Source organism: Saccopteryx bilineata, chromosome 1 (assembly GCF_036850765.1).
Source record: "Saccopteryx bilineata isolate mSacBil1 chromosome 1, mSacBil1_pri_phased_curated, whole genome shotgun sequence".
NCBI classification, from domain to species: Eukaryota; Metazoa; Chordata; class Mammalia; order Chiroptera; family Emballonuridae; genus Saccopteryx; species Saccopteryx bilineata.
In genome coordinates this window covers 228058191-228346548 of record NC_089490.1, presented here as the reverse complement: position 1 = coordinate 228346548, position 288358 = coordinate 228058191, and the positions used below count along the sequence as shown (strand labels likewise).

Sequence of the window (288358 nt, the reverse complement as noted above, 5' to 3'; positions counted from 1 at the left end):
GTCAGTATCACACGGAACCCCACTGGAAGTCACCCCTGCCACTCAATAGTTGTGGGGCATTAGACAATTTATTTACATCGCTGGAAGCCTCAGTTTCTCCACCTGTAAAATAAGAAAACCAACACTTAGCTCTCAGCTTACGGCGAGAATTAAGGGAGATGGTTATATAAAACATTAGGTCAGAGCCTGGCCCCTAGTAAGCATTTAAGAAGGAAATCTACAGTTAATTTTACATAGTATCGCCTGACCAGGTGGTGGCGCAGTGGATAGAGCGTCGGACTAGGATGCGGAAGGACCCAGGTTCGAGACCCCGAGGTCGCCAGCTTGAGCGCGGGCTCATCTGGCTTGAGCAAAAAGCTCACCAGCTTGGACCTAAGGTTGCTGGCTCCAGCAAGGGGTTACTCGGTCTGCTGAAGGCCCACGGTCAAGGCACATATGAGAAAGCAATCGATGAACAACTAAGAAGTCGCAACGCGCAACGAAAAACTAATGATTGATGCTTCTCATCTCTCTCCATTCCTGTCTGTCTGTCCCTGTCTATCTCTGCCTCTGTAAAAAAAAAAAAAAATTTACATAGTATCAATGTCAGACCACCCCTCCCTGAGGACCATGGGCTGTTGCTGTTGTTTATATAGAGCAAGCCCTCTGGGAAAGTCTGAATGTTTCTCTGGGTGCCAAGTGTCCCCAGACTCAGACGCCCAAGTCCCCATGACCGTCTATGTAAGGTCCTTCATTCCACAAAGCAGCTCCCTTGTCTTACTGCAACCTTTGATTCAAGTCGTTCACTCACCACTTTATGCTTTCTCAAAGCCCTATCAGACTCTTCCTGAGCTTCGTTTTTGTCTTTAAATAGGGATAATAATGCCTGCTTCCCTCACTTCACATGGGGATTGGATACTTTTACATACGTATAGTGAGGACTCACAGAGAAACTTCAGTTGGAATGACCGACTGAGCTCTAGACCCAGCCTCTTGGAAGAGGCGGGAAGAAATGAAAGTACGCTTTTCTGGAAAGAGCAAGCGAGAGAACACATTCCGTGAGGAAGTGGCCACCTACAATAGAACTGGCCAAGGGAAGGAAACAGAACCTGTTTCCTAAGGATCAAAATGACCCAAGGCTAAGATAGGGCCTTCGGTACCAGGACCCAAGCAGTGAACAAGGTTGCGGAACGAGATCACCCAGCGCTCAGTCCCTGAATGTCAGAGCACAGGTACCCTCCACACCAGAGGGACTGTGGAGAAGGCTGGCACAATCCCAGGGTGTAGGTGTTATAACGGCAAATGGTTTTGCAACCCAGACAACTCAGCAATATTAGCAGAACTGCATACTGAAATCACCTAGGGCAAGCAGGGAACCCCACAGAGACCTGGCAGCCAAGAGGCAGGTTGGGATGTGTAGGACTCCGGTGGCTCACAACACAGCCCCAGGGAATAATAGCCTTTCTATCATATCACAGTGTGAGTGCCTCTGGAGACTGAAGAACTCAGGGGAATGCCCGCTACAGGTGTGAACACACTTCACAAACAGTGGAAGATCGATCGTACAAATAGTTTCCATTTGGTTATAAGAAGTTAAACAAAGTTATAATTTAATAAAACATTTGCAAAAATAAACATCTGTTGGATTAAAAATCTTATGAGATTATGAGCTCCATCAAGGTGTTAAATGCTAACATTATTGTTTTGCAAGTCTGAATATAGTTTTCTATCTGATGCCAAAGTACACGTGACTCCTCAGCTTGCCACGTGAACCTGTTTCTATAATTATATGCAAAAAACTTGTCACATATGCAACTTGGAGGTGAAACTATATAGCAGGGGTCGGGAACCTTTTTGGCTGAGAGAGCCATGAACGCCACATTTTTTTTTAATAAATAAATTTTTATTTTAATGGGGTGACATCAATAAATCAGGGTACATATATTCAAAGAAAACATTTCCAGGTTATCTTGTCATTTAGTTCTGTTGCATATCCATCACCCAAAGAGAGATCGTCCTCCGTCACCCTCTATCCAGTTTTCTTTGTAGCCCTCCCCCTCCCCTTCCCCCTCTTCCCCCTTCCCTCCCCCCACCCCCCGTAACCACCACACTCCTGTCCATGTCTCTTAGTCTCACTTTTATGTCCCACCAATGTATGGAATCCTGCAGTTCTTGTTTTTTCCTGATTCGCTTATTTCACTCCGCACAATGTTATCAAGGTTCCACCATTCTGCTGTAAGTGATCCGATGTCATCATTTCTTCTTGCTGAATAGTATATACCATGGTGTATATGTGTCCCATCTTCTTTATCCAATCTTCTATTTTTTTTACAGTGATTAAAAGCCTTTAAGCAAACTCTTGGCCAATACAGCAAGAATCCATAAATGAGTAGTGTCCTTAACATGTTCACCAAGTCCAAATTGGCCCCATCACCATGCCAAATCCCTGAAAAATGCAACCCAACCACAGTTCAGTCTGTTAGGAGCTGTCACAGGGAGCAGGAGTCCAGGAAAAGTCCACACAGGAAAAGTCCACATGGCACTGGAATTGTTGTCACCATTCTATACTTTGCAGCTCATGTCCAAGTCCCAATGACCGCTGCTTCTAGCTGGTAATGATTCAGGTAGACTGGAAAAGCCATTTGCAGCATGCGTGGATATGGAGCTTCTGTTCTCCTCTGCCTGGAGAGTTGAGACCAGGTTGCTTTTTCCTGGAGCTCTGCAACTGTGGCATGGTAAAGAGAACCTTGGGATACACTAAGCTGGGTGGCAAAGGTAAATTCATAATACAAGTTGGCAAAAGGGGGAAAGAGAGCTCTAAATTAGGAGTAGGTCCCAGCCTGAAATATGAGTGGGACATTGAGGTAGGAGGGATAAAGGAAACACTATATATTAAGCAAAGCAGCAGAAAATAGGACTATCAACACCCACAACAGAGATCTTTGAGGGAAGAATAAAAATCCTGACTATTCAGGCAAAACATAGTTAAGTGGCCCCTATGCAAATGAGATCAGTTTACCTGCTTCTTGGAAGAAATACCCTAGGCTCATCCACAGTGTCATAGATGGGGCTGACGGCCCTGGGCACCTTCAGCCTTCAGTGGCGAACCCCAGCTTTCTGGGCAAGGTTAGGTCATAGGTGGCTGGAGCAGGGCTGGAAGAGACTGAACCCTCCCTTAGAGGAGCGAGGGGGAAGCCTACCTTCCAGTGTCCCTGTTTCCTCACAGCAGAGGCATGTAAGCCTGGCAGGCTTTAGCTCAATGACCTTCCTTTCCACTATTGAAGCAGGACCCAGATGGCATCCTACGAGACCCCTTTGGGGCATTGGAGCCTTTAAGGGTGTATCCTAAAAGCTGGTAGTTCCCCTGATCTCTATTGGGCTTTTTCTGCCTCTAGGTATCTTAAAAGCCATGCTCAGAAGATCTCGCTGAGAGGTTTGAGGATCCCCATCCGCCTATATAAATCTTTTCCATATATCTGGAGCTATTTGGAAAAAGACAAAACAGTGTTATTAGCTGGATCAAATAAAGAAGGTAGTAGTTTGTAGGCAAAAAAGATTTGGTGTCTCCTGTTCATCAGCCTTCAAAAGAAATGTAAATTTTTTTTTTTTAAGTAAAAAGCATGATATGGTAGACCCTTAGGAATCATTGGCCTGGTATGCAGGATTCCTGGGTTCGATTCCCGGCCAGAGCACACAGGAGAAGCGCCCATCTACCTCTCCACCCCTCCCCCTCTCCCTCCTCTCCGTCTCTCACTTCCCCTCCTGCAGCCAAGGCTCCACCGGAGCAAAGCCACCCCGGGCACTAAGGATGGCCCCATGGCCTCCACCCCAGTTGCCAAAATGGCTCTGGTTGGAACAGAGCAACACCCCAGATGGGCAGAGCATTCCCCCCTGGTAGGCATGCCAGGTGGATCCTGGTCAGGCGCATGCGGGAGTCTGTCTGACTGCCTCCCCATTTCCATCCTCAGAAAAATACAAAAAATAAATAAATAAAAGAAAAAATACAACCAAAAAAAAAAAAAGGGCATTCCTTTGTGTTAAAGCTCCAGGGAGCATGGAGTGAGCTTGAGTATGTCCTATGAAACATGGAGCTCTATGTTGACATATAAGTCTTTGAAGAAGGAGGAACTGCTGAGCGCCACATATTTTAAAAAGCAATTCCATGAGAGCCATACAATGACCCGTGTACTTTACGCATTATCCAATAAAAATTTGATGTTGTCCTGGAGGACAGCTGTGATTGGCTCCAGCCAACTGCAACTGTGAACATGAGTGGTAGGAAATGAATGCATTGTAATACATGAGAATATTTTATATTTTTAATATTATTTTTTTATTAAAGATTTGTCTGCGAGCCAGATGCAGCCATCAAAAGAGCCACATCTGGGCCCTGGCCGGTTGGCTCAGTGGTAGAGCGTCAGCCTGGCGTGCGGGAGTCCTGGGTTCGATTCCCAGCCAGGGCACACAGAAGAAGCGCCCATCTGCTTCTCCACCCCTCCCCCTCTCCTTCCTCTCTGTCTCTCTCTTCCCTTCCTGCAACCAAGGCTCCACTAGAGCAAAGACTGCCCAGGCGCTGAGGATGGCTCTATGGCCTCTGCCTCAGGCGCTAGAATGGCTCTGGATGCAACAGAGCGATGCCCCAGAGGGGCAGAGCATCGCCCCCTGGTGGGTATGCCGGGTGGATCCCGGTCGGGCGCATGCGGGAGTCTGTCTGACTACCTCCCCATTTCCAGCTTTGGAAAAATGAAAAAAAAAAGAGCCACATCTGGCTCGCGAGCCATAGGTTCCTGACCCCTGCTATATAGCCTACTTCTAAGTGTCTGAAGTTAGAAAAAAAATCTCAGAAAAGTCTCTACATGTACTATTTCAAAAAAATTGTTCATATACCCAACCAAACTATCACTTAAGAATAAGGCCTTTTGGCCCTGGCCAGTTGGCTCAGTGGTAGAGCGTCGGCCTGGCATGCGGAAGTCCCGAGTTTGATTCCCGGCCAGGGCACACAGGAGAGCCGCCCATCTGCTTCTCCACCCCTCCCCCTCTCCTTCCTCTCTGTCTCTCTCTTCCCCTCCCGCAGCTGAGGCTCCATTGGAGCAAAGATGGCCCGGGCGCTGGGGATGGCTCCTTGGCCTCTGCCCCAGGTGCTAGAGTGGCTCTGGTCGCGGCAGAGCAACACCCCGGAGGGGCAGAGCATCGCCCCCTGGTGGCGTGCCGGGTGGATCCCGGTGGGGTGCATGCGGGAGTCTGTTTAACTGCCTCCCCGTTTCCAACTTCAGAAAAATACAAAAAAAGAATAAAGCCTTTGGCCTGACCAGGCGATGGCTCAGTGGATAGAGTGTTGGATTGGGATGCAGAGGAACCTGGTTCGAAGCCCCGAAGCTGCCGGCTTGAGCATGGGCTCATCCGGCTTGAGTACAGGCTCGCCAACTTGAGCACAAGTCGCTGGCTAAAATGTGAGATCATACACATAACTCCATAGTCGCTGGCTTGAGCCCAAAGGTTGCTAGCTTGAAGCCCAAGCTCTTTGGCTTGAGTAAGGGGTCACTTGCTCTGCTGTAGCCCCCTGGTCAAGGCACATATGAGAAAGCAATCAGTGAATAACTAAGGTGCTGCAACAAAAAATTGATGCTTCTCATCGCTCTCCCTTCCTGTCTGTCTGTCCCTATCTGTCCTTCTCTCTGACTCTCTCGCAGTCTCTGTCAAAAAAAAAAAAAAAATAGGCCCTGGCCGGTTGGCTCAGCGGTAGAGCGTCGGCCTGGTGTGCGGGGGACCCGGGTTTGATTCCCGGCCAGGGCACATAGGAGAAGGGCCCATTTGCTTCTCCATCCCCCTCCTCCTTCCTCTCTGTCTCTCTCTTCCCCTCCCACAGCCAAGGCTCCATTGGAGCAAAAGATGGCCCGGGCGCTGGGGATGGCTCCTTGGCCTCTGCCCCAGGCGCTAGAGTGGCTCTGGTTGCGGCAGAATGACGCCCCGGAGGGGCAGAGCATCGCCCCCTGGTGGGCAGAGCGTCGCCCCTGGTGAGCGTGCCGGGTGGATCCCGGTCGGGCGCATGCGGGAGTCTATTTGACTGTCTCTCCCCGTTTCCAGCTTCAGAAAAATACAAAAAAAAAAAAGTAGAATAAGTCCTTTGGATAGATTATGATATCATAAGCCTATTGTAAATTTTATTATAACCAACTGCAATGATTGAAATTTATTAAACTATGAATTGAGAGAAAGAATTGGGAAATGTAAATGCTTCTTGGATATTTGATAATACTTAAGAATTATTATTTGTTTTCAGTGTGAAAATAATGTGAAATTTGCCCCCTATTTGGGGCAATGGACACTGGAAGTAAGAGAAAATGGGTGAGGATACAGATGCAATGATGTTGGCCACTCATAGGTAGTTGTTGAAGCTGGAAGAGATCATGGCATATGAGAATCTCTCTACTTTTGTATATATTTGAAATTTTATGTTATGAAAAATGTAAAAACTCCTGACCAGGTGGTGGCGCAGTGGATAAAGCATTGGACTGGGATGCGGAGGACCCAGGTTCGAGACTCCGAGGTCGCCAGCTTGAGCGCAGGCTCATCTGGTTTGAGCAAAAGCTCACCAGCTTGGACCCAAGGTTGCTGGCTTGAGCAAGGGGTTACTCGGTCTGCTGAAGGCCCACGGTCAAGGCACATATGGGAAAGCAATCAATGAACAACTAAGGTGTCGCAACAAAAAACTAATGATTGATGCTTCTCATCTTTCTCCGTTCCTGTCTGTCTGTCCCTATCTATTCCTCTCTCTGACTCTCTCTGTCACTGTAAAAAAAAAAAAAAGTAAAAACAAAACAATTTTTTAAAGTAAATTCTTTTAAATATATAATGACTTAGAAAGTTTACTGCTCAGATACTCTCACTTACCCAAGAGTAGAAAAGAACAAAGGAAAATATAGAATATGAGAAATAAGAGTGAACAAAGAAATTGGTGATATATGGTAATACATCTAAATCTAAAACTTTATTGTCATTAATAGCAATAATAATAATAGTTTTAACCTGTTTAAAAACACCAAAACAGTCTGACCAGTGGTGGTGCAGGGGACAAAGCATTGACCTGGGATGCTGAGGTCCCAGGTTTAAAACCTCAAGGTTGCCCTGGCCGGTTGGCTCAGTGGTAGAGCGTTGGCCTGGCGTGCAGGAGTCCCGGGTTCGATTCCCAGCCAGGGCACACAGGAGAGGTGCCCATCTGCTTCTCCACCCCTCCCCCTCTCCTTCCTCTCTGTCTCTCTCTTCCCCTCCCTCAGCCAAGGCTCCATTGGAGCAAAGATGGCCCGGGTGCTGAGGATGGCTCTGCCTCAGGTGCTAGAATAGCTCTGGTTGCAACAGAGCAACGCCCCAGATAGACAGAGCATCACCCCCTGGTGGGCATGCGGGTGGATCCCAGTCAGGCGCATGTGGGAATCTGACTGCCTCCCCGTTTCCAACTTCAGAAAAACACAAACACACAAAAAAAATATCTCAAGGTTGCTGGCTTGTGCGCAGGATTGGGTTCATCAATGTGATCCCATGGTCACTGGCTTGAGCCCAAAGGTCGCTGGCTTGAGCAAGGGGTCACTGGCTCAACTGGAGCCTCCCAGTCAAGGCACATATGAGAAGTAATCAATGGACAATTTAAGTGCTGCATCTATGAGTTGATTCTCTCATCTCTCCCCCTTCCTGTCTCTTTCTCTCTCTCTCTCTCTCTCTCTCTCTCTCTCTCTCTCTCTGTCTCTCTCAACATACTCAGTGGGATTCTGCTTGGCTAATAGATCCAGCATCCAACTGTTCACAGTCTACTACTAGGCCAATACAGAATTTACGTCCCTAGGTAGAAAGATACAGGATTTCATCTTGCACTTACCTGCAAAACAAAAGAAGAAGAACAAAACATGTGTATTTTCGGAGTCTCTGGCAAAATTATAGTATTATAACTTAACCTCAATTATGTAGAAATAAAAACAGAATCTAGTACCCAAGATTCTAAGAGCCAGAACCAAAGACGAATTCTTAAGGCTTGTCAAATGCCTTTTCTCCTAAAAAAAAAAAAGAACCAAAGTGACCTCATTAGGTGCTCAAATAATAAGGGCTCTCACTTATTGAATGTTTACAATTTACAGAGTACTTTTATTTTTATTTTTTAATTGATTTTAGATACAGAGGAAGAGAGACAGATAGAAAGTGAAAGAGAGAGAGAGAAACATCAATTTGTTCCACTTACTTACTCATTCATTGGTTGTTTCTGTGAGAACCCTGACCAGGGATCGAACCCACAACCTTGGTATATCAGGACAACACTCTAGTGAGTACTTTTATATTATTATATTAAATTCTCACAACTCTGTGAAGCAGTTATTAGATTTCCATTTTACAGAGGAAAAAACCCAACTACTCAAAAAAGTTACAGTAATCTGAGCCAGGTAAGTGGAGGAGCTGTAATTAAAACCCAGGTCTGCTTGATTCCAAACCCCACTCTTTCTACTCTGTAAGCCTGACCTACCTGGGGGCCTGGTAGCTGAAGTACAACGCGCCACACGAAGAAGACCGGTCAGCACTCTTCCCTGGGGTCAACGCCCCTGAATCTCTTACCTCACCCTTGTGATCACATGGGTTTTCCAAGTTGATTTTCCAGAACAGAGGCAAATGGTTTTCCTAACTCATTTTGGATCAATACTAATAAGTTAACTCTAAAACCAGTGTGCATGATGGACACTGCCTCCCAGCTCCACCTGTGTATTATGTTTCCCAATATGACTCACTGCGCCTGGTCTTCATCCATATAGATCAACCTGCCAACAACCTTGAAGGCATCCATTCACTGAGCTGTATCTCTTTCCATCCTCTGGGATTTCCACCTGCAAGACCTCCTGCCTCGATGTCCAGGCCAGGTGCGCTCTCTGCTGCCTGGGAAGGGTTTGCAGGGGGACTGAATGGGGATCCCCATCATGTGATTTTTCTAAAGTTTTCACAGGGGGAACTCTGTGTATGCATCCATACACACAATCTTGCAACATGGTGCAGTGCTGAAAAAGGTTCATCAGCAGTTCTTGAGCAATACCAGAGCAATGGGAGCTAAAGACTCACAGGAAGCCCTGGCAGATTAGCTCTGTTGTTTAGAGCATCGTTTCAAAGTGCAGAGGTTGCAGGTTCGATCCCTGATCAGGGCATATACAGAAACAAATCAACATTCCTCTCTCTCTCTCCCCCTTTCTCTCCTGCTAAAATCAATAAATAAAAATAATAAATAAGTAAAAAATAAAAAGACCCTCCTCGCCTGTGGTGGCGCAGTGGATAAAGCATTGACCTGGAATGCTGAAGTTGCCAGTTTGAAACCCTGGACTTGCCTGGTCAAGGCTTATACGACAAGTAATCAATGAACAACTAAAGTGAAGCAACTATGAGTTGATACTTCTCACTCCACCCCCCTCCCTGTAAAATCAATAAATAAAAATAACCTTTAAAGTAAAAGATAATAATAATAATAAATAAATAAATAAATGTCCTGGCCACTCTCCCTAGCAAAGTTTCCTGCTTCTTCTGTGGATGAAAAAAAAATAGAAATAAGCAGAGGGGAATACCAGGGGTTGTGGGAGTGTGTGTAGACTCTGGAATGTTCCGTAAGTCTGGCTTATCCCCTCTTGTTGTAGCTGCAGCAAGGAGAGGAGTCAAGACTGCTGAGGAAAGGGGTCACGCTGAGTTCCCAACACAAAGAGTGGATTAGTCAGCATAGAAAAAATTCAGGGAAGCTGAAATCCTTCCCTAACTCCTGATTTAATAAATTAGCTGAGACAGTAATCCACCCTTCAAGTTCTGGAAAGTTTGACTTAACATCATCCCCAGGACAACAGAAATAGCCCACAATGGTCATTTCAGTTGGTGACATGAAAGCCAACTGAAGACAAACGTGTCAGAGAGGAGGTGAGTTAGGAAGGAAAAATGGCCTCAGGGAGATGAAATAAGTCAACAGCATTCAGCTCCTGCTGCTGGGGTCACTGAACAAATAGGCTTGTCACTGGAGAAACAGCTTCTGATGAAGAGAAGGGATTTTTCACCAGGAACAGAGATGAAGCCCTCCCCTAGCCATGATGCTTCTGTTGTCCATGTTCTCTACGCAGGAAGCAGCCTTCTGATAGTAATAGTCACCCAAGCCCCTCTGAGAGATGATGGCAGCCCCCCTTCTCAGGGCATGGATGGCATTCTAGTCATTGGATGGAAAACCCTGTGGCCAGTCCTTCTGCTGGAACTCTAAGAAACGTGCCCATCTGTAGCCTACCAGGCATCAGCCTGGCACTGGGGGGGGGGGAGTCAAAGAAAACCCAGGTGCAGGACCTAAAAACCCAACAACTGAACTGAACCCTGAGCTCGGGGACCTCTCAAAGGTGCCACTTGAGCCCTGTGTGTGACATACTGGATTCCATAACCATGAGCACCCCACTCCACTGCTCAGAAACAAAAACAAAAACAAAACCCATTACACATCAGGATGCTTAGAAGATCCTTTTCCAGCCTCACGTCTGGAGGCCACTGCTGAGCCCACAATGACCGTGCAATGGTGACAAGAAGATGGATTGATACCCTAATAACCTCTCTAACCCCCCATAGCTGGGACCTCACCTTTGCCTGATGTAGTAACTTCCTGTCACAACTGAGGATCTTTTTAATTAAAAATTATTAATCTTTTTCTTTTGTTTATGCAATAGGCTGACTGGATTGCTACTTAGGCCTTCATCAAACTCATAAAGAGAAAAAGCGAACCCCTGTGTCTGGGAGTGTGGAACAGAGAAGAGATCTAATAAAAAATGCTGGCCTGAATTTCTTGCTGGCTGGCCAGGGAGGAGCAGAGGAGGCCCCTGCTGTTCGGTGGAGACACCTCCAGTGGCCAAAAACCAATTTAACAGCATGCAAGAAAGTGAGCAAGACCCCAAGTTCTGCCTGACCAGGTGGTGGTGCAGTGGATAGAGCATTGGACTGGGATGTGGAAAGACCCAGGTTCAAGACCCTGAGGTTGCCAGCTTGAGCGCGGGCTCATCTGGCTTGAGCAAAAGCTCACCAGCTTGGACCCAGGGTCACTGGCTCCAGCAAGGGGTTACTCAGTCTGCTGAAGGCCCGCAGTCAAGGCACATATGAGAAAGCAATCAATGAACAACTAAGAAGTCGCAACGCGCAACGAAAAACTAATGATTGATGCTTCTCATCTGTCTGTCCCCGTCTATCCCTCTGACTCTCTCTCTGTCTCTGTAAAATAAATAAATAAATAAATAAATGACCCCAAGTTCTACCCAGAGAAGAATGCCAAGTGACTTACACTGAAGATGTTTGGAAATATATATATTTCCTGACAAACATTTAAGTTTGAGTAACAGTTTTCAGTGCATCTATCAGTATGAATTAAAAGGAAATTTTACATCTGTTAGCAAAATCACTTGGAAAAATTTAGAAATCTCTTCCAAATCTGAACATGTGCATCCCAGTGACTGAGCAATTCCACTCCTCATCTCTACCCAATAGAAATGCAAACACATATTCACAAAGACATGTACAAAATACTGTTAGCAGTACTATTTGTCATTTAAAAAGGTGGAAAAAAACCCAATACTTAAAGAAATATGGGGAAAGCTCTATATAATCTTAGTGGGAAGAGCTATCCTAAGTATGACACAAAAATCTAGACTCCATTTTTTAAAAGAATGGCAAATTAAATTACATTTAAAGAGATGATTCCATACCACACAGAGAAAGTAATGTATTCAAATAAATTGCTGACACAGCACACCATTAGTAAGAGGTACATTTCAACTTACCAAGATACCAACACTTAATGTTTTTATTATTGAAGTGTAATGATTTACTATCTGTATATATGGCAAAATGATCACCACAAAAAGTCTAGTTAACATCCATCAACATACATAGTTACAAAAATCTTTTTTAATTTTTTGTGGGGAGAACTTTTAAGATCTACTCTCTTAGCAACTTCCAAATATGCAATAGAGTATTATTAACTCCAGTTACCATGCTGTAATTTACATCCTCATGACTTAATTATTTTATAACTGGGAGTCTGTACCTTTTGATCCCCTTCACCCATTTCTTGCTCCCACCTGCTGCCGTACCACCAATCTGTTCTCTGTGAGCTTGGTTTGTTGTTGTTGTTTTAAATTCTACATATAAGTGAGATTGCATGGTATTCATCTTTCTCAGCAACTTATTTTTTTATTGGGAGCCAGAGGCCTCAGGGGAAAGCAGCAATTGAAAAACAACAGTTTTTTTATTTTTCAATAAGGCAACCTGGGAATATATAAAAAGAATTGTAAAATTGGCTCAGCAATAGAGTGTCGGCCTGGCATGTGGAAGTCCTGGGTTCAATTCCCGGTCAGGGCACACAGGAGAGATGACCATCTGCTTCTCCACCCCTCCCTCTGCCCCTTCTCTCTCTTTCTCTTTCTCTCTCTCTCTCTCTCTCTCTCCCCTTCTCCCACAGCCATAGCTCAAATGATTTGAGCAAGTTGGCCCCAACACTGAGGATGGCTCTATGTCCTCACCTCAGGTTCTGAAATAGCTTGGTTACTGAGCAATGAAGCAGCAGCCCCAGATGGGAAGAGCATTGCCCTGTAGGGGGCTTGCTGGGTGGATCTTGGTCTGGGCACATGTGAGAGTCTGTATCTCTGCCTCCTTGCCTCCTGCCTCTCACTTAACTCCTCCCAAAAAAGAATTGTAAAATCATTCTTTAATATTTCTAGTTTGGGGTCTAACACTCTCATGTTCATATCAATGCTACTTATAATAATAAAAACATAAAAATACATTGAAATATTATTTTCTTTTCTAAAATATATATGTAGACTATACTAATTCAAGCATGGAAATAACACCGAGTTACAAGTGTAACACCAAATAGTAGATAAGCACTTGTTATAATTATATAAAGTCCCTATAGAGACATTTTTTAAATCATTTTTTTATTTTTCAATTATAGTTGACATACAATATATTAGTTTCAGGTGTACACCCCAGTACTTAAACATTACAGTGTGTCCCGTAAAGTCATGGTGCACTTTTTTTTAAAGATTTTATTTATTCATTTTAGAGAGGGGGGGTAGAGAGAGAGAGAGAGAAAGAGAGAGAAGAGAAGAGGAGCTGGAAGTATCAACTCCCATATGTGCCTTGACCGGGCAAGTCCAGGGTTTGGAACCAGCAACCTCAGCATTTCCAGGTAGACGCTTTATCCACTGTGCCACCACAGGTCAAGCCATGGTGCACTTTTGACCAGTCACAGGAAAGCAACAAAAGACAATAGAAATGTGAAATCTATACCAAATAAAAGGAAAAACCTCCCAGTTTCTGTAGGATGATGTGACAGCATGTGCGCATGCGCAGATGATGACATAACACCGTGTATATAGCAGAGCAGCCCACAGCCATGACAGTCGAGATGTGGATGGTACAGAGAAAAGTTCAGTGTGTTCTGTGGCTTGCTAAATTCGAATTCTTTGGCTCTGGTTGCAACAGAGCAACGCCCCCTGGTGGGTGTGTCAGGTGAATCTCGGTCGGGTGTATGCGGGAGTCTGTCTGACTGCCTCCCCATTTCCAACTTCAGGAAAAAAATAATAAAATAAATAAATAAATAAATAAAATAAATTATATATATTCATATATATAAATTAAATTATATATATATATAATTATATATATAATTTATATATATATATATAAATTCAAATTCATGACCAAAGTGCAACGTGAATATTGGTGCATTTATAACAAAGCGCCACCACATAGGAATAACAATACTCAGTGAGATAAACATTTGAAGGAAACCTGCAGTTTGGTGGAGAAATCCCGTTCTGGTAGGCCATCAGTCAGTGACAAGTCTGTAGAGGCTATACGGGATAGCTACCTAAGAAGCCCTAAAAAATCTGTGCGTGAGCCCACATTGAACTGCACTGAATAGGTATGAAACTGGGAGAGTTTTCCTTTTATTTGGTGCAGATTTCACATTTCTATCGTCTTTTGTTGCTTTCCTGTGATGGGTCAAAAGTGCACCATGACTTTACAGACACACTGTATATAACTTACAAAGTGATCATCCCAATAAATCTCATACCCATCTGACATCATACCCAATTAGAATATTATTGACTATATTTCCTATGCTGTAATTTACATTCCCATGACTATTCTGTAACAACCAGTTTGTACTTCTTAATCCCTTACACTTTTCCACCCATCCCCCCATGTAGAAAATACATTTAGAGGAGTGGAAATAGTTTATAATGCAGTATCCCTTAGCTTCAGGTGAATGGTTACTTAAATTCTCAGAGCACAGCTTATCCATCTGGCAGGCATTACAACAAAACAAGGAAGACCAGATGGGCACAGTAATAGGTCAGTACTGGCAGAGGAAAGAATACCTAGGATAGGATTACTGATGTCCCACCTTTGACACCCAGGGCAGTCCAACTGGCCAGCTAGACGTGGACCACAGGCACCCAAGGGAATTACATGCCACCTGGTGGCTGTAACTGAAAATTACAGCTCAGCTGATTCCTGGAGGTGAGATGTAGTAAGAAAAACTAAGTAGCTGACCACCACTTATTGGAAAGCTTTTCAAGCACACAAAAGCATCTTAACTGGCTTCTGGTTTATCATCACCATTTCCTAAAAGTCCTGTTAGTACCTCTCCATCCTTGCCAGGGTTCTCAGTCACACCTTCTGTCACCCTCAATCAATATAATATCTCGTATCTTTCCTCTGAAAATGCCACGTGCAGGATATGTTACCACTGCACGTGAATGATCACAAATCAATGAGGCTATCTCTGCTAAATCCAGGGATATGAAAAAGAGAACAAAAAAATTCTATTAGGACAATGGAGTCAAAAAGTTTATATACATATAAACAGACAACCCTGGGACAGAGAACAGAATAAAGAAACCGTGTAAACACTATGAATTCTGAGCCGAATCTTTTTGAAAAGAGGAGCTCTGTGAAGAGCCCATTGTGTGATCGCTGGGGACACAAAAGGATTGAAATCAGAGAAGAAAAAGAGGGCGGATCCCAGGTTCCCACCTCCGGGGTAAACCTGACTAGAAAGGCCCGGGGTACAGACGAGGAGGGGAAACGCTGTTTTCCTGGGCTCTCGTTTTGTGTTCTTTGAGGCCTTCCTCTTACAAACAATCTAAAGTATCAGGTATCTGATTCCAGAGAGAAATTCACTGACATTCACGGTTAATTTACAGAGTCATGTCCACTAATATCTGTTGTCTGTTACATAACTTTTTTCATAGCCCCTGAGTGTTTCTTCTTTGTGAGCAATATTAATTTAAATCTTCTGTCAACATAAGAAACTTCTAAACCTGTAAGAATTTTTTGAGTTTATTTAAGCCAAATTGCCAAGAAGCTAAATCTCAATTGCCAAGAAGCTAAATCTCAACAGATTGAGAAAATGCTCTGGGAAATGGCAGTTTTACCATTTATTTTACAGATTGAAATCAAAGGGGAAGATGTAAGAGGGTTGCATAAAATCTATTGGTGATAGATTTAGGGAGGCGATACAAAGCAAAGCAGGGAAATCTCTGGGATTGGATAAAAAGTAAAAGTAAGTGCCCCAGCTGGTGGTGCAGTGGAAAGAGCATCATCCCAGAGTTCCGAGGTCTCTGGCTCAATCCCAGGGTCACCAGCTCAGCCCTGAGGTCGCCAGTTCAAGCCCTGGTCAGAGCACATAAGAGAAGCAATCAATGAGTGCACAACTAAGTGGAACAAGGAGTTGATGTTTCTCTCCACCTTCCTCTCTTGCTCTAAAATCAGTAAATAATTTTACTGATATAAAATGAGGTTTGGCAGAAGATTTCTGAATGATGACTACCAAAAGTAGACATCTCTATGCTAGACTCATCTTTGAACAGTAACTGGAAAGTCTGTCTGATATTATTATTACTGTTATTCTTACTTTTATGACAACGATAACAATTATATTTCTGTGACACTGAGACAGGCCAGTAAGCTGGACAGGTGGAATAGGGAAGCTGACACAGTTAAACAGACAACCAGTTTACAGCCACTTAGTAAATCACAAAATTCTATCTTCCCTAACCAACGGCATTTAAGAGCAAACGGTTTACACTTCTCCTCCCAAAACCAAAGGGTAGTTTAAATCACCCTACTCATGGAGATAATAAAAATCCAATTAGCGCCCTTTGTGCCAACCACACCCAAAGACAGATGAAGTTAAGGGAATAAATCTCATTTTGGTACATTTGCATAAAGCTGATGAATATTCATTCTATTGAGATCCTCTCCTAACAAAGATCCCCCCTCCCCTCTCCTCCTGGGAGTACAGCCATGCCTTTCCCTTCCCCATGTGTGTGCATCTCCTAAACATTAAGGGTCCCCACAAAACTTGCAACCAGAGGAGCAATGAGCAGCGGCAACTCATCCAGGGCTAACCCCCTGAACCTGTCTCCAAGGCCTCCTTTTCTCTGACTTCCCAGGGAGCCAGAGCAGCCCTGCCTAGGCTCGCATGTTGCTTCTATCTTAAGTTCTTTCTTGTTTCCCTGTCCCCAGCTTTAATAAATATACACTCAAAACCACCTGGACTCGTGTTGTGAAATCTTTCCTGCATGAAGTCAAGAACCCCCACACTACTGGCCAGCCACAGGCAGACCTGCTAAGGGCCAGGTCCCCTTTCTGGTTACATTATGACAACAAGGATATTTTTTTTTACAGAGAGTGAGTCAGAGAGAGGGATAGATAGGGACAGACAGACAGGAACGAAGAGAGATGAGAAGCATCAATCATTAGTTTTTCATTGCGCATTGCAACACCTTAGTTGTTCATTGATTGCTTTCTCATACGTGCCTTGACCGTGGGCCTTCAGCAGACTGAGTAACCCCTTGCTAGAGCCAGTGACCTTGGGTTCAAGCTAGTGGGCTCTTGCTCAAACCAGATGAGCCTGCGCTCAAGCTGGCGACCTCAGGGTCTCAAACCTGGGTCCTCTGCATCCCAGTCCAACGCTCTATCCACTGTGCCACCACCTGGTCAGGCAACAACGATATTTTTGACCTCTGATAATGTGCCATGTAGAATGTTAACTAAGATGCATAGAAGAGACACATTTCAGCAAATCTATTTTTTAAGCTTTTGACATTTTATACTTAAAGTATAAAATGATATTGGTCAAGCTGAAGCTCATTCATTGGCCAAGACTTCAGAAGTCTTAAAGGAAATCTAATCCTCTTCTGTAAGAAACAGACTGCTGAACTTAAACAAGGAGTATGTTCTCACTTCCCAGAAAAAACCCACAGGCCATCTTTCTGGAAGGATATTGAAAAGAAGTAAAAAATGAAAGGGCATGAGAAGAGCCAGCGACCTTGGGTTCAAGCTGGTGAGCTTTTGCTCAAACCAAATGAGCCCGTGCTCAAGCAGGCGACCTTGGGGTCTCGAACCTGGGTCCTTCCACATCCCAGTCTGATGCTCTAACCACTGCGCAACCGCCTGGTCAGGCTTGATCATTTTTTATGCGTAACTTCCTTTCCTTTTTTTTTTTACTTCATTATTTTTAAAGTCAGTTATAAACCTTCCTCATGAAAAAGTCCCTGAAATATAAATTTATTTCAAGCAATAGCATACACTACCAGCTTTCAATCTTAGGTTCTGTCCATGCGGAGCAGAGGAAAGGCTGGGGGCTCTACTGGGACTCACTGTCCATCTGCAAAACCCACAGATCTTTACCCAGAGAAAAAGCATCATCTTTGGTGCAAGAGTCAGATTGTGTAATAGTACACAAGGGTGCTCTGTCCCTCGGTTTCCTTGTCTGTTCCTGCCATCCATGCTTGTACAAATGTCCAAGTGCTGGTTTTAAAGGTGTACTCCAAATGTTAACATGAGCTCCAATGAAAATGCGAGTAGAGTTGGAGCGGTACAACCTGTAGCTGCCCCCTTTAAGAATTAATTTCCCTACTGAATCATTTAAAACCAAAGGGTTCTGTACATCACCACTGAGCTTACTCCTTTATGGAAGCAAGAAACACAAGGGTGAATTCAGCAGAAACCCAATCCTGAAGGACTTGCCCAAGTGCCTGAAATGGTTAGTGTGAGGTTGGCCAAAGGAGGACACCCGAGTTCAGGCAAGAAAAGTTTCTTAGGGGGTCATCTGAAGGGCTGAGTCCTAAGGCGGAGGTCAGCAACCAGGGCTGACTCCTAAGGCGGAGGTCAGCCGGCAGATGACCCCCTAAGAAACTTTTCTGGCCTGAATTCAGGTCTCCTCCTTCGGCCAATCTTACATTTTGGTGCCGAAGCCCGGGAGGGGCACCTGCCAGAACCCGCTGGGTCACCCTTCTCTCCCGCTTCCCTTCCCCTGGGCTTGATCTGCCTCCTGGCCGCCCCTCCTGAACCTGCCAAGAGGATGCCCAACTTGTGAGTGATCCTCGCTCTCACTCTCTCTCAGAGACTGGCCAGGGACAGGGATGCCTATTCCCTTGGCCCTTCCTCCTAGGATTTCTCTCACTCACCCTTCGTAGCCTCCAACTTCGTATCGTGCATGGGAGCATCACAATATCACTCTCAAAAGGGCACTCCATTAGGATACCTCCTCTGGAATCTCGACTCTCTTGGTCTCTGAGGAGTCAGACACAAAAGACTTATCTATTACTGCAGTGGTTCTCAAACTATTTGAAATTGGGGCACATTTAAAATCCTACAAATAATTGTAGGTGAACTATATACAAATTTATGAGAAATATGTTATAATAATTAAGTCAAACATTAAAGGAAAAAATATAAAGTCCAAACATGCTTTTATGATAATTAAACAAAATAAATACAACAAAATTAAATTTATTCAGACATTAAAAAACATTTTTATGTTACATTTTTTGAGTTATGCTTTTTAGAATTTGCAAAAAAAGAGGGGTTAAAAATTTAAAAACTACAAAAAAGTTATCTTTATATATATATAGATACATTCTTAATAAGATTTAGTAAATTCGGTAGGTCCCAGCACGAATGTGTTAAGTTTTTTCATTCTTGTGTTTATGAGAAACATGAGCCTGATGTGTCCTAGTGATTTTTTCAATGTTTGGGCATATATTTGAAAGACAAACTCTCATTTTCTCATCAATACCTTGAAGAATTCCTCTTTTTACTCTAAATTGTGTTGAGTGCAGAAAACCCCCACCATACATATCAACTTAACTTGACACCAAACAAAGGATAGAAGAAACTTGCCTCCAGTCCTTCCGGGGAACATGGGGGGTAATGTAAACACTCCAGCACCACAGCTTAACAGCCTTTTAGAACCTAATCAGGCAAGTGAGGTGGGGGGTTAGGCAGACTGTCAGCTTACAGCCAATTCCCCACACCTCTGTCCCCCAAAAATCTAAACTCCAAAAACCCTGTTGTTTTTTTGGTCCCCAAAAGGCACATATTTCTCTGGAACACCATAGGGCACACCTGGAAATATTCTAGGGTGCACCAGTGTGCCCTGGAGCACACTTTGAGAACCACTGAATTACTGTAATACTGCCTGGCCACTGTTGGCTACAAAATTGACACAGCTTGGACCTCTTGACTGCAGAAAAGGGAGGTATTTGTGTTTTTCTAGAAGAACATGTTGTTTTTACCTCAACCAGTCAGGGCTGGTTAGAGACGCAGCAACAAAGCTAAAGGAGCAGGCTCAATGAATCCGTGAAAGACAAGAGGGATCTTGGGATCAGTGGCTCCACACAAATTGGATGTCTTGGTTATTACCATTTACTGGCCCACTCACTCTCATTGTTGTCATTCTAGCATGTGGTCCCTGTCTCCTGCACCTTTTCTCTAATTTCCTCCAGGACCACATGAAGGCCTTCACTAACCACAATGTCCACGAGCTCCTATAACAAAAGGCTGGAATGATAGGGTTGCAGGTGGGGGCCATGACCCCCTCCTCCCTTAAGTGGACGAAGGGACACTGACAAACTAAACGTTCCAGATCACCTTCCCCCAGGCAGCCGGACTGACTCACCCGGGTGTGGAAGGTCCAGTAGCTTACTTATGGTTAATCTTACATAAATTGCTGAAAAAGCTACATTTTTCCTTAAAGCCCCCACCCTTGAATCTCCCCCATTTCTTAATTATCTTTTGCTCCCCCATTCTCACCCCATTTCAAAGATAATCAGAAAGGCTCCTAGGGTAAGGTTATTATGTTCAAGTCTTGCCAACAATGTAAAAAAGAAACTCCTGTTTGATTGGCTCCAGAGTGACAATTATACTTCCTAAAAATAAAATGAGCATAAGCTAGGAAAATAAAAAGGTTTATCAAAGCAGAAGGTCAGTGGTTCTTTTTTTGGTCTCCTTTCATCACTGTGTGATTTACTTTAATGGTAGCCTGTCATTTCAAAGTAGATGAGTCAGTGGCCTGGTCATGAGTTACAAAGCATTTCGTCGATGGTCACCCAACCTGCCCAGGAAGAAGTTGATATTTTCGACGCTATGACTCAATGACCTGGTCATGGGTTACAGAGCATCCTGTCTATGGTCACCCATCCTGCCCAGGAAGAAACTGATATTTAGTCATTAGACATGTTACTCACTGAATATTATTCTCTATCATAACCTCCTGACCTTCATCCAATCAAAAAGACTGGCGCTATTCTGCTTGAATCCACTGCAAAAGGGCAAGGAGAAGGTAAAACAGGACCTTGCTTGGGGGGGGGGGGTCGCTCATTTCTGATGGTCAGGCATGAAAAGCTGTTTTGAATTTTGCCTCATCAGTTCCTAAAACTGCAGCAGGGAATTTATAATCATAACAGCCCTTTATCTATCTTCCAAGAATAAAACTTTCCTCCAATAGAAGTTTAAGAGAATGAATTAATTGGTGTTTTGGACAGGAGTGCTCTATAAACACAAAGTAATATGAGTATCACCATACAGTTTTTTTTTCCTTAAGTGGTCAATTAGGAGGAAGTATGACATTTTCAAAGCTATGCTCTAATTAAGGTCAGCAGACTCTACCAAGACTCTGTTCCCTCTCTGACCAGGTTTGATCACAGAGAAAAGTGACTTTCACGCTTATGTCCATGCAGTTTTAATTTTCTGATTTGTCCCAGAAAGAGGTTCCTCTCACAGCATTCCGAATGTTTGCCCCTGGGCCTGACCTTATCTGATTGGATTTGGGCCCTTTTGCCTGTCCTTTAACTTGTGATTTATCCCCTGGATTCCTGACCCATTTTTGACCTTTAGCAACAACATGCTCCTTAATACTTGTTTACCTGCATGGATCCTTGCCTTCTGTGTGTTTGTTCTTTTGGGTTTTGGGGTTTTTTTTTATTTATTTATTCATTTTAGAGAGGAGAGAGAGAGAGAGAGAGAGAGAGAGAGAGAGAGAGAGAGAGAGAGAGAGAAAGAAAGGGGGGAGAAGCAGGAAGCTTCAACTCCTATATGTGCCTTAGACCAGGCAAGTGCAGGGTATTGAACCGGTGACCTCAGCGTTCCAGGTCGATGCTTTATCCACTGTGCCACCACAGGTCAGGCTGTTATTTTGTTTTTTGATGACAGAAACAGAGAGAGGGACAGATAGGGACAGACAGAAAGGGAGAGAGATGAGAAGCATCAATTTTTCTTGTGGCTCCTTAATTATTCATTGATTATTTTCTCATATGTGCCTTGACTGGGGGGTACAGCAGAATGAGTGACCCCTTGCTCAAGCCAGTGACTTTGGACTCAAGCTAGCAACCTTGGGCTTCAAGCCAGCAACCTCTGAACTCAAGCCAGTGACCATGGGATCATGTTTATGATTCCATGCTCATGCCAGCGACCTTGGGCTTCAAGCCAGCGACCTTTGGGCTCAAGCCAGTGACCTTTGGGCTCAAGCCAGTGACCATGGGGCCATGTCTATGATCCCACACTCAAACCAGTGACCCTGTGCTCAAGCTGGCAACCTCAGGGTTTCAAACCTGGTCCTCTGCATCCCAGGCTGATGCTCTATTCACTGCACCTGGTCAGGCCTACACATTTCTTAATTCTGAATGTTGGGCTCCTGGACCAGGTCAATCCATGCAGGCTGAGGAGGACAGAGATGTCCTCAGACTGAAATAATCAAGGCCAGAACTCATAATTAATGAAGTCAGACAACCCAAGGACTCTGACCATACAAATGTCTAAATTGGGGGGGGGGGGCATGTGACTTGCTCTAAGGTCTTAGATTTCATATATACATGAGGGTCATATGTTATAGGTAGTCTCAGGACACTAAAGAAAGACATACTTTTTAAACCTGGGTCATAAAACATGGTGTGTAACCCTTAGAATGGACCCTAGATCACATGGCAAAAGATAGGTAGTCGCAGAACTGCTGCTCAGCCAACAGTGTCGGGCATGGCCTGAGGACAGCAAGCAAGGTGTCCACTTAAGACCTAAGACCACGAAGCTATAGGAGGTGTGTAAATTCTTAGAAAGTCTTTATCATTTACAAACACAAAGGCACAGTATATAAAACTACTTCCATTCCAAGGGGAAACTACAATTTTAAATGTTCAGAAATGTTAGGGTGTTTCAGAAGCAGCGTGGACGATGAAAGGGTCCTGTGGGAGACCAGAGGGACATCAGAGGGGCTGTTGGAAGGTCTGGCTAGAGGAGTTGCTCACACCCTGATCGTCTGCCTCTCAACACCTTCCTCTGTAAAAAGTGAGAAAGGTGATTTTATTTTTCATCTATTTATTTATTTATTTTTGAAAGGTGATTTTAAATCACATATTTAGCCCTTCCAGTTCTGAATGAGTCTCTGACCTTGAGGTGAAATCACAAGGCTGGAAAGGTTCTTGGAAGTTATTTGATTCGATGTCTAACCCATCAGGGACATAGAGGACAGCCTATCCTGGGCCAGCTCATGCCCTTTGCAAACAATTCTTATCAGGAGAAAGGTCTTTCTATATCTTGAACTGCCACTCCTCTCTCTGCTTTCTACCATTAGTCCAAATTCTAGCTTCCTAGACAGTATAATACAAATTTAATCCTTTACCTATATGACAGTTCTTTTATAATTTTTTTTTAATGTATTGATTTTGAGAGAGAGAAAGAAACATCAATCTGTTTGTTCCACCTATCCATGCACCCACTGGTTGACTCTTATATGTGCCCCAACCAGGGATCAAACCCGCAACCTCAGTGCTTCAGGACGATGCTCAAACCAACTGAGCTACCAGGCTGTAGCATTAGAGCTCTTTATATTTCCCCTCTTATCTTCTCTTTCTCAAGCAAAGCACTGTTAGTTGCTTTACACTTTCCTGATATGCAGAGTATTTCAAGTCCCATCTCTACCTATTCCCTCTTGTCTGGTTCTGTTCTATGCTGTCATCATCCTTCTTTTTTTTTTTTTAATGTTTATTTTATTGATTTTAGAGAGAGAAAAGGGTAGAACAGGAGAAAGGAACATCTATCTATTCCCGTATGTGCCCTAACCAGGGATCAAACCAGCAACCCCTGCACTTAGGAATGATGCTCTAACCAACTGAGCTATCTGGCCATGGCTGCTATCATCCTTCTTTTTTATTTATTTATTTATTATTATTTTTTTTATTCATTTTAGAAAGGAGAGAGAGAGAGAGAGAGAGAGAAGGGGGGAGGAGCAGGAAGCATCAACTCCCATATGTGCCTTGACCAGGCAAGCCCAGGGTTTCGAACCGGCGACCTCAGCATTTCGAGGTCGACGCTTTATCCACTGCGCCACCACAGGTCAGGCTATTATTATTATTTTTTTTTTTCTGAAGCTGGAAACGGGGAGAGACAGTCAGACAGACTCCTGCATGCGCCCGACCGGGATCCACCCGGCACGCCCACCAGGGGGTGACGCTCTGCCCACCAGGGGCCTCACTCTGCCTCGACCAGAGCCACTCTAGCGCCTGGGGCAGAGGTCAAGGAGCCATCCTCAGCGCCCGGGCTATCTTTGCTCCAGTGGAGCCTTGGCTGCGGGAGGGGAAGAGAGAGACAGAGAGGAAGGAGGCGGGGGGGGGGGGGGGTGGAGAAGCAAATGGGCGCTTCTCCTATGTGCCCTGGCCGGGAATCGAACCCGGGTCCCCTGCATGCCAGGCCGACGCTCTACCGCTGAGCCAACCGGCCAGGGCGCTATCATCCTTCTTAAAGTATGAAGGAGGGGACACCAGAGCACCTGTAGATGTATATCAAGGAGAGAGGGAGTGGCACCTTCTCTCCCCTGTTCTGCGCATTCTACTTCTATTAATGCAATCCACATATGAATTAGTACTTGAAGGACAGTCACATCACATCATTGAATTATACTGATCTTACATTATTTTTCACATATATGGGAATTAAGCAACACTTCTTATATTCTGTGTGGTTTAATTGTGGTTTGTTTGTTTTTTATTCTTTTTTCTTTTTTTCTTTTTTAGAAAGGAGAGAGAGAGAGTGGGGAGGGAGAGAGAGAGAGGGGGGAGAGAGACAGAGAGAGAGAAGGGGGGGAGGAGCAGGAAGCATCAACTCCCATATGTGCCTTGACCAGGCAAGCCCAGAGTTTCGAACCGGCAACCTCAGCATTTCCAGGTCGACGCTTTATCCACTGCGCCACCACAGGTCAGGCTAATTGTTTTTTTGTTTTGTTTTTTAATTTCAAACATAGAACCTTAGAGCTTATCCCTGTTGGAGGTCATCTTGTTAATGTTCAAAGATCCTGTAAGAGCCTAACCAGGCGGTGGCGCAGTGGATAGAGCGTCGGACTGGGATGCAGGGGACCCAGGTTCGAGAACCCGAGGTTGCCAGCTTGAGCGCAGGCTCATCTGGTTTGAGCAAAAAGCCCACCAGCTTGAACCCAAGGTCCCTGGCTCCAGCAAAGGGTTACTTGGTCTGCTGAAGGCCCGCAGTCAAGGCACATATGAGAAAGCAATCAATGAACAACTAAGGTGTTGCAACATGCAATGAAAAACTAATGATTGATGCTTCTCATCTCTCTCCGTTCCTGTCTGTCTGTCCCCGTCTGTCCCTCTCTCTGACTCACTCTCTGTCTCTGTAAACCCCCCCCAAAAAAAACCCCAAAAACAAAGATCCTGTAAGAGAGGTCCCAGGTAAAAGGAATCAGTAATGGGCCCTCAAAAGGGAATGAGAAAGAGGTCCGCAGAAACAGAGAGTTAACTCGGAAGCCTAGCTGAGACACTTATAAATTAATAGGGCACTTTGAACCCTGCGTTTATTTTTGCTTCCTCCTAAAACCCCCATAAATCAACATAATAGAATTTTTTTTTAATTTTTTTTTTTTTTTCTGAAGCTGGAATCGGGGAAGGACAGTCAGACAGACTCCTGCATGCGCCCGACCGGGATCCACCCGGCACGCCCACCAGGGGCCATGCTCTGCCCACCAAGGGGTGATGCTCTGCCCCTCCGGGGGGTCGCTCCGCCGCGACCAGAGCCACTCCAGCGCCTGGGGCAGAGGCCAAGGAGCCATCCCCAGCGCCCGGGCCATCCTTGCTCCAATGGAGCCTCGGCTGCGGGAGGGGAAGAGAGAGACAGAGAGGAAGGAGAGGGGGAGGGGTGGAGAAGCAGATGGGCGCTTCTCCTGTGTGCCCTGGCAGGGAATCGAACCCAGGACTTCCGCACGCCAGGCCGACGCTCTACCACTGAGCCAACCGGCCAGGGCCCATAATAGAATTTTTAATTCACAAAGACAAAAAGAATGGAGGGGTCATAACAGCTATAAAATTTCAGAATCTGAAGAGCTGATGGACAAGTGTACTTAACTTAGCACATCTGAGAGAGCCAGTTCCTAGGTCAGCAGTGGGGAAAAGCCAGGACACAACTGCAGGTGTACCTGTAAAGGCCTAAAAAGCTCAAGAGTCAATGGCCTGAGGTTCTACTGAATGTGAAGAGGAAAGTGAGCTAAAACAAGGTGACTGGATGGAGAAATTTCCCAGAAAGTGGAGCAAAGTAACAAAAAAAAGGGGGAAGGGGCATGTGGAGATAAGAAAATAAAAGGATCATTCAAGAATATCTAACATTTGCATAACAAGAGTTCTCCAAAGAAATGATAGAAAAAAATGGAGGGGATAACATCATCAAAGAAATATTGATAATTCAAGAAAATTTCCCAGAACTGAAAAGCTTAAGTTTTCAGTTGGAAAGGACCCACCCAATATCTGGCTCAGTATTTGAAAATAGAACTGGGTCCCACCAAAGAACTAACTAGACTGTCCTTGACCAGAAGATGATACAGGCCTGTTTAGTGACTGGACTCTCCTAAAGAAATTCTAAGGAAACAGCCCTGGCTAGATGACTCAGTGGGTAGAGTGTAGTCCTGGTGCACCAAGGTCATAGGTTCAATCCCTGGTCAGGGCACATATGAGAAGTAACCAGTGAGTGCACAACTAAACAAAACAACAAAGTGCAACAACAGGTTGATGCTTCTCTCTTTCCCAAATCAGTGAAAAAATATTTCTAATTTTTTTGTAATTATTAAACTCTCATTGCACCGATTCTTCCCTGTCCTGACAAACATTTTGCTCTGGGTTACAAAGGAGCTGCAAATGGGGTCCTGCAAACTGAGCCCTTTTCTATCCCTCTAACCCAGGTCACAGGAAAGGGAGAGACAAACAGCCAGGCAGAGGGAGAGTGAAACAGATGGTGAATAGGAATTAAACATTTACATTAAACTGATCATTATGACCAATAGATACCATTTAAAATGATTTCATTCATTTGTCCAACAAATATTTGCTCGGCTTCTACCATGTGTGGGCACTGTAATGGGCACTAATGAAACAATGATGCCAAAGTTGTCTTAATCCTCAACAGGCCCATCTGTCAGGTGTCTGTCTACTTTGCTGTATACTTGTTCAGAATGTGGCCCTAAGAAATGATGGACAAGGAGATGGGTGCAGAATAGGGTCAAAAGGCCAGGGAACTCTGCTGGGTGACACAACTTTGTTCTGGGCAGCTCGTCATCATGTATCTCATAGTTTCTTGTCATATCAGCCCTTTTCCATGGAGTACCTTGAGCCACACTCAAGTGGCCAGTGATAAAATTTAGCAGAGAACATAAAGTAATCAAGCTAGGACCAAGGGCAGCCAAAGAACCCAACCATAAGAGACCCTACTAACAGAGAACACTTGGGGGACTTCTTGATCAGATCAAAGAAACATGACATGGTTTCTGAAGAGAAAGAGAAGAAAAGGAAGAAAAAATAAGAGCCAAAAACCAATAGTCAGTGGACAAACACAACAAACGCAATACTTGCTATCGGTCAAATAAGTTTGTAGCCTGACCAGGCGGTGGCACAGTGGATAGAGCATTGGACTGGGTCACAGAGGACCCAGGTTTGAGACCCCGAGGTTGCTAGCTTGAGTACGGGCTCATCTGGTTTGAGCAAGGCTCACCAGCTTGGACCCAGGGTTGCTGGCTCAAGCAAGGGTCACTTGGTCTGCTGGAGCCCCTCAGTCAAGGCATATGTGAGAAAGCAATCAATGAACAACTAAGGTGCCACAACGAAGAATTGATGCTTCTCATCTCTCTCCCTTCCTGCCTGTCCCTGTCTGTCCCTCTCTCTGACTCTGTCACTGTCACACACACACGCACAAAAAAGTTTGTAAAATGATATATATGTTTCCTCGCTTATAGTTTGCTTTGGGTGTAGGGGACAGGCTGTAAGCTGGCAAAGTCATTGTAGCCTTTTACTTTCCCGCCCTTTTAATACTAAGATCTTTCCAAAACTACGCTTTTCCCCACACCCTTGACTGTTGCATGATGTGGGGTGGTGCACTCATGAGGAATCCCATTTATGCCTCAGATAAGTGACTTTGTATCAGAGACTCCCTTATTTGTATTGGCTTAAAGGTTTTGATTTCTACACTATAAAATGGGGCAGACTGGGGGCTCACTCTCTCTCGGTTCCTGCTATTAGCTTTGCAGAGGAGAAGCAGCCAAGATGGCAGAGCGCTAAAGGAGAAGCCAGTTGGTGCAGAGAGAAGGAGATGGGGAACAGCGGTGAATAAGGCTGGTGAGCTAGAAACCTTTGATTCTAGGAAACTCAGATAAGTCAGTGGCTTTGGGAGCCCTGAATGGAAAGGGAAGTGTTTTCCCACTGTTTGTATTTCTCGCCCGCCGGGTACAAGCTAGGATTAAAGCTAATGGTCCACCAGTTCTTGGCTTCGTTGTTTCATTACCATCTGTCCAAATCAAATGCGAACCTGCGTGGGCCAGGTGGCTGTGATGGTGGCTGCGGCTACTGGCTTTATACCTGCCAAAGCCTAGCTCCAAATCTTTCATTGGCTTATAATGCCACACAGTGTTCAGCTTGGCCAAAAACAGAATGATGACATGTTCCTGCAAAGTCCTTGGAAAGTTCTTCCTTGTACCATAGTAAGTTTTTCAAATGTGTTTGCTTGTGTGTCGTACAGAACATGCCTTATTCAAATTTTTAAAAAAGATTTAAGGTAGCACGCTACTATGATATCTTCAGAGGGAAACTGAACAGTCATGTGGTTTTCTTTACTTAAAAAAAGGAATTTCAACTGCCTGGAGAAAAAACTTATCTGAGTAGGAAAGGAGTACGATATTCTGGTATGTTAGAATAGCATTAAGAAATTCCCTGTGTCAGGAGAATGACATCCAAAGTATGTATCTTGAAGCCAACATTTTGCAGAGGAAAGATTATTATGTGCTAGATAAATACTTAGAGGAAGTGGGTTATTTTTAAGTTACAGAGGTGAAGGTGATACTGTTGGAGACATCTCTGTGGTATCCTGCTGTGTCAAGCTCAGTGATAAGGCACCATTTATTGCAAGAGTTTAAAATGTGGTCATAAAATAACCTACTAATAGTGGATGCCTGACCAGCAATTGGCTCTAGATAATGCTAAAAACATATTATTTTTCATTAAAAATGAAAAGGTACTTCCTTGTCTAACCTGATGAGTATATTGATAGCTTTTCACACACACACACACAAACTTTATTAATGTGAATCTCTTTCACTTGAAAAGCTTATTGCTGACATTTGGCACCTGACTCTGGGCAGATCATTATACTGATGGATTCTTAAGCTTGTTTTATAGGAAACAGAAGCATAAGAGGATTAAGTCATTTCTCCTTAGTCACTGCTATGGGGAAAGGCTGGGAACCATGTCCTTGGATGGCAGCGGCCCTTTGCTGCCAGTCCAAATTTTGACCTTCAAAGACATTTCACAAGACCTAGGTAGTGTTTAAATGTAAACAGGGAGAAAAATAACTTAAATTTGCCATTCCTAAGCCTATAGTAGGTCTGCCTGGATCCTAATGGAAATCTCAATCTTAACTTTCAACTTTTCATTTTTGTTCAAAGATAATGCTGCAGACATTTCCACTAACCATGAGCATGAGAAAGGTTTGATGAAGAACAAGCAGTCTCCCACCAACTTGTACAGGTAGAAATGGACCTGAAGGTCATTTACCCATCCAGGAAGGTCATTCATCCATATTTTTGGAACAATAACTGTATGTATAGCACCACCCTAAATGCCAGCACAACAAAGTCCCAGCTACTCAGGATCCTTCAGATCCAGGGGAAAGTAAGATAATCAGAAATGCAAACGAGCCCCAGCCAGATAGCTCGGTTGATTAGAGCATTGTCCTGATGCGCAAAGGTTGCCGATTTGATCCCCAATGTTTCTCTTTCTCTCTCTCCCTTCCTTCCTCTCTAAAATCAATAACTAAAAATTTAAAAAGAAATACAAATGAAATGATCCTATAAGGTCATGCACCATTAAATGATAAATGAATGGAGCAGGCACTAAGTAGCTACCAATCTGCTGAGAAGGCAGGTGAGATCGAGAAGCTTCCTTCCATGGTGGAGCCCAACTGCCTGTGTTCAAATCCTGTCTCTCTCTACCACTTGCCACCCTATCACCTGGAGCAAGTTGCTTTACCTGTCTCTGTCTCAGCTTCCTGATGTGTGAGGAGCAAAGGTGGAGGTGGGGATAACATAGAGGCAAAAACTGACCCTTTGCCTTGTTTTCAATATGATTTCACATTTTACATTTTATAGTCCGGAGGAAAAACACTTTGATTCTGACATAAGCCAAAATTACAGGCACCCAAACTAACTGTGGTCCCCAAAATAATAAAATCTTGACTATTTCCTGTAAATTCCTTTAAAGGAAAGTTTATTTTATTTTATTTTTTTTATTATTTTTTTTTTTGTATTTTTCTGAAGCTGGAAACGGGGAGAGACAGTCAGACAGACTCCTGCATGCGCCCGACCAGGATCCACCCGACACGCCCACCAGGGGCGACGCTCTGCCCACCAGGGGGCGATGCTCTGCCCCTCCAGGGCGTTGCTCCACCAAGACCAGAGCCACTCTAGCGCCTGGGGCAGAGGCCAAGGAGCCATCCCCAGCGCCCAGGCCATCCTTGCTCCAATGGAGCCTTGGCTGCGGGAGGGGAAGAGAGAGACAGAGAGGAAGGAGGCGGGGGGGGGGGGGAGTGGAGAAGCAAATGGGCGCTTCTCTTATGTGCCCTGGCCGGGAATCAAACCCGGGTCCCCCGCACGCCAGGCTGAGGCTCTACCGCTGAGCCAACGGCCAGGGCCTATTTTATTTTATTTTTATTGATTGATTTTTTTAGAAAGGAGAGAGAGAGAAGGGGGGGAGGAGCAGGAAGCATCAACTCCCATATGTGCCTTGACCAGGCAAACCCAGGGTTTCGAACCAGCGACCTCAGCATTTCCAGGTCGACGCTTTATCCGCTGCGCCACCACAGGTCAGGCCATCCTATAAATTCCTTTAAAACACACACACATACACAATTTTATCTCTTATATTTGCTATGTTGCTGTCTGATGTTATGTCATGACTTTTGAGTCATGAGAATCACGTGAGAATGTTGTTGCTGTTCCTCTGTGAACAGATACACAAACTTGGTAACCTTGGCAACTTTCTAGGTGCCATAAAATAAATTTATCCCTTTAAATCCTTGTGTTTGGATTCGCTGAGCCAGACCTTCTGAAGGCTGACGCTCCTGCATTCTTTGCAAGAAAACATTTTCTTTCCTTTTCCAGATGCTTCTGTCTTAGTCTTTCCTTAACAGTAACCAGGGAACCTACCTCCTAAAGCTTTGGTAAGGGTTAAATGAGTTCATGTTCATAAAGCACTTAGCACAGTGCTGGCCTTCTGTGCAATGATAAAGTGGAGAAGGCTTCCCAGAGCAGGGCAGACTTTATCTGGTCCAGAAAAACAGGCAGGATTTAGGTGGAACAAAAGAATGTCATGAGGACAAGAATGCCATGGTGTGGCATAGAACACCAAGTAACCTCACTGGAATGGAGCAAAGGATTCACGTTGAGTGTGGCAGCGGGATAACACCACTAGAGGATCAGTCTGAATGACACATTGGTGGGCATGGTCTTGTTGGTGAAGATAATAGAGAGTTAGTGACATGTTTGTGGTCAGTGACATGACTTGACCACGACTCTGCTGGAAGAAGTCCTTTCTTCCAAAAAATGCCTTTAGAAACTACAGTCTCTGTTAGTCCTGAATAGCTGTGTGAAGTTTAACTTGACTTTGCAAGTTGCATGCTGGCTTTGCTAAAAATCACCATTGCTTCCTGCCCACTCCATCCAATCCCCGTAATGTCAATGGTTGTTGTTTCCTGGCAATCTGCTCAGAGGTCACAATTGAAGCTATTCTGTAAACCCATTAAAGAAGCCAGTAAGCTTCTTTAGTGTGTTCTAATAGCATTTTTCCCCTGCCCATCTTATTTGAGGTCAAAGCTCTTCAGCTCCTCTTGTAATTTCTACAAGCTACGTAACACTCATTTCAATACTGGTTCTAGAACTCCTCTGCCACTAATTATAACACTAACTAAGAAGCTGAATTAATTTATGGGCCAGTCTAGGAAGCATTACTAATACTCTATAAACTATCAGTCTGAAGCTTAATTCCCTTTTGCTTCTGTACCTTATTTCCTTGCCTCTGAAATTCTATGCTTTCTCCTTTTTTTTTTTTTTTTTTTTTTTTTTTTTACAGAGACAGAGAGAGAGTCAGAGTGGGGGATAGACAGGGACAGACAGACAGGAACGGAGAGATGAGAAGCATCAATCATTAGTTTTTCGTTGCGCATTGCGACACCTTAGTTGTTCATTGATTGCTTTCTCATATGTGCCTTGACCATGGGCCTTCAGCAGACTGAATAACCCCTTTCTCGAGCCAGCGACCTTGGGTCCAAGCTGGTGAGCTTTTTGCTCAAGCCAGATGAGCCCGCACTTAAACTGGCAACCTCGGGGTCTCAAACCTGGGTCTTCCGCATCCCAGTCTGACGCTCTATCCACTGTGCCACCGCCTGGCCAGGCTATGCTTTCTTCTTAATTTGATTCCCCAATTAAAAGTAAAATCAATGCATCATGTGCAAGAAACAAAGAGCTTTTACAACCTTCTGCCAGTTAAAAACGTTGCCTTCCAAAATCTTTGACTCTCCTGCAAACTTCTCACCCTTGGTGATTTTCTGTCTCTGCAAAGGAGTACACAAGCTTTGCCAACATGCTTTAAGAGGTATAACTGTTGATCTATAGCAGTTCCAATTTACCTGGTGACTGGAGTAAATCTTTGGTCAGCATGGCATTGGGAAAAGAGCATTGAGTTCTTGTCCTGACCTTGACACTAGCTCACTGAATGCTCTCAAACAACATACCTACACTCAGTAAGCCTGAATTTTCTCATCTGTAAAATAAGAGGGTTGAACTAGACCAGTAATTGACAAACCGTGGCTCACGAGCCACATGCAGCTCTTTGGCCCCTTGAGTGCAGGCACAAAGGCCAGCTTAGGAGTACCCTAATTAAGTTAATAACAATGTACCTACCTATATAGTTTAAGTTTAAAAAATTTGGCTCTCCAAAGAAATTTCAATTGTAGTACTGTTGGTATTTGGCTCTGTTGACTGAGTTTGCCAAACAATATCTACAGTTCTTTATAGCATTAAAATTTCATAATCTATGACCTCATGTGCACATAACCAATCAAGATATTGTAAGGCAAGTCACCATAGTCTATGGGCTATGCCATGATAAAAAGCTTCCCCATGTCCCCTGCCTCCTGGTGTCATGCTTTTATGCAACTCCCTTTCTCTAAAGTGTGGGCTGAACCTCAGGCCTTGCTTCTAACCAACAGAATACAGCAATGGTAATGGGATATCACTTTGTGATTGGATGTAACATTATAATATAATCTGACACTAACCTGCTGGAGTGAGTGCAGACTCCATAGACTTAAGGGCACAATCCCCAACAAGATGCCAGCCACAAGCTTGGGGGTCCCCAAGCTACTGACTAGGGATCCAGAGAATTCTTATCATCCTCTTAGGTTTAACCATCCACTAGAGAACAACTCACAGAACTCAGGAAAGTACTATACTTACACCTAGTGTTCTATTGTAAAGGATACAAAGTGGGACCAGCCGAATGAAGAGACACAAAGAACAAAGTTGGAGAGGGTCACACATGCAGAGTTTCTGCATCTTCTTCCTATGGAATCAAGACACTAACCTCCCGGCACATCAATGTGTTCACCAGCCAGGAAGCTCGCCTGAGCCTCAGTGTCCAGTATTTTTATTGTGTCCAGTGTCCAGTAGTTTTACTACCTATGCATGGTTGATTTAATTATTGGTCATGAGATGTGACTGAACTCAATCTCCAGCCTCTTCTTCTCCCCATTGGAGGAGCTAGTTCCAACCCTCTAACCACAAGCTTGGTCTTTCTGATTTCCCATCCTGAGTCATCTCGTCAACAAAAACTCAGGTGTGGTTGAGCAGCCAACCATGAATAACTAAGGCACTCCAATAACTCAAGAAATTTTGCCCTGACTGGGTAGCTCAGTTGGTTTAGAGTACTATCCTAATACGTCAAGGTTGTGGTTTGATCCCTGGTCAGGGCACATATAAGAGTTAAACAATGAATGCATAAATAAGTGGAACAACAAATCAATATTTCATTCTTTCTCTCTCTTTCTCCCTCTCTCCCTACCTCTCTCTCTAAAATCAATCAATCAATAAAAAGAAAAAAAAAAAGAAATTTTAAGGATTCAGAGGCTACCTCCCAGGAACCAGGAGCAAAGACCAGACAAATTCTTTACAACATTAAGTCACAAAAGATTGTGACGTTCATCTTGCTAATGGAGTGTCTCTCTTGCTAGCTTTGATGAAGGAAGTGGCAAGGCGCTAAGGGAGGCCTCAATCCAACAGCCCTTGAAGATATGAATCCCAACAACCATGTGGGTGAAGTTGGAAGCTGATTTTCCCCCAGTTGAATCTTCAAATATATAATATCCTAGAGTTCAGCCTTGTTAGAAATCCTGAAGCAGAGGACCCAGCTAAGCCCTTCTCAGATTCCTGACTCACAGTATCTATGAAATAATAAGTAGGCCCTGGCCGGTTGGTTCAGTGGTAGAGCGTTGGCCTGGCGTGCAGAAGTCCCGGGTTCGATTCCCGGCCAGGGCACACAGGAGAAGCGCCCATCTGCTTCTCCACCCCTCCCCCTCTCCTTCCTCTCTGTCTCTCTCTTCCCTTTCCGCAGCCGAGGCTCCCTCCATTGGAGCAAAGATGGCCCGGGTGCTGGGGATGGCTCCTTGGCCTCTGCCCCAGGCGCTAAAGTGGCTCTGGTCGCGGCAGAGCAACGCCCCGGAGGGGCAGGGCATCGCCCCCTGGTGGGCAGAGCGTCGCCCCCTGGTGGGCGTGCCGGGTGGATCCCAGTCGGGCGCATGCGGGAGTCTGTCTGACTGTCTCTCCCCGTTTCTAGCTTCAGAAAAATACAAAAAAAATAATAATAATAAGTATGTTCTTTTAATTTGCTAAATTTAGGGATAATTTGTCATACAGCAATCACATAATACACTGACTATATTATGACTTAAAGACAGTGATATCCTAAGTACAGAGAGCATAGGAGATTAAATCAAACAAATCAATTTCCTAAAGTAATGCTAAGTAAGTGAATATGTGAGATGAAACCCCCTAGACTCCAGACCTGTACATTAAAATACTACATTATACAGCTTCTGATAAAAACTCACTGCAAAACCACAGGATAATTGTTCAAGGTCCCTTGTTATCTAAGAGTTTCTCCCCTTCTAGTTTTTACCTATTTATATGCCATTGTTTCCAAAGAGGATATAAAGCAGGGGTAGTCAACCTTTTTATACCTACCACCCACTTTTGTATCTCTGTTAGTAGTAACATTTTCTAACCACCCACTGGTTCCATAGTAATAGTGATTTATAAAGTAGAGAAGTAACTTTACTTTATAAAATTTATAAAGCAGAGTTACAGCAAGTTAAAGTATATAATAATAATTACTTATCAAGTACTTTATGTCAGATTTTCGCTAAGTTTGGCAGAATAAAGCTTTATAAAACAACTTACTATAGTTAAATCTATCTTTTTATTTATACTTTGGTTGCTCTGCTACCGCCCACCATGAAAGCTGGAACGCCCACTAGTGGGCGGTAGGGACCAGGTTGACTACCACTGATATAAAGCATCTCAACAATTTTACAATATACTGTAATAAAATTAAAATAAAATCAAGTAAGAAAATCAGAATGAAGGATAAAAAAATCACAAGGAAAAAAATCACAAGGAAGCTAGGTGGGCTTATTTGCTGGGTAGAAACAGGAGCCACAAATCCTGAACTCTGAATGTTCAAGATTTCAGGACAGAGGGGAGAAAAAAAACAAAACCAAAACATGATCAATTTCGCCCTGGCCGGTTGGCTCAGCGGTAGAGCGTCGGCCTAGCGTGCGGAGGACCCGGGTTTGATTCCCGGCCAGGGCACACAGGAGAAGCGCCCATTTGCTTCTCCACCCCTCCGCCGCGCTTTCCTCTCTGTCTCTCTCTTCCCCTCCCGCAGCCAAGGCTCCATTGGAGTAGAGATGGCCCGGGCGCTGGGGATGGCTCCTTGGCCTCTGCCTCAGGCGCTAGAGTGGCTCTGGTCGCAATATGGCGACGCCCAGGATGGGCAGAGCATCGCCCCCTGGTGGGCAGAGCGTCGCCCCTGGTGGGCGTGCCGGGTGGATCCCGGTCGGGCGCATGCGGGAGTCTGTCTGACTGTCTCTCCCCGTTTCCAGCTTCAGAAAAAAAAAAACAAAAAACAAAAAACAAAAAAACATGATCAATTTCATGATTCCCAGTGCTCTCAGAAAATTAAAGCAATTAGTTGCTCAAAAGAACAACTACTCCTGGTTGAAACCAGAGAAAAATTATTTTTCACTTAGGCCCTCACACAGGAAATACTGAGACATAGTCATCAACAGCCACAAAGACATCTATCTATAAGGGGTGAAAACAATGTTGTCTCGCTTCCTAGTGAGGGCTCAACACATGTACGGATTTTAGAGGAACTAGATGAATGAATGCCTGGTTTCTCTCTTTTCCCATTCTTAACATTTTTTTTTAATTTCTACTTTCTGACACCTTCTCTTTGCTGGTTTGAGCATTAGTGAAAAAGATGCAAACGCCTGTGCTGAAAATGAAGACCAAGGACAAAATCACTATGACAATCAGTGTTCTATAAAGAGGAGGAGGGGAAAGAAAAGGAGGATGGAACTCCCTAAATAAATCAACTGCTTCCTTCCTTTTAATGAATGAATCCTCCTTCCATAGACGTGTGCCCTGCCTTCTGCTGTCCTACTAGGCAAATTTTAAACGAGCTATTAGGACATAGTAGATTTCTACAGTTAGATCTTTTCCTTTTACAACTGTAAAATGATACTTCTAATTTTTTTTTTTTTTTTTTCTGTGATCTCTAAATCCTACAATACCACCCTCAACAACCTAGATGGGAACGCCTTGCCTCATGTAGTGATTTAAAGTCTTTGGCTAAACTATTTGAATGCTTTTTATTTCCTGGATCTCAATGACCTTACAAATGAAGCTATTATATGATTATGGAAGAACTATTAAAAATAATATCAGGTGCCTGACCTGTAGTGGCGCAGTGGGATAAAGCGTCAACCTGGAACACTGAGGTTGCCGGTTCGAAACCTTGGGCTTGCCTGGTCAAGGCATATATGGGAGTTGATGCTTCCTGTTCCTCCTCCTTCTCTCTCTCTCTCTCTCTCTCTCTCTCCCTCCCCTCTCTCTAAAAATCAATAAATAAAATATTTTAAAATAATAATAATAATATCAGGAAGCCAAGGGATAAAAAATAAAGACATGAGCAATTGTTTGGTTTATAATCATTAAATTCTTGGTATCCATAAATGCAAAGCACTTAAAATGAGGCAGGATGAGGCAAAGCACTGTACAACTTCTTCCCAGAATGTCCTTTAGCAGGTAAATGCCAATGGTTAGCCATCTAACTTCCATGTGATTATAAGAACAGACAAGTGATTCTCAGTGTAAGGACCACACTCCTCCCCCATTAAGGGGACTCCTCAGAACCTGGAGAAGTGAACCACGTATATAAGTTGAAACTACATAATAATGTGATAATATGACTTTATATTGGAGAAAAAAGAAAATGCATATATACTGCTCACAAAAATTAGAGGATATTTCAAGATGAATACGAAGCAATAAAATATCCCCTAATTTTTGTGAACAGTATAAAAACGACTGAATGGAATACTCAACAAGATCTTCTGGGCTGCAGAGGATACAAAGAAGCAGCGACTGTCAAAGTCATGAGAAAGTAGGGGATATTGGTATGGCCTTCTATGGACATACCCAGTATCTCAGGACAGAATTGAGATTTCTATCATTATCGAAAAGGGAATGAACTTAAAGTTTGAGAAACATAGTACCAGACAGCGGACCATGTCTGACTTATCTTTCTCTCCCCAATACCATTTATACAAAACCATTGGGGCAAAAAAAACCTAATGATGATAGAATGCATATCAATTGCCTGGAGCAAGGAGTATGGGGCGTCGGGGTTGACTGGGAAAAGGGGCCAGGGAGCCATATGGGGTGATGAAAATGTTCTATACCTTAACTATGGTTGTGGTTGCCTGATTATATATGCATATGAAGCTACATGAAGATCAGATGGTTTGCAGACTGTTAAGAGTTCTGGACACTTCTGCTCTGCAAGGTGTTTCTGACATCTTTCAGGAATGTCTCCAAAGTCAGCAGTCTGGCTCCTAGACTTGTGTTTACTTGTCAATTTTTCAGTCTGTTCAGGACACTTGGGCTTCCTTGAAGCAAAACTCCAGCAAGCTGGTCTCCAAGGCAGAGGGGATAGATTCAGTAAAAGCTCTTGGGCTCTCAGCTGTGTCCACGTGTTCCCACAGAGCTCTTCTTTTCCTCTGTCATTGGTAACAGAACCCTAAGTTCCATCGATATACAGGTCTGGCTTTAAATGGATGTTTTCTTTTTAGACTCAAAAAAGTCTCTCAGCTGCTTTGCCCAGATTGCTTGCTTCTGTGCCTCCTTGCAATTAACTTTTGTGAGGCCACAGAACGTCTTTGTTTTTCTCTTTCATAATGCTCCCTCATTTTTCATCTTGTTTGACTGCATATGATAAAGGGAAGAAAGATGAATACTGGGACTGGACTGGATTTTTTTCTTACACTCTGATGTTTCTCGTTTTTGGAACAGTTTTTGTACCATCTCAATATCTGACGGAGATTTCATGTTCTCATCTTTTTTCTTCTGTTCTCGAATCATCAGTTGAAAAGGCTCAGGAACTGGAATCTTTGGCACCCACTCTTTTGTTCTTTTCTTTGTTTTTCCAGCTGCTGGGAAGTCAGCATCTTCACTGAATGCGATAACCTTTATCAGAAACATCTGTCCATAAGCTGGCGATGAGCTCCTTAGCATAGGCCATCATTCCATTCTCCTCGGGATATTCTTTTCCTCAGCTGGGCAGCTCATCTTCAGGGGAAGACACAACCAAGGAGGAAGAATGATCCAAGTCAAGTTCTGAAAGTGATGTGATTGACGAGACAGGGTGATAGAAGTTCTCTTCTGATACAGACATGGATGAGACGTTAGAAGTGTCTTCTGTGATGATCATTGGCTGAACTTCCTTTAAATTTAATTTATTCTGGCCTGACCTGTGGTGGCGCAGTGGATAAAGCGTTGACCTGGAATGCTGAGGTTGTCGGTTCAAAACCCTGGGCTTGCCGGTCAAGGCACATATGGGAGTTGAAGCTTCCTGCTCCTCCCCCCTTCTCTCTCTCTCTCTCTCTCCTCTAAAACGAATAAATAAATAAAAATAATTTTTAAAAAAATTTAATTTATTCTGGTGCATTTTCTCTAACTTTCCCATAATTTCCATGTGGGCAGCCTTCAGCTCTTCTAGTTTGCTGACATATTCTTTGTTAGAGTGGTAAATATCAAAAAAGTCCATGACGCCTGACCTGTGGTGGCGCAGTAGATAAAGCGCAACCTGGAATGCTGAGGTCGCCAGTTCAAAACCCTGGGCTTGCCTGGACAAGGCACATATGGGAGTTGATGCTTCCTGCACCTCCTTCCCCCTTCTCTCTCTCTCTCTCTCTCTCCTCTCTAAAAAAAATTAATAAAAAAAGTAATAAAAAAAAAAGTCCATGAGGTCCTCCCAGCTTATATGAGTTTGTCATCCACCCTGGGAATGTTGGTGTTAAAATCAGCCAGCCTCCCTGAAGGTCATACCTTCTCCTCCTCCTCCTCCTCCTCCTCCTCCTCCTCCTCCTCCTCCTCCTCCTCCTCTTCCTCTTCCTCTTCCTCCTCCTCCTCCTCCTCTTCCTCCAAGGCCGCTGTTAAGGGGTCTTTGTACCAGGAGACCAGCTCACCAGTTCTGCTGCTGGGTGGGAAGAGGCCATCATCATTGCTGAGGCCTGAGTGCCCTGTGGGAGGGCATTCTACAACAGAATACTCTTCGGCCATAAAAAGGAAAGAAATTCTGACATATGCTACAACATGGGGACATCATGCTAAGTGAAATTAGCCACTCACGCCCTGGCCAGTTGGCTCAGTGGTAGAGCATCGGCCTGGCATGCAGGAGTCCCAGGTTCGATTCCCGGCCAGGGCACACAGGAGAAGCACCCCATCTGCTTCTCCACCCCCCCCTCCTTCCTCTCTGTCTCTCTCTTCCCCTCCCGCAGCCAAGGCTCCATTGGAGCAAAGTTTGCCCGGGCGCTGAGGATGGCTCTGTGGCCTCTGCCTCAGGCGCTAGAATGGCTCTGATTACGGCAGAGCGACGCCCCCTGGTGGGTGTGCTGGGTGGATCCCGGTCGGGTGCATGCGGGAGTCTGTCTGACTGCCTCCCCGTTTCCAACTTCAGAAAAATACAAAAAAAAAAAAAAAAGAAAAAGAAATTAGCCAGTCACAAAAGGCCAAATATTGGTATGATTCCACTCATATGAGGTGTAGTCCAGTTCGTAGAGACAGAAAGAAGCACGGTGGACGCCAAGGGCTGGGAGCAGCGGAATGGGAGGTTGTGGTTTGCAGATTTTCAGTCCTGCAAGATGAAAGAGTTCTAAAGATTGTACAACATTGTGAGTATATTTAACACTACTAAACCGTACACTTAAAAGTGGTTCAGATGGTAAACTGTATCATTAGTTTCTTACAATTAAAAAAAACCCATCATTAATTATTTATGATCCACAGAAACTCTCAAACCTCTTTTTAGTTCATCTATGAAGTCATCCTTCTTTCTATATTTATCACAAACTTGTGAACAGTAGGAAAAACAATGTCTGGTTTAGTATCCTCTCATTGATACATAAAGCCCATCTTTCTGTGGCGTTACCATTGAATAGCTCAGATCACCGCTCTCCATCCTTCCCTGCACCTGACCTGACCCCAGTGCCCACCACAGACCCTGACCAGGAAGGCAAATGAATAAAGGGTGGGCCAAGATGATATGCCTGTACTGTGTCTGCATTATAGTAAATTGACTTGAACATTGTTAATCGGAGGCATTCAAAACTCCACCCATTTGCTGTCTCAGCTCATGCTCATATGAACTTTGTGAGCTGAAGGAAGGAAGGTAATATTATCCCTCAGATAAATATGAAAATAGATCTTTCAGGTACATATGTCCATTCTGTTCTTCAGATTACTATCTTGCAAAAGTCCTTTGGTGCTTTGCTGGCATCAAAACCACATTTAAAACCCAGAACTCCTCCTAAAAGTTCAAATATCTGTTTAAGCTTCAAGTAGTTGTTTTGATTGGAAAGTGTCTCCAAAACAAGACTTGACTTTAATAACCAAAACAAAGCAACCATTTGTTTGAAAATTTTCTCTATTAAAAAAATGTGTAGGGAATATAAGGGCACAGATCCAATACACATAAACAGAGGACACTGTGAATGAACTTACTGGCAGAAAGTGGTTTAAATTGTGTCCAAAGTTATATTGTGCTGTTTGATCAGTGATAGATATTAACTACTTGATCATATGTACAGAGATAAAGGAAAAGAAAAAAAATAGCCTATTTCTAGCAAAACACATGAAATGCCCATGTCAAGTGAAACAAAATTGCATTTAACTAATGGATTTAAGAAATAGACAAATTAAGCTAGGGAATGACAGTTCACTTTTTTTTTTTTTTTTTTGTATTTTTCTTAAGTTGGAAACGGGGAGGCAGTCAAACAGACTCCCGCATGTGCCCGACCGGGATCCACCCGGCATGCCCACCAGGGGGCGATGCTCTGCCCATCTGGGGTGCTGCTCTGTTGCAACCAGAGCCATTCTAGCGCCTGAGGCAGAGGCCATGGAGCCATCCTCAGCGCCCGGGCCAACTTTGCTCCAATGGAGCCTCAGTTGTGGGAGGGGAAGAGAGAGACAGAGAGGAAGGAGAGGAGGAGGGGTGGAGAAGCAGATGTGCGCTTCTCCTGTGTGCCCTGGCCGGGAATCGAACCTGGGACTCCTGCACACCAGACCAACACTCTACCACTGAGCCAACCGGCCAGGGCCAACAGTTCACTTTTTAAAGAATTTTTTATAGGTTTTTCTTTATAAGAGAACTTTGTGAGCTGAAGGAAGGAAGGTAATATTATAAGAGAGCTCCCTGCCTGAGCTGTGGTGGCGCAGTGGATAAAGCGTCGACCTGGAATGCTGAGGTCGCCGGTTCAAAAAAACCCTGGGCTTGCCCGGTCAAGGCACATATGGGAGTTGAAGCTTCCTGCTCCTCCCCCCTTCTCTCTCTCTCTCTCTCTCTCTCTCTCTCTCTCCTCTAAAATGAATAAATAAAAATAATTTAAAAAAAAAATTCTTAAAAAGAGAGCTCCCATGATGTATTGAAACATGATTTCATATATAGAAATTTTATTCCAATCCAACCTTCCAAGAAAGTATATAACTTGAATAAAACAAGATAGAAAATGAATTTCTTTCAGATCAAATTGTATAAAGAGATAGCAATACCATAAGTAGAAAAGTAAAATCACAATCCATTAGTGGAAACAAAACTAACATATGATAAGTATGCAAATATGTCAGAAAGAGTAGTCATAAAGCATTTTTTTAGCTTTTTTTGCTCTATTCCTCCACCTCCCTCACCCCCCCCCCCAGGCAGAAAGCATTTATTGAATGCTAAACAACGCTGAGATAGAAGAACTAAAGAAATAATTTCAGCCTTGGCTGGGTAGCTCAGTTGTTTTGAGCATCATTCCGATACACCAAGGTGGTTGGTTTGATCTCTGGTCAGGGTACATACCAGACTCAACCAATGAGTGCATAAATATTGAACAACAAATCAATGTGTTTCTCTCTCTCTCTCTCTCTCTCTCTCTCTGTCTCCAAAATCAATAAGGATACATTTTAAAAAAAATAACTTCAAAATGATTTTACAATTTGCAACTATGATAGGTAAAATGTCCAATTGTTTACTTGCCCATGAATAGGAAAAGGATGCCAATTCTAACAAGTTAACCACCACTACTTCCAATTAATATTTTTGCTTTAGTTGCCCCCATTTCCTGGAGACCTTAGTCATGCTTTGCTGTTTTTGCAGTTTCCATATCTACCATCGAACAACTAAATTCCAAACCAAAGCTGCAAAAGAAAGGAAATCTTGGAAACTTTAAGATTAAGACCCAGAACTAAAGAGCAGAAAGCTTCACAATTAGTGATTTGTGCATCTTGATCTTTGTCATAGGCCAGTGGTTCTCAAACGTTTTGAAATCAGGGTGCATTTAAAATCCTACAAATAATTGTAGGCACACTATATACAAATTTCTGAGAAATATGTTATAATAATTAAGTCAAATATTGAAAAAAATATATAGGGAAGACAAGATGGCGCTGGAGTAGGCGGACGTACCAACATCCGCCTCCCAGAACCAAAGGGGATTACAAAATAATTTTAAGAACTATAGTCTGGAAAAACCAACTTTGGACTAAACTAAGAGGACTCTTCAACCAAGGAACACTGAAGAAGCCACACCAAGACTGGTAGGAAAAGCGGAAACGCGGAGAGGGCCGCCCAGCTCCCCGGAGCGAACGGCAGCCGGTAGAGACTTGTGTGGCGGGAACTTAGTGTATCCCAAGGTTCTCTTTACCAAGCCACAGTTGCAGAGCTCCAGGGAAAAGCAATCCAGCCTCATCTCTCCAGGCAGAGGAGAACAGAAGCTCCATCTCTACACATGCTGCAGATGGCTTTTCCAGTCTACCTGAATCATTACCAGCCAGAAGCAGCGGTCATTGGGACTTGGATGTGAGCTGCAAAGTATAGATTTGTGACAACAATTCCAGTGCCATGCAGACTTTTCCTGGATGTGGACTTTTCCTGGACTCCTGCTCCTTGTGACAGTCCTAACAGACTGAACTGGGGCTGGGTTGCATTTTTCAGGGATTTGGCATGGTGTTGGGGCCAACTTGGACTTGGTGAACATGTTAAGGACACTACTCTTTTATGGATTCTTGCTTTATTGGCCAAGAGTTTGCTTAAAGGCTTTAATAACTGTAAAAAAAACATAGAAGACTGGATAAAGAAGATGTGGCACATATACACCATGGTATGCTATTCAGCCATGGGAGATGATGACATCGGATCACTTACAACAAAATGGTGGGATCTTGATAACGTTATGCGGAGTGAAATAAGTGAACCAGAAAAAAACAAGAACTTCAGGATTCCATACATTGGTGGGACATAAAAACGAGACTAAGAGACATGGACAAGAGTGTGTTGGTTACGGAGGGCGGGGGGGGGGGGAGAAGGGAGAGGGGGAGGGGGAGGGGCACAAAGAAAACTAAATAGAGGTGACGGAGGACAATCTGACTTTGGGTGATGGGTATGCAACAGAACTGAATAACAAGATAACCTGGACATGTTTTCTTTGAATATATGTACCCTGATTTATTGATGTCACCCCATTAAAATTAATAAAAATTTATTTATTTTTAAAAAAAAAGAAAAAAATATATAAAGTCCAAGCATGCTTTTATAGTAATTAAATGAAATAAATACAACAAAATTAAATTTATTCTGACATTAAAAACATTTTTATGTTACATTTTTTGAGTTATGCTTTTTAGAATTCATAAAAAAGAGGGGTTAAAAATTAAAAAATGACAAAAAAGTTATCTTTTTATATATATAGATACATTCTTAGTAAGATTTAGTAAATTTGGCAGGTCCTGGCATGAATGTGTTAAGCTTTTTCATTCTTGTGTTTACATGAAACATGAGCCTGATGTGTCCTAGCGATTTCTTCAATGTTTGGGCATATATTTGAAAGACAAACTCTCATTTTCTCGTCAATACATTGAAGAATTCCTCTCTTTTTACTCTAAATTGTGTTGAGTGCAGAAAACCCCCACCATACATATCAACTTAACTTGACACCAAACAAAGGATAGAAGAAACTTGCCTCCAGTCTTTCTGGAGAATATGGCGAGTAATGTAAACAATCCAGCACCACAGCTTAACAGCCTTTTGCAACCTAATCAGGCAAGTGAGGTGGGGGGTTGGGCATACTGTTAGCTTACAGCCAATTCCCCACACATCTGTCCCCCAAAATATAAACTCCAAAATCCCTGTTGTTTTTTTGGTCCCCAAAAGGCACATATTTCTCTGGAATACCATAGGGCGCACCTGGAAATCTTCTAGGGTGCACCAGTGTGCCCTGGCGCACACTTTGAGAACCACTGTGATAGGATGTTATGAAGATATAAAAATATGGACATATTGCCTGACCTGTGGTGGCACAGTGGATAAAGTGTTGACCTGGGATGCTGAGGTTGCCGGTTCAAAACCCTGGGCTTGCCCGGTCAAGGCACATATGGGAGTTGATGCTTCCTGTTCCTCCCCCCTTCTCTCTCTCTGTCTCTGTCTCTCTCTCTCTCCTCTAAAATGAATAAATAAAAATAATTTTTAAAAAATTTAAAAAATATGGACATATTAATTTAAAACCTTTTTACTTTGATAGTTATGGGGATGTAAAGTACAGCATACGGAATATAGTCAATAATATATAATTATGTATGGTGCCAGGTGGGTACTAGACTTCTTGGGTGGAATCACTTCGTAAGTTATATAAATATCTAACCACGATGCCTACTGTATACCTGAAGCTAATATAATATTGAAAGTCAACTGTAACTGAAAAATAAAACCCTTTTTATTTTGAAATAATTGCAAGATACTGTAGTACAAATGACTTTCATATATTCTTCCTCTAGATTCACCAGTTCTTAACATGTATCATATTTGCTTATTAATCTCATTCTTTACCTACTGAATCATTTGAGAGCAAATTGAGAAATCATTCCCCTTTACCCTTAAATACTTCCATGTGTATTTCCTAAGAACAAGGACATTCTCTTACAAGACCCTAATAAAATTATCCACATCAGGACATTTAATGTTATTACAATATAATTATCTAATATAGTTCATATTCAAAGTTCGCCAATTGTCACAATAATGTTCTTTATAGCTATTTTTCCTAATCCAATTCAGGATCACCCATGGGTTTAGTTATCTTGCCTCTTTAGTCTCTTTTCATCTGGGACAATTGTTAGTCATTCATTGTCTTTTATGACATTAATATTTTTGAAGAGTATGGAGCAATTATGTAGATTTATCTACCTCAAATACAAGACATGCATTTTTTAGCAGGAATATACATTATGTTATGTTCTTTTGGGGGTACCATATTGGGAGACACATGCTTTCCATTCCTCCCATAACTCGTGATACTAATTTTGATCATTTAGCTGTGATAAACTTTTCTTTTATCTTTGTAATTAATATGCAACTTATGGGGAGTTATTCTGAGACTATGTAAATATTATGTTCCACATCACACCTTTACTTTCTAGTTTTAGCATCTTTTGATACCTGCCTAAATCAAAATTGCAACTGAGCTGTCTGACCTGTGGTGGCGCAGTGGGATAAAGCATAGATTTGGAACACTGAGGTTGCCGGTTCGAAACCCTGGGCTTGCCTGGTCAAGGCACATATGGGAGTTGATGCTTCCTGCTCCTCCCCCTTCTCTCTCTCACTCTCCTTCTTTCCCTCTCTCTCCTCTCTGAAAATTGAATAAAGTCTTTAAAAAAAAATTGCAACTGAGCTATAGTTCACATAAAAAACTTATTACTTTATAATTCAGTGGTTTTAAGTATTCTCACAAGGTTGTGCTACTATCACCACGATCCAATTCAAAAACATCTTCATCACCCCAAGAAGAAATTCAGCACCCCTTAGCAATCATTTCCCTTTCCTCTGCTTCCTGTAGCTTCAGGAAACCACTAATCAACTTTCTGTCTCTATAGATTTGACCATTTCAGACATTTCATCTAAATGGGATTATACAATATGTGGTCCTCTGTGTCTGGGTTCTTTCATTTAACATGGTTTCAAGCTTCATCCATATGGTAGTTTTAATCAATACTTCATTCCTTTTATTTGTCTAAATCAATTATTCCTATGATTTTTGAAAAATGATGATATTCTAGCTGCATTGTTCTGTCTACATTTCTTGGGCAACATTATTTTTATCATCCTTTGTCAGGAAACTCTAAGAAAACTACTCTGAGGAAGTAAATTCATTAATAGACAGGGTTCCCTTCCCCTCAAGTCGTTTCTAATCTTACATAGATCACCTTTCCAAGGGATTTATAGGAGCTTCCCTCATTGCTACTTGAACAAACAGCGATGCCCTTATCTCCTACTCGTCACCCACAGGCTCCTCCTCCTCCTCCAGGTGTCCCCTCCCTGGAGGCTCAAGAGAAGGAAGTGACGCACCGGAAGTGTCCTTGATTTCCCCCCCCACTTCCAGTGGGGGAAGAAATCAAACCCCCAAGATGGCGGCGTCGGAGGAGCGGGTGGCTGAGGAAGGAGGCGGCGGCCACGGCGACAGCGGCTCCTCTTCGGCCATCGGTTCTGCCCAGCGTTTGCCCCCAGCGCCCCCGCCCCAGGCCCCGCAGCCGGGGTCCCAGGCGCCCCCAGTCCCCGCGCTGGCTCCGGACCAGCTGCCTCAAAACAACACGCTGGTGGCGCTGCCCATCGTAGCCATCGAGAACATCCTCAGCTTTATGTCCTACGACGAAATTAGCCAGCTACGCCTGGTGAGGCCCCGCGGGACCCCCGCCGGCCGGCCGAGGTCGGGGGAGGGCCGGAGAGGGGGGCGCGTCCCCCGGGGAGGGAGTCCCCGCGCGCCCAGCCGGTGCTGGGACGGAGCGCGGCCCGCTCGCCCCAGAGTCTCTCTCGGTGCCTGTCAGCGCCGCTGGTCCCGATGCCGTCCTTGCTTCAGGGCTGGGGCGACTGCCCTGGGGAACTTGGCCTTGGATGTTTGTGTCCCCGATCCCGGCCGGAGGCGGGGCGGGAGTTGGGCTGCCCACCTCTGCCGGTGCGAGCGTGGACACTTAGTGGGCTCGGCGGCTGCCTTTTTAACCTCTCCTTGGTCCCGGCGGGGTGGGGACCCAACTCCGGATGACCCACCATCTCAGCCTGTATGGTCTGCCCGCAAGAATGTATTGTTCCTCCAACCACCCAAGTTTCCTTGCTGGAGAGGGCTGGGTTCGGAAAACTGGAACCACAGCACCCCGTAACTGACCAGTTAGTGCAGCCTGAGAAACTCCCAGGCCGGCGTCGCTATGCCTCTGACACGTCCCACCCAGAGTGAAGCCACCTGCCCCTTGCCTGGGGCTTTTGCTCTCTCGCAGTTCATTTCCTAACTAGGGATTTGCGCCGACCTTTAGAGAGCTTTTGTACCTGACAGCACAGTCGTTCGTTCAGCCAGTGATTTATAAAAATAATGCATTGGCCATTGGAGTTTTCTTTCATTCCAGAGGTTTGACTGAAGGTTTGATGAATGTCTTAGTTCAGTCATATTTTGCTTCCTTTCTGTGAATATATCTTTAAGTGGGAAGGGAATTAAGGAGGTGGACATTTTTAAGTGATTGCAAACGATTCTGTGTAGATGCTAAATCTGGCCAGGATTTTTTAAAAGAGGACAAAGACATTATTTCTGAATGTGCTGTGTATAGCATTTTCTTACTAATCAATATGCTGCATTTTAGGTTTAAACCTCCAGTTTAAAATTTATCATAATTGCAGTTTTGAAAGGAATCGTGCTTATTTTTTAAAGAAGGCTTATTAATATTAATTCAAACTGATGACCAAATTATTTTCTAGTTAACACAGCATTTCAGCCATTCCAGTCTGCAGGATGGAAGATTCTTTAGTTGAAAAGTGATATTTCAAAATTGAAGTATCTCTGAATTTTCAAAACATGTCATCCTTAGAATTTCATATAGAATCTTAAATTATCTGTCAAATTTGTATAAAGGATGGTGTTTGGTCAAGATTCATGCTCTACTGTCTGGAAATTGGGCATAACATTTGATTGAATTGAGCCTTTCAGGCAGACAATAGCTTTGTAAAGCTTGGAATGGTCACAGTTCTGTTTTATAAGTGTTGAGGAAAACTGTGGAGTTTTGTTCGTTTGTTAGCTGTACTTTTAAAAAAATTAAAAACATTTTTAAGGGTGGGGGGACTAGCCCATCCTAGGAGACAGTTGAAACACATCCCACAATTTATTAAGTGATACGTCTTTCAACAGAAATATTCAGTTCTATTCTTAATTTTTAAGGAATTATCTATTCAAGCCTTTTAAGGATTCAAATTTGTAGTTTCAAACAAAGATTCTTCACAAGGAGCCCTTACTAACCCTCTGCACCCCTCCCCCGCAAAAAGATTCTGCAACCAGTTTTAGATCTCAGAGATGTTGTTTTTCCTCTACTTTAACTGCAGAGAACTTACATGTTTCTTTACTTGAGGTTAATGGATAATTCTTAGATTAAATGCATAATCTTTTGTGGGGGTTCAGAGGTATCTTGGGTTTTAGATCCTATGGTTTGGTGTCGTCGAGTACACAATTCAGGTTAACTTAGAAAAGAAAGATGTTCTTTCTCGCCACTAGATGTCAGCATTAATTTAATTATGCTCTTTATATGAAATTGGCTGTCAAGAAACTGTCTGGTAGGTACTTTCCATAGTTTTTCTATTTAAGTGGCCATTATACCTAAAGAATTGTTTGCCCAAAAATCAAGGCACATTAGTATGTATGCTGCTATGAAGTGTATACAGATTACGTAATTTCTTTTGTTGTATTTTTTCAGGGGAATTAAGGCTGGATGTGCTTGGAAGAGAGTGACATAAATTAAGAACAGAATTATTTTTATAAGCTAAATGTCAACTACTCAGTGGCAGATGAGCTAGTTTTTGTATGGTTCAGGTGTTTGTTTTTTTCTCCCCAGTTTGCTTGCCTTATTGAGAGCTCAGTTGTAAGTATGTTGGCACCAAAATTAAAGAACAGGCACACAATCCATGTACTTATTACTCTGTATTTTCTTTAAATTTTTTTTTTAATTTTACTTATTCATTTTTAGAGAGAAGAGAGAGAGGGAGAGAGAGAGACAGAAAGGGAGAGAGAGGAGAGAGAGAGAGAGAAGGGGGGAGGAGCTGGAAGCATCAACTCCCATATGTGCCTTGACCATGCAAGCCCAGGGCTTCGAACCGGTGACCTCAGCATTTCCAGGTTGACGCTTTATCCACTGCGCCACCACAGGTCAGGCCTCTGTATTTTCTTTAAAAGATTTGTTCTAAGCCCTGGCCGGTTGGCTCAGCGGTAGAGCGTCGGCCTGGCGTGCGGGGGACTCAGGTTCGATTCCCGGCCAGGGCACATAGGAGAAGCGCCCATTTGCTTCTCCATCCCCCCCCCCCTTCCTCTCTGTCTCTCTCTTCCCCTCCGGCAGCCAAGGCTCCATTGGAGCAAGGACGCCTGGGCGCTGGGGATGGCTCCTTGGCCTCTGCCCCAGGCGCTAGAGTGGCTCTGTTCGTGGCGGAGCATCGCCCCCTGGTGGGCAAGAGCGTTGCCCCTGGTGGGCGTGCCGGGTGGATCCCGGTCGGGCGCATGCGGGAGTCTGTCTGACTGTCTCTCCCCGTTTCCAGCTTCAGAAAAAAAAAAAAAGATTTGTTCTACGTTGGAATTGCTAAAATATTATTTTTCAGTTATTTGTGCACTTATGTTGATGCTAGGCTTTGCTTCCTGTTGCCATGAATAATTGAAATTTGACTCTGTGTTTCAGCTATTTCAAGGGACTGTCCAAATGCTTTATTAAATCTTTTGCTTGTTTTTCTACCATCTGCTTGTTCCAAACACATACCCGGAGCATGGAAATCCTGATTACACAGAAATTGTCCTTTAAATATTTAACCCTTCTAATGTATTTTAAATTATTTGGTGGGACACAACTTTTATAATGACAAAACCAGAACTTTGAGTTGTTCTCCCAGCACATCAGACAGCTTTGTGCTGATGTAGCATTAGACTGTCGCCTAGACCCCCTTGACAGGTCTGAGAGCTTTTGAAACAGGAGGCAGAGGTTAAGAAGTGAGGTCCCACTCCTAGTGAGGAAGCAGAGTAAAGCTAACTTTGAAAGTGTGACATTGACTCGTGAGCACAATGTTCTCACTCCCTGAAAAATGAGTATGGAAGGCTTTTTGAGAAACTTTTTAGGGAAATCCTACCAAATATTTTTCTATGGTTCAAGTGGAGCACCTATAAATTTAATGGAATCTTATTAGTAGTTCAGGACATAGATTTGACTTAAGGTTAAATTCATAAGTCTTGCTTATCTAGAAAAAAAAATTTTTTTTGAGAGAGACAAGAAGGGAGAAAGATGAGAAGCATCAACTTGTAGTTGCCGTACTTTAGTTGTCCACTGTGCCTTGACCAGGGGGCTTAAGCTGAGCCAGTGACCCCTTGCTCAAGCCAGCGACCATGGGGTCATGTTTATGATTCCCATGCTCAAGCCAGCGACCTTGGGATCATGTTGACAATCTTGTGCTCAAGCCAGCAACCTCACGGATTCAAACCTGGGACCTCAATGTCCCAGGTCGACGCCCTAGCCACTGCACCTCCACCAGTCAGGCTCTGGAATGATTTTTTTTTTTTTTTTTTTTTTTTTTTACAGAGACAGAGTCAGAGAGAGGGATAAATAGGGACAGACACACAGGAACGGAGAGAGATGAGAAGCATCAATCATCAGTTTTTCGTTGTGACACCTTAGTTCATTGATTGCTTTCTCATATGTGCTTTGACCGCGGGCCTTCAGCAGACCGAGTAACCCCTTGCTCAAGCCAGCGACCTTGTGTCCAAGCTGGTGAGCTTTGCTTAAACTAGATGAGCCCGCACTCAAGCTGGCGACCTCAGGGTCTCGAACCTGGGTCCTCCGCATCCCAGTCCCACGCTCTATCCACTGTGCCACCGCCTAGTTGGGCTGAAATGAAATTTTAACAAAATACATAAATACATGCTTTTGTTCCAACATATTTTTCCAGAGTACTCTAGCTAGTTAAATCTGTTACCCATTTTAAATTCCTTTCATGTCTTTTCTTCCAATGTTGTACTGTTTCAATTATAGAGAAGATTGATTCGTTGGAAATTTGAAGGAAAATAAAAACCATTACTTTTTTTTTTAACTGGGCAAAATGTCTTCCTCATATCTTTGGCTCTATACCAGTGGTCCTCAACTTTTTGGACTTGAGACACCTTTACACTCTTAAAAGTTACTGAGGACCCTAGGAGCTTACCTTAGAAAATTCTAGAAAGCACAAGAATACAGTCTATTAGTTGTCAGAACAATGTCACCAGACGTCATGCTGCCTCTGGAAAACTCCGTGTGTTGTGACAGAATTGAGAATGAAAATGGCAAATAAAATCTTAGCATTATGAAAATAGCTGGCATCACAAGCCCATGAAACAAACTTGGGAGCCCCAGGGGACCTCTAGACCATACTCTGAGAACACTGCTCTTTATTGCTGTATTATAGAGAATACATGATTTCTTTATTGCTGCTTTTTGTTTACTCTTCATCATCTTATCATCAGGTTATTGATTTTATTAACAGGTACTTAAATACAGGTAAGAAATGGTAATATTTGGAGGACAATTCATTTTTCCTGCAGATTCTAGTCTCAGTAACCCTGCCCACGTATCACTAAAACAGAATGTTCTTTGAGCACACTTACAGAGCATCAGGATAACAAACACAGGCAGAGTAAATACAGGAATGACAGGGTAATCAGGAGAGGCTCCTTAAGATAATGAGTTTCTATCCAATTAGTAAAGGTAGAAGAATATTCCTCTCGGGGGGAAAAAAAATGATGTGTAATGTAATGAAATAATTGCAGAAGGGTGACTTAGAGCAATTAAAATGAGATTGGCTTTGGATGTATGGCTCTTAGGTGTCCTAGACTAGTGATCAGACTCCTCCCTACTGTCTACCTTTTATTTCACAGACTTGTCAAATTTAAGAAACTGTTTTTGAGAACCTCCAGGGTTGACAGCTGTTGAGGGGGACGGACAAGTAAGAATGTTAAAAAGAACAAAACAGAAAAATACCTCTCTCTTATCATCATCATTTCATTAGGAGACCAGATATACCTGTATATACTGGTAAGCTGAGAGGTATGGATTCTTACAGTGTTTAAGGAAGGTACTATATCTTAAAAGGATGGCTTGCGCCTATACATTTCAGGATTTTTAGATGAGGAGAAAAAGATAGAGGTTTCTCCCAATCACCTGCTTCTAGCATCTTGCACTCAAGAGTAATTGAAACAAACACCAAGCTGTTCAGTTTCCCAAACATCCTCGGTCGGCTCAGTACATGCATCGCCTTCTGCCTGCAGCTTCTGCCCTGTTCCCTCTCCTGGAAAATGCCTGTGCCTTCAAGTGATAATCCCTCAGCAAAGCCTTCTGTGATTCTCCTTTGAACTGGACTCATAGTATTTCTCAGTTCCCACTTCACCATTATTGCACATCCAGATCAGGACGATCTTTGGAAGGCCCTGTTTCCCACTACGTGTAAGCTCCACATATCCTTTCATAATGAATCCTGATGGCCTTAGTCTTTGTGCAGTGTGAGTACTCATTATTTGTTGAATAAATGCAGTCATTCTTAAAACATTTCACTGTTCTGAGCAAACAATAGAAAACATATATTATTGAAAATAAGTGTTTTCTGTATCAATTATAATAGCACCTAAAAATCAGTTGCTTAATATTTACCTCCAACTGAGGATATCAGAAAAATTTTTTAATTTAAAGTTTTTAGGTCACCAAGGATGTCTTTTACAAGACCATTTTGAGAAGCTGAGTCACTAAGAAAAGTACAGCAGAAGATTAGTTGAGATTGATCAGTTGAGCATAATTATTGCACTCTATATAGTTGCAGCTCACTAAATTTAAAAAGACACTAATTAGCCCTGGCCAGCTAGCTCAGTGGTAGTGTCGGCCTAGTGTGTGGAAGTCCCGGGTTTAATTCCCGGCCAGGGCACACAGGAGAAGCTCCCATCTGCTTCTCTGTTTCTCCACCCTTCTCCCTCTCCTTTCTCTCTCTCTCTTCCCCTTCCGCAGCCAAGACTCCATTGGAACAAAGTTGGCCTGGGCACTGAGGATGGCTCCATGGCCTCTGCCTCGGGCGCTAGAATGACTCCAGTTGCAATGGAGCATTGCCCCCTTGTGGGCATGCCAGGTGGATCTCGGTCAGGCGCATACAAGAGTCTATCTCTCTGCCTCCCTGCTTCTCACTTCAGAAAAATAACAAAAAAAAGGGACTAATTAGAAGACTTGGATTCTTAATTTCAGTTTGCCGATGAATAACTGGATGACATTGGACAAAACAAATGATTTCTTCAGGCCTCCATTTTCTTAGCATAAAAAGAAAGAATGGGTTCTGGTGTCTACGATCCTTTCAGTTCAGTAATAATTAATAAGCAGTCTAATTCTTTTTTTTTTTTTCTTTTTTCATTTTTCTGAAGCTGGAAACAGGGAGAGACAGTCAGACAGACTCTCGCATGCGCCCGACCGGGATCCACCCGGCACGCCCACCATGGGGCGACGCTCTGCCCACCAGGGGGCAATGCTCTGCCCATCCTGGGCATCACCATGTTGCGACCAGAGCCACTCTAGCGCCTGAGGCAGAGGCCACAGAGCCATCCCCAGCGCCCGGGCCATCTTTGCTCCAATGGAGCCTTGGCTGCGGGAGGGGAAGAGAGAGACAGAGAGGAAAGCGCGGCGGAGGGTTGGAGAAGCAAATGGGCGCTTCTCCTGTGTGCCCTGGCCGGGAATCGAACCCAGGTCCTCCGCATGCTAGGCCAACGCTCTACCGCTGAGCCAACCGGCCAGGGCAGCAGTCTAATTCTTAATAATAGCCTCTGAATTAACTAGAGGTAAAACATCAAGCGTTCAACTCACTTCAGAACTGTAGAGCACTAACAACAGCAGGAAAAAATGGTTCCACTAAATTTCTACAGCATCTTAAAATCGAACTAGTCCAGTATACTGTATGGGGCAGGACAAAAGCAGGTTTGCAGTTGGTCAGAGGGGAAATAATGCAATAATTAGTAAATAACAATACAAGAGTAAACTCTGTTTTTTGCATACTCATTACTGTAAACCTACTTTTCCTCCGCTGTATTTGAAGGCATCTAAGAAGTGTGGCCAATTATAATTGTGAGACTTTCAATGTCAAATTAAAATATGAAGAAAAAATGTGCATCTTAGAGTCAACTACAATTTTATACTAAAGATTAAGTTTAATAGGAAAATTGTGGTAAATGTGTCTTGCATTGTTGCAAAGGAGCATGGGGGCCCAACAAATCAAGGAAGATTTCTAAACACAAGTAAAAGCACATTTTAAAAAAAAAAAAATTTTTTTTTTCTTTTTTCTAGAGAGTCAGAGAGAGGGATAGATAGGGACAGACAGACAGGAATGGAGAGAGATGAGAAGCATCAATCATCAGTTTTTCGCTGCGACACCTCAGTTGTTCATTGACTGCTCTCTCACATGTGCCCTGACCGGGCCCTCAGCAGGCTGAGCAACCCCTTGCTCAAGCCAGCAACCTTGGGTCCAAGCTGGTGAGCTTTTTGCTCAAGCCAGATGACCCCGCGCTCAAGCTAGTGACCTCGGGGGTCTCAAACCTGGGTCCTTCCACATCCCAGTCCGACGCTCTAGCCACTGCGCACCGCCTGGTCAGGCAGCACTTTTATTACTGACCACTTAAGTTAGAAAATGATGAAAAAAGGCCTGACTTGTGGTGGCGCAGTGGGATAAAGCGTTGACCTGGAACACTGAGGTCGCCGGTTCAAAACCTTGGGCTTGCCTGGTCAAGGCACATATGGGAGTTGATGCTTCCTGCTCCTCCCCCTTCTCTCTCTCTCTGTCTCTCTCTCTCCTCTCTCTCTAAAAAAATCAATAAATAAAATATTTAAAAAAAAAAAAAAAAGAAAATGATGAAAAGGATAGGCGTGGCATTTAAAATCCTGAAGTAATTAACAAAGCAAAACCACACCTAATTTCTCATACTAGAACATCAAGTAATAGGCCCAAGCTATATGTCTTCATTGTAGACTGATTTATTCCATTAGTTTCTTTTGTATTTATAGTGTATATAAATGCACTAATAGTTTTTGACTACTAGTCAAAAACTGGCAAAGATGACATAGTAGTCATCTTTGTATATTAGACTCCAGAATTTTTTTAAGTGTTTTGGGAAAATGACCAGATTGCTAGAATTTTGTTTTATTTTAACAACTGGGGAAATAAAACTTTTTTTCCTTTAGTTTTGGGAAGTTATACAAATATCTGTAAATATAGAGCTAGATTTTAAATGAGATAATTTTGCTTTGCAAGTTAGAATACCCTGTCAGCAGTTACCTTGAAACTACTTGGGGAAATTAGTGTATCTTTGTTTCCAGAGGTCACTATGCTTCTTCCTCAATCCTAAACAAAAGATACATGATCTGCTATATCTTTGTTTTTGTGCTCTGTGTCAATCAATGCTTATTGAACACCCATGAGAGGCAGAGGACCACATTACATACTGCTCTTTCCTTACAATATTGACTAATACTTAAAGAATCTTTGACTTTGGGGCCTGACCTGTGGTGGCGCAGTAGATAAAGCGTCAACCTGGAAACACTGAGGTTGCCGGTTCAAAACCCTGGCTTGCCTGGTCAAGGCACATATGGGAGTTGATGCCTCCTGCTCCTCCCCTTCTCTCTCTCTCTCTCTCCCCCCCCCCCAAAATGAATAAATAAATAAAAAAGAATCTTTGACTTTGGCTTTTTGATGCTATTTTGTCTTTGTGCCTATTTTCTGGTCTTGTCCAGCCTTTAATTTTAAATGTCAACTGAGGCTCCATTTATAAGCCTTTATTTTCTTATCTTCCACTTCTTCATTTGGGGTTTCATCTACAGTGATTTCAGCTATCTCAATGTGAAATTTCCAGAACCATATCGTTAGTCCTAATATTACAGTTGCTTATTGAAAATGACCGGCTGTCCAATTAGGAGACCTTTGAAAAATGGGTGGTCTTTTTAAAGTTATTTCTGATGACTGATTTCTCTGCTCAAATCATGGGAGATTTTATTCCTCCCAGCTTTGCCTACACATCTGATCTATCTTCAGAATGGTTTATATTCATTGCAGACTTGGTGCCTCTGCATGTGCCCTCACCTCTGATTTTATAGTCCTTGCCATCTCTTCCCTCAAAGCTCAATTCAAATCTTGTATCGTGCCGTCTTCCTTGGTTGACTTTATCTGGTTACTTATTCATATTCTCATCACCCATCAGTACTTATGCACTCATACTAGTCAGTACTCAGATATTCAACTAAGTTTCTAGATTATTGAAAGATAGCTAAAACCTAGTTGTTAACTAGATCCAATGCAGCAGAATTCTATTATGATAACAAAATTTAGTCAGTACCTTAGAAGGTTTTTTTTAAAACATTTTTGTTACTTTTTATTTATGTTTTATTTTTTTTATTTTTTACAGAGACAGACAGAGAGTGAGTCAGAGAGAGGGATAGACAGGAACGGAGAGATGAGAAGCATCAATCATTAGTTTTTTTTCATTGCGCGTTGCAACACCTTAGTTGTTTATTGATTGCTTTCTCATGTGTGCCTTGACCGCGGGCCTTCAGCAGACCGAGTAACCCCTTGCTGGGGCCAGTGACCTTGGGCTCAAGCTGGTGAAATTTTGCTCAAACCAGATGATGTGCCTGACTTGTGGTGGCGCAGTGGATGAAGCGTCAACCTGGAAATGCTGAGGTTACCGGTTCGAAACCCTGGGCTTGCCTGGTCAAGGCACATATGGGAGTTGATGCTTCCAGCTCCTCCTCCCTTCTCTCTCTCTGTTTCTCTCTCTCCCTCTCTCTCTTCTCTCTAAAAATGAATAAATAAAATAAAAAAAAAAGACTCTCTTTAAAAAAAAACAAAAAAAAAAACAGATGAGCCTGCACTCAAGCTGGTGACCTCGGGGTCTTTTTTTTTTTTTTTTAATTCATTTTAGAGAGGAGAGGGAGAGAGAGAGAGAGAGAGAGAGAGAGAGAGAGAGAGAGGAGAGACAGAGAGAGAAGGGGGGAGGAGCAGGAAGCATCAACTCCCATATGTGCCTTGACCAGGCAAGCCCAGGGTTTCAAACCAGCGACCTCAGCATTTCCAGGTCGATGCTTTATCCACTGCGCCACCACAGGTCAGGCAACCTTGGGGTCTTGAACCTGGGTCCTCTGCATCCCAGTCCAACGCTCTATCCACTGCGCCACCGCCTGGTCAGGCAGAAGTTATTATTACAGTAACTGATCTTAATTTTTTTCTTTGTAAGTTTATTGCTGCTGAAAAGTTATTTGCATTATTCATCTCCGAAATTATCAAAGATATTATAGAGTCCATAATGACAAGAAGTGTTTTTGTACAAGTATATTAGGAAGTACCTCACATCAAATAGTTCTAACAACAACAAAAAGCAGTTTTACAACCCCCCAGGTTTTATTCTCCAGAAGTACCCCTTCCAAGTCTTTGAGTTATTTTATTTAATATTATTAGCTGACTTTATACTATGAAAGATGAGAACTTAGTCTGCTGTTTCCCCTCATCACACACACACACACACACACACACTCTTTTCTTTTCTCTAGTAACATAATACAAGTTTCTTTTTTCCCCACGTAAAGTTCAATACTGGTGTGGTGGTGTGGTTATTCAGGATTGGGGCACTGGTTCTCAAAATGTGGTCCAGGGATCCCAGAGGGGTTCCCAAGGCCCTTTTAAAGAGTCTATGAGATGTAAAATATTTCCATTACAGTTTTAAGAAGTTATTTGCATTTTTCACTCATTCTTTCACAACTGTACATTAGAACTCGAGTAGTTATATGACATACGATGATGTCATACTGATAGCTAATGGAGTGCGTGCTTGTGCATTATGTTTTTAAATATATATTTTATTTTATTTTTTTACAGAGACAGGGAGAGTCAGAGAGAGGAATAGACGGGGACAGACAGACAGGAACGGAGAGAGATGAGAAGCATCAATCATTAGTTTTTCATTGCGCGTTGCAATACCTTAGTTGTTCATTGATTGCTTTCTCATATGTGCCTTGACTACGGGCCTTCAGCAGACCAAGTAACCCTTTGCTGGAGCCAGGGACCTTGGGTTCAAGCTGGTGGGCTTTTTGCTCAAACCAGATGAGCCGGCACTCAAGCTGGCGACCTTGGGGTCTCGAACCTGGGTCCTCTGCATCCCAGTCCGACGCTCCATCCACTGCGCCACCTCCTGGTCAGGCTGTGCATTATGTTTTTTAGAATTTTCTAAGGTAAGACAACCTCAGTGGACTGAATGCAGGAGCCAATACAAGGACTTGCTTCTGTTCTACTCCACACATCAAAGAGATTTGCAAAACGTAACTCACTAATATTTTGTTTCAGAAAACCATTTTTTCTTAGAAAGTTATGTTACTGTGTATTAATTTTATTATTTTTTCAGTAACATTGAGCAACTGTTGGTAACTAATTTTGTTTAATGAGAAATAGATCTTTCAGCCCTGGCTGGGTTGCTCAGTGGATAAAGCATCATCCCAGTGCACCTGCGGGTTCCACCCTAGTCAGGATGTACGAGAAGCAATCAGTGAGCACGTAACTAAATGGAACAACTAAGTGAAACAATGAGTTGATGTTTCTCTCTGTCTCTCAAATCAATGGGGAAAAAATATGGTAGATTTTACCATATTTTAAAATATTTATTAGAATTACTTTTATTATTTAAAATGTACTGCGTTTTAATTTGTTTTGATACTGAAAAGAACTATTTTCCTTGTCACGTTTCCTTAGTACCGTTCACATTCAGTTGGCACGTTGTGATCTGGGAAGTAGCTAGCATTTAGTATGAGCGTATGAAGGCTTTTATTAGCATCAGCCAGTTTGAATTTTTTGTCCCTGTGTTCCCAGGGGAAAGCAAACTTGTATCAAGAGTTTCATCAGCCTTTCATTTCTTTTTTTTTTTTTTTTTTTTATTATTATTTATTTATTTATTTTTAATGGGGTGACATCAGTAAATCAAGATACATATATTCAAAGGTAATATGTCCAGGTTATCTTAAAGTTCAATTATGTTGCATACCCATCACCCAAAGTCAGATTGTCCTGTCACCCTCTATCTAGTTCTCTTTGTGCCCCTCCCCCTCCCCCTTCCCTCTCCCTCTCCCAGCCTTTCATTTCAACAAGTATTTGTCAGACATTTGTGCTTGGGTGTTAAGAGAAAGAGAAAAAAGCACAAGACAGCCCCCTATATAGCAAGAGCAATTTAGATTTATTGCTATATAGATTTATCTCACCCTCTTGCACTTTCCACATCCATATCTATGTAGCGAGAATGTTCAGGCTGAGTCACTGCAGAGTTCTCAGGGGTCAAAGAACAAACACATACTATGTACTAGGTCTCATTAAGATAAGAAAGATGCTGGAATATATAACTAAGCATATGGAGACAAGTTTTCAAATTCCTACTAAGTTAAATAAAATTTATTTAACATATTTTTTATGTGACACTTTAGAGTTTACCAAATGATTTAATATTCATTATTTCATTTAATCCTGATGACATGCCTGAGTTAGATACTATCACCGGTTACAGGTGGCTGACTCAGGCTTTCAAATGGTCAATGGTCGCTGACCTGCTTGAGAATACGTAAAGCAGCGGTTCTCAACCTGTGGGTCGCGACCCAGCGGGGGTCGAATGACCAAAACACAGGGGTCGCGACCCACAGGTTGAGAACTGCTGATGTAAAGGTTGGACTCCAGTTCAGCTGTTCTGCCATCTGACCCCATGCTCTTACTGTATATAAATACCATATTCCTTAAGGATTCAAAGTACTTAAGGTTCCACTACACTTGTTAAGGTACTTTGGAGAGGATATCATACTAGAATAGAGAAACTGTCTATAGTTAACCCAAATCACTGGTAGAAGTGAATAAGAATTCTCATTCCAGTTATAGATCATAGGAACTTTGTGAGAGGCTGGACTCAAGTTTGAATATACATTTTTGGCTAACAGAAAATTTCCTGTTTTAAACCATTTAAAATCCTTTGAATATATTGTTTTACTGATCTTCAGGACTACAGTTTCTGATTATTATAACAGTGAGGATACACTCAGAACTATCAACAAATACCTGAAGTAAAGGAGTAAGTTTTTTCTTTCCTCCACATACTAATTTTTAATGCAATATTATAAAATTACAAAGTATAAGGGGTTCACCCACATATACTGACTCAAAGATTCAGACAGCAAACTGAGGGACATACTAGCACAGAACTTTCAGCATTGTTATGTGTCTAAGTTAACTGTCTGTCATTAATCTGATTATTACTTTGTAAAATTCTTCTTTCTCCTCTCTCCCCATAGGTTTGTAAAAGAATGGACTTGGTCTGCCAGAGAATGTTAAATCAGGGATTTCTGAAAGTGGAGAGGTACCATAATCTATGTCAGAAACAAGTTAAAGCACAACTCCCAAGGTATGTCATGGCTGGCAATGGCAATAATTTACAGTTGGGGATTTTGTTTTGTTTCTTGACTTTTTTTTTATCTGAGTAAGAGTTTACCTGTTAAATAGGTTCCAATTTTTGTAACAAACGATACCTAGATCAGAATAAGTGATTTTTATTATAGTTTCTTCCCTCTCACCATCTCTCTTTTTTTTTAATTCGGTGAGAGGAGGGGAGGCAGAGAGACAGACTCCCGCATGCACCCCAACTGGGTTCCACCTGGCAAACCCACTAAGGAATGATGCTCTGCCCATCTGGGGTGTTGCTCTGTTGCTCAGCAACCAAGCTCTTCTTACTGCCTGAGGCAGAAGCCATGGAGCCATCCTCAGCTCCTGGGGCCAACTTGCTCCAATTGAGCTATGGCTGCTGGAGGTGAAGAGAGAGGAAAAGAGAGAGAGAGAGAGAGAGAGAAGCAAGAGGGGGAGAGGTGGAGAAGCAGATGGGCACTTCTCCTGTGTGCCCTGACTGGGAATCGAACCTGGGCGGATACTCAGTCATGGAGCCAATTGGCCAGGGCTCCTCTCACCATTTCTATTCAGTTACTGGAGGTTCTAGCCAGGGCACTTAAGCAGGAGAATGAATTAAAGTCATTTAGATTGAAAGGAAGCAGTAAACTCTCTCTGGTCACCAATGACATGATCTTGTATGTATGTAAACTTCTACATAAGGAATACACTAATTATTAGAGCTAATAAATGAGTTGGACAGGGATATAAGATACAAGATCCACAAAAATCAATTGTATAATTGGATATACTGGCAATAAACAATCCAAAAATGGGATTAAGAAGATAATTACATTTATACTAGCATTGAAAATAATAATATAGTAATAAATATAACAAAAGAAGTGTTGGACTTGTACACTGAAAATTACAAAACATTGTTAAAAGAAATTAAAGAAGAATTAAATAAAAAGACATTCCATGCTCATGGATTGGAAGATTTCCTATTGTTAAGATGACAGTACTTCCTAAATGGATCCGTATTTTCAGTGCAATCTCCATCAAAATCCTAGCTGTCTTTTTTGAAGACATTGATAAGCTGATCCTACTATTTCTGTGGAAATACAAAAGACTCAGAATAATCAGAAACAATCTTGCAAAAGAACAGAGTTGATGGAGGACTGCCACTTCCCAATTTCAAAACTTAATCCAAAGCTACAAGTCAGCCTAACCAGGCAGTGGCACAGGGGGTAAAGCGTTGGACTGGGATGCAAAAGACTCAGGTTCGAGACCCCGAGGTCGCCAGCTCGAGCGCAGGCTCATCTGGTTTGAGCAAAAAGCTCACCAGCTTGAGCCCAACATCACTGGCTCAAGCAAGGGGTTACTCGGTCTGCTAAAGGCCTGCAGTCAAGGCATGTATGAGAAAGCAATCAATGAACACGCACTTTATGATTGATGCTTCTCATCTCTCCGTTCCTGTCTGTCCCTGTCTATCCCTCTCTCTGACTCTCTCTCTGTCTCTGTAAAAAGAAAAAAAAAAAGCTACAAGTCAGATACATCGTTCTCATTCCTCTCCAGTTGTCTTGCCACCTGACCCCACTCCAGCTTCATGCTCAGTGTTGTGCTCAATAAAATGAAAAAATTTTTTAAAAGAAAATTCAAAACTACAATAATCAAAACAGTGTGGTACTGACATAAGGGCATACATGTAGATCAGTGGAAGAGAACTGGTAATTCAGAAAATAAACTCTTACATTTTTAGTCAATTGATTTTTAACAAGGACGCCAATACTATTCAGTGGGGAAAGAATAGTGTTTCCAACCTCTTTCTCACACCACATACAAAAGTTAACTCAAAATAAATCATAAACCTAAGTGTAAATATTAATGCTAGACTATAAAACACTTAGACAAAAATAGTACTAACATTCATGAACTTGAATTAGTACTGGTTTCTTAGATTTGACACCAAAAACATAAGCAACAAAAGAAAAGGTAGGCAAACTAGACTTTATCAAAATATAAGACTTCTTTGCCACAAAGGACATCAAGAACGTGGAAAGACTGGCCCTGGCGGGTTGGCTCAGTGGTTGAGTATCGACCCGGTGTGTGGACACCCCAAGTTCGGTTCCCGGTTAGGGCACACAGGAGAAGCGCCCATCTGCTTCTCCACCACCCCCCCTCTCTTCCCCTCCTGCAGCCAAGACTCCATTGGAGCAAAGTTAGCCTCTGTCGCTGAGAACAGCTCCATGGCCTCTGCCTCAGGCACTGAGGATGGCTCTGGTCACAGCAGAGCAACGCCTCAGAGGGGCAGAGCATCGCCCCCTGGTGGGCATGCCAGGTGGATACAGGTGGGGCACATGTGGGAGTCTGCCTGCCTGCCTCCCCGCTTCTCACTTCAGAAAAATTTTTTAAAATAAAAAAAAAGAAAGTGGAAAGACAACCCACAGAATGGGAGGAAATATTTGCAGCTTATATGTCTACTAAGGGACTTGTACCCAGATTGTATGAAGAACTCTTAGAATTCAACAATAAAAAAGCAAGCCAATTTTAAAATGGACAAGGGATTTTAATAGACATGTCTCCAAAGAAGATACATTGAAGATCAAAAAGCACATGAAAGATGCTCAACATGATGAGTCAGCAGGGCCTTGAGAATCAAACATTATGAGATAGCATTTTACAGTAAGTAGGATGGCGAAAATAAAGACAAAAAATGCTGGGAAGGACATGGGCAAATTGGAACCTTCATAAATTACTGATGGTATTATAAAATGGTGCAGCCACTTTAGAAAAGTTTGTTCCTCAAAAGGTTAAACACAGTGCTACCACATGACCCAGCAATTTTATTCCTAGGTATACAATGAAGAAAAATTAAAATATATCCACACAAAAGTTTAGAAATGAATGTTCATGGCAGCATTATTCATAATAGCCAAAAAAGTAGAAACAACACCAAAGTCCAGCAACTGATAGACAACCAAAACGATGGTATTATATACCGTAGAATATTATTGGGCCATAAAAAGGAAATGAAGTATTGATATACTACAATATGAATGAACCTTGAGAACTACGCTAAAGAGAGAAGAAACACCACATACTGCATAAATCCAGTTATCTGAAATGTCCAGAATAGGCAAAACCCTAGAAACAAAGTAGATTAGTGGTTGCCAAGGGCTGGGCAATGGCAGTGACTGATAATATTTATGGGCTTTCCTTCTGTAGCAGTGAAAATGTTCTGAAATTAGTGCTGATGGGTCCACAACTCTGGATAAACCTAACCACTGAATTGTATACTTTAAAGTGGATTTTATTATATGTGAGTTATAATAAAACTTAGAAAAGTTTAAACGAGCTCATTTTATGGACAGAAATATATACTCTCTTGTCTCTATGTCCATGTGTAATTCTTTCATTTTTCTCATTCTCATAGCCATTAGACGCCGAGGATGGCTCCATGGCCTTGCCTTAAGTAGTAAAATAGCTTGGTTGCTGAGCAACAGAGCAGCAGCCCCAGATGGGCAGAGCATGCCCAGTAGGGGGCTTGCCTGGTGGATCCCGGTCAAGGCACATGTGGGAATCTGTCTCACTGCCTCCCCACCTCTCACTTAATAAAATAATGATGATGATGATGATAATAATAATTGCCATTAGGCTTGATATAGCCAAAAAATAAAACAAAACAAAATTTTTTTTTTCTAAATGTTTTGTCAGTATTAGTCCTTGGCCAAGATTTCTGGACATAGTGATTCATTTGTCAGTACAGTTGAATTATGACCCACTTGTAGATTCCTGAATTGACTTACACATGTTAGTCTATTTCATTAAGACAGTTTGATTGCATAACATTTTAGTCCACAGTACATCTTTAAAGGTTGCTTTTTTAATTATAGGAGAGAGTCAGAGAGGAGAAACCATTCATTAGCTCGTCACGCAGATATCCTTGCTGCTGTTGAAACAAGGCTTTCGCTATTAAATATGACTTTCATGAAGTATGTGGATTCCAATCTCTGTTGCTTCATCCCAGGAAAGGTAAATAGAATTGCTTACCTCGAATAGATGGATTGTGCTGTGTAAACTTTATTATAAAGTTCCAAAGTGATTTTTAAATGTCAGAATTGTTCCTACTCCTCTGGAATGAGTTTCTATGAATGGATTTGTTTAGCTTCTAAGAGAATTTTTTTTTTTTTACAGAGAGTCAGAGAGAGGGATAGACAGACAGGAATGGAGAGATGAGAAGCATCAATCATCAGTTTCCCGTTGCGACACCTTAGTTGTTCATTGATTGCTTCTCATATGTGCCTTGACCGTGGGCCTTCAGCAGACTGAGTAACCCCTTGCTCAAGCCAGTGATCTTGGGTCCAAGCTGGTGAGCTTTTTGCTCAAACCAGATGAGCCTGTGCTCAAGTTGGCGACCTCGGGGTCTTGAACCTGGGTCCTTTGCATCCCAGTCCGACCCTCTATCCACTGCGCCACCACCTGGTCAGGCTGTAAGAGAAATTTGAATCATTTATGTGTTCTTTATATTTGAAATTTTAATTAACAGATATACATCAAGAGCCCTGCTGTTCTTTAGAAAAGCTTGTGAAAAAAATTTTGAGCTTTTACTCTGTTAGGATGCCAAAGCTTCAGCAGCAATGAACAAGATAGGTATTGTCCTTGCCTTCAAGACTGTTATAATTTGGGGGAGGCAGAGTAGGAGGCACAAACTGGGTTTTGTTTTGTTTGAGAAATGTTTCATGACACAACTTGATAAAACCTCCAGATTTGAAAAGAATAAATAATTCCTGTATAGCAATATACTCAGAGCTAAGTAATAGAACTGTTTAACCCAGAAATAAGTATATATGGCATATTTGCTGTTACTGAGTTAAAGACCCCAGCACTCAGCATGCTGCTCATACCTTCAGTAGTATCTTTCTCACATTGATTGTAAATTCAGGTGAAATATGTCTATGGCCTTCTATATGGAAGGGTGGGAATGGAGTTCAAGGTCATTTTGTTACTTAGTTGATACTACCGAAAGCATCAGAATGGTTAGAACTAATTAATACCTAGATAAAATCTGATTTTTTTTTTGTTATTTCCATAGATAATTAACATTGGCAATATTTCATATGTACTTTCTCCATTTTTAATTTTATGTGTTTATTTTGGGGAGAATCTGTTTTTTCATTTTATTTGAAATATTCTTTGGTGTATCTCACTTTCCTCAAATGCTTTTGTAGGACATTCTACAAGGGTGACCAGTTAGACGCTTTAGATGTGATTTATAGGCTTTACCTCTAAGTATTCCTGGGAAGTTCATTGAACTAGAATAGGCTATCCCCTGGAGCCTCATTTTTATTGCATATCTCATTGTTAAGAATATGAATATTTAAAAAAAAAGAATATGAATATTTAAGAAACATCTTACAGTTTTCATAACGTCAAAGACAGTTCAGTCGGCAGTTCCTAACAAGAGTTGAGTTGTTTGGGCAAAGTCCACATGGCTGCCTACCCAAGATATTGAGTGTCTGGCCTTGACAGAAGTGCTGACCTTTATTTCAGTTCATCAGGATCATGTGATTAGAATGATGATCTTTACTGTCTAAATAAATGAGGTCAAATCTAGTTGCTTCCCCATTTTTTGGAAACCCCACTTGTTGACCTCTCGCTCCTAGTACCAAAATAAAAGAACAAAACCAAGTAGACAGCAATGGAGAGTGTTTTAAGTTTGCAAGATGCAGCCTGACCAGGTGGTAGCACAGTGGATAGATTGTTGACCTGGGATGCTGAAGACCCAGGTTCGAAACCCGAGGTCGCTGGCTTGAGTGCAGGCTCACCAGCTTGAGTATGGGATCATAGACATGACCCCATGGTCACTCGCTTGAAGGCCAAGGTCTTTGGCTTGAGCAAGGGGTTACTGGTTTGGCTGGAGCCCCCTAGTCAAGGTACATATGACAAGCAATCAATGAACAACTTAAGTGCCGCAACTATGAGTTGATGTTTCTCTTTTTTTTCCCTCTCTCTCTAAAAAAAAAAATAAAACCTTTTAAAAAAAGAAATGTTGGTCCTGGCCGGCTAGCTCAGTGCATAGAGCCTCAGCCCAGGATATGGAGTGGGATTGATCCCTGGTCAGGGCACACAGGAGAAACGACCATCTGCTTCTTCTTTTTTTTTTTTTTCATCTGCTTCTTTCCTTGCTTTCCTGAAGCCAGTGGCTCGCATGGTTTGAGCGCTGGCCCCCGCTGCAGAGGATAGTTCAGTTGATTCAGCATCAGCCTCAGATGGGGTTGCCGGGTGGATCCTGGTCAGGGTTGCCCGCATGTGGGAGTCTGTCCCACTGTCTCCCCTCCTCTCACATAAGTAAATAAGTAAAAAAACCTTAAAAATGTTTTTCATAACTAATATTTTATCATCTCAAGCCTGGGTAGGATTCAGCACATGGCCTACTGTAGAAGGTGTGGAAACAGCCTCTCATACTATTTCTCCTGCAGGATTGGGGGGTTTTCTATCAGGACTCGCAGCTTGAGTGAAGGAAGAGGTAGATAATAAGCCTATCTCAGAGTTGAGTAAACGCAGTAGGAGCAATGAGTGGGATTGGAGGTTAAGATATTCTGGGGACAGAATCTTTTCATTAACCCATAATTTGGGGGAGGTAAAAACCCATTGGAATAGTTGTCATCCAGACTGGACATCTTCAGAGATGTGAAATACTATCTTTGGGTCTGTGCTGAAGCCATGGGAAGCAATAAGGATGACCTCCAGGGGTTAAAGCTGGGGGTAAAAATGCCTAAAGAGGTTCAGCTACTCTTCCAGCAAAAGAACTGTAAACCAGGGTTGTCAGGATAGTGTTTCTTCTCCATGTGTGCTATGCCTTGTGTTTTCCCACCGCAGTTCTCATGAAATGAAACAGGATCTCCTGCTACCCTTTGGTGGTGGCCAGAAGGTGGGGTCTGAGGAGACCTCATTGTAATCCATAGCAAGTCTTAGGGAAACAAAACTTCAAGGGGCAGAGCACGGGTGGCAGTGCAGGAGAGAAGGGGTCAGGCTGAGTTTCTGGGGCCTGGGATCTGGGCTAGTGGGAAGTGGGTTTGGTGGGTAAGTAGAATATGGGTGTGGCGGCCCCTACCCCTGCTCGCATACAGGGTTTAATTTCTTACTTTAGTCCTCTGGTTTCTTCAGCAATGAGTATCCCTCTTTGTGTCACTTATTTACATGTATGTCCCTAATTACACTGTGGTTATCTTCGGGGCAGGAGCTGTATTTTATTCATCCTAATTCTTTAGCCCCAACACAGTACCTGGTGCTTACTAAATATAAGAATGAAACATACAAAGAATTATAACAAGGCCAAAGCCATGTGTTACAGATGGTAATAGTATCATCAGTTAAATCTCTTCTAGGACTTTACAGGAATTGCAAAACAAGCAGTCACTTCTCTCCCTATTTAGCTATTTTCTTTAAAAAAAAAAATCAAAAGTGCTAAGGAGAATTTATTGTTTTAGGTTATTGATGAGATCTATCGTGTGTTGAGATACGTCAATTCTACCAGAGCCCCTCAGCGAGCTCATGAAGTGCTTCAGGAGCTCAGGGATATTTCTTCCATGGCCATGGAGTACTTTGATGAAAAGATTGTTCCAATACTAAAGAGGAAATTACCAGGATCAGACGTGTCTGGAAGACTCATGGGCTCTCCTCCAGGTATATCGTTTTTACTGTGTTCAGTTCACAGCATTCATCCATAGATGCGATAACTTGCTTTTTTCTCCATTTAATTTTATATCTTGAACTTTGCTGTGTCTATAAATTTGTTATCAACAATATCATTTTTAATGACAAGTTGAATTCTAGACCATAACTTATGTAACTGATTCAGTGCTATTAAGCACATTTGTCTTAGCACTCTGAAGAACAAGCTTATGGCCAAAATCCTGTACATATTCATAACTACTGACTTAAAATAAATTCATTAAATTGCTGAGTGAGCCTGACCTGTGGTGGCGCAGTGGGATAAAGCGTCGACCTGGAACACTGAGGTTGCTGGTTCGAAACCTTGGGCTTGCCCGGTCAAGGCACATATGGGAGTTGATGCTTCCTGCTCCTCCCTCCCCTTCTCTCTCTCTCTCCCCTCTCTCTCTAAAAATTAATAAATAAAATATAAAAAAAAAAAAATTAAAAAAAAAAATTGCTGAGTGAAAAGCGATGTAGAGGTGTATTTTTTTTTTTTTTTTTTTTTTTTTTTTACAGAGACAGAGAGAGAGAGGGATAGAGAGGGACAGACAGACAGAAATGGAGAGATGAGAAGTATCAATCATCAGTTCCTTGTTGCACGTTGCAACACCTTAGTTGTTCATTGATTGCTTTCTCATATGTGCCTTGACCGAGGGGCTACAGCAGACCGAGTAACCCCTTGCTTGAGCCAGTGACCCTGGGTCCAAGCCCGTGAGCTTTTTTTTTTTTTTTTTTTTTTTTTTCTCAAACCAGATGAGCCCATGCTCAAGCTGGCGACCTCGGGGTCTTGAACCTGGGTCCTTCCGCATCCCAGTCTGATGCTCTATCCACTGCGCCACTGCCTGGTCAGGCAATTTTTTAATGTTTCTGAGTAGTTAATATTCAAGATCCGAAAGCAAAAATACCAGATAAGAGTCTTCATGGAAATGTCCAGTGAATTATTTCAGCCCTGGTTGTCTGGCTGCTCCTTAGAAGACAGCGTACATGAGGCTATTTGAACATTGTCACTTCTCGTTTGCTAGCTATTTTGCAAAAGCATACTGGAGCCAAGAGATTCGTGCCCTTATCTAAAGGACTGAGTTGTTCAATGTTCTCAACCCTTGTAGATATTTTAAATCAGGGAAAAGAAACTTAAGTAGAACATTTTGTTCTGGTTAGTTAGCTTCCTGGAGTACTCAGTGGGGTAACTGAGTGGCTGGCTGTAATTTAATAATAAAGCCTGTGGCATCTCAGCATTGATGTATCTATTATTTATTGAGTGCCTGTTATAATGTGCACAGCACTGCACTCTGTCCTGTGGAGACTAAAAGGAAGTGTAATATGTGGTGTCTGCTATCAAGGATCTTACTATTTTAAAAGGTAAGACATGCCTGACCTGTGGTGGCGCAGTGGATAAAGTATCAACCTGGAAACGCTGAGGTTGCTGGTTCAAAACCCTGGGCTTGCCTGGTCAAGGCTCATATGGGAGTTGATGCTTCCTGCTCCTCCCCCCTTCTCTCTCTCTCTCTCTCTCTCCCCTCTCTATAATGAATAAATAAAATCTTTATAAAATAAAAAATAAACTTTCCTTTAAAAAAAAAAAAAAAGGTAAGACATACCCAGACTCAAGTTCAATTATTATAGGCAGAGACGTATTTTCAAGGAGTATGTCCACTTAAATGCCAAATGAGTAGCAGAGACAGAATTTTAAGGAAGACCACTGTCTGGTCTGATTAAGACCTAACAAGAAGTAAGAGTTGACCTGAGCATTGAGGTATTAGTGGAAGTTGGATAGAGAGAAAAAGAGGGAGGAAGGGAGGAAGGGAGGGAGGGAGAAGGAGAAGGAAGAATCCATCAGCCAAGGAAAACATTCTGGTTATTGTGATGTACAAGGTGAAAATCAGAATGATGGGTTTAAGGTATGAATGGATCTGTCTGGTCCTTTAGAAAACATTCAGGAGATAAGGCTTAAAAAAAAAAGTAGGTTATTAGTTTAAAAATAGTGATTTTTATGTCCAAGTTACAGTCTGTTATTCCTAAAACAGAACAGTTCCAAAGCCTTCCTGCATGATGTCAGAAATGCTTCACAGTCATCATGAGTGATGTAACTTGCTCTTTGATAGCATCTCTGTTGTTTAGCCTCTGCATATAACTTGAGTGCAGGGAAACCTTCAGAGCATGACAGGTCTGCACTTCTAGCTTGAATGTTTGTTTGCTTGTGTGAAATAAGATAGAAAATCATTATATTCTCATTTTACTACTTGTATTTTCTTATTAGGTCCAAAAGTGTTTTATAATATTTTAAATCCAAGTTTATGCCATTAAATGTCCTTATCCATTTGCTGGCACTCCACATGTTGCCACGTGAACATGAGAATTAGGGTTCAAACTCATTTATAATTAAAACTAGGTGTCTGATTAATCCATTAGATCCAGTAGATTGCAAAGAAGAAATGATCAGGACATTCATATACATTCTGATATAGATATACATATATATCAGATTCTTGGATAGACAGATATACGTTCTGATGTAGGTAGATACACACACACACATATTCTATTTCAAAATAAGTTTAATTTATAAAGTATTACTGGTAGTGGGACATTTTAAGTGATTAACTGGACATTAAAAACTATTTTTCCACAGTTCCAGGACCTTCTGCAGCCCTAACAACAATGCAGCTCTTCTCCAAGCAAAACCCTTCAAGACAAGAGGTTACCAAACTCCAGCAACAGGTTAAGACAAATGGTGCTGGCGTGACTGTTCTCAGGCGTGAAATTTCTGAGCTTCGCACCAAAGTGCAAGAACAACAGAAACAGCTCCAAGACCAGGACCAGAAACTGCTAGAACAGACCCAGATCATAGGTGAACAGAACGCACGGTTGGCCGAGCTGGAGCGCAAACTGCGGGAAGTGATGGAAAGTGCAGTAGGGAACCCCTCAGGGTCTGGGCAGAATGAAGAGTCTCCTGGGAAACGGAAGAAGGCAGCGGAAGCCATAGACTCTCTTAGGAAATCAAAACGTCTCCGGAATAGAAAGTGAATCGGAATGTGCTTCTAGCTCCAGAGGAGGGCCTGGCTTAGTAGCTGAGCAGTTATGCATATCAGGATGCTGTGAGCAACATGGTGTCCCTTCTAGGCTTCTAGGCTTTCAGAACACAACTTCAACTTGAACTCTCATGGTTGGGACATTGTTTCCCTGCTTCTCCCGGTTGAACTGACGCACAGAATCTTTTTACTTTGCAATAGATTTATACTAACCAGGCCTATTCTATCATGTTTTGAGGAGTTAACTTTTTTCTGTGCAGCTAATGTTTAAAGTAAGTTTTTTTGTTTCTGCATATATGCACATTACTTAAGGATCTTAAACCAGTCTTGACAGACTAGAAACTTAACACAGAAAATGTCCTGTTCACTTGAAAGCAAAGACCTACTTTTTAAATGGACAGTATCTTGTTTAAAAAAAAAAAAGTTGACTTTTTGTTATAAGTGACCTTTGTTTGGAATGTCTGAAAAGTAGTAAATGCTTTTTGGTATTGAAGTAATGGGTAACTAAGACGGACTTCCATAGTTGACTGTAGAAGGAGCCTCTACAGTATTGACTATATATTTTTATAAACTACTGGCAAGGGATTTATCCAATTATACCATGTTTCAGTTCTCTATGGGGGCCATGTCCTACATTTGCATGGATGGATGCATGCATTGCCTAGGCAACTCACTTAAAAAGCTCTTGCACTGGTATTGATCTTGAACCTCTATACTTCTCCACTTTTTAGAGCATTGTCTTAGTTTATTTAAGCACTTAACATCTTCTGCCACAACAGCTGGCCCAGGGGATGGTGGGGTGAGTCCATTTGTCCTCCAGTTCTATAAGAACAAGAGAGTATTAAAGCCCATTGCTTTATCTCTTCTCTGTAGAGTTCAGGTACACTGGCTAATGCAGAACCCCAAATCCCAAGGCTCTTTCTATCGATATCAGACCTCTGGTAACTAGTACTTTTCCTTACTCGCCACTGTGTGTGCTCACTGGGTAAGTGTGATGGCCAGTGGTGTAAGTAGGGTACCCAACCTGTGGGATGCAGTTTTGTCATTGAAAGACGTTCATTGAAGGACACTGTACTACAAAAAAGCATTTTGATCATTTCATTTCTGGGGGATGACCTGAGGGAAGCTTTTTAATACGAATTTCAAGCTTTCCTTATCCAACAACTTTAAACAAAAGCTTTAATTTCATTTGCACTCCTGTGTTGAGCTTGTAACTGGAAAAGCATGTCTTGCACTGTTTAACTTTCTTAGTGGTCACTTTAACAACCTCCAGATTGTGTGCAGTGGTTATTTTCCCCAGTTATATATTTTTTGAAACATTCAGCTATTACTGTGCTAGTTTTATTTTAATGTACTAAATTATGTTGTTATTATTTGACTGTTAAGTTCTTTTAAACAACTGTTGCCTTGGGCTTCAGTTATTTAAAATAAATTTAGGTGTAATGTAGAAAACTGTCCCTTTCAAGGTAGGCGTTTGATACCTGTATAAAACCTAAGGTTTTGGTAAATACCTTACTTGAATAAAAGCACAAGGTTATCACCTTTTATTTTTTATCCGTCCAACATGACATGGTTCTGCATCCTTCAGATTAACCAAACCAAATGAAACTCTTTATTACCCATTTTTATATAGTCTTTACATAATATTGTCCTTAGATTTTGATCAAGTCTATGTCTAACTTTGAAACTCTATTTACAATGTAGTATGTTTTCAATGAAAAACCATAAAATAACATCCAAGTGTTTCATGGCTTGTTGGGAAGATAATTTTAAAATAAACAATTTCCAAAAAAAGATTTGTCAGCCAAGGTCATCCATAAAAGTCCCCGTCTGGAACTCATTTTCTCAGCAGGTCTCATTTTTTGTAATCATAGGATTTAGCCATATTGTCATACCTTTGGAGGAGGCCTACTGGAATACTTATGGCCTTTAGTAGTCTGCTTTCCTGGTAATAGGAAGACTTTAAGTAACAAAATACATGTTTTCAGGTTTACAAAGTGTGATCCTTATGCATCAAAGGGATATAACCTCAGATGATTTAATAGTTGTTATTGAGTTCAAGTTGCCTGGGTTTCTTTATAAACTTTATCAAGATGCCCTAAATGCATCTATAGTCTTCCATTAGTTAACATGAGTACGTGGCTTTCATACTAAGCTTTCCCACTATTAGAAGGTAGGTTTTATTTCAAAATCCAAGTTTTACAGTATACATTTGTAATCATCTGTCTGTAAGGTAAATGAGTTGCGACTGTTAATGCATGAATGTCCATAACAGTAGGAGAATAAAGCACTACAGTTCTGTTGTTTTTTAAATCTGAAATCTTACTTAGACTTACCTACTAAAACATGTTAGGATATTGCCTTGACCAATTTGATAGCTTTTATACTTGCTTTTGGTTAAGCATAATTGTATTTAAGACTCAACAAATCACAAATTATTTGGATGAGCTAAAACTGACATATGTTACAGGAAAACTAAAAATTAACCTCCTAAGAGAGAACCATCCTGCCCAGGATCATGCGTCAGTAATATAAATGCTATAATGTTGATACTGTGTTGTCCTAGAACAACATTTCATACAATATTCTTGTCATCTTCCTTGGCTGTTTTTCAGAGGCCACTTCTCTATTTTAATGGGTCATTCCCACTTAAAAGTTGACTGTGGTACAACATTACAGACAGATACAATGTGAAAAGGCATATCTAAGAAAAAAAGAAAAGTGCCCCCACCCCCACCCCCCCGCAGGAAACTCGGCTTATTTCCTGCACGGACTTAGCTTGGTTTTTACATGTTCTGAAATACGAACTCATTCACAACATGAGGTTATAGAACCTGTGGCTTTTTCAAGCTTCTCTTTTGCTGTACAGAGCCTGGAAATAATGGGGCAAACACAGTTGTATTCAGAGTTACCATGTTTTAAAAACTATTGGGGTGCCATCAGGTCTAGGGCCACTGGTTCTGAAAGCAATTTTTTTGTAAAACGTGTTTTTTGGAGAACTGAACTTTACAGGGGCTTGCCTTAATCTCTATTTAGTAGTTTCAAGATGTATGTGCTATTGTTCTACTTGTTAAAATGTTAAAATATTCTATGTAGCCCCAAAGGTGGGTAAAAGCGTATAAGTAATGCCTAAATAAATAAGCTAAAAGGTGTCACTACAGCTGGATTTTTGAGAGAAAATGGACATAGGAACATAGGCTATGTATAATAAACAAAAACAATAGCACCTTAAGATTGCACTATTTTATGCATTATTTTATATGCCATTTCATAGCCTGCACTTTAATCTCCAAAGAAACAATGTATGATGTCCCACTTGTTCCTTATTATTAATAAACTTTTTCCTAAGACAGGGCACTTAATTCTATTTTACTATACTGAATTAATTTCTTGGAGGTGGACGCCTTCTTTTGAGTTCTCTATTTCCTTAGCCATAATATTTTCTAGGATCTAGGAACTCCTTATCTTACTGAATCCCAACAATCTTCTTCTAGGATCTAGGAACTCCTTATCTTACTGAATCCCAACAGTCTATAATTTTAATTTAATGTAAAATCTCATTCTTGTTGGTCAGCACGATCTTATAGCCTGTTCTAGCAATGAGTACCTGTTTGTTAACACTTATCAAATCATCGACATATGTCACATACTGTAAGATTTGAAGCCAGGATTAAGGCATTCTGAAAGGAAACATCCTGTAGAATGCAGTCTCTTAGAAGATGAGATGTGTTTCTAACAAAATCCAATTTGATGTGCTGCCCAGTTCTTTGACTAGGGAGCTATCTGAATTAACTAGGCCACTAAAAGGTTGATAAGTTAAAACTACTTAAAAATAACAAAGTTCTGTAGCCTGCCATTCTGAAGTAAATTATTTTTTAAAAGATGCTAAAGTAATCTACAAAATAAACTAGCGACTCGTTGGCTGCCACCTACCATGATTTTATTTTTAATAGCAATATATGTATAATCATAAATACGATAGGCTCAAGTCATATGGGCTTTCACCAGCTTCCTAAGAATTTCTGTTAAGTTTCTGAAATCAAAAAGTAAATCCAAAATTTTCCTGTTGTGTCTGAAGAGAATCATGGGATTGAGAAACATATTGATAATAATCTATTAGGTCCATCTCCAAAGTATACCAGTCCATATTCAGAACTATGAAGTGTTTAAAATTCCTTTATGTGGTACCATGTCTGTTTACTTATGCTCATGAGCAACAATAAATTGCCAGTTTACCTTCTGGAATTTTCATTGTTATAACCACATTCAATTACTGGAAAGTGAAAAACACCTCCCGGTCACACAACAGGGTACATAAATAAATGTGTTGTTACCAGAGCTGCTTGTTTTCTTTGTATTTCATGCACAAAAGGTTATGGAACAAATGCCACATGAACAGCTACGAACTCTTGAAGCTGTGGAGGAGTGTGTTTTACATGTTACCTGTGTCCTCACAACTAACTTATGAAGCAGGTTTCTCTGCAGGGAAATTAAACTCAGGTTGAGCAACATGTCCATGATGCTATACCGGTAAATGCTTAAATGGATTGGAACCCAGACCTACCTGCCTGCAAAGCTTCCATACTTCCTGCTACCCTACACTATATTTTGAAGTAGCTGAGAGCTGTAGGGCAGATTACATTCTAAACTTAGAAACAGATATATAGATAAAGTATTCCAAACATCCACTACAAGTAGTCAATGCCCAAATCTCTCATGTTAAGAGTAACATACAGAAGTTAAAACCAGGAATAGGTTGGGCTTGGCAGAAACAATGGATTCGCCCTAAACATATAGGTAGAAAGCATTGTGAAGGCTTCCAGAACGTGTAATCTTACGTAGAAGGCAGTCCTAGCAGTAGATATGGGCTGAGGTCACTGGCAGGTCCATAGTTGCTTTACAATATGCTGCCAATCGGAACAAAACTAGTGGTCACCAATTGTTTTTTTTCCCCAGCAAGGGAAGAATACTGGTTCTCTTCCAAATTCCTTCAAGCTCCAAAATTAAATATTTCATACAAATCAATTTCACCTCTGTAAAGATGGGACTGTGGCCTGACCTGTGGTCGTGCAGCAGATACAGTGTTGACCTGGAAACGCTGAAGTCACCGGTTCAGGGCCCCGGGTTTGCCTGGTCAAGGCACATATGGGAGTTGATGCTTCCTGCTCCTCCCCCCTTCTAAAAATGAATAAAAAATAAAAATTAAAAAAAAGATGGGACTGTGATAAGGAGTCCTGGAGAAAATTTGAAGGAAGAACAAATTCTCACTTTGTCTAAAACTTAAGATGTTCAGAGAGAGGTCACAGGTGACTGCTGTAGTGAAGGGTGACTAGAGTGGCACCAGTTATCCCAGCACTGTCTCTTCATTCGAGTCCCTCAGACATCACAGAAACAGAAAATAAAGCTACTGCCGCATCTCCTAGTAATCAGAAGAGCTAGATCACAGTGAAAAACTCATTCTGTACCCTTTAGGTGGCTCAGTTGTCACATAATATATTCATGTTGTTAATAAACCAAGGATCTTTACCAATTTTTTTAAGTTAAATGGTAGTCTCCTTTATTTATAAACTTCCCCTGTTAATTCCTGAAACAATTCTTAGGGGACCCATTAAGGATTGTTTTGTCCAGAAAAGTATGTCTCAACTTGCTTGTATACATTCCTCTAGTGTTCATGAGTCATTTCCTCAAAGCAAAATTATAGGAAACTGTGAGGAGAGAAAAAACTGGAGTGGAGGATGTTTGGGCAAAAAGTACAGATTACAACTTGAAAGGAAGTACAAACCAAGGATGAACTTCCCAAAATTCAATCGATTCTCTTCAGAGGAATACAACCAACTAAATAGCTTCTGACTTCTCAAATTCTGTATTTCTTTTAACTTCTCTTTTCCCCTTTTTCTTTGGATTGCACAAAAGCCAATTTCGAATCAGAATCTGAAGCAGCGGTGGGCAGAATCTAGATGACTCCAGGAAGGAAGGGAGGACTAAAATGCTTGTTCCTTTGGGTTGGAACAAGTTTACAAGTGCTTAAGACGCACAGACCCAGGCAAAGAAGACCATGTGCCAATGGAGGCAGAGACTTCAGTGATGTGTCCACAAACCACGGAACACCAAGGGTGGCCAGGAATCACCAAAAGCTAGGAAATCACAAGGAAGAATTCCCCTTAGAGCCTTCAGAGGAAGCCCAGTCTGGCCGACACCCTAGGTTTCAGACATCTACCCACCAGAACTGCAAGAGAATACATTTCTTTTGTTTTAAGTCACCCAGTTTGTGGTCATTTGTTATGGCAGCCCTTGGGAACTAGCACAGGGACTCTCACTTGGCTCTTTAAATATAAAGCTTCCTCGTCTGACCAGGTGGTGGTGCAGTGGATAGAGCGTTGGACTGGGACGTGGAGGACCCAGGTTCGAGACACCAAAGTCGCCAGCTTGAGCACGGGCTCATCTGGCTTGAGCAAAAAAACTCACCAGCTTGGACCCAAAGTCGCTGGCTCGAGCAAGGCGTTACTCGGTCTGCTGAAGGCCCACGGTCAAGGCACATATGAGAAAGCAATTAATGAACAACTAAGGTGTTGCAACGGCAACGAGAAACTGATGATTGATGTTTCTCATCTCTTTCCGTTCCTGTCTGTCTGTCCCTATCTATCCCTCTCTGACTCTCTCTCTGTCCCTGTAAAAAAAAAAAAAAAAGAATCTACCAATGAATGCATAAATGAATGGAGCAACAAATCAATGTTTCTCTCTCTTTCTCTTTCCCCATTCCCCCATTCCTCTCTCTCTCTCAAAGAAAAATAAATAAAAAGCGTCCTTTATTATTAAAACAACAATAACAAAAAAACAAAACAAAACAGTGCTTTAGCTCCTTAACCAGTTTCTATAACCCTAGCAGCTGACCTCCCATCCCAAAGGAGCAGTGAAATGCAACTTGTGTCATCCTTGTAAGAGGACAATTAAGGAATGAATGTCAAAGGAGTAACAATACCTAGCACACACTAAGCAGATAGTAAATAATAAACAGTAGTAATACACAGAGCTATATATATGACACATAGGAAAGCTATAGATTATTATATATATGATGTATTGATCGTATGTTTTCTTTAGTTCCTGATTTGAGCATAGATAGATAGATATACACACACACCTATGTATTTGCAAATTGTTTCTGTACTTTGAAAATATGCATATTTTCAAGTACAAAAACCAGGCTTTCTAGCTTCCTGGAGAAATTTATTTCCAGTCGATCTTAGTTTTAGCATCTTGTAGAATACTGGAACAAAAAGAAACCCTGGAGATGACTAAGGTAACACCCTTTTCATCACTGGGGAAACTGTGACTTGCCACACACCTCGATCTTGGCAAGTCAAGGGTCACTGAAACCTCCCCTAAGGTTTACAGGACTTTCTGCACTGCCCCAACTGCCTCCTGGGGAGTCACAGGAGAGAAGCCAGTTTTGACCTGCTCATCCTTCTCCACCTTAAGCTGAGAGACATGACAGAAGGGAACCTTGCGCTGCTTCTGTAGACAGAAGAGAGGGGACTCTTTGGAACAACCTGCCCCTTAACACACACGTAAGTTGCAAGCATGTTCAGTTGTGAGTTCAAGCCCCTCCCCACTGAATGAGTCCCACAGCAATTCCACTGAATCTGTAGGTCAGTTTGAGAAGATTGCTATCTTACCATATTAAATCTTTCAATCCATGAATATGGAATGTCCTCCCATTTATTTCAGTCTTCTTAAATTTCTTTCAACAATATTTTATAGTTGTCAGAGTGTAAGTTTTACACTTCTTTTACTAACTTTATTCCTAAGTATTTTATCCTTTTTGATGTTACTGTACATGGAATTGTTAATTTTCGCATTGTTCATTGCTCAGATAGAAACACAATTGATTTTTGTATATTGATTTTGCCTCCTGCAACCTTGCTAAACTCATTTTTCTCATTTTTTTTAAAGTGGGTTTTTTAGGGTTTTCCATATACAAGATCATGCCATCTGTGAAAAAGATCGTTTTACCTTTTCCTCACTGACCTGCATGCCTTTTATTTCATTTGCCTGCCTAACTGCTCTGATTAAAACCTCCTAAAATTCACATGGAATCTCAAGGAACTCCTAAGAGCCAAAACAATCCTGAAAAAGAGCAAAGCAGGAGGACTTACATTTCATGATTTCAAAACATACTACAAAGCTGCAGTAGTCAAAATAGTATAGTGCAGGCATAAAAACAGATATATATAGACCAATGGAATACAATAAAAGGTCCAGATATAAATCCCTGCATGTTTGGCCAATGATTCTTTTTTTTTTTTTTTTTTTTTTTTACAGAGACAGAGAGAGTCAGAGAGAGGGATAGATAGGGACAGACAGACAGGAACGAAGAGAAATGAGAAGCATCAATCATTAGTTTTTCGTTGCGACACCTTAGTTGTTCATTGATTGCTTTCTCATATATGCCTTGACCGTGAGGCTTCAGCACGGTCAAGCCAGCATCCTTGGGTCCAAGCTGGTGAGCTTTGCTCAAACCACATGAGCCCGCACTCAAGCTGGCGACCTTGGTGTCTCGAACCTGGGTCCTCTGCATCCCAGTCCTACGCTCTACCCACTGCGCCACCGCCTGGTCAGGCTGGCCAATGATTCTTGACAAGGATGCCTAGAGTATTCAATGGGGAAAACGCTCTTTTCTATATATGGTACTGGGAAACTGGATACCAATAACCACATGCAAAAGAACAAAACTGGACCCTTACTTAAGACCATACACAAAAATTAACTCGAAATGGGTCCAAGACCTAAACATAAAACCTACAACTTATGAGAAAGCATAGGACAAAATCATCATGACTTTGGACTTGGCGATGATTTCTTGGGTAACAAAAGACAAAAGGACAAATTGGACTTCATGAAAATAAAGAAACTGTGGATCAAAAGACTCTTGAGTTAAATGGCAACCCACCCACAGAATGGGGGTAAATATTTGTAAAATCATGTATCTTATAAACAATATCCAGAGCATATGTAAATTTTCCAAATTTCTTTTATTTTTTACTTTTAATTTCATTCTTATTGTGGTCAGAAAATATACTTTGTATGACTACAACCCTCTTAAAGTTTCTTTTAAGATTCGTTTTATGGCCTAAAATGTGGTATATCATAGATGATGTTCCATGTGCACTTGAAAAGAATGTGTGTTCTGCTGTTTTTGTCTAGAGTGTTCTAGAGATTTTTTTTAGGTCCAGTGAGTTTATAGTGTTACCATGTCTTCTATTTCCCTGTGGCTGATCTGTCTAGTTGTCCTATTCATCATTGAAAGTGGGGCATTGAAGTCCCTAGCTGTCACTGTTAAATTGTCTTTTGTCCCTTCAATTCTATCAGTTTTGCTTCATGAATTTTGGGGTTCTATTCTTAGGTGAATATCCTAACAGATTAACTCTCTTATCATTATAAAATGTCCCTCCTTATCTCTAGTAACATTTTTTGTTTGTTTCAAAGTCTATTGTGTCTCATATTAGTAAAACTACGCCAACTTTCTTATGGCCACTGTTTGCATGACATATCTTTCCCCATCTTTTATTTTCAAGGTATTTGTATATCTGAAGTGTGTCTGTAGTCACCATATAGTTGGACCTTATAATTTTATTCATTATTTAGGGAATATTTTATTAGTTTCTGTCATTAAACCCATGTGATTAAGACCATACATATTTTTTTTAAGTTTTTATTGTTTATAATTTTTTTTTTCATTTTTCTGAAGCTGGAAACAGGGAGAGACAGACAGACTCCCGCATGCGCCCGACCGGGATCCACCCGGCACGCCCACCAGGGGCGATGCTCTGCCCATCCTGGGCGTCGCCATGTTGCGACCAGAGTCACTCTAGCGCCTGAGGCAGAGGCCACAGAGCCATCCCCAGCGCCCGGGCCATCTTTGCTCCAATGGAGCCTTGGCTGCGGGAAGGGAAGAGAGAGACAGAGAGGAAAGCGCGGCGGAGGGGTGGAGAAGCAAATGGGCGCTTCTCCTATGTGCCGGGAATCGAACCCGGGTCCTCCGCACGCTAGGCCGACGCTCTACCGCTGAGCCAACCGGCCAGGGCCTAAGACCATACATATTTAATACAGTGAGTTACCCCTGTACAAATAAAAAAAAATTATGTTGAATGTGTCTATACCAGTATGGCTATTAATTTCTGTACAATGCAACCCCAACATGATACAACTGGGATAGTTCTTCCAAAGTTGACAGCACAGCTAAAGTTTCCAAAATTTCAAATTATATGTATGTGTGTATTTATGTATATTTATATAAAAATCCCAATAGCAGTATGTTATGCATCAATAGCAGCAACAGCTTTTTTTAAATCTAGCCTGTTAATCTCTGCCTTTGGTCGAGTTAAGCCATTTGCATTTAATGTTACTTTTTTTTTTAAGATTTTATTTATTCAGTTTAGAGAGTGGGGAGAGAGAGAAAGAAGTGGGGGCACAGGAAGCATCAATTCCTGTATGTGCCTTGAGCCAGCAAGCACAGAGTTTTGAACCGGCAACCTCAGTGTTCCAGGTTGACGCTTTATTCACTGTGCCACCACAGGTCAGGCCAATGTTATTACTGATACAGATTTTTTTTGCTATTTTACTTTTGTTTTCTGTAGGTCTTATGTCTCTCCCCAATCTCCTCCACATTCCTTTTATATTGCTTTCATTTGCATTAAGTGAATACTTCCTTGTGTAAAATTTTAATTCCTTTAATGATTTTTTTTCTTTATATGTTTAAAGTCATGGGTGTTGCTCCAGGGCTTACCATATACATGCTAACTTAGAATACTTCAAATTTATTGTATCTTAATTCCAGTGAGATACAGAAATGTTATTCCTATATAGATTTATTTCCTCTTCCTCCATTTTGTGCTATTATTTTCAACATATGACATGTATGTATGTAACAAATATAGAAATACACTTTCATAATTCCTGCATTATATACTTTTAGGTCTGAGACTGAGAGTAGAGAAAGTATATATGGAGTATGTTATACTAGCCTTCTTATTTACCATTTCTAGGTCTCTTCATTTGTTGCCATGGATTTGAGTTACCATTGCAAGAAAAAAATTTGTAACTATGTAACAGATGTTAACTAGACTTATTTCACAATGTATACAAATTATGTTGAACATTGGAAACTAATATAATGTATTTCAATAAAAAAATACAAAAGATTTTTGTACACTGATTTTCCATCTAGAAACCTTGCTAAATTCTTTTATTTTATTCTAATAACTCAATTCTATTTGTTTTTCTATATAGATGTTACCAATAGATATTAAATTGTATCAAACCTTTTTTCTGCTTCATTTGAGATGACCACATAATTTCCTTCTTTAATCTGCTTTTCTACCAATCTTGCATCCCAGTCAAATCGAGAAGCAGCCAGGAAAAAGGCATTGTTCCCTAGCTTTTACGATATAACCAGAAAGATTAAAGTCTCACAGGGAGGCCCTGCTTTCTGCATGATGCTAAAACAGATTAGACACTTCAGAGAAGTGTTTAATTTGATGGGCCTGAAGACCAACCCACAGAATCCTGTCTAACCAACCCCTCAAGAATGAGGCAATCAGCCAAGAGACATCATCCCTTCAAAGAAGTGAAGTCCAGAAACCTTGACAAGGTTGTGGCTGGAATAAACCTAGGGTTCAGGGGACATAGGTCCAGTGTGTATGATGCCCCCCAAATGGGCAGCACCAGCTACACTGCGTGAGGACAGCAGAGCAGAGGAAGCAACCAGCAAGGTGTGGTTTTCCCCCACCACACTCTCAGTTTATAGACAGTGTTAATATGTGCTTGTCTTCTAATTAAGTAACACATTTAAAAATAAGAGAAGAGAGTCTGACCAGGCAGTGGTGCAATGGATAGAGTATCAGACTGGGACCAAGATGACCCAGATTTGAAACCCTGAGGTCACCAGATTGAACGCAGGCTCACCCACCTTGAGCCTGGGTTCCTGGCTTGAGTGTGGAATCACAGACATGACTACCTGGTCGCTGGCTTGGGCCCAAAAGTCACTGGCTTGAAGCACAAGGTTGCTGGCTTGTGCTCAAGGTTGCTGGCTTGAGCAAGGGGTCACTTGCTCCGTTGTAGCCCCCCACCCCCGTCAAGGCACATATGAGAAAGCAATCAATGAACAACTAAGGTGCTGCAATGAAGAATTGATGCTACTCATCTCTCTCCCTTCCTGCCTTTTCCTATCTATCCCTCTGTCTGTGTGTCTCTGTCACATAAAAGTAAAAATAAGAGAAGATATTTATTGGCGATTAACTACTGATGGGAAGAGGTGTCTTTTATTTAGTGTCAAGGACTAAATGACATAAAATCATTACTGTGATTAAGATTTGTTTTGTTTGAAGAGAATAAAGAATGCCTTTTGCAATTACTCTTCCATGAATTAAAGTTGGCAAAGCCACCCCCAGGCTTTCAATACCAGTATTAGAACCCAGCTATGTCATTATCAAAATAGTCTTCCAAATGAACTGCCCATTCAAAAGTCAAACAAATAGAAAATGAAAAATCTGCACCTTGATTGCAAAAGTATGATCTGAAAAATACCTCACCTGCAATTTCCTAATGGCATCAGGAACTACTGGGACTCACCTCAGCTTTCAGAGCAGACTGGATAGTGTCTTTCTAGAATAACTGGTATGATTGCCTGAAGACAAATCACCTGGCAAGAGTAAGGAAAAGTTGCGAAAGCTAGAAAACACATAAAGAACTTTTAAGAGTCCTAACTAAGGAAATATGCCTATGTGTAATCAAAATATTTGTCAATCCCCACAACAATGCCAGAGCCAAATTCTTTTCCTTTTCTTTAGAATGTCAAAATCTATATTCCATTGAAGTGTAAAAGGTAAAAAAGGGGGGGGGGTTGTAAATAAAAACATTCTCTCTCCACCTTTTCCCTTAGACTCTCACTCTCCTTCAATGTAATCATTTTGGGGTATCTTTCAAAACATATTTTATGCATATCCAAGGAAAATATATGCATATTATATATATGCTCCCCTGCCCAAACCTGGTATTTTGCATTTAATAGTACATCTTGGAGATCAATTAATATTGACATATAAAGAACTTCCTCAGAGCCTGACCAGGCGGTGGTGCAGTGGATAGAGCATCGGACTGGGATGCGGAAGACCCAGGTTCAAGACCCCGAGGTCGCCAGCTTGAGCATGGGCTCATCTGGTTTGAGCAAAAATTCACCAGCTTGGACCCAAGGTCGCTGTCTCAAGCAAGGGGTTGCTCGATCTGCTGAAGGCCCACGGTCAAGGCACATATGAGAAAGCAATCAATGAACAACTAAGGTGTCGCAATGCACAACGAAAAACTAATGATTGATGCTTCTCATCTCTCCGTCCCTGTCTGTCCCTGTCTATCCCTCACTCTGACTCTGTCTCTGTAAAAAAAAAAAAAAAAAGAAAAAAGAACTTCCTCATTCTTTTGACTGGTAGTGTAGTATAACATTGTATGGTTAAGTGCATGTACAGTCGGTCCTCCATATCCATAGGTTCTATACCTGTGATTCAACCAACCAAGGGTTAAAAATACTTGAAAAAAAATTATTGTTGACAGGTACTATGTTGTTAGGCTTATAATGGTACAATGGTTGCACCCGTACTGACAGGACACATGCATTTCTCTCTTGTGATTATTCCTTAAACAGTATAGTATGACACCTATTTGCATAGCACTGGATTAGGTATTATAAGTAACCTAGAGATAAGTTAAAGTATACAGGAGGATTATGTAGTAGGTTATGTGCAAATACTAATCATTTTATTTTATTGTTATTTTTTTAATGTTTACTTTACTGATTTTAGGGAGAAGAGAGAGAGGGAGAGAGAGCCAGGAACACCAATCTGTTCCTGTATGTGCCTGACCAGGGACTGAACCAGCAACCTCTGTGCTTCCAGAGGATACTCTAACCAATTGAGCTATCCAGCCAGGGCCAAATACTAACCATTTTATATAAGGCTCTTATGTGTACAGTATCCAAGGGGGTCATGGAACCAATCATTCATAATACTGAGGGATGCCTATGCCCTAATTTATTCCCCCTAGTACAAATCTCTAGAAGACATGAGCTTAAACCTCACCCCAGCCCCCCCAAAAACCAAACTATAACTGCAGAGCAGTGCAGCGGAAGCATACTGGACTCATTAAAAAAAGAACAAAAACTGGCCTGACCTGTGGTGGGGCAGTAGATGTCCACCTGGAATGCTGAGGCTGCCAGTTCGAAACCCTAGGCTTGCCTGGTCAAGGCATATATGGGATGCTTCCGGCTCCTCTTCCCTTCTCTCTCTCTCTCTCTTTTTCACTCTCTCCCCTCCCTAAAATAAATAAATATATATTTTTCTTATTGAGTGAGAAGCAGGGAGGCAGAGGCAAGGAGGCAGAGCAGACTCTTGCATGCACCCGACCAGAATCCACCCAACAAGCCCCACTACCAGGCAAAGCTCTGCCCTTCTAAGCTGCTGCTCAACAATGGAGCTACATTAGTGCCTAAGGTGAGGCCATGGAGCCATCCTCAACGTCTGGGGCCAACTTTGCTCTTGTAGCAGGGGAAGAAAAAGAAAGATAGGGTTGGGAGAGGGATGGAGAAGCAGACGGTGAGTTTCCGCTGTGTGCCCTGACCAGAAATCAAACCCAATACTTGCATACACTGGGTCAATGCTTTACCAATGAGCCAACTGGCAAGGGAATAAAATCTTTAAAAAAAACACACAAAAACAAACCTCCTCCCAAAAACTATAATCATAATACTATGAACTATGAATACTAAAGAAACCAACAATTTTTTTCTTTTTCCTTTTTTTAGCAAGAGAGACAGAAAGAGGGACAGAAAGGAATGGAGAGAGATGAGAAGCATCAGTTCTTTGTTGCAGCACCTTAGTTGTTCATTGATTGCTTTCTCATATGTGCCTTAACCAGGGGGCTCCAGCTGAGCCAGTGACCTCTTGCTCAAGCCAGTGGCCGTGGGCTCAAGCCAGCGACCTTGGGGTCATGTCTATGATCCCACGCTCAAGCCAGGGAGCCCGCACTTAAGCTGGTGACCTCCAGGTTTCAAACCTGGATCCTTTGTGTCCCAGGCCCTCGCTCTATCCACTGCACCACCTCCTGGTCAGGCAACAATAATTTCTTAGTATTGCCACAGATCCAAGGAATATCTCTGAATTAAATTTAAAAACTTCGACCATTTGAATCAATCGAAATAAAGTTGATACATTCCAACTGGTTGATAGGTCTTTTAAGCCCTCTTTTAATCTATTGCCCCCCCCTTTTCCCCTTTCATTTTATTTATAGAACCCACAGAGGTTCCTACAGTCAGGATCATGCTGATTGCCTCTTTGTGGTGTCCTGTGTATTTCGTATACATTAGCAGTTGTATCTAGAATCTCGATCAGATTTGGTTGTGTGTGTCTTCTTTTATGATGAGGCACACCATGCCTGGTTATCCTTTTTATAACTTTAGTCATAGTCTCTTTTTAAAAAGAGAAGTGGCAACTAATTTTGAAACAAAACGTCTACTGTCACAGGAAAAGGCTGGGGCTCAGATGACTTCTGCGACAGATGGAAGGTGGCGTAATCATCTTGTAAGAGAAATGGTCACACTAGACCCCTTCAGGCCAAACAACACATTCCTCCTCGTTTTTCCTTTCCCATTTTTGCCACACACTCCGCATTTCTTCCTGGGGCATTATTTCCAGCTAAAAAGGGCTCCGTGACGTATCTGCTTTCCAGATGACTTCTGCGACAGATGGAAGGTGGCGTAATCATCTTGTAAGAGAAATGGTCACACTAGACCCCTTCAGGCCAAACAACACATTCCTCCTCGTTTTTCCTTTCCCATTTTTGCCACACACTCCGCATTTCTTCCTGGGGCATTATTTCCAGCTAAAAAGGGCTCCGTGACGTATCTGCTTTCCAACATTAAAACCTGGCGCGCGTCGCCACTTACTAATGACCAAGACCCCTCGTGGCCCGGCTCCAACCTTCTTCTCCAAGCGCTGAAGCCCAGGCTGAGGAAACTTGAGACCTTTCCTTCCTTTTCCACCTTTCTCCCGGGCGTGGGCGTGGGCGCGGGCAGCGGACGGACAGGCCCAAGGGAGCCAGGACTCGCCGGAACCGGGCTCCCCAGCGGCTGGCCCACTCGCAGAACTCAGAACCCCGCTTTGCTGAGGGGCGGAACCCCGACCCTTCGCGGGGGCCCAGGAGCGCCGCGCACGCGGGTCACGTTCCTGGCCGGCCTCGGGGGCGGGGCCTGAGGGAAGGGAGGAACCTGCAGGGGGCGGGGTCTCAGGGCTCCGCCCCGTCCCCCGTCAGCCCCGCGGTCTCGCCCGCCGCCGGCTAACAAGAGCCGGGCTAGCAGCGGGAACCGGGAGCGGGTCAGCCAGCTGCCGCCGCCATGGGGAACCGCGTTTCGCGAGAAGACTTCGAGTGGGTTTACACGGACCAGCCCCACGCCACCCGGCGCCAGGAGATCCTGGGTGAGGAGCAGGCCCGCGCCCCGTTATGTGCGTGCGCGGCCTCCCGCCGCCGGGGCGCGCTCTCCCCGCGCGGGCACTTCGCGCCCGTGGGCGCCCCAGGCCCGTTACGATCTGACTCCCTTCGAGTCCCACCGCCGCGCGGGTGCCCCGGCAAGGTGGGCAAGGCCGGCAAAGCCGGGGCCTGGCGCTCCCGGGCTCGGGCTCGCCGGAGGGTAGGGAAGGGGACGGGGCGGAGGGAGAAGGGGGCGAAGTGGGGGAAGGGAAGTTTCCGGTGCTCCAGCCTGGCCGCCGGCTCAAGCCCTTTCTCGGGGAGGCGCGGACGTCCGGTTGGGGCGAGAGTTTGCGAGAAGCCTGGTCCCCCGGGAAGGCCACCCTTGGATGAATGCTCTCATTTGGAGATCCGTGTGCCCCCGGTGGGCGTCGTTTCCTCTTTCCTTCTCCTCCCCAATGGGCCGCGGTGAGGCCAGACCAGGACCGAGTGCGAAGCAGGGCGTGGTCCTGGAGCATTGGGGGTCCACGCGCGCGCCATCCAGGCGGGGGCGGCCGCCTCCCTGTCCCCGGGGACAGGCCAGGACTCGACCAGTGTGACCCCTGAGGCTTCTCGGGACGCGTCCTGTGCGATCACGCACGTTGATCCTCCAACTAGCCTGTGACGCAAGAAAGGCAGCTTCATATGTGTCTTTCATCCATCCCGGTTCTGTGAACGAAAAGACTCAGATATGCCCAAATGAGCCCGTTGGCCCCCTGTCTGCCAACTAGGCCAAGGCAACTCTCTAGAGGTGGAAGGCGCTCAGCTATTTGGAGCTTCTATATCATGAATTCGCTTTTCTCTCTCAGGTTACTCAGTGATAGGCTACTAACTAAGCACTGTGTTGAGAGCTACGCTCTTACGAGCTAAGAGTAAGTAAATGTTACCAGGAGTTCTAACCTGGATTAGACTGCCTCCAAAGTGGATGCTTTTCACCTCTTTGCTATTACTTCAAAAATCAGGAAGCTGGCCCTGGCCGGTTTGCTCAGTGGTAGAGCGTCGGCCTGGCGTGTAGAAGTCCCGGGTTCGATTCTCGGCCAGGGCACACAGGAGAAGCGCCCATCTGCTTCTCCACCCCTCCCCCTCTCCTTCCTCTCTGTCTTTCTCTTCCCCTCCCGCAGCCGAGGCTCCATTGGAGCGGGGATGGCCCGGGCGCTGGGGATGGCTCCTTGGCCTCTGCCCCAGGCGCTAGAGTGGCTCTGGTCGCAGCAGAGCAACGCCCCGGAGGGGCAGAGCATCGCCCCCTGGTGGGCGTGCCGGGTGGATCCCGGTGGGGCACATGCGGGAGTCTGTCTGACTGTCTCTCCCGGTTTCTAGCTTCAGAAAATTAAAAAAAAAAAAAAAAAAATCAGGAAGCTAATGGGTGGCAAACTGAATTAGAGGATTCTTTCTCATATATAACATTTCCCTAGTTGATCCCAGCACCCATTTACCCAGTGAAAACAAAGAGCAAGCGCCTGCTTTTTGCCAGCCGAGGTTAAGTTTGACATTTCATATTTTCACAGAAACAAGTTAATGGATCCTTTGAAATGAATTTTAAAAAATTGAATCAGAAAATTGGGAGCTTGAGCCTTTACAGGTGCTATTAAAAGTAGCTTTTTAAGAGACTGGTTCTTGGATGCTTATTTTTCTTTTTAGTTAAAAGGTGTATTTTGCAAATCACACATAAAATATATACCTTATCAACATGCTGCATATGAATAAGATGTCTCCCTGTGAAAAGCAGCTCCTGAATACTGGATTTTAGCTCTTTAATATTCAGAAAATCAAGGAAGTAAAGGTGTTTATTGATGCTTATCTCAACACAGCCTTTCCCACACACTTATCATCACTGAACCATTTCGCTTGGAAAGCTAAAAGGACTACGTATTTCTCAATGAGAATATAATAATCTGTTTGGCTTGTGGTGGCGCAGTGGATAGACTGTCCACCTGGAATGCTGAGGTTGCAGGTTCAAAACTCTGGGCTTGCTCAGTCAAGGCACATATGACAAGCAACTATGACCCACCTCGCTCCCCCCACCCACCCTCTCCTCTCTCTGTAAAATAAAATGCTTTTTAAAAAAAGAAAAATCACCTAACCAGGTAGTGGCGCAGTAGATAGAGCATTGGACTGGGACGCAGAGGACCCAGGTTTGAATCCCCAAGGTCGCTGGCTTGAGCCCAAAGGTCTCTGGCTTGACCCAAGGTTTCTGGCTTAAGCTCAAGGTCCCTGGCTTGAGTAAGGGGTCACTCGCTCTGCTGGAGCCCCCTGGTCAAGGCACATATGATAAAGCAGTCAATGAAGAACTAAGGAGCCGCAATGAAGAATTGATGCTTCTCATCTCTCTCCCTTCCCGTCTGTTTGTCTCTATCTGTCTCTCTCTCCGTTACAGAAAGAGAGAAAGAGAGGGAGGAAGGGAAGGAAGGAAGGAGGAAGGGAGGAAGGAAGATAGATCATCTTTCCATTGGGTGTAAATACTTCTCCCTGTTCCATTTCAGGGGTGGAATATTAATAAAGATAAGAATCTGGAGATTTATTTACATTAAATGTCAATAATAAGAGATACTTCTGAAATCTGTCAGGTTTTTGAGAGAGACGCATGAAGGAGCATCAGATATTTCACAACATCTGCACACGAAATTTACACTTAAGAGTTATGTTAAAAATAATATTAAAAAAGGCATCTGAAATTAATGAGGGTTTGAGATTAAACTTTAACTGTGGGTCAAATAATAAATTACAAGAAATGCTCCTTTTACTGCTATAGTTACACAGGGAAATAGTATTTTTTAACATTTTTAAGATACAATTCACAAACTACAAAATTCATCCATGTAACTTGTACAATTCAATGTTTTTTAGTGTATTCAGAGTTGTGTGATTATCATTTCAATCTAATTTTTAGGACATTATTGTCACCTCCAAAAGAACCCTACACTCATTAGCAGTTCCTGGCCCCCACTTTCAACCCCCAGTACTTAGCAATCACTAAGCTATTTTCTGTGTCTGTAGAATTTCCCATTTGGGACATTTCTTACAAATGAAATCATATAATACTTGGTCTTCTGTGACTGACTTCTTTCACTTGGCATAATGTTTTCAAGATTCATTCATGTTGTGCATAGATAAGTATTCTATTCTTTTTCGTGGCTGAATAATATTCCATTGTATGGCTATACCACATTTCATTTATCCAGTCATCACTCAGTAAGCTTTTGGTTTGTTTTTACCTTTTAACTATTATGAACAATGCCTGGGTGAACAGGCACATAAGTTATTGTACGGCTGTGTTTTCATTTCTCTTAGGGAGCTATCTAGGAGTGGAGTTACTAGGTCCTAACTTTGAGGAACTGCCAAACTGTTTTTGAAACCAACTGCACCATTTTACGTGGTCACCTGCCAGTGACATCCTTGTCATTGCTTCTCTTTTGTATTAAAAACAGCTCTTCTAGTGGTGTGAAGAGGTATCTCATTTTGGTTTCAATTTGCATTTTCCTAATGACTAATAATATTGAGTATCTTTCATGTGCTTCCTGGCCATTTGTATATCTGTTTTGGAAAAAATGTCTTCAAATTCTTTGCCCATTTTAATTGGATTAGTAATTGTAAGAACTTTAAGAGTATAAGAGTAATTTTAAGAGTTTATATATTCTAGATAGAAGCCACTTACAAGATAGATGATTTGCAGTCATTTTCTCCTGTTCTGTGGGTTGTCTTATCACTTTATTGATGGTATCGTTTGCAACATAAAAGAAACTAGAAGAGTTAGTCACCTTGTACAAACACTATCTTTATTTCTTTATATGACTGAAATAACTTCCTATCTTATATTTTAAGATTTTTATTGAATTCTTCATTTCACATTTAGAGAAAAGAGGATATGCCTGCTTTTTCTCCTTTTTATTTATTTATTTTGAGAGAGAGAGAGAGAGATAGGAACGGAGAGATGAGAAGCATCAATCATTAGTTTTTTGTTGCACATTGTGACACCTTAGTTGTTCATTGGTTGCTTTCTCATATGTGCCTTGACCACAGGCCTTCAGCAGACCGAGCAACCCCTTGCTTGAGCTAGCAACCTTGGGTCCAAGCTGGTGAATTTTTGCTCAAACCAGATGAGCCCACGCTCAAGCTGGTGACCTCGGGGTCTCGAACCTGGGTCCTCGGCATCCCAGTCCGACACTCTATCCACTGCACCACTGCCTGGCTAGGCGCTTTTTCTCCTTCTTTATCTCTTGAAGAACATTTTGACTGACTTGTCCCAAGAAAAAGGTCTTCTTTAGAACTTTTGCCTTCCTGAGCCCAACATACCTGGCAACACAAGTAAAACCAAAGACATTCACTCCCTGTGGGTAGTACAGTCCAGAGAAGACTCAGCCTTTGCCCTTAGCGTCACTTTCCTAAGTATTAAATATATTATCAGACACACAGAATAGATTTACCAGACTATGACTTTAACTTTATAAAACTTATAAATTTAGTATACAGAGAATTGTTAGGGATAAGAAAGGAATTGGATAACATGAAATCTTGATCATTTGTGACTCTCTGTTAACACGGAAAGTCTACATTTTAAGGCTAATTTTTCCTACATAAATTCTCAATTTGTTGTGACACGTATTTAGTAACCTTGCTATTAGAATCTTCCTGTGGAAGGCAGCTATGCTCACCACTATACCACCAACGCAATTCCTGTGGATATAAGGTCTAATAGAGGGCATATAATGATTTGGAAAAAGGAAAACAAATGAGTTAATTTAATTGGTGTTGATTTAATTATAATTGTAGAACTATGTACTTTTCTCAGTTCCTGATTGGTTTGTTTTTTCTTTACAGCAAAGTATCCAGAGATAAAATCCTTGATGAAACCTGATTCGAACTTGATATGGATTGTCATTATGATGGTTCTCACACAGCTGGTTGCATTTTACCTAATAAAGGACTTGGACTGGAAATGGGTCATATTTTGGGCATATGCCTTTGGCAGCTGCATTAACCATTCGATGACTCTGGCCATTCATGAAGTTTCCCACAATAGTGCCTTTGGCCACTACAAAGCCATGTGGAACCGCTGGTTTGGAATGTTTGCTAATCTTCCCATTGGTGTTCCATATTCCATTTCCTTTAAGAGGTACCACATGGATCACCATCGATACCTTGGAGGTGATGGCATTGATGTGGATATTCCAACTGATTTTGAAGGCTGGTTCTTCTGTACCACTTTCAGAAAGTTTATATGGGTTATTCTTCAGCCTCTCTTCTATGCTTTTCGACCTCTGTTCATCAACCCCAAACCAATTACTTACTTGGAAATTATCAATACTGTGGTCCAGCTCACGTTTGATGTGATAATTTACTACGTTTTGGGAATTAAATCTTTAGTCTACATGTTGGCAGCATCCTTACTTGGTCTAGGCTTGCATCCTATTTCTGGACATTTTATAGCTGAACATTACATGTTCCTGAAGGGACATGAAACTTACTCGTATTATGGACCTCTGAATTTACTTACCTTCAATGTGGGTTACCATAATGAGCACCATGACTTCCCCAACATTCCTGGGAAAAACCTTCCACTGGTAAGTAAGGAATATGATACATATTCTAATTTCTGATAGCTATGTGATAAAAATTAGTCTCAATTTGCTTATTTTAGAAGGGAAATAGTATATTTAGTGAGCTTCTCATCAGAGAAAAGAAGAATGTAAGTTTTGAGTCGGCCAGCCTAATTCCAGTTCACTCTCCTGGATCCCTAAGCCTAGCAGTAACACTTAGGGTTTGCAAGTATAGGGGGATCTACAAAGTCTGCTGGCATATGAAGTAATTCAGAAATGAAAAACAAAATCCCTCTGTGAAGTAAGTAAACATTCACGTGACCTTCATCACTATTAACCTGAATAGGCTTAACTAAGATTTATGTGTTGATTTGTTGTGGAATATAAATGTCTGACCTAACTGACATGCATGCATGTAAGTGAACTCAATTTCCTATGCTACCAACCTCCCAGAGACAGGGCCATCTGTTTCCCTTCTCAGTAGACTTTTAGTATATGGTTTGTGGATTAAGTGAAAGACATGTGACCTTCATCCTTTTACTCCTCCAAAACTTCAGGTGTCTTTCTGGTAAATTATTCTGTTAGACTTCCCATCTTCAAAATGGGTAGTTTTTAGAGTTCTGTTAATCAAAAATGTTTCTATAATTCTAAAAAAAGTATGTATGTATGAAATATAATATTAGTTTTTCTTATTTTTTTTTAAAGCTGATATAAGGGGATCGTAGCCAGATATTCTGTGTGTCGTCTCACCCAAATTTTATAGATTTTCTCCTAAGTTTTTAAATGTTGGCCGTTTAACTGTTATATTTGATTGTTGATTGGGTTCACAATTGAGGAAAGAAAAACCTAGAATGGACATTGACATTACATCAGAGGGGAGATTGTGACTCTGGATTGTATAATAGATAGATAATGTGTTGATGTTAAATTTCTTGGAAATGATAATGGTACCATGATTTTGTAGGAGAATGTCCCTGTCCTCAAGAGATACATGTTGATTATGTAGGGGGTGAAATATCAGGCATAAATTGTCACATAATGTCTGCAACTTACTTGCAAAAGATTCAGCAAAAAAAGCCAAGTATGTGGTATGTATTACAGAGAGAGAAAGTGACTATGACACAGTGGTAATCAATGTGTGGGCCTAGGGGAAGATGACTGTTCCTTCAACTTTTCTGTAGGTTAAACATTTTTTTAATAAAATGGGGAAACACACCATACAGCTGTACCAAGAAACCGGTGTAATATGACACTACTTTATCACTCAGCCCACATGCTGGCCTGAACAGATCATGTGGCCTTTGCTTTCAACAAGAGAATCTTTCCCAACATCAGCCACATACTCTTACTTGTTATTTTCTTGAACAGCCCCCAAACTGGAAACTTAGTTCAGGCATTATTCAGCTTCAAGGCCCATCAGTGTCTTTTCATTTCCCCCTCCATTTCATGCTGTTTTCGTACTCCTTAGCTAAACTGACATCCTCAGACTTCTCCCATTCTCCTTTTCCTTTATCTATCAAGGAGTACATACCAAGGACGTACTTATCAAGGATTATCTTGTTCTTTTTACTTTTTCTGAAAGATACTATCTCCTACCTATTCTAGCTGTTTCAATACATGGGTTACTGCTGGCTTTGACATAAGTTCAATGTGGACTGAGATCCAGGTTTATTGGTATGTGTGTGGTCTGTAGATCTTCCTCATTCAGGAAAGACTTGTAGGAAGTTTGGAAAGACTGATCAAAGACATGACGTCACTCTGTTTTTTCTTTTTCTGTCTCTTTTCATCATCTTGGATTATGCTTTTTTGTTTTCCTTTGGGATTTATTAGGCTAGTTTCTGTACATTTTGACAAAGCCACAAAACGATTATTATTCTCAGCACTCACTGGTTGTGCTTCCTGGTCACACTGGCATTTTTAAGAGACATTTTTAACTTGGGATGCACAGGTGCACACTCGATAGGTGCTTAATTTCTATCTAATTGGCATGCCATAACAATTATTAGTGTTTGCAGGTTCCTTGATGGCAGGAGTCAGATGTTACCTTTGTATTCTGAAGTGCTGACCATGTAGCGTGTGCTTGAAAAATGATGTGTCTGTCATTAAAGATTCCAAGGATCAAACTTTACAAAAAATCCAGATATGTAGTTCCTCAGAACTTGATAGAAAGCATCAGTAACCCTGGGGGGTCAAGTATGTTTTACTGTTGAAATGCAGGCTGCGTTTTGTTTAAAATTCCTGAAGCTGCTTCAATGATTGATTGATTGACTGACTGACTGACTGATTGGACAGGTTAGGAGGCAGAAAGGTCTCCTGGTTTCTCAGTGTTTCTGTCAGACATTTGTCTCTTGTCTTCATAGGACTCAGTGAACCCTTATTATTCATTTTGCTGTAATATCTCCCTTCTAGGTGAGGAAAATAGCAGCTGAGTACTATGACAACCTGCCCCAGTACAACTCCTGGATCAAAGTCCTATATGATTTTGTGATGGATGATACAATCAGTCCCTACTCAAGAATGAAGAGGCATCAAAAAGGCAAGGTCGAACTGGACTAAATGTCATCATAGCTGAAGGACTGCCTCTCTGATACGTCACAGTTGCCAACAAGGTGGAGTTTTTGCATCATTCAGCCATGACCAGTGACGTTTAGAAGCTGCCCTCAGACAGTTCCAGAGTCTGGTCCCCCTGGCTTTTGGCAGCCAGCCGTCTCTGCAGTGTTCAGCTTTACTCACAGGAAACTGTCCGTCCTATTGTCATTGAAGATGGCGTCTGACGTTTTGTAAGCACATCATAAGAAAAGCTTTTGAAAAGCTACTTCTTGTATATTATTTTCACTATAAAGTTTTGCTTTATTAAAACAGCTACCAACCTGAATATGTAGTTCATCGCAGTAAATAGTATTTATCAAATTTTTGTATTTTACATTCTTTATATTAATATGCTAACCAAGGTACTGGGTGAGCTTACTTTAAAATTTCACCAGAAAAAAAAGGGCCTGGAAATATCTTTTACTTTTAATTTTTCCTGGTGGTCATGGGACTTAAATTAGACACTGCTGAACCCTGCACAGCCTATCAATAAAGTGCTTCATGAATCAGATTGTGTCCACCACTTGGCTTCCTTTTTCAGGTATTCTAACTCAAATGAGCAGCTCGGCTGGTCGTTTCACATCCACTCAGTGCAGTAGAACCTGGCTGTGGGCTGATGGTGGACAGTTGGTCTCAAGTAGCTAATGTCGTGGCCGTTGTTGGGCTGGCAGTCCTGGTTACCCAAAGTGTGTCACGTTGGTACCGTTAGTGTAACATGTAACTATTTGCAAAATAATTTCTTGAATATATGGTATCAAAAAATTAATAGTCTACAGTTTGTACACAGCACCTACCTGCAGGCATCCTTCACAGGACCTATTATAAAAGGCCTGTTTTTATTGCTAGCCACTGGAGGGGGTTCTCCCCAGCTGAGTGGAAGGCTAGACTCCACCCTCTGGTCTGGCAGACCCCGTTTCCTCCTCAAAGGACTCACTCGGCTTTCCCTTCTTGCTCCTCCTGCCTAGGAAACTTCCTAGTATTTCTGAACCATTGCTTAAAAAAAATCATTGTTTTAAAGGGTTTTTTTGTTTTGTTTTTTTAACTTTTCCAATTTATTTGAGAGAGAGAGAGAGAAGCATCAACTTGTTCCACTTAGTTCCATTTATTTAGTTGTATACTCATTGGTTGTTGCTCTTATGTGCTCTGACTGGGAATTGAGCTTGTAACCTCAGGGCTTCAGGGTGACACTTCATCCACTGTGCCACCTGGCCAGGGCCATTGCTTTAAAATTTACAGTGATAATAGAACCAACTTTACAAGAGAACCAACTTTCCAATTTAGATATACTGGGTCAGTCGGGAAAAAGTTATCTATGAAACATTCCTGTGGAGTGGATGCTAGACAAGAAATAGCCTGTGTGTTCTCACCATGCCCTCCAGGGCCCCTGCCAGGGGGACTCAAGCCAGTGGCTGCAGCTGCCAGGCAATGTTGACACTCAGTCTCCTGCCAGCTCAGCCCTCAGTATCCCTTTACCTGCTGGATGCACAGAGGGAATGAATTAATCATCCTTCCCCGGACCTGCTGTCCTTGTTACATTACCACTACCTGCCTGGACAGAGGTTCCAGCCTGCTAGCCCATCTCCTGACCTGTCTGGCTCCCACCTGCCAACTCGGTCCATTCCTTCTGCCACTGGCAGTGACTTTGCCAAAGAGAGATCCCTAATCTGTCTGCAGTAGGGCCCCGGCTCCTCTAAAACACAAGGATGAGTCCTTAGAAGTCATTCAGTGGCTTTGCATGAATCCTCCCTTTTGCCTATATCCCTCCATTTCCATTTCTGGTCTGGGGAGCTTGTCCTTAGAGATTCACACCAACCTTCCATAGCTGATCCACACTTCCCCAGCGGGTCAAGTGCCACTTTTTTTGACTTTCAGATGGTTATTACCTCATTCAGGGCCCACCCACGTGTTTTGAAAATAGGCAGTTTCTTTTCCCCAAGGCTGTAACTGCGTATGGGCAGAAATATCTTTCCTTTCTCAACTCGCTGAACCTGGCAGGGTCAGTGCTTGGCTCGAGTGACTGTGTAATGGAAGGCAACCAACAGAGATCGTCCCTGAACTCGAAAAACTCTAAAACAAAGCAAAAGATGGAGGGTGTTTGGATAACCAGGAAGTGTGGCACACTGACAACTGGACATTTATTGAGCTTCCTTACTCTGCACCAAGTTTTTTCTGTGCATTATCTTAATTCTCAACATTTCTCAGATGTTGATAGTACTGTTAGCATCTCCGTTCTGGAAATGAGAAGACTGAGACTTAGATTAAGTAACTGGCCCGAGGTCATACTTGGTACATTGCAGAGATAGGATCTGACCCTGTGAATCCAGAACCAAAACTCTGGACCGTGCTCATGACTTGTCTAGCAAGCCCACTCCCGGAAGGAATGGGAGAGAAACACCCCAACATACTCCTGTTACCAGATACGTGTCCATTCCACTGTCTTGGCCACTTCCTGTGCCCAGTCAGTTGTGGCTAGATTGCTGGGTTTAATAATCAAAAATTCTTTTTGAGAGTTCAGCGTTTTATTGAATGTGTTACAGAAGAGATTTAGTCAGAAGGACCGAATAGAGCCTGTGTCATCATTAGACTCCTCAGGGTCTTTCTCTGCCCCTTTCCCTCCTCAGCTGGGGCAGTGGTGCGAATGGGGACCTCCCACTGGGTCAGGGCCTCCATCCCCTATGTTGCAGATGAGGCTCTCGAAGTTGGCCAGGACCTCTATGCTTTAATGAGGGTACTGATCTTATCTTACATGGCGTGACTGTCACCATATCATGCAAGATGAGGCAGAGGATATGGAGCAGGCGGATGGTAGGTGCGCAGCTGCAGGGCGTGGTGAACACCAGATGCAGTGAAGGCCGTGCCCCAGCCCAGCCTTAGCACCTTAGCAGAAGCCAAGGAAAGGGCCAACCTACAATTCTGATACAAAACATGGTTTAAATCCATAGCCAAATGCATTGATGGTTTGTTCTACAGGCACTTTGCTGGCACTGTGTTTGACAGTGGGGATAGATACAAAGACAAAATGTGGTTCCAAATTAAGGCACCGATGCTCTGGTGCTGGGATGAACATGGAATTGGAGTTCAGTAATAAAGAACTCGATGCCTAAAACAGGAGAGTCACAATGTGCCTGAACTGAGGAGGGTGCACAGTAGCCATGACCGACTGGTGTCAGAACTCTGCAGATGGTACATGCAGCTTGTGGTTTTAATCTGTGTCAGCCGGTGAGGGAGAAAGCAGCCCTCACACTTTCACCTGAAGAAGTGGAGAGACTGAGCCCAAGGCCACACACTGCGAGAGCCTGAACCCGAGTCTGTCCCAGCCTGTGCTCCTCTGGCTGTCTCGCTGCCCAGCTGACTCGGAAGGTTTTTTCTTTGGACAAAGTGATGTATTGGTTCTTGTCTGGGGCAAGTCTTCCAGAGGCCTTACTCACCTGGAATGCAGTAAGGACAGTCTGATGGTGTAAGGCTGGGGAAGACCCTGGAAAAAAAACTCCTTTGAAACCCAAGAGCATTAAGCCCCTAAAAGCATCCTGGAATACTAGATTGTGAGACGGGACAAGGCCAAGCTGCAAGGCCGCTGGCGAGGGAGGCGGAAGGGGGTGTGGTGACTCGCAGGGAGACAAGAAGATGTAGGGCAGATTGTGCAGCAGCTCCTTTTTGGGTGGAAAGGTAATGACAAGGTAGAGAAAAAAGACTGGGGAGTCTCATCTGAAAAAGGACAGCTTTGATTTTGCCAAGGTGAATCTGAATTAGCAGGAGGCCCCGAAGCAAATAAATGCACCCAAACAAGGGGAGGCTTTCAGACCCTGACAGTCAATATGTCACCGCCGTGCAGAGAGTAGGGGTTTGCGCGGACATGTGTGAACTGGCTCATGAGACTGAAGCAAGGGGTCGAGGACAGTGTCTGAGGGGTTCTGCATAGAGGAAAATGAAAAGATGATCCCTTCTTGGAACTGTGGCACATGCCAAGAATTTTCTTCCAAGGGCAGGACCCAAAAAAACATAAGTAGCTTTCTTATAGAGCCAAGTGGATTACGTGTTACTAGGCACACGTCCCTGTATTTGTAATCCTTGGGAAAGAAACAGAACATAGTAGAAGCTTTGTGGGAAAGGCCTGGGGGAATTGAATTGCCCTCAGTGTTGGGTTCTAATCTGTATAGATCAGCAGTTGGCTAATCCCAGGAGGCCTCTGTACTCTCCTGGTTAGGGTCTATCAAAGGCTGTTGGAACAGCCCTCAGGAAGGGTCAAGTAAGACCCAGAATAACCTCTCATTTGTCAAAGAGGTAAAGGGACTATCATTTATCCAGTTAATGGTTTGTTTATACTTCAAATTTCCCTCCCATTTAGTAACTGAGATTTTGTTTTTCTTTATTATTATTTTTTTTTTTTTGGCACAAGGGAGTGTCTCATTCCCTTCCCACTCTCAGCAGCAATCTCCCTTCTTAACCATAACCAAACATCTAAATACCTGCTCCCTTCCCCCCCACCCCAGACTAGGCCAAAATTATGCTAGAAAATGTGTGTGGTCTTTCGTGGTATTGTCAGTAATCAAAGCACTTGATCACTTTCCTATTTCTGGAGACATCTGCTTCAGCACTGACAGTAAGGTGAGAGCCCACCAAGCTGTGTTTCAGAGCTCTGCGTGGTCCACTCCATTCTGGCCACACAAACTGCACTCTAGATGCTGGCCCACAGGTTGGCTGGTCTGCCTCTGGCTCCCAGAGTGGGGTCACCGTGGTACAGAGCCCTGTGCAGGCTTCCTTACACCTCTTCTTTCCAAAGGGACACTCCGAGCCCAACAGGGCCCAACTATCACCAAAAATAACTGGTAGCTCACCCCACTGCACCCCACTTTGAGGACTCAAGAGTTGAACAACTACAGATTCTAGTTCAAACTCTGCCATCCCTCAATTGTATAAAAGCAGTTTCTTCATCCCTGCTACCATCTCAAAAATAAGTAGATAAATAAAAACATGAGAACACATCAATAGTTAAATCTGAATCAAAAACTCAACAACTTCCTGAAGATTCCTTCCCCGCCCCCCAAGCTGAGGCCTCAGCCCTCAGGGCCATTGATCAGACAAGCCCATCCTGGGTCTGCAGCAGCTTGGCTGGGGTAGTTGTTTCCACCAGAGGGACAGGCTGGGGCACAGGAGAGGGCCAAAATCAACTTTCAAATCCTCCTTAGTCCTCTGGGAACTGAGTTGGTTTCTGATTCTCTCAGGAGATTTCTCCAACCGGGGGGTGGGGGGAGACACCAACCCTGAGCTCTCTGGTGCCACGTGGACGTGTTCCAGGGTGGATCCCAGTGGCCTCCTGCGTTCTCTCGACCCTCTCTTGATCCCCTCCTTAAAGGATCGGAGACAAGTGTGGACATGTATTAGGAGAATGACTGTTGTATTTCAATTTAGCATCATTATCTCCTTTGAAATCCAACAATGTGAAGTAGGTAATCTTCTCCTCATTTAAACTAGGAGGAAACCGAGAATCAAAGTTAGGTAACAGCTTCATCAGAAGTTAGGTAACTTACCTCAGATGGGCCAGCTTAATGTGTGAGGAGCGGCAGAACCAGAACCCGGAGTTTCACTAGCTTCGTTCTAAGCCCAAGCCCTTGCCACCACACCATGACAGCTCCCTTCCGTCACCCTCCCCCAAAGAACCTGTTGTTCATGTGTGAAATGAGGGTGTTGGGCTACAGGACCTTCCAGTTCGGAGTCCCAGGGTGTCTGAAGGCTCCACCACAGGTGACGGGAACTGGGAGGTACCACTCTGTGGTGAGGGCTGCACCCCATGTTCCTGGAACAAGCAGATCAGGAGGCCCAGAGCCATCCCTGCAAGCAGCACAGCCTCCTGGCTGCACTTTCAGAGAATAGTGCCATGGCTCCAGACCCGCTGGGACCTGGTGGCCCTGAGGGTTACCCTGCCTCCTCCAAGTCCACTGAGTAAAACAGTGTGAGCCAGGGTGTAGGGACAACTTTAATCTATATTACAATTGCACGTTGAGCCACCAAATTATTTCTTAGAACTAAAGAATGATGTATCCAAATGAGCCTGCAGATTCCCAGAGTACTGACCTGGCAGTACCCTTGGGGCTCCCGCCGCGTGCCTGCTGCTGGGCCAGTCCCTTCCTGTGCGGGTAGCCTCGCGCCCGCGTCATCCTCATGCTGTAGCCCCAGAAACAGACAAACAGGCAAGAATAAATCACTTGTCTGAAGTCACAGTCAAAACTCCAATCCAGTGTCGAACTTCCCAGTCCATGACACTGGTATTTCTTTTTTTTTATATATATATATAATTTTATTTTTTTAATGGGGTGACATCAATAAATCAGGATATATATATTCAAAGAAAACATGTCCAGGTTATCTTGTCATTCAATTATGTTGCATACCCATCACCCAAAGTCAGATTGTCCTCTGTCACCTTCTATCTAGTTTTCTTTGTGCCCCTCCCCCTCCCCCTTTCCCTCTCCCTCTCCCCCCTTCCCCCGTAACCACCACACTCTTATCAATGTCTCTTAGTCTCACTTTTATGTCCCACCTACGTATGGAATAATGCAGTTCCTGTTTTTTTCTGATTTACTTATTTCACTTCGTATAATGTTATCAAGATCCCACCATTTTGCTGTAAATGATCCGATGTCATCATTTCTTATGGCTGAGTAGTATTCCATGGTGTATATGTGCCACATCTTCTTTATCCAGTCATCTATTGATGGGCTTTTTGGTTGTTTCCATGTCCTGGCCACTGTGAACAATGCTGCAATGAACATGGGGTTGCATGTGTCTTTACGTATCAATGTTTCTGAGTTTTTGGGGTATATACCCAGTAGAGGGATTGCTGGGTCATAAGGTAGTTCTATTTTCAGTTTTTTGAGGAACTACCATACTTTCTTCCATAATGGTTATACTACTTTACATTCCCACCAACAGTGAATGAGGGTTCCTTTTTCTCCACAGTCTCTCCAACATTTGCTATTACCTGTCTTGTTAATAATAGCTAATCGAACAGGTGTGAGGTGGTATCTCACTGCAGTTTTGATTTGCATTTCTCTAATAACTAAAGAAGATGAGCATCTTTTCATATATCCATTGGCCATTTGTATTTCTTCCTGGGAGAAGTGTCTGTTCATGTCCTCTTCCCATTTTTTTATTGGATTGTTTGTTGTTGAGTTTTATGAGTTCTTTGTATATTTTGGATATTAGGCCCTTATCTGAGCAGTTGTTTGAAAATATCATTTCCTGTTTAGTTGGCTGTCTGTTTATTTTGTTATCAGTTTCTCTTGCTGAGCAAAAACTTCTTAGTCTGATGTAGTCCCATTCATTAATTTTTGCCTTCACTTCTCTTGCCATTGGAGTCAAATTCATAAAATGCTCTTTAAAACCCAGGTCCATGAGTTTAGTACCTATGTCTTCTTCTATGTACTTTATTGTTTCAGGTCTTATGTTTAGATCTTTGATCCATTTTGAGTTAATTTTAGTACAGGGGGACAAACTGTAGTCGAGTTTCATTCTTTTGCATGTGGCTTTCCAGTTTTCCCAGCACCATTTATTGAAGAGGCTTTCTTTTCTCCATTGTGGGTTGTTGGCTCCTTTATCAAAAATTATTTGACTATATATATATGTGGTTTTATTTCTGGGTTTTCTATTCTGTTCCATTGGTCTGAGTGTCTATTTTTCTGCCAATGACACTGGTATTTCTTTTTTTTTTTTTTTTTTTTTTCGTATTTTTCTGAAGCTGGAAACGGGGAGAGACAGTCAGACAGACTCCCGCATGCGCCCAACCGGGATCCACCCGGCACACCCACCAGGGGCGAAGCTCTGCCCACCAGGGGGCGACGTTCTGCCCCTCCGGGCGTCGTTCTGCGCCCTCCGGGCGTCACTCTGCCGTGACCAGAGCCACTCTAGCGCCTGGGGCAGAGGCCAAGGAGCCATCCCCAGCGCCCGGGCCATCCTTTGCTCCAATGGAGCCCTGGCTGCGGGAGGGGAAGAGAGAGACAGAGAGGAAGGAGGGGGGGGTGGAGAAGCAAATGGGCGCCTCTCCCATGTGCCCTGGCCGGGAATCGAACCTGGGTCCCCCGCACGCCAGGCCGACGCTCCACCACTGAGCCAACCGGCCAGGGCCTTCACTGATATTTCTTTTTTTTTTTTTTTTTTTTAAATTTTTTTATTATTATTTTTTTTATTTTTCTGAAGCTGGAAATGAGGAGAGACAGTCAGACAGACTCCCGCATGTGCCCAACTGGGATCCACCCGGCACTCCCACCAGGGGCGACGCTCTGCCCACCAGGGGGCGATGCTCTTTCCCTCTGGGGCGTCGCTCTGCCGCGACCAGAGCCACTCTAGCGCCTGGGGCAGAGGCCAAGGAGCCATCCCCAGAGCCCGGGCCATCTTTGCTCCAATGGAGCCTTGGCTGCGGGAGGGGAAGAGAGAGACAGAGAGGAACGAGGGGAGGGGGTGGAGAAGCAAATGGGCGCTTCTCCTATGTGCCCTGGCCGGGAATCGAACCCGGGTCCCCCACACGCCAGGCCGACGCTCTACCGCTGAGCCAACCGGCCAGGGCCTGGTATTTCTTAAAAAGGATTTACAAAGGACATTTTTCTGGGATTCAGGGCCCTCTTCCTAATGCATCTAACACATGAAGCTTTTACTACATCCATTCTATCGCTCCCAGGAACTTGGGAAGCAAGCCTGCCTCTGGCTTCCGACAGGACAAGAATGTGGGTTGGGGAGGAGAGTTGTCTGCACCCGCCTCAAACTAATTGCACAATGATGGGACTGCAGAGTGCTTAAGGGGACATCAAAACAGGAGCCCCTAGGGCCTGACCTGTGGTGGTGCAGTGGATAAAGCCTCGACCTGGAAATGCTGAGGTCACCGGTTCGAAACCCTGGGCTTGCCTGGTCAAGGCACATATGGGAGTTGATGCTTCCAGTTCCTCCCCCCTGTCTCTCTCTTCTCTCTCTCTCTCTCTCTCTCTCTCTCTCCCCCCCCTCTAAAATTAGTAAATAAAAAAAATTAAAAAAAAAACAAAAACAGGAGCCCCTAGCTTGGAGCTCACATTTATAACCAAACATTTTTAAGAGCTGGCTCAGAAACATGGTTTCCCAAATAACACCACTCAAAAGCCCAGTTTAGATCATCCAATGGCCATTCTAGGAAAAGCAGACACAACCCTGGCCCAGCTTGCCAAGGAGAAAGGGAGAGAGGGAGAGCTGGAGGGGGACACCCAGTTGTGGGGAGCTCCTCCAAACAGCTGCCTCCTCCGCTCGCTGGACCTCGGGCTGTAAGATGCAGCTGCCAGGGCCCAAGACACAGCATGATGCATGCAGGGAGCGATGTGGTGCCTGTGCTCCTGGAGCAGTGAGTGGACTTCTCTCAGCTGGCTTCCTTTTCTGTCTCTCTGCATCCTAGGCTGCTGGCCTGCTCAGTGGAGATCCCACAGTGAGGGCACTGTCACTGCCTGGGTTTGGGCTGTGATGGCTACTGTTGCCCCTGGGAACATCACGGGATTGGACGTTTGGGACAAAGGATATGTCACAAAACAAAAGGATATGTCACAGTTGTTGCAAACCACAGCAGCTAATGCATGCTGCCTGATTGAGCGGTTATTGTTTTATTCACACTAAAAAATGTGGTGAAATACATAAAATATAAAATATACCGTTTTAAGTATTTTTAAGGGTACAGCTCAGCAGTGTTATATACATCCATGTTGTTGGACACCCACCCCCAGAGTCTCTCGCCCCCAAGCCTTCTTTCTCCCTTGCTTCCTTTCCCCTCTGCGTGTCCTTCCCACCTACCGGCAACCACTTTCAGTGTCTACGACTCTGACTTGATGTTTTTTTAAAATCAACAAAACTCTTCACTTTGCACGTCAGCGCACAGAGCAAACATTCCAGAGGAGGCTGTTCACACTAAAGACACAGAGGCAGGTTTACTCACAGGGCGCCACACCCTCCCGGCCATGGCTGGGCGGTTCCACACCTGATGCACTGCCCCGCACAGCTGGGGACAGTGGAGGGTCGCCTATCCCGCGGGCGGGGCTGGCACAGGTCTCCAAGGCCGCACACCACCTGCCTGCTCCCTGCCCGGTGCCCCAGGCCGGAGGGCGGCTGGCCCACTGTGCTTCCATGACTGACGAACACGAAGTGATCACTGGGAAGGCTGATCCTGGTAATTTCCACGCCTCCGCACTCAGTGAAGCTCACGTTGAGATGATGTGGTTTTCTAACTACCTGATTTAAAGAGATGCTTGTTGTAGGACTGGAATGGCCACATGAAGTGGGGTTTTCAGAACTCAGCTTCCTGTGAAATGTGTGTGTGAGTGTGGACACATCAGGTGGCAGAGGTGGAGGGGAGAAAACACACACACACACACACACACACACACACACACACACGAATTCCAGGACCTCTGTGTTCTGGCTTCGCACTGCCTCTTCCAGGCCGTTTCTCACGGCTCCCCCACTGTGCTCCGGACCTCACAGGCTTCTTTCTGTTCCCCAATCAGGACCGCTCTGCCTTGGGGTCTCCCCAGTCCCTGGGCCAGGGACACTAGACCTGATCTCTGAGTGGGCAATTCCTTCTCAATACTCAGGTGTCACCTAAAATGCCACATCTTGAAAGAAGCCTTCCCTCACTAACTGCCTGATTTTTTAAAATTTATTTATTCATTTTAGAGAGGAGCGAGAGTTAGAGTGAGAGAGAGAGAGAGAAAGGGGGGAGGAACAGGAAGCATCAACTCTCATATATGCCTTGACCAGGCAAGCCCAGGGTTTTGAACCGGTGACCTAACTGCCTGATTTTGAATTCCACCCATAACAGACCCCGAGACAAGAATCTGGGCACAAGCAGCGTATTAGGAAGGTGCTCCCAGAGCATAATGACGGAGTGATGGAACGAGCCAGAAAAGGAAGTCGGAGGGAGCCACTCTGGACACACTGGGCAGGATGTCCCTCAGCACAGCCCCACAAATGGTTACAGGCTGTTTCCCTAGAGCAATTCTTGGAGCCTCACATTTGCTGGGGCTGCGGTGACAGAGAAAGCCTTAGGCGCAGAGACCCAGGAAGACTTCGGCACAAAGGGGAACTGGACTTCCAGCGTGGGTGGGAGGACAGGGGCCTGATGGGTGCACCGTGTCCCACCCCCATAATGGCACACCTGCCTGCCTAGCCACTCTTCGTCCTGATCCCAGGGAGGACACATTTCAGAGACCCTCGTGGCCCTGTCCCAGGAGGGCCCTAGCCACGTGTTGTGGTTGAATTGCTGAAGACACGAAGACATGCTGAAGCTCTCAGTGTGGGCCCTAATTGGACAAAGGGTCATCGTGGATGTAATTAGTTAGGAAGAGGTTTTGCGGGAGAAGGTGGGCCCCTCATCCAATGTGACAGATGCCCTGGAAGAAGACACCGACAGACGCGTGGAGAACGCCACTTGACAGTGGAGGACTGGAGGGATGCATTTACCAGCCAAGAAACACCTGGGACTGCCGGAATCTAGGATTGAGGAATGGGAGCTTCTCCCCCAGAGCCCTTGGAAGGAACCAACCCTGCTCACATCTTGAACTTGGATGTCTAGCCTCCAGATTTGTGAGAGAATTGTTTAAGCTGTCCAGTTTGTGAGATTTTGCTATGGCAGCCTGGGAAATTAATACACCCTGTATTCCTGGGGTCATAGACATTCCTTTTCTAAAAGAGGGACCCAAAATAAGCTTCAGGCCCCATAAAATTTGGATCTGACCCTGCCTAGTCCCCATTTACTTTCTTCATAGTACATCATCCTACTGAGATGTTTGTTCCATTCAGTTATGAGCCTATCATGTGTGCTCTGAGGGCCAGGACCTTACCTGTCTGCTTGGCACAGTGTCCCCAACTCTCCGAAAGACCTGGCACATACAAGGTACTCCCTAGACTTTTGTTGAGTAATAAACTGCCTGGTCACACCTAAGCTCCCTTATATTTCCAAGGGGCTCTGGGGTAGATGGAACATGAGATGAAGCTGAAAATCTTAAAACAGACTCCAAAGAAGCTGATTGGTGGCCCTCACTTTACAGACTCCCCAAAATCCACCCCTTCTTGATATAGAGGGTCAGTTCACAAAATCATTCAGGGTTGGGGGACCTGAAATGGTATCATGGACTGAATGTTCATGTATCATGGACCCAATATTTATATGTTGATGATATTAGAATGTGGGGCCTTTGGTAGGTATTGTTTAGATGGGGTCACGAGGGTGGGGCCCTTATGATAATATTAGTGCCCTTATAAGAACAGACATTGGCCCTGGCTGGTTGGCTCAGTGGTAGAGCATCGGCCTGGCATGCAGGAGTCCTGGGTTCGATTCCTGGCCAGGGCACACAGGAGAAGCGCCCATCTGCTTCTCCACCCCTCCCCCTCTCCTTCCTCTCTGTCTCTCTCTTCCCTTCCCGCAGCCAAGGCTCTATTGGAGCAAAGTTGGCCCGGGCACCGAGGATGGCTCTGTGGCCTCTGCCTCAGGCGCTAGAATGGCTCTGGTTGCAACAGAGCAACGCCCCAGATGGGCAGAGCATCGCCCCCTGGTGGGCATGCCGGGTGGATCCCGGTCGGGCGCATGAAGGAGTCTGTCTGACTGCCTCCCCATTTCCAACTTCAGAAAAAAATAAAAAAGAACAGACACTAGAACTTCCTCTCTCCACAAATACAAAGAGGTCATGTTAGCACAAAGCAAGGTGGTGGCCACTACAAGCCTAGGAAAGAGGTCTCATAATGAAACCTATTTTACCAGCACATTGATCTTGGACTTCTTAGCCTCCAGAACTGTGAGAAATCAATTTCTATTATTTAAGTTGTCCACTCTGTGCTATTTTGTCATGGCAGCTGGAGCTGACTAAAGCAAATGATATCAGTTTATGGATGCAGTCCTGGATATTCTTACTGACTGCAAAGAAGATGTTCTAAAAAATAAAAAAGAGCGAAGAAATGGAATGCAGTTTGGGTTACCTACCCAGCATGCTCTGTCAACGGTCAGCCCTCACCTGTAGTCTTGGGTCAAGCTTGAAGAGGGAAAAGCTTTCCAAACAATCAGAATGGCCTAAGGAATGGGCCACCTGCAAAGCTGTGAGTGTTTCTGCCAGCAGGTATTTTTTACCTTCAGGGTGGTGCCTCCCAGGAAGACAGGCAAAAGGATTCTGGCCTCAGGGCATTAGGGCCCTTTCACCTGCTGGCCACTGTGATTCATTAGGGCCCTTGAACTTGTTGGAGGCTGTGATTGTAGGAATCAAGGTGAGTGACTGGGGAGCACAGGACCTGAACACAATGAGACCAGTGTCATGGGAGGTAACGTTAACATTTGATCAGGGACAAAAATCACCTCGACCCCCTCATCTGACCAGAAGAACACTTAAGAGGCAAATGTTCAGATAATGTTAATAGAGGTGGTCTTTGAGAATTGGAATTGTGGATGGATGCCTGGTATACTTTTTTTGCTACCTCTCTATGAATATCTATGAATTCCTTTAGCAACAGAAGAATAGAGTGAACAAAACTTTCCACAAGTGAATTAGAACCTTAGCTAGTTAGAACTGCAAACTTTTGCCTGTAAGGTACTTACCCCCAACAGGTACTTAAGTCCTCCCTCCTTTCAAGAGTCACCTGATTGGCCTTGTAGCTACACTTGGAGTGTTCACCCTTAGACCTTTCAACTTCCCATAATTGTTCTTTGTTTCCTTCAAGAAGGGATCTTCCTTGGATAAAACTTGCTCCACTCTGGCCACAGGCAATTTCATTCCACTCTCTGTGTCCCCTTTCTTCATCTGTAAACAGAGGATAATAATAGTCTCACCTCCCTCCAGGGGGATTGAGCAACTGAATGAGTTAGAACGTGTGAAGGCAGATGGCTCGCAGACACACTGGTAGTGACCTGCTGTAAGGATCTCAGCTTCCTGGTGGTGGTCTGTTAGACCCTCAGGCCTGTGGATACACTGACTACTCTGTACACCCCCTCCCTCACCCCACAGAGGTTATGGGACATCCATACCACAGACAGAGCTGTGACAGGTACCATGCAGTGATGCCCTGCCCTGGAGAGGCTTCCCATGCAGTGAGGAGGACAGATGTGTCATAATAAGATCATCCACCTGGACGGTTATGGGGCTTGAACGTGCACTAGGGAGCCGGCCCTCAGCCAGGAAGAGGTGTCATTTTTCATATGGATCTGCTGAAGAAGCTGGTAGAATGTTCAGGGACAGTGGAGAAGTTAGGAGTAGATTCCACTGCTTTTTTCCTCTTTGGAATAATGGACATTTAAGTTATGTGGCCCATAGGGGTCAGAGTAAGAAGCCACTGAGGAATGGTAGGCACATGCATATCACCCTACACCCTGACCTTGTGGAATGTGCGGAAGTCAACCAGCTGTTTCTGCTACCTGAACCCTGCAGGACCAGTCCATGTAAAATAATTACCGACCCACAGACCCCGCAAGCGGCCCTGTCCAGCCCTCACCCTACTTTTTCCGCACGGCATTCATCACCTGCACTATGTGACCTACGTGTGTACATAAGCCTATATGTACTTGGATTTACTAGCTGTTCCCCTGTCTCCAGCCTCTGGGGAAAGGCCCAGGGGGCAGGGACTTTGGTTCTGCTCAGAACTGTACTACCAGCAGCTAGCACTGAGCCTGGCTCCCAGTTGCCAGTCAATAAATATTTGCTGAACGAATTAGTGAAATCTCTCCTCCCACTTACATCACTGCCCTTCAGTTTCTAATTTCAAGTTACAAGTGAACTGCAAATTACCATATCTGTTGTGCCTGATGCCAATTAAAAAATCATTAGTCTTACCTAACGAGTACTTGGCTCGATTTTAATCTGCCTTCTGAACCTGTTACAGCCCCAAGTGAAAACATAGAATCCTTCAAGATCTGAGGTCTAAAGTAATTCCAAAAGTCTTTGCTTCTTTTTTTCCCCCAGCTGTATCACATGCTAAGCAGTGATAAGAAGGGTTCCTGGCATTGGTCCCTTGTCCCTTTTGCTGCTGACCACACAAATGTCCTTGCCCAGGCCAATCAGTACTGCCTTTGGACTTCCAGATGCCTCTCTCTAGCTCAGGAGCAGGTAAAAAAAAATGCTGAAGCAGTTTGAGAAAACAAATAAACAAACCCATGATACTCCACTGGAGTAAATTTTAATTTTAACCCTTTGAGTAGTAAGTATTTTCCATGCTTGCTGACACCCAGGAGTGAGTGTTTTTTCAAGAACTGAAATTAGTTCTAGTTTTATTAACTTAAAATCATGTTTGTTTGATGACCAATTTATGGAAACAAGAAGAACATACAGTTGCCTTTTTTTTTTTTTTTGTATTTTTCTGAAGTTGGAAACCAGGAGGCAGTCAGACTCCTGCATGTGCCCAACCGGGATCCACCTGGCACGCCCGCCAGGGGGCAATGCTCTGCTCATCTGGGGCGTTGCTCCGTTGCAACCAGAGCCATTCTAGCGCCTGAGGCAGAGGCCACAGAGCCATCCTCAGTGCCTGGGCCAACTTTGCTCCAATGGAGCCTTGGCTGCAGGATGGGAAGAGAGAGACAGAGAGGAAGGAGAGGGGGAGGGGTGGAGAAGCAGATGGGCGCTTCTCCTGTGTGCCCTGGCCAGGAATCGAACCCAGGACTCCTGCACGCCAGGCCAACGCTCTACCACTGAGCCAACCGGCCAGGGCCCAGTTACCTTTTTTAATGTTGCCTTACACATTTTAATTTTTTTAAAATTTTAGAGAGGAGAGAGAGAGAGAGAGAGAGAGAGAGAGAGAGAGAAAGGGAAAGGGGGGAGGAGCAGGAAGCATCAACTCCCATATGTGCCTTGACCAGACGAGTGCAGGTTTCGAACCAGCGACCTCAGCATTCCAGGTCGATGCTTTATCCACTGTGCCACCACAGGTCAGGCGCCTTACACATTTTTAAAATAAATCAATTGTACTCTGGATGGTCAGGAGGCACAAGGACATACGTGAACGTTGTACTGCTCAAAGGGTTAATGTGTGAACTCACCAAACAGCTGCAGGGCTTGAAAAAGAAGGAGGGATAGGTGTAGAGACAAAAGGCATTGTTTTATTTAATTTTTATCTGAAACAGCTCTCGAGCAGATTTCACCGAGAACCACGCAGGCACTGATGTGTGTCTGGCCGCACATGTTCCCAAGGGCAAGTACATTTTGCAGTAAGTCAGACTGGCAGGAGGCCAGAGCTCACAGCTCCTGCTTTTGCTTTCTGCTTGGCTGAATCTCTCAGAAAGTCAGAAAGTCATCTCGATAATTTAGACCCTCATCGCTTCCACCTCAGCCCATTATCTCAGTCGTTTTCCCCAAAAGGAACCCTCGACTCCACAAAAATGTTCTTATTGTTAAATAGGTTGTAAGTACAGAAAGGAGTATAAAATGTCTATGTATAGTTTAAGGAATCATAATGGAAACAGAATAAGGGAGGGAGAAACAGGAGGTATTGGTCAAAGGTACAAAGTCTTATACGAGGAAAGGTTTATAGCTCCCAGAACAGCACAGCCCCTGTTGTGACCAATACTGCATTGTATATAGGTGACCTTGAACAAGGAGGGGGCCAGGGACACTGACCCCTGCACAGCTGAAAAAACACAAATAACTTTTGACTGCCCTCAAAAAGAACTATGAGGCCCTGGCCAGTTGGCTCAGTGGTAGAGCGTGGGCCTGGCGTGCAGGCACTCGGGTTCAATTCCTGGCCAGGGCACACAGGAGAAGCACCCATCTGCTTCTCCACCCTTCCCCCTCTCCTTCCTCTCTGTCTCTCTCTTCCCCTCCCGCAGCCAAGGCTCCACTGGAGCAAAGTTTCCCCGGGCGCTGAGGATGGCTCCATGGCCTCTGCCTCAGGCGCTAGAATGCCTCTGATTGCGGCAGAGTGATGCCCCAAGATGGGCAGAGCATCGCCCCTGGTGGGCATGCCGGGTGGATCCCGGTTGGGCACATGCGGGAGTCTCTCTGACTGCCTCCCAGTTTCCAGCTTCGGAAAAATACAAAAAAAAAAAAAAAAAAAAAAGAACTATGAATAGCCTACTGTTGACTGGAAGCCTATTGATAACATAAACAGTCTATTAACACATACTCTGTATGTTATATGTATTATAGACTGCATTCTTACACTACAGTAACCCAAAGAAAAGAAACTGTTATTAAGAAAATCATGCAGAAGAGAAAATACATTTATAGTATTAACTGAAAAAAAAATCCACGTGTAAGAGGAGCTGTGCAGTTCAAAGCTGTGTTGGTTCAAGTGTCAACTGTACCTGGAAATTTGCTCAGAGGGTAGATCTTATGTCAAGTATCCTTATCACAAATAAAAATTCATTAAGAGGGCAGAAAGAAACTTATCTCCAGAGTCATCAAGTTATATATGTTAAGTATGTGCAGCTTTTTTATGTCAATCATACCTCAATTAAGAGTTAAAAAAAAAAGCAGCAGCAGAACAGAGGACCCCAGGGCAGCCCCCCACCTCTCCATATCCCTGCTCCTCAGAGGTGACCATTATCCCAACATTTAAGTTAACCCACTCCCTTTCATTTCTTTTTGTCTAACCTATGTGAGAATCTCTAAAACATAAACTATGATTTCATTCTGAAAAGCTGACAGCAAGTACACAACCCACCTAGTAGGTCAAGGACAACAATGTCTCCATCAGATGTACGGTGCCTGAAGCCTCCCTTGGGGTTCTCCAGGGCACCCCAAAGGCCTGTGGCAGGTGCAGTGTGAATAAGGTGCAGAAATATGGTCAAAGGGAGAGGCTGCTCTGGGTTTCCTGCCACCAGATTCGCCCTGGCTGCTAAGAAGACATCTTTGAGGATGAATCAGTGTCCTCGGGTACCCTGGGAAGTGACATGTCGACTTCTTCAGTGAATCTACAGAATCAGTCAGGTGCAGATAAATGGGCCAGGCACACGTTGTACATTCTGTCTTCATGTTCAAAAGACTGTAGGAGGGTAGTTGCCATGTGACTCTAACCCTTCATATATCTGCTTTCTGAGTCGCTGGACTGGCTGCCTTCTGGGTCTGGGCAAAGCCATCCTCCTCGAGGAGCCCCTTACCCTCCCTCGGTGTGGGACCCCTCCATTCTATGTCTTCCTTTTTCCTTGCTTTCCACTCTCCCTCATTTTGCTGGGATATTCTGATCTGGGCTCAGTAGAAACTATCAAAGGGGACAGAGCCTCAGAAAACTAGGAGGGTCAGGAATTGAGCCTGGAAGAACCTGGTTTTCCCCATACGCCGTTAGAAAGCCATCAGGAAGAAGTCAATGAAAAGCCAAGGCCCTGGGCACAGGTGCAGATAAGAGGGTGCGTGTCTAACATGGGTGCAGCCAGAACTTTAAGGCCTGGGACCTGGACCTTAGGCCCGGGCACTGGGGCTCCCATGACAGCATATTAGCCTCACAGGACAGTGTAGGTTGTTTCTGGGCACTGAGGAGGCCGGGGGTGCAGGAGGCAGAGTCCAGACCTCAGCTCCTCCACCCAGCAGGCCTCTCCCTCTCCCTCTACCAGGGCTGGCCAGACAGGCCAGTTTCTCACAACTTCAGTGTTTACTGATTGGCTACTGTGTAGATAATAGTCGGTTGAGTTCAAAGACAAGAAATGCTATCCACGGCTTAATAAAGATTGTTATTATCACAAGTCACACTGGTTAACGAAGGCAGAACACTCGTTGTTCCCCAGGAGAGAGAACGCAGAAATCCACATCCTGCCGAAGAAACCAGTAGCACGTGGAAGAATGACAAAGGCGACTTGACAGTCTTGAGTTTGAGTTCTCAGATGCCACTCAGCTGTGTGACCAAGGACAAGCTGCTTGAACCTCTCTGCGTCTCAAGTTTTCTCGAATATAAAATGAAGATACCATGAAACACTCAGGATTTTTGTTTTTGTTGTTGTTGTTTTTTACAGGGACAGAGAGTGAGTCAGAGAGGGATAGATAGGGAGTCAGACAGGAACGGAGAGAGAAGAGAAGCATCAATCATCAGTTTTTTGCTGGCAACACCTTAGTTGTTCATTGATTGCTTTCTCATATGTGCCTTGACCGTGGGCTTTCAGCAGACTGAGTAACCCTTTGCTCGAGCCAGTGACCTTGGGTCCAAGCTGGTGAGCTTTGCTCAAGCCAGCTGAGCCCGCGCTCAAGCCGGCAACCTCGAGGTCTCGAACCTGGGTCCTCCGCATCCCAGTCCGATGCTCTATCCACTGCACCACCACCTGGTTAGGCACAATGCTCATTTTTGTTTTTTTACAATGCTCAGTTTTGATGTATTAGTAAGAGCATCCTTGTAACCCCCTTCCCTATTCCCATCCCACACCCCAGAGGATAATGACAAAGCCTGACCTTCTGTGATGCTCCAAACCTGCGCTGTGCAAGGTGTAAAATTAAAGTGGGCGCAGAGAAGTTCATTGTCAGTAAGTACTCTAAACTGGACTACAAACTGAATTGAGCCATAAAGGATTAGAGATTCTGAACTCTACTTCCACATCCAAGTTCTTTTTTTTTTTTGTATTTTTCTGAAGTTGGAAATGGGGAGGCAGTCAGACAGACTCCTGCAAGTGCCCGACCGGGATCCACCTGGCACACCCACCAGGGGGCGATGCTCTGCCCATCTGGGGCATCGCTCTGTTGCAACCAGAGCCATTCTAGTGCCTGAGGCAGAGGCCATAAAGCCATCCTCAGTGCCCAGGCCAACTTTGCTCCAATGGAGCCTTGGCTGTGGGAGGGGAAGAGAGAGACTGAGAGGAAGGAGAGGGCGAGGGGTGGAGAAGCAGATGGGCGCTTCTCCTGTGTGCCCTGGCTGTGAATCGAACCCGGGACTCCTGCACGCCAGGCCGACGCTCTACCACTGAGCCAACCGGCCAGGGCCAATAAATCCAATTTTTAAAAAGCCCACATGAGGGAGGTGCTCTAAAGTGTTTGCTGAACCAATTAGCGTTTGATCCCCTTTTTGGGTAGGGCTTTTTTTTCTTTTTAAACAGATTTCTTTATATACCACAAAGCCGCATTTCTACAGCTCCCTGAAGTAAGCAAGTCGTTCCCCTAACCCAGTATCTCGGCTTCTAAGGTTCTCGGTTATTGCAAAACTCATTTTCCCACAATAGTAATTTCAAGAAAGTTCCAGCCAGCGAAGCTTCCTGGAGTATGTAAGAGAAGAACTCATTGTCCACTTACCGGGCTCACTCCAGGTCAGCCGGAGTGGGAGAGCACGTTTTCCTGTCGAGGCAACAGAAGAAGGCAATTAGAATTTCAGTTGCAATAAATATATGTAATCTCCTCTTTAAAGCCTTTGTTCTAGAGAATGTTGGTGTAGGTCTAGCTCGTAGAAACAGTTTCCTCTGCTCACACTCAGGGGCCCCTCACCCAGGGAAAGTGTTGCTAACAGGGCTCCAGGAGTAATTAAATACCAGAGGAAGCACCACTTTCAAAGTTTTGCTGCTTTTCCTTCGGGGAGCCATGAAGTCCCATTTTGGTAGGTACCTGGGGTGGAAACAACCTAAAAAATCCACCAAATCTCCCCAATGTTCTATTCATACAGGACATAGCACCGGCCTCAGGCTATTTGAATGGTTTAACACAAAAGGTGGATATCAGACCAATTATACAATTTCTCTCAACAACATGAATGACAAAATTAAAAAAGCAGCATGGAAGAGACTCCTCTGTGTTCTGTTTTCTCAGTTTGGCAGTGGACACTGTGGCTTTAATGACCTTGAAGATGAGGGGCAAGCCTTTGTTATATATTTAATGAACTAGGTGCATCCACCAATGTCTTGAGACAGTTAAAAGATTTCCATTTGATGGTAAACCAATACAAATCTAATATGCAAAAAAAGAGATTTAAATATAGTATCTAAACTGCATGACACCTCTCCTGACAAAGAGAAAACAAGCCAAAACTGTGGGACAAACAGCAATGATTGCCAATAAAAATCGCAGAGAGCACCAACTAAATTCAGCTAGCACCCGAGGAAATGCAACATCGGCTCCGCAGGTCCCTAATTAGTCTCCAAACTGTATTTTATTCCTTTCTAATTTATCAGAAGAGACTAATGAGATGACGTTATCCATGCTGTTTAATCAGTTCCCTGGTTTCAACGAAGTACGTTTGATATCTGGGAGGCCTGACATTGCATTTGTTGAATTTGAAAATGACCAACAGGCCAGGGATGCTTTAAGGATTTATAATCACACTGTCCCATGCCATGCAGATCACCTATGCCAAGAAATAACATTTGGAATAGTTGTCTTTAAAGACTTGGTGGTATTCTTTTTTTAACTTATTCATTTTAGAGATGGGGGAGACACACACACACACACACACACACACACACACACACACACACACACGGAGGCTGAGAGAGAAGGGGGAGGAGCAGGAAGCATCAACTCCCATATGTGCCTTGAGCAGGCAAGCCCAGGGTTTCGAACCGGCAACCTCAGCATTTCCAGGTCGCTGCTTTATCCACTGCGCCACCACAGGTCAGGCAGGACTTGGTGTATTTATAGTCATTGTTTTGATGACACTTGGTCAGGCCATTTCAATAGTTGGGGGCAGGAGGAAGTAAAACTTTTTATGTAGGTTTTTAAAAATGACCTAGTTTTTCTTTAGCCTTAGTGAACTATGAAATGTTAGGGCCTTAATTTTGTACAGTCAACTGTTATTGAAAAAAAAATCTCCCCAAAGTTAACTGTGCTTTGTGCTATTAGGGGTCTCAATTGTGCACTCAAAAAGTTATTTTGTTCTTATGTTCAAGTGCTAGAAATGTCAAAACTAGTAGGGACTGTCACAGAGCATCTAAATCTGGTATGTGAATAGAGCTGATCTAACCCAAGAGCAGGTCAGCACAAAACAGAGGGAGGGGGCTGGACAAAGCTTCTCAGAACACGGTTATTTCCAGCCTGGAGTAGGTCCCGAGTTTGGGTGGTAGTGGGACATTGTGGGCAAAAGCTGAAGCACATGGGGTTTCACGGGAATGGCATGAAATCCAGCCTGGCGGGAAAGGGACGGGACAGGTGCCAAAGGTGGGCTGATGTCAGATTGCAGATGTTCATGTACAGACTAATGAGTGAAGACTGTTGAAGGACGGTGTTCTGGAAAGGAGTCATGCTTGTAGTGTGTGGAACAAAAGGTGAATCAGGAGGCCCAGCAAACATCATGGTGATGACGGCTTGCACTAGGTCAGTGTCTGCTGGAACAAGGGAAGGGACAGAAGCCAGAACATTTGTAATAAATGACTGACCACCAACAGAAGAACTGATGGTTTGGGCTAGGAGCTCTGTGGGGGGAGAGCACGTTAGAAGAGGGGGATGGAAGCGAAGGGATTTGTTTTCCCCTTGAGACTTTGTGGTCTTGGGAGACGCAGTGTCCTTGGCTGTGACCTAATGTGGGCATGCTACCTCCACCCCTGAGTTCTTTGGAACAAACTTGGCCGGCTGTCTCCTTCCTCCTTGCAGGGACAAGGTCACCTGCCAGTGCAGCCAGACGGCACAGTCATCACGCTGCCTAGGGAAATGTCCAGAAGCACATGTTAACGTCCCCTCATTCGTGATCATCTGTTTCTAGGACAGGATCCAGGTTTGCTTTTTCTGTTGGGGTTGTGTCCTCTGCGATCCCAGACACCCTTCTCTCTGTGTCCCTTCCCTGGGCCTTGTGAGGCTGTTCGGGTGTCTGTACCCTTCTGTTAACTCACTGAAAAAAAAAGAACTTATTATCCTGATTTGCTTTTAGGTATTAGTACTTTCTCCATTTTATTAATTACATTCTTTTTCTGTTGTTTTTGTATTTTTCTGAAGCTGGAAACGGGGAGAGACAGTCAGACAGACTCCCGCATGCGCCCGACCGGGATCCACCCGGCACGCCCACCAGGGGCGACGCTCTGCCCACCAGGGGGCGATGCTCTGCCGCGACCAGAGCCACTCTAGCGCCTAGGGCAGAGGCCAAGGAGCCATCCCCAGCGCCCAGGCCATCTTTGCTCCAATGGAGCCTTGGCTGCGGGAGGGGAAGAGAGAGACAGAGAGGAAGGAGGTGGGGTGGAGAAGTAAATGGGTGCTTCTCCTATGTGCCCTGGCCGGGAATCGAACCTGGGTCCCCCGCACGCCAGGCCGACGCTCTACCGCTGAGCCAACTGGCCAGGGCTATTAATTACATTCTTAAAAGTAGCATCACGATTTGTGAAAAGTGAGGTGGAGTAGAAATCCTGGAAGAAAAAATATAGTTAACCAACCCACCTGTCCAGCCTCAGAATACACCACGGGCCGCACCGTGAGTGAGGAATGACATTAGATGAGATACATAATTAAACCCTTCAGAAAGTATCAGCTAGGGGCTCATCCAAGGTACCCAGAGGCCAGCATGAAAAGGCTCCCAAACCAGCCAAATCTCTATTTACAGACTGCAATCTGAACATCATGCAATGTAGTGATGGGTAACAGCTGAGCTTGATAAGAAATGGACTATATACACTATATACATAGTTTCCAATACCTCCCTAAGCAGAAAAGTCACCTCATAGTATAAGAAAGCTTGGAAGAACCATCTTAGTCAGGTGACCAAAGTGGACAACATCAGTGTAAGGTCGGCGGAGAGAGGGATAGTCATGTAAAGAACTCAGACCCACCCACTTTGGCTAGGACCGCCCACAATCAAGCCCGCCAAAGGAAGCTTCCCAGGAACCATTTGGAAAGAAGCAATCGTCTGCCAGCCAGTGAAATTTCACCACGTCATAGTAGCTCCACTTCCCTAGAGGGACCCTTTAAATCAGGGGTCCCCAAACTACGGCCCACGGGCCGTATGCGGCCCCCTGAGGCCATTTATCCGGCCCCCGCCGCACTTCTGGAAGGGGCACCTCTTTCATTGGTGGTCAGTGAGAGGAGCATAGTTCCCATTGAAATACCGGTCAGTTTGTTGATTTAAATTTACTTGTTCTTTATTTTAAATATTGTATTTGTTCCCGTTTTGTTTTTTTACTTTAAAATAAGATATATGCAGTGTGCATAGGGATTTATTCATAGTATTTTTTATAGTCCGGCCCTCCAATGGTCTGAGGGACAGTGAACTGGCCCCCTGTGTAAAAAGTTTAGGGACCCCTGCTTTAAATATCTCCCACGCGGTTTAATCCATGCAACTTCCCTAGCCTCCATTTTTTACCTCCACCTCTCTTTCTTTCCTTGGGGCCAGGGAACCATGCCGGGCGGGATGCGCACTCTGTACTCAATAAAGCCTTTTGCTATTCCACACTTTGCGGCTCTGGACCTCTTCCTTCCTTCTCTGTGGGGAAAAATACCTTACATTTTTGGTGCCGAAACCCGGGAGGAGTTAGAAGTCCGCAAGGACCACTCCTTTCTCCTCCCCTCCGAGAAAGAACCAGGAGAAAGAACCAGGATCTCTGATCTCCAACCCACTTCGGCGTACGGTGCGGTAAGTCCCCTGCCTCCAGCTTTCCTCTCAGTTCTTTCCGAGACTCCCTGTCCGAAACCGTAGCTATGTCAGGGAAGTCTTTTCCGTCCGTCCGAGTGAGTGTGTGCTTGTGTAGCCTCCATCTTTCTTTCCTCGGGGCCAGGGAACCTTGCCGGGCGGGATGTGCGCTCTGTACTCAATAAAGCCGTTTACTTATTCCACACTTTGTGGCTCCAGCCCTCTTCCTTCCTTCTCGGCGGGGAAAAATACCTTACAATCAGTAATGGGATAACTTGAAATCACAGGCCTCTTGACAGGACACAATGAGCACACGACATGGCACCATGAGATTCCTCCCACTGATGCACAACTTGAGTCTCCCCGAGAGGAAAGGTCAGACAAACCCATTGAGGGCATGCCACATAGCAGCTGGCCTGCAACCTTCAACAGTGCCAAGTCAAGAAGGAGGAACGGCCTGACCTGTGGTGGCGCAGTGGATAAAGCGTCAACCTGGAAATGCTGAGGTCACTGGTTCAAAACCCTGGGCTTGCCCGGTCAAGACACATATGGGAGTTGATGCTTCCAGCTCCTCCCCCCTTCTCTCTCCCTGTCTCTTCTCTCTCTTTCTGTCTCTCTCCTCTCTAAAAATGAATAAATAAAATTTAAAAAATGAAAAAAAGTTAAAAAAAAAAGAATTTAAGAGGAGGAGGGACAGTTCCAGGCTTGACACTAAAGAGAAACAGCAACTAGTAACAACAGCTAATTTTAAAAAGTATTTTTTTAAAAAAGATTTTATTCATTTTAGAGAGGAGAGAGAGAGAGAGAGAAGAGGGAGGAGCAGGAAGCATCAACTCCCACATGTGCCTTAACCAGGCAAGCCCAGGGTTTTGAACCAGCGACCTCAGCGTTCCAGTTCGATGCTCCATCCACTGCGCCACCACAGGTCAGGCAACTATAGCTAATTTTAAATGGGATCCTTTTATTACAAAGGCTACTGGGACAACTGGGGACCAGGAATGAGCCTGCAGAGGAGATGGGGCAGTGATCACAGCTGCCTCCGGGGGTGGGTTATGCAGGGGGGATGTCTTGGCACACAGGAAATACACGTGAAATTATTTGGAGGTGATGGGCCATCAGACTGGCAACTTACTTTTGGATGATTCAGGGGGAAAAAGTTCTTTTTACTGTAATTGCAACTTTTCCGTAATACAGTTAAGATTTCAAATTAAAATTTTATTTTTAAAAAGTATCAGTTATTTTATTTCAGCAGTTCAATTTTTTTTTTCCTTAAAGAGGAAGGTAGGCTGTTTCCATACAAGGTTGACCAGATGGGAAGAAATCCTCAGCTCCAACTCAGCATCATTAACTGGAGAATAAAAGGCTTATGCAAGACCACATCTGTCAGGCTGAGAGCAGCAGCTCAGGGCGTGAGACTCTCCACCAGCCGGATGCACTGGACTCCTCCGAGGCCTGCTGCTGGAGAAGCTACTGGCTTAGGGCCTGCTTCAGAGCTTCATACATCACTTGATCCTGGGAAGAGGGGAGAAGAGAAAATATAGAGCTGATCACTGGTATGGGTTGAATTGTGTCCCCCAAATCATATGCTGAAAGTAAGTACTTTAGAGTGACTATATATATTTGGAGAGAGGATCTTTTCTTTTTTTTTTTTTTTTGGTGACAGAGTCAGAAAGAGGGACAGATAGGGACAGACAGACAGGAAGGGAGAGAGATGAGAAGCATCAATTCTTCGTTGCGGCACCTTAGTTGTTCATTGATTATTTTTTTTCTCATATGTGCCTCGGGTGCTACAGCAGACCGAGTGACCCCTTGCTCGAGCCAGTGACCTTGGGGTCAACCTGATGAGCCTTGTTCAAACCAGATGAGCCTGTGCCAACCTGGCGACCTTGGGGTCTCGAACCTGTCTTCTGCGTCCCAGTCTGATGCTCTATCCACTGCGCCACTGCCTGGTCAGGCTGGAGAGAGGATCTTTAAGGAGGCATTTAAGTTAAAGTCATCAGGATGAGCTCTAATCCATATGATTGGCATCTTTATGAGAAGACAAGATTAAGGCACAGAAGTGCATAGAGGGAGATCCACGTGAAGACAGAAAAACAGTCATCTGCAAGGAGAGAGGCCTCAGAAGAAACCAACCTTGCCAACACCTTGATCTTGAACTTCTAATCTCCAGAACTATGAGAAAATAAACTTTTGCTGTTGAAGCCCCCCTCACCCCCAACCCTGTCTGTGGTCCTCTGTTATGGCCGCTGAGCCGACGAACACGGAGAGCTGACCTCCCCACACCTAATTCCACGCGCATCCTTTCTACAGGGAATGCCCATGACCCTCAGAATTGTGGACATAAATTGCCCCCAAAATCAAGTGAAAAGATTCTATATCTAATTAGTGAAGACAGCAAAATTCTAAACTATGCCAAGTCTGGACGGGAATGAGGTGAAAGCAGAGGACTCCTACGCAATACTAACATTTGTCAGAAACTGTCCGAGTTCTTCCCAATCAGGCTGCATCATCTCCTACTTGCAGCGACAGCGTACACGAGTCCGACCACTTCACATCCCTGACACCCTATAATGTACTCAGTCTCTGACATTTTAGTCATTCCACTCCGATACATTTATCCTAAAGAAATATGGCATGTTTAAGTTTTCCTAGTCCTTTATATATCTTTTAAATCCAATGTTGTTATTCTTTTGGATATGTAAAATGTTCACACGGTTCCAAAATATATATATAAAATTATAATGTGATCTCTCCTACACTGCCCCCATCAATGTATCCTTTTAGATTTCCCTCTGCAGACACGAGCAAACACTAATATTATCCCTTCCTCTTTTTAACATAGATGGTAGCATGTCATATACATTAGGGGTAGTCAACCTTTTTATACCTACTGCCCACTTTTGTATGTTAGTAGTAAAATTTTCTAACCGTCCACCGGTTCCACAGTAATGGTGATTTATAAAGCAGGGAAGTAACTTTACTTTATAAAATTTATAAAGGAGACTTACAGCAAGTTAAAGCATATAATAATTACTTACCAAGTACTTTATGTCAGATTTTTGCTAAGTTTGGCAGAATAAATCTTTATAAAACAACTTACTATAGCCCTGGCCGGTTGGCTCAGTGTTAGAGCGTCGGCCTGGCGTGCGGGGGACCCGGGTTTGATTCCCGGCCAGGGCACACAGGAGAAGCGCCCATCTGCTTCTCTGCCCCTCCCCCTCTCCTTCCTCTCTCTTTCTTCCCCTCCCGCAGCGAGGTTCCATTGGAGCAAAGATGGCCCGGGCGCTGGGGATGGCTCCTTGGCCTCTGCCCCAGGCGCTAGAGTGGCTCTGGTTGCAACAGAGAGACGCCCCGGAGGGGCAGAGCATCGTCCCCTGGTGGGCAGAGTGTCGCCCCCTGGTGGGCGTGCCGGGTGGATCCCAGTTGGGCGCATGCAGGAGTCTGTTTGACTGTCTCTCCCCATTTCCAGCTTCATAAAAATACCAAAAAAAATTAATTAAAACAACTTACTATAGTTAAATCTATCTTTTTATTTAAACTTTGGTTGTTCCGCTACCGCCTGCCCACCATGAAAGCTGGAATGCCCACTAGTGGGCGGTAGGGACCAGGTTGACTACCACTGATATACATGATCCCTGCTTTTATTTAAAAAACAATATATTTAGGGCCCTAGTCGGTTGGCTCAGTGGTACAGCGTCGTCGGCCTGGCGTGCAGGATACCCGGGTTTGATTCCCAGCCAGGGCACACAGGAGAAGCGTCCATCTGCTTTTCCACCCCTCCCCCTCTCCTTCCTCTCTGTCTCTCTCTTCCTCTTGCAGCCGAGGCTCCATTGGAGCAAAGTTGGCCCGGGTGCTGAGGATGGCTCCATGGTCTCTGCCTCAGGCGCTAGAATGGCTCTGGTCACAACAGAGCAACACCCCAGATGGGCGGAGCATCGCTCCCTGGTGGGCATGTCAGGTGGATCCCGGTCGGGCGCATGTGGGAGTCTGTCTGACTGCCTCCCTGTTTCCAACTTCAGAAAAATACAAAAAAAAACCCAACACCAAAAAAAATATATTTAGGAAATAGTCTAGTCTTTTAGTATTTACAATAGAATTCATTACATGATCATGCAGAGATTCCATCTTTATTATCACACATGATGTCCCAAGCAATAGATTTTATACTGATGTGTATTTCTGAGGATAAATTCATATAAAGAAGCTGCTGGGTTAATATTTGTTGTGATTACAATTTGGTCCATCAAAAGTGCTCACCAGCTGCAAATGAAAGCAACTGTTTCCTCATTTCCTGGACTACAGGGTATGGTCAAGTATTGAGATTTCTGCCAAAAAACAAACAAAATGTAGTATCTTAGTTGCTCTTTTATTATCAGTAATATAAGAATTTTCTATACAAGCTCATTTTCTTTTCTGTGAAGGATCTGCTTATTTCTCATTCTTTGTCCAGTTTTCTATTAGAATGTTGGTCTTTTTCTTATCAATTTCTAGTCATTCTTGCCCTGGCTGGGTATCTCAGTTTGCTAGAGCCTTGTCTGGAAGAGTTGAGGTTGCCAGTTCGATCCCAGTCAGGGCACATACAGGAACAGATCAATGTTTCTGTCTCTCTCTCTTTCCCTTCCTCTCTCTAAAATCAATAAAACCAATATTTAAAAAAGTTTCTAGTCATTCTTTATGTGTGCAGATTAGACCTTGGTAATACAAACTGCAAAAAAAATTTTTTTTATCATTTGTCCTTTGATACTTTTTACTTTTTAAAAAGATTTTATTTATTCATTTGGGGGGGGGGGAGAGAGAGAGAGAGGAGGGGGAGAGGGAGCAGGAAGCATCACTACCATATGTGCCTTGACCGGGCAAGCCTGGGGTTTTGAACTGGCGACCTCAGCATTCCAGGTCGATGCTTTATCCACTGTGCCACCAGTCAGGTGACACTTTTTTTCATACAGAAAAAAATTTTTTTTCCTTTTTTTTTTTTTTTTCTTTACAGAGACAGAGAGGGAGAGAGAGAGTCAGAGAGAGGGATAGATAGGGCCAGACAGACAGGAATGGAGAGATGAGAAGCATCAATCATTAGTTTTTCATTGCATGTTGCAACACCTTAGTTGTTCATTGATTGCTTTCTCATATGTGCCTTGACTGCGGGCCTTCAGCAGACCGAGTAACCCCTTGCTTGAGCCAGCAACCTTGGGCTCAAGCTGATGAGGTTTTGCTCAAACCAGATGAGCCCGTCCTCAAGCTGGCGACCTCAGGGTCTTGAACCTGGGTCTTCCGCATCCCAGTCCGATGCTCTACCTCTGTGCCACCACCTGGTAAGGCCACACAGAAAATTTTAATCTTATGTGTCAGTCTTCAGTTACATTTTATATTTATGGTTATTGGGCTTTGTGTTAAGAGTAAAAAAAGGCATGTCTAGTAGAGCTTATAGAAATATCTCCCTATTTTCTTCTAGTACTTTTATGGTTTTAGTTGTTACATTTAAATCTTTGATTCATTTGGAATTTATCCTGGAATACAGTATAAACTATGAATCCAACTTTAATTTTTTTTCTTTTTTTAATATTTTTAAACTATTTTTTTCATTTTTATTTTATTTATTCATTTTTAGAGAGAAGAGAGAGAGGGAGAGAGAGAGACAGAGAGGAGAGAAGGGGGGAGGAGCTGGAAGCATCAACTCCCATATGTGCCTTGACCAGGCAAGCCCAGGGTTTCGAACCAGCGACCTCAGCATTCCAGGTCGACGCTTTATCCACTGCGCTACCACAGGTCAGGCATCAACTTTAACTTTTTGAAATGGCTTCCCAGTTGTCCCAATATTAACTACTGAATAGTCCATCTTTCTGTCACTGGTACGGAGAATATTACATATTATGTATCAATATGTCTTGTATAAATTATATGTTATATTAAGGGTTTATTTCTGATATAGAACATAAAATATTCTGTTCCACTGTCAGTCCATTCATGTATCATGATAGTGTTTTAATTATAGAGGCTTTAGAAAACTATATTAGTATTAGTGGTTTTTAAGCTCCACCCCGAACTAGATAATTCAAATAGAATAAAAGGTCACCCTTCCCATCTCTGTCCTACAGTCACTTAGTTTTTCTCCCAACTTATTAGTTTCATAAGTAATTATTTCATAAGGACCCGTTAATATGCCAACCAAGGAAAGTATTCTTTTTACCTTGATGTTATGCTTTATTCTTAAAAGATCAAATAAAGTAATAATCAGCTTCATCTTCTGCTTTATTATTTATTCAAAATTCATACTATGCCTATTTCCAAAAAGAAGTATAGCTTTCTATTCACTAGGGCAGTTTCCAGAAATCGAATATTTAAGGTTTAAAGATTTATGACTACCAAGGATATTAAAAAGAATACATTAGAATCAAGTAGCATTAGTAAGACATACATGTAGTCTTTTTTTTTTCTTTCTATTTATTTATTTATTTTTCTTTCTGAAGTTGGAAACGGGGAGGTAGTCAGACAGACTCTCGCATGCGCCCGACCGGGATCCACCTGGCACACCCACCAGGGGGCGTTGCTCTGTTGCAACCAGAGCCATTCTAGCACCTGAGGAGGAGGCCACAGAGCCATCTTCAGCGCCCGGGCCAATTTTGCTTCAATGGAACCCTCGCTGTGGGAGGGGAAGAGAGAGACAGAGAGGAAGGAGAGAGGGAGGGGTGGAGAAGCAGATGGGCGCTTCTCCTGTGTGCCCTGGCCAGGAATCAAACCCAGGACTCCTGCACGCTAGGCCGACACTCTACCACTGAGCAAACCGGCCAGGGCCTCATACATGTAGTCTTTTAAGGGATGTTCTTAATAGGGTAAAAAAATTTCTACACTGTCTGGAATTACAGGCTCAGATGTGATTTTGAACAGAATCCATTGCATTGCCTTTACCATGTAGTGAATCCCTTCTAATGAGCAAGCTACCTACAAACCATTTTCTAACATCAATAACTCTGAGAGACCAGGCTCATGGGTACCTATGAACATATCTATGGTAGGGCTTATCATACACCTCCTCATTGCTCAAAAAGATTAAGAACCATGTCTTATATGATTTTATATGTTGTGAGTCTAGCACAGTGCCTGATATATGCATAGTAGGTACATAATAAATGTTTATGGACAGATGAAAGAATGGGATCTTAGGCAACTCATTAATACACTAGGGGATCATGGGAGTCTCTCTCTCTCTTTCTCTCTCTCTTTGAAAGAGAGACAGACAGGGAGGGAGAGGAACAGAGATGAGAAACATCAGCACGAGCCTGAGCTGTGGTGGTGCAGTGGATAGTGTCGACCTGGAAATGCTGAGGTCGCCGGTTCAAAACCATGGGCTTGCCTGGTCAAAGCACATATGGGAGTTGATGCTTCCAGCTCTTCTCCCCTTCTCTATCTGTTTCTCTCTCTCTCTCTCTCTCTCTCCCTCCCTCTCCTCTCTAAAAGGAATAAAATAAAATAAAAATTTAAAAATAAATAAATAAATAAAAAAGAAACATCAGCACGTAGTTGCATCTCTTTAGTTGTTCACTGACTACTTTTCGTATGTGCCTTGACCAGGGTGCTCCAGCCAAGCCAGTGACCCCTTGCTCAAGCCAGTGACCTTTAGGCTCAAACCAGTGACCATGACATGATTCCACGCTCAAGCTGGTAGGCCTGTGCTCAAGCCAGATGAGCCCATGCTCAAGTTGGCGACCTCAGATTTTGAACCTGGGACCTCAGCCTCCCAGGTCAACACTCTAGCCACTGTGCTACCACTGGTCAGGCAAGGTTTTTCTCTTAAATGTCAATGTTACAGAAATAATCAGGCAAATGGATGAAACATATAATCCTGAGTGTGAAGAAGAAAATCCAAGTGCTCTGGCCAGTGGGTGTGAAAAAACACTAAGTCAACAAGTTAACAAAACAGTAGAGTTTCTATGGTGCGGCTTTTATACTGGAGGACAAAAATAAGCTGTAATTTGTGTTTGAGTGAGGCTAGCTTTCTGACAGTGGGTCAGAAAGCAGGCAGAGGGGAAAGACTATATAATCTGCGATAATAACTACCTGGGAAAATAACTTCAAGGCTTCAACATTTATTAATAGTTAACCTACCCCAGATCGCTGGTGAGCAGTTAATACCGAAAAAACCAAACCAGCAAAATAAGTTATGCTCTATCTGTCCGTGAAGTGACACATACTGGATAAGAGAATCTGGCTTCACTGAGCAGAGAAATAAAAAATGGCTCGGCTGAAACGAAGATTCGGAATTCTCAAAAGCAACCGGCAGCCTGACCAGGCGGTGGCGCAGTGGGTAAAGTGTCGGACTGGGATGTGGAAGACCCAGGTTCGAGACCTCGAGGTCGCCAGCTTGAGCGCGGGCTCATCTGGTTTGAGCAAAACCTCACCAGCTTGAACCCAAGGTCACTGGCTCAAACAAGGGTTACTCGGTCTGCTGAAGGCCCACGGTCAAGGCACATATGAGAAAGCAATCAATGAATAACTAAGGTGTTGCAATGTGCAACAAAAAACTAATGATTGATGCTTCTCATCTCTCCGTTCCTGTCTGTCTGTCCCTGTCTATCCCTCTCTCTGACACTCTCTCTCTGTCTCTATAAAAGAAAGAAAGAAAAAAAAAAAAAAGAAGCAACTGACAAAGAGTCTAATCTTATTGGGGTATCTGTCATAACAAACTGCCAGTCTATTAAGTCTTCTTGGGACCACAATAGGACATAGCCTCTCACTGGAAGTCAGGACAGGGCAAGAACCTTCAGATGGAGCCTAACAGGTGGGTACCAACAGAGTGGGAGAGGATGAGGAATACAGGTTGGTACCTACCTCCCTTTTGGAAGAAATGTTGCTCATTGTCCTCACTTCCCACCTTCAACTAGTTATTGAGGATTTACCAGGTCGGGTGATAAATGTCTGTGTTTGGCCTCTAACCTAGATCCTACTGTTACGTGAGCCAATTGCTGGCTACGAAGTCCACTTTATATCTGTTACAAGCCAATCCCAAAGTAAGGATCATGTAACCCCAGAGAAGCAGCTGCGCCACGGAGAGGAGAACCAGCTACCAGGCATCCCCAAACTACGGCCCGCGGGCCGCATGAAGCCCCCTGAGGCCATTTATCCGCCCCCCCCCCCCCCCGCCGCACTTCCAGAAGGGGCACCTCTTTCATTGGTGGTCAGTGAGAGGAGCACTGTATGTGGCGACCCTCCAACGGTCTGAGGGACAGTGAACTGGCCCTCTGTGTAAAAAGTTTGGGGACCCCCGAAGACTGAGATTCTCCGGGCATGAGAACACGCTGAACACTTCAGAACGAAAGAGACCTGCTCTGCAGGCTTTGGGACAGAACCCACACACCTTTCTTCTTTTCCTTTGTAGACAGCTCCTGACTGTCTATTTAATGTTAACTCACTGCAAAGAAATTGCTGCTTCTGTTAAGTATGTCCAAAAGGCTAAAACATGTAGGAAGTACTATTCCTTTCCACATTTAACAAAATCTAGTGATCCTCTCTCCATGTAAAATAAATACTCAAAATCTCAACACTCTACCAATAAAGCAGAGGAGCAAGCTGATTATTACAAGTCAACTAACTTGAATACCAGTGTTTTATTTATGGCTTTCCATGCCAGGACTTGAAGTCATGTCGCCCCTTAGAGCCAGCTGGACAAGTCAAGTCCTAGCTGGCGTGAGCTCCACCTGAGCTACCAGGGAATCCTCTTGCTGTGGGGGCTAAAAACTGGGTAGCCTGTGCATCCGGGCCTGCAGGCGGCCTCCTTCCCCAACAAGAGGTTTCCATAGCGGCCTGCTGAAGGCAAGCTGTCTTCTCAACATCCTTGTTTTGTGGACTAATGAAGTCTTCTTTTTCCCCATTTACATTATTTGAGTTTCTGTCATTTACACTGATCTACACTGGTTTCACATTTACCTGCAAAAAGTAAGCAAAAGTGATAAGTAAAGATTTAGTCCTTAATGACCATAGCTCCAAGGATGAAAACACAGACAAATTTAGGAATCTGGTCAAGCAATTTCCAAACTTTGCATGCCACCCTCACAGCCGTCTATAATAGAATTCCTTGAACAGTAAGTGTGGAAGCTTTTCAAAGTCACAGCAAGCAAATATAACAAACACATTTCTAGAGAACCGAAGTGATCTTTTCAGAAGTAAAGAAAGTGACAAATGAGACATCCAAGGTCTCATATGTAAAAACCAAATGAACCGTATACAGTGTGGAGCAAAGTACATTTATGATTGTTGTTCCTATGGTAAATAATACCATAATTAATAAGTAATAACACCTGAATCAGCTGTATTTTGTGTACTCACACTGTAAACCTCCTTTTGCCACACCCTGTCCTATGTAACAATTAGAAAAAAAAAGTTTTTTTTTAGAAAAATTTTTTTAAAAGTTTTCAAACAACATGGAAAGTTAGAAATCACTTAGAAATAAATTTGATAAAAGACATGCAAGGTTTTGTTCACTGAAAACTCAAAACATGACTGAGAGAAATCAAACACATGGAGTTTTTTTATAAATGAATATATTTTTATAAGAGAAATTAAGTGAATCTAAATAAATGGTTGGATGCACTAAGTTCACAGCCTGGAAAACTCAATATTTTTACGAGCTCTGTTTTCCCACCTGACAGACTCAATGCAATACCATTCAAAATCCCAGCAGGCTTCCTTTGCGGAAATTGATAAGCTGCTTGTGAATTGTGTGAAAATGCAAAGAGCCTTTCTTATGACTCCAGTTTTTAGGCTTTTCAAGAGTGAGGGCACTCATACCACTAGTTTCCAATGGCCAGAATAAAAAGTGTCCATAATATTAACTGTCACCTGACCAGGTGGTGGTACAGTGGATAGAGCATCAGACTGGGATGCAGAAGACCCAGGTTCAAAACCCCGAAGTCGCCAGCTTGAGTGCAGTGTCACTGGCTTGAGTGTGGGATCACAGACATGACCCCATGGTCACTGGCTTGAGCAAGGGGTCACTCGCTCTGCTATAGCTCCCTAGTCAAGGCACAACATGTCCATTGAAATAAAAACATTGCCTCTAGTAAACAAAAATGCCTACAGGGTCAAGGCTGACTATTATTTCACCAAACAGGTGAAAAACTCAGCAGACGCTTACTTCACAGTCTGAATAAGAAGGAACTCGTGGGCCTAACCATTACTACCAGCAGCCCAAATCCCTTCACTGGTTATTTCACTTAAAAGAAGGTCAACTAACTTAGAGCTTTAGACCAAGACTGGAGGCATGGAAACATAGCAGCCCATTTCATGGAACTGGACTTTGCCTTACAGTTTTCAATCAATAATCATGATGAAAAATACTGAGCCTGGGTAATAAAGGGCTACTGACTTAAAGGAAGTTGTAGTATAGTCCATGAGCAGGGTCTCACCGCACAGGCACATTGCAGTAAGAGTCCAGAAATGAGAGATACCTAAAGGAACAAAACTTATCACAGTAGTATCCAACCCAGACATTTTTTAGGGCTGGACATTTCCCTGCCAACTCTCTGTGTCACAGCTATCTGACTTCACTGGATAGCAACCATTTTCACGTACTAGAAACAACACCTCAACAAAGTAAGAAACAACACGTAAAATCTGGCATTTTATGTAAGAAAAAGCCGGAGTAATTTCTTAACCTTCCTCTGGCCTTATGGTGAAGATGCTTTTAACTTTCCTGAAACTTACGGTTAAGCTCCTAGTGCTGAGTTTGGGTCGTCTGAGTCCAAGAAGATAAGCTATTTATTGAAAAGGGTGCGGGAAGTCAAATAATACTTGAATGAATGATTAAAAATCCTGAAATTATGGAAATAGACATAAGAGGTCATTGTCTGCACTTCAGTCTCTAAGCAGGATGCAAAATTATACCTCTTAAGAACATTCTCAAAAGGCAATTTTGCTTGTTTTCATGAGTTCCTAACTACTGGTCTAAATTCTAGTTTTTTCCTCTATACACTTAAGAACATTTCTTACCTTTATTTTTTTATTTTTTATTTTATTTTATTTTATTTTTTTTACAGAGACAGAGAGTGAGTCAGAGAGAGGGATAGACAGGGACAGACAGACAGGAACGGAGAGAGATGAGAAGCATCAATCATTAGTTTTTCATTGCGCGTTGCAACACCTTAGTTGTTCTTTGATTGCTTTCTCATATGTGCCTTGACCGCGGGCCTTCAGCAGACCAAGTAGCCCCTTGCTGGAACCGGCGACCTTGGGTTCAAGCTGGTGAGCTTTTGCTCAAACCAGATGAGCCCGCGCTCAAGCTGGCGACCTCGGGGTTTCGAACCTGGGTCCTCTGCATCCCAGTCCGACGCTCTATCCACTGCGCCACCTCCTGGTCAGGCCATTTCTTACCTTTTTTGATATAGATGATTTTACTTTCTTGAAAGCTTCTTCAAAGTGCTTCTGACTAACCTTGAGCACACCTGTGGAGCAAATACACAAATATACACATCAAGGTATGGTATATTAGTTGTAATTTATAACTTAGCTTTTCTCAAAAGACTTCCAAGGCGAACACTGAGGAAATTAGTGATGACATTGGTTCTAGTCTTTTTCAGGACAATATTCAAACCAGATATAGTTTGTTTACCAGACTGTATATAAGGATTTCTGGTAGCAAGAATTAATCAGATGCAACAGTATTATGTGACATGACTAATATGACCTATATATTTATGTTTCAAGACAGGGCATTCACACCAGATGGCTACTGTTGTGTTGGTTGCTATCTTTTTTTTATTTGACAATCTAAGGGAAAAGAGGTCAGTGCCCCTGACTAATTAGGCAGGTATTTCATGTTTTAAAAATTCCTGTAGCAAACCAGGTGAAAAATTGCTGTACTAATGTCAAGTCCCAAAGGACAGACAGCTGGAAATGCTAACTGCAGCAAAGCAGGGAATCAAAATTGAATCATCAGCGGTAGCACCACATGCACAGAGGCCTGTGAATGTTCAGTTATAAAACCCTCAAAAAGGACACTGTCATTTATGATTTTTTTTACAATATATTCTAATTTTGCTAATTATATCCCATCTACTTCCAAAAGGAATTTATTATAAAATAGATTACAATAAAAGAAGTTCAGAGAACTGAGTCATAAAAGTAAACAACAAAAATAACTGAGGGACTCCATGGTTAAGATATGTGGGCTGGCAAATCTAGGCTAATGCACGTACTGCTGGAACCACAAACAAAATTTAGCTCTAAGATTCTTGGAGGCAAAAGGAAAAAGGGAAAAGAAAAATCGGCACTGCCCCGGCTAGTTGGCTTAGCAGTAGAGCATCGGCCCAGTGTGCAGAAGTCCCAGGTTCAATTCCCGGTCAGGGCACACAGGAAAAGTGACCATTTGCTTCTCTACCCTCCTTTCCCTTTTTATCTCTCCCTCTTCTACTCCTGCAGCTATGGCTAGAATGGTTCCAGCAAAGTTGGCCTGGGGCACTGAGATGGCTCCATGGCCTCAGCTACAGGTGCTAAAATAGCTCGGGTGCCAAGCAACAGAGCTGCAGCTCCAGGTGGGCAGAGCACTGCCTGATAGGGGCTGGCCGCGTGGATCCCAGCTGGGGAGTATGCAGGAGTCTGTCTCTGCCTCCCCAACTCTCACTTAATAAAAATCAGCACAAATAAAAGAAGACATCTTTTGGAAATCTACTGAACAATAGATCAATATAGACTAGAACTTTAGCTGAAAGTACAAATTTAGGAAAAAAGGCAGGTCTTTTGAAGAAGGTATTCTACGAGTATTGCAAAGGACAGCCATAAACTGCAACTGATCAAACAATTAATTGTCACAAGAACCAAGGAAAGTAAAGGTTATTTGTGTGCTTGGCCTGGTTGGAATGCAGGTCACAAATTAATCTTTTGTGGTCACACATACCCAAATCATATGAAGACATTGTCAACTGTGAAGAATGGTGCAGAGCTCTGGAGATGGCTCTATTGTCTCATAACAACATATATCAAGTTTACATTTTGAAAGGAGAGTCCAAGAATATGGAAAATTATTTTAATTTTCATTTCTCATGTGTGCGTGTTTTTTAAAAATGCCAATTTAGGCTGCAAAAGTAGGTATTATCTTAGCAAAGAAACGAGAAGGTTTTCCAGAATTGATCAATAGACCAAATTTAGAATGAGGATGGCGAATGGACTCACTTGCCTAAATCTAAGCATTTGTATCTGATGATAGGAAAAGATCTGATACTTTTTGTTAGAAAGGCACCAAATAACTTTGGTTTCATCACAACTGCCAGCTACAGAGGTTGCATATTAGTCGAAACGTTTCTAAAATCTCAGAAAACACTAGTTTTAATATCACAGATAACAAACAACACTAGAAAATGGTCATGTTCCAGGCTAACAGTAGTTTGAGGTATCTAGAGTGATAACTGATTCGAATGGAAAGATTCTGGAGAGAATCATACCTTTTTCACTTTCGCTTTTCTGTCTTGCCATTTCCTGTCTCAGGGCACAGACCGAAGCTTCCCGCACCAAAGCAGAGAGATCTGCACCCCTGTAATAAAAAAGTATTATTTAGAAGAGAAAGCAGTCTGAGAGCAATATTCTTTAAGTCACATATTAAAGAATCAGAAAAATCATGGAGGAAAATATACAATGAATCATAAATAGTCCCACAATAATAGCTGTGGATACTTTCATGTTAATATAAAAAGTTTAGAACATCACTATTAGAAAGAAATTGACAATTTATAACTTTTTGTTCATGTGTCCTGAGCTTAAGTGCTGATGACCGCATCCTAGATTACCTAATGTCTAAATTAAGGTTATATAAAAAGTAATTTATGGCTCCATGTTCAAAAGGGGAAAATACAAAGACTAGAAAGTCTTTGAAGCACTTGATTCAAGTGCAGGCTAAGTAACTCATCATAAGTTATTTGAAATATGACAAAGACTAACAAGCCTTCATTTAATTATTTTGTGTAATCATCTCCTGAGTCCTATGGTCCCTGAGTTCAATGGAAGACACTGGTGCTGACTGGTGTTTCACATTACATCCTGAACAGTTCTTGGCGAGGCTTTGAGAAAGTGTTTGAACTTGGAACAAAACTTTATTTCCAGACCTTAACCTACTTTAATATACAATGTTGATGATCCACATAGTATATAAAATGAAAGACCTAGAGTTTCAATTTTCAACTGAATCCAATGTTTCTGTTGTCAAGTGTTAGGGTCATAACATTATTTAATAATCATGCACATGCTGGGCTAGTCATTCTTTTCCCAAATGTTAAATCTAACACTGGTGCTGGGACACCAAGGGCAGGTAGGGGAAAACTGTAGTGTTAAGAGTGTCTCTCAAACTGTGAAGACAGTGGCATTAAAACCCAAAATGTACACCACTCACCTCTAACCCCTTTATACACTAATGTCCTACCTGACATAATCCAAAAGATTTGGCCTATGGTGAATTCTGCCATCAAAACTGCCTCTGTGACTCAAAAAATCTTTTCAGATGTTAGTACTGAAAGCTGTAAACTACTCCCTTAATTATCCCCCCAACCCCCTGCAGTAGTCAGTTCATTTAATCACAGACTGGTATGGATCTGATCTCAACCAGGGGAAAAATACACTCTCCTTAAAGGGAAGCCTTGAGGGGCTTTCACCTCAGCCCCGCACCACCACTGCCTGGAACTCTGACTACTTCCCTTTAGTGAGACAATCACTGCTTTCCTAAATGCGCCAACATCATTGAGCACGGTGTGGCATCTCTCAGGTGTGTTCGATTGGTAGAACAAAGATGGAGACTCAGGACCCTTGATGTCCACATATTTAAAAATTAGAGCTAAAACTTTGTCTCCTGACCATACTCCCTAAAAGTGGCCAGCATGGTTTGAAGTGAAATCATACTGGTTAAGAGATGGTTATTTGAAATTCTCCAAGGACTAGAAATAACAGGCCTGAGTTATTACCAGTGGATATGTTCTTTGAATATAAAGCTACATTACTGAATAACAGACTCCTGAAGACCTCAAAGATGACCCCCCCCCCGTCACTTGCTCTGGCTTGGGAGAGCCCTTGTCTGGCCCTGCCCTATAGCAGCATCATGAACCCCAAGCACACTGTGGACAAGCAACAGTGCTTTTCAAATAAGCCAGAGGAGATATCTTCTCCTTTCTTCCTGTATACCAAAAATGGGAAAGGTAACAAATTTCCTTAGAACCATCTGAAGAACACGACAAAAACTCTAACCGCGGCAAACACATGCACACTGAAGGTAGAAGGGTCTGAGTCCCTGCCTTCACTGCAGGCAGTATGGACAGTCACGGGTAGATGTGCGGTGGAAAAGATTCTGAGCCTCGGAAAACAAAGCACTTGTGGATTATTCTCTTTTAAATGCTGAAGCACCTGGCTAACTGGCAACCAGTCAGAAACATTCTGGAAGGACAGTCTGTGAAGGACAGCAGTGGTGGTAGGGTAGCTGAATGACAAGAGTCAACATATGAGAGGATCCCCCACGTCCGGAATTCCCCTGAGTCTCAAGATGGCAGCTGATTTGCTACGAAAAGAGCAAGAAAGGGCCAACCCTAGCGCAAGTCCTCTACTGGATGCCTAACTTAGTCTCCCTACAACATCATTCTCCCTCATCTGACACGTGAGGAAACTAAGCCTCAGGGAATTCACGAACTTGACTTTGAGATCCTTACGAATAGCGGTCACAGCGATGGTCACCCGCAATCGCTTCCAGATTCACATCTGCGTCCAGTGGGGGTTTGGTGCCATTCTAAATAATAGAGAAAAGAGGATTTTTCATTGAGGGTTTAAAGACCAATAACTTCCCACATAATAGGTTCTTAATAAATAGCACTGGCTACTTGAATAAATGTATACAACTGACTCCCAAGAAGTGTTAATATGATTTTTACAAATTTTAACTTTGAGAAATGAAGTTTAAAAGCAGGCTCCAAAGCTGGGCAAGTTAAAGGCAATTAATAAGTATGAAGTTTAAGAATTTGCCTGCAGCTGCAGCAAAAACAAAACATCACCAAGAACAAAATCACCACTTCAATCTTCCCAAAGGTGAAGGACACATTTCTTTCGCCTGATTAAATGTGGCAAAGGCTTAAGCAGTACTTAGCTCTGATGTGCACCTGCGCTTAGACTTGGGTTGGCTAGGAGGGGAGAAATAACACTGAAACTGGCCAGGAGAGGAGGAGCAGGACTCTGCTCTATAACAAACACCAGGAGGCCTATGCTCAAGGTGTCCTTTCTTAACCCTTTACCTAAACTCAACCCTGACCTTGGTGCCAATTCCCCTTTAGCTCATACCAAGAGATGCTAGAAAGGACAAGTATCAGAATAGTCTCAGAATTCTAACACTTAACACAGTATCTTGCATGCAGACAGTATGTGTTAATAACATTGTTAGTATCTCTCAGACACAAACAAAACAATTTTTTTCTTCTTTTCCAAGTGAGAGGAGGGGAGATAGAGAGACAGACTCCCACATGCACCCTGACTGGGATCCACCCAGCAACCCCGTCTTGGGCCAATGCTCTGCCTATCTGGGGCTGTCCTGTGACTGAGCTATAACAGTTTTCAGTGATTTAAAACGTATGAAATAGTTAGATGATAGGTTCATCAGTATTTATTTATTATTTGATTCATAACTTACATATGCATTGCATATGATCTTTGTAGCAATTATTACATTAGAAAAAAAATAGTTTAATAAGAAATACAGAGAAAAAACGTGAATAAACACATGCCATTCAGCTTTGAGGTGAGTGTAAATATCAGCACGGCAGTGCTCCAAGCAGGACGTGGTTCAGATCCTGCACCTGCGCAATCTATCACCTGCCCATCGGCCCATATTCGGCTGGCGCCCTCTCCCTTCCTCCCAGCAGGGCATGTTCAAGAATTTCATAAACTGTGCAGATGTTAGCTGCTATAATGCATTTAACTCTAAATTACCCTTTTCATTTTAGGCAATTGAAAAAGAATAAAAAGTCTCTTCGATTATCAGTTTACCTTCTCCTTTGGGAGACAGAAGCTGGGTAAATATTTAAATTTGTAGAAAAGGAGGTGACTGGGCTTCCTAAATTACTACTTGAATGTATTTCCAATGAGAGGAACAGACGCAAAACCACCACTTCCTCTACTTACTTTTGTGATAGTTTTTAAGATGGCGTGACGGTCTGTTGGTGGTGGCAAACCCACAAAGAGGGTTTTATCCAGGCGTCCTGGGCGCAGGATTGCAGGGTCAATGATATCTAGAGGAGGAGGGAGGAAAGAATCTTCAATAAAACAGAATCTTTTTTTTTTTGTTTGTATTTTTCTGAAGCTGGAAACGGGGAGGCAGTCAGACTCCCGCATGCGCCCGACCGGGATCCACCCGGCACGTCCACCAGGGGGCGATGCTCTGCCCATGCGGGGCGTCGCTTCTGTTGCGACCAGAGCCACTCTAGCGTCTGAGGCAGAGGCCATGGAGCCATCCCCAGCGTCCGGGCCATCCTTGCTCCAATGGAGCCTTGGCTGTGGGAGGGGAAGAGAGAGACAGAGAGGAAGGAGAGGGGGAGGGGTGGAGAAGCAGATGGGCGCTTCTCCTGTGTGCCCTGGCTGGGAATTGAACCCAGGACTTCTGCACGCCAGGCCAATGCTCTACCACTGAGCCAACCGGCCAGGGCTAAAACAGAATCTTTTATAAATATAATTAACATGAAATATGGGAAGAGGACATTAAAAAATCTTTTTCTCATTGATTTGAGAGACAGGGAAGGAGAAGCATCAACTCATTGTTCTACTTAGTTAATCCATTTAGTTGTGCACTCATTGATTGCTTCTCATACATGCTCTGACTATGGATCAAACCTGCAACCTCGGTGCACTGGGACATTTTAGCCACTGAGCCACCCGGCCAAGACAAGAGTATATTTTTTAAAAGAAAAATTTCCAGACCTGTGGTGGCACAGTGGATAGAGCACCGGCCTGGAATGCTGAGGTTGCTGGTTTGAAACTCTGGGCTTGCCAGGTCAAGGCGCATATGACAAACACCAACAAACAGCTAGGGTGAAGCAACTACTTCTTGTCTCCTCCTGCCTCTGTAAAGTCAATAAATCAAATTTTAAAAAGGATTAGACTTTTTAAAAATGACAAGCTTCTCCTTAACAAAATAGGTTCTTAGAAAAGGAAAAAGTCCACCCCCCCTTCCTTCCCACACCTGCTTTCCTCAAGTCCTCCAACTCAAATAATGGACTCCTGCCCGCACCTCAGACACAAGGAAGGCTTCTCCCTTCCCTCTAGCTGGAAACACATTATATCAAGTCTGCCTCCAACTATCTTGACCCTCAGTCAAGGCCAAATGTAATGTCCTCCTAACCAGTCTACACCTCCCCTCTCTGGGAGCCCTTGTAATGCTGCAGGGTTACTTCCTAAAACACATCCAATTCTCTCGGCTCCTGTCCCCACCACAGAACGCAGCCTGACTGTCAAAGTCATGTTATTCATAAGCCTGTCGAAGGGTCACCTGATTTTACAAGGTAAGCAGTCCCAAACCTTCTGCTCTCAGGAAACCCTTGTACTTAAAAAAAAAAAAAAAAGACTATTGAGGACCCCTTTGTATCCTGTCTATTTTGCCCTTCCCTGATCCTGTAGGCATTCCCTGGACATTCACTAACCGGTTCTGTCACTATAGATTAGTTCACATTTTCTAAAATTTTACATAAGTGGTTATCATACTGTATGTACTCTGTCAACTTTCTTTTACTCAACATAATTATTCTGAGATTCACCTAAGTTGTTATGTGTATTCATACTTAATTCTTTTTATTGCTGAGTGGTACTCCATTGTATGGCTATGCCGCATTTGTCTTTCTAGTCTTCTGTTGATAAACACGTGGCTCGGGTCCACTACCAGACTAGTGCAAATGAAACTACTATGAATAACCACATGCAAGTCTCTGCCAGGCTGTCATTGCTCCTCGGTGAATACCTAAGTGAGGGAGCAGGGCAGTGTGGCTACATCACACTGCAGGTGTATGCTTAACTTTTAAAATCTGGCAAACTATTTTCCAAACCACTCGGACTGTTTTGCATTCCCATCAGCAGTGCATGAGAATTCCAGTTCCTCCATACCCTTACCCATACTTGGCATCATTAGTCTTTTCAATTTTAGTCTTTCTAAGGTTCATAGTAATATCTCTTTGTGGCTTTCTTTCTTTCTTTCTTTAGTTATTTATTTTCAATTACGGTTTATATTCAATATTTTTTCTATTAGTTTCAGATGTATAGCATAGTGGTTAGACAATCATATGCTTTATAAAGTGTTCCTCCCAATATTTCCAGTACCCACCTGGCACCATACATAGCAATTACAATATTATTAAGTACATTTCGTACTTGACATTCCTGTGACTATTTTGTAACTACCAATTTGCACTCCTTAATCCCTTCACCTTTCTCACGCAGTCCCCCACCCCCCTCCCCTCTGACAACCATCAGCCATGACTGAGTATCTTTTATCCTGTGAGCCATGGTGCATTCTGAGGGCTATACTCCGTGTTCTATGACCTAGGTTTGAAAAGTCTGTCTTTTGTTAGTGTCCTGACACTAGCTATCCTACATGTACCTCATGTACTGGCCTATCTAGAATGCATAGGTACTTATCTGCTTTTCGCCCTTAAAACACTAGGAAGTATGCAAGGGATGGATGTTCTGGGAAGTGAGAGAGGCCACCTGACTCACTGGCATCTTCTACATAGCAGATGTGGAATGAGATCCTGCTCTTTCCCATCTCCTCCCCAAAGGGCCCGATACCTTTCCCATCTTTTTTTTTTTTTGTATTTTTCTGAAGCTGGAAAAGGGGAGAGACAGTCAGACAGATTCCCGCATGCGCCCGACCGGGATCCACCCGGCATGCCCACTAGGGGGCGACGCTCTGCCCACCAGGGGGCGATGCTCTGCCCCTCCGGGGCGTCGCTCTGTTGCGACCAGAGCCACTCTAGCGCCTGGGGCAGTGGCCAAGGAGCCATCCCTAGCGCCCGGGCCATCTTTGCTCCAATGGAGCCTCGGCTGGCTGCGGGAGGGGAAGAGAGAGACAGAGAGGAAGGAGGGGGAGGGGCGGAGAAGCAGATGGGCGCTTCTCCTGTGTGCCCTGGCCGGGAATTGAACCTGGGACCTCTGCACGCCAGGCCGACGCTCTACCACTGAGCCAACCGGCCAGGGCTCCCATCTTGGTTAATGCCAACTCTTTCCTCCCGTTTTCCAGACCCGACTCCCGGAGTCCAGCTGGGTACCACTTCCCCACTTCCATATCCAATCCACTAGTAAACCTTGTCTATTCTGTGACACAGAATGTCCAGACTCTTCTGCATCCCCAGCCATCACCTGGTACAACCAACAGCCTGCACTTAGTTTATTATTATTACATTTCCTGTTTCCTAACTAATTGTGTCAATGACAGAATTTAGGTCAGAGTCAAGATATCAATTCTGATATTTGCAATGAAAATGTCACCAACAATCCCAAAACTTTAAAGACAAAATGCATTCACTCAAAGATGAGGTGGATGCCCGAAGAGGAACACCCCTTCATAGCTGCTGATCAAGAAACAACTTAGTTAAAGAAGATGTGGCACATTTACACTATGGAATACTACTCAGCCATAAGAAATGATGACATCGGGTCACTTACAACAAAATGGTGGGATCTTGATAACATTATACGGAGTGAAATAAGTAAATCAGAAAAAAAACAAGGCCCTGGCCGGTTGGCTCAGCGGTAGAGAGTCGGCCTAGCGTGCGGAGGACCCGGGTTCGATTCCCGGCCAGGGCACACAGGAGAAGCGCCCATTTGCTTCTCCACCCCTCCGCCGCACTTTCCTCTCTGTCTCTCTCTTCCCCTCCCGCAGCCGAGGCTCCATTGGAGCAAAAATGGCCCGGGCTCTGGGGATGGCTCTGTGGCCTCTGCCTCAGGCGCTAGAGTGGCTCTGGTCGCAACATGGCGACGTCCAGGATGGGCAGAGCATTGCCCCCTGGTGGGCAGAGCGTCGCCCCTGGTGGGCGTGCCGGGTGGATCCCGGTCGGGCGCATGCGGGAGTCTGTCTGACTGTCTCTCCCTGTTTCCAGCTTCAGAAAAATGAAAAAAAAAAAACCACCAAAAAACAAAAACAAAAACAACAACAACAACAAAAAACAAGAACTGCAGGATTCCACACATTGGTGGGGCATAAAAATGAGACTAAGAGACATGGACAAGAGTGTGGTGGTTACGGGGGGCGAGGGGGAGGGAAGTGGGGAGAGGGGGAGGGGCACAAAGAAAACTAGATAGAAGGTGACGAAGGACAATCTCACTTTGGGTGATGGCTAGGCAACATAACTGAATGACAAGATAACCTGGACATGTTTTCTTTGAATACATTTACCCTGATTTACTGATGTCACCCCATTAAAATTAATAAAAATTTATTTATTAAAAAAAAGGATAATGAGTTTTATGAAGTGAATAAATAAATATTACAAGCATAAAAAAAAAAAGAAACAACTTAGCCTGACCAGGCGGTGGTGCAGTGGATAGAGCATCGGACTGGGATGCGGAGGACACCAGGTTCGAGACCCCGAGATCACCAGTTTGAGCATGGGCTCATCTGGTTTGAGCAAAGCTCACCAGCTTGAACCCAAGGTTGCTGGCTTGAGCAAGGGGTTACTCAGTCTGCTGAAGGCCCATGGTCAAGGCATATATGAGAAAGCAATCAATGAACAACTAAAGTGTTGCAACGAAAAACTGATGACTGATGCTTCTCATCTCTCTCCGTTCCTGTCTATCTGTCCCTCTCTCTGACTCTCTGTCTCTGTTAAAAAAAAAAAAAACTTAAATGTTCATCAATCAGTGAATAAAATGTGATGTATCCATACTATGTAATATTTTCCAGCACTAAAAAAGAACGAGGCCCTGACAAGCTGGCTCAGTGGTAGAGTGTCCATCTGGCATGTGGAAGTTCCAGGTTTGATTCCCAGCCAGGGCACACAGGAGAAGCGCCCATCTGCTTCTCCACCCCTCCCCCTCTCCTTCCTCTCTGTCTCTCTCTTCCTCTCCTGCAGCCAAGGCTCTATTGGAGCAAAATTGGCCCAGGCGCTGAGGATGGCTCCATGGCTCCAGGGCCTCGGCCTCAGGTGCTAGAATGGCTCCAGTTGCAACAGAGTAACACCTCAGATGGGCGGAACATTGCCCCCTAGTGGGTTTGCTGGGTGGATCCCGGTCGGGCATATAAGGAAGTCTGTCTCTGCCTCCCTGCTTCTCACTTTAGAAAAAAACAAAAAACAAAAAACTGAAATATCGATACATTCTACAACATGGATGAACCTTGACAACATTACTTAAAGTGAAAGAAGCCAGACACAATAGCCCACATGGTATGATTCTATTTACATAAAATATTGAGAACAGGGAACTCTACAGAGATAGAGGTCAGTGGTGGCCGAGGGCTGTGGGTGGGGGAGGATGGGGAGTGACTGCTAACAGACACAGATTTCTTTTGAGGGTAATGGAAATGTTCTAAAATTAGATTATTTGGGGTAGCTGCACAACTCTGTAAATATATTCAAAAGCATTGAATTGTATACTTAAAATGGGTAAAATTTATGGTATATTGAATATGTTATTAAAGCAGTTTACAAAAACTGGATCTTCAGAATAATAAAACTCTCAGTATATCCAATTAAAATTATTAAAAGATTAGACAGCCTTCATGAAACAGTCTCTTCTATGATTCATTAAGCAAATACTGAGTCCTATTATGTACCAGAGTTCCTATAAATCAGCAGAGGTGATGCCAGGGCCTAAGTTATTTTTAAAAGGGCAGCACTGTGCCAGAGGGCAAGATATACAGGCTTGACTATGACATCACATCATTGTCCAATTGCATTCAAGGAGCATTCAACCATGATCCAAGGCCATTGAGACTAGAGAGATGAGAGAACATGACATTTACTTGGAACTTAAGTGGACGAATAACAAAATACATACTTTCTTTGTAAGTCATCCACTCTTTCATCTTATAAATAATTATTATGGGGTTACAATGGACAGAGATTTAAGCTAGAGCTACCTCTCCAATATAAAACTGCAAACCTAAGTCTTGCCCAGAAGAAGCTTAGACATCATCATTTACTTACTATTTTTCCAACTGACTCAGATAAAGAAGGCAGAAACTTTCTGGATGCTGAACTGCTACTGAGCTGAATTTCTACCAAAACAGATACCTACCAAGGAGAAGAAAAAGTATAAGCTGGCGGCCCTGGCCGGTTGGCTCAGTGGTAGAGTGTTGGCCTGGCATGCAGGAGTCCCAGGTTCGATTCCCAGCCAGGGCACACAGGAGAAGCGCCCATCTGCTTCTCCACCCCTCCCCTTCTCCTTTCTCTCTATCTCTCTCTTCCCCTCCTGCAGCCAAAGTTCCATTGGAGCAAAGCTGACCCGGGCGCTGAGGATGGCTCTGTGGTCTCTGCCTCAGGCGCTAGAATGGCTCTGGTTGCAACAGAGCGACGCCCCAGATGGGCAGAGCATCGCCCCCTGGTGGGCATGCTGGGTGGATCCCGGTCGGGTGCATGTGGGAGTCTGTCTGCCTCCCCATTTGCAGCTTCAGAAAAATACACACACAAAAAAGAAAAAGTATAAGCTGGCGAGGCCCTTTGAGTTTCATAATCTATGTATGCTGTGCAGGAGTGTTGTTAACCAGCTAGACAGGGAATTAAGTGGGAACAGGTAGTTCTTCAATTGAGAACGTCTTTTACAGGAGTTGATATTTGAAGAAAGGAATACAAAGATGAGTGCAGGAGAGAGAAAACTAGGCCACCCATGGTCTAGATCTGATTTATACAAGGAGCTTTACGTCCTCAGGGTAAGCACAGGAAAGTGGTTTATCTTCAGAGCAGGATGTGGACCTTGGTATATGTAGTATCAGAAGAGGGCTCGCACAGTGCTTCAGAAAAACCCAAGGCAGAATGGGAAGAAGATAGACAGTATTTTCATTTACTTTCTAAATATCAGTACCTCAAATATTAGGAAGAAAAATAAAGACAGAAATGGAAAATAGGAAAAAAGAAGAAATTTAGAAGATCAATTCAGCTTTAAAACTCACCATGTACTAAGTATATACATGAAACAAATAAAAAATCAAATATAAAGGACCATCTGACCATCTGGCGCAGTGGATAAAGAGTCAGACTGGGATGCGGGAGACCCAGGTTTGAGACCCCAAGGTCACCAGCTTGAGCATGGGCTTATCTGGTTTGAGCAAAAATTCACCAGCTTGGACCCAAGGTCGCTGGCTTGAGCAAGGGGTTACTCGGTCTGCTGAAGGCCCATGGTCAAGGCACATATGAGAAAGCAATCAATGAACAACTAAGGTGTCGCAATGCGTAACGAAAAACTAATGATTGATGCTTCTCATCTCTCCGTTCCTGTCTGTCTGTCCTTGTCTATCCCTCACTCTGACTCTCTGTCTCTGTAAAAAATAAAATTAAATTAAAATTAAAAAAAAAAAAAAACCTGACTGGGCGGTAGTGCAGTGGATAGAGCGTTGGACTGGGATGCGGAAGACCCAGGTTCGAGACCCCGAGGTCGCCAGCTTAGGCAAGGGCTCATCTGGTTTGAGCAAAAGCTCACTAGCTTGAGCCCAAGGTCACTGGCTCGAGCAAGGGGTTACTCGGTCTGCTGAAGGCCTGCAGTCAAGGCATGTATAAGAAAGCAAGCAAGGAACAATTAAGGTATTGCAATACGCAATGAAAAACTAATCACTGATGCTTCTCATCTCTCCGTTCCTGTTTGTCTGTCCCTGTCTATCCCTCTCTTTGACTGTCTCTGTAAAAATAAATAAATAAAAATTTAAAAAATATAAAGGAACATAATGACACAGATCTTTAAAGAAAAAAAAGCAATGCCTACATATTACGGGAAAAACATTTCAATTTAAATTCTATACCCAGCCAGGTTGCCAATCAATAACAAGAATAAAGATGATTTCAAATATATGAGAACTGAAAACGTTACCTCCTACATGACCTTTCTTAGCAAAGCCAGTAATAAATGAGCTCCAGCAAAATGGAAGAGTAAACCAAGAGAGATACATGATTAGAAACAGAGTGCAAAAAAAAAGAAAGGCAGTAAAGGTAAGGCCTGAAATAACAGCTGTTTCTACCAGACCTAGAAAGGGAAGTCTCTGGAAACAAACCAAAAAACAATCAAATGCAATCGATACATTATCTAGATCAGTGTTCAGCAAACCGTGGCTCGCGAGGCATATGCGGATCTTCCATAAAATACCACATTTTTAGCAAAGGCCAGCTTAGAAGTACCCTAATTAAGTTAATAACAATGTACCTATCTATATAGTTTAAGTTTAAAAATCTGGCTCTCAAAAGAAATTTCAATGGTTGTACTGTTGATATCTGGCTCTACTGACTAATGAGTTTGCTGATCATTGATCTAGATAAATAAAACTGACTGTTGTATAATGTATCTGATGAAGAACAGTAACACAGAAAAAAAGCAAAAGAAAAAATATAAGGATTACTAAATCTAAGAATAAAAAAGTCTAATAAAAAAGTCAAATGAGCCCTGGTCTTATAGCTGGGCTGGTATTGTCCTGATACAGAAATTGTGGGTTCGATCCCCAGTCAGAGCACATACAGAAACAGATCAATGTTCCTGTCTTTCTCTCTCTCCCTTCCTCTCTCTCTCAAATCAATTTAAAAAAATATTTTTAAAAAGGTCAAATGAAAAAGGAAGCAAGCATAGTATTATTCTTAGGAGAGCAGAGAGAAATATTTACACAGTCATAAGTAATGTAAACACTGACTAGTGGTTTAAGCAAAGTTGTGATAAAACTGTTAAAAGACTGGGAGGATAGAGTGAGAGAACAGAAGGTGCAGGGTGAGGGCGGCGGGTGGGGAAGTTTAACGCAAGACAGCAATCTGCATCTACCATACAGAGAAGTTCACAGGCAATGTGTGAAACCAATAAGAAAAAACAGTTTGAAGATATTACTTGAAATATGGAGGAAATATAGAAAAAACAGCTCAAGGAGTTTATAAGTGGTGGCCACTGGGAAAGGGAGGGAGAAGAATGGGCAGCAAACCCAGTTTTTGTTATAAGCTTTGCGATGTCATTTTATTTTTTTAATATTATTTTTATTTTGGCTGACAGGCGGTGGCACAGTGGATAGAGCGTCGGACTGGGATGTGGAGGACCCAGGTTTGAGACCCTGAGGTTGCCAGGCTTGAGCGGAGGCTCATCTGGTTTGAGCAAAAAGTTCACCAGCTTGGACCCAAGGTTGCTGGCTTGAGCAAGGGGTTACTCAGTCTGCTGTAGCCCCACAGTCAAGGCACATATGAGAAAGCAATCAATGAACAACTAAGGTGTGGCAACAAAAAACTGATGATTGATGCTTCTCATCTCTCTCTGTTCCTGTCTGTCTGTCCATATCTGTCCCTCTCTCTAACTCTCTGTCTCTGTAAAAAAAATAAATAAATAAAAAAAATCTATCTATCTATCTATCTATCTATCTATCTATCTATCTATAATTTTTATTTTTACTTCTTTATTGATTGATTTTAGAGAGAGGAAGGGAGAGATGTGGTTCCCAGGAGCCAGCTTCTCTGCTTCCTTCTCCTTGCTGTGCCCATTCCAGCTCCTCCGCCCAGCCCGCACAGCTCCTGCTGTGCCCATGTCCACTTCCTTGGTGGAGCTGGGTCAGGCTCCCTGTACCGTTTCATTGGAAATCACTGAGTGGGAAGATGCTTGTGGGCACCGCCTGTGCGAACCATGCTAATGGAGGCCAAAGACACAGGGAAAGGCCTTGGAAGATGACAACTAGTGGGGCGGGAGAGAACATGCCCAGGAACACAAGGCACCAGGCATGTTAGTAAAGAAGCCTCTTTGCAAGGGGATTCTCTGGCTCAGCCACTCCAGCTGATGGCTAGTGGGTCAGAGATGAACCATCTGGACAAGGCCTTCCTGGATTACTGACGTACAGAACTGTGAGCAAAGCAAAGACAGCAATTTTAAGGCACTAAGTAATGCAAGACTTTATCAGTCAGCAATATCTTGCCAAAACATCAGACAAGAAGGAATTTCTTAAAGCTGAGCAGAAAACAAGTAATAAACAATCCAACCAGCCTGACCAAGGTGTGGTGCAGTGGATAGAATGTTGGCCTGGGACACTGAGGACCCAGGTTTGAAACTCTGAGGTTGCTGGCTTGAGTGTGGAATCACAGACATGAACCCATCGTTGCTGGCTTGAGCCCAAAGGTCGCTGGCTTGAGCCCAAAGTCGCTGGCTTGAGCAAGAAGTCATTGTCTCAGTTGGAGCCCCCCAGTCAAGGCACATATGAGAAAGCAATCAATGAACAACTAAGGTGCCACAAGTATGAGTTGATGCATATCTCTCCCTTCCTGTTTGTTCCTCTCTCTCACTTAAAAAGAAAGGATAACTATAATAATAATCATCATCCAATCAGAATGTCAAAGGATGGTGCACAAAAGTCCAAAATGGTCTAATAAGCAAGAATGCAAGTGAGGCCTAACCAGGCAGTGGTGCAGTGGACAAAGCGTTGGGCTGGGACAAAGAGGAGCCACGTTAGAAACCCTGAAGTCCCCAGCTTGAGCACAAAGTTGCTGGCTTGAGCGTGGGATCATAGACATGACCCCATGGTTGCTGACTTGAAGCCCAAGTCGCTGGCTTGAGAAAGGGGTCACTCACTCTGCCCCCTGGTCAAGACACATATGAGAGAAAAACAATCAATGTACTAAGGTGCTGCAACGAAGAATTGATGTTTCTCATCTCTCTCCCTTCCTGTCTGTCTGTCCCTATCTGTCCCTCTCTCTGTCAAAAAAAAAATAATGCAAGTGAGAAAGAGGTGGAACATTCATTTACAAAGTTGATAGGCCTTCAATACAATGGGGTTTGATACAGGGGGAAAAGGGATGAGTAAGGTGCAGTGGACAGGAAGACAATACTCAAGGGTCCTGGAAAAAACAAAACCCAGGTACCACATGATTCATTTGTCATTCATATCACTGGTTAAACTCAACAGTCTATTATAGCCAGTTCTGGGTTTTACAGCTGAGGAGAAGATGGAGCATGGAAAAGCGTTCAGAGATGAGTGGAGAGGTCACGGGAAAGCCCCACGAGGAGAGGTGCTGTGCCTGGACTGTTCTGCAGACGAGGATTTAAGTCAAACTCAGTGATTAAACCGAAAGAGTTTTCACATTAAACCAACAATCACCAATGGTGACTTCAGGTTAAGATAGAATTGGTTATTTTAGACAGCAGACCAAAGACTGTCTTCTTGAAATGTCTTTAGAAAATATGTGTTTCTATTTAGAAAAGGTAGGTGATTCTGTCCAAAGCTGAGACTCAGGATTTCTTCCAGGAAGACTGATTTTATGACTTAATGGCTATTCCCACTATCACCAAGGAGTTTATGACTAACAGTAATCACTAAACATTTACTTGCCACACACACTGTGGTATGCTGCCAGCATCACTTAACCTTTATGACTATCCTGACAATTAGGTATCATCTTTAGTTCACATATAAAGAAACAATGATTAGCAAGATGAGGTAATATACAGTGTGTCTGTAAAGTTATGGTGCACTTTTGACCAGTCACAGGAAAACAACAAAAGACAATAGATATGTGAAATCTGCACCAAATAAAAGGAAAACTCTCCCAGTTTCATACCTATTCAGTGCAGTGCGATGCGGGATCCATTTGTTGCCCTACACACATCCAGACGATAGTGAAGTTCTTGCCACACACGGGTAAGGACATCTGGTGTAACAGAGTGAATAATGTCTATGATTCTCTGTTTTAAGTGATTAATGTTGTGGCACTTCGTTATAAACGCGCCGATATTCACGTTGCCCTTTGGTCACAGATTCGAATTTAGCGAGCCACAGAACACACTGAATATTCCTCTGTACCGTCCACATCTCGACTGGCATGGCCGTGGGCTGCTCCACTGTATACACGGTGTTACATCATCATCTGCGCATGCGCACATGCTGCCACATCATCCTACAGAAACTGGGAGGGTTTTCCTTTTATTTGGTTCAGATTTCACATTTCTATCGTCTTTTGTTGCTTTCCTGTGACTGGTCAAAAGTGTACCATGACTTTACGGACACACTGTATGTACAAGATTAATGTCACATAATAACGAGTACTTTTGGTCTTTGACCCTAGTTCCTGGCATAGAGCAAAAATCCTTAGAATTTCCTATTAAGTCTTTTTTATGCTAATAAGGTGACTCTTGGCTGGCCCCAAGATAACCTCAGGATGGGGATGATTATAAGAAAGACCATCCTAGGCCCTGGCCGGTTGGCTCAGCGGTAGAGCGTCGGCCTGGCGTGCGGGGGACCCGGGTTCGATTCCCGGCCAGGGCACATAGGAGAAGCGCCCATTTGCTTCTCCACCCCCACCCCCTCCTTCCTCTCTGTCTCTCTCTTCCCCTCCCACAGCCAAGGCTCCATTGGAGCAAAGATGGCCCGGGCGCTGGGGATGGCTCCTTGGCCTCTGCCCCAGGCGCTAGAGTGGCTCTGGTCTCGGCAGAGCAACGCCCCAGAGGGGCAGAGCATCGCCCCCTGGTGGGCGTGCCGGGTGGATCCCGGTCGGGCGCATGCGGGAGTCTGTCTGACTGTCTCTCCCCGTTTCCAGCTTCAGAAAAATACAAAAAAAAAAAAAAAAGAAGAAAGACCATCCTTGTAAGGCAGGGGTCGGGAACCTATGGCTCGTGAGCCAGATGTGGCTCTTTTGATGGCTGCATCTGGCTCACAGACAAATCTTTAATAAAAAAATAATAACGTTAAAAATATAAAACATTCTCATGTACTACAATCCATTCATTTCCTACTGCTCATGTTCATGGTTGAGGGTGGCTGGAGCCAATCACAGCTGTCTTCCGGGACACCAAATTTTTATTGGATAATGAGTAACATACACGGGTCGTTGTGAGGTCAGGAAGTAAACTTCCCTCCTTTAATCAAGTAGTCAGCTAGCTAATTGCAGAAACCCTTTTGACAATCGATGAAACGGTCAAATATAAAGCAGCACTTCGACACACGCCATATTACATTTGCATCGAAATATCCAGCGGGGAACAGCAGGAAGAAAGCATGTTAAGAGCTACTGTGTGGAGTGCAAGCTAGTCAGCAGCAACTCCGTGTTTGGACCCAACAAGGTGACTGGAATTCGGCTAGCTTTGCTGGTGCTTTAGCAATTGTGAGAAATGGAAAGCCATTCACAGATAGGGAGTATGCCAAAACACTCATGCTTGATGTTGCCAATGAACTTTTTGAGGACTTTTCGGATAAAGACAAGATAATCAAGCGAATAAAAGACATGCCTGTCGGCAAGAACTTCATGATCGTACCATCATGATAGCAAATCAAATTGAAGCAACACAAGTGAGGGACATAAATGCAGCACCATTCTTTTCTCTCACTTTGGATGAGTCAACAGACGTAACCCATTTACCCCAGTTCAGCGTGACTGCAAGGTATGCTGTTGGTGACATACTACGTGAGGAAAGTCTTGCTGGTTTGCCTATGAAAGAAAAAGACTTGCACGACAGCAAGCAGAGTTGGCGAGCAAACACAAATGGGAGAGATGAAAAAACGTCAACCCGCAGGCCAGCTGATTGTCAAAACTTGGAATACGCTTCCCGTCACATACCACTCACTGCAGCGTGTGAATATTGCTATACGGACAATGTTTGGCTCTACGTATGCATGTGAGCAGTCTTTCTGACATCTAAAGAACATTAAGACCAACCTACGATCATGTTTAATGGATGGAAGTCTCAACGCCTGCATGAAGCTTAACCTCACCATGTATCAACCAGACTACAAAGCCATCAGCAAAACCATGCAGCACCAGAAGTCGCAATAAAGGTAAGAAGTACTTTATTCACCATTGGTTAACAACAGCATAACAACGTTATTAAAAAGAATTCAGAGACTTATTGTACTTTAAAAGTGTTGGTCTTACATAAAATGCACACATTTACCTGTATTTAGTGTTAAACATATTGTATGGCTCTCACGGAATTACATTTTAAAGTATGTGGCGTTCATGGCTCTCTCAGCCAAAAAGGTTCCTGACCCCTGTTGTAAGGGTTGGAACTTGGACCCAAATATCTGGAGAGAGAAGGGGAAGCTGAAGATTTGAATTCAATCACATGGCCAATGCTTCAATCAATCATGGTTACATAATAAAACCTCAATAAAAACACTGGCCATCAAAGCCCAAAGGAGCTGCCTGGTTGACAAACACAAGTGCCTGGTTGGTGATGTGCTGTGACTCCAAGGAGAGGGGCATGGAAACTCTGCCCTTCCCCAAGCCCTACTTGTATGTGTATCCTTTATAATAAACTGTAATTCTATTAGTTGTTTTAGTGAATTACTGAACTTGAGATAGGTCATGGGAATCCCCAAATTTGCAGCAGGCTGGTAGGAAGTGTTCCAGAGATACCATTGTGGCTGCCCTCTGAGTTGGGGGCAGTCTTGTAGAGGACTGACTCCTTAAGTTGCAGTATCTGACACTGCATCCAGGTGGTTAGGGTCAGAACTGAATCCACCTACTCAGCTGGTGTGAGCCCAGTGGGGGTTGAAACAGAACAGTTACATTTTAGCTTTTATAGTAACTTACAAAGAATGAAAAATTATTATCAGCTTGACAACTGGTAAGTCCATTCAAGGAACTGAATTACCATATCACTGCTATCAGACATAGTGGTTAACACAAATATCAGTGTGGGGGCAGCTATGCCACAGTGCGTCATATGGGCTGCAAGGTATTAAGCAATATAAAGAGATCTAGGATCTAGAGTTAAAACCACCTCTAGCACATTTGAAGTATTGTTCCTTTTTCTACATCCCTCATTGAGTGCTTAAGCTTGTAAACAATTTTTAAATAACAGTTAAAGACAGATATAGGGACATGGTTCTAGTATAAAACTTTAAAAACCTATCTTTAAACTTTAGATACAGAAGAGTTTCAGTGTTATTTCCTATAAGCTTGAGAGAAACCGCAGGACATAATATAATTTACATACATCCTGGTGATGCCTTTTGGAAATCCCTTCTAGGTTCATGAGTTGAAATAAAACCTTATAGAGCTATTATGTAAACTATTATAAAAAATATAGTAGTATCGCCTGGATTCAACGAGTTACTGCTTATTTTTCTGTGTTGCTGCTCTTCAAGTTCTCTTGTTGGCAGAGAACATGTGTAACATACTCTTCTGACCACAAAAATATTAATGAGAATTTGTTTTTGAATGCTGAAAGCTGACCTGTGGTGGCTCAGTGGATAATGAGTTGACCTGGAACGCTGAGGTTGCCAGTTCAAAACCCTGGGTTTGTCAGGTCAAGGCACATACAGGAAGCAAATACTATGAATGCTGACAGTTTTAGACTCATCTGTTTTACGCACATCTGTCTTACCTGGCCTGTTAGTGGCGGCCATAATGAACACCTGCCGACGGGTTTCCAGACCATCCATCTCTGTAAGTAGCTGATTCACCACTCGCACACTTGCGCCTGTCTGAGAAGAAATAAACGTAGCTCTATCAGTCCCCAGGAAAAAGAAAATATGTTGCCTGGCCTGTGGTGGTGCAGTGGATAAAGCATTGACTTGGAATGTTGAGGTCGCTGATTCAAAATCCCGGGCTTGCCAGGTCAAGGCACATACACAAGAAGCAACTACTGTGAGTTGATGCTTCCCACTCCTCCTCCCTTTCCCTTTCTCTCTCTCCTCTCTGTTAAATCAGTAAGTGAAATCTTAAAAAAAAAAAAAAAAGACATGACAACGAGTACTTCCTGCCAGTCACTTCTGCATAGCCAAGCACTGTACAATACATGTTTTCATCCTCTTGTTTTTCCCAGCAAGCCTATTACTGAAATAGGAAAGTGAGGCTGAGAGAGGTTATTGAGTTGTCTACAGTGTCACAGCTGGATAAGGGTAAAGATAAAACTGAAAGTCAGATCTATCTGATCTCAAGGTCTATGCCTCCGAGTTATTAAAAGATCTAGAAGTGACAATGCATTTTCCTTTGGAAAATGTAGTCAGCTTATGAATGCCAGATCAGACTCACTGTGCTATCAAATGTCCCATCTGGGACACAGACTCTTTTCCTCTTTTCCTGGAAGCATACAGTACAAAGTACAACTATCTCAGGGCAACATCTCAGAGCAAGGTTCAGGGAGCTGGTTAATAAAGGGACAAGTCACTTAGACATAGAGAATTTTAAATGCACAATGGAAGAGGACATGAGAAAAGTGGTGCTGAGTTTCTTTCTGTCATTAACTGCCTTTCCTCAACCTAAATTTTATGTACAGAGGTGGTAATGAATTTAACTCCCTTATTTAGAAAAACTGTTGCATCTTATTGTCACTGCTTGGAGAGACAACACTAATAGTAAAAAGATTAATAGAATTATAATCTAGATTGAGTAAAAATAAAAATGGAACACTGTCCTACCTAAGCAAGATAAAAACTTCAGAATCAATACATGAAAAGGTGGACAAACTTTACTATACTAAAATTATAACAGCCCTCCTGATGGCTCAGTGTATAAAATGCTGTCCCGGTGCACTGAGGTCACAGGTTCAATCCCTGGTTCAATGAGAAGCAATCAATGAACACACAACTAAATGAAACAACCCTGTGGAACGAGTTGATGCTTCTCTCTCTCTCTCATCTTCTCTCTCCCATTCCTCTCTTTCTCTCCCAATCAATAGAAAAGATTATTTTAAATTTAGAAAAATACATAAAATTATAACATTGTATATAATAAAAAAAGTAAAGTGGTGAGTCTTGATAAAGTAGTACCAACACACATGATTGAACAATGAACTAAAAGTTCCTATAAATCAATAAAAAAAATAGCCCTGGCCGGTTGGCTCAGTGGGAGAGCGTCGGCCTGGCGTGCAGAAGTCCCGGGTTCGATTCCCGGCCAGGGCACACAGGAGAAGCGCCCATCTGCTTCTCCACCCCCCCCCCCCAGCCTCCTTCCTCTCTGTCTCTCTCTTCCCCTCCCGCAGCCAAGGCTCCATTGGAGCAAAGATGGCCCGGGCACTGGGGATGGCTCCTTGGCCTTTGCCCCAGGCGCTAGAGTGGCTCTGGTCGCAACAGAGCAACGCCCCGGAGGCGCAGAGCATCGCCCCCTGGTGGGCAGAGCGTCGCCCCTGGTGGGCGTGCCGGGTGGATCCCGGTTGGGCGCATGCGGGAGTCTGTCTGACTGTCTCTCCCTGTTTCCAGCTTCAGAAAAGTTAAAAAAAATAATAATAAATAAATAAATTAAAAAAGAAAAACATTTGAATAGCAAAAGGATCAAAGTATATAATCGGCAATTTGTAGAAAATGAAATACAGTATGTACAAAATTATTGAAGATGATCAACCTCACTGATCATCAGGGAGATTAATACTAAAATTTAGTATCGTGTTTTGCCAATAAAATTGGCATATTGACAAAGGTGTAGGAAATAGTAACTTTACATATTGTTAGTGGGGTATTAAATGGTAGTTTATATGAGGGATAATTTCTATTAGCTTTTAAAATATATGTATACATCTTCTACCCTAAAATTCTACCTCTAAAACTCTCATATACTCCTACATGTAATAAGAATGTTTACTACAGTAACATGTAATATGAAAAAAAAATGTAGTAAGAATGTTGACTACAGTTCTATTTGTAAGAGAAATAATTGGAAATAATGTAAATGTCCAAAACAGGAGAATTATTAAATTCTTCTATTTCCAAATTGTGCAATATTCATGGAAGTTAAAAAGTATACATTCTTATATTACTTGTATAATAAAAAAAGAATACATTCAAATTTCAAATATTCTCAGAATCCCTTTGGCGAAAATATTAAAAAGTAAAACGTGTATTAGAATGCAACAGTGTATGCTAGTAGGTATTCCAGAGAGAAATAACCTAATTAGAAATGTAGCTGACTGGCTATACGTCAATGCATCCTGTCATACTTACATCACTAGATGACAACAGAGAGCTGCGAACCTACCAAAGGGCTGTCGGCACATGAAGGGTAGCACAAGAGTAAAATCCAGAGACAATCAGCTGGAAAGTGCAGTGCTTTGTTCTGGTTCCCACTAGATTTTGGGATATGACAGCTGGCGAGGGAACAGAGAGGACCTCCACCCTGGTCACTCACCTCACTATCAGATGAGAGACTATAATATGGATATTTTGTGATGCTATGAATGACTCCTGGATGTGGAAACAAAATTGCTATGAAATGAACCACACTTAAATTAGTCAAGTTTTTGCAACTTTTGAATGTTTCTGGAGATTCTAAGTGAAATGAGGCACTGAATAAATGTTATCACTAAAAGCACACACACAGAGAATAATTATCTGAAAATAAATCACAAAAGAAATATAACCACTTCCCTTAGTCATCTTGTAATAAATGAACTTATTCCATAGTCTTTGCTATCTGCTTCCAAAAGGTTGCATACTCTTTTTTATTTTTTTATTTTTCTGAAGTTGGAAATGGGGAGGCAGTCAGATAGACTCTAGCATGTGCCCAACCGGGATCCACCCGGCATGCCCACCAGGGGGCGATGCTCCGGCCATCTGGGGTGTCACTCTGTTGCAATCAGAGCCATTCTAGTGCCTGAGGCAGAAGCCACGGAGCCATCCTCAGTGCCTGGGCAAACTTTGCTCCAATGGAGCCTCGGCTGTGGGAGGGGAAGAGAGAGACAGAGAGGAAGGAGAGGGGGAGGGGTGGAGAAGCAGATGGGCGCTTCTCCTGTGTGCCCTGGCCAGGAATCGAACCCGGGACTCCTGCACGCCAGGCCGACACTCTATCACTGAGCCAAACGGCCACGGCTGATACTCTTTATATGACGCTTCACTATGCTTCCAACTCTCACCAGCAATACTCCTGATGACAGCTGTTTCCAGTACTCTGTGTACTATAGTTCTAAGAATGATGACTCAGTTTAGTAACACAGACCAATTTTATATCTTCGCCAGAGTGTAATGGTGCTGAGTCAGTGTACATTACCTGACCCTGGTGTGAGTGTGCATCTTAAATTACATTTTCTCCTGCCTCAAAAACCTATTTCATTGAAGAGAATCACAAGATTATAAGGCAGGCTTTTCAAAACCAGGATCATTTCCATTCCCAGCTACTCATTTGTGGAATGAGATATATGCAACAAAACTAATACACTTAAAAAAAATTTGGATAAGGCCCTGGCCAGTAGGCTCAGTAGTAGAGCGTCGGCCTGGAGTGCAGGAGTCCCGGGTTTAATTCTTGGCACACAGGAGAAGCGCCCATCTGCTTCTCCACCCCTCCCACAGCCAAGGCTCCACTGGAGTAAAGTTTGTCCGGGCCCTGAGGATGGCTCTGTGGCCTCTGCTTCAGGCGCTAGAATGGCTCTGATTGTGGCAGAGCGACACCCCAGATGGGCAGAGCGTTGCCCCCTGGTGGGCATGCTGGGTGGATCCCGGTCGGGCGCATGTGGGAGTCTGTCTGATTGCCTCCTCGTTTCCAACTTAAGAAAAATAAGCCTGGCCAGGCAGTGGCGCAGTGGATAGAGCATTGGACTGGGATTTGGAGGACCCAGGTTCGAGACCCAGAGGTTGCCAGCTTTGAGCGCGGGCTCATCTGGTTTGAGCAAAAGCTCCAAGGTCCCTGGCTCCAGCAAGGGGTTACTCGGTCTGCTGAAGGCCTGCGGTCAAGGCACATATGAGAAAGCAATCAATGAACAACTAAGGTGTTGCAATGCACAATGAAAAACTAATGATTGATGCTTTCCATCTCTCTCCTTCCTGTCTGTCTGTCCCTGTCTATCTCTCTCTCTGACTCAATCTCTGTCTCCGTAAAAAATAAATAAATAAATAAATAAAAGAAAAATAAAAGACAGTAACAGTATCCAGCACAATGCCTGGCATACAGTAAATGCTATGTTAATGGTGGCTACTGTTATAAAAAAAGAAAAAAAAATTGGATAGAAAGGTTAATAAAAAAACACCTGTTATTTATTCCTTGGCCCTGATTTCAAATTGCTGGGTTTCTTCATGTAGAGTCTCAACGTTTTCAAGGAATGACTATACAAGAACTACTTGAACTTTGTATAAACTTCATTAAGAACCTATAAACGGTCTGTGGTGCTTAAATCTGTACATCATAACTCTGTGATACCTACCTCTCGGTCTGATCTTCGAGGGCATAAAGCATCCACTTCATCAAAGAAAATCACACAGGGGGCTGAGTTCTTGGCTCGTTGGAAAACCTGCCGCACGGCACGCTCACTTTCACCAACGTACTAAACATGTACAGACAGGGAGTAAAATGTAGAGACCGTTTAACTTCAGGGTTTAGTTTTCACTGACATATCTCTGAGCCCAAAAAGTATCAGGTTGAACCATATGCAATTGCTGGTATTTGCCCATTTTTGACCTATAATAATAGCTAGTTTTATGTGGTTCAAATTAATAAAATTAGCTATCATTAGGTCAAAACCTCACAATTCTGTTCTATTTTAGAAGTGATCTCCTAAGCTTTATGCATATAAAATACCTAGCAGTGGTTTTCATTAATTCAACAGTATTTTAAATGAAAACAAGACAATCTACTGTTCTACTATCATTTCTACACATGTCATCTTGCTAAAGGACATGTGTCATATAGCATCAGAAGAGGTAAAATGAGCCAGCTAGGAGTCTAACAGCTCTCATACAGCACAGTGTATGTTAAAATCTAAATGAAACTATAAAACATTAAGATCAGTCAGGAAACAGCAGCTCACTAAGCTGTAACATCAGGACTAACTAAAATAAAAATTTATATGTAAGAACATGGTGTCGCCTGACCAGGCGGTGGTGCAGTGGATAGAGCGTCAGACTGGGACACGGAGGACCCAGGTTCGAGACCCCAAGGTCGCCAGCTTGAGCACAGGCTCATCTGGTTTCAGCAAGGATCACCAGCTTGAGCTCAAGGTCACTGGCTCGAGTAAGGGGTCACTCGGTCTGCTGGAGCCCCCCAGTCAAGGCACATATGAGAAAGCAATCAATGAACAACTAAGGTGTCGCAACGAAGAATCGACACTTCTCATCTCTCTCCCTTCCTGTCTGTCCGATCCTATCTGTCCTTCCCTCTGACTCTGTCACAAAAAAAAACACATGGTGGCACTTTCAGCTAGTCATAAGAAACTGTTCAAACTAGTTAACTAAGATAAGCAGTTCTGCTGTAATAAAAGTGCTAAGTAAAACAGAATCTGAAAGCACTTTCCAGTGCCAACAGTCCCGTAAGGCAGTGTTTTTCAACCAGTGTGCCGTGAGACATGGTCAGGTGTGCCGTGGGGAAATTAAACATGGGTCCCCAAACTACGGCCCGCATGCCGGATATGGCCCGCGGAAGCTATTTATCCGGCCAGCTGCCAGCCGCCTCCATCGGAACATAAACATTCCCCTCACATTCCCTCCAGCTATCAGCGACAGGAAGAGTGGAGGCACAGAGAACGCTCACTGACCAATCACCTTCTAGGATTCATCTTGACCACTAGCGATGAACCAATAGTAGGCCGCCTCTCATCCACACCCAGGAAGGTCCCCGCTCGGGCTGCCGCACACTTGTCATTGTGTGGACGCAGCGAGTAGTTGAAGCTGCTACTCCTCCCCATAGTCCCAATTTCTAATCCTGGTCAGGACTAGAGGTAAATGTTGGCACCACTAGATGAAGCCTCAGCCTCAGCTGGTTATGTCTATCCTGATGGTGTATATAGATAGTTGACCTTTTTCTTTTTAAAAGAGGCCCCCGCAGAGGGTGATATACAATGCATCACAATGTTATCTAACTTTAAAGCTAAAGTTTGCGGATCTTCCTTTGGACAGTTTTTGGTTATTTGTTGCCAAGGAGTTCCCCATTCTGGCCAACAAAGCTATTTTGACATTGCTTCCGTTTTCAACCACATATCTATGTGAGCTGAGCTTCTTTCTCAAGCTTGACTGCGATAAAAACTAAAAACAGAGAGAGACTGAGAACTGTTGAGGAAGAGCTTCGTGTATGTCTTTCTACCATTCCTGCCAGGATATCCCTTTTGTGTTCATTGAAACAGGCCCAGGTTTCACACTAAGTGAGTATAAATACATTTAGAAAGTATATTACTAACTCTACGTATAATATGTACTGTGTTAGAGTGTCATTTTGGTAGGTGGTGTGCCCCAGAATTTTGTAAATGTAAAAAATGTGCCGTGGCTCAAAAAAGGTTGAAATCACTGCCATAAGGTATCTCTGATGTTACTTTAGGCCTATATGGTCATAATAAAGTAATTGAGGAGCAGACTGCATCAGATGACAGAGATTAAAGTATTTTTGTTTCTCATTTGAATTGAAAGGTCTTCCCCTCACATGTATCCTGTACTTTGCTTTCTTTTTTTGCTCCTTTTGCTTCCCTTACTTGAACTGCTTTTCCAACCTACCTCCAAACAGTTACTGCATGTTAAAAGATCCCCATTAATTTTTCTTTCCATTAATCTCCCTTTTCTGCCCTTACAGCACTTCCTACTGGTATAACTCTTGAGCTCTTCTACCTTCACTGTATTATATTGGAAAGTCCTCGGAAAGCAGAAGTCACGACCATTACAAATTGTTCTCGGATAACATCCTGTGCAGTGTGCACATACAGTAGACCAATTTAGTTCCCTGAAAAAGCTAACTCAGCAAAAGTTATACCTGCAATGCTGAACCAAAATAGTATATATATTGTTTGTTTGTTTTTAGTAAGGTACCAGCAGGTTGAGAGAGATAAAGTTTTAAATTGGGCTGGCAGAAAACAATCAATATAGTAAACCAAAATGACTAAGTAAAAGAAAATTTAATTTAGGGGAAGGTAAATGTACTGTCAAAAGACAAAAATAAATCTTAACAAAGACAACAGTGATTAAGAATTAACAGCCCTGGCAGGTTGGCTCAGTGGTAGAGCATCGGCCTGGCGTGCAGAAGTCCCGGGTTTGATTCCCGGCCAGGGCACACAGGAGAAGCGCCCATCTGCTTCTCCACCCCTTCCCCTCTCCCTCCTCTCTGTCTCTCTCTTCCCCTCCCGCAACGAGGCTCCATTGGAGCAAAGATGGCCCGGGTGCTGGGGATGGCTCCTTGGCCTCTGCCCCAGGCGCTAGAGTGGCTCTGGTTGCAACAGAGCGACGCCCCAGGGGGGCAGAGCATCGCCCCCTGGTGGGCTTGCCGGGTGGATCCCGGTCGGGCGCATGCGGGAGTCTGTCTGTCTATCCCCGTTTCCAGTTTCAGAAAAATACAAAAAAAAAAAAGAATTAACAAAGAACCCTGGCCTGTGGTGGCACAGTGGATAAAGCGTCAACCTGGAACACTGAGGTCGCCGGTTTGAGACCCTGGGCTTGCCTGGTCAAGGCACATATGGGAGTTGATGCTTCCGGCTCCTTCCCCCTTCTCTCTCTCTCTCTGCTCTCTAAAATGAATAAATAAAACTTAAAAAAAAAAATTAAAAAAAGAGCTTTAAAAAAAAAAGATGCGGATGACGTCAGAGTAATGGCGGAGTAGGAAGCGATACCGATAAATCTCCCCCAAAACTCAACAAGACCTTCAACCAGAAACAGAAAAACCTATACTTGGAGCTTCCAGATTCTTCGCAATACACCCAAAGGTATGATTGAGTGAAAAATTGGCTAAATATATAACCAAACCCCGAAGGAAATAGGGAGTAAGAAATGCTCCGCCTTCCTCACTAACCTAAACAGGGCGGCTTTCTCTGGTAACTGTGAATATAGAAACTGAGGCGGGCAAAGGGGGTGAATAGATCCAGGCCGCCGCAGCAAAAACGGCCGAACCAGGTTGTGGCTCAGAGATCCAAGCCGAGGAAAATCTGATCCTGTGGCAACCCGGGCAATACAAGCTAACACTTGCGCTAAACCCAAACAAAGAAAGACAAGCGGAGCGGCCATTTTACCCGGTCTCCTGGTCGGTGCGCAGTTAGTGGAAGAGAGATTTCTTCCTAAGCCGCGGAAGTGGGTGCCCGTGTTGCCCCACGGAGAGGCAGGGTCAGAGGCCTTTCTGTGGGCTGAGGGCAGAGTCTCTGGGCAGCCCCAGCGCCCTGGGAAAGCCACGCACGGGAGGGAGTGAGAACTACTTCCAACGGTGGAGATTTTCCGTGCTGGTGAGGGTTTTACTCAGAGGGAACCGCGGCCGGCCTCATATCCTGGTGTGCGCGCGCAGATAAGGAGTGAGCGATTCCTCCGAGTGCCTCGGCAGTGCGCGCCCGTGTTATCGCACAGAGGGGCAGAGTCAGGGGCCTTTGTGTGGGCCAAAGCGGAATCTCGGGCCGCCCCAGCGCCTTGCAAAAGCCGCACACGGGGACGGAGCGAGACTCAATTCCAACGCTGCAACTTTTCCCTGCGGTTGGGGGTTTCACTCAGAGCGTGTGACTGCTGGCCGGATATCCTGGTTGCAGACAGTGAGTGAAAGTTTCCTCCAAGCGCCCCGGAAGTGGGCGCCCGCTTGTGTTACCGGACAGAGTGGCAGAGCCAGTGGTCTTTGAGTGGGCGGAAAGCCCACCTGATTATGCTAGCAGCTCTGACTGACTGAGCCTTACCCAGAGCCCTGTGCTGAGTGGAAATAGAGTGGGGAGTTGCCAGCAATTTGAGCCTCTTACTATCCAGGCAGAGGCAGCAGCAACCCCATACCTGGACTATCAGGCTACTAATTGAGGAAGGAAAGACTAGGAGAAAGGCTCCAGGAACACGGACTCTCTCACTGTCGGAGCCTATAAATGCTAATGAGCCTCAACTCCCAACGAGAATAAAGCATAATACATGACATTGCCATAGAGACTTATCAACTGCAAACCTCTACCTGAGCGTGCCAAAGGGGCAGAACCCGGGGTACAGAGTCACCGACCAGGAAGAGGGAGAGAAAAGAAAAAGCAAGAAGATAACCTCTCAAAATCAAGAATAATCTGCAGACTTTATAACCTATCCCATTTTATTATATTTGTTCGTTTGTTTCTCTTATCTTCATTCTTGAGACTTTTTTTTCCTCCTCCAATTTGGCCGATTAACTCTCTACCGGTCTTACTCTCTCCTCTCCTTGAACTACACTACCCATAAGTGTTACATCTCCCATTATCATTTCTCTTCTCTTCCTTTCTCTCTATGAGGGTTGCACTCCAAAACCCTTAACTCTTTCTCTCTCTCTCCTTTCTTTTTTCTTCTTTTAGTGGTTCCCTCTTTTTTTCTCTCTCTCTCTTTCTTTTCTCCCTCTATATTACTTTCTTCCTTTCTCCTTTACATCTCTCATTCAAACCTCAATAACAAACAAATTATCTTATCTGGGACTCAAACCTATGTTTGTGGCATTTTGGGGGGTTTTTACTTCACCTTTTTAACTCACTAGCAGTGCTCCCATCCCTGGCTCTCCATATTATCTAGTTCTTGTTCCACTAAATACAATAGTAAGTTTTTAATTTGTCCCCCCATTTTTCCATTTTCCTCTTATTCCTCTCATCATAACTCTTAAAAAACCAACACCTAAAAGCAAATCATTTTATTCTTGACCCAAATTTTTTCCTTATTTGCTTTTTGTGGGTCCATACGCTCTTTTTTTTTCTTTTTTCTTTTTTTTTTTTCTTTTCCTTTTTTTTTTTTTTTTTTTCTTTCTCTCTTTTTTGCCCCTTTATTACTTTTCCCCAATTCAGGCCCTCCATCACAGGAATTGTTTGTTATAACTCACAGTCCACCACAAGATTTTCTCAAGAAAGAGGGGAGAGGAGAGGAGAGGAAAAAAAAGAGGGGGGGAATAATTTCCTTTTTTTAAAAATTTTTATTTTATTTTATTTTTCTTTATTTCATTATTAATTTTTTTAAAAAAAACAACTCTTTTCGATTTGTTATTTTTTTATTATTTTTTTAACTTTTTATTCTTTATTAAATCTCATTAATACTATCAACAAAACCACCCTCAGATGCCATTAAGGAAGAGAAAATCGAATATCATGGATACAAAAGAAAGAGAGGTAACACAGCTAGATGAGGAAAAATCTATGGAGAAAAAATTTAATATATTGGAAACCTTGGAGCTAAATGACAGAGAATTCAAGATAGAAATCCTAAAAATCCTCCGAGATATACAAGAAAACACAGAAAGGCAATATAGGGAGCTCAGAAAACAACTCCATGAACACAAAGAATATATGTCCAAGGAAATTGAAACTATAAAAACAAATCAAACAGAGATGAAAAACTCAATTCACGAGCTGAAAAACGAAGTAACAAGCTTAGCTAATAGAACAGGTCAGATAGAAGAGAGGATTAGTGAAATAGAAGACAAGCAACTTGAGGCACAACAGAGAGAAGAAGAAAGAGACTCAAAAATTAAAAAAAATGAGATAGCCCTACAAGAATTATCTGACTCCATCAAAAAGAATAACATAAGAATAATAGGTATATCAGAGGGAGAAGAGAGAGAAAATGGAATGGAGAACATACTTAAACAAATAATTGATGAGAACTTCCCAAGCCTGTGGAAAGAACTAAAGCCTCAAGTTCAAGAAGCAAACAGAACTCCAAGTTTTCTTAACCCCAACAAACCTACTCCAAGGCATATCATAATGAAATTGACACAAACCAACAGCAAAGAAAAAATTCTCAAGGCAGCCAGGGAAAAGAAGAATACAACATATAAAGGAAGGCCCATTAGATTATCATCAGATTTCTCAGCAGAAACTCTACAAGCTAGAAGAGAGTGGACCCCAATATTTAAAGTCCTGAAAGAGAGGAACTTTCAGCCACGAATACTATACCCATCAAAGCTATCCTTCAAATACGAAGGAGAAATAAAAACATTCACAGATACAGAAAAGATGAGGGAATTTATCATCAGAAAACCCCCACTCCAGGAATTACTAAAGGGGGTTCTCCAATCAGATACAAAGAACAAAAAAAAAACAGAGCCACAAGTAAACGCTCCAAGAAGAACACAATAAAACCAAATTTAAAATGTGACAACAACAAAAAGAAAGAGGGGGAGAAGACGGAGATTAACAGTAGCAAAGGACGATGGAGTGCAAAAGTACTCACAAAATAGTTCGCTACAATGAACAGGGTAGGGACCCTTTTCATTACTCAAAGGTAACCACCATTGAAAAAACCACCACAGAAGCACATGAGATAAAAAAGATAGCAACAGAGGAAAGATGTATGGAATACAACCAAATAAAAACAAAAGATAGAAAAACGAAAGAGAAGGATCAAACAAGACACAAAACTAACAGAAAGCAAGATATAAAATGGCAATAGGGAACTCACAAGTATCAATAATTACACTAAATGTAAATGGATTAAACTCACCAATAAAAAGGCACAGAGTAGCAGAATGGATTAAAAAAGAAAATCCAACTGTATGCTGCCTACAGGAAACTCATCTAAGTAACAAGGATAAAAACAAATTCAAAGTGAAAGGCTGGAAAACAATACTCCAAGCAAATAACATCCAAAAAAAAGCAGGTGTAGCAATACTCATATCGGATAATGCTGACTACAAGACAGGAAAAGTACTTAGAGACAAAAATGGCCATTTCATAATGGCTAAGGGGACACTGAATCAAGAAGACATAACAATTCTTAATATATATGCACCAAACCAAGGAGCACCAAAATATATAAGACAGCTACTTATTGATCTTAAAACAAAAACTGACAAAAATACAATCATACTTGGAGACCTCAATACACCGCTGACGGTTCTAGATCGGTCATCCAAACAGAGAATCAACAAAGACATAGTGGCCTTAAACAAAACACTAGAGCACCTGGATATGATAGACATCTACAGGACATTTCATCCCAAAGTGACTGAGTATACATTTTTCTCCAGTGTACATGGATCATTCTCAAGAATTGACCATATGTTGGGCCACAAAAACAATATCAGCAAATTCAGAAAAATTGAAGTTGTACCAAGCATATTTTCTGATCATAAAGCCTTGAAACTACAATTCAACTGCAAAAAAGAGGAAAAAAGTCCCACAAAAATGTGGAAACTAAACAACATACTTTTAAAAAATGAATGGGTCAAAGAAGAAATAAGTGCAGAGATCAAAAGATATATACAGACTAATGAAAATGACAATACGACATAACAGAATCTATGGGATGCAGCAAAAGCAGTGATAAGAGGGAAGTTCATATCACTTCAGGCATATATGAACAAACAAGAGAGAGCCCAAGTGAACCACTTAACTTCACACCTTAAGGAACTAGAAAAAGAAGAACAAAGACAACCCAAAACCAGCCGAAGAAAGGAGATAATAAAAATCAGAGCAGAAATAAATGAATTGGAGAACAGAAAAACTATAGAAAAAATTAATAGAACAAGGAGCTGGTTCTTTGAAAAGATCAACAAAATTGACAAACCCTTGGCAAGACTTACCAAGGAAAAAAGAGAAAGAACTCATATAAACAAAATCCAAAATGAAAGAGGAGAAATCACCACGGACACCGTAGCTATACAAAGAATTATTGTAGAATACTATGAAAAACTTTATGCCACTAAATTCAACAACCTAGAAGAAATGGATAAATTCCTAGAACAATACAACCTTCCTAGACTGAGTCAAGAAGAAGCAGAAAGCCTAAACAGACCTATCAGTAGAGAAGAAATAGAAAAAACCATTAAAAACCTCCCCAAAAATAAAAGTCCAGGCCCTGATGGCTATACCAGCGAATTTTATCAAACATTCAAAGAAGACTTGGTTCCTATTCTACTCAAAGTCTTCCAAAAAATTGAAGAAGAAGCAATACTTCCAAACACATTTTATGAGGCCAACATAACCCTCATACCAAAACCAGGCAAGGATGGCACAAAAAAAGAAAACTACAGACCAATATCTCTAATGAATACAGATGCTAAAATACTAAACAAAATACTAGCAAATCGAATACAACAACATATTAAAAAAATAATACATCATGATCAAGTGGGATTCATCCCAGAATCTCAAGGATGGTTCAACATACGCAAAACGGTTAACGTAATACACCATATCAACAAAACAAAGAACAAAAACCACATGATCTTATCAATAGACGCAGAAAAGGCTTTCGATAAAATACAACACAATTTTATGTTTAAGACTCTCAACAAAATGGGTATAGAAGGAAAATATCTCAACATGATAAAGGCCATATATGATAAACCATCAGCTAACATCATATTAAATGGCACTAAACTGAAGGCTTTCCCCCTTAAATCAGGAACAAGACAGGGTTGTCCACTCTCTCCACTCTTATTTAATGTGGTACTAGAGGTTCTAGCCAGAGCAATCAGACAAGACAAAGAAATAAAAGGCATCCATATCGGAAAAGAAGAAGTAAAGGTATCACTTTTTGCAGATGATATGATCCTATACATCGAAAACCCCAAAGAATCCACAAAAAGACTACTAGAAACAATAAGCCAATACAGTAAGGTCGCAGGATACAAAATTAACATACAGAAGTCAATAGCCTTTCTATATGCCAACAATGAAACAACTGAGAAGGAACTCAAAAGAATAATCCCCTTCACGATTGCAACAAAAAAAATAAAATACTTAGGAATAAACATAACAAAGAATGTAAAGGACTTATATAATGAAAACTATAAACCATTGTTAAGGGAAATCGAAAAAGATATAATGAGATGGAAGAATATACCTTGTTCTTGGCTAGGAAGAATAAATATAATCAAGATGGCTATATTACCCAAAGCAATATACAAATTTAATGCAATTCCCATCAAAATCCCAATGACATTTTTTAAAGAAATAGAGCAAAAAATCATCAGATTTATATGGAACTATAAAAAACCCCGAATAGCCAAAGCAATCCTAAAGAAAAAGAATGAAGCTGGGGGCATAACAATACCTGACTTCAAACTCTATTATAGGGCCACGACAATCAAAACAGCATGGTATTGGCAGAAAAATAGACACTCAGACCAATGGAACAGAATAGAAAGTCCAGAAATAAAACCACATATATATAGTCAAATAATTTTTGATAAAGGGGCCAACAACACACAATGGAGAAAAGAAAGCCTCTTCAATAAATGGTGCTGGGAAAACTGGAAAGCCACATGCAAAAGAATGAAACTGGACTACAGTCTCTCCCCCTGTACAAAAATTAACTCAAAATGGATCAAAGATCTAAACAAAAGACCTGAAACAATTAAGTACATAGAAGAAGACATAGGTACTCAACTCATGGACCTGGGTTTTAAAGAGCATTTTATGAATTTGACTCCAATGGCAAGAGAAGTAAGTGAAGGCAAAAATTAATGAATGGGACTACATCAGACTAAGAAGTTTTTGCTCAGCAAGGGAAACTGATAACAAAATAAACAGAAAGCCAACTAAATGGGAAATGATATTTTCAAACAACAGCTCAGATAAGGGCCTAATATCGAAAATATACAAAGAACTCATAAAACTCAACAACAAACAAACAAACAATCCAATAAAAAAATGGGAAGAGGATATGAATAGACACTTCTCCCAGGAAGAAATACAAATGGCCAACAGATATATGAAAAGATGCTCATCTTCTTTAGCTATTAGAGAAATGCAAATCAAAACGGCAATGAGATACCACCTCACACCTGTTCGATTAGCTGTTATTAGCAAGTCAGGTAATAGCAAATGTTGGAGAGGCTGTGGAGAAAAAGGAACCCTCTTACACTGTTGGTGGGAATGTAAAGTAGTACAACCATTATGGAAGAAAGTATGGTGGTTCCTCAAAAAACTGAAAATAGAACTACCTTATGACCCAGCAATCCCTCTACTGGGTATATATCCCCAAAACTCAGAAACATTGATATGTAAAGACACATGCAGCCCCATGTTTATTGCAGCATTGTTCACAGTGGCCAGGACATGGAAACAACCAAAAAGCCCATCAATAGATGACTGGATAAAGAAGATGTGGCACATATACACTATGGAATACTACTCAGCCATAAGAAATGATGACTTCGGAACATTTACAGCAAAATGGTGGGATCTTGATAACATGATACGAAGCGAAATAAGTAAATCAGAAAAAAACAGGAACTGTATTATTCCATACGTAGGTGGGACATAATAGTGAAACTAAGAGACATTGATAAGAGTGTGGTGGTTACGGGGGGGAGGGGGGAATGGGAGAGGGATAGGGGGTGGGAGGGGCACAAAGAAAACAAGATAGAAGGTAACAGAGGATAATCTGACTTTGGGTGGTGGGTATGCAACATAATTGAACGACAAGATAACCTGGACTTGTTATCTTTGAATATATGTATCCTGATTTATTGATGTCACCCCATTAAAAAAATAAAATTATAAAAAAAAAATAAAATAAAAAAAAAAAAAAAAAAAAAAAAAAAAGATGCATAGCATTTAAAAAAAAGAATTAACAAAGGAAAGAAAAACCCCTATCTTGGCCTTTAGGAAATACTTCTAATAAGGATCCTACTACCTAGCTATTTATCGCTAGCTCATTCCTTATTTGCCATTCAGTTTTCCATTATAATCTGGAAGGGGGGGGTGTACAGTATTTGAAAAGCATTTTAAAACAAATACCACTCATTTCATGTTTGTTTGAATATATTACAGAATGGCATTTTCCCTCTTTATAAAGATGTATAGGAAATAAGAAATCCAGTCTCTTAAATCTGAGATATGAATTGCTAAAATGCTGAAAGAAGTTATTATAGAGCACTTTTGTGATTTCTCTCTTCAAAAGTATTAAGTATTTTTACTTATTTATTAACACTTAACTCATTTGAGCCATGCAACAAGACAAGGAAAGCCAATCAGGAGTCAAACAGCCCAGAGTCAAATCTGAGCTCTCCTCCTTCCTGGCTGGCAGGCTGCCAAGTAATATAAACCTTCTGAAATTAAGTTTCCTCATCTGTGAATCAGAGGAGACAACAATTCGTATCTCACAAGGGTGCCGAAGAATAATATATGTAAAGTGCTTGACAAATACGTGGTACAGAATAAGCACTTTAAAATGTTAATTACTACAATTATTTCCATTTTGCTACAATTATTTCCATTTTGCAAGTGAGAAAACTGAGAATCAGAAGTTACCAGACTTCATTAAGAAAGGACACTAAGTAGAGCAGAGTAAGACTCCATTTCTTCCCTCTAACAGACGCAATTTTACCAAAATTTGACAACTGTTTCAAAGATCTGAGGACAGTCTACCTTGTAATTTGAATGACCATTACCTTCCTTATCTAAACAATAGCTAATGCCACAACACTTACCATATTTAGTAATTCAGGGCCCTTCACAGATATAAAATTTAGTCCAGACTCATTTGCAACAGCCTAGTAAGAGGAAACAAAAAGATACAAGACAAATATACAATAAATTAATAACAACAATTTGTGATAACCTGGGGAATTTCTGTGGCTTATCTTCCCTGCCCACTTGTATAGTTGCCTTTCAAATTAGAAGAAGAGATACATGGAAAAAGAGAAATGGATAAAAAAAAATGTTAAATTTAACCTAACACTTTCTAAGACTTATTGAGACTAGAAGCCAAGTGAAAGTGACACTGAATATTTATGTAAATGTCATAACCCCCCCAACCCCCCTAACTGGTGCCCTCTCCCTCTTACTTCCCTCCCACCCATTTCCACCGCAGTCAGAGCACCCATTACATAAATCAGGTCATAGCGTTTGAAATATTTGCCATGGCTCACAAGCCTAGATTTGGGGACATGACCGTCTCCCTTTGGTTTAGCTCACTGGCTCTTCCTCTGGTTCTTGAACTCAGCAAGCCCTTTCCCATCCACTTCAGGGATTTTAAAACTGCTGTGCCTGTGGAGGATGCTTCCCTTTCCTGTTCTGCCTTAGTGAACTTCTAATAGAAATCATACAAAAATGTCTCAGTATAACATTCAGAGTATAACATTCAGAGCAAAGTTGACCAGGGCGCTGAGGATGGCTTTATGGCCTCTGCCTCAGGCACTAGAATGGCTCTGGTTGTGACAGAGCAACGCCCCAGATGGGCAGAGCATCGCCCCCTGGTGGACATGCTTGTTATCCTACCTGATAACAAGAGGTGAAATACTACCATTGAACATACACCATACCTTCGCCAGCAGAGTTTTCCCACAGCCGGGAGGACCAGCAAGGAGGACTCCAGCTGGGGTCACCAATCCAAGAGCTTGGAACTGCTCTGGGTTACGTACGGGTGCCTGGAAAGTACAATCCCAACAGTGATTTGTTACAAATGTCCTTTCATGCTGCACATTCCAATTCCGTCCAGGTGCATATGCTCAGCACTGATCACAAAGCCTGAACACAGAGTGCCTACCTCTGCTCTAGGCATAAGGTTATGTGGTGATAAAAAAGTCCCTGCTCTCAGCCCTGGCCGGTTGGCTCAGTGGTAGAGCGTCGGCCTGGCGTGCAGGAGTCCTGGGTTCGATTCCCGGCCAGCGCACACAGGAGAAGCGCCCATCTGCTTCTCCACTGCTTCCCCCTCTCCTTCCTCTCTGTCTCTCTTCCCCTCCCGCAGCCAAGGCTCCATTGGAGCAAAGTTGACCAGGGCGCTGAGGATGGCTTTATGGCCTCTGCCTCAGGCACTAGAATGGCTCTGGTTGTGACAGAGCAACGCCCCAGATGGGCAGAGCATCGCCCCCTGGTGGACATGCCGGGTGGATCCCAGTCAGGCACATGTGGGAGTCTGTCTGACTGCCTCCCTGTTTCCAACTTCAGAAAAATACAAAAAAAAAAAAAAAAGTCCCTGCTCTCGATATAAGGTCCTGAAAATATGTAAAACATTTATCTGAAGTTCTAGGTTATAAGAATTGTATGCAGAGTCCTCTTCTAAGAAACCACAGGCTGCACTACTCTAACACAGTCAAAAGCGAGAGACACCTGCTCACTGTAACCTCTGTGTGCTGTCCCTTTCAGAACGTACACATCTCTGTATAAATCATACTTCATGAATGACCATGGAGTGATAGGTAAAGTGAAAAAGTAATAGTAAATAAAAATCCAAAGTTTCATGGGCATTAAACTGCTATGTTTCTTATGAGCTTGACTGACTTAAGAAATTATCTCTCAAACAATTTGGTCTTGCTTGAAACCTCAACTTTTATTTTTACTTATTGTCAGAGAATTCAAGCACAACCAAAGAAGTAAGTCTAAAATAGATCTCAGAAGAATGAAAAACCATCATTGGGGATTTAATAATAATTCAACAGAACACACACAAGAAGACATACAGCCAAGTCAATTTAGACATACAACCTAGTACACACGCAGGGCCAATTACCCCTCACAGGGGCCAATGGCATTTAGCTGCAGACACACCTACCAATATTGCCATGGTGAGCTCCTCTCTAATATCTTCCAGGGCACCAATATCTGCCCACGTCACGTTAGGGACAGTGACAAAGCCTTCCCTTTTGGCAGAGGGTTGGACTGTGGACAGAGCAACAATGAAATCATTCAGCTCAATGCACAGCCCCTGCAGCTGCTCCTCTGAGAGGGGATCCTGGTTTCTTAGCAAACTCAGCAGACTTTGCAACTCATCCTTAATGGGAGCAATTGAGAGGAAAAAAGGAAAAACCACAAAGTTTTGTTAAAATGTTACTTTTTGGACTTTTAACAATTATTACTGCAGTGTTTCTGTAAGTTATAGTGAACTTCTATGTATTTTAATAACTTTCTCCACTGACACAATTCATTAATTTTATTCTAAATTGATCATTTGACTTGGGCAAGGGAAGGCACACCAATTAATTCCAATACAGAAGAACGACTTCTGCATCCTTTCCTACAGCTTGTGGCAGCGCAGAGGAGCAGCTGGCACAGATTCACTTCAAAAACCACATTATTTCCATTTTTCATTCATAAATATTTAAGAAGCAGCTGAGTTTTGATGAAATTAAAGCAAAGTTATTCTGATGGCAGTAAAATTTCATAATATGGTTCCTTGCTGGCTTATGGACTAAACAGAAAGCAGGCAATTATACTGACCCTACTGACAGTAAATTATTGAAGTGAGTCTTGAACTTCAAAGGCAGATTTCTTGCCTTGTGAAGCATATCAAAGGACAGGTATAATATAAAGGGTAACTGAATAATCCAATCTGTAAAGTCCTAATTTATATGCAGCATTACAAAAGAAGAAAGTTTATTATTATTTTTAATAAATATAATTGTAGTTCCAAACAAGTATCTAAAGTTCCTGTTCTGGAAAGGAGAGAGGTATGGCCTTGGGCAAATCACAGTCTCTTCACCTTAGTTTCTTTGATTATAAAAGGAGAAAAGCAATGATATTTATTTAACAGTTACAGGGATCAAATGATATGGTACACAGATGCTCCCTGTGTGAACTGTCAAATGCTATATAAATGTCATTTTGAGTTCTCGTGATTTACAGACCTCACAATTCTAAAACTGGTCTATGAATAAAAGCATTCACAGGGCCTGACCTGTGGTGGCGCAGTGGATAAAGAGTCAACCTGGAAACGCTGAGGTTGCCGGTTCAAAACCCTGGGCTTGCCTGGTCAAGGCACATATGGGAGTTGATGCTTCCTGCTCCTCCCCCCTTCTCTCTCTCTGTCTCTCTCTCTATCTCCCCCCTCTCTATAATGAATAAATAAAATCTAAAAAAAAAAAGTTCTTTAAAAAAAAGCATTCACAGGACTGTCCTGCAGAGCCACTTGAAGTTAGGTACAAGGGTATGGTTGAGTTGGGAGATTTTCCACAGAGGCTTAGAGAGCAAACAGGGAGGCTTTGCAGACCACATGTGTCTGCTACAAGGATGCCCAGGAAAATTCTGCTGGGAGAGGTGAACGTGGAAGGAAGTGAGCACAGCTGTGCGCCGAAATAACAGTAACTGACAAAAACAGGTGGTCGGCGGGTGGCCCATTACTGCCAATCCTTATTCTAAATAATTTTTTTTTTTTTTTTTTACAGAGACAGAGCGAGAGTCAGAGAGAGGGATAGATAGGGACAGAGAGACAGGAACGGAGAGAGATGAGAAGCATCAATCATCAGTTTTTCATTGCGACACCTTAGTTGTTCATTGATTGCTCTCTCATATGTGCCTTGACCACGGTCCTTCAGCAGATTGAGTAACCCCTTGCTCGAGCCAGCGACCTTGGGTCCAAGCTGGTGAGCTTTTGCTCAAACCAGATGAGCCCATGCTCAAGCTGGCGACCTCGGGGTCTCGAACCTGGGACCTCCGCGTCCCAGTCCGACGCTCTGTGCCACCACCTGCTCAGGTTCTAGAATTTCCCAACATTATTTTAAAATGAATGTATTCAGGATAAACCAAGAAAATAAAACAACTTGTACTTTTGAAATTATAGATATTCTGGCCATAACCAATCAGTAAAGATAAAATGCCAAGAAAACAGAAAACCATAAAGCACATCGAGGCATAGGCAGCATATTTAAATGACAGCTGAAGGGACCTGTAGAGAAGGCACCTGTGCTTTAGAGGTGGGCTCCGGCCCCGGCCCTTCTGCCTGGCCATCACACGGCAAGCGCCCCATCTCGGGATCAGACTCCTGCTCGCCCTGCAGCCGCATTAACGCCCTGCTGACCGCACACATGGCTGCCTCCCGACACAGCGCCATCAGGTCAGCGCCCACGAAGCCCGGCGTCAGGTGCGCTAAGTGACGGAAATGGAAGGCTTCAGGCAGTCTTAGTTTCCGGCACAAAGTCTGAAGTATCCTGTAGAAAAGACAAAGGAAAAAAATCAGATTCCTAACCCACTAGTAAAAACAAGGCATTGAATATATCTATTTGAAGTCCTCGCTCTTGAGAGGTCAGTGGTATCAAAACGGGTGTAATATAAGATCAAACAGTTCATTCATTCAACAAATGCTTAATCACTGTTACATATCCCACTTTATTCCACTAAGGATTAAGGAACTACCATTTTATAACTTTCTTAAGAACTACAGTAAATGCTGTGAGGAGTAAAAATACAGGTTTAAAAAAATTACCGTCTTTAAGAATTTTCCAGTACTATAGAGTAAATAAGATAATTGATTTAATGAGGATATAAGGTAAGTTCTACTTTTAGAGTAGGTTAAATAGACACCTATCAGAAATAAAAGCCTCCAAACTCAAACCATTAATTTTATTCATTACACAAAGTTATGTTGATACACATTTTAATAACCAGTTTTATATCAGAACAGTTTCTTCTTCAAAAAAATAATATAACTGTTACACAGGAGAAGTATTTAGGGCTGAAGTGTCATGATGTCTTCAACTATCCTTCGAATGGCTTAGCAAAAAAAAAAGTACATGTATGTTTTCGTAGAATGACAGTAAACACGGAAAAATGTTAACAAGTGCTAAACTTAGCTGAAGGGCATATAATATCTATTGTATTATTCTTTTGACTTTTTTGTAGTCCTGATTTTTTTTTCAAAATATGGCCATTGGTGACAGAATACTGGATAGATGGACAAAGCACTTTAGCATGGATAATGGCGCTGTGTCTGTATCTACCATGAAGTCTGGCACTTAATTAGAAAAAGGGCTAGATAATGGGCATGGGCCTACTTCTCTCTCATCATATTGGAAACTATTTTTTTTTTTAGCAAGAGAGACAGACAGAGATAGACAGACAGAGATAGACAGGAAGGGAGAGATGAGAAGCATCAATTCTTCGTTGTGGCACCTTGGTTGTTCAATGATTGCTTTCTCATATGTCCCTTGACCTGAGGGCTACAACGGAGCCAGTGACCTCTTGCTCAAGCCAGAGACCTTTGGGCTCAAGCCAGCGACCATGAGGTCATGTCTATGATCCCACACTCAAGCCAGCAACCTCGCGCTCAAGCTGGTGAGCCTGCACTCAAGCCAGATGAGCCCACGCTAAAGCTAGCGACCTCAGGGTTTTGAACTTGGGTGACGCTCTGTGCCACCACCTGGTCAGACTGGAAACATCTTGAAAGTAAAGACTTATAATACTTTATATTCCTCATATTTCATAACAGAGTGGTATATACACATACTACACGCTCAATACATTTGTTGAATACATTCAATATTAAATAATATTTTACTGCAGTTGTATATAAGTCCCTTATTACTTCTGAAAAAAAGTCTGAATCAATGACCCTATTGATGAGTAGAGTATTTTCTTAAAGCATGAATTTAATGAGGGCTTTTTCCCTTTCCAAAACAATTTAACTAGTACAGAGAGAGAAAAAGAGAGAGAGTGAGAGGTGGGGGAAGAGAAAGCTACATGTTTCTCACCCCTCAGTTTCAAAGCACTCAGTTCAGACAACATAGTGGTATACAAACTTCACTGTGTAAGAGTATACCTCTCCCTGGATGCTTCATCTGGGATACCAAGGCATATCTCCTGGTCGAACCTTCCTGCACGTCTCAAAGCAGGGTCTAGTGAGTCTGGTCGGTTAGTGGCTCCAATGACTAGGACCCGAGCTGTAGCAGCCATATTATTCAGATCTAGTAAGAACCAGACACAGGATGAGTGGTGAACAAGACAATTGACACTGAGAACAATACTGCTTACACAAGTCATTTAAGTGGTTAGAAAGTAGTATACATTTTAACAGCAATACATACACACAACATTTACTACATGTCTAATGTGAGGAAGACAAATACAAATTGTCCTCAAGCAGCTCACAATCTACTGAGAAACACAAAAGACAGATTTTGTGAAACATAGTAACAGGATAAACAAAGCACCACAGTAACAGAATGGAAGAACAATGATAGAGATTGATGGGGGAGGTGACAGTCCAGCTGTGAAGGACAGGATATTAATAAGCCAAGTTACAGATGAGGGAACTCTACCTGGAGAAATGGTATGATGCAAGCACAAGGGGAACAGTCCAACATCAGGGAGGCTGGGCAGAAAAGAGGAGCAGAGGTCTCTAAATGGACTCATGGCATGAATTTGAGATGGGGAGGGGAGGACAATATACTTTCCAGTTGCTCTAACTTAATCCAGATACATTTTTAGGAATAGACAGAATACGGGGCCTAGCATATTTTTCATAAGTATTATTTTTCTCAATGAACCCGGGTTGACCAGCAGGAAGTCTAAGCTTGTACTCTCTCACAAGTAGTAAGAAGGTAGAAGACAGTAATTCAGTACTCTCACAGATAAGTCCTGGGGAGTTCAGAATATGTTCTTTAGCCAACAAGAAGCCATGAAAGGTTTTTCTAGTTAGATTTGTGAAATCTAACTTGAAAAGATAACTAATGCCCTGACCGGTTGGCTCAGCGGTGGAGCGTCGGCCTGGCGTGCGGGGGACCTGGGTTCGATTCCCGGCCAGGGCACATAGGAGAAGCGCCCATTTGCTTCTCCACCCCCCCTCCTTCCTCTCTGTCTCTCTCTTCCCCTCCCGCAGCCAAGGCTCCATTGGAGCAAAGATGGCCCGGGCGCTGGGGATGGCTCCTTGGCCTCTGCCCCAAGCGCTAGAGTGGCTCCGGTAGCGGCAGAGCGACGCCCCGCAGGGGCAGAGCATCACCCCCTGGTGGGCAGAGCATCGCCCCTGGTGGGCGTGCCGGGTGGATCCCGGTCGGGCGCATGTGGGAGTCTGTCTGACTGTCTCTCCCCGTTTCCAGCTTCAGAAAAATACAAAAAAAAGAAAAGATAACTAATAATACTTATGAAGTGAGTAAAAAGGAGTAAAAAGCACTATGATCTGATGATAATAATCAGGTGGAAAATGAATGAAGGCAGGAGCAGGAAATGAAAAGGACCAGCCCAACTGAAGCATAATGCTGATAATGGAACCCACGGCACTGAGCAAATGATTCCACGTGAAAGGTGGGGTAGAGGGGGAGACAACGATGAGTTAGTCTGGATGGCAAGGTGGGAAGTGCACACAGGAGGCAGGGTGGACGCAGGCAGAAAGGGCTCATGGGAAAGCAGGCTTAGCTTCGTACACAGTGTGAAGGATTTGTGGGAGAGTCAAGTGCAGTCACCAGCAGGCAATTGGGAATGTGGGTTTGAAGCTTAGCAGAAATCAGGCTGAGAGATGTAATCCGAAAGCTTTTCAATGAAGAGCTGAAATGGAGATGGTTGGGAAATGGGTAGAAGGCAAGAAGGTCAAGCGTAAAACCCTATGGAGTGTCTTTGCTTAAAGGATGGAAAAAGGAGGCAGTAGGTAAAGGAAATAGGTCAGGAGTTGTCAGAAACTCAGCAGGACAGAGACAGAGCAGTGTTACACAAGCCAAGTGTGTGAATAATGATAAGGACGAGGGGACTGACAGATTCATTCTCAACAAGAAGCACGGCTAATGTGCTGAGTGTTTGCTACTCTAGGGCACAGTCATCACCTCATTCACCCTCATGACACCTATAAGAGGAAGGTTTTCAACGAGGAAACACAGATCAGAGGTTCTGAGGGATGACAGCAGAAAGCAAGCCAGAGATGTGGCAAACAGATGATTGATCACCAACTCTTCTATGATTACAGGCCTACCTCAGAGCTATTCCATGCAGTGAGTCACACACATTTTTTGGTTTCCCAGTACACATAAAAGTTGTTTACACTATACTTTATTAAGTGTGCATGGTTCTAGAATAATAGCCCTCAGGATAAAGTAAGCATTTGTGAGTAGCTCATTAATTGTACATGTGTAAATAAACATCTGGATCCTACCTCTGCCAATGACTCGCTGTATGAATGTGGCCCTGAGCTCTCTGGGCACCAGCGTCCTCATATACAATGTGTTGATATTTTAAGGTCCTACCCAGCTCCTAATAGAATGATGTCCAAGTTTAAGTTTTTGGAATCAGGTAAAATTAGTTGTCTAAGTGGTCTCCTTAATATCTTGTACATATTAATTTATTTAAAAGTTTTAAATTATTAAAATTTCAAATTTACAAACTCTAAACTAATATGGTTTTCTGAAATTCTCAAACAGTAGGTAGAAAATGATGACACGGCACGGACTAGGACAATGACTGTGTAAGTGGAACTGTTTCCTATTTCTCTTATTCTGAATTATACAAGGGAACCTTAAATATACAAAGATCCACACTAAATATCCCAACTAAGGGGTGTTCAGTAAGGTTCTAGTAGTAGGAATCTGCTTAATCCCTGTCCTTGTTCATTTTTTCCACACTTTAATAACTCTGAAGTCAATGCTTCTATCAATGTCATAAGCACAGTACAGTTTGGTGCTCTTTTTTCTTCTTAGAGTGATGTAAAATAATGGTGTATTTTATAATTGGTAAAAATTGATTTTCAATAAAATATCGGCATTCAGAACACAGCCCTCAAAATATGACAGGAAAATCTGATGTCGAAATAAAACAGCAGAGTAAGGAACCTACAACCTGGCACCACAGGCCACAAAACACATGCCACTGGCTCAGAGCAAGTAGGATGGAGTTTCGGAAAGTTCTACTTGTAAGGTCGGTGGATAATGGTGAACAGGTCCGGGAACTTTGGCTAGGACTACCCACAACCAAGCGTGCCAAAAGAAACTTCCCAAGATCCCTTTGGAAAAGAGTGACACTTCTGTCAGCCAGTGAGATTTCACCATGTCATATTAGCTCGACCACCCTAGGGACCCTTTAAATATCTCTCACGCAGGTCACCCCTTGCGACTTGCCTAGCCTCTGTCCCTGAGGCTAGGGAACCTCATCGGGTGAGAAGCATTCTGTACTCAATAAAGCCTTTTATTATTCCATACTTTGTGGCTCCGGCCCCTTCCTTCCCTCTTTCTTGGTGGGGAGAAATACCTTACATTTTGGTGCCGAGACCCGGGAGGAGTTAGAAGTCCGCAAGGACCACTCCTCTCCTCTTTCCCTCTGAGAAAGAACTAGGATCTCCCACCTTCCACCACTTCGGCGCACGGTGTGGTAAGTCCCCTGCCTCCAGCCACCCTTGAGTTCTTTCTGCTGAGGCTCCCTGTCTGGAAACCGTAGCTACGTCAGGGACCTCTTTCCATTCCGAGTACGTGTGCTCGTGGAGACGTCCTGAGCACATCCACTTCACCTTATCCATCTGCAGCCGGAGCTTGAGTTTTGGGATGCCAATACTCAATTCTATTTTTTTTTTACAGAGACAGAGAGTGAGTCAGAGAGAGGGATAGACAGGGACAGACAGACAGGAACGAAGAGAGATGAGAAGCATCAATCATTAGTTTTTCATTGCACGTTGCAACACCTTAATTGTTCATTGATTGCTTTCTCATATGTGCCTTGACTGTGGGCCTTCAGCAGACCGAGTCACCCCTTGAACCTTGGGTTCAAGCTGGTGGGCTTTTGCTCAAACCAGATGAGCCTGCGCTCAAGCTGGCGACCTCGGAGTCTTGAACCTGGGTCCTCTGCATCCCAGTCCGACACTCTATCCACTGCGCCACTGCCTGGTCAGGTCCGATACTCAATTCTAACCACTCCGAGGATTGAGGGCGGCTGGGGGGGGCACAGGAATCTCCCTCCCTAAAGAAACTGTTCTTCTTCTCCGCTGTGGGCAGGCCATAGAACCCACTGAATTAGCCTCCTGAAGGGACTTTCCGTTTTTTTTTTTTTTATTTACTCATTTTAGAAAGGAGAGAGAGAGGGGGAGAGAGAGAGAGAGAGAGAGGAGACAGAGAGACAGAGAGAGAGAAGGGGGGAGGAGCAGGAAGCATCAACTCCCATATGTGCCTTGACCAGGCAAGCCCAGGGTTTTGAACCGGCGACCTCAGCATTTCTAGGTCGACACTTTATCCACTGTGCCACCACAGGTCAGGCGGGACTTTCAGTTTTAACACCCTCACCAATTTAACTCTTGCCAAAAAAGCTGGGAGCTGGTTGGAGATCCCTTACATACAGGGCTTCTAATTATTCGCACACCGTCTTTAATCTCTGTGCCGCCTGTTCCACCACGCAGGTCCTTTTTATGGCCAGAGAAAGCTCACCTAAAATCTCCACTCCTGATCTTTCTTTCTCTGTGGACTCCCAACTCTCTCCCACTCCTGCCTGATCCCTGGGGACGCCCCTCTCTCGGGACTTCTCTCTGGTCCCTCTGCGGACCTCTCTTGCTCGGACCTCTTTCACTTGGGTCTCTTCCCTCTGAGAGCCTCCTCCCCTCCCTTTGCAAAACCCTGTTTCTTATTCACCACTACCATTCTCTCTTTCTCCTCCCTGCTGGCCAGGGGCCCCTCCCTTCTCCACTGTTCTTAAACCCCTCCTCCGTCAGGCCTTTCTTCACCTACTATTGGCTCTTACACCTGTTTTCAGGACCCCAAGGCCCAACCCCAATTTTCTTGCAGGAAGTTCTGGTTCTGTCCTGCCTCTGGCTCTAGCGTTTCTGGCTAGATTTGGGTGCCAGGCTCCCCACGAACCCCCCTCCTCTTATTCCCAACCCCTAAACCCCTATCCAGGACCTGTAAACACAGCATTTAAAGTTTTTAATGGTCCCAACTAGTAGAAACAGGCCAAGGCTGTTTGCCAGGCCTGCATGCAGCAGAAGGTAATGCTCCAAACTCAGGCTCTTGTGGCAAACCTGAGGCCAGCAGAGCAACAGAGGCAAGGCACAAGAAGTGCTTGACCCAAGTCCAGGCTGCAAAGAGAAATCCCACCAGCAGCTTGCTTTAAGTGTGGCAAGCAAGGTCACTGGTCCCAGCAGGGCCCCTGCCCGCAGCTGCCCACTGAGCCCTGCCCTGACAGCAAACAGCCCAGTCACTGGCAGAGCGATTGCCCCTTTGGGCAACAGGTTTTTCCTCAGCGCCTCTACATGAAGGACAAGCCACCTGAATGGGGAGGCCAATCCAGCCAGGTGGGCACATCGCTCAAACTCCTAGGACACGGCCTGGACTCGGAGAACCCAGGGTATGCTACAACTAGTGGGTAAATCCATCTCATTTCTTGTGGAGACACGGGGGCTACCTTCTTTGTTTTTGCCATCACACTCTGAACCTCTATTTCCCTCACAGGTCTCGGTTATGGGAATGGATGGGACCCCTTCCTTTCTCCTTTTTATGCCACTTCTGACATGCAGTTTGCCTCAAGCTTGCCTCCATACAGGACCACTGGCAGCTGGAACCACTGGACTCCATCTATCTCCAGCTCGCCAAAAGGCTGGACCCTACAAATTCCCCTATTACTACTCTTTTTTTTTAAATCCTTACAGGACTGCATCTGTGAAGTTTCTCAACTCACAGCCAAACAGATGTTTCTCCTGACACCCCTCAAAGCCACCACCTTCCGATCTCCCCCTCCCCACGACACCCCTAATCAGCAGGAAGTAGCCAGATGAATAAATGGCACCCCTATTCTATTTAACACAAAAGGTCAGAATGTAAGGTCAGTGGATAATGGGGAAAGGTCAGGCCCGGGAACTTCAGCTAGGACTGCCCACAACCAAGCGCACCAAAAGAAACTTCCCAGGAACCCTTTGGAAAAGAGCGACACCTCCATCAGCCCATGAGATTTCACCACGTCATATTAGTTTGACCACCCTAGGGACTCTTTAAATATCTCTCAAGCAGGTCATCCCTTGCGACTCCCCTGGCCTCTGTCCTCGGGGCTAGGGAACATCGTCAGGTGGGAAGTGCTCTATACTCAATAAAGCCTTTTATTATTCCACACTTCCGTGGCTCCAGCCCCTTCTTTCTCAGTGGGGAAAAATACCTTACACTACTTGTGCTCATTCCTTCCCTCAAAATTTGTCTCTCAACACCATTAAACGAAATTGAGAAACAAGTTACAGATAGGAAGGAAATAACTGCAATGGGATTTGTTTCCAAACACTGAAATATAGTATTCCTTCAAATCAACTAAAAAACAATCCAATAGAACAATGAGCAAAGGATGAGAAAAGGGATTTGGGAAATGATACAAATGGCTAAAAAATATGGGAAGACAATCAACTTCAACAGTAACTGGGAAAATGAAATTAAAACAAACTGCTATACCAATTTTCACCCATCAGATTGGCAAAAACGGTACCATTCAGGCCCTGGCCGGTTGGCTCAGCGGTAGAGCATCGGCCTGGCGTGCGGAGGACCCGGGTTTGATTCCCGGCCAGGGCACACAGGAGAAGCGCCCATTTGCTTCTCCACCCCCCACCCCCTCCTTCCTCTCTGTCTCTCTCTTCCCCTCCCGCAGCCGAGGCTCCATTGGAGCGGGGATGGCCCGGGCGTGCTGGGGATGGCTCCTTGGCCTCTGCCCCAGGTGCTGGAGTGGCTCTGGTCACGGCGGGGCGACGCCCCAGAGGAAGAGCATCCCCCTGGTGGGCGTGCCGGGTGGATCCCGGTCCGGAGTCTGTCTGACTGTCTCTCCCCGTTTCCAGCTTCAGAAAAAAGAAAAAGAAAAAAATAAAATAAAATAAAAATAAGAAAACGGTACCATTCAGTGCTGTAGAGCAGTGGTCCCCAACCTTTTTTGGGCCACAGACCGGTTTAATGTCAGAAAATATTTTCACGGACCAGCCTTTAGGGTGGGACGGATAAATGTATCACGTGACTGAAACAAGCATCAAGAGTGAGCCTTAGACGGATGTAACAGAGGGAATCTGGTAATTTTTAAAAATAAAACATTGTTTTAAAAATAAAACGGAAATAATGTAAGTTATTTATTCTTTCTCTGCGGATCAGTACCAAATGGTCCACGGACCGGTACCAGTCCGCAGCCCAGGGGTTGTGGACCACTGCTATAGAGGATCTAGAAAAGTGGGTGTTGGGCAAATGAGTTTGTAAAATTTGTATTTTTTTTTGTTTGCTCCCTTTTATTGTTAGGAAATGGCACTGGGCAGCCACATGTAGGCTTGACCACGGAGCAGGGCAGTGGATTGCAAACTGAGAACTACATTCCTGTTTGGGAGGGGCCATTGTTTTGCTAATATTTGCTGGAGGATGGGTCTCTGTGGGCCTAGGCAGTTTTGCAGGGAGAGCAGAGGGAATGCAGGGTGCTGAAGAAGAAGCCAGTTTTTGCAGAGGACAAGGAGTGCAGTTGTGGAACTGGAACTGAGGGACTCTGTAAGCTCCACTGAAACTGGTGGGTCCTTTGATCCTAGGAGGAACTGGAAAAGATTCTCCTGATTGTAGAACCAGAGAATGTGTCAGGGCTTTGGGAGCCCTTATGAAAGGGAAGTGTTTTCCTTGTGTGTCTGCTTGTTGGCCAGTGCAAGATTTTAATAAAGGAATGGCCCACCATTTTTTGGCTCCACTGTTTCTTTACCATCTGTCTGAATTCAATGAGAACCTGCATGGTTATGACGGTGGTGTCCACTGGCCCTGCAGTGGGGCTCTCATGTAGTATTGGCAAAATGTACAATGCAAAGTCTTTCCAAAGGCAATTGCCACTTCCTGTGAAAATTAAGAATGTATATACTCTGTAACCATCACTTCAATGTTTAGTATGTAGCCTAGAAAAATACAAGTGCACCAAGAAGGCCCATTTAAGGATATTCCCTACAGCTTGTTATAAAGCAAAAAACAAAACCACCTAAATATCATCAAAATGTGAATACTTAAAATACAGTACAATGAATCCATTCTAAAGGATACCAGGCAGCCATTAAAAAGAAGTAAATATAATTGCATTACAATGGCAACATTTCCATGACATTATTAAGATACAACTAGCAAGTTATAGAAGAATGTGTACGATGTATCAAAATATTGTGAAAAGCAAACAATGTTAAGTGTATTTATACATGTGTGTGAACTAAGGTGCACTCCAAAATTTAATAATGTAATCTTTTATGACAAAAGACTTCTGCATTTTACCCTGAGTTTTATTCTATTTGAATGTTTTATATCTTCACATATTATTTACTTATTTTAGTGAGAGGAGGGGAAAGAGAGACAGATTCCTGCATGCACCTGACCAGGATCCACCCAGCAAGCCCACTAGGGGGCGATGCTCTGCCCATCTGGAGCCCTTGCTCTGTTGAAACCTGAGCCATCTGAGTGCCTGAGGTGGAGGCCATGGAGTCATCATCAGCACCTGGGGCCAACTCTCACTAATCAAGCCATGGCTGCAAGAGGAGGAGAGAGAGTGTGTGTGTGGAAGAGAGAAAGCTAGAGAGAGAAGCGAGAGGGGGAGGAGTGGAGAAGCAGATGAGCGCTTCTCCCATGTGCCCTGATTAAGAATCGAACCCAGGACGTCCACATGCCAGGCCGACACTACCATGGAGCCAACCAGCCAGGACCTATTACTTATATTACTTAACAAAAAATTTAGTAGCTCAAAGTGAATTTATTAAACTGACCATCCATGCAGGTTAGAAGCTGGGCTACAATTCTTCGTTCCATATCTTTGGAAGCAACTTCCCTTTTGGGGGTAATGGCATCAATTTCATCAATAAAAAGGATACAGGGTGCATTTGACTAGAAATAAGAATATCACAAAAGGCAATCATAAATACATTACCCATACTGCATCATAGTTAACTATATATATTTTTAATAATCTTCAAGTTCAAGGATCATTCACTAAAAGAACAACCTGGAAAAAGGCAGTTAACAGCTATTACTTCTCATTTTTATCTGACTTCAGAGAAACAAGATGCTTAAGAGACTCCAAATAGGACAACACATTCATAGTCTTCTCATTAATCCATGGTTTGTTTGTTTTTTATCAATCCATGTTTTGTGATGATAAATCTAACAAAATTCTTTTGTTAATCAGGCGTTATTTGCTATAATATAAAATGTAAGTTGTAAGTTATAAACTTTAAATAAGAAAATCTATGCTTACTACAAATGTTATATGAGTTCCCACCAACATAAAAATATCCGAGCTTTTCCCTAGAATCTGTTATGAGCGGACTTTGAGAAGAATCAGAGGCTTTGTTTTTAATTTATTTGTCTACTGTAGTAAAATATACATAACATTTACTACTTCAACCATTTTAAATGTATAGTTTAATGGCATTAAATATGTTCACACTATTGTGCAACAACTACCACCATCCATCTACAGAACTTAATCATCATCCTACACTGAAATGACAAGAGACTTATTTTGAATACTACACTGAATAAAGAAGGATGGTGAAGTTCCTATACACCAGTGTAATGATTGCTAGTCTTTTTTTTTTTTTTTTAATTCAGTTGGAGGAGAGGCAGAGAGAGATTCCTGCATGCACCCTAACCAGGATCCACCCAGCAAACCCTAGTGGGTGATGCTCTACCCATCTGGGGCACTGCTCCATTGCTCAGCAACCAAGCTCTTCTTAGTGCCTGAGTTGGAGGCCATGGAGCCATCCTTGACACCCGAGGCCAACTCCTCTCCAATTGAGCTGCAGGAGGGGAAGATAGAAAGAGAAGCGAGGGAGGGGGGGCTAGAAAAGCAGATAGGTGCTTCTCCTGTGTGCTCTGACTGGGAATCGAACCCAGGACATCCACATGCCAGGCTGTTGCTCTACCACTGAGCAAACCAGCTAGGGCCCGTTAGTCTTTTTTAGAATATAAACTAGGTAAGAGTTAAGATAGAATAAGTTAAGAGATAATATCAGCACCAACTATCTGAAGTAGTCAAACTCACAGAGGCAGACAGTCGAGTGGTGGTTGTCAGGAGCTGGTGGGGGGGATAATGAGGAGTTAGTGTTTAATGGGCAGAGCTTCAGTTTGGAAAGATGAGAACTTCTGAAGATGGAGGAGGGTGATAGTTGAACAACAATATGAATATACTTAATGCGATAGAACTCTACATTTTCAATATTTAAATGGCCCTGGCCGGATAGCTCACTTGGTTAGACTCTACTAGAGCATTGTCCCGAAGCGCTGAGGTTGCTGGTTTGATTCCCAGTGAGGGCATGTACAGGAACAGATCAATGTTCCTTTCTCTCTCTCTCTCTCTCTCTGTTTTTCTCCCTCTTTCACTTAAATCAATAAAAAAAAATTTTAATTAAAAAGGAAGTATAATTAACGTAACAGGGAAGAGAAAACTTTAATTGGACACAAATGTCATCTTTCTCACAAGTTCTTCAACACCCAAATTTTTTTTTTTTTTTCTTAAGCTGGAAACGGGGAGAGACAGTCAGACAGACTCCCGCATGCACCCAACCGGGATCCACCCGGCACGCCCACCAGGGGACGATGCTCTGCCCCTCCGGGGCATCGCTCTGCCGCGACCAGAGCCACTCTAGCGCCTGGGGCAGAGGCCAAGGAGCCATCCCCAGCGCCCGGGCCATCTTTGCTCCAATGGAGCCTTTGCTGCGGGAGGGGAAGAGAGAGACAGAGAGGAAGGAGGGGGGGTGGAGAAGCAAATGGGCGCTTCTCCTATGTGCCCTGGCTGGGAATCGAACCCGGGTCTCCCGCATGCCAGGCCGATGCTCTACCGCTGAGCCAACCGGCCAGGGCCAACACCCAAATTTTAATAACATGAATTACAAATAGGATAAAATCCATGCTGTCATTTCTCTGGTGACAGAATTTTCTTTTCACGGCTTCAATTATGCCAATAGAGAGGAGTTTATCAAGACATTTCTATGGTTGCTTTTATAACGTGATAATTCTGATGTGAACAATTCTCACACTATTTACAAGTTGTCTGACAAGCCTAAACCGTGGGAAGTAAAACTGAATGAAATGGTCACAAGGCTAATAATCTATTTCAACATACGCTACTGGGTATGACAGCCCAGAACTTCTCACCAACTAGATTTCTGTTTGGTTTCAGATGAAACAGATTATTTTATGCAGGGATCTATATCAGTAAATGTACTTTAAATATTTAGCCATCATGGGTAGCAAATCCCCATGTGTACAAAAGATGGCCAGTGAAGGTAACAAGTGCTAGCATTAGAGAAAACAGGATCTCACTATAACCTTGGACAGTTTGACACCGTGACACAGGTCACCGGCGGACTCACCACTGCTTGCTCAAACAGTTCTCTCAGCTTCTGTTCAGATTCTCCGGATACTCCAGACACAACCTGTGTAGCAGCGACTTTCAGAATTGGAAGGTCAAGTTCCTACGCACAAATGTACAAAAGAATGACCAAATTTTTTATTTTTAACTTCCCTACTTTTTTCTTATTTAGTCCCTCTCTCAAAACTACATTTTATGTTGGAGAGGCTGTGGAGAAAAAGGAACCCTCATCCACTGTTGGTGGGAATGTAAAGTAGTACAACCATTATGGAAGAAAGTATGGTGGTTCCTCAAAAAACTGAAAATAGAACTACCTTATGACCCAGCAATCCCTCTACTGGGTATATATCCCCAAAACTCAGAAACATTGATACGGAAAGACACATGCAGCCCCATGTTTATTGCAGCATTGTTCACAGTGGCCAGGACATGGAAACAACCAAAAAGCCCATCAATAGATGACTGGATAAAGAAGATGTGGCACATATACACTATGGAATACTACTCAGCCATAAGAAATGATGACATCGGAACATTTACAGCAAAATGGTGGGATCTTGATAACATGATACGAAGCGAAATAAGTAAATCAGAAAAAAACAGGAACTGTATTATTCCATACGTAGGTGGGACATAATAGTGAAACTAAGAGACATTGATAAGAGTGTGGTGGTTACAGGGGGGAGGGGGGAATGGGAGAGGGATAGGGGGTGGGAGGGGCACAAAGAAAACAAGATAGAAGGTGACAGAGGACAATCTGACTTTGGGTGGTGGGTATGCAACATAATTGAACGACAAGATAACCTGGACTTGTTATCTTTGAATATATGTATCCTGATTTATTGATGTCACCCCATTAAAAAAATAAAATTATAAAAAAAAAAAAAAAAAAAAAACTACATTTTAAAAATGACTAATTTCCTGAGAAACTACTTTCTGTATTGGACCAATAAAAATCTTTATTTTAAAATCTACAGTTTTATTCAAATACATGGACAAAATATTGTCTATTTGTTTCTGCTTTACAGATGTCATTTTAAAATTGTTCTCTCCTCCTTTTTTTTTTTAAACAGAGACAGAGAGAGATTCAGAGCGAGGGATAGATAGGACAGACATGAACGGAGAGAGATGAGAAGCATCAATCATCAGTTTTTCGTTGCAACACCCTAGTTGTTCATTGATTGTTTTCTCACATGTGCCTTGACCGTGAGGCTTCAGCAGACCGAGTAACCCCTTGCTCAAGCCAGCGACCTTGGGTCCAAGCTGGTGAGCTTTGCTCAAACCAGATAAGCCCACACTCAAGCTGGTGACCTCGAGGTCTTGAACCTGGGCCCTACTCATCCCAGTCCAATGCTCTACCACTGCGCCACCGCCTGATCAGGTTGTTATCTCTTCTGAATAAAGGGTATTAAATCTCAAGAGATATGCCCCCCCCCAAGAACTGAGCCAAAACAAATTTATCTGTTGGAGAGGAAATTGCAGGGGTTGTGACATACATTCTACTAGCATTCTCTACCCTAAACACAGACCAGTAGCCACTTACTAGTCAGAGAAGGCAGGCTCTTTATGTAAAGAAGAGAAACTATCACTGTTCCACCCAAACACATGGTGACAAGCCTGCCTAAGTCCTACTCATTCCTCTGAGGGGTCTTGAAGTTCTACTTCCACAACCATATTTTCTTTGACCCCAACTCTTGAGTATCCCAGTAACAATCATATAGCATTTTACACTTTTGCGGTCTCTCACTTATCACAAGTGTATCTAGGTTGACATTTATTTGTATAAATGACTGTTTAATGTCTGCCTCTCATCTTAGACTGAAAAACTCTTTGAAAATGAGAACTGGGTTTATTGTATGTAGCACTGGATTTTGATGTCTGGCACACAGCATCACACAAGAAATTTAACGAACAAATGAATATGGACAAGGCAAGTCCATCAAGTTCTCCTATAGAAAGCACTTTGTGCTCTGGCTGGATAGCTCAGTAGGTTAAAGCATCATCCCGAAGTGCAGACATTGCCAGTTTGATCCCCGCTCAGGGTATGTACAGGAACAGATTGATGTTCCTGTCTCTCTCTCTTCCTCTCCCTACCTCTCTCTCCCTAAAACCAATAAAATAAACATTAAAAAAAAATAAAGCACTTTGTTTCATGGAGCACCTAATCTATTAGTAATCGGTACAAGACAATGTTCTTCAAATTGAAATTACTCAGCCCTGGCCGGTTGGCTCAGTGGTAGAGCGTCGGCCTGGCATGCAGAACTCCCAGGTTCGATTCCTGGCCAGGGCACACAGGAGAAGTGCCCATCTGCTTCTCCACCCCTCCCCTCTCCTTCCTCTCTGTCTCTCTCTTCCCCTCCCACAGCTGAGGCTCCACTGGAGCAAAGATGGCCTGGGCGCTGGGGATGGCTCCTCGGCCTCTGCCCCAGGCGCTAGAGTGGCTCTGGTCGCAACAGAGTGACACCCCAGAGGGGCAGAGCATTGCCCCCTGGTGGGCAGAGCGTCGCCCCCCCCCCCCCCGGGTGGATCCCAGTCGGGCGCATGCGGGAGTCTGTCTGACTGTCTCTCCCCGTTTCCAGCTTTGGAAAAATACAGAAAAAAAAAATTGAAATTACTCATACATTTTGCATTTTATCACCAATACAGTTTCTGAAAATCCTGTATGGGAGTAAAATAAGATTGCTAACTTTTTATTTACCCAAGTTATCCATTTTAGGAAGAATATTTTAATCCTAAAAAATGTAAGAGCATGCAAAAATAAAAAAAATAATAATAATAATGCATGCCTGACCTATGGTGGTGCAGGGGGTAAATGTTGATCTGGAAAGCAAAGGTCATCAGTTCAAAACCCTGGGCTTGCCTGGTCCAGGCACATATGAGAAGCAACTAGTATGAGTTGATACTTCCTGCTCCTCCACCCCCCCCCTCTCTAAAATCAATAAATCTTTTAAAAATAAAAAAGAAATATATCCTTAGTTTTATTTCACTGCTCATCAGAACCCCTGGCTCAAAGTTAGAGAGAAGTAACAAAAATGTAACTATATTAAAAAAGAAAAAGGGTTGTTCACAGCTATATAATTTTGCTTCCCATCCAATTCTTCCCTGGATAGATTAAAAAAAAACACAGCATCTCACAAACAGCAGTTTTAAAGAGGTAATAGAAATGAACACAGGATCACAGTCCTCTTGAGAATATGTCAAGTCTGGTTCAAGCTGACCAAAGAGAAAAAAACAAACAACACCAAAAATAAAAACAGCCGAGTGTCAGCAAACCTCACCCCAGCAATTGCGTGCGCAAGTAAAGTCTTCCCGCAGCCCGGTGGTCCGTGAAGGAGAACTCCACGGGGAGGTATGACTCCCAGGTGCTGGTACACCTCGGGGTGACGCATGTGGATGAGCATCTTGCAGACTTCCTAGCAGGGAATAAACAGCAAAGATGTCTTTCCCAGCCCAAGAGAGAAAGATTCAATGTGGAATGAAACGTCCTATTCTTTGGAGCAGCAAAATACAGTAGAGAGAGTGCAGGCTTTAGATTTAGACCCAGGCCTCAATTCCAGCTCCGGTACCTATTGAGTGACTTCAGCAATAATACATCTGAGCTTCATTTCCTAACGTCTACCTTGTGTCTACCTTGCAGATGTAATGATGAGTAACTAGCATGTAACTGGAATAGCGTAGATACTAAAAAGTAAGTAGGAACCACTATTATCACTTTTTTGTTTTTAGAAACATTTTTTTTTTTATTCATTTTAGAAAGGAGAGAGAGAGAAACAGAGAGAGAGAAGGGGGAGGAGCAGGAAGCATCAACTCCCATATGTGCCTTGACCAGGCAAGCCCAGGGTTTCGAACCAGCGACCTCAGCATTTCCAGGTCGACGCTTTATCCACTGCGCCAACACAGGTCAGGCTATCACTACTTTTAAATAATATTATTCAGCCTGACCTGTGGTGGTGCAGTGGATAAAGCATCGACCTGGGAACACTGAGGTCGCCGGTTCAAAACCCTGCACTTGTCTGGTCAAGGCACATATGGGAATTGATGCTTCCTGCTCCTCCTCTCTCTCTCTCTCTCTCTCTCTCTCTCTGTCTCTCCTCTCTAAAATGAATAAAGAGAAATAAAAAATAATTAAAAAAAATTATTGATAAAAAAAATAATATTATTCATTTATAAAGCGTTCATCTTATGTACACCATAATTAAAGTGGTAACAAAGTTGAAGTTATCAGGCTTCTTTCATCCCTTCTAAAAAGTGAAATAACCCTCCTAAGGGTACAAGTTTGGTTTGCCCTTCTCACATTCCCAATCTCTCTTTCTATACCCAGTTCCTAGCAGAAACAAAGAGGTAGGCTTAGTCTGCTTAACTGATTAGCAATATGCACACTGGAAGTAAATTCTGAACTTGAATAACCTTTAATGTCATATCATTGCCTCCGACATCTTCAAACTTCACATTGGAGATCTGGAATTCTAGCATCCTGGCTTTAGCTGGTAAACAAAAAGGAAGGAAGTGAAAAGATCAGTGATTCAGTAGTAACTCAAAATTAAATTTAACAATTCATAAGTAAATAAAGGTCCATGAGATATTATAACATCTCCTAGTAAATGTCTCTGAACACAGAAGGCCCACAAAGCCAATCAGCTTGGAAGAATGACGCCTCCCTCAAAGCAAACGCGACCACTGCCACCCCCAGACCTGCATCTCACCTTTCTTCTGCAGGATAGCTTCTATTTCTCCATCTGCTTCCTGAAGATCTTCCTTCTTCCTTTTGCTTCCTTTGCCCCTCAATCTGCCTTTCCTTTTTTTATTACTTTCTAAAAGAGAAGACTCTTTTGAATCCTGGCGGATTAAAGAAAAGAGATTTGGGAAAGGTCCATTAATAATTCAAAAGGGGAAAGGTTTAGGCAAATCAAAATGCTTGGTTCTTGCATTGTCCAAGAGAAATATAATGTGGGCCACTTATGTAAATATCTAGTCTAGCAGCCCCACTTAAAAAAAAGGGAAAAAATGCCTGACCAGGCGGTGGTACAGTGGTTAGAGTATTGGCCTGGGACACAGGAGACACAGGTTTGAAACTCTGAGATCACTGGCTTTAGCATGGCTCATCTGGCTTGAGCGTGGGCTCACCAACTTGAGTGCAGGGTCGCTGGCTTGAGCGTGGGATCATAAACATGACCCCATCATTGCTGGCTTGAGCCCAAAGGTCACTGGCTTGAGCCCAAGGATGTTGGCCTGAGCAAGGGGTCACTGGTTAGACTGTAGCCCCCTGGTCAAGGTACATATGAGAAAGCAATCAATGAACAACTAAGATGTTGCAACAAAGAATTGATGCTTCTCATTTCTTCCTTCCTATCTGTCTGTCCCTATCTGTCCTTCTCTCTCTTGCTAAAACAAAAAAAAGAAAAAAGAAATTAATAATTTTTATGTAACCAAATATATTCAATACATCATCATTTCAATATATAGTATCATTTCAATATGTAATATAAAGCCTGACCAGGCAGTGGCGCAGTGGATAGAGTGTCGGACTGGGACTCAGAGAAACCAGGTTCAAGAACCCGAGGTCGCCAGCTTGAGTGCAGGCTAATCGGGTTTGAGCAAAGCTCACCAGCTTGGACCCAAGGTCGCTGGCTTGCGTAAGGGGTCACTTGGTCTGCTGTAGGCCCCTGGTCAAGGCACATATGAGAAAGTAATCAATGAACAACTAAGATGCCACAATGAAGAATTGATGCTTCTCATCTCTCTCTTCCTGTTTGTCCCTATCTGTCCCTCTCTCTGTCTCTCTCACATACACATACACACAATATATATATATAATATAAAAAATTAACAAGATGTTTTGTACATTTTTGTAGTTAAGTCATTAACGACCAATGTGTACTTTATGCTTATAGCACATCTCAATGAGAAAGGTTGGAAAAATACAGTATTTACTTATTCTATATATTTTCAGTGTATACATTTATATAGGGTCCCTTAAGGCATTAACCTAAAGTGAGAATAAACCACATTGCTGTTATAAAATTTATCTTTCCTACTTCCCACAATTACGAACTTTCCATAATACATCCCCCAAGCAATAATTCTTTTTAACCCTCACTAGTAAATTCATCTCAGAAAGCTCATTAGGCAGTAATTCAACAAACTGACGACTACATGCCAGAAGTATTTTAGCCAGGGACATTACTAAACAAAACAAGGTCCTTGCTCTCTCTTTGGAACAGATATTCTAGTGGAGAGAGACAAAGAAAAAAAAAAACCCAACTAAACAATTATACAAGTAGGTGGTTACCAGTACTTCAAAAAAGAAACACAGCAGGGTTAGGAAAGAGTCTCCGGCAATGTGCTATCTCACGTACATGTCAGAAGAGGCCTCTCTGTGAAGATGACACTTGAAAAGAGCAAGCAGTGAAGAGATGATGGAGGGGACCACAGGAATCTGGGGAGGGTGCCAGACAGAAAGAACAAGTGCAGTGCCCCAAGTGAGATGGTGCCTGGTGGGCAGTGGATATGACCAGGAGGAGGCAGGGAAGCCAATCATACAGAGCTTTCCCTGTAGGATTTCCCCAAATCACTGCAAGAGCTTTGATTTCAGGCTAACTGAAGCCACTGGACGGTTTTTAATACAAGAATGACAACGATCTGACTTAACTCAAAAAAAGATATCTCTGTGTGAAGAATAAAATAGGGGAACAAGAGTGGCAGTCAACTCCAGTTGAAAGGTTATTCCAATAGTAAAAGGAAGAAAGGGTAGATGCATTATAAACTGTAACAAATATTGATTTAAAAAAAGAATAGAGGCATGGACTAGGCTGGAAATGCTGACAGCAGTGGGAAGTGATGAAACTCTACATGTATTTCAAAGTTCCCAGGACTCCTATTTAACACAGAATCTGCTTAATATTATATTCAATGAGAAGACTATAATGTACTCTAACTACGTGGGACTAAAATTTCACAACAAAAATACCTCGATCTCAGACATTGTCTTCTGATGATTATTTTTCTCCTCTGATGCATCTAAGAAAAAACTGTTTTTCTTTCCACCTAGAGTTTTGTCAATGAACCATCCTCCTTCAGAACCTTTGGCAGGGGTCTTCAAAGGAGCAGAGCCAGCTTTGGAAGTCACCGGTGGTGTTGAAACACTGCTTTCTCTTTGCTCCATCTCAGGGGTACTGAAAACGGAATCAGGATTTCCTTTCCGATATAAGGAGAGCAGGGACGTGTTCATGTGATTTGCGGACTGGCAGAAACATGATTTTAGTATAAATTATTCAACAGGTACTAATGAAAGGTTGATTGCCTCTGTAGTAAGTTTTCTACATTTCTCTCCTAACAATTTTTCTCATAACGTGTACAGTCAGAAAAACAGGTGTTCACAATGAGATGATTCAAACACAAAAATTTACTATCCAAAAAGATGTATTCACTCTCCACTCCAAGTTAATGTACCAATTCATAATTGGCAGTTAAATAAAATCAAGTAAGAATGGTCACTTTTAAAAAATATAACAGACGGGCCTGACCTGGTGGTGGCGCAGTGGATAGAGAGTCGGATTAGGATGCGGAGGACCCAGGTTCGAGACCCCGAGGTCGCCAGCTTGAGTGCGGGCTCATCTGGTTTGAGCAAAGCTCACCAGCTTGGACCCAAGGTTGCTGGCTTGAGCAAGGGGTTACTCGGTCTGCTACAGTCCCACGGTCAAGGCACATATTAGAAAGCAATCAATGAACAAGTAAGGTGTCGCAAGGAAAAACTAATGATTGATGCTTCACATCTCTCTCCGTTCCTGTCTGTCTGTCCCTATCTATCCCTCTCTCTGACTCACTCTCTCTGTCTCTGTAAAAAACAAACAGCCTGACCAGGCAGTGGAGCAGTGGATGGAGTGTTGGACTAGGATGCGGAGGGACCCAGGTTCGAGACCCTGAGGTCACCAGCTTGAGCGCGGGCTCATCTGGTGTGAGCAAAAAGCTCACCAGCTTGGACCCAAGGTCGCGAGCAGGGGGTTGCTCAGTCTGCTGAAGGCCCACGGTCAAGGCACATATGTGAAAGCAACCAATGAACAACTACGGTGTTACAATGAAGGACTGGTGATTGATGCTTCTCATCTCTTTCCATTTCTGTCTGTCTGTCCTTATCTATCCCTCTCTCTGACTCTCCCTCTGTCTCTGAAATAAATAAATAAAACAACGACAACAAAAAAAACCAAACAGATGGAAGTATGAAAATGATCTGGTAGTCAATGAGTCATTACTATCCCATCATTTCAAAACTAGATCACATATAGCTGAGTATCCTCATGACTGTTAATAAATTCAAAAACTGAATTACCAATGGGAAAAAGAGAGTAAGTTATAAATGATTTTACACAATATTCCCATGTTTCCCTTTAATCTAAGTCTACTGACTGGAAATGCTACCTTTTTGGCACAAAATATATCCTTTTGTTAGGGTTTACCATTAATTCTCCTTTCAATTTATGTCTGCTCTTATTTCTGGCCAGTCTTTTCCCTGTATAACAAGCTATTAAATACGGGAAAGATGGTTAACCCAAGAGCTCACTAACCCTGTGCACAGAAGCATTCAGTTGTTTACTGATGAAGATGTTCAAAGTCTGTCATCTTAGTCCTGATTTTTTTTCTAAGGAGGTTCATCATGATTTTTAAAAAGTATATGTCCTGCCTGACCTGTGGTGGCGCAGTGGATAAAGCGTCGACCTGGAAATGCTGAGGTCGCCGGTTCGAAACCCTGGGCTTGCCTGGTCAAGGCACATATGGGAGTTGATGCTTCCAGCTCCTCCCCCCTATCTCTCTCTCCTCTCTGTCTCTCTCTGTCTCTCTCTCTCTCCTCTCTAAAATGAATAAATAAATAAAGAATAAAAAAAATGAATAAATAAAAAATAAAAAAATAAAAAAGATAAAAAACAAAAAACAAAAAACTTTTAAATAAAAAAAAAAAAAAGTATATGTCCTTTGAATGTTTGGCTTACCTGGGGATCTGGGTAGTCTCCCATATCTGAATCATCATCTGAATAGCTCTCAGCATACCTCAGGAGAAAGAAGAAAAGAAACGTTTTCAAGGCTTTGCTCTCATATCCTACAAAAACTACTCTCTAGAACCATGATGGTGAACCTTTTTATAAAAATCGCCCACTTTTGCAGTGCTGGTCAACCTGGTCCCTCCTGCCCACTAGTGGGCGGTCTAGCTTTTATGGGGGGGGGTAGCAGAGCAACCAAACGGCACCAGGATTGGCCCACCATGAAAGCTGGAAAGCCCACTAGTGGGCGGGAGGGACCAGGCTGACCAGCACTGCAGAAGTGGGCGGTTTTTATAAAAAAGTTTGCCATCACGGCCCTAGAAGAAAATATGCTGAGCGAGAATATGATAATGGTCACAGTGCAGGCTTTGTAATCAGAGAAATCTGGATTCAACATCCATCCAGCTTGATCAGCTGTCAGTTTCTGTGTCATCTCTCTGAGCCTCAGCTTCCTTATCTTCTATAGAATACTTTTTTTTAAAGACTTTATTTATTCATTATAGAGAGGGGAGAGAGAGAGAGAGAGAGAGAGAGAGAGAGAAGGGGGGAGGAGCAGGAAGCATCAACTCCCATATGTGCCTTGACCAGGCAAGCCCAGGGTTTTGAACCAGCAACCTCAGCGTTTCCAAGTTGACCCTTTATCCACTGCGCCACCACAGGTCAGGCAACTTCCTTATCTTCTAAATGGAGAAAATAAGCAGTGTATATCTCAGTGAGTTATTAGAAGATTCAATGAAAGCTTGAAAAGTCCTGAATAGATAGTAAAAGCTTAAATTGTGCTTTTCTATAGCTTAGCAATAAATAAAAGTGACATGCAAATTCCCATCAGATCCAAGGGTCTCATTTAGGAATACGAGATACTAGGAGAGGAAATACTCTAGCAAGCCGTAATTATGCCTTGTAATAAATGCATAAAGGACATTTGACAATGTAATACCTATTCATGATTCAAAAATTCTCATGAACTAGGAATACTAGGAAACTTCCTTAATCTGATAAAGGATATCTATACATATATATGTAAAAACAACTACAGCTAACATCATACTTATAGCAAAAGTCTACATAAAATTAAAGATCATTCCAAACGCTTGTAATATGTGGAACAAAGTAGAATGGTAAACTGATGAAATGGTAAACTGGTACAAACACTTCAGAAAATAGTTTGACAATGTCTCATAAAAAGTTAAATTCGCTGTTACCATATGACTCAGCTATACCACACCTAGACCGCTATCAAGGGAAATGAAAACCTTTTCTACATAAGTCTTGGACATAAGTTTCCATGGCAGCTTTCTTTGTAACAAGCCAAAAGGTGGAAATAGCCCAAATGTACATTAAGAGATCAGTGGATAAAAAAATCATGGCATATTCATACATACTCAGCAATAAAAGCAATGAACTATTGATACATAGAGCATTGATAAATCTCAAAATCATTAAGCTAAGTGAAAAAAATCCATATTTATATAAATGTCTAGAAAATGCAAACCAACAATACAGTGAAAGAAAGCAAATAAATGTCTGGGAATGGATGTGGAGGGAGACATAAATGGTAGAGGGACGCAACCAAACTTGTGCAGTTGATAAAAACGTTCAATATCTTTCTTATGACATACTGAGGTATGTCAAAACTCAACAAGCCATACACTTTGTTGACTATATTGCAAGAACCTTATAAAAAACTCTCAGTAATATTATTCTTTAACAAAATTAACTGGCATCTTTTGAGGTATATGGCATTGTATAAGGGCAGAGAAAAAACAAAAATAATGAGACAGTTCTGTTGGTAATGCAAATAAGTAAACAAATAATCCCAAAGCCATATAATACGATAAGCACTATACTAAGTATCTCTAACTAGGAGTTAAGGAAACACTAAGAGTCTAAGAAGGCCTGACAAAGGCAATAACACAGTATTCTGAAAGCTGATTCTTGAATGCTGAGTGGGAGATTGTGAAAAAGAAATGAGAAGTCCATCTACAAAAGACTGTGGAAAGACAGTCTGACCTCTTACATCAAGCATTCAGTGTGCCTGAAGTAAAGGACTGCAGAGGTTAGGTGAGAGACACAGCGCCTCAGCGGCAATGAAGAGCCACTGTAAGTTTTACAAGTAGAAATACAAGCAGCTCAGGTTCTTGATAGGGAAAAACCCTCAATTCTGTAATCCTTACTCATTATCCTCTTGACCTTGTCTTGCTCTTTTTGCCAGATGCCCATCTTTTAGATTCTCAAGTTCCTTCTCACTACTAATGATGCTAAATACTGAAACAAAAGAGAAAAATGCCATCAGCTAAGACCTTTCTTTCCATAACTTTATTAATAATTCAGCTCTAACACTAATAGACTCACCTTTTTCTACCTGAATCCTAAAAGCATTTCTTTTTCTTCGACCATAGTCTATACTGAAAAACATAACACAAGTTTAGTACGGTGGTCTCCCCACATAAATTTGCTTGAATACATAATTATATCACTGTATTTACACTGAACATAAACCTATTTTCAAACAACCTTGGAGTTTATATTTTTACTATTATAATTTTTCTTATTTAGAAATGGGGTTACAGCTTCAGAAACTATGACACAGACAGCTATAGTGGAAGGGACAGAGACAGGATGAATGAAGGCTGTTGGACTTTTGGAATTCTACAACAGGCCCAAAGAGCTAATCAGCTGTGAACAAGTTACAGAGGCAAAAGAAAAGTCCTTGGAGCTTAGGCGAAAGAAAGCAAAGATATATTTATCTGGGGGGGAGACGGGGGGGGGGGAGAAGGCTGGGGTGTGCTTCATAGAGAGAGTCACCTGAGAAGGGGTTGAGGTGGGGAAGGCACAGGCATGCTTAAGAAGGGAGGAGAAGGGAGGGGAGGGGAAAACGCTGGGATACTTTTTTATAACAGCCCTAGCAAACTACTACATAGATTAAAGTGAAGAAGAAAATAGAAACATTGAAACAGACAAAGGGATATTTAATGAAGCCAGGTATCAGAAGATGTAGGATTAGAAGCACAAGGAAAGGATTTAATCTTCAGCAGAAAGACTAAATGAGTGACACATTTCTAAATAAAGAGTGAGAAAGTTGAGGGAGATCATGCCTGATGATTTTAATTTTTTAATGAAGCAGGAAAAGATGTAATACTCCTGACCAGGCTATAAGGTACTGAAAGATAAGATGTAGTCATCGCCTCCCCCTCCTGCTCCCTCTCTGCTTGAAACAAGGACATTTCCTTGCCTATAACAGGCATTTGATAAATGTTTGTATAATTGAACTGAATTCCAAACTTATGGACTAGGAAACTAATGCCAGCAGCTGTTAATATCAATTGGAAATTTGGGCAGAATGGAAACTCTAAAAATGGTAGGCAAGGCCCCAGCCAGTTGGCTCAGTGGTAGAGCATTGGCTAGGCGTGTGTTAGTCCTGGGTTTGATTTCCATCCAGGGCACACAGGAGAAGCACCCATCTGGTTCTCCACCCTTCCCCCTTTCCTTCCTCTGTATCTCTCTCTTCCCCTCCGGCAGCCAAGGCTCCATTGGAGCAAAGTTGGCCCGGGCGCTGAGGATGGCTCTGTGGCCTCTGCCTCAGGCGCTAGAATGGCTCTGGTTGCAACAGAGCAATGTCCCAGATGGGCCGAGCATCACTCCCTGATGGGCATGCCGAGTGGGTCCTGGTCAGGTGCATGCAGGAGCCTGTCTCTGTGCCTCCCAGAAAAATACCACAAAAAAAAAAAAAAAAAAAAAAAAAAGGTGGGCATGGCACACAAGAATCGGCAGACTGTATTTCTTTACCTGTACATTCTTTGTAAATCAGATGCTAAGACTCCAGTGTCCACATACTTGCCACAACTGTTACTGGTAAGGTACTAAAACGGAAAACATGATAAACAGAAACACTCAATAGTTCAAACCCAGAGATTTTAATCGACAAATAAGAGACTGAGTTATTAAAACATGTTATACTTTAATGTAAATCTTCAATAATAAAGTATACCAGAAACATAAATCACTAGATGATTGTCACCTTTTGAGTTAGAATTTAATTAAAATTATCAATCACTATGACACACAGAAATAATAACTAGAGTAGCTATAAGGTAATAACTGAGGACTTACTATATTCCAGGTTCCCAAATACCCCAGAACAAAGCACTAAACTCCCAAGGACACCAGGGGTATTTGAAATTTGAGGGAATGCAGTAATATCTGACATCCGCCCAGCACTGCAGGAATTACAGCCTGAGAGAGTTCGATATTAAAACACCTTCTGATGATGTCCTATCTTTGCAAAACTGGGTTTCTAGAAGTTGTTGTGATAAAAAGCAAATCCCACGAAAAATCGGCGTGGATCAAGATGAGATAACACCTTAGGTAAAATACGTGTTATAAACTCACACCCACACGAATTTTTACATCCCAACCTGACCCCAAGTTTCGTGAGAATGGAAATGCTTTTTGGCCCCAAAGCGCCTCGTACAGTGGGAGTGTCCTAACTTCACAAGAGAGGAAAGTTTTGACTCAAAGGCCATCTCCACTCTCCTTACTGATCTGCAATGAGGTCCCCCAAATCGGGCAGGCCCCCCAGGCTGCACCCTTCTACCATCCCGGCCAGGAACCCCGCCCCACTGCGAGGAGGGGAGGCTTGGCACGACTGGGAGAGGAGTGGACTTGTCAATTAGTCCCACGCCGAACCAGACTGGGGAGGACGGCCGGTCGAGTTAGACGTGGGAGCGGACCTCGGAACGTCCCCTCGGGCAGCGAACGCGGACCACTGTGAAATGCAAGAAACGCACCTGAATGAGTCGCTGCTTTAGCTTATTATCCACGAAACCTGCGGGTCTGGGCTTCATTACGTCCTTCTCCGTCACCACCGTCCCGGCGCCCAATTTAAGGTGGGCCGGGGGCCTCCGGGAGGCTGCCCGCGGCGATCGCCGGGCCAGTTGCACCCGAAAGGCGCCCCACTCGGCCTGGCCCACGCCGTTCCCCACGGCACTTTTGTACCGCCAGTGGCGGGGAAAACTACCGAGAGCAATGAAGAAACTTGGAAAGAACATCAGGGAGTTTCTAGGTGTCTTTTTTTTTGCAGGCTGGTCCAACTGGCCCTAGATGACGAGGACCCCTTTGAACAAGCTTAACTTTATTGTTTCCAACTGTGTGAACACGTGCGTGCGGCCGCTGCCAGGAGCTTCCCGTCCGGGCTCTGTCACCGCTGCCTGTTGGTAAAATTGTTTTGTCTGTTTTATTGCAGCCACACCTCTGTTCGGGTGCAAAGTTAGTCTTGGCATAGAATCTTAACAAAATCAACAGCTGTAAGTATTTGAGACGATTAAAAAGAGAATAAAAACACACCGCCACCCTGCTGCTTGCTTTGAGAGACTCGTTCACCCAGATAACTAAACCGTGTGTTACATTTGGAGGTAATACGATCTTATGCCGTTTTTTACTACATCTTGGCCCAATTTTATTTGCCCCAAGAAGTTTACTTTCAGTTAAGGAGATTCAAGGAAAGGGACAATTATCATTAATTAAAAAAAAAAAAAGTATCGGCTTTAGTTTCAGTTTCTGTTTGCTTCCTTGCTATTTTCGGTGTTCTTATTTGGGTTATCACAATATTAGGTGCAGCTTAAACAAGTGTGTTATGGTGTAGAGAAGGGAAGAGAAGAGATGGGATTCAGATAAGGCAGAGTTCTTAACGGGATAGTACTAATCTGACTTATTTTCTGTTCAGAGTGCAGATTATATGGTTCTTTTCAGTGGTTCTTATCTGAACGTTGAATTAAGTGTAGATTCTCACCCTGATATTCAGAGCATTGGTGTTGGGCAGATAAAATGTATTATGCTCACTTTGTTAAAGAGGCCGTTGCCCAGGTGATATTAATGTGTGTTGAGAATTGTTGTAGCCTGAGGCTTGGTTTTGGAATTAAGCCTGTCCCACCCTTTTGGTGTGAGGTGGTACAATCCTATCATGCCTCATAGAAGTGATTTTGTATTAGAGACTTCCCCATTATGTATATTGGATTAAGGGTTTGGATTTCTACACTATAAAATGGGAACGGAGCGGGAGTTTGCTCTTGGTTCCTGAGATTAGAAGAGAGAGCAGAGGAGAGCAGAGAAAGGCCACGTGGAGGAGGCCAGGAGAAGCAGCCAAGATGGCGGAGTGCTGAGTGAGATGCCAGTTTGTGTAGAGTTTGTATCTGGGATAAGGAAGAAGATGGGGAACAGAGGTGAATAAGTCTGGTGAGCTAGAAACCTTTGATTCTAGGAAACTCGGATAAGTCAGTAGCTTTGTGAGCACTGAATGTGACTGGGTTTTGGAGCCCAGTGTGTATTTTTACTTGCCCGCCGGGTGCAAAGCTAGAATTAAAGACTATGGCCCACCAGTTTACATTTGGCGTAGTCTGTGGCAGGATTCGATACAGATCGGCAAGGAGCCTTTGAGTGGTGGAGTAGAGGACTGGCTGCTGTTATGGTTCCCCATGGCTGTCCTTTTGGGGATTGTAGGCTGGCTGACTTTTACAGCCATGCATGAGGAAACTGAGAGCTCTGTGGAAGAGGCTGCCCGGGACCTGCAAACCGAGCAGTGGAAGCAGCTGGAGCAAACGTGGGAGAAACAGATGCTGACCCTGGAGCTGGAGGAAGTGCTGGAGGAGGAGGCCGACCAGGTTTGCGAGATTCGCCTGGAAATGGAGCAGCTACTGGAGGAGGATTCAGAGGTTCGTGAGTTGCAGCTTGCCCTGGATGTTGTGGAGAGCCAGCAGCAGCAGCAGGAGGCTGAGGCTGAAGCTGAGGCTGGGTCTGGAGCTACAAGGTCTGCGGAGCAGAGGGCGGCGGCAGCCCGGGGCTTGAGCCTGGCAGCGGGAGTTGGTGTTTTCAGTTCCTCTTTGGAGGATGAGGAGAATCGGACTGGAGTTGTGATCTGCAGCCTCCAGAAGATGGAAGCCCAGCTGGAAGGAGCACCTACTGCGGCCCCGGTAGGTCTGCGATTTTGGGACATAGGTCTGGACATGCTTTCCGGAGCAGAGATGGAAATGCTGACTGCCATTGCCATGTGCCCCTCTTTGGGACAGTGTAAGACCTGCCAGGACGGCAGGGATGAGGGGGGTGGCTGATGCCCCATGTGTGTGGACTGATTTCCTGGACTACGACCGGAGTGGGCATTGGCTCCTTTGTTGGATGGATTTACGGATTACGGATTTTGGACAATGTGAAATACCCTGATGGGGGTGGGGGGTGGCTTTGTTGGAAGCACTCCCCTGCCCCGGGAAGTTTTTCCCATGGCTAGAAAGAAGGCCGAGGACATTTTGCGCTTTGGGCTAAGTGCTCAGAGACTGGTGAAATGTACCTTTGTAATTGTTGAAACCATATGATTTTTGCTGTTGTAATCTGTATAATGCCTAATTTCCTTGCACGGGGATGCTGGTGATGTAAATTGGTGGGTAGTAAAGTGAGCATAGGGGTGGATTGTTGGGCAGATAAAATGTAATATGCTCACTTTGTTAAAGAGGCCGTTGCCCAGGTGATATTAATGTGTGTTGAGAATTGTTGTAGCCTGAGGCTTGGTTTTGGGATTAAGCCTGTCCCACCCTTTTGGTGTGAGGTGGTACAATCCTATCATGCCTCATAGAAGTGATTTTGTATTAGAGACTTCCCCAGTTTTTGGCTCCGCTGTTTCTTTACCGACTGTCCGAATCCAATGCGAACCTGCATGGGCTGGGCTCCTCTGATAGTGGCCCTGGCCTTGGCTCCTGGCTTTACAATTGGTCAACTTAGATCTAACTTCATCTCCTACTTCTTCACCATGTATTTACTCTGCTTTTCACTAAGCATTACCTGCGTTTACACAGTGAATATTTATTGGAGGTCTACAATTGTATTTCCAGGAACTGGTACAGCTATGAAAATACAGGAAAAGTTCCTGCTTCTGTGGAATTTACAGTTCTATTGAAACAAATCTTTATTATATGCGGCTTAAGTGTCTGTTTGTCCCCGATAGCTTATTGGTTGCTTGCGTAACTGTATTAGCCAATGGGGTGAAGTTGCCACGGTATTCAAATAGTCCCGCCTTCTGGCATGCCATCTCACAAATTGAGGTTCAAGATTTGAAAAGGTAGGAAGAGCCGGAGGGAGGCGGGGAGGATTTTCCCACCCTGGGGTGAATTGGGCTGCTGGGACCCTGCGAGCAACAGCCGGCAATGGGGCCGCCCCAGGCGCCGCCATCGCCCAGCTGCCCGGGGCCCTGCCACCACGGGAACCCTACCGGACCGCCCTCTCCCCACCAGCCGGCCACGCTGCCTTACCCGCCAGGCGGCGTCAGGGCCGCCTGCGCCGATCCTCCAGCCGCAGCGGAACGGAGAGACAAACTCCGGCGCCTATTGGCAACGCTCCGCCGGCGCCAATTTCAAACAGCGGAATTAACTGAAAGCTGCGGTGCCCGACCCCACTCCCACTCCCAGACCGGTGGGCCGGGCGAGTCCCCAGCTGGCACCCTGGCTCGGCCCTCGGGCTGGAGGAGTCCGGAATCTGCCCTGGGAGCCACAGCGCGGCAGCGGCGCGACCGCAGTCAAAGATCTCTTTGTACGCAACATTTCTTGAAAATGATGGAAAGATCTACACAAGAAATGTTGCGTACAAAGAGATCTTTGACATTTGAATTAACATTTTATTATTTAAATCACCTTTATTTATTGAGCTAGCGGTGGCTCTTAAGAAATGTACCGCCAGTGGTTTCCTTCATTGCACTCTAAGCAATTAAGCAAGTAGAAGGGGGAAACCCGTGGGGCAGTAAGCAAAGGGGCGTCCTCGCCACCTGCTCTGGGTAATTCAGTTTGAATTAGCATATACCTTTGCACAAATCATTTTTTTTGTATTTTTCTGAAGCTGGAAATGGGGAGAGACAGTCAGACAGACTCCCGCATGCGCCCGACCGGGATCCACCCGGCACGCCCACCAGGGGGCGATGCTCTGCCCCTCCAGGGTGTCGCTTTGCCGTGACCAGAGCCACTCTAGCGCCTGGGGCAGAGGCCAAGGAGCCATCCCCAGCGCCCTGGCCATCTTTGCTCCAATGGAGCCTTGGCTGAGGGAGGGGAAGAGAGAGACAGAGAGGAAGGAGGGGTGGGGGTGGAGAAGCAAATGGGTGCTTCTCCTATGTGCCCTGTCCGGGAATCGAACCTGGGTCCCCCGCACACCAGGCCAACGCTCTACCACTGAGCCAACCAGCCAGGGCCTGCACAAATCATTTTAATTACAATTTATAATATCTAGAACAGCGGTCATTTCGTATGACCGCCGGGCTTTCTAGTTAATTATATACAGCAATTGGCTTCCACTGACATTTCCCTCTTGTCTACATTGCCCTTCCTACCTAGCCTATGACTTTCAGAATCTTAGCCAAACATCTCCCTTTCACCCTTTCCTGATATTTCCCTCCTCCACCCATTGAACACTCCTCTCACTCATTCAACAGATATTTGAGTACCTACAAGTTTCAGTTCATGCACTGCCCTTGGGTCTTGTGAGAAAAGCAAAAGAATTATAACATAGTTTTTATTAGATTGTGCTTGAATATATTAAACGTTAGCAACAATTCCCTGCAGCAGGTAGCACAAGAACAATCAATGCCCAGTAACTTAAAAAAATTTTAATGTATTGATTTTAAAGAGACAGAGAAAGGGGGAGAGAAGCATTCATTTGTTGTCCTATTTAGTTATGCATTCATTTGGTTACTTCCAATATGTGCCCTAACTGGGATCAAACCTGCAACCTTGTTGTTTCAGGACAATGCTCTAACCAACTGAGCTAACTACCTAGTGCCTATGCCCTGTAACTTTTTAAGTGTAATTTAATTTCATGCATGAAAATGTACCACAAGGAATGAATATTAATCAACTGAAGAGCCCAGCATCATCACAACATACAACCAAGCTGTATAGTTTATTTGTCTATAATTTGTCATATAATATTATTCTGCTTTTAGGGTTGGCTTCATGGGTATGGAATCTGTGCATTCACAAAGAGCTTTGTGCTCAGAAGGGCCCCACATTTGGTTTAATGCTCTGCTGTTGCCATCATTAAATTCTTTTTGTTGTTGCCACCTTTAAATTCTTAATAGTACTTTTGGAACAAATTGCCTCTTATTTTAATTTTGCACTGGGCCCTGCAAATTATGTAATTTATACTGACCTGTAGGGTTCTAGCATGACACCCTTTTTTCTTTTAATTAAAAATTTTTTTTATGTATTGATTTTAGAAAGAGCAAGGGAAAGAGAGTGTGTGGGAAGAGAGAGAAAAATCAGTCACTTGTTCCATTTATTTATGCATTCATTGTTTGATTCTTGTATGTGCCCTGACCAGGGATTAAACCCACAACCTTAGTGCATCAGGACACTAACCAACTGAGCTAGCTGTCCAGGGCCTAGAATGGCACCTTTTTGAGGGCAAGGATTGTGTTTTACACCTTGATTGCCTTAGGTGCAGTAGACAATAATTGAAAGTAAGTTAATAACATATACCAATACCGGTATACTTGAATCTTTTTCCGTTGGAATTATTTCCATTATGTATTCCCCTGAAGACAATTTTACATTAATTCCAGTGTTCAGAATTGACACTACCACACATCTAAACCAAAAAGATACTGAATAGTAACTTGAGTGTATATACATCTCAAGAACTTCCTGCAGTAATTAAATGTCCTCCATTCTTTAATGGTACAACCCCACCTAGTGGCAGTGGCACTTTTTTTGTTTTTTTTTTGTTTTTTTTTTACAGATACAGAATCAGAGAGAGGGATAGATAGGGACAGACAGACAGGAACGGAGAGATGAGAAGCATCAATCATTAGTTTTTCGTTGCGACACTAGTTGTTCCTTGATTGCTTTCTCATATGTGCCTTGACCGCGGGCCGTCAGCAGACTGAGTAACCCCTTGCTCAAGCCAGCAACCTTGGGTCCAAGCTGGTGAGCTTTTGCTCAAACCATATGAGCCTGCGCTCAAGCTGGCGACCTCGGGGTCTCGAACCAGGGTCCTCCGCATCCCAGTCCAATGCTCTATCCACTGTGCCACCGCCTGGTCAGGCAGTGGCACATTTTGCCTTCTGTTCCTCACACCTTCACACCTCCCCTCCCAACCTCCAAACTTTGTATCTCACTAGCAAATAGCCCCATGTCTAATTATGCTTTATCTTTAGGGTGATCTATGTGCTCGTTTACTCAGGACAGTCCTGATTTTTGCCTTATCCAGCTTAATTATTAATAGTGCTGCTTTATGGAAATAAATAATCACCTAAATGAGAATAGGCAAAGACTATTCAGAGCTTGCAGTAATATTAAGGGAGTCGACTGTCATTACTTGTATTTTGGCAGAAACTCAAAGGTAGGCAGAGGAATGGGAAAGCTTAATAACTGAAAAAGGGAAGGCTTCAGATATGCCCTGATTGAAGACCATTGGCATGGGAAAGCTGTAGGTGGGCTAAGTATCAATAGAAGCAGGGCACCCTATGTGACTAGTTAGGGGAGCATATTTGGCTTTCTGTGGTTGACCCTAGGTTGGAAGAACAGGGACAAAAATTAGGGAAGCTGTCAGTTGTTAATGAATTGCTAGTCATTCAAGGTCAATTGTTACAGGATTTTTTTTTTTCTTTTTCAGAGAGCGAGAGTTAGAGGGATAGATAGGGACAGACAGACAGGAACAGAGAGAGATGAGAAGCATCAATCATCAGTTTTTCGTTGTGGCACTTTAGTTGTTCATTGATTGCTTTCTCATATGTGCCTTGACCGTGGGCCTTCAGCAGACCGAGTAACCCCTTGCTCGAGCCAGTGACCTTGGGTCCAAGTTGGTGAGCTTTGCTCAAACCAGATGAGCCTGTGCTCAAGCTGGTGACCTCAGGGTCTTGAACCTTGGTTCTCTGCATCTCAGTCCGATGCTCTATCCACTGTGCCACCTCCCAGTCAGGCTGTTACAGGATTTATTGCTGGCTTCCTGGATTGTTTGTGGGAGGTAGTGGTCTGGCTTCCTATAGGTCTGATTTACTGATAACCAGACTGGCTTCCTGGACTGGTTGCTATAGATTATAAGTCAAAATTCTGTTTTTATATACATTCTGGCCATTGTTCATTTGTATATCCAGTTTCTCACCTTTATCTCTCAAAAGGATTCCAGTTTGGACAATACATTATATGTTCACCCAGTGTTCGGTGTTTAATAGGAATGTGAAGAACAATGGGAACATGTACATGGCAGAGATTCCTTACTGAGGTTCAACAGGGAGGCTGCCTTCTAGCTGGCAGCTGGAGACTTAGTCTCTATTCATGTTTTCTGAGGTTAAGAAAAAAAAAATTGGATTTATTTTATTTGGTAAAGGCTAATAATTTAGCTTTCTAATCAAGTTTGTTTTACTTTGAGATGATGGATTCATTTATGTCCCTAATCTTGAATACATTGAAAGCAATACATCGATCTGACATTTTATGCATTCTGTCAACAAACATGTGTTGTATACTACATGCCAGTTACTGTGCTCAAGTCAGAGTACAATGATGCTCAAACAGATACGGTCTTGGGACTTATGTTGAAGTAGAGAGGGACAGGTAAGAAATATGTGGTTACAGGAATGAAAAAGAGTGAGGATTTCACAGCCCTCAGAAGAGTGCCTTTCACATAGAAGGTTTTCAGTGAGTACATAACTGCAAAAGAAGGGAATGAAAATTGTGAAATAAATAATCAGGGTACCATGACAGAGAACAACAAGGAGAGCTGACCTCAGTCCAAGTGGTCAGGAGTAGACTTTCTGAGAACGGGACATGTGAAGGCCTTAAGGATAGCAGGCACTGGTTGTGTTGGAAGAGTTTCAGGCAGAGAGAGGGTGGTACAAAGACCTTAAAGCAGAAAGGTCGACCTGTTCTAGGAACAGAAAGGGAGGAAAAATAAACTTCTTGTTTAAATCACCATTATTAGAGGTTTTTGTTATTCACAACCAACTTTGAGTGGACATAGGTTATTTGAAAGAATATAAAAGTTGAGTCAAATTAAAATGAAAGGGCAAGTGGCCACAGAGACAAAGATTCTTGAATAAGAACTCAATATCGGCCTGACCTGTGGTGGCGCAGTGGATAAAGCGTTGACCTGGAAATGCTGAGGTCGCCGGTTCGAAACCCTGGGCTTGCCTGGTCAAGGCACATATGGGAGTTGATGCTTCCAGCTCCTCCCCCCTTCTCTTTCTCTGTTTCTCTCTCTCCCTCTCTCTCTCTCCTCTCTAAAAATGAATAAATAAATTAAAAAAAAAAAAAAAAAAAAAAAGAACTCAATATCGCCTGACCTGTGGTGGCGCAGTGGATAAAGCGTCAACCTAGAAACACTGAGGTTGCCGGTTCAAAACCCTGGGCTTGCCTGGTCAAGGCACATATGGGAGTTGATGCTTCCTGCTCCTCCCCCTTATCTCTCTCTCTCTCTCTCTCTCTCTCAATCTCTCTCTCTCTCTATCTATCTCCCCCCTCCTCTCTAAAATGAATAAATAAAAAAAAAAAATTAAAAAAAAAACAAAAAAAAACTCAATATCATTATTTTTAAAACAACTGTATTAAGGTATCATCTATAACAATGCATTCATGTTAAGTGTATAATTAAAAATAATTTTTTTTTTAGCATCAGAGAGCGAGAAAGAGGAGGAAACAGGAAAGGAGAGAGATGAGAAGCATCAGTTCTTCATTGCAGCCCCTTAGTTGTTCACTGACTGCTTTCTCATATGTGCCTGGACTGAGGGCTCCAGCCTAGCTAGTGACCCCTAGCTCAAGCCAGCAAACTTTGAGCTCAAGCCAGCAACCATGGGGTCATGTCTATGATCCTACGCTCAAACCAGTGTCCCCATGCTCAATCCAGCAACCTCAGGGCTTCGAACCTTGGTCCTCTTCATCCCAGGTCAATGTCCTATCTGCTGCACCATTGCCTGGTCAGGATAATTCAATTATATTTTAAATTTAGGAAGAATTTGCATAACAAAATTTACTATTTTAAATATTTTAAAGTATAAAATTCAATGGGTTTACTACATTTACAGTGTTGTGCAAGTATCACTACTATGTTCTAAAAAATTCATTGACCCTGGCCTGACCTGTGGTGGCGCAGTGGATAAAGCGTCGACCTGGAAATGCTGAGGTCGCCGGTTCGAAACCCTGGGCTTGCCTGGTCAAGGCACATATGGGAGTTGATGCTTCCAGCTCCTCCTCCCTGTCTCTCTCTCTCTCTCTCCTCTCTAAAGTGAATAAATAAAAGTAAAAAAAAAAAAAAAAAAAAATTAAAAAAAAAAAAAAAATTCATTGACCCAAAGAGAAACCTCATGCCTGTTAAGCTGGCACCACCAGTTTCTCCCTCTCCCCACATCCTTGAAAGCACTAAGCTACTTTTTATCTCTGTGCATTTGCCCATTATAGACATTTTTAAAAAATGGAGGCCCTGGCCAGTTGGCTCAGCGGTAGAGCGTCGGCCTGGTGTGCGGGGGGACCCGGGTTCGATTCCCAGCCAGGGCACATGGGAGAAGCGCCCATTTGCTTCTCCACCCCCCTCCCTCCTTCCTCTTTGTCTCTCTCTTCCCCTCCCGCAGCCAAGGCTCCATTGGAGCAAGGATGGCCCGGGCGCTGGGGATAGCTCCTTAGCCTCTGCCCCAGGCGCTAGAGTGGCTCTGGTCGCAGCAGAGCGATGCCCCGGAGGGGCAGAGCGTCGCCCCCTGGTGGGCAGAGCGTCGCCCCTGGTGGGCGTGCCGGATGGATCCCAGTCGTGCGCATGCGGGAGTCTGTCTGACTGTCTCTCCCCGTTTCTAGCTTCAGAAAAATACAAAAAAAAATAAAAAGAAAGAAAAAAAAAAAGGAATCAGCCTGACCAGGCGGTTGCACAGTGGATAGAGCGTTGGACTGGGATGCGGAGGACCCAGGTTTGAGACCCCGAGGTTGCCAGTTTGAGCACAGGCTTATCTGGTTTGAGCAAAAGCTCACCAGCTTGGACCCAAGGTCTGTGGCTGGAGCAACGGGTTACTCGGTCTGCTGAAGGCCCACAGTCAAGGCACATATGAGAAAGCAATCAATGAACAATTAAGGTGTCACAATGAAAAACTAGTGATTGATGCTTCTCATCTCTCTCCATTCCTGTCTGTCTGTCCCTATCTATCCCTCTCTCTGACTCTCTCTGTCTCTGTGTAAAAAAAAATAAAAAAATAAATAAAGGGAATCATATAATATGTGACCTTTTGTGTCTGGCTTCTTTCAGTTAGCATAGTTTGCTTCCAAGTTTATTCAGGTTGTAGCATCTATTAGTATTTTGTTCTTTTTTATGGTTGAACAATATTTTATAGTATTGATTTATCACATTTATCAGTTAATCAGATGATTGACATTAGATTCATTTCCTTTTTTTTTTTTTTTTTACAGAGACAGAGAAAGAGTCAGAGAGAGGGATAGGTAGGGACAGACAGACAGGAACGGAGAGAGATGAGAAGCATCAATCATCAGTTTTTTGTTGTGACACCTTAGTTGTTCATTGATTGCTTTCTAGTTGTTCACTGATTGCTTTCTCATATGTGCCTTGACCGTGGGCCTTCAGCAGACCGAGTAACCCTTTGCTTAAGCCAGCGACCTTGGGTCCAAGCTGGTGAACTTTGCTCAAACCAGATGAGCCCACGCTCAAGCTGGTGACCTTGGGGTTTTGAACCTGGGTTCTTTGCATCTCAGTCTGACGCTCTATGCACTGCGCCACCGCCTGGTCAAGCTCATTTCCTTTTTTTTTTTTTTTTTCATTGTGCATTGCAACACGTTAGTTGTTCATTGATTGCTTTCTCATATGTGCCTTGACCATGGGCCTTCAGCAGACCCAGTAACCCCTTGCTTAAGCCAGCGACCTTGGGTTCAAGCTGGTGTGGGCTTTTGCTCAAACCAGGTGAGCCCGCGCTGAAGCTGGCGACCTTGGGGTCTCGAACCTGGGTCCTCCGCATCCCAGTCTGACGCTCCATCCACTGTGCCACCACCTGGTCAGCTCTTTTTATTTTATTTTATTTTATTTATTTATTTTTTATTTATTTATTTATTCATTTTTAAAGAGGAGAGAGAGAGATAGAGAAAGAGAAGGGGGGAGGAGCTGGAAGCATCAACTCCCATATGTGCCTTGACCAGGCAAGCCCAGGGTTTCAAACCAGCGACCTCAGCATTTCCAGGTCGACGCTTTATCCACTGCGCCACCACAGGTCAAGCCCCAGCTCCTTTTTTTTTATGTTCAAGTTTTTCTGTGAATACCTGATTGCAGTTCTCTTTGGGTATATACCTAAGAATAGGATTGTTGGGTCATATGGTAATTCAATGTTAAAGAACAAACAAACTATTTCACAGTAGCTGTGCTGTTTTCCATTCCTACCAGCAATGTGTGAAGGTTCCAATTTCCCTATATTCTCCATTTTTATTTTTTAAATTATTTATTGATTTTTAGAGAGATAAGAAAGAGTAGGAGAGAAACATTGATTTGTTTTTCTACTTATGTATGAATTCATTAGTTGAGTCTTTTTTATTTTATTGATTGATTTTAGAAAGAATGGGAGAGAGAGAGAGAAAGGGAAACATTGTATATGCCCTGACTGGGAATGGAATTGGCAACATTTACATATCAGGATAATGTTCCAACCAACTGAACTATCCTGCCAGGGCTGTATTTTTGTTTTTTAATTACAGCTATCCTAGTGGGTGTGAACTGGTGTCTTATTTTTATTTTGATTTATGTTTCATTAAAGTTAATTTCTTTTTTTTTTCATGTTTTATTTATTGATTTCTAGAGAGAGAAGATAGAGAGTAGGGGGAGGAGCAGGAAGCATCAACTCCCATATGTGCCTTGACCAGGCAAGCCCAAGGTTTCAAACCGGCAACCTCAGTGTTCCAGGTCAACGCTTTATCCCACTATGCCACCACAGGTCAGGCCTCTTTTTTTATTTTTTTTATTTTTATTTATTTTTATTTTATTTATTCATTTTTTAGAGAGGAGAGAGACAGAGAGGGAGAGACAGAGAGAGAGAAGGGGGGAGGAGCTGGAAGAATCAACTCCCATATGTGCCTTGACCAGGCAAGCCCAGGGTTTCGAACCGGCGACCTCAGCATTTCCAGGTCGATGCTTTATCCACTGCGCCACCACAGGTCAGGCCTCTTTTTTTTTTTTTAAAGTTAAATTCTTAATGGTTGCCCTGAAAATTATAATTACCATGTTAATTTATAATCGAAGGTATAACATCATAATTTATAACATCAACTTAGTTTCAATGGTGTGCAAAAATATGCGACTATGTTTAGGTTTGTTCCCCTTTTTATATTGTTATTGTTGCATGTTACACATCTCTAGACATTGTGTGTCTTTCAACAGATTTATAATTATGGTTTTGTGTAATTGAATTTTATTGTTGATATATAATTGACATAGAACATTAATTCGATTCAGGTGTACAGCATGATTTGATATTTGCATGTATTGAAATGATCACCACAATAAGTCTAGATAACATCTATTGCCATCATGGTTTTGATTTGCCTTTCTCTAATGATTAATGATTTTGAGCATCCTTTCATATGCTTGTTGTCTATTTGTACATCTTCTGAGAATGAGCCCTTGCCCATTTTGTAATTAGGTTATTGGGGTTTTTTGGTATTGAGTTGTAAGAGTTCTTTACATATTCTGGATGTTAATCCCTTTTCCAATATATGATTTCAAATATTTTTTCCCAGTCCATAGGTTGCCTTTTTTGCTCTGTTGATTATTTCCCTTGATGTATAGAAGTTTTAAATTTGATGTCGTTACATTTGTCTATTTTTGCTTTTGTTGCCGGTGCTTTTTTATATCATATGCGACAAATAAATCCAATATCATAATGCTTTCCTCTATGATTTATATAGGAGTTTTATGGTTTTACATTTTTACTAAAATCTGGGCTAAATTTAATAAAATCTCTCCTTATAGTCAGTATGGTCATTCATTTGACAGACATTTATTAAATGCCAGCTCTTTACAGAATAGAAGATATTGGGGGTATAAAAACGAATAAAAATGCCTGACCAGGCAGTGGCGCAGTGGATAGAGCATTGGACTGGGAAGCTGAGGACCCAGGTTCGAGAACCTGAGGTCGCCAGCTTGAGCGCAGGCTCATCTGGCTTGAGCAAAGCTCACCAGTTTGGACCCATGGTCCCTGGCTTAAGCAAGGGGTTACTCGGTCTGCTGAAGGCCTCCGGTCAAGGCACATATGAGAAAGCAATTAATGAACAACTAAGGTGTCACAACAAAAAACTGATGATTGATGCTTCTCATCTTTCTCCGTTCCTGTCTTCCCCATCTGTCCCTCTCTCTGACTCTCTGTCTCTGTAAAAAAAAAAAAAAAAACTGAATAAAATCTGTTACTTTTATCATAATCTAAGGTACAGCTGGCTAAGCATGCAACAAAGACATGCCTCTGCTAGAGGCACCTACAAGGTGCAGAGGGCATGTGATGATAGCCCGTTTATAAATAATCTGTTCACAGTCCATCTAGCTTTGACCTATGAACACTGTGATCCCATGGGCCTATGTTGTCAGGCAAATCCAGTTGGTTTTGCCTTCATTCAAATTCTCCTCTTCATCCTCTTCTCTCCCAAGTGTCCTCCCTGGGGACAAACTTGTCTCCTTTCTAGGGGATCCAATGGGTCCAGCGCAGAACCTGAAGAAAATTTCTCAGGTGGCAGAAAAATTCTACTGGGTATCCATAAGATGACAGGCATTCAGTAAATACTCATTGATTCCTGTCACAATTTATTGAAATAATTAAATTTAGAATAGAGGTCTTGCCCACCTCTTTGATAGGTATTCACGCTGATTAACTATATCTCCCAGCATGCATCAGAATTAAGGTCTTTTAAAAATATATGGACTTCAATTCCCGGCATGCCGCGCTCGGGCAGATAGACTAGATGCCCCAGCAAGGGGGGGTCAGTGCCCGGGAGCGGGGCGGGTCCAGGCACCCGAACAGATTTCACGGAAGGAGCGGCGGCGGCGGAGGAGGATGGAGGCGGTGGTGTTCGTCTTCTCTCTACTGGACTGTTGCGCGCTCATCTTCCTCTCAGTGTACTTCGTATCCTTGTCTGAGGCGGGCGGAGGCCTCCCTGGGGCCCGCCGGTTGGGGACCAGGGCAGGTGCGTGGGGGCGAGGGAGGCGGCGGGGCTCCGGGCGTGGGCCTCCTCTGCCCTGGGTGCCGCTGGGTTCGCCGGGCCTGCCCGCCGCCGCCCCCATGCTGCCTGGAGCGGCCCTGCTTTGAGCAGGGCAGACTCTCAGCTTCCTTGTCGGTCAGGTTCTTTAGTGGAGAGAGGTCCCGCTTTGGGCCCTCGCGAGACAGGGTCGTGTTTTTTCTTGGGGATCACCTGGGTCGGGCCCTTTGTCACGTGCGGGGGGGGGGGTCCCGAGAGCGACCGCCCAGGCCCGGGGACTCGTTCCCACACCTCCATCTGGTTGCTGGCAGATGGAGGTGTGGGAACGAGTCCCACCCCCGCCGCCGCCCCTTTGTTCTCGCGGGTGGTGAAGCCTGTAGGGACCTTGCAGTTCTGGGAGTCAGCACCTCCAGTGTGCAGTGCCTTCTTCGCCATGTCGCTTCATATGGAGTGTTAGGAAGGATGTATTTTTAAGAACCATCTGCAGTTGATTGTTTTGGTTGCCCCAGGCGGTTGCAGATCTGGGAATTTGTATAGTAACTATGCAAGTGATGTCTATAATTCCCAGTCGTTTCTCAACTTTTACTCTTGTCTGGGTCCGCCCATATGTAAGACTTAGATATTTTGTGTAGCTGTCCATGTTACAGTATTTCAACTGTATTTTCAGGCCAAGGAGGGTTGTTAGGCCGAGCACCCTAGACGCTGTGCGGGCTACATCTCTACCTTACTCTTGTGGGAGCATCTTGTCTCAGCTGTCACCCAATTCATTTAAGTAATTAAATATAAGCTGGGAAAAACTCATGCATGAGAAACTAGGCATTTTTTTTCTTCTTTCCTTGGAAATCGCAGGTGCCCCTTTTTGACAAAAGGAAACTTTGTTCGCCCAAGCATCCTGGCTTTAGGACAGTAGTACAGAGTGTGTCTTCAGTGCGGCTCCGTACTTGATTATGAACAGACAGCCTGTTGTGCTAGGGGACAGAATTGAAAAGGGGACACCTTGCTTAGCTAGATATTTGCTGTGCACACTAACTAATTCACCTCTCTAAGCCTTAGTTTTCTTCTCTATAATGTGGGGAGAGGTTTCCTTCCCAGATATGTGTGTATACAGTGAGACCAGAGGCTAAGCACTTAGCACAGTGCCTGTCCCACAGCCGGTGTTCAGTAACTGCTCCACCTTCCCCAACTGAGCACCGGTTTTTACTTTCACTCATGATTTCTCACTATAACCCGGAGTTTTGTGAGGGTTGGGGAACTGACTGCAAGGGCAGCATCATTTGCCTAAGTTTTGATGACTTTTGTCCCTCTTGTGACATAAGGAAGTGGAGCTTAAACTCAGAGAAATGAAACTTGGGTTTCTCTTTTTGATGTTTGCAAAAAAAAATTTAGGCTTGATATTTTAAAACAATGTTGGCTTCTACCAGTTTAATAGAAAAATGTTAGGTGGACTATTTGACTTAGACGTTAAGGTGTATTCAGGGTGTGTTTTGATGAGATTCAGCATATTGTATTACTGTATCTTTGGATAGTTGCAATAGCTTACTGTTAAGAGCCAAGAGGTGGAGTATGGTCAGGTAGACATTCTATAGGGATAGGAGTTTTCCTGAACTCTGACCACTGAATAAAACCTGCAGAGAATGAAAGGTTGGTATTTATTATAATCATACACAGGCTAGAGCAAAGGTGTGCTCATGACATTTATGGTTGATGATATTGAGCACATGGATGTGGTTGATTTTGGTGGTAGTAGAAACTCAACTGGAAAGTCTGGACTAAATCAGATTTTGGAGGGCTCAAATGGTAAGGACAGGGTGGGGGATGGTTAGGCAAAAGGGAGCCATTGAAAAGTTTTGACATACAGTACAGTGGTGTACTAAGAAGGTGAGTCAGCAGAGTGGGTTGGAAACAGGGAAGATGGGAAAGTAGGAAACCATTAAGGTTCAACTGGTTTTGAAATGGAGTGCTAATTGTGGGCTTGTGAAAGAAAGAATTAATGTGAGCAGCATTAGGAAGAAGTGATTGTTAGGACCTGGAAACAATTGATTATGAGATCAGAAACAGAAGGCAGGCATAACTTTCCATATTTTGAGCCTGGGCAAGTGATGCTGTGTCATTAACAGAAATAACACAAATTGGAAATGGAATGTTTTGTAGAGAAAGTGATGTTTGATTTTAGCTGTGTTGAGGTGTTTAGAATTTAGTTGAGAATGTTTGTTTACACTTGGCATTGTTGGACTTTTTCAAACATAACAGTAGAGGGAGTAGTGTAATACACCCCATATTTCTGTTACTCACCTTCAAAGATTTTCAACATTTTGCCATCATTATTCATCTCCCAGCTATTGGGAGGAGGTGATAGAGCATCTTAAAGTAAATCCCAGGTAAAAGTTGAAGGCTTTTCCTTTTGTCTATTGTCGCTCAATTTTTTTTTTTTTTTTTTGTATTTTTCTGAAGTTGGAAACGGGGAGGCAGTCAGACAGACTCCTGCATGCGCCTGACCGGGATCCACCTGGCACGCCCACCAGGGGGCGATGCTCTGCCCATCTGGAGCATCGCTCTGTTGCAACCAGAGCCATTCTAGTGCCTGAGGCAGAGGCCACAGAGCCATCCTCAGCGCCCGGGCCAACTTTGCTCCAATGGAGCCTTGGCTGTGGGAGGGGAAGAGAGAGACAGAGAGGAAGGAGAAGGGGAGGGGTGGAGAAGCAGATGGGCGCTTCTGTGTGCCCTGACTGGGAATCAAACCCAGGACTCCTACACGCCAGGCCAATGCTCTACCACTGAGCCAACTGGCCAGGGTCTTCGCTCAAATTTTTATTTATGAGTTTACATTTTGTACTGAAAACCTTTTTTTGTTTTTTTGTGTTTTTTTGCTTAATATGTTTATTGTGGAAAGTTTGGGAAATAGAGAAAAGTATTAGGAAAACAAATCATGACCAGCTGGATTTATAGTTTTGAATCCTGTTTTCTCTTTTTGTATTTTAAGTCCTTAAAGACATTTTATGGGCCCTGGCCGGTTGGCCCAGCGATAGAGCGTCGGCCTGGCATGCGGGGGACCCGGGTTCGATTCCTGGCCAGGGCACACAGGAGAAGCGCCCATTTGCTTCTCCACCCCTCCCCTCTCCTTCCTCTGTCTCTCTCTTCCCCTCCCGCAGCCAAGGCTCCACTGGAGCAAAGATGGCCCGGGCGCTGGGGATGGCTCCTTGGCCTCTGCCCCAGGCACTAGAGTGGCTCAGGTCGCAGCAGAGCGACGCCTTGAAGGGGCAGAGCATCGCCCCCTGGTGGGCAGAGCGTTGCCCCTGGTGGGCGTGCCGGGTGGATCCCGGTCGGGCGCATGCAGGAGTCTGTCTCTCCCTGTTTCCAGCTTCAGAAAAATACAAAAAAAATAAATAAAAAGACATTTTATGGCTATATCATAAATAAACACTATTTTTCTACTATTGGGAATTCAAGTTTTTAACATGTACACTGTTTTTATAGGTTTTATTTTTCCATTTGTTATAGTCACTGTTTGACATTTGAAGAATTCAGATTGAATGTTCAGGCAAGGGTCACATTAGAATTGAGCATAAAGAGAGCATTATTTTGTGATAATCACTTCTTGAAGGAACATAATGAGAAAATTGTGTAGTCTAATGAGTGAGCTCTAAAGAAATAACTAAATTTTTTTCAAGTCAAGTAATTCTGCCTTGTGGCTGGAATTGCTTTCTGAAACTTAAAAACATACTTAATTGTTATAAAAGAAGTAGTAATTCCTTATCTTGGTCATCAGATAATTACATTGTCTGATTTAGAGTGTGATTACATTAACGCGAGATCATGTTGCTCAAAATTAAACAAGGTAAGACGTTTCTTTCCTCCTTTTCTGGCATTGACAGCCCTTTATTTTCTGTTACAGGCTCTTAAATGTATATTTTATTTCAGAGTGCATATTGTTTCTTATTGGAATGTTGATAGAAGTATCTGTTTTGCAATATTTTAAAATGTGAAACTGTACTAGAAGAACTTAGAATTTTGTTTCTTTACTCTGCTTCTTCCTTGTCCCCCTGTCCACAGTGGACAACATTATTCCTCAGATGAGGTAAAAGTTTCTTATGAGGGTATAATTGTTTTTGTCATCTGTGTCCCCTCTACCCTGCTCATGGAAAAAAAGCTCAGTCTGTCTTGTTGAATGAAAGACGACATTCTTTTTGTGGCTTGCTGAGAAGTGGAATTAAGTAGCTGATTTGTTTTCAAGCCACTTCACCTTTGGTATCTATCTAGTCAGAACTTTATATTGGCAAAAATATTCTGAATTGCAGAGTTTGTCTAGATGCAGAAAAACCAGTTGGTCCTGATTCATTTGAGATGAGCAGACAGAAGAGCTTCCCAGATAAAAGTTCACATGAAAATACAATACTGAGTGAGAGGTGCTTTGGGCTGGACCTAAGAGTGATTCCCGTGTGTCATTCCACATCTTCAGTCCACCTAAGTTTCTGTGGCCCATGAAGGGAAGATCCACTTAGAAAGTTAAAATTTCTACTTAACTATATTCCTCTCTCTCTCTCTTTTTTAATTTTAATTTTTCATTTTAGAGAGAGAAAGGGAAACATTGATTTATTGTTCTATCCATTTTATGCATTCATTAGTTGATTTTTTTTTTTTACAGGGACAGAAAGAGGGATAGATAGGGACAGACAGGAACGGAGAGAGATAAGAAGCATCAATCATCAATTTTTCACTGCGACACCTTAGTTCATTGATTGCTTTCTCATATGTGCCTTGACCGCGGGCCTTCAGCAGACTGAGTAACCCCTTGCTCGAGCCAGCAACCTTGGGCTCAAACTGGTGAGCTTTTTGCTCAAACCAGATAAGCCCGCGCTCAAGCTGGCGACCTCGGGGTCTCGAACCTGGGTCCTCCGCATCCCAGTCTGATGCTCTGTCCACTGCGCCACCACCTGGTCAGGCATTTTAGTTGATTCTTGTATGTTTCCTGACCAGGGATTGAACCTGCAATGTTGGCATATCAAGGCAATACTCGAACCAGCTGAACTACCTGCCGGAACCCTCTCTCTTTTTTCTTTCTTTCTATCGAATTTTTTGGAACATGGCTTAATACAGTGATATATTTAAATAAAAGATTTTGTGTTTATCTGCTATGCTTTGAGAGTTATTTTAAAAAAAATTTTTATGGAGAGATATAACAAATTAGCTTTAGGCCCTCTCATCTTTAGAAAAATGACTATAATCAGATGGCTTGTGTATCTTTTTATATTTCTTGCTTTTTTATTTTAGATGGGTATTTGCTGATTTTCTTTTATAAAAATAAAAATTTAAATACAATTTTAAATTTAAATTTAAAATACAAATTGTCAGGCCTGACCTGTGGTGGCGCAGTGGATAAAGCGTCAACCTGGAAACACTGAGGTCGCCGGTTCAAAACCCTGGGCTTGCCTGGTCAAGGCACATATGGGAGTTGATGCTTCCTGTTCCTCCCCCCTTCTCTCTCTCTCTCTCTCTCTCTCTCTCTTTCTCCCCCCCCTCTATAATGAATAAATAAAAAAAATTTTATAAAAGAAAGGAGAAAAAAAAACCCAAATTATCAGGATTCTTCTACTGAGAAAATTACTCCTTCAATTTGAAGTAGTTTTTTTAGTGTTAGTTTTTGTAGGTAACTTGTCCTAGATTGCACAGCTAAGAACTAGGATAGTGCCTGGATTCCACTCCAGGTTTGTTTGGTTTCACTGCTCACACTTATGTTAAATTTGCCACATTTTAAAAATGCATATGACATATTAAAAAATTCCAGTTGGTTGCAAATTAGGTTTAAGGCCCAGAAAACCCCTTCTTTGTAAAAAAAACAGCTACCTGAAATCTAAATGCAAGAGATCTAGGCCGGCAAGTCTGGGTTTATACGGTGCTGATGTGCTAAGTAGTTGGGCAAGTTACTGACCTGAGTTTTAGTCCTCTCATTTCTGCATGTGGAGAGTGACAGTTTTTGGCTCTATAATATTAGCTTTAATTTCTATTGAAAGAAAATTTCTACTCCTAGGCAAAGATGACCATTGATGAGTTGATAACCTGCCACAGTAGCTGTTGATGCAGGAGAACGAGAATATTGTCCCATAAACAAGGAGCATAGATAAGGGCATTGGGTGCTATAACATCAATAGGCTGGGATTCTGGTACCCTAGTTTATTATCATATTTGTTCAACAACTTTGAGCTGGTATTATTAAAATACTGTTGTCTGGCCTGACCGGGCGGTGGCGCAGTGGATAGAGCGTCGGACTGGGATGCAGAAGACCCGGGGTTGAGACCCCGAGGTCGCCAGCTTGAGCACGGGCTCATCTGGTTTGAGCAAGCCCAAGGTCACTAGCTCGAGCATGGGGTTACTCGATCTGCTGAAGGCCCTCGGTCAAGGCACGAATGAGAAAGCAATCAATGAACAACTAAGGTGTTGCAACGCACAATGAAAAACTAATGATTGATGCTTCTCATCTCTCTCCATTCCTGTGTGTCTGTCCCTGTCTATTCCTCTCTCTGACTCACTTTCTGTCTCTGTAAAAAATAAATAAAAAGCCTGACCTGTGGTGGCGCGATGGATAAAGCGTTGACCTGGAAATGCTGAGGTCGCTGGTTCGAAACCCTGGGCTTGCCTGGTCAGGGCGCATATGGGAGATGATGCTTCCAGCTCCTCCCCCCTGTCTCTCTCTCTCTCTGTCTCTCTCTCCTCTCTCTCTCCTCTCTAAAATGAATAAATAAAATAAAAATTAAAAAAAAAATAAAAATAAAATAAAATTTAGAATAGAGGCTTTAGCATAGATGTAGGAATAGGAATTAAATAATTTCCCCTAATTATCATTCATACCTACTTAGTGAATTAATTGGAACCTTTGCTTAGGATAAAATATAATTGAAATTTAAGTATTTTATTTTTCAGCTGTGACCTGATATATCTGCATGGGGTAAGCAGTTATAGCAGTATGCAAATCTGGGACATCTGAGTCTAAAAATATCTTGAAACACTAGCTTGGAAGTTCCCTGCACCTTCATTGATTTAGCTTCAAATGACAGGTACATTGAGGAAGTACACAGCAGTAAGATGTAATACTCTGTTCTCCCCTTGCAGTGGGTAATTCCAGAATTAATTGGACATACCATTGTCACTGTATTAATGCTCGCTTCATGGCACTGGTTCATCTTCCTTCTCAACTTGCCTGTTGCCTCTTGGAATATATATCGGTGAGTACTGTTTGTTTACTGTTTTGTGTCAGGGTATTTTAAAGAAAAAACATTTTATTTTACCTGCCTTCTCTTTTCCATTAATATATGTACCAGTCATAAAATAAATGACAACAGGCCCTGGCTGGTTGGTTCAGCTGTAGAGCATCAGCCCAGCATGTGGATGGCTTCATGGAGTCTCCACCTCAGGCACTAAAAATAGTTTGGTTGCGAGCACAGCCCCAGATGGGGGTTGCTGGATAGATCCCTGTTGGGGAACATGTGGGAGTCTGTCTACCTTCCCTCCTCTCACTTGGAAAAGAAGAAATAAAATAAAATAAAAGACAACAACAGAATGCTTCATTAAGTCAGCATCAATTTTTGTTCACTTTGCTATACTGGGCAGGTAGCAGTATGTAATGTTTAACTGTGATGTCTAAAGACTTGTGAATTTTTTTTATTGTGTCAAATATCATTTTCCTTTAAGAAGATCAAAAGCCTGAGAATATAAGGTCCTTGTTATTTATATCTTCAGTTTTTAATTAGAGTGTATTTAGAATACAAAAAAATTTTCATTTAATTTTAATTTTTTTTAATTATTATTGATTTTAGCAAGAGAGAAAGAGGAAGAGGAAGAGAGAGACAGACAGGAACATTGAGCTGTTCCTATATGTGCCCTGACAAGGGATCGAACCAGCAACCTCTGCTGCTTTGGGACGATGCTAACCAACTGACCTGTCTGGCCAGAGCAAAAATTTCATTTTAAAGTCTGCAAATTAGATAACATCAAAAAAAAATTTTTTTTTTCTTTCTGAAGCTGGAAATGGGGAGAGACAGTCAGACAGACTCCCGCATGCGCCCGACCGGGATCCACCCGGCACGCCCACCAGGGGCGACGCTCTGCCCACCAGGGGGCGATGCTCTGCCCCTCCGGGGCGTCGCTCTGCTGCGACCAGAGCCACTCTAGCGCCTGGGGCAGAGGCCAAGGAGCCATCCCCAGCGCCCGGGCCATTTTTGCTCCAGTGGAGCCTTGGCTGCGGGAGGGGAAGAGAGAGACAGAGGAAGGAGAGGGGAGGGGTGGAGAAGCAGATGGGCGCTTCTCCTGTGTGCCCTGGCCAGGAATCGAACCCGGGACTTCTGCACGCCAGGCTGACGCTCTACCACTGAGCCAACCAGCCAGGGCCCACCTTAGTTTTTCAATGAGTGCGCCTTAGTTTCTCATATGTGGCTTGACCGCGGGCCACAGCAGACTGAGTGACCCCTTGCTCAAGCCAGCGACCTTGGGCTCAAGCTGGTGAGCTTTGCTCAAACCAGATGAGCCCGTGCTCAAGTTGGTGACCTCGGGGTCTCGAACCTGGGTCCTTCGCGTCCCAGTCCGAAGCTCTATCCACTGTGCCACTGCCCGGTCAGGCAAGTATGATTTTTTTTTAAGAGCAGTTAGAATAAGAAGGACACAGTATAATATGGTGCCATATGGGTATTGAAAGTATCCGGGAGAACACTTTGTAAAGTAGGATTGTCTAACCATGGTGCTGTACGCCTGAAACTAATACAAAGTAACAATGAAAAGAAACTGTAATTGAAAAATAAAATTTAAAAAATGAATAAGAGAGACTTAGAAAAGAATAAAGGAAGATGGATGAGAATAGGAAGCACATGAAAAGACAATGGAAGGTAGTGGAGGTGAGGGAGGGAATGGATTGGGGGAATGATCTTATAGAGGCTGTGAGACTAGAATCTGAGCTAGGAAAAAGTTTTAAATTTTCTGTACCTTTTTTTCAGAGCATAGGTCCAAAGTGGTAGAGTTCTTTTTTTTTTTTTTTTACAGAGAGAGAGAGTCAGAGAGAGAGAGAGATAGGGACAGATAGACAGGAACGGAAAGAGATGAGAAGCATCAATCAGCAGTTTTTCGTTGTGACACCTTAGTTGTTTTTTTTTTTTTTTTTTTGTATTTTTCTGAAGCTGGAAACGGGGAGAGACAGACAGACTCCCGCATGCGCCTGACCGGGATCCACCCGGCACGCCCACCAGGGGCAACGCTCTGCCCACCAGGGGGCGATGCTCTGCCCCTCTGGGGCGTCGCTTTGCCGTGACCAGAGCCACTCTAGCGCCTGGGGCAGAGGCCAAGGAGCCATCCCCAGCGCCCTGGCCATCTTTGCTCCAATGGAGCCTTGGCTGCGGGAGGGGAAGAGAGAGACAGAGAGGAAGGGGGGGGGGTGGAGAAGCAAATGGGCACTTCTCCTATGTGCCCTAGCCGGGAATCGAACCCAGGTCCCCCGCATGCCAGGCCGACGCTCTACCGTAAGCCAACCAGCCAGGGCGTGACACCTTAGTTGTTTATTGATTGCTTTCTCTTATATGCCTTGACCACGGGCCTTCAGCAGACCGAGTAACCCCTTGCTCAAGCCAGCGACCTTGGGTCCAAGCTGGTGAGCTCTGCTCAAGCCAGATGAGCCTGCACTCAAGCTGGTGACCTCAGGGTCTCAGACCTTGGTCCTCTGCATCCCAGTCCGATGCTCTATCCACTGCGCCACCGCCTGGTGAGGCGAGTTCTTTTTCTTTTCTTTTTTTAAAAATTGATTTTAGAAAGGAAAGGAGAGAGAGAGAAAAACATCGATTTGTTGTACCACTTATTCATTCATTCATTGGTTGATTCTTGTATGTGCCCAGACCAGGGAACGAACCCGCAACCTTGGCATATCGGCAGAACTTACTAACCAACTGAGCTACCCAGCCATGGTAGAGTTGTTTGTTTTCTTTTAAGTTTCTTCTTGCTGTCCCATGATCATCCCGTAGACCAGCCCTCTTACATTTCTGGTGAGGTGAGACCCACACAGACCTTTAGCAGAGCTCGGTGTCCCTGTGATCCCACTAAGCAGAACACAGATTTGGGAGTGAGAATGGGAACTTGTGAGACTTTGGATCTCAGAGAGACCCCAGTGCACACCATCAGTTGTCTCTACCAGCGATGAAAGTTCCAGAGCAAGAGCAAGCTGTGACATGACTTCTTTATATGTAGTACGGACTGTGGTGAAAGCCCTTTGAAGTTTTATTTGGGGGCAATGAAGTTCATAGATTGTTTCTTATACAGACAAAGACCACGTGTGTTTACTTCCCTGATAATGGCAGTGACACATTGTCTGCTGGTCACAAATTTATCTTCTACTTAAAAATCAACAGATGGGGCCCTGGCCGGTTGGCTCAGCGGTAGAGCGTCGGCCTAGCGTGCGGAGGACCCAGGTTCGATTCCTGGCCAGGGCACACAGGAGAAGCGCCCATTTGCTTCTCCACCCCTCCACCGCGCTTTCCTCTCTGTCTCTCTCTTCCCCTCCCGCAGCCGAGGCTCCATTGGAGCAAAGATGGCCCGGGCGCTGGGGATGGCTCTGTGGTCTCTGCCTCAGGCGCTAGAGTGGCTCTGGTCGCAACATGGCGACGCCCAGGATGGGCAGAGCATCGCCCCCTGGTGGGCAGAGCGTTGCCCCTGGTGGGCGTGCCGGGTGGATCCCAGTTGGGCGCATGCGGGAGTCTGTCTGTCTCTCCCCGTTTCCAGCTTCAGAAAAATGAAAAAAAAAAAAAAATCAACAGATGGACCATTAACTCTTTTCAGATGTTTGTACTTTATGCTGTTGGGGATACAGACATACATGAAACAGACTACCTGCAGGACAAAGAGGCAAAACACTGAATAACAGATAAGCTAGTAAAATAAGAGGTGGGCTAAGGCAATGTAAGACCGTTTTCAGATGAGTGATGAGGATACTCAGGTTGGGAGGAGAATTGGATTACTGTGGATGGGGACAGTTTTAGGGAGCTTGTGGTGTCAGAGCAGTGCTCTACAGGATGACAGGGAGTGGGAGAAAGACATGCTGTCTACTGATCAGCAGAAGCACCAAAGAGAAGTTTTCTGTTCTGGACATAGAACCTCTCTTTTTGTTGTCATCTGTGAAATGGGAATAATTATGTCTGACACTGTTCTTCCTTATAAAGATGCTGTGGAAGTGAAGGAAATTGCACTAATAAATTCAGAACTTTTTAGATAAAGAAGTTTCTAAGAACGTGATAAAATTGGTTTGGTTTTGGACTACCCTTCATTTGTGTCTAATGGAAAATGCTATAGGTATGATTGGTTCAGTAGTTTTCTACAGATGTGTAACAAGGTCTCAATGCATAAAATATCCTTCTCTGAAATGTTATTATAGTTGTTTCAGAAGGCAGAAAATGACACCAAATATTAACAGTATTGTATCTTGAAAGGAAAGCTAAATGGTGGTCCATGACTTCATCATATTACCCTGTCCATGTTTGGTCTGATTTTAAAACTGCTATGCTTCTTCAGCCTGACCTGTGGTGGCACAGTGGATAAAGTGTCGACTGAGAATGCTGAGGTTGCTAGTTCAAAACCCTAGGCTTGCCTGGTCAAGGCACATATGGGAGTTGATGCTTCCTGCTCCTCCCCCCCTTCTTTCTTCCTTTCTCTCTCTCTCTAAAAAAAATGAATAGCCTGATCTGTGGTGGCGCAGTGGATAAAGTGTCGACCTGGAAATGCTGAGGTCGCCGGTTCGAAATCCTGGGCTTGCCTGGTCAAGACACATATGGGAGTTGATGCTTCCAGCTCCTCCCCCCTTTCTCTCTCTCTCTCTCTCTGTTTCCCCGTCTCCTCTATAAAATGAATAAATAAAAAATTTTTTAAAAATGAATAAATAAAATCTAAGAAATAAATAAATAAAACCGCTATGCTTGGTTCACTTTTAAAGGTTGATTATTATTGGTTATTTAGTTTTGAACACTTACGTTGATCATTTGATTTTTCCTTCTAATATGTGTGCATCCTTTAATTTATCAGGTTCATAATGGTGCCAAGTGGTAACATGGGAGTATTTGATCCAACAGAAATACACAATCGCGGACAGCTGAAGTCACATATGAAAGAAGCCATGATCAAGCTTGGTTTCCACTTGCTCTGTTTCTTTATGTATCTTTATAGGTGAGTTTACTGCCCTTCTGGCATTTCCGGGGTGCTGTGCCTGCTTTTGCTGGGTGACATACTATACTGCATGATTTGGCATTGACATTGCAGAGCTTTTGGGGATTTTATTAATTTCTTGCAGTGTGTAGATTCTTTTATGTCTGTCATTGAGTCAGCATTCTGTCTGATCTGTAATAGAGTTATTTTGTGGTATTAGTTATTACTTAGCTGTAAAGGTCTCAACATGCTTAAAACTATCTTTGCTCCTCTCTTCCTGCCCTAGTATAGCATTGTGAGGTCTCATTGCCTGTTATAAGTACTAACATATCTACCCACCCAGAAACGCCAGACCAGCTTACATCGGGGTGGGCTCATTTTTTCTAGCAATAAGGAATTGAGGTAGGATACCTCTTCTCTAGCTTGCTAAGTGGTCAGTTCTGATAAAATTGCATCAGTCTTTTGTTTATTTTATTGATTTTAGAGAGAGAAAGGGAGAAAACAGGAGAGAGACAGAAACATCTGTTCCTGTATGTGACTTGACCAGGGATTGAACTGGCAAGCTTTGTACTTCAGGATGATGTAACCAACCAAGCTGTCCTGTCTTTTAGTTAAGACAGATGAGAAGTAAGAATTAATATGAAGGAGGCCCTGGCCGGTTGGCTCAGTGGTAGAGCGTCGGCCTGGCGTGTAGGAGTCCCGGGTTCGAATCCCAGCCAGGGCACACAGGAGAAGTGCCCATCTGCTTCTCCATCCCTCCCCCTCTCCTTCCTCTCTGTCTTTCTCTTCCCCTCCTGCAGCCAAGGCTCCATTGGAGCAAAGTTGGCCCCGGCCCTGAGGATGGCTCCATGGCCTCTGCCTCAGGCGCTAGAATGGCTCTGGTTGTGACGGAGCAATGCCCCAGATGGGCAGAGCATCGCCCCCTGGTGGGCATGCCGGGTGGATCCCGGTCGGGCGCATGCGGGAGTCTGTCTGACTGCTTCCCCGTTTCCAACTTCAGGAAAAAAAAAAAAAAAAAGAATTAATATGAAGGATTGGCTGTCAGACACTGGGCACCTTATACAGTCCTGTTTTAAACTTAGATTTATTGCCCTAAGTTTTAGAGAGAAACATACCACTTCTTTTTTCTTATCAGGGACCCCTAGATAAGGCAGAGGAAAAGAAATTGTCATGTGTGTATGACTTGATTAAACCTTTCTGATGCTAGATATACAGGCTTAATCTTTGTATCCAAGCTTAATTAGATCATTCCTTTTTTTTTTTTTTTTGCTGATAAATTTTAATTTTTTACATAGGCATTAGGACTATTAGGGAAAATTTATTTATTTTTTTTTTTTTAAATATTTTATTTATTGGTTTTTTAGAGAGAGAGGAGTGAGAGAGAGAGAGACAGAGAGAGAGGAAGGGGGAGGAGCAGGAAGCTTCGACTCCCATATGTGCCTTGACTGGGCAAGCCCAAGGTTTCGAACCAGCAACCTCAGTGTTCCAGGTCGACGCTTTATCCCACTGCGCCACCACAGGTCAGGCCTATTAGGGAAAATTTATACTGAACTAAACTTCTACCACTCAGTGGATTGCTAATAATTAGAAACTGAATAGAGATAACAGTTATAAAAATTGTCATTTTGGCCCTGGCTGGATAGCTTAGTTGGTTGGAACTTCATCCTGAAGTGCAGAGGTTGCTGGTTAAATTCCCAGTCAGGGCACATACAGGAACAGATTGATTTTCCAGTTTTTCCCTTTCTCTCCCTCTCTCTAAAATCAGTAAAACACACATTTTTTAAAAATCGTCATTTTGTGTGAAATAGTTCAGAAGTCCAAGCCATGTTAGTTCTTTCTGACTAAGTAGGCTTCCTAAAATCCTTTGCTGTGTGTATTTCCTCCAGTAGCATAGATCAGATTGAAGCTGGAGTTTAGATGGTTTCCTTTTCGTTATTTATCTTATTTACTTTTGCTTTTTAAAAACTAGGACAGAGCCCTGGCCGGTTGGCTCAGTGGTAGAGCGTCGGCCTGGCGTGCAGAAGTCCCGGGTTCAATTCCCGGCCAGGGCACACAGGAGAAGCGCCCATCTGCTTCTCCACCCCTACCCCTCTCCTTCCTCTCTGTCTCTCTCTTCCCTTCCCGCAGCCGAGGCTCCACTGGAGCAAAGATGACCCGGGCGCTGGGGATGGCTCCTTGGCCTCTGCCCCAGGCGCTGGAATGGCTCTGGTCGCAACAGAGCGACGCCCCGGAGGGGCAGAGCATCGCCCCTGGTAGGCGTGCCGGGTGGATCCCGGTCGGGCGCATGCGAGAGTCTGTCTGACTCTCTCCCCCCGTTCCCAGCTTCAGAGAAATGCAAAAAAAAAAAAAAAACTAGGACAGAAAAAGCACATTGATATTAGTTTCTGGTTCTCATGCCCTCCCGTACTGCTACTGTGCTGAATTTTTAATCCTGGTAGTAAAGAAGAATAAAGAGCAAAGAAATTTAATATTAAGAACACAATGGCACATCTGTTCTCATCTTTGTTGCTTTTTCAAGTTCTACCATAGGAAGGTATCTTTATCATCATGTATGTTCCCTTCTGCTTGTCTGTTTCTGAAGAGACAGGAACAAGCTGCAGTCCGCCTAGCTCAGGGTTGTTCTGTCTTCAACCTCCAACCCCTCCAGAATTTACATTGTTGGAACATACACTAGAGTGGCCCTTCCTTGGTCTTGATAGCAGGGGCTTCTTGAGACAGCTGTGGGCATAGCCACAATAGTCGCTCTGCTAGGAGTGAACATAGGGTTAGGGAGCACTGTCCTGCTTAGTTGACCCAAAGTCTTGGGATTCAAACATGCATGAGAATTTCTTAGCGCTCAGTTGCTGAATTGAAAGTAATGGGAAGATGGGCTGACAACTGGAAATTAGAGGAAACAGGAAGCAGTTTGGAGCAGGTTTAAGGTTTGGTTCTTTACAGCTAAAGAAATGACAGCCTCTGTAAAGGGTTTGAATTAGTAGCTGCATTCCTCCTTGGCTGCATCCTTTCTTTTTCTTTGTCTTTCCCTTCCATTCCCCTTTTCCCCCCAGCTTGTCATTTTTTAGCCACATTGCAGTTACCTTACCCCTTGGTGTCATCTGTCCTCAAGGGATCAGAATGAAAGGGTAGTCTCAGAAGACATCCTTCTAATTCTTTGCTCTTAGCTCTTGGTTGCTATTAAAAGTGGTCTTTTTTATTATTTATTTTTGACAAAGACAGCAAGAGAGTCAGAGAGGGACAGATAGGGACAATAGGAAGGAAGAGAAATAAGAAGCATCAGTTCTTCGTTGCAGCACCTTAGTTGTTCATTGATTACTTTCTCATATGTGCCTTGACTGGGGGGCTACAGCAGAGTGAGTGACCCCTTGCTCAAGCCAGCGACCTTGGGTTCAAGCCAGCGACCATGGAGTCATATATATGATCCCAGGCTCAAGCAAGCAACCCTGTGCTCAAACCGGATGAGCCCGCGCTCAAACCAGTGACCTTGGGGTTTTGAACTTGGGTCCTCTGCATCCCCAGTCCGATGTTCTATCCACTGTGCCACCACCTGGTCAGGCTAAAAGTGGTCTTATCTCCAGAATTAACAGATTGCATGTGCAGGGATTTTATGTTGCCCCTCTCTGTACTGCTGGCCACAGCTTGCCTGGGTGCCTTGCACATGGCATTCATCTAGGGCCTTTGTTAAACAGAATGAAAGGAAAATGCCTATCTTCTTTAGAGACTGGTAGATTCCCTGCCTGTAGTTTTTTGGTTAGGTGCTAGTTTAGGGGAATCTGGGCTCTACCACCTACTCACTGTGTGGCCTGGGGCAAAATTCTTAAACTTTCTGTGGCTCAGTTTCTTTAAAAACATGATTATTGTAGTATAGTACCTACCTTATAGGATTGGTTTGTGGGCTAAATGAGATAATGGATGTAGGTTTGTGCTGACCTATAGTAAACTCTAAAAATATCTCTCAAAAATATTAGTTGCTGCCATTAATCTGTTCTGTGTACTGGGTACATTTAGTATGGTTAAACTTGGACAACTTTCAAAACCCTGGGCTTGCCTGGTCAAGGCACATATGAGAGTTGATACTTCTGGCCCTTCCCCTCTTCTCTCTCTCTCTCTCTCTCTCTCCCCCCCTTTAAAATGAATAAATAAAATCTAAAAAAAAAAAAGAAAAGTAAACTTGGACAACTAATCTTTAAACAACAGCTTATACAATTAATATGTAAGAGTGTTTCTGTGTATTTCATCATTTGATCTCAGCAGAGCAAAGCTGATTCCAGTAAAAGGAAATGATAGTTTTGTTACTGTGGTGGTTTTTGTTTTTGTTTTTGTTTTTTTACAGGGACAGGGAGAGAGTCAGAGAGACGGATAGATAGGGACAGACAGGAATGGAGAGAGATGAGAAGCATCAATCATCAGTTTTTTGTTGTGACACCTTAGTTGTTCATTGATTGCTTTCTCATATGTGCCTTGACCGCAGGCCTTCAGCAGACCGAGTAACCCCTTGCTTGAGCCAGCGACCTTGGGTCCAAGCTGGTGAGCTTTTTTGCTCAAACCACATGAGCCTGCACTCAAGCTGGCGACCTCAGAGTCTCGAACCTGGGTTCTTGGCATCCCAGTCTGATATTCTATCCACTGCTCCACCACCTGTTCAGGCCACTGTGGTGGTTTTAATGGAGCATTTATTGAGAGACTACTATGTGTCAGACACTGTGTAAGGCACTGCAGGTGACCCAGAGGCGCAGCACACAGTCCCTCTGTAAAAGCTGGACGCCTGTGGTCGAGTAGTCAGGTGTTATTTGGGAACGTGGAAGTGGTTACACCAATGCTGCCTTTGTCCAGGAAGAGCTAGCTCCCCATCAGGGTGGAGGTGGAAACCGGGCCAGAGCAAGGAAGCCTGAGAGCCTGGCTGTGGGGCTGAGGAGGAATTTACCAGGTTGATGGGGGCGGGATGGGGAGGGGCTCCAGGCACAGGGGCAGCCTGTGCAAAGACCTAGCTAGAGAATTAGTGGGTTTTTTTGGACATAGCTTGCTTTATTCTAATCTATAGCCCAGTATTGGTTTTAGGTTATATTCCCCAACCCACACCGATTACCTCTTTTTTTTTTTTTTTTAGTGGAAAACAGAGCATCTAGAGACCGTAATATAGATTTTCTTTCCTTTAGGTATAAATCATTGTCTTTTACTCAAATGAGTGTTTCTTGCTGAGTCTTAGGGATACCAGTCTGGACAGACCAGACTCAATGGGACATTCCTAAGGAAGCATTAATAACCTCAGCGTCTTCTCTCTGCAGTATGATTCTAGCCTTGATCAATGACTGAATGAAGCTGGAGGAGCGGGTGAAGCCGGCCAACACTACAGCGCACAGTCCAGGAGCCAGAGACGGCGTCTATCATCCTTAGAACTGTAACCATAGCAGTATATTTTTTCCTCTTTGAACAAAAAATATTTTTGCTGTATTTTTACCACATAAAGTATTTAAAAAACATGAATTGAGTTTTTGTAGATTTCTGGTTCTCAATGTTAGCCTGAACTCCACCAGGTGAAGGTGTTTGTCATCCTATGTGGAAGCTGGTAATTTGTGTGTGGGAATAGGACCACCATCAGCCTGGCCTGCCACTGAGACAAAGGACGCACCAGAGAGGGAAAACCTAACAGATGAGCCGACTGCTCAGCAAATTGACTGCAAAGTCAGAGTGCAAAACAACACAGTTCATCTGGGCAGAGGAGAAAGGAAATTGCCCTTTTGCCTACATTGTGCAGCTTTGTGTATTTGAGATAGTTTAAAGATTTAGGGGATTGTCAGCTAAAGTCTTTTCATAAGAATGTTAATAAGAAATGACATTTCAAAAATCATGTATTTCTTTATAGAATTTGTGAAGGCTGATAAGCTGTGTGTCCAGGTACAATGTCGTTTCTGCTTATAGGAAGGAAAATAAGAGCTTTCATTTAAAAGCCACTGCCTCCACAGCCTTCTTGATTGTGTGTACTAATAGATCCTGTTGTACTCGGTCTGATCTGGTTTTAGTGGGTTTGGAGAGGGGATGTGGTAGAAGAGGCTCATCAGATTCAAAGCAGGACTAGCCAGTCATTCAGTGTCAGCGCTCTGCTTGGTGCCAGGTTAACTGACGCTGTCCTGCTGTACTGATCACTCAGAACTGGGAGGTCCACTACAAGCCATTTCATAGAGCAATAGCCAATCAAACTCAGTTCCTTGGAGTTACAGTTGTAAATTCGTGCAGTTGATGACAGTTGCTAATCTTTTTGGCTCTGCTTGCTGGGTAAAGTGAACCTGGCAGTTTATTCTCAGTCCCAGTTTGTGCTTTAATATTGCTATCTTAAGTGTTGGCATTTAGGCAAAACATGATTTATTTTCTCGCAGAGTTCAAAGGGATTATTCACTCTGTTGAGGCAGAATGGGGTGGCTAAGGAAGGTGTGTGCTTACCAGAAGATCAAATGTTCTGTGTCCTTTGATCCTGGACGAGGTCTAGCCTTGGCAGAAGCCAAGGAGCCCCCAAAACTCCCCGGATAGGCCATGTTTCCAGGATGGCCATGATGCCCTGGCCACACTTGAAAGGGACAGTGAAACAGCAGCACAGTAAACCTGGTTCTGGGACCTCTTTGGGGTCTCAGAAGTTGCCCCTTGTGGTTATTTTGTATTTCTGCCAGGCCAAGCACCAAGAAGCCATAACACGGAAGTTACTTTACTTCCGTATCTCCCATAGTTACCTTCTCCTTCTGAGGCACTATTGATTAAAAATAAAAACAACCAGTCTTTTCCCTCTGCCTTTCTCCCTCATTTCCAGTGCCTCTTAATATTCTGCTCAAGCTGTTAAAGCAATGGAAAGTGTTGGAGGATTGAAATCCATAGAACTGAGAGACAAGTTATCTCAAGAAGCTCAAGGGTGGTGGTTTGTTGACCAAAATGTAACTTATTCAAGTATTCTGAATGACAAAAATTAACCCATGTAGTTGTGAGTCTCTGGCTATCAGTTGACATGTCGTCAGGCGTGCATTGCTGAGGCTGAGCACCTCAGGACAGCCCCTTGTTTACAACAAAGGACAGGAGCTCTGCTGAAATGTGAACTGTGCTGAAAAACAAGGAAAACCACCATTCTTGTATTGGCTGTGTCAAAGCCAGGTAAAGGGGCTATTTAGTTTTTTTGTCTTTGGTATTTCTGTACAGAAAGCACTGACGTTAAAGCCTGTGGTTAAGATGCTAGATTGATTTTCTGTGCTTTTCATTGATCAGAGACTTTCAGAGGACCTTAGAGATCATTCAGTCTAACTTCATCTTAAAGACAGTGAACTGCAGTCTAGAGTTTGCACCTGGAGTCCCGGTGGTTAGTCCAGTGTTCTCTCTTCCTTGTCCCTCCTCTTACCTGTCCCTCTGTGAAGGCACAGTCCCTGGGCCCACCCAGTGCAGACTACCACAGATGCTCCCTTTCCCTCCCAGGCTCCCAGCTGTAGCAGGTGCCCTCGCTTACCAGTGGACTCACAGCTGAGAGGGCCCAGGGAGCCAGGTCTAAGACGCAGCTCAGTCCAGCACGGCCAGGGTGGCCCCCACAGCCACCTTTCCATGCCACACCCACAGTAGACTAAGCTCAAGTCCAATTCCTCTTACCTGGTCTGACTTGGAAGTTGAGAGCTAAGAAAATGTCCTGTGGCACTTGATCTCCCATGGCCCTTACCACTTTCTATTTGGTATTACAGTTATTTGTATGTAATGCATCTCTGCTAGATTGTATGCTCCTGGAGGGCAGAGTCCACCCATCCTCATGTCTGTATCTTCCTCCTCTCCTCCTGGCAGCTAACGTGGAGCCTTGTGCACAGAAACAATAAATGATCGTTGGATGGACAAGTGGATCTGATTGTGTCATTCTATTGCTCTTTCAGCAAGAGGTCTTGATGTCCTTTACGTCAGAGGAACAGCAATGGAGCAACACAATCAGAGCCTCTGTCTGTGTTTGCCAGGCTGTCCCCTGGGATGGTCTGTCATGCTAGAGTAGCAAAGGGGACTGCTCTGTTTGGGGCACTTGACACTTACTGTGAAAAGCATATATACTAGGTGCAATTGTCGCAACGATATAAACCAACTTGTTCTAATATATATAGAAACAGGCAGCAAGATAGCCAAGTTTGAAATTCTGTGCTAATCATCTAGATACCTGCCACCTGTTTATGTACTTTAAACCAAATATACTATTTTGCTCTGTAGTGTAACAAAGATTGAATATTCTTGGTGTAGTGAAACTTAAGGCTATTCAAGGAATGGGCCATTTCAGCTGAGGGTTTGCCAGTAAAGCCTTTTTTGACTTTAAGCCACACTTTTCGTGAAAATTCTAAAAGATGGTAGCCAAATTGTTTTGCTTTAGTTAAATGAATACAACCTAATGACTGAGGGTCATTCAGTGTTTGGGTTAGCATTGTGACTTGCAGTTATCACAGTAATAATCACTGCAGAGCCATACATTTATGGATAGTTAAAAGAACTTTTTACTGAGCTAGCTTGCTCAAGTTGCTCTTTAGAAGATATCCTTGATAAAAGCTTTGATTTTTCAGTTGCTACCCTTTAAAGTTGAGTGGAGAAGAGTGAGTGGATGGTCAGCTCAGTGATCTGAAGCTCAGAGGCTTCACTGTGGCTTCCTTTATCTGTATTTGGTTTGCTACATCTGTTACAGAGCAACCTTGGTTTCATCTGTATCAGTTCTCATTGAGCATTAGAACCGAATCACAAGGGGAGTAAGCTTAACAGATACCTGCATCCATCTTCGGATGCAGCACCGTGTCAGATACTGAGTTATGCCCCACTGTCTGTCGCTCCTTAGCCTTCTCGGGGACCTGTGCTCTATCCGAGTCCTCACTGTGAGGTCCAGGGGCCTCAATCTCATCTTACATCTGCTATTCTAAGTACCTTGTACTGTTGGGGCAAGAGGTTGGCACCTGAACCCTTTGTCTATTTTCACAGCTCAATTCACTCAAATTGACTGTGAAGGAGAGAGGATATCACGTGGAATCAAGTTCTAGAGCATGATCTTATCACTTGATTTGATCTGTAGCCTTATTTCACAGATTGGATTCAAACTGGGTGAGAGTTCAACCTGATGGTTCAATTAAAAGCAATATGTTTGTCTGCAACTCTATCTACTGTATCAGAAAGAGACCTGCAGGGCAGGCTAATCCTCTGGTAATTTTCTACTTTACTAACTCCAGTAATCAAACTCCTGGGTTTTTTTTTAAGATTTTGATTTTTGAGTGGGGGGGGGGTAAGAGGGGAGAGCGGAGCAAGAATATCAACTCATAGCTGCTTCACTTTAGTTGTTCATTGATTGCTTGTCGTATGTGCCTTGACTGGGCAAGCTCATGGCTTCAAGCTGATGACTTCAATGCTCCAGGTCTATGCTTTATCCACTGTGCCACACCACAGGTCAAGCTGAGCATTCTTGTTTTATCCATAACCTACTACCTTCCCTTCCCTCCCCTACCCTGTTTTGAGTCACCAGACATCATTATGTGATAATTTACATTATCTCTGTAAGATGAGGGTTCTTTTAACACACACACACACACACACACACACACACCCCCGTAGTACCAGTGTCATACATAAACTAGTAATTCCTCAGTACTAAATATCCAGTCGATGCTCAAATTTACCCCACTGGCACAAGTTTTACCTTTGGTTTGTTCACATTGGGATCCAAACAAGATCTGTACATTTCACTTGGTTAATATCCCTTTAAACCTACTAGGTCTCCTCTTTTTCCCTTGCAATTTGAAGAAACTCTGTCCTTTGACATAGTGATCACTTGTTGTGTAGTACCTCTAATATTCTGGGTTTTGCTGACTGCAATCTCTATATTAACTTTTAAATCACTCTTAAAAATTGTGATTTTACTATGCATTCTTACTCATTACAATGCTGCTTGGTAAGATACAGTTGGCTGCTTTTATAGATAAGGTAACTAGGCTTTGACAGGTTAAATAACTTGTCTGAAGTGACATGCCAAGTGATAGCATTTACATTCAGGTCTCCAAAACCTATGATTTTAACCACTACTCTATACATTTATAAAACAATTTAAAGATACTCAAATTTATTGTGATGTTCCTCTATAAAACTTTGGGAGTCTGTTTTGATTGCTTTATGGAAATAAGTACTCTGAAAAAATTTCAAAATTTTCTTTTACGAACTAAGCGGTTACCTAGAATCAGCAGTAGGCCCTTAAACTTTTCATTCATCTTGACAATTTTCCTTTGACAAGTTTTAAGTCAGTTTTATTTCAAGGCACGTGGCCATCTGCAGACGAAGGGAGGTTTGTGTGGCGCAGTGCTTAAAGCCAGGAGCTCCTTCACACCACCAGTTAATCTGTTTCAGCCGAATGCCCCCATTTGTAAAATGGGAAGTAGTGTCTGCCCCCTACAGCTACCTTGAGAATCAAATGGAAATGCATATGAAGTGGCTCATCCATATTGACCAGCCTCCAATATATCAGCCCAAATGAAGACCCGTTCCCTATTGATGTTACTCAATGACCACACAGTGTTGTGGTTAGCCCCTATCACCCTTGCTGCTTTTAATTCTTGGTTTCATTGCTGAAGAAATAAAGCATTATCCCCCAGTCCCCAAAAGTGCCAATAAGTGGATTAGTGCCAACTAACAACATAAAGTTACTTGGAAGTGGTAAGGTGGTTTAAAAATCTCAGTTAAATGCATAACATTTAGCCTATTCATTAATTTGAATTCTAGATATGGTCTAGCATCATGACCAATTCTCATTTCATAGGAAATGAAAACTTGATTGAAAGTATGTTCTTCCCTGTTTCCTGCATTAGCTATAATTACATGCTGATTGACTGTTGTTGGGCAGATAAAATATATTATGCTCACTTTGTTAAAGACGGCGCTGCCCAAGAGGAGGCCGTCGCCCAGGTGATATTAATGTGTTGGGGGCAGGCAGGATCGTTGTAGCCTGGGGCTTGGTTTTGGGATTAAGCCTTTCCCACCCTTTTTGATGTGGGGCAGTACAATCCAATCATGCCTTTGTATTTGAGACTTCCCTATTTTGTATATTGGATTAAAGGTTTTGAATCCACACTATAAAATGGGGGCAGAACGGAACGGGAGCTTGCTCTCTTGGTTCCTGGGATGATTAGCATGAGAGAGCAGAGAGGGAGCAGAGCAGAGAGCAGAAAGAGGCCATGTGGCCAGGAGAAGCAGCCAAGATGGCGGAGTGCTGAGTGAGATGCCAGTTTGTGTAGTGTTTGTATCTGGGATAAGGACGGAGATGGGGAACTGAGGAGAATAAGGTTTCTAGCCTTATTCCTAGAAACCTTTGATTCTAGGAAACTCGGATAAGTCAGTAGCTTTGTGAGCACTGAATGTGAGTGGGTTTTGGAGCCCAATGTGTGTTTTTACTTGCCTGCCGGGTGCAAGCTAGAATTAAAGATGACAGCCCATCAGTTTTTGGCTCCGTTGTTTCTTTACCGACTGTCCGAATCCAATGCGAACCTGCATGGGCCAGGCTGCTGGCTTTACTACTGTTTTGTTAACTGTATGATTGGAATACTGTTTCAAATGCAGCAAGCTTGCTATTAAGTACGCCAGTCAAGTTCATGGGAGAAAGCCACTGCCACAAAATCAACAGTGACACAGGATGCTTGGAGGCAGTGTTAGGATGGTGGGCTCATTGTGTTTGCTGACTCTTCCCTAACAGTTTTAAGTTTTTCTGGAAAATATTCAAGTAGAAATTAAGTAATGTGACCAAAGACCATCAACTTTTCTTTTCCTGAAATGGAAGGGAACTGAATTGTTTTAAAATAACACATTCTATTAGATTTGTTAAGGTTGGGAAATTTTTATTCTTTTCTCTGGGATCTGCAGGAAATTTTAAATGCAGATGAACCATCTAAGTTAGCTAAATCTGCACTGAACAGCTGTAAAGAAAACAAGGGGAAAAGTTTCTCTTGCCCACAGACCCAAGAGGAAGTTGCAACCAGCCCTAGCAAAGCAGCGAGCAGTCAGGATGAGGAAGCACACCCTCTTTTGCCCTGCCCTGACTCTCAGTACCTGCCTGCCAGATGCTAAGTTTTCACATTTGAACTTCCTCTAACTGAACAGAACTTGACTCTTTGTAAGTGGGCAATTTTTCCCATAAATACAAATGTATTATACGTTTGTACATAATGAATGCTTCTCCAAGGAGATCTTTAAAGAACTATACAATTATGATATAAACTTAAATTTCAAACTGGAAATACATTTTTTTTACTAATTAATGCCTAAATGTATAATTTCAGATGCACTAATATTTTTTGGACAAAGTGGGGGCATGTCATTGTTTTAAAATGTAAATTTTTCTTTTTTTTTTAACAGAGACAGAGAGAGAGAGGGATAGACAGGGACAGACAGACAGGAACGAAGAGAGATGAGAAGCATCAGTTTTTCGTTGTGACACCTTAGTTGTTCATTGATTGCTTTCTCATATGTGCCTTGACTGCGGGCCTTCAGCAGACTGCGTAACCCCTTGCTCCAGCCAGTGACCTTGGGTCCAAGCTGGTGAGCTTTTGCTCAAACCAGATGAGCCCGCGCTCAAGCTGGCGACCTCGGGGTCTCAAACCTGGGTCCTCGGCATCCCAGTCCAACGCTCTATCCACTGTGCCACCGCCTGGTCAGGCTAAAATGTAAATTTTTTAAAATTAGTCCAAGATTTCACACAGTAGCTCTTTAAAAAGATATCCCAACAGATAAAGTAGTACTTCCTTAGGCACATAAACTCTAGGTAAATATGTGGAAGTCAAATTCAGCAAATTGGTTGTCTCAGGTAAAAAACTTAAACGTGCAGATTAATGGATATTATGAGATTTAACACAGCAACAGTTACTTATCCATTCTGTTTATTGGGTGGGTTGGAAGGGTATACAAACGATTGGTTAAGTGCTACGCACTGACATGGAAAGGTGTATTAAAAAAAATCCCAGTAAAGCAAATTTAAGTTAATGTACCTTTGATTGAACAAAATTTTAAAGATTTTTAATATACTTTTAATAATTATAAAATAAAAGTTAACAAAGGGTGTTTTGTAAATAATTAGTAGAACAAGTGAAAATAAATATCAGAGACCTGAAGTTTTTTATGCTTTAATGAAATAAAGCAAAGAAATTTAAACTACTAAATATAATCTGAGAGGCAGTTAAAAAAACAAAAAACAAAACCCCCCAAAATTTAAGAACACAATCCTTTGAAACATTTAATCAGTCCATAAGCAAATAGTTATTACATACCATAAGCTCTAATGTTAACTAGTTCCACCACAATGCCATGTAAATCTTGACAATTTAGAAATCTTGAGATCGACACTTAAGTTCTTTTCTTGATCTCTACAGCTTGGTTTGTAAGGACGTACATGCTTTTGTGGGTCTACTCCCTTCGCCACACACACACGTTTTCAGGAGCCACTAACATTTTTTTCCATCTGTGCCTAAAAATGTTACAGTTCAGTTTTAGCACATTAACCCTGATAAAGAAAATGTTTAAGTTAAAGATGGGGGGACACAGTTTCTATCTTATAAAAATATACCAGCATTAACCAAACCTTAAATTCAGAGAGGGCACTTCACATGTGCACAAGACTTTCAGTAAAATTGACAAGAACCCAGAACTGTTACTGGGCCTTCTTGTGATAGAACTCTCTTCCACACAGACACACCACACACACACACAGGCACACATTTTTATACCATCAATTTCATTAAATCCAGGCTATCTGGATTATGGAGATAGGGGATGAGTTTTAATAGGTTTTGTTTTTGCAACTACAGGGCAGCTATTACAATAGACTAATCACTGAAAAATTTCAATTGAGTTCACCCTGTTTTAAGAAAGTGTCTAAGTGTCAATGAAATTCACCTCTTCTTTTAAATTAGCAGTTTATATTGAATCAGATGTGGTTTTTTGTGGAAGTACTGTTTTGGAGAGCAACTCCCAAGAGAGCTGCTAACATCTAAATGAGAAATTAAAATGAAACTAAAGATATATATACATTTTAGAGATGGGACAAAAAGGATATTAAGAAAAATGTCTTCTTTCCTCCCCATTCAAAAGCAGCCATCTTCTGCTGTGAAAGAAACTGACATGGATATGTCCCTTTCAAGAGATGTACGATATATTTACCACTGTGAGCAGAGGTTCTTGTGTGCAGGAACCAACAGCCTAAAAAAGAAAATTTCACATAGGGAGGGGTGGGGAAGAAGGGTTTTCTATTAATGTCACGGAATGCCACTCTAGAGGGAGAACACTCCTAATAATAAAAATCACCAGACTACTACTAGTGTGACGTCAGATTAAGAAAATACAAGAAATTGTGTATTTTCCCCCCTTTTAACTAGCAGGTTATTTTAATTGGTTTATATTTAGTTAGGTAATCCCTTTTTATTCTCCCACCCACTAAAATGGGCCAATTTGTAGGGACGTTTGGAAGTAAAATTTCCTGTTTAAACTACTTACCTGGTTTACTGTAATACATTTTCCTGGCCAATAAAAATAACAGGAAGGTAGCTAGCATGAACACTAATAAAGTACAAAAACCAGAACTGAAGCTTTGTCATCCCTCCCAGTAAATACTTGATCACCACCCACACGCCAATCTTAGTAATCCCCAAATCCAACATTGTACTATTAACCATTTGGAGGAAAAAGACATTTAATTTCATACTTGCTCTAGCCCTTAATCAATGAGTAACAACAAAAACGTTTTTAAGCACATGGAAATGAGCCTACTAACCTGATTTTTGGAGCCCAAATTCTCCATTCTATTTTGATCTATGTGCAAAAAGTATTGGTACTTTTCAATTTGTACATTTGTTAGTATCTTGCGGCTGGCTTGATAGTTTTCTTTTATATATTCTCACTCTTAACCCTACATAGACTATAGCACTATCTGAAGGTCTCAGTTCCATCTATGGGTTACACCATCCTGCTCTCGGGTTCTCTGTCCCATTAGACCCTAGGTTTCTTCATCATTTATTTCGCCTCTCTAGCAGTCACAGCATGGCAAATACATGAAATAGACGTTTACAGCAAATTGGCACAGCAAAGTACCAGTATACATAGGAAGCTGACCAGTACACACAGGAAGCTGCCAGTTCAGGCAGACCTGGAAAACACTCACCTAGCTGCTGTAGAAACCTTTGCATAGTTGTTACTCCGTTTTAATGGAGCTATGTTCTTGTAAGATGTGCCTTGCTTTTACTCCACTTTTTAAAAGTGTTTTTATCTGCACTTCAGAAGCACTCTGAAAACTCAGATCTAGGGGCGGCTGGGTGAAACATTGTAGAATCTGAGTGCCCAACTGCCCCTGAATGGGCACACATCTCAGTGAAAGTTACAATATACTGAGCACACTGTAACCAAGTCTGTAAACAGCTGTGGAGTTTCTACGCCCACATTTTGTCCATGATGTTACTGCAGAGACTGGGGTGTATTAACGGCTTCAGGGTATATATATGAATCACTTAAAATATGGATTTAACTGTACTGAGGTAAAGAGAAGTTGCCACTTAATTATATACATTTACCAATGAAGATTTTTATTCAAGCTTAAAGTAAAAAGTTATTTTAGTTAAGAAAAATGAAGTACCAGATAAACTGTAACATATAGTTTTCTTAACTTAGAAGTATCAAAACAGGAATTCTTGATTCTCTAAGTGGTGATCTCTGCAAAATGGAGCTTAAAGAAATCTTTTACATACCAATTTGATAAAATAATCTGCTGACCACGATCTGTCATTTTCTCTACGAGAGCTTTTGGGAGAATCGTGCTATATTAAGGCCAATTGTATTTATTTTTCTTCTCCCCTTCCCTGACTCCTATTTCTCCATGCTGCTGCCCCCTGCCCCCATGGAGGAATTCCTGACACCCAAGCCTTTCTCTTCTTTGTGCATCCTCAAAAGTCTACTTCTGGCAATATTATAGACTTGGCTGGGCCTAACGGGGAACTCAGGTTTACTTTTCTTTCTCAGGATCTCATTTTGGGGGCATTCCCACTCCTCTTCCTCTTCCCAGTGTAACAGTTGTGGTCACCATGTGTATCCTCTACTGAAAAAGGGAAGAAATTTCAAAGGAGACTAAGGATATTGCAGTCAGCTGTTATAGAATTTAAAAGCACAACGTGAACACCAGGCTTTTGGCTTGTTTTAAATGTGAAATTCTCAAAATTAAAAGTGCTTTGCTGTAAAGGAAACCTTTCCTTCAACTCAAAGGGGAGGGAGAGGGAAAGACTATCCACAGCACCAGTTAGAATGAGGTTCAGTATGGCAATCTCTGAAACTGTGAAGGAGTCTTCTTTAAAGTTATGCATCCCTATATGTCAAGAGTATGGGCAATTAAGAGAAATGACTAGGAGGTTTTAAACCCAGTTAAGTATGTTCGTAACCTGCTGAATTCTTCTCACAAGCGCAATTATACTATAAACTTCCAAAGTGGTTATATCTGATTTCTACTCTCGCTAGATCACACTCAAGTGATTTCCCAAGTTGAGAACAACTTGAAACAAGCTTTGTTGAAAACCTAAACTACCTATCCCTCAGGTTGGTATATATTTAAAATTTTGAATCCTTTCTTCCTTCAAGATCAGATACTGATGTTACTTCAGGAATAAAACAAAAGGGGGAAACCTTCACAGTATTACTCTGATTTCCTGTGTAATGTCCTTCCAAGCACTGTTTCTGACCATGTCTTGTGGTATTCCAGAAGAGCATCAGTCATACTGCGTATCTAAGTTATAGAGGAAACTTTTTAAGCTGGTTTAGGTTCCAAATGTATACAAATGAAGTCACTTTGATCCTATAAATACTTCTTAATTTATTTTTTAAAAAATTGTGCTGTTAACCCTTTTACGGGGCAACAAGCTATGTGAAAAGTACAAAACTTTTTGTCAAATGTAATATTGAGAGTGCTTTTGACATAGTTCACTGGTTTATCATCTGGATCTGTATATACTGCGCAATGGGCAAGGCTAGAATCCATGAACCAAGCTGCAAAGATCTCAAGCTAAATAAGGCGGAAAGATTTGAAGAAACAAAAGAAGGAAATTCTTTCCTATCCAATGTATACTCTTCAGACTAATGCACTCTATCAAGCCTTCTAAACTGTTAAATAAAGTTTTCCAAACAAGCATTTAAACTTCATTACACAGAAGAGAAACAAGAATGGTATCCCACCAGACAAAAGGCAGGAGGGAAAAAAATATATATACTGAGTTCGATGGGTAAGCCTGAATGTAGCACAGTTCTTCACAACCGATGGGGGGATAATTCAACATGGTGTCCAACAACGTTCTAACGACGTGCTTCATCTCAACTGGTTACTATGAAGCAAGGTGTAAATGTTTGGCCCCAATCGGGCTTCAGAAATGGTTCTTTTTTTCATGACGAGCATGTCTGTCCAGCTATCAATCATGTTTGTTTGCACCAAATCCCAAGCCATTAAAATACGACTAATTTAAGTTAAACAGAAGTCGTCTGTTCCAAATTCGCCATCAACTATCCATGCTACTGCATTCCTCTGAGTGAAGACAAGATGACAAGTATATGGAAGAGGGGAATGAGGGGAAGAAGAAGGGAGGGGAAGAAAAAAGTTACCAGTTAGAAAGTTTTAAATCAGCATCATGACATCACAAAATACAGTAACAATAAAACAAACACAGTAAGGCAGACTCTTTACACTTTCACCATAATCATTAAAACAATGTGCCTGCATCATGCCTTCTTAGACCATGTACCAAGAGTCTAAACTCATGATGGTTATTTTGAATACTGTAGAACTCAAGTGAATAATTATATTGGAATATCATACTGTTAAAATGAACATTGAAATGGTTATGCAGAATAGAAGACTCTTTAAGCTAGTTTACAACAGTAAGAAATATCTGGCTGCCAGTCCAGGGAAGAACTGTGCATTATAACTGTAACTGCATGCTTAATTCTCCTCTCAGTGGCTCCATTTGAAATTCTGCAAGGTCTTTTATTTTTTTATGCTATACAATGTACCCATTTAAAGTGTCAATTCAATAGTTATTATTAGTATATTCACAGGATTGTACAAGCATCATACAACCAATTTCAGAACATTTTCATCACCCATCAACATATATAAATTCCCACTCCCAAACTTAAGTAACCACTAGTCTACTTTCTGTCTATATGGATTTGCCTATTTGGGACCATTTCATAGAAATGAAATCATAATATGTGTTATTTTGTGTCTGGCTTCTTTCAAGTTTCATCCAAGTTGCAGCATATGTTAGTACTTGAGACTATTCCATTTTATATATTCCTCAAAAAAAAACCCACAAAAAAACCCCACACACAGTATGGAACTCAACTATTATAAAACAGGTCAGCAAATTCTGTTTTGAAATGGAGTTAAATAAAATGTTTATTTAAGTGACTTATATAGTGTATCTTAAAGCATTATGATTTTTGAATGTCATCTTTTTTTATCTTCAGCTATTTATTTCAAAATTTCTTTCCAATCAGGTATTAATTAGGGGCCTGTCCAACACAGTGAGTATCCGCATTGACCCAATTCAAACAGCAGTGACTCTCATTGCACCGCAGTGGAAGCATACCCAGATCCTTGAGGGTCCGTAAATCCACTCACAATAAATCTGTTACTATGTACCTATGTTCCTACATCTTTAAACCAAACATGCCAATTTGAAGAACTATTAAAATCAGAAAAACTCATGTAATCACTGATAGATTTATAAAACATCTTAATAGGTCTCGACATCTAAACAGGACAACAAAGGAAGGTAGAGTTTTTGGTCTTAGTGGATTTCCACCAGGAATGGTAGAGTGTCATATAGTAATCCACAAACACAGAAGGCCCATTGGGTCTGAGCAACTGGGCAGCAGTTCTCAGACATTGTGACCACATGCTCTGCACGCTTCTCACCCTCACCTTTGGCCATATAGCCTCACCTGCCAGTCAGACCTGGTCACATCTCGTACAATTTGTACCACAAAGATATTTTTAAAAAGTATAGAGAATATGCTTTTTCTAACCATAATGCTATCCTGACAACCCTCCTCCACAGAGAATAACTTAACAGAGAGCAGTTGGTCATCTTTCTTACTAAAGCACTTAGTGGGACACACTATGAACAAAATCATCTATTTCTAGGTAAATTATTTCTTTCTAAGCAAACTAAATATCTTACTTGCTTCATTTGAAAAAAAGAGGGACTGTCACATAAAATTTCTCATTATCTCTTTTCTCTAGTACTTGTAATGACTCAGTTAAGCTGTTAGCTGTGAGCCCCTGGCTTTGGGCTTTCTTCGTCTCCAAGTATGTGAAAGTTGTGGAAAAAATCAGACTTGGATCTGAAGGCCTGGCAGCACTCAACAGGTTAATCTTGCCAAGCTTCGCTTTCTCACTAACAGAAACGAGGAGAAAAGCGCTTCTTTTGCAGGGCTGTGAAGATTAAACAGGGTAGTGTAAGGAGCCGAGCATGCTGCTTGGCATGGACACATGATAAATTTGGCTCCCTCCTTTCTTGGTCCATCACACACACCGCTCACGCTCATATGCTACAGGTGTTAACGGGTGTTTTATTTTTAAGAGTAAAATCCATAATCAAGGATCATTCTGAAGTTGCTCCAATTATGTGTAATAGTTATAGTATCATGGGTCTGAAGAATAAAATGCTTCTTGTTTGATGAAGCAAGATTTCCTTGCGGCTTTTTAAAAAAAATTTTATTATTTATTTTTGTATTTTTCTGAAGTTGGAAACGAGGAGGCAGTCAGACAGACTCCCACATGTGACCGACCGGGATCCACCTGGCACGCCCACCAGGGGGCGATGCTCTGCCCATCTGGGGTGTCGCTCTATTGCGACCAGAGCCATCCTCAGCACCGGGCAAACTTTGCTCCAATGGAGCCTTGGCTGCCGGAGGGAAAGAGAGAGACAGAGGAAGGAGAGGGGGAGGGGTGGAGAAGCAGATGGGCACTTCTGCTGTGCGCCCTAGCCGGGAATCGAACCCAGGACTCCTGCACGCCAGGCTGATGCTCTACCACTGAGCCAACCAGCCAGGGCCTTCCTTGCGGTTTTTATTTTTATTTATTTATTTTACTGTATTTTTCTGAAGCCGGAAACGGGGAGAGACAGTCAGAGAGACTCCCGCATGTGCCCGACCGGGATCCACCTGGCACGCCCACCAGGGGGCGACGCTCTGCCCCTCTGGGGTGTCGTTCTGTTGCGACCAGAGCCACTCTAGCGCCTGGGGCAGAGGCCGAGGAGCCATCCCCAGCACCCGGGCCATCTTTGCTCCAGTGAAGCCTCGGCTGTGGGAGGGGAAGAGAGAGACAGAGAGGAAAAAGAGGGGGAGGGGTGGAGAAGCAGATGGGCGCTTTTCCGGTGTGCCCTGGCCAGGAATCAAACCCGGGACTCCTGCACGCCAGGCTGATGCTCTATCACTGAGCCAACCGGCCAGGGCCTTCCTTGTGGTTTTTATTTTTATTTTTTATTTATTTATTTTTTTGTATTTTTCTGAAGTTGGAAACGGGGAGGCAGTCAGACAGACTCCCGCATGCGCCTGGCCGGATTCCACCCAGCATGCCCACCAGGGGGCGATGCTCTGCCCATCTGGGGCGTGGCTCTGTTGCAACCAGAGCCATTCTAGTGCCTGAGGCAGAGGCCATGGAGCCATTCTCAGCGCCCGGGCCAACTTTGCTCCAATGGAGCCTTGACTGTGGGAGGGGAAGAGAGAGACAGAGAGGAAGGAGAGGGGGAGGGGTGGAGAAGCAGATGGGCGCTTCTCCTGTGTGCCCTGGCCAGGGATCGAACCTGGGACTCCTGCACGCCAGGCCGACACTCTACCACTGAGCCAACCAGCCAGGGCCCTTCCTTGTGGTTTTTAAAGTGACAATACTAAATAGCTAATTAAATGTAAATGAGGTGGCACGTTCTAACTTATTCTCCCCAGTGTCACCAAGGAAATATATAAACAATACCTCTGTATCTTAGATTACTCACACTCCCATCTGAAGAGTGAGATACTGTATAATCTCTCTAAAAAAGGAGACAATAAATTATATCCCACACTTTAAAAAACTGTTTAAAACTGCTTCCACCTGGTAACGAACAGGGTAATGTTTCATCTGGAGGAAACAGGAATGCTGTGCTGTGTTACCTTCAATATTCTGGTGGTCTATAAAAGGTGCCGGTCCCCATATTCTCACAGTGCCGTCGTCTGAGGCACTGGCCATCATGGATGAGATCTGTGGATTCCAGCTCACACAGTTGACTGTACGTGTGTGCCCTGTCAGTTCTGCGATCGGCAGCTCACTACGTTTGTGCCAGATGTAAACCTTGTGATCTGAACATATGGTAATGAAGGGAAAGTTAGGAAGTAATCACACATTAACAAGACCAACAGATTTTAAATGATCATTCATAACAGAGAACATATGACTTGATTAGAATTTAAAATATACACTTTGCTCTGTTAAAAAGGTGATTAGCTCTCAAGTCACCACAAAATCTATTTGTAATATTCTGTAATATATGAGTAATACAGAATCACAGCCAAGGTCTCTGACTGGAAACAAATGTAGGTTAAATATAAATCCTACGGAAATCTGAGGTGACAGAGAAGCCATGTATCCAAATTCAAAATCAGCAATAATGAAGATATTAGCTTTATAAAGCTTTACTAAGGGCTTACAATGTACTAGGCACTAAATACTTTACACTCATTATTTCACCTTCACCACCATCGTGAGGTGGGTGCTTACCCCCCTTTCACAGACTAAGAGGTGAAGTGACCTGCTCATGGTTAACAGCTGGGGAACCGGAAGCTGGGACTGAAACCCACAAGGCCCTGCTCAAGAGCTCAGGGGTCTAGACAACTGTTCCAGATCAGCACCACATGAGCTTTGCAGAAGGCTGTTTATAATCTAATGAAGTGCCCATAAAAACCAAAACCTCCAACAACTTTGTTACTTTGTGATAAAACTAATCTTTAAAATACACCCAACCAAACAGTACAGAACAATGGTTCCGAGTATGGATCCTGGAGTCAAGATAACTCTATTCCCATCCTCCCTCCATCACAGACTAGCTGTATAACTGTGGATAGGTTGGTCATTTTTTGCAACTCTTCCCTCTATATACGGGGATTCATACTTCCTCATCAGGTTATGAAGATAAAGGTAAGTCTGTATATGAAAAGGTGTTTTGAACGGAGTCTAACATAACACATAGCAAACGCCGTGTATTACCATAGTAAACAAAATTGGGTGGTGGTTCTTAAACAGAAGGGAGAGAATCCCAGGGTAAATCAGAAGTGTTCAATCTGAAGAGCTATATATAGGTCACCTAGCTGTGTGGTCAGTATGGGAACTTTTAGTGGGTGTGCTGCCAACCGAGTCATCTTTTGAGTCGTGGAAAGGTAATTAACTTATAAAAGAATATGCCCTGGTTTAAAAACTTCTAACATAAAAAGTTGGGATGGTTTCTGTACATTTTTTTGTGTGTGTGAAGCAAAAGCTAGGAGTCACTGAACTGAATTTCTTTCCTATAATTTGAAATATAACAGCTGAAATTGCTTGGAGACATGAACACCTACATCAGTGGTAGTCAACCTGGTCCCTACCGCCCAGTAGTGGGCATTCCAGCTTTCATGGTGGGCAGTAGTGGAGCAACCAAAGTATAAATAAAAAGATAGATTTAACTATAGTAAATTGTTTTATAAAGATTTATTCTGCCAAACTTAGCGAAAATACGACATAAAGTACTTGGTAAGTAATTATTACTATATGCTTTAACTTGCTGTAACTCTGCTTTATAAATTTTATAAAGTAAAGTTAGTTCCCTACTTTATAAATCACCATTACTGTGGAACCAGTGGGCGATTCAAAAATTTTACTACTAACAGAGATACAAAAGTGGGCGGTAGGCATAAAGTTTTGACTACCCCTGACCTACACAAATTGGAAGAATTACAGAACCTGAAACCCATCAATGGATGTGAACTGACAGTGACACAGATGCTTTACCTTCACTGCCACTAGCGATGAAGTCTTCATTATGGCCTCCAAAACATGAATGAATTGTATAAAACCCTTGCGTAACACCTTGATACTTTCTTACTAAAACTCTGTCTTGCAAGTCCCATAAATGAACTCCCTGTAGGCAAAAGAGAATACAGGTGTTTATTCTATCTCAACTTGAAAGATTTTAAAAAGTAATCACTGAATATCCCTTTGCCTGAGGGAACATTTTTATTTTCTATTTATGTAAAATGCCAATGTTCTGACAAATTTACAGAGTTGATTCCACACACTTAAGGATCAAACATATGGAGTAAATTTTAATAATTAGTATAAATATTTGTTTATATATAACAAAAATCACAAATTCTGAAAGAACTAAGATAAAATTTTCTGAGAATTATATTAATAAACTTACCTGAGTTGCTACATTTAACAAAGCTAATCGGCCATTCTTTGAAATAGTAAAAGACATAATGGGATGATCTTCTTGTACTCTGTAACCAGAAAATAGTTTGTCAAAAGCAACATACTAGGAATCAAGACATTCAAATTATTAAAATATAAATTGTTCTATGCCTGTCTGGTGGTAGCGCAGTTTATAGAACGTCAGCCTGGGATGCTGAGGTCCCAGGTTTGAAATCAAGGTCGCTGCCTTGACCATGGGCTCATATGGCTTGAGTAAGGGGTCACTGGCTTTGCTGGAACGCCCGTCCCCCTCCATAAAGACATGTATGAGAAGCAATCAATGAACAACTAAAGTGCTGCAACTATGAGTTGATGCTTCTCATTTCTCTCCCTTCCTGTCTCTCTACACTAAAAAAAATGTTCTAGCTTAAATACCACAATTTTATCTGTAGTTACTATTATACGCTATACTTCAATCAAGAAACAGAAGAATGAGTCTGAACAGGTAGTGGCGCAGTGGATAGAGCGTCGGACTGGGATGCTGAGGACCCAGGTTAGAGACCCCGAGGTTGCCAGCTTGAGCGTGGGCTCATATGGTTTGAGCAAAAGCTCACTAGCTTGGCGCAGTGGATAGAGCGTCGGACTGGGATGCTGAGGACCCAGGTTAGAGACCCCGAGGTTGCCAGCTTGAGCGTGGGCTCATATGGTTTGAGCAAAAGCTCACTAGCTTGGAGCCAAGGTTGCTGGCTCGAGCAAGGGGTTACTTCGTCTGCTGAAGGCCCACGGTCAAGGCACATATGAGAAAGCAATCAATGAACAACTAAGGTGTCGCAACAAAAAACTAATGATTGATGCTTCTCATCTCTCCGTTCCTGTCCATCCCTGTCTATCCCTGTCTCTGACTTTCTCTCTCTCTCTCTCTGTAAATAAATAAATAAATAAATAAACAGAATGAGTTAATAATTACTAAGCATCACCTGACCATCACTCCAAATTACCAAAGAATCAAACCAAAACCAAAAACATATAAAAAACTCTTCTTCTGCAAGAGCAAGTTCAATTACACATTTTAATATTGTTTAATGGATAGAAAGTAGTTACATGTTCCTATCTGTAAGGTCCTCGAAGTTGTATCCCCGAATTCGCTGGTGTGTGTCTGAGGCCAGAACAGTCTTGCCATCACTCAAGCACCAAAGGCACTGCACCCGCACCCCTTCCCAGGAGTCCAGCAGGTTACCATCCAAATCCTGCGCGGGAGACAGGAAACAGCACAGTTCCTTAGCATTGTCTTTCTGGAATACAATTGTCTTTTCCTGAGACCAATCTCAACCTGATTGTTTCGTTAAGAGTTTTTAATCATGAAAATCCAAATACAGGCCAAATTTCATTATAAAACCACTAAAACAGGAGAGGGTGAGAACCTCTGTAAATCTATCCTCCTTTCAAAAACCCCCAAGCACAAAAAAACCCCAAAACAAAACAACAACAACAAAAAACCCAAGCACAGATAAATACAAAGAATCCCCAAGTTCCAAGTAAAAGTCTCGCTACTATTAGAAAATAATTCAAATATTCCTTAAAATTAACTCTACTGGGATTTGTCCTATATTCAGAAATTGTGATATGGAAAAAGATTACTACAACTGTAATTACATCTATAGAACTTAAGAATCTGTTATGTCATTTAAAAAAACTTCACCAAATTTGTAATGTGCTCTAAAGCTAAAAGCTCTCAGGATCATTAGTTTATTGAATATTCAAAGCACTGCGAGGCATTTTATAGATCCGGGAACTACCGAGTCCTGTGTCCTGAATGTTGAGATGCTGTGTGCTACAGCCAAGTCAGCAGAAACATACATGGCTATCTTTCACCCAAGGACTTAATAACTAACTTTAATGACACTAAATTCCATGAGTCTCACGGCCATCATAATGAAAGAAATTGGTAATTTGTAGGCTCCATTAAAGCCTTTAATAGTAAGTGATCTTTAGTTACAGTGAATATTTTGATGGATTTTTTATATTGTTTAATTTTAGTCTGAAAAATAAATCCAAAAGTGACTACTGGAACCATGTTAGGTAGTGGTATCAGGCACAAATCAAGACAAGACAGTCAACACTGCATTTGTATCATGGCCTACCTTGTCATAAGACTTTTTACCCATTACTTATTTTTATTCTCCCAACAATCCAAGATTAACAGAGCAGGTATTGATGAAAAGATACCTCAACTTGCTGGACGTGTGGTGGTGCAGTGGATAGAGCATCCACCTGGAACCTTGAGGTCCCAGGTTCACAACACCAAGGTTGCTGGCTTGAGCACAGGGTCACTGGCTTAAGCCTAAAGGTCTCTGGCTTGAAGCCCAAAGTCACCGGCTTGAAGGGGTCACTGGCTCGGCTAGACCCCCCACCCCCAGTAAAGGCACAAATGAGAAAATGATCAATGAACTTAAAGTCTTGCAACTATGAGTTGATGCTTCTCATTTCTCTCCCTTCCTTTCTCTCTTCTTCTCTCTTTCTCAGTAAAAATAAGTAAATAAATAAATAAATAAAAATACCTCAATTAAAGATTGGAAAGTTCTCTGGTGGCACTCACCTCCACTTTTATTCCATAAATATTTAAGACAGTCTACTCAGGAAACTCAGCAATTTTTTTTTATTCAAAAAATTCAAAAAGCCTTAAAAGAAATTAAGTACTAAATCTTATCATTCCTATACATTGGAAGCTTGTTTACAAAAATAAACTTAGTAAAATAATTTTTAAACTTAAACTCAAAATCTACACTTTGTACAAACACTTGGAATGGTTTTCTTTCTTAAAAAGAAAGAAAAGCCACAGAAAGTTCTACTGAAAAGTGCTTACCTAGAAAAATGGTAAAGTAGGTCTTTACCATTTTTATTTTTATAAAATGGTAGTTTATTTTATAAAAGTCAAGTGAATTCTTTATTTAAACAAAACTAAATTTACCTGGAAACAAGCAGCTATTTGGAAAGAGAACTAAATACTCACACACTGGTAGAACTGCCCACGCTGACCTCCGGTTACAAAGCGTTTCCCATCTGGATTCCACGCCACACTTGTTAAACTGTCTTCATGAGATTGGCTCATTTTTGTCCTTAGCTCTCCCGTCTATGGAGAAATAACACTGTGAATAAGACCTTCAAGATACCCCATAAAGGCAATGTGCAAAGATAAGAAAAGAAATACTAACTGGGGAATCTGGTTAGTTTCTTATTAGGGAAATAAACTGTTTTAAATTGGCCTGACAGCCCTCAGAAAAGAAATTAAAGACTTGAAGGAAAACCTCCAGTAGAACAATGCCCAGCACAGGTAACCCACAGAATAGCTGTGAGGAGATCCACTCCAACAAAACTTTCATCTTAACTAAGTGACATCCATAAATTAAAATATCATTTTCCCAAGTTAGATGAGCATTATATATACCTATTCCAAGTTTCCACTACTTCTCAGTCCATAGTTTTTTATACATGTTATTCTAAATATTTCTCAAACATGATTACTAGGTAGAAAAACTCTGCCCTTAAACTAGGCCAAGGGAGTATGCAGACTAAATTATGTTAAATTTCACATTCAAGATGATCAAAATGTAGTAGGGAAAATGAAACAGGAGAAATGAAAATTATTTTTCTGATATGTAAAACTTTATTTCAATGGAAAGTAACAGAAAAGAGAAATTTCTGTACTACTTAGCATAGCCATTCTCCAGCATTCCCAACTAAATAAGCATGACTAGTAGTGGTTACAACTTTCCAATATCCTCCTGCTATTTTCTCTAAGTTATTCAACTTAGAAGGTAGACACATACCATTTAATCTAGTCTTGATTCCATTTTGTTCATGGATTAGAAACAGGATCTGAGAGATAAGAGCTGCCCTTGGTATAATAAAAAGTACATGGGCATAATCTTCCTGTGAGAAATGGGTAATCAAAAGTAAAAAAAAACAAAGAGTGAAAACAAAGTGTATAATCAGGAAATGGGGCCGTGTAACAAAAGCAAAGCGGGCACAAAAATAGAAAACCAGACTTCTCCCTTAACTGGAAAAAAACATTCAGCAACCTTAAAGCCTTCCCCCTCATTGTTAACTGCTCTCACCTATTTACTTTTTCGGGTAGTTTGACATAAACAGTTAAAATCAAATTTTAGAAGCATAAACACACACAACAGCTAAGTTTTCGCCATTTTCTGTTCAAGAGTATGGTAATACAGAGTTCTAAAATGGCCTTTTCTTCTGTTATGTTCAGGATAGTTTACAAGTTTATGAGGCTATTAATTTGGAACCTATCTAAAAACATGAATAATTTGAAAACTGACTATAAAGGACCACCCATTCAGAAGTCAATAAAGTAGTGCACAATAAAAAAGTTAAGCTAGAACATAGATTAACTGTCCAGAATTTCAAAATTGCCTCAAAGGAAGACCACAGAGGTACTATAAATTAAGTCTTTATTATAAAATTACAACACGTACCTTCTCCCTTTGAGATGAGAAAAAAAAGCATAATGAAAAAAATTTTGTTTTTTAGGTCAGATTCCATTCCAACTATTTTATTAAGAGAAAGCCATCAGCCCTGGCCGGTTGGCTCAGCGGTAGAGCGTCAGCCTAGCGTGCGGAGGACCCGGGTTCGATTCCTGGCCAGGGCACACAGGAGAAGCGCCCATTTGCTTCTCCACCCCTCTGCCGCGCTTTCCTCTCTGTCTCTCTCTTCCCCTCCCGCAGCCAAGGCTCCATTGGAGCAAAGATGGCCCGGGCGCTGGGGATGGCTCTGTGGCCTCTGCCCCAGGCGCTGGAGTGGCTCTGGTCGCAACATGGAGACGCCCAGGATGGGCAGAGCATCGCCCCCTGGTGGGCAGAGCGTGGCCCCCGGTGGGCGTGCCGGGTGGATCCCGGTCGGGCGCATGCGGGAGTCTGTCTGACTGTCTCTCCCTGTTTCCAGCTTCAGAAAAAAAAAAAAAAAAAAAAGAGAAAGCCATCTACTCTATTCTGGGCTTGGAGGGCCCCCTGAACTCAACCCCAAATAACAACCCTGGAAAGAGGCCCTGGCCGGTTGGCTCAGTGGTAGAGCGTCGGCCTGGCGTGCAGAAGTCCCGGGTTCGATTCCTGGCCAGGGCACACAGGAGAAGCACCCATCTGCTTCTCCACCCCTCCCCCTCTTCTTCCTCTCTGTCTCTCTCTTCCTCTCCCGCAGCGAGGCTCCATTGGAGCAAAGATGGCCCGGGCGCTGGGGATGGCTCCTTGGCCTCTGCCCCAGGCACTAGAGTGGCTTTGGTCACAACAGAGCGATGCCCCAGAGGGGCAGAGCGTCACCCCCTGGTGGGCGTGCCGGGTGGATCCCGGTCGGGCGCATGCGGGAGTCTGTCTGTCTTTCCCGGTTTCCAGCTTCAGAAAAATAAATTAAAAAAAAAAAATTTTTTTTTCATAAAGACTCTTGGGAACTGGAGATTTTAATTAGGAAATGAATATTAGATAGTAGAGAATTACAGTTCACGTTCTTAAACAAGATAATGGCATCTGGTTATAGAGTTTGGTTTGGTTTTTTTGGAGATACATGCTTTATTTAGGGGTAAAATATATCTGTAATTCATCTTGACATGTTTTGAATATGGACACGTGTGTATAGATGCCTATTTGTATGCATACGTGTACACACAACTGTTCATCACCACTTTGGGTTATCATTAGACTCTTCTTTCACCTTTTCTCAATATTTGGAAATTTCTTCATAAAAAGCTGGGTCTGAAACATAAATAAATGACTGAGTGGTCAGAAAATCTTACTGATGTAACAGCAAGATCAGAGTCGAGGACCATCATCATCTGAGTCACTCCGTGCAGCTTTCTCGTCATCCTCTGCATAAAATTCTACTTATAGTCCCCCAGACTCAAAACCCTACCCTGTCAACTTACACTTTTACACCCAAATCATAGCCTGGACCATCCCCTTGCTTAGGGGTTACAAAGACAAAAACATCACCTAACCAGTCAGCTTTGAGAAGAAAGTTTAAACTTTTTTTCTAATTGCAACTCCAAGTTTTCCAAAACACAGTCTATAGATAATGAAGTGACCTTATGGGACCTTGGATAAAGTTCCAAGTTTTCATTTAGAAACAGTAATAAAGTCCTTAAAAAAGTACTGAAAATATCATTTAAATTTACTAAACTAAACCAAATATTAAATATAGGTTAAGGAGACGATGCAACTGTCATTAGAACCATTCAAACAGAAAATCTGGTTGAATGCTGATGTTTCTACCCTTGAAAGGTTAAGTTTTGTGTACAAGTATGAAAACTATGAAATACATAATCTTTTTAAACTTTCTTTTTTTTTTTCTTTTTGTATTTTTCTGAAGCTGGAAACGGGGAGAGACAGTCAGACAGACTCCCGCATGCGCCCGACCGGGATCCACCCGGCACGCCCACCAGGGGCGATGCTCTGCCCACCAGGGGGCGATGCTCTGCCCCTCTGGGGCATTGCTCTGCCACGACCAGAGCCACTCCAGTGCCCGGGGCAGAGGCCAAGGAGCCATCCCCAGCGCCCGGGTCATCCCTGCTCCAATGGAGCCCCGGCTGCGGGAGGGGAAGAGAGAGACAGAGAGGAAGGAGGGGTGGGGGGTGGAGAAGCAAATGGGCGCTTCTCCTGTGTGCCCTGGCAGGGAATCGAACCCGGGTCCCCCACACGCCAGGCTGACGCTCCACCGCCGAGCCAACCAGCCAGGGCCATACATAATCTTTTTAGATGTACAAAGTACCAAGTAAACAGCACACATTCTACAGCACAACATTCTTGAAAATCCTTACTGTTCAATCTTCCAAAAACTCTATTATACTTAGCATAATGTTTAAATTTATAAAACACCTGGAAAATTGTGTTCTGTCTAAAGAATTCCTTTTATAAGAGACACATCGTGGTCATTTGGTTGAATGGCTCTTGCTCTACATAATGAAAGCGTGACTATGCTTCAGTTGAGGAGGGAACTTGCTTACTTGTACATTCCAAAGCCAAAGCTCAGAGCAGTCATCTGGGCCACAAGCAACAAGATAGTTGTCATCTGGACTCCATGCAATATAAGAAACACCATAAGCATGTCCTTCTAATGTTTTAAGCAGTTTTAGCAGGTGTGTATCCTAGGGGCAAAAACAGACAACTCAGTTAACTCCCATCCTTAAAGTCATTGTTTCTTGGGCACAAGAACTTAAATAGCTGCAAAGACATATTTGGATGGCATAATCTGAAGAAATTTTCACAATCTCACCAATTTTCCCCAACTGAAACTCTAACAGCTTGCTTCATAAAAACTTGTCAGTGCTGCCTGACCTGTGGTGGCGCAGTGGATAAAGTGTCGACCTGGAAATGCTGAGGTCGCCGGTTCGAAACCCTGGGCTTGCCTGGTCAAGGCACATATGGGAGTTGATGCTTCCAGCTCCTCCCCCTTCTCTCTCTGTGTCTCTCCTCTCTCTCTCTCCCTCTCCTTTCTAAAAAATGAAGAAATAAATTTAAAAAAAATTTAAAAAACACAAAAACTTGTCAGTGCTGCAGCATCTACTAAGCACCTATATAGTAAACACACATTGTGCACTGGATGGAAATATGGAGATGACACTATCTATGTCCTTGGGGCTTTAAAAGAAACTGAAAACAGGGAGGGGTAATAAGACCTACCTCTTACTTATTTTTCTACACAGCTTTATTGAGATATAACATATAACTAAAATGTACTTTAAAAAATTTTTTTTTAATTTATTTTTTTACAGAGACAGTGAGTCAGAGAGAGGGATAGACAGAGACAGACAGACAGGAACGGAGAGAGATGAGAAGCATCAATCATTAGTTTTTCGTTGCACATTGCGACATCTTAGTTGTTCATTGATTGTTTTCTTATATGTGCCTTGACTGCGGGCCTTTAGCAGACCAAGTAACCCCTTGCTGGAGCCAGCGACCTGGGGTTCAAACTGGTGGGCTTTTTGCTCTAACCAGATGAGCCTGCGCTCACGCTGGCGACCTCAGGGTCTCGAACCTGGGTCCTCTGCATCCCAGTCTGACGCTCTATCCACTGCACCACCGCCTGGTCAGGCTAAAATGTACTTTTTTAAGGGATATAGTTCAGTGGCTTTTTAGTGCACTCACAAAGCTGTGCGACCATCACTACTATTTGACCAACGTTGTCATCACCTCGAAAAGAAACTGATAGTCATTAACAGTTATTCACCAGTTCACCTCCCTTAGCAACCAAACATTCTCCATGGATTTGCCTATCCTGAACATTTGATAATAAATAAATCTACAAGTGGTCTTTTGTAATTGGCTTCTTTCACTTAGCATAATGTTTGCAGGTTCATCCATGTTGTATAAGGTATCATCAGCATTTTATTGTTGAATAATATTCCATTTTATGGATATCTAATATTTTGCTTCTTCCTGCATCAGTTGATGTGAATCATGTGAATGGTTTCTACTTTTTTACTACTATGAATAGTGCTGCTACCACCATGTATGAGTTTTTGTACAGACCTATGTTTTTAATATTTTTTATTTATTTTTATTTTTTATTCATTTTAGAAAGGAGAGAGAGAGGGAGAGAGAGAGAAGGGGGGAGGAGCAGGAAGCATCAACTCCCATATGTGCCTTGACCAGGCAAGCCCAGGGTTTCGAACCGGCGACCTCAGCATTTCCAGGTCGACGCTTTATCCACTGCGCCACCACAGGTCAGGCCAGACCTATGTTTTTACTTCTCTTGGGTAGCTGCCTAGAAGTGGAATCCCAGGGCATACACTCTTTTTAACATTTTGAAGACTTGTCAAACTGTTTGCCAAATGTCTGTATTATTATTTTACATTCCCATCAGCAGAGCTACCGCTTATTTAGTGGTAATCAATATTACCATTGTTCACAAACAATCTCTCATTTAATCCTTATAAATCTGAAAAGACATTATCCTCCCCCATTCAAACCTAGGGAGAGAAAGGTCTAGAAAGGTTAGAATTTGCCTCAGTCCATACGTGGGGACTGAGCCCGGGATGCCTGACTCTAAACAGACCCCCCCTGAGCTGTGCAGCATGAATTGCAGAGCACAAACTTGGAAGTGGCAGATGACAAGGCTGAAAGAGTGACATCTTTATTATAGGCTAAGGAGCTAAATTTTATCCTTTAAGTGATGAGCCATTCAAGATTTTTAAGCTGTGGGATTATATATAATACTAGATTTAGGAAGAGAGCTCACACACAACGTAGAACAGTGGTCCCCAATCCCTGGGCCGCGGACCGGTACCAGTCCGCAGAGAAAGAATAACTTACATTTCCGTTTTATTTATATTTAAGTCTGAACGATGTTTTATTTTTTTTAAATGACCAGATTCCCTCTGTTACATCCATCTAAGACTCACTCTTGACGCTTGTCTCGGTCACGTGATAAATTTATCCATCCCACCCAAAGGCCGGTCCGTGAAAATATTTTCTGACATTAAACCGGTCCGTGGCCCAAAAAAGGTTGGGGACCACTGATGTAGAAGATGAATCATAATGAAGACACACAGGGCAGGATGCCCTTAATGAACCAACATGACAGCCAGAAGGGAAGGGGTCCTAAACTAAGATAGGACCAAAAGAGGTCACAAAATATACCCAAGATACAAAACTGACACAACAGAAAGAGGCGAGAAATGTTCAAAGACAACCTCCAAATTTCTGTTTTAAGGAATATGGATGGAATAGGGGAAGCAGGAATTTGACCACAGATGGGAAAAAGCAATGAGTTAATTTTCAGACTTTGGCCTAAAGACCTACTGGGACCAGCTCCGACCTGGTGAAAATTTCAAAGGTGATGACTAGGTCCAGAACTAGTCTGATAAAATCAGGTTGGAAATTTCTTTTCCCAGAAATGTCAGAGACATGGGTATGTGTACTGTATTTTGTGTCTTCACTGGACCCTAGGTTTATCATTCATCCACTTACTTAGTCCAAATTCCCATTGTTTTGACAAAAATAAATAGTTAATGCAACTGCTTCTGATTCATCTTTGGGAGGGGAATGATAGGCAGGAGGTCTCTATCTGAGATTACACTATCATTAGGTCCCAGTGATGTGCATAATTTAACAAGCCAGCCAAGTGTCTTGGACTAGTGTGAGGTCTTCCAGGGAAAAGCTTTCATTCCTACTGACGCTTTAGACCTACACCAAGATTTGCTTCTAAACTGAAGACAGACTACTTTAAAAGTATTAAACTCAAAAGCTAATTATTTTGTGCATATTAATACTATATTCTCACAAATACAGTGTGTCTATACTAACCTATCCAAAGTAGAAATACCATGTTCATGGAATCCACTTAACTTTTGCTTGAATTTTGACAGGGAAAATGGGTAAAACTCTTGTTTTTTTGGGCAAAGGTAAGAAAACCTATTAAAATCAAGTAGGCAGTGAAATGACATCTCAAATCTTAAGGTTTTCTAAGTGTTATTTTTTCTATCCATTAAAAGAGAGACACAATATATATGCAAAAAGATCACTAATTTTCTCACAAGTTTTTAAAATAATATCAGACATAACAAAATGCCATCATATCAAACTAACACTGTATCTCAGATTGGAATCTAAGCATTAATTCTGCATTTCCCAAGCTAATCTGACCACAAAAGCCCTTTACACATAATATCTACGAACATTCTGCACAATGAGAATTCTGACAAAAGCACTTGGGGAAACACTGGCATGAAAATTCAAATTCCTTAGCAAAGTATACAACAGTTCTCTTCATCTGGCTGCTACTGACCTCATTAAGCTTATCTTCTAGTCTACAAAGTTTCCTTCCTAAAATTGCCCGAGTGCCCACCTCTGTTTTCTTTCACACAAGGGCCAGCTATAACAAGCTTTGCCTAAATGATTACCTACTCCTTCATCTAAGATTTACCAGTCTTCCCTTCCCTGGCTTGCCAGTTCCAGTAGGATTTCTTATTTGAGCTCCAGCAGTAACGATTACAGAACAATTACCCTGTATTGCCATGAGCTCAGCCTGTCTCTCTCTAGTACAAGGTCTGCACACTGTGGGTGCTCGACAAATACTTGTTAAACAAAAGGACACTGCTGCTAGAAGAAAACATAATGAAGCATAGTTCTGATATTGTTTCTTTGTTTTCAAATATCTTGAGAGTAACTGCTGAATGAAAATACAACTCCTCAGAGTCATCTTCAAAGGTGTCCAAACTTTATTCCTGGCTAATTCCATATTCTAATTCTAAATTTTAAAAGAAGATTGTTTACTTTATAGTTTCAGGTGAAAGACTGCTAATCCAAATAAATCTCCTTCACCTATCTGGAGTCATGTACTTCTTTGACTGCTTGATAAATATCCATCTGGCTGAAAGAAATGGAAATACTTATTTCTACAAACTAGTATAGGTCATCTGGCTATAAACAAAGACAAATCTGATTTTAAAGAGAATTAAGAATTTTAAATCCAGAATACAATACTTTTTGTATGTATCATTGGGGAGTTATACAGGGGCAGGGAAGTTAACAGAAGTTCTACAAGTTACATAAAACTATGAAGGGTTTCAGAAGGCAAATGGTAATGAGTCTTTTCTAACTTGTGACAGAAAGGTATTTTATTAATCCATCACTCAAGTATTAACAAAGATAAAAATGAGCAAAGACATTAAGAGCAGTAAGTAGGTCTGGGATAAAAATGTTTATAGATTTGAGCCTAACATTTCCATTTATTAGCTGTGAGAGCCTGAACACTTAACTTCTATATCAGTTTTCTCATTTAAAGAAAGGAGATGTTAACCCTGCCCACGTAGTTTGGTGGGTTACAGCATCGTCCTGATACACCAAGATTGTGGGTTCGACCCCAGTCAGGACAAATACAGAAACAGATCGATGCTTCAGTCTCTCTCCCTTTCCCCCCTCTCTAAAATTTATTTATTTTCTTTAGTGAGAGAGACAGAGATAAGAGAGACAGAGGGACAGATAGGGACAGACAGACAGGAAGGGAGACAGATGAGAAGCATCATTCTTCGTTGAGGCACCTTAGTTGTTCATTGATTGTTTTCTCTTATGTGCCATGACTAGGTGGCTAGAGTCAAGCCGGTGAACCTTTGTTCAAGCCAGCGACCTTTGGGTCGTATCTATGATCCCACGCTCAAGCCAGCAACCTTGGGATTTCGAACCTGGGTCCTCTGCGCCCCAGGCCGACGCTCTACCCACTGTGCCACCGCCTGGTTAGGCCCCTATCTCTAAAATAAATAAACTTAAAAAAAAAATAAATACAGAAAGAAAGAGATGTTAGTACCTCAAAAAGTTAATCAGAGGAATAAATTAAATAATGCATGACTTAGTATAATCTAACATGTAACACTCAACAATTTTTATGATTTCTATATCCATAACCTAGACAATACAGAGAGGTAAGATATGACAGAGATGACAAAAAATATTCTCAGAAAATACTGTCTATATGTGCATACTTTAAAAACATTGACTCAATTAGATGAATAACAATCTTTCTTTGCAATCTAAAAGTCATCCTGGAGTACATACCGGATCCACTTGCCATATGATGACCGTTGTATCTTTTGATCCTGTTGCTAGTTTAGTGCCATCGTTAGAGAATTTACAGAACCATACTTCATTACAATGCTCCGTAAGTATCTGCTGAGTATAACATGGGAACTGCCTCCTAAAACAAAGAAGTCCACAAATAATTATTCTTTCAAAATAGATCAAAGTAATCATAATGACAATGTTAAACAACTGATAAAACTTCTTTGGAGACCAAAAACTAAAAAAAAAAAAAAAAAGATATGAATACATTTACAAATCTTAAGAATCAAGTTTACGTCTGACCAGGCAGTGGCGCAGTGGATAGAGCGTCAGACTGGGATGCAGAGGACCCAGGTTTGAGACCCTGAGGTCGCCAGCTTGAGCAAAAAGCTCACCAGCTTGGACCCAAGGCCACTGCTCGAGCAAGGGGTTACTCGGTCTGTTGAAGGCCCACGGTCAAGGCACATATGAGAAAGCAATCAATGAACAACTAAGGTGTCACAACAAAAAACTAATGATTGATGCTTCTCATCTCTCTTCGTTCCTGTCTGTCCCTATCTATCCCTCTGACTCTCTCTCCCTCTGAAAAACAAAACAAAACAAAACAAAAAACAACAACAAAAAAAGAATCAAGTTTACACTGGTATGTAAAAAAGAAAGAACATTAGTGAAGACAATCACAGGGGAAGTCAGTAATTAAAATCTGCTTCTAGCCCTGGCCAGTTGGCTCAGCAATAGAGCGTCGGCCTGGCGTGCGGGGGACCCGGGTTCGATTCCTGGCCAGGGCACATAGGAGAAGCGCCCATTTGCTTCTCCACCCCCCCCTTCCTCTCTGTCTCTTTCTTCCCCTCGCGCAGCCAAGGCTCCATTGGAGTAAAGATGGCCCAGGCGCTGGGGATGGCTCTGGTCGCGGCAGAGTGACACCCCGGAGGGGCAGAGCATCACCCCCTGGTGGGCAGAGCATCGCCCCTGGTGGGCGCGCCGGGTGAATCCTGGTTGGGCACATGCGGGAGTCTGTCTGACTGTCTCTCCCCGTTTCCAGCTTCAGAAAAATACAAAAAAAAAAAAAAAAATCTGCTTCTATTCACAACTTGTTCTTTTTTAAAGAGAGATAAAGTATGTTATATCACACTTATTTTGTGTAGGTCAGTTTATATAAATAAAAATAAATAATCAAGGCTCAAAGAAGGCAAGTAACTTCCTAGATACCATAAACTGATAAAAAGTTTCTATAAATATATATATATATTTAAGTTTATTTTATTGACTTTAGAGCTTTAGAGAGAGGAAGGAGAGAGCAGGAGAGAGACAGGAACATCTATTCCTGTATGTGCCCTGACTGGGGATAAAATCAGCAACCTCTGTGCCTTGGGACAATGCTCTAACCAACCAAGCTATCCAGCCAGGTCTTATAAATATTTTATAATCCATTACTTAAAAAATAATATTTATAAAGCAATCTGTGGAGACATTCCACTGGTTACTAGTGGAAAATACCAACTCATTAAAAAAAAAATTCCTGTTCCTTACTGGTCAAATTTAACCAAACATATGTATTTACCAACTGTGAAAAATATAAATATACAATCTTATGAAAACTTTTCGGTGCTTATCAGGACTTAAAAATTAGTTATAGTTTAATCATAATCAATTTTCCATTTTCCAAAGAGGAGAAGAGCTGCTATTTAATTTCAATGCTAACATTTAACTTCTGAAGATAGTTTTCTAGTTTCAATGCTAAAATTCAGTTCCAAAAGGGAGTAAAGCAAAGCAGATAATAAGAAATGTCAACTTTTCTTGTGAAGACCTCTAGGAAAATGAGGAATACTAGGAATTAAATCAAATTCAGGTTTTCCCAGTTTAGGAAGAAAGGGCAACCTCACCATAGAGACATACTGCCTGACATCTTCCTTGCTTTTACAATCTACCTCACTGTGAAAAGTCAAGGCTAACTCCTGCTTTTCTGGCTTGCAGAAACTGCGTAGGAAGGTAGCCTTCGCTGAGAGAGGGAGTTCAAGAGGAAAAGCAAACTTGGCAGGGACAGATGAGGAGTGAGAGGCTCTATTTTCGACATGCTGTGTTTAAGGTCCTAAGCAGCACCCAAGTGTTGTATTCAAGACCTCAGGTTTAGGAGATAAAGTCTGTAGTTCTAGACCAGACCTATGAGTCTCTAGACCATGAAAGTGTAATCTACAGGATGAAAGCAGGATGAGAAGAGAAACATACTTTTGGAACACACACTTATTAAAGGGATAGGTAAAGAGGAAGAATCTGTAAAGTAGCCAGGAGTAAAGCCAAGAGTCGAATGTTTTAGAAGTCAATGGAAAAGTTTCAAGACGAAGTAATCAAATGGTGCAGAAAGGTCAAGACGCAGAATGGAAAGCAGCCACTGGATTCAGTAGAGACAGTGCTCCTCACCATGACCAGCAGCGTCCTGGTATGGTGCCGGCCACACAAGCCCAAACAATACAGAAGCCTGAAGAGTGAAGGACAAGGATGTGGAGAATGTACAGCACCATAAGCAACAATTTGAAGAAGTTGGCTCTAAAGCAGAGGTGGGGAGGGGTGGTAACTAGGAGGAGCAGAGCCAAAGTTCTGTTTTAAAAATATTACAGAGAAGGCCTTCTAATCAATGGTTATCTGAAGAGCAAGAAGCCTCTCTTTCCAACACAAAACTTCAGAGTGCTTTCCACACAGGTTATAGGAGGCTGATCCCTGATCTGAGGGTTGAAAGAAGTTAGACCAAATATTTTCTATCATTTACTTTCAAAGGTACTGGTATAGAAGTTAAAGCATGTAGGAAAAATGTAGGTCACATTCTCAGGTTTCAGTTTCCAAACAGGAAGGCAAGCTCTTAACCTACTGACACCTTTGAATCATAAAGTCTGCCATAAATATCCACCAACAATAAATTCAAGAAGCAAAAAAAGATTTGGATTCACAACTGCCTTAATTTTCACATTGGTCTCAAATTCCCTGCAGGAGTTATGAAATACGAAACCATACAGCCTTTTAATCTATTATCTCCTCCCACCTCTATTCAATTTAAATGAAAAGATTAAGCAAGTTAAAGAACAGTGTTAAAGAGTAAAAAAAGAAATAAAAGGATCTCCAATCACTTTCTTTTAGAATATTTAAGACATGCACTAAGTAATGACCCAGTCCTTTAAGACAAGTAACACTTGAAATTTAAGGGCAATAGCTCAAATAATTATTACTTTTTTTTATTGCAACTAGGGAGAGTGAGATGAGAACTCAACTACTGTACATGTGAAAGTGGTTAAATGTACATCTAAAAAATTATCTTACATCACAGTGCATATATGAATTCTGATGGTTATTCTCAAGTTCCTTGTTTTCCCAAAGCCCTCACATTTACTGCATGCACTTCTGTCCTTCCTATCTGTTCAAGTCCCTTTCAGGAGTTCTTCCATGACGTTTGCCAGAAGAAACTGACCACATGTAGTGCAGCTGTTCCTATTTGGTCCACCAGACCCAAACCATCTCCTTCCTGGTGTTTGAAAGATTTCAGTTTGTTTTTTTCAGTATCTTAAAAATTCAAGCTCTGCTTTAATACTACTACTATTATAGTAATAAATACTACCACTATAAAGTAAAATAGACATTTTTACTCAAATTAATCCTAACATCAAAAGTGACACCTAAATCCTTACAAGTTAAACTATATACATAGGTAGGCATAAAAACAAAACCCAAATCAGACCATTAATAACTGTTATTCTACTATCTTTAGTTCAGAGACCAGCTGCTGCTAAATAGCAGAACTTTCATTAGGGAAAAGTATTTTCATGATCTTTATGGGCAGAAAATAATTTGGGCCATAGTTAAAATGGCCATAACATCCAGAAAAAGTCACTAAGTGATCTCTGACCTCCAAGGACAGCAAACACTTGAATCACTGGCATTGCCACACAATATCCCTCACAAGTCCTTTAAAAAGTGGCCAGCTAGCCCTGGCTGGTTGGCTCAGTGGTAAAGCATCACCAAGGCATGTGGAAGTCCCAAGTTCGATTCCTAGTCAGTGCACACAGGAGAAGTGTCCATCTGCTTCTATCCCTTCCCCTTCTCTTTCTATTTCTCTCTTCCCTTCCAACTGGAGCAAAGTTGGCCCAGATGCTGAGGACGACTCCATTGGCCTCACCTCAGGTGCTAGGATGGCTCTGGTTGCAATAGCCCAGATGGGTGGAGCATCGCCCCCTGGTGGGCAGGCCGGGTGGATCCCAGTTAGGCGCATATGGGAGTCTATCTGTCGGCCTTCCCATTTCTCACTTCACGGGGGGGGGGGGGGGGGGGGGGGGGGGGGGGGGGGGCGCAGCTAGCTTGATCAGGTGGTGGCACAGTGGATAAGCACCAGACTGGGATGCAGAGGAACCATGCTTGAAACCCCAAGGTTGCTGGCTTGAGTTGTAGGCTCACCAGCTTGAGCACCGGACAATAGACATGACCCCATGGTGGCTGGCTTGAAGCCCAAGGTCACTAGCTGTGCTGTAGCCCCCTGGTCAAGGCACATATGAGAAATCAATAAATGAACAACTAAGGTGCCACAACGAAGAATTGATGCTTCTTATCTCTCTCCCTTCCTGTCTGTCTGTCCTTATCTGTCCCTCTCTCTGTCAAAAAGGCCAGCTACAGAATGTGACCAACCGAACTCAGAGACAAGGAAAAGAAAACTGGTTTTCCCACTTCAGCTTTCAAGGGTGGTTTCCTAGATATAAATGTATACATTTTCTTGTAATTTTTTTTTTTTTAATTTTATTTATTTATTTATTTTTTACAGAGACAGAGAGTGAGTCAGCGAGAGGGAGAGACAGGGACAGACAGGAATAGAGAGAGATGAGAAGCATCAATCATTAGTTTTTCATTGCGCATTGCAACACCTTAGTTGTTCATTGATTGCTTTCTCATATGTGCCTTGACCGCAGGCCTTCAGCAGACCGAGTAACCCCTTGCTGGAGCCAGCGACCTTGGGTTCAAGTTGATGGGCTTTTGCTTAAACCAGATGAGCCCGCACTCAAGCTGGTGACCTCGGGGTCTCGAACCTGGGTCCTCTGCATCCCAGTCCGACACTTTATCCACTGCGCCACAACCTGGTCAGGCTTTCTTGTAATTTTTAATTTCAGTAGTTCTACCTTTACTAAATGTCATGCTAAATCAGACATGAATTGTTTTAAAGGTATAGCATGAAAATAAAGAGAACATCTTACTAAAACTCCAATTTAGACTGTAAAATGTGAGCCCACCTCTTACCTACTACAAACATGATCTATAAGGAGAGACACAGAATCTAGGTTACTATCAAGTTTGGTATTGTGGTATAGGCACCGGTCCCTCTGCAGTTCCACCGCCTGCCGCAGGAGAGTCTGTAAACGCCGCGGGGGCAGCATCACCGACGGTGGTAAGTAGGCTGCAACAAGACAGTTTCAGAGAAATATAAATTCAATTAAAAAAACACAACAGGATAAATTTTTTCTTAAGATATTCATTTATCTTCTGCTGTGTCTGTCCCCACCCTAAAAATACCATCCCTTACAAAGAGCAGTTCTGGGTGATGTAATGCGCGCTTCATGAATACGTATTTTTCTGCAGCTACAGATGTATTGCCACTAGAATGGAAGATATCTGAACAGGAGGGCTTTAATTTGTATGTGGATTTTCTCAAAAAAACAAATATAAATACCAACCAAAACTAAAAAGGCATCTTGAAAAATATTTTAAGATGATTGTGTAAAAGAGATTACACATCACTAAAAGTGCAAAAAAAAATCTCAAGTTAACAAAGAATAAGTCAAAATGCTAAACAAGTCAAGTTTTAGGCCCCATCAAAGTGCTTCTAATGTCAAGTGAAAATTCAGGGACTAACTGGTGTTTTGAAACTGATAGCAATCAATTTTGATTCTTTAGTGCCTTTTACCTCCCCAAGCACAGTTTTCTGACTTAGGATCTCCCTTCTCGGCTCAACATGAAAACATAAACATGAAGAATAACATGACTTAACCAGAAGAAAATATCTTGTATATAAAAATGTGGCAAAAATGAAACCCCCAGCTGAATTTGGTACTTACAGAACATACCTGGGGGAAGAGTGAAACAATTTGCCTAAGAAATTTAGGACTTACTATTGAAAACAAAATATTTAAAACATTCATGGTTTAAAGCTGTGCTATACATATTTTTTTCTCTAACCACAGCACTTTCTCCCAAAGTCTGATGGGGAGCATCACCACATAAAACAAGTGAAAGGGGGACCGCTCTAGGACCAGCACCTCCTCACCGACTCCTGAGGTTAGCTTCTCAGCTCCATGGCAGTCTGAAAACCTCTGCTTTACAGGGTCTCTTAATGGACCTCCCCGTAACCTTTTCCCATAACCATGCAATAAGAGTATGTCTAGACACAAGTTTTCCTAATTGATCACAGTATCTATTTCTAATATAAGAGCAAATACAGAAACACCAAAAATTAAGACACTCACTCTGAAGTTTGTCCAGCAGTTTGGATCGGGAGGCCGTTCCTTTGCCTTCCCACTCTGCTTTTGCACGCAGGTCTTCTGCATGGCTACACATCAGATACCTGGAAATACGACAGAGAAACCACAAAATATAAGCCCTTTTCTCTGGATTAAATGTAACTGAAAAATACTGATCACATTGTAATATCTAGTTCTAAGAAACATCTGTCAAGAAGAAATTTCTAGAGTGGAATTACTCAATTCATTAATACAACCTAGCAGTTGATATAATTACAAATACATAACAGAAATAGCTCAATTTATACTATTATAATATATAGTACCTATTAATATATGGTTATACTTCTTTTTATCATTATCTATATACATCTCTTGTGTGCCAGGCTCTGTTCTAAACACTCAACATCTATTATTATTTCATTTGATGAGCCTAGCAATCCTGGATCAAGTATGCACTATTATTCTAAGTTTTATACATGAGAAAATGAAGGCACAAAATCTTTAATCACTGGCGTGGGGGCAAAGTAGGAATATGAACCCAGGCAGTCTAGTTGACCTTGCTCTTAACCACTGTGTTAACTTAACTGTTTCTCAATAGTAAAACAAAACAAAACAAAACACCTTAAAAATAATATACTAAGTTAATTAAACAAAACAACATACCTTTAGTGAGTTTATCATACACGTCACTCAAGAAATGGTATAATTGGACAACCATCCTGTGTCATCCAGTGAAAGGTACTGAGATCCCAAAGCGGAAAATTTGGGAACTGCTTTATTACTCACTATATGTGCCGAAGGAGGCATAAACTCTAAAGTTCATGGATTCTGGAGAATACATGAGGGCCCCCTGCTGGAAGTGTGACCCTGACCTGGTTGTGGCTCTTCTCAGAAGAACGGGCTTTAAAAGTAAAAGAAGTGAAGGCATTATTCAAACACGGAGGTTAGACCTGGTAAGTAACTCTCCTATTTTGGCTGGTACTCTGTTCTCAGACAAATCTGTTCTCCTCACTTGTACAAAGGGTATGAAACGGGGTAGTAAGAATTAAATAAGATGAAGTAATAGAAGTACGTGGTCTACTATCTGGTATACACATAGAACTTTACTATATGGTAAGTACTAGAAACCTCTGAGTTAACCTGAGTATCACCTCCTCATCTTAACTGCATAAAGCATATTGCATTTAGCATCTAAATAACTTAATAGCCTTTTACCCAACAGCAGAACCACATGTTCCCTTGCTATTTAATATAGTGTCTTAGCTGATGAGAACCTACATTTTTTAATAGTGTGAGTAGTTAGACTTAAGCCACCCTGTTATAAGCTAGACACTGCAAAAATTTATTACCAATAATTTTATGAAAAAAACTTTACTTTTTAAGTTTTGCAAAAGTGGCCTACAATTGCTTCTGCACCCTATGGAAAATATTACATCATAAGGTTTCAAATGAACGTGTTTATGGGGAGTCAAATGGTATAGCTGAAAACTCTAGACAGGGGGTTCAATGTCAATTTTGCATCTTGTCATCTCTGGGCCATTTCCTTATGAAAAATACTCAAGTGATAAACTCAATGAAGCTCATTTGAGAATAAAAATTCTATAATTAGATTGTACATACTATTGCCAGAGCAAGAAAAAAAAAAAATCCACCATGTGAATGGCATTTAGATGACACAAAAATCAGACACCTCATGAAAAAGGTAATCAGAATAAATAATCTGTCAGCTACAATGTTAAAAATATCCAGCAGAATTTATTATTTTAAAATGTAGTGGGTAAGGACCAAGTGATCTTGGAATCAGTCAAAATAGGCTTTGAATACTGGCTGATTTATAAGCTATATCTAATCTAAGGCTAGTTGCTTCACTTCTCTGAGGCTCAGTTTCCTTATCTGCAAAAACCCTAAAATGAACCCCATAACTCTTTGGCCCTATCTTTTTGTATTTGAAAACTCATTATGCGTTAGACATTGCTCAAGATGCTCAGGCTATATCCTACAATGAAATAGGCTATAAAGAAGAGAAAACTAAAAAGAGTGATGTGGCAGAGAATGCTGGTAGGTGGTCTTAGCTGAGGACATTTAGGCTGGGCCCTGAGCCAGCTACGCAAAGATTCAGGGGAGAGCATTTAAGATAAAGAGAACAGGCAATATAAGTGCCTTAACATCAGTGTCACTACAACACTGAATGCGGGAAACGACGGTGGGACAGGATCACGGACCTTGAGGGCTTGAGCAAAGATTGTGCATTTTCAGGATGCCAGAAAGCCAGTGAAAATTTTAAGAACGGGAGAGAGACCAGTTAATACATGGTTTTGCTTATGTATTTCTGGGGCCACTGTGTGAAATATGCTATGTTAAGGGATGGAGAGGTGTTTATGGCTTAACTAGGGTAGAAATTGTGGAGATGAAGAAAAATGGGCAAATCTGGAATTTTTTGGAGTTAGGCCAATATGTGTCAACGTTAAAAGATTTTTTAAAATACAAGGATGAGGCTTAAGCTTTTTGTCTGAACAGGTGGGCAGAAGGTCTTACCATTTACTGAGATGAGAAACAGATCTATGAGGGTAAAGTGGGTAGAAGGACAACTAAAATCAAGAATTTTTTAAAAACACACAACTAGGCCCTGGTCAGCTGGCTCAGTGGTACAATGTCAGCCCAGCATATGAAAGTCCGAGTTCGATTCCCGGTCAGGGCACACAAGAGAAGTGCCCATCCATCTGCTTCTCCACCCTTCCTCCGGTCTTTCCTCTCTCTCTCTTCCCCTCCCGCAGCCAAGGCTCAATGGAGCAAAGTTGGACCAAGCGCTGAGGATAGCTCCATGGCCTCCGCCTCAGGTGCTAGAATGGCTCCAGTTGCAATGAAGCAACACCCCAGATGGGCAGGCAAAGCATCGCCCCCTGGTGGGCTTGCCAGGTGGATCCTAGTTGGGTGCATGTGGGAGTCTGTCTCTCTACCTCCCTGCTTCTCACTTCAGAAAAATACAAAAGAAACAAAACAAAACAAAAAACCCCACATAAATACGAGGCACCTATTAGTCACGTGGAGACTGTCAAATAGGCTGTCAGATATGTACAGTAGGAGCTCAGACAAGAGGGTGGACTTAAGAGCCACTGGCACAGAGATGGCAGGTGTAAGCGTGGTACAGAATGGGGTTGCTCAGAAGAGTGTGCAGACAGAATAGAAAGGAGGTCCAGAACCAAGCCTGTGAACACTCTTTTAAAGGACTGACATGAAAATAAAATGAGATTGTGCATATGAAATGCTTAGCAACAACTTGCTACATGGTAGGTATACCTTCAAAGAATACGTGCATCACACTAGAAACTTCCTTGCTTACTGGTTTTATAGAAGATTCTGCCATAGGGTTTCTGGAGAAGGTTTTGAAATGGTCCTTCACTGGCCATACACATTTCTTCCTCCTTTCACCCCCTTACATAGCTCTCTATTCTAATATGGAAAGCTTATTAAGGTGACAAAAAATAGTACACATATAAGTGAACCTACCCAGATAAATATTTAAGAATTTAGCAATGTTTAGCTCTTGGGAAAACATTCAAGAGATGTAACTTGAAACGGTGACCCTGAAAAAATAAGGCCACAGCCCTGCATCCAGCTTGGGTCTGAGGACGGGGCCCTTACCCACTGAGAACGTGGATGCGCTCTGTGTTGTACTTCAGCGGTGTCAGTTCACAGCGTAGGACTTGAAGGGCCTCCAGGACCTTGCCGTCCTCCAGGTATTCCAGGTACTTCTGCTGCAGCAGCAAAAACTTCATCCTCTGACATGACAGAAAGCAGCAGTCAGGGGAAAAAAGTTGATGGAAGGTTCAGAAAATGTTTGTGCCTAAACAGAACAGTAGAAACCATTCTACTATGCCCTTTGACAAGAACTTTTTATAAAGCTTTAATATGACTCAAAATATATTTTTTTAAGAGTCATGGTATATTAAACGTGATTTTGCTCAGTTCCATGCCTTAATTACAACTTTGAATGAATAATCTTAAATCAGATACGATTGTTAATGACATCAAAACAAGAAAAAATAAGTTCTGACCTCAAATATTCACCTAGAACTTTATTTCTTCTATAAAAATTTAGAACTAGTCAAAATATGCTAAATTTGCTTTAAAACAAGGCTGACTTTTATAATAGAATGACAGGGAAATTTTAAGCTACAGGTTTGGAAAAGACTGCAGAACATCCAGTTAATGGTAATGGGAGGGATTATTTAAAATCCACAGTGTGAGAGAAGGACTAAGTAGACCAGAAAGCAGAACCAGAGAGAGCCATGGGGTAGAAGTTTCAGTGTCAGATTTGGCTTATCAAAAGTAAAAAGAGCTGCCCAGCAAGTGGACTAGTGCTTGGTGTGCAAAGTACTGAGTTTCCTACAACTAAAGAAGACAAGAGTTTAAGCTTGATGGACTCACTCTTTCTAGGAGGCAATAAAGGTTTAAGTCACAGGTATTTAAAAAGATTCAATATTTGTACTTGTGGAGTGGTAACAATCTGATCACTGAGGTATATATGAAGCATACACAATTATCAGCACTCTCCCCTCAAAGGATAAACCATTTCCAACTTACGAAGAATTTACACATTTAGTTTTTTTCTGAAATGTGTTTGGCTTTAATTAATACTTTCTAATGCTTCTTACTATAATACTTTATTTTAACTTAAAAGTAATTGTCACAATCTTAGCAGCTTTTTGCTAGAGAAAAGAGGTGTTTATGAAGATCAAGTTTGGAATTTCTTTTAAATCTTAAACCAAATTAGGGGTTCTGCTTGGAGGGACTTCATATCATAACTGCTACCAGTGGTGCTTGAGCAAGCCAAGTGATGTAGGTAGAAGGGTTAGCAGATAGGAAATCTTAGTAATATTTAGAGACTTCAAGAAATATAGCCTCTTCAACAAATGGTGTTGGGAAAACTGGAAAGCCACATGCAAAAGAATGAAACTCGACTACAGCCTGTCCCCGTGTACTAAAATTAATTCAAAATGGATCAAAGACCTAAATATAAGACCTGAAACAATAAAGTACATAGAAGAAGACATAGGTACTAAAATCATGGACCTGGGTTTTAAAGAACATTTTATGAACTTGACTCCAATGGCAAGAGAAGTGAAGGCAAAGATAAATGAATGGGACTACATCAGAATTAAAAGTTTTTGCTCAGCAAGAGAAACTGATATCAAAATAAACAGACAGCCAACTATATGGGAACTGATATTTTCAAACGACAGCTCAGATAAGGGCCTAATATCCAAAATTTACAAAGAACTCATAAAACTCAACAACAAACAAACAAACAATCCAATAAAAAAATGGGAAGAGGACATGAACAGACACTTCTCCCAGGAAGAGATACAAATGGCCAACAGATATATGAAAAGATGCTCAGCTTCATTAGTTATTAGAGAAATGCAAATCAAAACTACAATGAGATACCACCTCACTCCTGTTAGATTAGCTATTATCAACAAGACGGGTAATAGCAAATGTTGGAGAGGCTGTGGAGAAAAAGGAACCCTCATTCACTGTTGGTGGGACTGTAAAGTAGTACAACCATTATGGAGGAAAGTATGGTGGTTCCTCAAAAAACTGAAAATAGAACTACCTTATGACCCAGCAATCCCTCTACTGGGTATATATCCCAAAACCTCAGAAACATTGATACGGGAAGACACATGTAGCCCCATGTTCATTGCAGCACTGTTCACAGTGGCCAAGACATGGAAACAACCAAAAAGCCCTTCAATAGAAGACTGGATAAAGAAGATGTGGCACATATACACTATGGAATACTACTCAGCCATAAGAAATGATGACATCAGATCATTTACAGCAAAATGGTGGGATCTTGATAACATTATAAGGAGTGAAATAAGCAAATCAGAAAAAAACAAGAACTACATGATTCCATACATTGTTGGAACATAAAAATGAGACTAAGACACATGGACAAGAGTGTGGTGGTTACCAAGGGTGGGGGGGGAGGGAGGACATGGGAGGGAGGGAGGGAGAGAGTTAGGGGGAGGGGGAGGGGCACAGAGAACTAGATAGAGGGTGACGGAGGACAATCTGACTTTGGGCGAGGGGTTTGCAACATAATTTGATGACAAAATAACCTAGACATGTTTTCTTTGAATATATGTACCCTGATTTATTAATGTCATCCCATTACCATTAATAAATATTAAAAAAAAAAAAAAAAAAAAAAAAAAAAGAAATATAGCAGTGCCTGACCAAGCGGTGGCGCAGTGGATAGAGCATCAAACTGGGATGTGGAAGACCCAGGTTTGAGACCCCGAGGTTGCCAGCTTGAGCAAAGCTCACCAGCTTGAGCCCAAGGTCGCTGGCTCGAGCAAGGCGTTCGTTACTCGGTCTGCTGAAGGCCCACGGTCAAGGCACATATGAGAAAGCAATCAATGAACAACTAAGGTGTTGCAACGCGCAACGAAAAACTAATGATGCTTCTCATCTCTCCGTACCTGTCTGTCCCTATCCTTCTCTCTGACTCTCTCTCTCTGTCTCTAAAAAGAAATATAGCAGTAATAATCTTAAATCTACTTACTTTAAAAAACATTTAATGCCTATTTTAAACAGATTAAAATATACTGCTCTCAAAAAATCATTTGAAGAAATTCTTTATTCACGGAATTAAGAGTATCATGTAACTACAAGATTTTCTATGAGAGAGTATTTAGAAGAGAGGCATAACCTACAAGCTTATAAAAATGGTTTCTAAAAAAGTAAGTAAAAACAAACCCTTTCCTATAAATTAGGCATACATTTAAATACATCTTTCATAAGATACACATTGCTTATGTTTGGTACTAATCTAATCTTAAATCTATAGCTAAAGAATAGAAAAAATCTCATTTCAAGCTCCTATAACTCTAAAAAAAATTACACTTACCAAATTTTATACATAAAGTTAAGACTAATTGAGTATTTCAGAAATAGATTAATTTCCAAAATGGCCTGAAAGTGTTGCTATACATGTAACCTTTTCTTTTATATATCAAATTAAAGAATACTCTGAAGTCCATCAGATGACAAAAAACAAAAACAAGACTAAATAAAACAAAACAATTCAAAAAATCAAAGAATTTTATATTTGAAGTTAATTCTGGATATTCTCACCATTTTATCTTTTGAAAAAAACTTCAACTCTTTACAAAATAAAGAGTTCATATATTTCCGTTTATCAATATACTGTTAAAGTTTCATATTACACAGTGGTTTTGATTCAGACTTGAGAATCATATTGAGTTGCAAATATTTTTCAATTAAATGCCACATGGAGCTGGCCAGCATGTGTATTTTATTTTTTCATTAAATTTTCTTAGCAATTGGGAATTTTGGGGAAAATTCAGGGCAAATTATTCATTTATTGGGTAGCAATCACTAGGTCCTATGCACACCACCTCCCCAATTCCAATGTGTGTAGGGACAGTGTCCCAAGTGCCATTTCCCCTTATTTTCCCACCAAGACCCTGCTAGAACACGTTATGTTCTTTCTCTGGGGCAAAGGCAGGGCAGGAGGGAAGAAGAGGGCAGGGTTGGACTGAGAGAAGCCAATATAAATACGCTTTTCTGTATACAAGGAATGCTCTAAAAGCAGTGTGAGAACATTTCTGAGTCACTTTCTCCAGATTAAGACAAAGAATATTCTCAAACAGATATCACATCCTGGTGCTGTACCTGGCAACGAATGTGCCACTGGCTAAGCACAGAAAGATTTGGTTGAGAGAGAAAATGTTTATTCTCTTTAAAATCAGTTCAAATATTTGCTACACATAAGGAAGGAGAGTAAAACCGTATTTTACTTCCCAAAAATTTAGGGCACAAATATGTAAATACTGCTTTAAGAAAAACTGCTTTAAGAAAATAAACATCTTTCACAAATCATATGAATTAGATACTAAAAAAGTTTAAAAAATAAAGGAATACTGAAACTGGCTGAGGTGAGGTTAGGGCTTTACCAATGGTTTGTTAAAAAGACCAAAAGCTTCTTAAATTAAGAAGAAAGGAGAAAATACTCTTTTCTAGCTTTCTCTAACTCCTAATTCTTTAGATTATTTCTGGTCTCTGATAATTTTGCAGCATTTCTGGGTCCAGCACTGTTTCTTTCTTTTACTATCTAATGGAAACTTAAAGTTGCTAAGTGACTAGGAGAGCATGATGGTTTCGCAAGGTAAATCTGGCTGTTGCCCATCCCCCCAATCCTACCCAATATGTGCATTGCTTTATCCTTTCCTCCCATATAATTACATTGAACTCAATGAGAAAGAAAAACTTAGAAGTTAAGATATACAGGAAGTCTGTTTATTAAGGACAGCCTCCTAGCCAACTTAGTAGTGGTTCTAACTCTGGAATAAGGTTATAACCAAGTTATATCAATTATATGACTCAGAGGAAAGGGGAAATGAATTATATTTAAACCATGGCTCTCAAAACTCTTCCCTACTAGACTTTAAAATATACTAGTTCTTTTTCTACATTAATATTTGAATACTTTTGCTAACATACCTCTATTATACTGAAAAATAAACATTTTTAGACATACAAAAGTTTTCTATGTTATCAAACTCACATACCCACTCCAGTTCCTCAGAAATGGCTAGGCATATTTGAACTCAAACTAAAAAAAATGTTGATTCATGAGCTCAGCTTCCAGAACATCCAGAGCAAATTTGCTATTTCTAGTACCAGTTGACTGGAAACCATTTAAAAATCTGGAGGTGGGGAGGGGGAGGTGCACAGGGAAGAGTGGAGAGTGGACTGGGTCAATAAAAACATTCAGGTTTAAAAAGTAAAATACAAGTTTAGTCTTGGCTAAGTCATTAAGTTAAAATAATTGTTTTTAAAAACCCAAATATTGTCTTTTAAAGTATTATTACAAATTTATGCTTACATTAGATTAACTTCTAGATAGGGGGAGAGGAGTAAATCTAAACACAATTCGAGAAGTGAAAAAATGCTGAATTGCATGTTTGAAAGCAACTGATTTATCAATGCTTAAGGCAGTGGTTCTCAAAGTGTGTGCCAGGGAACACTGGTGTGCCCTAGATTTCCAGGTGCACCCTTTGGTATTCCAGAGAAATATGTGAGTGTTGACTACCAAAAAACCAACAGGGGGGCCTGGCCTGTGGTGGCACAGTGGATAGAGCGTCGACCTGGAAATGCTGAGGTCGCCGGTTCGAAACCCTGGGCTTGCCTGGTCAAGGCACATATGGGAGTTGATGCTTCCAGCTCCTCCCCCCTTCTCTCTCTCCTTGCTCTCTCTCTCTCTCTCTCCTCTCTAAAAAAAAAAAAAAAAGTGAATAAATAAATTAAAAAAAAAAAAAAAAAACCAACAGGGGGACAAAGGTGTGGGGAATTGGCTGTAAACTGACAGTCTGCTCAACCCCCCACCTCACTTGCCTGATTAGGTTGCAAAAGGCTGTTAAGCTGTGGTGCTGGATTGTTTACACTACCCCCCATGTTCCCCAGAAAGACTGGAGGCAAGTTTCTTCTATCCTTTGTTTGGTGTCAAGTTAAGATGATATATATGGTGGGGGTTTTGGATTGATGACTATAAACATAAGGAATTGTCTCTTGAAGCCTTTTGGATTTCTATAAAAGAAGAATGTGGCAATATCTAAAAAAGCTTTGAACATTTTACTACAATTTTCAACATCTTATTTATGTGAATTAGGATTTTCTACCCTCAACACAATTAATAGTAAAAAGAGAGGAATTCCTCACTGTATTGACAAGGAAATGAGTTTGCCTTTCAAATATATGCCCAAACACTGAAGAAATTGCTAGGACACATCAGGCTCATGTTTCTCATAAACACAAGAATGAAAAAACAAAACATTCACGCCGGGACCTGCCGAATTTACTAAATCTTACTAAGAATGTATCTATATAAATAAAAAGATAACATTTTTTTAACCCCTTTTCTACGAATTCGAAAAAGCGTAACAAAAAATATAACATCAAAATGTTTTTAAATTTCAGAATAAATTTAATTTTGTCATATTTATTTTAATTACCATTAAAGCGCACTTGGACTTTATATAATTTTTTCAATATTTGACTTAATTATTATAACATATTTCTCAGAGATCTGTATATAGTGCGCCTACAATTATTTGTAGGATTTTAAATGTGCCCTGACTTCAAAAAGTTGAAGAACCACTGGCTTAAGGTGAGACAGTACTGGGAACACCTTTCTTTGTATAAATACCTAAACAGTTTGATGGCGGTAGGCTCAGCAAGAGATTTAATCTTCATCTTTTATTAGATCCTAGAATGTTCTATAGACCAAACAGGCTATAAAAAGGACTCCTCTTTAAATTATCTACAACTACCTTTCTTCAGTTCACATGTTGCTTTTAATGAGATATAGTCATAGTCTAAATCTAATACAGAAGTCTCAAATCACTATAAAAACATAAAAATAAAAAAAAAGTGAACCTATACAAACTTTGACTACTAAATTACAGATATAATTTGGATGAAGCTTAAAAAAAGGAAAATAGTCCTCCAAGAAATCACTCCCTTATTTTAAAATAGTCCACGGGCAAGTTGCTGGCTGTCGTACATGAGCAGTGCTGACCTGTCCAATGAGGAAAGCACCCCAAGTCTTATTTTGGCCATTTAATTGCCTCTATTTTATTTTAGGGTCACCTTCTACTCTGTCAGAGCTAGCAATTTATGAAAGACCAGCCAGTTAAAATACACTCAGGTGGCTTTCTTTTTAAAACTCCAAATATGCTAATTGGGGAAAATTTAGTCACTGGAAAATCTGTAATCCTTCTGAACATAGCTGTTCATTTTAAATTCTGTGTTTTCATTTTTAAAATCTACCATGGAATTGATTATTCCATGAGTTGTCAGTCATCTCATTCAATAATAGAAAGTTAAAAATTTTGGTATCTTGAAATATTTACAGAAAGAAAAAAAGATAATACAAAGATCATCAACTTAAATGAACCTGTATTTGTTCATATTTGTTTGGACCTTTAATTCACCCGAAAGTCCTTTTCTAGAATTCTATCGTATAAAATTACATTAAGAATTCAAAAACGCTTTTGTAATTAGTATTTTGTTTTTAAACCCCAAAAGTAAAAACAAGAGACTCTATTAGGTTCATGGACAAAGACAGAAAGATTAATGTTTGACCTCATTAAAAAAAAAATCAAAAGTAACATTCATTTACTAATATTTAACAAACAGCTGGTTTCCCTATTGCACTTCCTATTCACTCTCTTTCCCTCCCCCACCAGACAGGAAACTGCTTCTGACAACAAATCAATCAGCTAGGAGTTACAAAGCCAGTAGGCAGGGGCCAGCAGCTGATTCTTCATGGTTTCCAATCACAAGCACTTAGAAAAAAACTTATTTCCTCCTCTTTCTCACCAACATCTACTGAAGAATGAAAGCCTACAGTATAAAAGCTTCATTAAGATTTATGAAAGAAGCTAACAGGTAAGCTACTAAATTGATCTTGTTGGGAAATAAGGCCAGTAAGCAGAGCCCAATGGTCAAATTTACATAAAAGCTCTCCACCAGAGTCACACATACAATACAAACTTTGCCACTGTCAATTCACACAACTGGAATGCAGAAATGAAAAATGGTGAGCACACCAATGGAGTTGGTTTGAATTAACTATAATTATAATTCTTAAAGATTAAAAAAATTAAAGTATCAGTATCAGTTAAAGTATAATAGTTAAGGCTATTATACAGATATACACACCTCCAAACATATTCTTTACCAGCACATTCAGTATTTTAAATATAAAAGTATAATTTATCCTCGATTCTAAAACTATAAAACGCCTATTAATAGCACCAAAAGCATGATCTTTCCATATAATTTTGCAGAAACTTAATTTATAAACTAGGTTCAAATGATACACTAAATAAACATGATTTTAAAAATACAAAACTGAAAACTTTAAAACATCAAAAACACTCATCTTCTCATCTTAGTTTACAAATTTACTTATATGAAATGTAATTCTTTTAGGGCTAATCTTTTCTAAGAGGCAGAAGCCTAGAGTTATCAATAACCTAATAAAATAAGCATAAATGTGAAACTAAGAACAAAAGTGTATTTACCACAATTATTCCCAACAACGTTTGAGAGATTTCAAGTGCGCCTCTTACCACAATAGCATGAGGAGAATGCACTAAAGGCTTTAGTTCATTCAGGTCATTTTCTGCCTGCAAAAATTGGTATAAGAGAAAAACAGAAATGTCACAACAGGCACGTCAAATATACAATTTTAGCAGCAGTCACACAGCTCTATAGACCCTACTTTACCTTATCCCAGTCTCCTTCCATGACATGATTTCGGAATTTGGTAGCAGAAGGATGTTCTAAACGACATCCTGACTCTTGCATGAGGAGATCAACAGTCTGGCTGCAGGAGAGATACAGTGTAAAAAAGACCTGACCAACTTCAGGGTTTCCTCTTCCCAATCAACTCATGTCTATGAAAACAGATGCCAAAGTTTTTAAGCTACTCTCAGGAAGAAAAAAATAAAAAGCTTTCATATGCTTGGCTAAAACCAATTTGATGTTTTCAACTGCCACCTTCACTTACATCTAGTCAAGTTAAAAACCTTCCTGAAACTAGAACCAAATTAAGTTCTGCTACTTTCGCCATTTAATGCCTCAGAAGTTTAAATGAAGTATGAAATTTCTAAAAACGTGTTGTAACCGACTTGTTAAATAAATAGAAAAGACAAAACAAAACAAAAACAGGACCTACATACTACCCTGTTAACATTTCCAAAGATTAAAAAACTGGTAGCTCCATACAAGGTGATAGGACCTGTGTCAGGTTCCATCCAGATATTATGGTTGCATAGAAATTCTAATAGGTCAGTCTTTAAAATTAAAATAAATCAAGCATCAAAAACCATTCCCTTTCTGTCTATACTAAAAATAGCAAATTTACTATGGTGTAGGTTCCAAACAGTCATGAGTTATTTCCTCCTGCTGCTGTCAGCTTGCTTCTTGTTTCAGTAATACGTTGTGAGAGCAATTACAAAACCTGGCTTTCCTACCCATTCCTTTTCCTTTGGGCAAAACAAGTGAAATCTTCCTCTATTTCTCTTTGAAAATGTAAAAGGCTCATCAAATTGCTTTCTTCCACCAGATGTTTTGATACCTAAGAACCTCCTTTTATCAGTTTTACATATTTGTTTGTTCCAATGTTTTATTCAACTCCACTTATTTTTCAGCTAAACGGTGCAATCAATCATATGCCTGAGGATCAAAATACTTATATCACTTCTAAAAATGCTCTTTTCTCCCTCCCCAGAACAAATCTGTAAATCCAAAACGACACTGGCTAGCATAAGAGTTTGTTTTAATCTACAATGTGGAGCTAGGAAACTGACTGTTGCATGTTTTTCCCCTTAGTCGGATGCTGGGTCTGCTTCCCCATCGGGCTTCGCGGGGCTCTCATCAATCCTGCCTTCCACCCCCTAGTTTTTCTTTGTGTGTACACAAAACAGTGGTTTGGGGCCAAGGTCGTTGTCTACCTTCACTCTATTTTAGGTACACAGGGCCACCTATACTGTATTGGAAAATAAATGATTCACCAGATCAGATGTCCCTTTTTCAGAAGCAATCATCTCCTTGGTATTAAACCGGGATTTCGGCTGAGTTAGTTAGTGGTTGGCCTCTTGTACACACAGAAGGGCCTTGAAATGACATCGACATGGTATCGTACCTCATAATTCACATCAAATTTATTCAACCCGTTTCCAAATGATACCAGTCCCTCGGTTCCCATAAACACTTGTAGGTGATTGTCTTTCCTGATTGGTAGTTTGCCTGGGTTGTCTGTCATGGCTGGGGGTGGGGAGGTGTCCCACAAAGATGCCTATGAGATACACTTGAAAAACAGATCCTTCAAGGTTCATTATTTCCACCAGCTCTAATCCACCCCTCCCCCAACACATACAGAGACACAATCTGCATGTCTTTATTGACAATTAGGCTCTGAAGGTGTGTGGGGAGGGGGAAATCTTTTGGTTTCTATCACTCTCTTCCCCAACCCCTCACCAGCCTGTCTCGTCTCACAATTTGTCAGACTGATTTTCTCTTATTTCCCTTTGGCTCAGCTCCTCCTCCCAGGTCGGCTCGTCTGAGCTGCGTCCTCCAGTGTCCTGGGCCCTGCGTGCCCAGCAATCATTCTCTCTTCGACCGAGCTCTTTGCAGCCCCTCTCCCCTGCAGCCTCCGTCCCTCGGTCCGTCTGCACCAGCTGCCTGTAAAGGATACTTACTTGAGCCCTAAGCCATTCAAGTGCTGTCCTATTAGCCTAATGACGTCCTCATCCGACTGGGAGAGCCGTTTCTTCTTCTTGAGGCTGCTGCCCAGTTCTGGGGTGGCCAAGGAAGAGGAGGCGGCGGTGGTGGCGGAGGCAGCTGCGACGGTGGCAGAGGCGGCAGCCGCCCCTCCGGGGACCCCGTTATTGACATTCAGGCTGTTGCTATTGTTGCTGGCGGCGGAGGGGGCGGAAGGCAGGAGCCCGTTGGCGTGGGCCAGGTCCCCCGCGGACGACGATGACGAGGGGGACGACTCCCCGTTCTGGGCCGACAGGCAGGCGAGTTCCTGGGTCTGTCCCTGGCCGCCACCCCCTCCTCCTCCTCCACCGCCGCCGCCGCCGCCGCCACCTCCTCCTCCTCCTCCTCCTGCCCCGTTGGCCTGCATGATGCTGCCGCTAACCAGGCTGTGGCCGCTACTTCGGTGGGGGACGGCAGCGGCGGCGGAAGGAGCAGCAGCCGGGGGGAGTCCCACTACTACCACCACCGAGGAGGAGGAGGAGGAGGAGGAGGAGGCGGACGACGACGACGAGGACGAGGACGACGAGGACGGAGGGGAGAGGCCTGCTCTGCCTGCCGAAGCCCCGGGCTCTCCTGCTCCCTCCGCCGCCGAGGCTCGGGGTTTCTTCCGCGGGGGCGGGGAGGCTCCGCCGGTGTCCGAGTCGGAGGAGGAGGAAGCGGAGGCCAGAGTTTCCTCGCCGAGTGAGGCCGTGGTGGGAAGCCGGAGGGGGGGGGGAGGGGGGGCCAGGCGGGGGAAGGGAGGCGGGGGCCGGGGCGGGGGTCGGGGTGCGGGGGTCCGGGGCGGGGGTCAGGCAGGGAGAGAGGAGGGGGCGGAGGGCAAAGGAGGAGGGGGAGAAGGAGGATCCGGGCCCTTTCCCCCCCCCCTCCCGGAGGCAGCTCGGGGTGCGCGGCCCGGGGGGCGCGGCAGGCCGGTGCGGGGGCGCGGGGCCCGCCGCTGGGCTGAGCCCCGGCGCTGGAGGCGGCGGCGGCGGGCGGCAGCGGAGGCAGCTGCCGCCTCTGTCCTCGGGTCCGCTCCGCTCCGCTCCCTGGTGTGTTGATTCTTCCCCCAGCTGCTGCCTAATGGAGTCCAGGCGCCCGCGTCACAGGAAATGCCTATACTGCCCTCCTCACTCACTTCCGGTGGCAGGTATGGAACCTATAGGGGGCCTGTCACCCGGCACGTGCGCCGGGGGCTGGACGGGCCGTGAGGGGAGGGCAGCCCGCGGGCCGGCGAGGCGCGACCCCAACCCTGACTCGGCCGCCGAGGAGCGGGGCCCGGCCTCTGCCGGCGCCCGGCGGGCCGCCTCGGCCAGGAGGGAGTCCGTTCCGCCCTCGGAGGCTGGCGGCGTACCGGAGGGACGCGTTCCGAGCACGAGTGGGTGCGCGTGGACACCGTGTGACCTAGAAAAGTCAGGCGTGCGGAGGGATGGCACGTTCTGCACCCAGGCCTGCGGATGGTTCTCGGGAGGGTGGCGAGGTTTTGCAACAACGTCCAAACATCGGGCGAGGGCAGGCCCTGTCCATTCCCTTCATGGTGACCGGAACTGAAACCAGGGCTCTGCAGCCCCTCCGTTTACTGTGGAAAACTCGGATTTCCACAGGCAGGTGCCATACACGCTGCTGGGCCCGGGCCCATCCCGGCAGCTTTGACATGAGCTGATGAGAATCTGTGCTCTCTACCCCGGAAGCAGAAATAACCTATAAGAGCAGCACCTGATGGGGACAAGTCTGTGGGTGTGGAGAGGGGAGGGACTCAGCTGGGGCGGGGGGGGGGGGGCGGTTCCACTTTTGCTCAGCACTGGCCGACTACCCCCTTCTCACCTCCAGCTGCCTCTTGTCACTGCCCAGCCTATGCAGCAGTAACAGAATAAGCACTTGCTTCCAGAACATGCTTCCTAAGGAGAATTCAGGCTCCACTTGAGATCCAGGCTTCAATTTTTCAGTGAAACGTGAGGCTTCTGAGCCACCCTGACTTACCTGTTTATGTGGATATAAGACTGGGCTGAATATTGACCACAGGTGAATGATCAGCATGATCCCAAATAATTATGTACCTGTATGTGATTGGTAATACATACACCTGATGTGTACATTTTTTCGGGAATTGGGGGAAGAATTCTTTCTCTGGAGTAGTTTCCCTGTCGGAAAACCATAGACTTAACGAATACATCTTATATCCATGAATTTTATGGTAGTAATAACTCAGAGTAACTTTGAGGCCCTGGGAGAGAGCCCTTTTTAAATTTAGAAAAATAATTTTAAAAAAATGATGCTTAGG

The 288358-nt window shown here is 42.7% G+C and overlaps 6 protein-coding genes and 2 pseudogenes across 15 annotated transcripts; 5 read left to right on the top strand and 3 right to left on the bottom strand.

Annotated features, from left to right (window-relative positions):
* Window positions 1-37919: 37919 nt before the first annotated feature.
* LOC136319476 (protein FAM161A pseudogene) lies at window positions 37920-39278 on the bottom strand (annotated as a pseudogene).
* Window positions 39279-47064: 7786 nt separating this feature from the next.
* Window positions 47065-76291, top strand: FBXO28 (F-box protein 28). Its single transcript, XM_066237523.1, has 5 exons — window positions 47065-47431; window positions 61121-61230; window positions 65102-65240; window positions 68699-68894; window positions 71554-76291. Exons 1-5 carry the CDS (start codon window positions 47168-47170, stop codon window positions 71946-71948), a joined length of 1104 nt encoding a protein of 367 aa, XP_066093620.1. The 5' UTR covers window positions 47065-47167; the 3' UTR covers window positions 71949-76291.
* An 11994-nt stretch (window positions 76292-88285) lies between these two features.
* DEGS1 (delta 4-desaturase, sphingolipid 1) lies at window positions 88286-97133 on the top strand. 2 transcript variants are annotated; one of them, XM_066237528.1, is made up of 3 exons: window positions 88286-88473; window positions 93317-94059; window positions 96445-97133. In XM_066237528.1, the coding sequence occupies exons 1-3, from the start codon at window positions 88392-88394 to the stop codon at window positions 96589-96591; spliced, it is 972 nt and encodes a 323-aa protein (XP_066093625.1). In that variant the 5' UTR covers window positions 88286-88391; the 3' UTR covers window positions 96592-97133. The 2 variants fall into 2 exon arrangements, with proteins under 2 accessions (XP_066093625.1, XP_066093630.1); XM_066237533.1 differs by lacking the exon at window positions 88286-88473 and adding an exon at window positions 88499-88628.
* Window positions 97134-109697: 12564 nt separating this feature from the next.
* Window positions 109698-117859, top strand: LOC136319475 (U2 small nuclear ribonucleoprotein B'' pseudogene; annotated as a pseudogene).
* A 4379-nt stretch (window positions 117860-122238) lies between these two features.
* On the bottom strand, window positions 122239-202951 carry NVL (nuclear VCP like). Of its 4 annotated transcripts, none has more exons than XM_066237515.1 (23): window positions 202691-202951; window positions 201690-201763; window positions 200256-200308; window positions 200078-200168; window positions 197856-197913; window positions 195839-196111; window positions 193575-193707; window positions 193279-193355; window positions 192150-192284; window positions 188873-188974; window positions 186266-186383; window positions 177398-177542; window positions 175544-175790; window positions 173420-173638; window positions 172191-172295; window positions 171357-171419; window positions 159250-159369; window positions 154507-154606; window positions 139171-139277; window positions 137712-137788; window positions 135471-135559; window positions 133405-133475; window positions 122239-122556 (listed from the first exon to the last, which is right to left on the bottom strand). In XM_066237515.1, exons 1-23 carry the CDS (start codon window positions 202949-202951, stop codon window positions 122512-122514), a joined length of 2763 nt encoding a protein of 920 aa, XP_066093612.1. In that variant the 3' UTR covers window positions 122239-122511. The 4 variants fall into 4 exon arrangements, with proteins under 4 accessions (XP_066093612.1, XP_066093618.1, XP_066093614.1 ...); XM_066237521.1 differs by having other exon boundaries at window positions 200256-200303; window positions 202691-202752; XM_066237517.1 differs by lacking the exon at window positions 173420-173638.
* Window positions 202952-203003: 52 nt separating this feature from the next.
* On the top strand, window positions 203004-205544 carry LOC136309370 (uncharacterized). Its single transcript, XM_066237537.1, has 2 exons — window positions 203004-203112; window positions 204399-205544. Exons 1-2 carry the CDS (start codon window positions 203004-203006, stop codon window positions 205004-205006), a joined length of 717 nt encoding a protein of 238 aa, XP_066093634.1. The 3' UTR covers window positions 205007-205544.
* Window positions 203058-234721, top strand: CNIH4 (cornichon family member 4). 5 transcript variants are annotated; one of them, XM_066237549.1, is made up of 5 exons: window positions 216868-217008; window positions 220848-220916; window positions 224186-224298; window positions 229121-229261; window positions 234523-234721. In XM_066237549.1, exons 1-5 carry the CDS (start codon window positions 216940-216942, stop codon window positions 234548-234550), a joined length of 420 nt encoding a protein of 139 aa, XP_066093646.1. In that variant the 5' UTR covers window positions 216868-216939; the 3' UTR covers window positions 234551-234721. The 5 variants fall into 5 exon arrangements, with proteins under 5 accessions (XP_066093655.1, XP_066093651.1, XP_066093641.1 ...); XM_066237558.1 differs by lacking the exons at window positions 216868-217008; window positions 220848-220916 and adding an exon at window positions 203058-203116; XM_066237554.1 differs by lacking the exons at window positions 216868-217008; window positions 220848-220916 and adding an exon at window positions 203131-203314.
* Window positions 234722-242110: 7389 nt separating this feature from the next.
* Window positions 242111-286810, bottom strand: WDR26 (WD repeat domain 26). 2 transcript variants are annotated; one of them, XM_066237502.1, is made up of 14 exons: window positions 286041-286810; window positions 284065-284164; window positions 283860-283964; window positions 275380-275516; window positions 271741-271838; window positions 270518-270674; window positions 265247-265385; window positions 259699-259839; window positions 255706-255825; window positions 253797-253942; window positions 252706-252784; window positions 252294-252423; window positions 250427-250612; window positions 242111-246794 (listed from the first exon to the last, which is right to left on the bottom strand). In XM_066237502.1, the coding sequence occupies exons 1-14, from the start codon at window positions 286466-286468 to the stop codon at window positions 246769-246771; spliced, it is 1992 nt and encodes a 663-aa protein (XP_066093599.1). In that variant the 5' UTR covers window positions 286469-286810; the 3' UTR covers window positions 242111-246768. The 2 variants fall into 2 exon arrangements, with proteins under 2 accessions (XP_066093599.1, XP_066093596.1); XM_066237499.1 differs by having other exon boundaries at window positions 283908-283964; window positions 286041-286608.
* Between the last annotated feature and the right edge of the window lie 1548 nt (window positions 286811-288358).

Bases quoted from the DNA above. Each gene is read 5' to 3' on its own strand.
- FBXO28 (XM_066237523.1), top strand. From the start codon at position 47,168: ATGGCGGCGTCGGAGGAGCGGGTGGCTGAGGAAGGAGGCGGCGGCCAC. The intron at 47,432-61,120 runs GTGAGGCCCCGC...CTCTCCCCATAG, and splicing joins AAATTAGCCAGCTACGCCTG to GTTTGTAAAAGAATGGACTT. The intron at 65,241-68,698 runs GTAAATAGAATT...TTATTGTTTTAG, and splicing joins GTTGCTTCATCCCAGGAAAG to GTTATTGATGAGATCTATCG.
- DEGS1 (XM_066237528.1), top strand. From the start codon at position 88,392: ATGGGGAACCGCGTTTCGCGAGAAGACTTCGAGTGGGTTTACACGGAC. The intron at 88,474-93,316 runs GTGAGGAGCAGG...TTTTCTTTACAG, and splicing joins CCGGCGCCAGGAGATCCTGG to CAAAGTATCCAGAGATAAAA. The intron at 94,060-96,444 runs GTAAGTAAGGAA...TCTCCCTTCTAG, and splicing joins CTGGGAAAAACCTTCCACTG to GTGAGGAAAATAGCAGCTGA.
- NVL (XM_066237515.1), bottom strand. From the start codon at position 202,951: ATGTTCTTTCCAAGTTTCTTCATTGCTCTCGGTAGTTTTCCCCGCCAC. The intron at 192,285-193,278 runs GTTATTCAAGTT...ATTCCCTGCTAG, and splicing joins GCAATGATATGACATTAAAG to GAAGTCTGCAAGATGCTCAT. The intron at 154,607-159,249 runs GTAGGTATCACA...ATTTCTTCTCAG, and splicing joins CTCGAAGATCAGACCGAGAG to ACAGGCGCAAGTGTGCGAGT.
- LOC136309370 (XM_066237537.1), top strand. From the start codon at position 203,004: ATGACGAGGACCCCTTTGAACAAGCTTAACTTTATTGTTTCCAACTGT. The intron at 203,113-204,398 runs GTTGGTAAAATT...TGGGGATTGTAG, and splicing joins GGGCTCTGTCACCGCTGCCT to GCTGGCTGACTTTTACAGCC.
- CNIH4 (XM_066237544.1), top strand. From the start codon at position 216,848: ATGCCCCAGCAAGGGGGGGTCAGTGCCCGGGAGCGGGGCGGGTCCAGG. The intron at 224,299-229,120 runs GTGAGTACTGTT...TTAATTTATCAG, and splicing joins GCCTCTTGGAATATATATCG to GTTCATAATGGTGCCAAGTG. The intron at 229,262-234,522 runs GTGAGTTTACTG...TTCTCTCTGCAG, and splicing joins TTCTTTATGTATCTTTATAG to TATGATTCTAGCCTTGATCA.
- WDR26 (XM_066237502.1), bottom strand. From the start codon at position 286,468: ATGCAGGCCAACGGGGCAGGAGGAGGAGGAGGAGGAGGTGGCGGCGGC. The intron at 255,826-259,698 runs GTAAGCAAGTTC...ATTTCTCCATAG, and splicing joins TTTGGCTTTGGAATGTACAA to ACGGGAGAGCTAAGGACAAA. The intron at 246,795-250,426 runs GTAACACAGCAC...GTCTTCACTCAG, and splicing joins AGACCACCAGAATATTGAAG to AGGAATGCAGTAGCATGGAT.